This window comes from Leptosomus discolor, chromosome 8, assembly GCF_034619465.1.
Source record: "Leptosomus discolor isolate bLepDis1 chromosome 8, bLepDis1.hap2, whole genome shotgun sequence".
Lineage (NCBI taxonomy): Eukaryota > Metazoa > Chordata > Aves > Leptosomiformes > Leptosomidae > Leptosomus > Leptosomus discolor.
The window spans coordinates 9,643,996-9,907,003 of NC_141398.1; the positions used below are offsets into that span (position 1 = coordinate 9,643,996).

Sequence of the window (263,008 nt, forward strand, 5' to 3'; positions counted from 1 at the left end):
GCTGTGGTTTATTTGGCATGTAAGATTGATTTTAAATTATTTCCTGTATATTCACAAACCCAGCAAGTAGTTTCCCTTTAAAGTGCACCAGCTGTGACACTGGGTAGGTTCTGTAATTTCAAATGAGGCGCTAAGAGACTACTCCTTTCAACAGCTTTTTTTTAATGAGGGTGGGTACCTGTTGCAATGAATCAATTAAAACTCTTCTGACACACAAGATGTGTGTTGCCAGACCCGTTTCACAGGTTTCTCAGGAGGGAGGATAACATGTGACAACACACAGAAGCTGAGAGTACTGGAGAAGATCAGAAGCCTGTATGAGTGAGCTCAGCTTTCCAAAATATTTTCTTAAAGCGCTATTCAAAAGACCACTGACCTCTGCAACAGGCAGCACCATGGTGGAGCAAGAGATGCTGCTGTCGTGTGCTTATCCTCAAGAAAAGTGTAAGTGACCAAATATGATTTTGTATAAGAAATGAAAACAGGACACTGGAGAAAGGAAATGAAAGAAACGATCTAGCTAGTATAATTGAAAAGACAGAGGGAGTAGAGGGGAAATGCTAAAATAAGGAAATAAGGAAGTTATTAACTTTATATTGTAGGCATGCAATTGAAATATGATTAGCGTACTTACAAGCAAAAGAAAGGATGCTTGTGTGAAGAACTCTGATATAAAAACATCTTGAAGAAACTTGCTTTAATCTTTGACTTTCCGCTTGCATTCGCAAAGCGCTGTGGCGTGGGGCTGCTTGTGTGGTGGAGAATGTGAACAATGAGCTTTGATTTAGTAATTTGAGTGGCAGACTGGAGTGCTGTGAAAGCATTTTCTAGAAAGAATGATTAAAAACAATGTCTTTTTTTTTTTTTTTTTTTTTTTTTTTTTTGACAATGCAAAGCCTCTTTTTCCTAAGGCATCAGGAAGTTTTCTAATACTTTATCCAAATGTCAGCTGAGAGTTACGGTGCAGCGCAAATATTCCCAAATCTCTACCCCTCCTTCCCCAAAGGAAGCTGTCACAGAATTTCTTTGCTAACCAAAAATCTCATTTTCATTACTAAAAATGTAACACAAGCAAGAAAGAACTTAAAAAAACCCCAAATCTGTACATGTTGGCTTTTAAAATTATTAAGAAAGTTTTAAAAGACTTCTGAAAAACACCAAATCAGATCTCCAGCGTGCCAAAGACGAGTATGACAGAAAGGCAGAAATGTAGCTGACTACTATGAAGTCAGGTAATGTAACTAAGTCTGGACAGGACTTGTCTCAACAAAATACTAAGCAAGGGTAGAAACGGAACTAGTGTGTCCTGAAGCCACTTCAATACACTGCCTGAACAAAGTTCAGTGAAAAAAAAATTTAAAAATCTCTCTTTGAACTCAAGAAACTTTGCCCTTTGAATGGCCTGGCTTGTTTTGGCAACTTCACAAGGCTGTTATTTAAAACTTACTCCAGATGGAAGGATCATCTTTGTTCTGGGCATAAAAATGTCAGTTTGTACAGGGCTTTATGTCAGTTATCAAGAACAGAATAGGACAGGGATGTCAGCAAAGATGCAGTTTACCTGTGGACAGATGTTTTCCACACCCTGCAAAGTCCCATATGCAAAAGGAGACAGTTAAATTTTCCTTACGTACAGTGTCCTGGCAAGCTGACAGGAGCCAGCCTGCTTATATCCAACTGACTGTAACGGAGTTTAAATGAAACCTGGAGTTATAATATCTGTGCTATAAAAAACCAGTGGTCCTTTTCTTTCTGCTGCCTAGTGTTTTATTAAAGTATTTTAGAAAGCAGATAATAGTAATTTATCTTAGCTTTGCCATAACCTAAGCAAATAAGTGAGCATTTTTCTTTTTCATGGACTGTTGTTTTTTTTTTCTCCTCTGTTGTTCACTTTAATGGTAAAAAGAAAACGAGTCATACTGGGTTAAAATCATCCAATTGCCTTTTATAGAAGACATAAAAGGTAACTGGAGCTCTCAAATTGCTCAGTTTTGTGTATGAAATGTAACTTTATACCACGTGTCATTGGTTTTGCATGTGTGTAAGACAGAAAGGGAGATTTCTCTAATCTTGGTTCGGCCCTCAGTTTTGCAGAAATGTGCCGTGCTGCACTGTGGAGGCTGAAAAATTTGCATGGAAATATCAAATCAAACTCAAAGGAAATAAATCCATAGGAGGAAGGAAGCCATGTAGTACCTCAGGATGGACAGGCTGGGTCCCTAATTACACCTTCTGGTGGCATGAATCAGCAGTGACACCCCCCACACACACCCCCTTCCCCAAGGCCAATGGAGGTACCCCACAAGCTGAAGAAAGGACTGTGTGGAGGACCAGCCTTGTTGCATTTACAGTATGAAGCACTTGCCAGGAACAGGTAGTGCATGCATCTGAGATGTTAAAAAGACAAAGTGAGCCCTGAATAGGCCCATTCTAGCTGTAAAGGGTCAAACTGTGCCTCAGTGGGCGACGCATTTCAGCTCAAATCCAAGTGCTTTCTTGGACTGGTTCGGAGGCTCAACCTGGTGCAGATTTTAGCTTATAAATAAAAAATAAAGTCTTTTAAGAAATCATTTCTGCTAAGCAAAATGGGCATGGTATATCTTTGGGAGTCTGCAGCTACTTGTTGGGAGCCGTCAGCCTTGTATCTGTTGCTATGTGAAGTCAACAAGAAACTCGAAACTCTTTGTACCTGTACCTATAGTCTAGCTGTCCGTGACGGCGCATTTCCATGTGTCTTCTGCTTAATGTCATTTGTCTCCCTAAATGTCTTTCAAGGAAAAACTAAGAGATTTATGGGATTTGTTTGTCCTCCAAGATGCATTAGGATAGTTAAAACATTGAAAAATTAGCCCATAGTTACTCAAGGGACACGTTTTTCACAGGTCCATGAAGGTCCAGTGCTGTAGTAGTAGAGTATTCACTCTGCAGGGGAACACTGCTCTTTCTTATAAATATTAGCTGGGATTTTCTGTGGTCTGTCACTCTCTTTCACCAGGCAGCTGGGGCAAACTACTGGTGTCAGGTATATCTCCAGTAGGCTTGTCTCATGACAGATATGACAAGACCAGGGAGAGAAAATGTCCCAAAACAGCAGCACAGAGGTTAAGATCTCACCATCTCTTGCTACTGTTGTGGGGTTTTTTCCTGTCTCAAAAACTATGAAATGTCAAAGCGATCTTGTGGGAGGTGTACATATCGCATATAGGCACAGCTACCCAGCTAGGCTCAGTACGCCACCCTCCGCACCAACCTCTTCGAAACCATTCAAAAAATCCTCTTGGCAGAGATGGCTTTCAAAGGAAAACATACTAAATTAGCCATTACAATGGATTGTACTCCTCTTAGAAAGCAAGATTTGTGTAATAAATGCAGTTTCCTCTGGAATAGTGGTAAACGGACTTCTCAGCTATGTGACATAGTGCTAGATATTCCTAAACAGCTGCTTGCAAATGTAAATATCAAACCAAAATAGTAGAAGTTATCTTTTTGCACTTCCCCTTCTGTGTTATTGTTTATTTTAATAATGGTTTCATAATTTTTCATGTATTTTTAGTACCTTCTGTTAGTCTGCTCCTTTTGGTAATATCTGTATAATCCCAGAGCCCGGACATATTCTTTTTTTCAATAATTTTAGAAGAGCATATAACAAAAGAACAGTAGTCTAAGCCTCTACAAAAAAATAGAAGGGGAAAGAAAGTAACTTTGGATAGAACAAAATTAGTCCGAGCAACTTTTTTTTTTTTTAATACAAAGCACTTTTGTGCCTGTACTTTAATTATCTGTCACAAAATTTATAACTACTGAAATTATTTCTTTCAATCTTCCCCAAAGCCTAACACCTTTAAATTGAAACCAAGCAAGGAACTTTCAGCCCAAAAGGATTTGTGTTTGGGATGAGGTGTTTTTATTTGTCTGTCCACTTACGTTTTCCCAGCCATGAAATGTCAAACATACACTTTCAGGATGGCTTACTCAGATTTTTATATTTGAAAAAGCATTCTAAAACTAACATATTTCATTCTTGCTGCCTAAGAGCAGCACTGTGGTATCATGTGTGCGCTGACAGGAAAATGTGGGAGGTCTCTGTTCTCTATATGTCTTGAGGAGACAAAAATGTGGTGATTGTCTAGGAGGAGTCTTTAAAAAGTCCTTCTCTGGAACAGTTTTCCCAGGCATTTGCTCATCCTTAGCCTCGTTTCTCTATTTTCAAATCTAAATCTTTTGTTTAATCATATCAGAATGCATTTTTTTAGACTTCGAACATTAAAACGAATGATCACCCTCAAAGCTGGAGTGATTCCCCGCTAATGACCTCACTGACTGTTCTTTGAATCACCTACCAAATTTCCCAGCAAAGACCAGACTTTTTGTTTGTTTGTTTGGATTGTGGATTGACATATTAAATCTCGTCAAAGTAAGAACTGGTCCCAGGTGGACCACAAGAAAAACAGTCCCAGTTATTTCCTCATGAACAGCTACCTTTTAAAGATCTACCAGGGAATCAATTTTTAATCCATCTAATCCTAGAAGTTCCAGTTAACGCATATTTTAAATCAAAATGTCATCTGGTGTCAAATTGGGTGTCTTAGAGAAATCAAAATACACTGTCCCAATACAGTTACTGCTCTTGAACAGAGCTGTCATATTGTCAAAACAAAAGATTTATTTAAGGAAATCTGTTTTCCAGGGAACTGTGCTGCCTGTCAGCTTTTTTGGCTCTGATTTTTTGATAACTTGGCAAATTAACACATCAGTTTATGTCAATCCAATCTATAGCTGTAGTCAGCTAATAGGAAATGAAGTCTATATCACTCCTTACTTTTTAAAGATCAGATATGTCCAAAGGAAGAAAAAATAAACTGAAAACTAGCCAAAAGTAATACACATGCTCTTCATATGCTCCTCATCTCAACGCCACATTGGAAGATATTTCCATGTGAATTCCTCTGTGTTGACTTATCTCTGGAAGAAGGGCTTATGCAATGTAAGGGTGACGCCCAGGTAGAAATATAAGTACAATTGTACCAGTCAAATGTCACTGAGAAGTATATTTGGGTAAACTGTTTAAGTTACGTGCACTTTGAACAGATGGGCCACTAAAATGCTTCTCTGAAAAGCACTTAAAGTGGGTATAACCAGTGCTGGCTACTCATTTTGCACACAGATGATCTTCGTTGTCCAAGAAATGTCCCAGGCTCAGCTGGAAAAGGAGCCACAGCAAACATCCAAGCTCTGTAGGCTCCTCCGAGGGCCTGGCAGCTGCATAAAGGCTGCTCATGAACCCGGAGGATGCAGGGACTTTGCCCACACGGCATCCTTGTGTTTAATGTTTTGCTGTTTCTGCTGCTGTGGTAACGTGGGTGGGAATGCTACCAGCAGCTGGAGGCATTCAGCTCCCTGTGCAGGACGATGGGCTCTGAGGGACAGTGAACAGCTGGCCTAGGCTAGCTTTGCAAAGAAGGGAAATGATGTTGGGGGAGAAAACAGCAGAAAGAAGTTTAAAGTGGACTTGGAATGTGTTTGCTGTACCACTTGGCAAACACTTTGCGTCTCAAAGGCACATACATCTATGGTCCACTGAGCTCCTGGGTCTGGCAAGGTTTCTGACTCTTTGGAGAGTTTTTCTTCATCACATTTGTGAGGTTTCTGCTGCGCTGGATTTCCAAGGGATAGAGGTTCTACGGCGTTGGGCACATGGAGCTGTTGGTAGCAAGGGGTCTGCTTACTTGCATTTATCCTCACCATCCTATAGCATGGCCTTGCCCCTAAAAAAAAAAAAAAAAAAGCCCAAACCCCAAAACAAACCCAATTCTGCCGTCATATTTTTGGCCCAGTTATGCTGTCAATTGCATCACCACCGAGTCAAAGTTGTAATGGGATAACTGAGAGCAAAACTTCACATGGTGTTTCCTTCCAGAGGGATGGTCTAGCCTGGAGCACTGCAGCCTGCAGGGTGCTCTGTCCCTTGCTGCTCATATGAAAAGGAGCTAGGCGTAAAATCCGCACCAGGTTTTCTGATCTGGGACTTGACCCAACCGAGACATTTAAGACTAAAATCCCAACAAAGCTGGTGGTGATTAAGTTCAAGGACTTATTTGTTCTTAAGTTTACCAGGAGCTTAAAGCTGTACTTCTGTGCATGCCCTGAGTTGTCCCAGTCTTGGTGGAGTTGAGAGAGCAATTGAAGGCTTGCTTTGTACATATCCCTAAGCCTGCTGTAGGGACAGTCAGTCCCACAAGAGTCCTCACAGCATGCACAGCTTTCAGGGACCTATTTCTGACCTTATCACGTGCAGTGGCTGTTGTTGTTTGCTGCTGAAATGCAAAAGTACTCTGCCTGAGTACTGCATGGTAGCCTGATTATTTACTTAGGGGACTTGAAAATACTCATTCTCTATTTGAATAGGAAATATTCAAATATATTTGGGTTCAAATCTATTCAGTCTCTTGAGAGAAAGCCAGCAGGAGAGAGGCTACTCTGGCAACAGGCAGCCCTGCTCCAGCCATGTCACCAGCCTGGTGGTGGTTATGGCACTCACTCCAAGCTGAGATGAGTTCTAGTTCCCCTGCTGGGACCTCTTTTTCTTGTAGTTCACGTACAACTGCCACTGGTTAAAACACAGAAAATCAAGCGTAGGCAAGGGCCAGAAACCTGGTTGTCCTCACGCCAGGTGAGTGTCCTGAGCATGAGGAAACATGACTTGGTTGCTTAATATGCTCTTTCTCTTTATGGACTGGTGAATCTTGAACTGCTTTCTGCACAGTTGCAGCTGGAGGATGAGGAGTGTATCCCTCCAGCCCACTCACCCTGACCTACTTAGAGCTGCTAATTGCATAATCTCTGGGGAGTGGGGGGGATGGAAGCCCCCCTCCCACGCACTGTGCAGCCAATGCAGGGAACCAAACTTAGGACGTTTATCCACGTCCCAGGATACAGCTTTAGCAGCAGGGTATTATATGAATGTGTAGCAACCATGGCAAAGGAGGAATGTTACAAAGTGCAAGGCCTGCTCGATTCTCTGAATACAAAAAAAAAAAAAAGGGAAAGGAAAAAAAAAGCGCCCACAAAGCTGTATTTTGGAAAGGATCTGGTCTGTAGATCCCAACTGAATGCCAGTATCTCCTTGCGGGTCTGCCAGGTGGGTTTTAAGGTTCTTCTCCCCACCCAGCCAGCTTTACTGGCTAGGTCTAAGCAGGTGCCTGATAAGCTGCTTGGGGTTGTTATTGCAGGCACCTAACACTCTTTGTGCACTTTATAGTGCTATTGCTCAGGATTCAGACTCTGCTCAAAGGCCTGAGATCTTAAACACGGGGTATTACACCAACTTACGCTGAGTCACCTAAGCCCTGAATCTGGCCCCAGTGCATTTTTCAGGCTTATTTGCAGAGTGGCAGGTATTATTACCAGCAGTAACTGGGTTAATGACAGGGCCTCCAAGAGAGAAAGCAATTTGTAACACCTGTGATGCTTTGACTGAAACATGTTCATTATCCATGTTCCCAGTTATGTAATAAGCAGAACAATAAAGAAAAAAAATGACTTCTCTTTGCAGAAATCTCTGCGGTGCCTGTTGCCTGTATATGGCCACGGTATCCTGTTTGCTCAGGACTTGCACAGTTACAGTTGCCTGGGACGTCCTCAGCAGAATGCCCCTTGAGTTTCAGTAACTAGGCATGGATTAAAAAAATAAATACAGCAAAGGCCAAAAAAAAAAAAAATTAGACATTCATCTTCACTGTGGACAGACAGTTGTTGTTGCACACTTGAAGCCTGACAGATGTGGTTTGCTGGCAAGTGGGTGAGAAAAAAGCAGTATCTTAATTCATGTTGAGGGGAGGGGGGAGGCTTTTCTTCTTCAGTTTGAGAGAAAAAGATCTTAAAGCTTTCAAAGTTGTTCTTAGCAGCTCTATACGCAACATATGGTCCTTCCCGAGCTTTTGACCATTCCCAATGTGGGACTCTGCCAAATGAAAGTTAAACAAAAGTTACCCTTACAAAAATATTTAGGAAGCCCTGTTTTAGAAGTGAGTGCACATGTTGGCTGTGACTCAGAGCACACCCACACACTGGGTAGACAGATTAGCATCTAAACCACTAGGCAAGTTCCAATTCTTGCTCAGAAGGTCAAAAAAGCCTGGGAAATGGCCATTTCTCCCTTTCTCCTCAGCACAATTATTTTTTTCCAGATTACAAAGTCATTTTGGATGGCACAGCAGCAGTGAAGTCAACAGATTTATTGTCATAAACAATTGTGTTCCCAGTTGGGAACCAATTTTGTCATTTCTGGACAAAAGAATAAAGAGGGGAATAAAAAAAAATAAAAACCCAACACACCAAAACCCAATCCTTTTCCTTTGGATTTGTTTGGTGTAACATTTGTTTCTGCTTCACAGAAACCACTGGGATCTCAAAGTGTTTACTAGGGAGGCACATATTACTTGGAAGAGAGATGAAGGCCAAAACCCTCCTTGATGATATGCTTGTTTTGTCCAGAACCAGAGAAGGTCAAATCCCACGTATTTTTTTAATTTGGTGTCATATTATCAAAATACAACAGCTCAAAAGACCAAGACTGCCATATGCATTTCACTTGGCTTCCACATACTGTAGGTGGTCTGTTTCCAAGCCACCTGCGAATGAAGTCCCTGCAGCTCCTTTGGTTTTGCTAGGAAGGCAATGGATGCCATGGATGCCCACCCACACTGAGAAGACGTAGGGATGGAGTTTAGGGTAGAACTAATAGCACTAGGAGCCTTTATTAGGCCAGAAATTAAGTTGTCCTGAAGTCTGAGTTCCTCCTATCTAGGAAAAAGTTATCAACCAAAAATTTCTATAGTGATGCATGTTTTTGGGGTTGCTACTAAAACCAGGTTCATATAGCACTGGAAGTTTGCGGGTTGTCCTGAAACCCTAGGTTTAGTCTTTTCTAGAAGCCTCATATTCATGCAACCTAAAACATGAATAAGCATATTTGTGCAATCAAAACAAAGGAAATAAAGCTCAAAGCATTCAGAGAGAGGCAGAAGTAGGGTCAGAATCAAAAACAATTTTGAAATTTCCAGCCATGTTATCAAATCAAAATCTGATTGCAAAAGGAAGCTGGCTAGTTAGGCAATATGTGGCAGCACGTATTCTAAGTTAGCTCCAGGGTTTTTGTCTGTGCTTCATTCAGTACTTTTACTGCCATGGTCCAGACAATGAGGAGGCAGATAATATATGGTGGGTATGGAGAGCAACAGCAGCATCTGAGTAGAAGAAACGTTCTTTCATTTATCTTTTTAATGATAATGTAGGAAAAAGGTCAGAAAATCACAATGATGTGAATTTCAGTAATATAGAAACAGCCCAGAGCTATATTCACTGCTGCAGACTTGCCATGGAGGAAATACAACAGATATGCAAGATGTGTGGCTATTGTTGATATTGCAGCTGTACAGGCAAAGCAGAGCTTAGTTAAATCTTTATTAATAGTTAGTCACTTGCAAAACCATGGGTGGAAATACTAACTCACCTTGCCGGCTTGCAGTTTAGATTTCTCTTCCCCCAGTGTGTCTTTTCGCTGAGCTGCCCATTGATCTCTGGGCTTCAGAGACAAATGGCCTTACAATCCCCCTAGAGAATCCTCTGCCAATGTTAAAACCAGCAAGAGCAAGAGAGAGAGGGAAAAATAAACAAGGACGAGATGGCTTTTGTACCTTCATTCCTCCCACTGGTGCTGTGTCAGAGGTAGTCCAAGAACTTGGACTGCAGCTCCCACTTCATTCCCGTCTGTAAGACAAACATTTACAGAAGTGTCTAGAACCACTGCTCCGTAAAACCTGCTTTTCTTCTGCATTTGCAGTGCTATTTCAACAAGCTAACTCTTGTTCTCTCTTCCAAAGTAACCATCATATATTCAACTGTGACAGTGCCCTTGCCAAAACATTTTTCTTATCAGGATTATGCTTTTGCAAGATGAAATGTCAAAGAATCTGTATGATTAATCTTTTGAACTTTTCCTCTTAATAAATACAGAATTCTATCTGGCTTCAGAAATGTTTTCCATTAACTCTTTTCCCTTAACATTGAGTGGAAATTTTGAAGTTTGTCAGAATGATTTGGGAGACTATTCGTATTTGGATTTTGCTTTTTTAATTTAAAAATAACCCAACACCTTTCATTAAGAATATTTTTTTTATTTTCATTCAATTTTATTTTATTTATTAGATAAATGAGGGCAGGTTCTTTCCTTCCATCATAGTTCTGCAGGAAGGAGCTACTCAACCTTCTTACAAGCAGTAGTTCATACTCAAAGAAAGCCATACTGGGCATTTTTCACGTGCTTCATTAAAGAGAAATTAGCCAGGGGAAAAAAAAAAAGTGTTTCTGTAGGAGGTGCTGTGCTATCCATGGGGATCACCCTTGGGAGCAGCAAGGGACCATTACTGCTCTGGAGCTGCAGCGTTCCCAGGCGTGCAGGGTGACATCTGTCACGGGTGTGACACAGGACAGGCTGGCAACACCTGTGTTCCTGTTTTGTAACCACCTGAGATGACAGGAAGCTATCAGCCATTAAGTCTGTTTTCATAGCTAGTAGTCACAGCTTCTATGACTGAAAAGCCTATGGAAACTGTGGTTCTGCTCTGCCATTTTGGATTTTGCCTGTGGCATTTGTTTATATGTTGTGGGAGGGCTCAGGCAAGTTGTCTTCCTTCCACACCTCGGTATCATAGTTTATTTGCTGGTTTTTCCTCTGCTGCCTTGTTAGCTCTTTCTTCCTTTGCAATACCAGCTTCCCCTCACTGTCGATCAGAGAGGGCCCAGCTCTTGGCCATGGAAGGAGAAGACCTGGGATGAGGGCTGGTGGCCAGCTGTCTAGACATCTCCCCTTCTGCCAGGGAGGCCAGAAGGATGGGATGATGTATTGGGTTTGTGTGGCAAGGTTTCGGTAGTGGGGGAGCTACAGGGGTGGCTTCTGTGAGAAGGTGCTAGAAGCTTCCCTTGTGTGGAAATATGGTCTTCGATTCCTGTTGAACCAGTTAACACTTTCCATCATTTTGGAGGGAAAAGGGCCAGGCTGGAGTCCTACAGCTTTACTAGGTCTGTCTTGCTGGTGTGATTTGCTCTGACTCTCCATTAGAAACCCTGGTGGTATTTATCAGTCAGCTTTTGATGTCTGTGGTGCTCTGTAGGCAAATATAATGACAAGCCTGTGCTTTTTTTCACTAGACAATAATCTATCAGGTGACTCATTCTATCAGCTTGATTTTATATGCTCAGATAATCTAATATTGAAAACCTGGAAAGATGCACCAGACTAGTTACTGTGATGAGTAAGCAAACAGCATGTACCACATGCCATCAGTGAAAAGGCAGGACTGTATTTTAATCTCAGATACATAATTTGGCATTTTCACACCATGTGTTTTTTTAAAGGCGGCCACATGCATTTTACTAGATTAAATTTTGCTTAACTGAGGGAGGAAAATGGATCTGCAAGGCATTGTTTAATCAAGGACGTCCCTATACCTGTCGAAAACATGTCAGCACCATAAAAAACTCTTGCAAATTCTTCCCATTGCCCCCATAGCCATAGTCCTTTCCTAAACTGGGGTTCAGGTGTTTACAAAACATCAGTGATTATTCCTAACAGAGTGATAAGGAAGAGAAAGAAAGCTGAAAACTGACAGCAGAATGCATCTACTTGGCAAGTTCTGTGAGCTTGAAGGAAAGACAGCTATCAAATTGGACTTGATATATCAGCTTCTTCCCTTCAGAAAGATGCTTGCATCATTTCCCACTGCTATTTCTCCGCACAGAACGTATCTGTTGTGTTTTGTGTCAGATAAAATGAGTTAAACAGAAATCTGATTCATGAAACTGGAATCTTGAGAGGATAAGCTTCCTGGCAAAAGGGATTCCTCTCCTTTCTGGTCTGATTAGCACTGATGATTCTGCTGGGAAGGAATACTTCATAAATAACATACTATGGGCTATAGAGATATATAGGTGTAGTGGATGTTGCCATGGCCCCCCGGGCACAGTGGCAGTGCAGCCTGCATGTGTTAAGTGAAAGAGGGCAGTTCCTAGCCCGGCAGTTCAAGTGACTGGGTGTACACGGAAAATTTGACTTTATAAGGACATGGCAAATTCCTTCCTCGCTTTTTGTGCCACTGGAAGATGTGTCTGCTGTGTCCAAGAGGGGTGTAGTGATTTTCCTGAGTCTGAGCCACAAGACATCTGCTGGAGAACTAGAGGGAGGAGAATTTCTGTGAGTAATTGGTGGTGACGAATGATAACAGCTTCTCCAGGGCTGTGGGCTCTCCGCCGTGGGAGGAGACCAGGCTAGGTGGGCAGCTGGGTCCCAGCCCAGCTCAGCAATGCCACCTCCAAAACAGCCTGTGCTGGCTTCCTTCCTCGTATCTCCAGAGTTTCACCCCCACAGCACTGCAGACCTGCTGCCAGCGGTGTACTCTACCCATCCCAGGGTGGTGGAGCTCACAGCTGGAGACCCCTCATATAGCTCTCCATACACAAGCTGACCAGCTTGCAGCTTGGGCTTCCCTTCTGAGTCTCTGCAAAGACAGGGTCAGGGTGCTGGCTCCGTGCTGGCTTTAGAAAAGCTCTGATAACTTCTACCTCCAGAAACAGTCCCTGTGAATTTCTTTGCCATCTTCAACAAAACACTTGTAAGCCGTGTGTCCTGGGTGGAAATATGACATAATAAGGAATCACAGGTCTTTTGTGTAATCCACTGTCAGCCAGTGAGTGTAAAGTGCGCCAAGTTGCATCGTTTTTTCTGAAACTATAAGCTTAACAATAAAAAGCTCATTTTAAAAACGAATGACAGGGAGCTGGCTGTACAGTGGTTAAAAATTGGAAATGGACTAGCAGCTTTTAAGAGAAAATCCACTGCGTCTGCAAAATATGTGGAAAAAAATATGAAAGAACAGATAAAGCAGACAGGAAGGATGGCTGAAAGATGCTACTTTCATTTTCTGGTATTGTGCCAATTTGCAATTGCTAGATATTAGTAAGGTGAAAGGTGTGAATTACAATGACAAAAGAGTCATTAAGCCAAATTCCAACAAATATCTTCAAAACTTCACCTTGTTTCTGATCTAATATAATCTCATTTCAGATCTATGTTTATGTTTAAAGGAGTGAATTAACCCACTCAGTAATTGCAGACTAGTTTATCCTGCTTTTGCTTACTATGGGGGAATAGTGTCATGGGGCAGTTGCTACAGAGCACTTGGTACACCCTAGTTGTTTATGTTGATTTGCACAGGCACTCACTTGGCTCTTTCCTGCCCCTAAGATGTATCACACTGGCAGCAAACCTGCATAAGAACAACATATCAGTGGAGATTTTTATTTTGAAGATAAAATGGTGGGGTGGGACAAAAAAGACTTGTTTCCTCTATCAATCATTTTAGGAACTGGTGTTTCAATTTTTTTTTTTTCTTCTAAAATGGCTTTTGTCTTAACACCGTGTTTCCCTCAGGCTTGCGGTTCAACCTGTGCTTTTTCTAATCCCTCCTTTCGACCCTTCTCAAATGTATTTTTTTTACTCTTCCTCTGCCTTGGGCCATATGACCACCCAGTGCAACCATTCCTGGTGGGATCCTGGTATTGCCATACCCTTTCTGTCTGGTTCACAGATAAGCCCAGCTGCGTTTGGAGGTTTAAGGCCACTTCTGTGGAAGACAATGTTAGTGATTTACTAATAACCTGTGAACAGTTTCTTCAAAGCATTACTGATTCTTCTACCCACATACACAATATGTTACAGCAAAGGATGAAACAGGTCCATTTCCCTATCTCCAAATATTTCCTTGAAAATACACATATGTTCCTCTTGACCTAGATCTCCATCACTGGCTGGGAGCAACCTGCTGTGTGATGGGGAGGCTTTTTCTTCTCTTCCAGGGCCTGCCTCCCTGTACTTGAAACTTCTTAGTAATACTTACAGATCATTTAATCTCCTCAGATTTCTAGCTCCAAGGTGTAGCAACAGTTTGGGATCATCCTTTTTCTCCTTTCTTCTTTTTTTTTCTTTTTCTGTTGTGGTGAATTGTGGGAAGACAACATCCTTTAACACCATTCCCAGCTGAAGGCAATTTCTCAATATTTTCTATTTGCTGTTTCTTGGTGTTTCTTTAAAACTTTTCTTTAACCCTATGTATTCAGCCAGGAGACCATCAGGCAGACAGCCTGAACTCCTCAACACTGGTAACAAGCCATTCTATAGGTGGTGGGACTGTAGTGAGAAACTCTGGTGCAGATTCTCCCATGTTTAATAAGGTGTATATTTGGGGTTCTACCCTTAATGGTGTATTAATAGTGTTTCTTTTCCAACTCTACTCACCAGCCTGCTTTCCTGAGATTGTAAGAATTGCAGAAGTTTCTGACAGATTTGATAAAAACTAGTTTGAAAACCTTTTGGGGGTGTGGGAAGAGAGGAGGAGGACAGGAAAGCAGAGAAGCACACTGAAAGCATAATGTAATCCTCATTTCCTTAGGACACCAGACCAAAGTGTATCACAGATAACTTTTTCCTCCTCCACAATATTCAAAAATAAAATTTTAGTGAATCTGAATAAAATGTCAAAAATTGAGTTTGTTGAAGGGAAATATTTCAATGAATCCAAAACAGAAGTGACTTGGAGCTGACTTTTGGAGAACTTGAGAACATTGCAGCATTCAGTTCTGAAGTAAAATAAAACTTAAAAAATAACCCTCTCCAAAACCCCAAAGCCCCATGTTGGGGAAAAACCCCCTTACTACTTTTTTCCTTTTTCCTCTTCTAATCTCTACTAAGTAAATAAAGAAATTGGATTCATGCATCTAGTATGTCAGCTCCGAAGATAAGCATTTGCAATTGTTGTAACAAAGCACTAATTGCTCCTACAAGTTCCAAACGTCTGAACAAAGGCAGGTCTAGCAGATGTTTTTTTTCTTTTCACATCATCTCAAACCTCTTGACTAGTTTCTTATCCACTGGCCAAGACTCAAAGAAAGCACTTAGATGAAAAGCAGGGAAATACAAAATATTTAGCTTATATAACTAAAGGGATCAAGGCTTTTTTTTTAAAAAAAAAAAATAAATATAATGACAAAGACCATAGCATAGCTGTTCATCCATGTTTCCAATGCAAAACCATTGTGGGTGTTGCTCTTTCTAACCAACAATGTGCTTTGGCTGTTAGGAATGGAAAGCTCCACAGCTTTCCCAAGTAAGGGATGCTACTGGGGGTTGGGTTTTTTTATTTCTTTCTTTCCACTTTTGGACTTGAGTTGAAGCTGATTAAAATGAGAATTTCCGTGTTTATTAGGAATCCAAAGATTCTGAAAAAGGACAAATATTTCACTCTAGAGGAAAAAACCCAATGTTTCAAAATGTTTCACGGTGGCAGAAAAAAAATGGTTTGGAAACGATCAAAGTGTTTTATTTATGAATGAAATAGAGCTTGAAAGTCCACTTTCCATGGCTTCCATGTGATTTTCAATATCCAATGAGAGGAGGGACCAGTTGTGAGAGAAAAGTCTCTAAACCACTGATTGAGTCAACTGGGATTTGAGGCTTGCAAGCTCCATACTGCAGAGTCTAAAGCTAAGCTTCAGTGAAGCTAAAGCCCTAGGGTTACCTGGTCCTTGTTTCTGTGGCAGGAACCTGAAGGTTTTTTATTCCATGTGGCAAGGCCGTGCAGGAATCTGACTGAAAAACCCACAAGTGTTACAAGCGCTACAAGCTGTGGGAGCACCATAGCCTATCATGTGTCTTCTCAGGATATCTTGTTCTGTTGGCAGTTTTGGATCATTTATTTTTTTAACAGTTACTCTTTGGAGAAACATTTTAGTTCTCAGAAATGGAATTTTCCAGTAAAAACATTTTGTTGGAAAATCCCCAAACACCCTGACTTTTGCTGCCTCTCTTAAAGGAGTTCATTCTTTAAGGTGGGGACTGAGGACTTTTAGGAACAAACAGGGTGTAAATGTGGTGTAAATGTAGAAGCTTTCTTACTTAGACATCTGGAGGTTGCAATATAATGGGTGCTGTCCTACAGGGTGCTATGACTACCTCTTGTGTATTATACAGGTTTAGCCACATTTTTGTGAGCTGTTATTAATGCTGACTTGCAGCATACGCCTTTGGAAGCAGTACAGTCAATGCATACCTGCTTACAGTGGGAAACTTAAAAAGCCTCAAATTTCCTCTTGGCTGGTTCCTTCCTCCTACGCCCAACTCACTCTGTGCCATTCGAAAACAGAAGTTGACATCAAGTCATTTTCTATTGTTGGAAAAACAGTCATAAGAAAACCCACATCCCCTGTTGTAGATGCATTGGAAGGTCGTGGAACAGGTAAATTTGGAGACTGCTTCTTTTGAGATTGTTTGCAAATGTGTCATCTCCATTTTTCGCCCTCATGTAATATTATTTTAGCAGAGGTAGCAGGAATGGACACCTTAGCCACTTTCTAATCAAATTAATCGTGCCTCCTCCCACTCAAGTGGAAGTCTGGTTGAATTTTCCAGCTCGGATTTATACCCTATGGACATGAGTTCAGAGGCACTTTATCCACTCTCATGGCTTTAGTTGCCTTGTTGCTGAAGCAGAACAACTTGGTAGTTATTAGTGTTACTCTTGCACGGCTGCACAAAGATGGATTAGCTACTGTATGAAAAATTGGAGCTATTTAACTCAGCTGAGAAGATCAGACTTGTTATTAAATGCAAAAATCAGACTTAAAATCAGAAGCAGAGAACAGGACAGCGGAGACCGGCAGGTTAACAAGGAAAATGCCTGATGGATTCACGCTGGGCTTCCTTTAGTGTCAGGAGAAGCCATGTGGAGTTTGAAATACCCATAGAACAGGCAGGTACCAAACTGCAGTTCTCTTCTGCACAGAAACCCAGAGGGCTTAGGCACTCTGCTGCGATTTATCAGTACAGCTCCAGATATTGCAGTGGTGCCTTGATACTTCACAATAATTAAGGTATTTTTGTCTAAGATATGCTTCATCTCACAGGCGTAATTTTGCAGATGGGAAAGATTACTTTTAAGGAAGTGCTTATAGCCCAAAGTCTGATTTCTGCTTTACTGGTATAACCAAGCAGAAAAAAAAAATTCATACTTTCTATTTTAGGTGCTTGTGTTCTAACAGCTAGTTTGTATCTATTTTTGTACTAAAGTTATGCTAATTTCCAGCTTCATTAATTAAGTGGTGCCATGAGTGTTGCATCTGTAAAAGATGAATTTTCTAATGATCCCTTTGGAAATGGTTCTTCTTAAATCACCAGGCATTTAAAGCCACCTTCCTGTCTGAGGTGGATTCACTTTGGGAACAATCTCTGCGTAATTAAAAATTATTTTTGGACTTTTTATTTATTCATAATTTTCTAATATGGCCGAAACTCATTAGGATGCAAAACTTCATTTATCAGAATATCCTTGAGCAGGAAAAATAGCAGTAAGTTTCACTTCATTAAAGACAAATGTAATCCTTACGGTAATCGACCTACCGTTCACAGCAAAGAACTTCATTAGCCAATGTTAATTTGAGGCAGAAACCTGCAAAAGCAAAAAACAAAACCACAACCCTCAAAGTGAAGGAGGTTACTAACTTTCTTTTGTCCTTCCTTCCCTAGTGGCTTTGGCATTCTGAGGTTGTCTTTCCACATATCACACAAGATGAAGCCATGTAAATTAGCATGGGCTTCAATAAAGCTTTCATGGACTGTTAGCTGTACACCTAATCCCAGCAGTGGTTTTTTTATCTTTGGGAAGACTGGTGATATTGTGGTCGTCACTGAACCAGTGTTGGATTCATTGTATAAATAAATAGATCTCTCTTTAAAAGAAAAAGTGGCTGTTCTCTTAAGGCTACCCTACTATTTCACATCAGTTCATCCTGAGGATCAAGTGACACAGACAACGTAAAAGGCGAGGTGTGTTCTGCACCTTCCCTTCCCTGCTTTCCTCGAGAAATGCTGGAGGTGTCAGTGCTGTAACTCCCTGGAGTGCACTTCATACATCCCGTCCCACTTGCTGCCTCCAGCACTGGGGCCACACTAGTGCAGGGCAGGAGGAGGAAACGTCTGGTTTCCTTGCTACCAAGTCCTGCAAAGGTTCACACCTTTAGGACTGTCCTTCCATTTCCAGAAGGGTAGGATCTGGTACAGGGCTAAACCCCAGTTTCCTGCTGCTTGTACCATCACTTTGCATTTTCCAGTTGTCTTAGAGATGAAGAAACCACAGGGTTGCGCTATCTCTGTACAGCACCTAAATCATCACTGTCCTCCAAACCCATTCCTCAAATTCACATACTGTTTACTGATTAGCAATGGTCATAAACCTTGAGGAGACGCACCCAAGCCTGAAGAGCTTCCAGTCACCATCAGGAGTTTCCACAAGGCTGTATGTGAAGTAGCAGCCCAGCATTCAGCGATGCTTTACCTTACTGATTGTGAGAGCTTCCAGTGGACAAGCTACAGATTAGACAGATAGCTAAGCATTTCTACAGCAACCACCCTTTCCCAGAATGGTATTTAAGATATTGCCTCCAGAAAGGTGGGTTTGTTTATTTTTCTTAATGTGATGTAGAAATCCAGCTGAGTGACTGCACACTGTGAATATTTGTTTACCAATGCTTTTATACCATTACAAATATCAGCAGATTACTGAGAGTTGTGCGTGGAAAATAAAATTATAAATGAAATCCTGCCCTGATCGATTTTGGAGCTCCAGCTTCCAGAGCAGCAGGTTTGGGTTTCGTTATCACAAGGTGCTGGGCACTCTGTGTTTTGCTGCGATTGAAAGCTGAAGACATTTAGCACCACAGAGAACTAGAAAAGGGTAAAGTCCTGGAAGCAAAGCTGTGCCTTACTCTCATCAGGCCATATATTGTGGTGAGGAGATACCACACCCTGCCTTAGGATCCCCAAAAAGCAGACAGCATTACAGCCTTATGAGTTTGGAGAACCCATGTGCACGATGGTCTTGTGGATCACCCTTTCAGCTGAGCACAAAATCACTGAGGTTCAGGAAAGCTATAAGGAAAAAGAAGAGGTAAAAGACAGCACGTTGTGATGGCATCTTCCTTCAAGCACGCAGTCCCTAAGGAGCAATGACATTTACACCCCTGTTCCTTTCCGAACTTCAACAGCCTGTGCTACCGGAGCTCCCCGTGACTCACACAATTTATTTATCCCAAGAGGCATTATACATTTGATACTTACTTCAGTTCTGTTTTGGATAGTGTTACTATTAGTCTTTCAGTTTTATAAACAGCTGTATGCAGATGATGAGCTCTCCAGGCTTACTGTTGTTCTACATGTGTGTAGGGCAGTTCACCGCCCAGTCTCAAGCCCAGCAGGGAGGCAGGGATCATCATGGAGGTACGGCCATCACAGTGGCACTTAACTTCAGGTTTCAGCATGGCTGTTGTCTATAAGGGTCCCAGTCAGTTACTGGTTGATAGGGATGACTGGGAGCAGAGGAAGGTTTCTCGCTTTCACCTCCAGAGATCATTGCTACTCAGACGCTGGCACCCCATCACAGTATTAAGTTATCTGCAGCACAGCTTTCTAGGTGACGCCATGGATAACAACCTCACAGTGCCACGGCCACAGCTGGCTGTGCCCACGCAGGTCACTTGGAGCTTACCGACAGCAGCAGCTGCCGGAATGACAGTACAGCCAGGCCAACTGGCGCTACACCGGCTCGTCTTCTAGGTCTGCCAGCAGAGTGCGAGCAGGCAGAGCTCAGGTCGCTACTACCACGGGCAGTGCACAGCATGTCCAGGGAAAGCAAGGGTAAACCCAGACCCAGAATTTCTTTCTATGGAAACAACTACGTTTCAAATGTTACCATAAAGCAACACTGGGAATGGCACGAGCTGACCGAAACTGAAGTTGGTTATACTTTGCTTTCCCTCTCCTTCTCCAGTGTCAGAACTGGAATAACACTTTCTGCCCGTGATCATGTTTCCTATGTTATTTTTTCCACATTATAACACACTTTCAGTCATTAATTTTCTTAAAGAATGGAATATTTACTTCCTTCCTGCATTTGGCATTACTTAATGAAGTGCAAGCAAATGTTAACTGAATTCTTAAAGATGTGTATCTGTTCTTTCCTTTTTCTAATTAAGGTTCAACGCAGCCAAATGCATGTGGGGAAAATCTTATTCCTACACTGGAAACAAATGCAAAATTCATCACCAAATAAATGTTAATTTCAAAGCTGTTCATGGCTAAAAATAGGATAAATGACTATTATCTCAGTATCAACAACTGGAAGAGCTTAAAATTGAACTTGGGTTTAGAATCCAGAAATCAGCAGGGTAGCAAACTTCAAACTGCTCATGTCTTGGCAATTAATCTATCTCATCCCATATAAACAGAGTTTGTATGCCTTGATATTTGGGCACGGACGAAAACAAATGCATAGAAGAAGGATTAAGAAGGATTAAGAAGGAAGAGGAGGGAACCTTGAGGCACAGGGGATCTTGAATGACTTCTGTTGAAAGAGAACAGAAGTATCTTTGATAGGGGGCTACGTAAATCACCCATGCCCTGTCCCAGTAGCTCATGTTCCTTTATTTCAATGGTTAAGTAATAATCAAAATTATAGCTTCATTGAAGTCACAGGCAAAATTCAACAGCAATGTTTGAGGCCAACTTTGTGAGATTTACAATTGAAAGATAAATTAATCACAGATCATGGAGATAAATGAATGTTTAAAGCCCATATTAAATTAATGCAATACACCTTGTTTAGAGTAAATAGGAGGTTGAAAATTTGTGCTTGTATTGACCATGTTCCAATTCACTTTAACTATCTTGCAGAAAGGTAAAAATATAACTAGAAAATAACAGTGAGTGTCATAAATACTTGGTCAAGCCTGTTGTTGATACGTTTTGCTGATTCAGCTGTGTTTCCTTAAATGTCACAAAAGAAGATTAACTTTATGTAGCTGTGATGATTTTAATGCTCAATGGTAAAGGACAACTTCTTTATCCAGTGTCGGGGAGGGAAAATGCTGTGAAAGAATATGTGGGGTGTAGTCTCCTTCATTTTGCTTTAGCTAGATTTGTGTAGCCCCTTGGCACTTCTAGCACTGTCAGGAAGAAGCTTTCTGTTGCCTTCAGGGGAGAGATGGATCTAACCCCAAGCCCTTGGTCCAGCAAGCCCTTATGCACATTGACAGCTGTATTACTGATCGAGGAGCCAAATGGTTATCACAGCAGGAAACACCAAGGAGAGGCTCAAGGACTGAGTCAGCAGTTGGGAGAAAGCAGAAATCTAGCTCTCAGCTGGAAGAATCACTGCCATGGACACTGTCCTGGATACAGGCATGTAAGTCAGGTCAAGTCTTTACCAAAAGTAAGGCATAAGCAGTTATAACTTGCAGGTCTTAGAGTTTCTGCTCTCAGACTAACATTTGGGTTTTTTTCTGCAATATACTTCATTTGGAGCTAGGATTTGAATCTCCTCAGAGTTGCAGTGGAGGCAAACCCTTGCTCCTGCCAGCAAGGTAGATGGAGCAATAGCTAGCCTTGCAATGTCACTGCATGTGGCAGCAGCTGAACTGTGTGGCCTTGCCCAAACACAGGTGATACATACGTGACTGATAAGCTGCTCTTCTTGCTTAGATTCTGGGTGTGGATAAACATAGGGAGATAGAGACAGGGCTATCGGGCGTATAACCTCCAATTATGCCTGTATGTGTCCAAATATATTGCTATCACCATTGGATTCCTGAGAGCGGAGAGGGTCATCATCACATGAGATGACCCAGTACTGGTATCTGGGCTTCAGCACTGAATAATTTAGAGCAACTTACCACAGTGGCTTAAAAAGAAAAATTAAGACACTACAGCTTTCTGAAGAATTCCACCAAACTGCACCTGCACAAAGGTATTGTCTGTAACAGAAGCTTAGTAGCATTGCTCATGTCCGAAGGGAGGTGAAATCCTCTTTGTGATAATCTTGTGTGTGCAGTTATGGGTGTATCTGTAATTATAGGCAATGAGAAAAAGTATGGCTTGCTCAATAATATTCCTCCTCCCATCATGCCAGACACAGACAGGAACATGCCACACGATGGAGTGGTCACACTCTTGTTCCTCCTCTTTCTCTCTGTGCTATCAGCTCCCCTCTCTGCTATTAACTCCTCTCCTTTCTTCAGGCTTGGTTTTGAGCTCTGCTTGCTGCTGAGCAGCCGACTACCTCCAGCAGTTCAGTACACAATAAGTATCACACGCCTGTTCTTCTGTTTGCCCTCATCTTAATTTACATTACTTCCTCTCTGCAGGGAAGCTAATTTGATCTACATTGTAAAGTTCAAACACACTTATGAAAGTGCATCATCATAACAAAGATAAGTAGCAAAAGAGATGCAGAGTGTTTGGGAGCATCCTCGGGAAATGGTAAGCTGCTTTCTGTGGTAAAAGGCAAAACTCTTGAAGATAACCTTGAAAGAATTGTGCCAATACACATCAGGAAGGGATTTGGGGAGAGGGGAAAAACAGAGCCATGGGATGAGATCTTTAGATATGGGATTTGTATTTTGTGTTTAACTATTTTGGCTATTACTGCACATGATTTCAGTGTCAACACACCAGAAACCACAGGAGCATAAGCAACAACAAGCTCTCAGCTCAGTTTACCAGGGCTAATTCCTCTGGGAGTTCCACTGTTTTCTTTACAGCTAATGTCACCTAGTTTAAAGCAAAAACAAAAACAAAAACCCACCCAAATCAAACCCTCTTCATTTCCAGAAGTCGTAAATTATTATTACCACGCTGTAACCTAGTGTAAACAGGTTCCCGGCCCATGACTAAGGCCAGTAGGCCGTCCGGCAACGCACACAGTGGCGTGGATGTCTTCCAAAGGCGTTGGACACGGGAAAGGCTCTGCCGGGCTTGGAGTGCCAGGCAGCCAGCTTCCAGCTCCTCCTTTGCTGGAGAGCTTCGAGATTGGGGCATTGCTGCAGGAAATGGGAAGCTGGGAGGCTGCAAATCCGGAGCTTTAGGGAAACTGCTTTGCTCGGAAAAGAGGAAGCTGAAGGACAACCGGGGGCACCGCCGCCGTGGGACGGGCACACCTACAGCAAAGGGAGGAATGCGTCCCTCAGGAGGCACAAGCCTTTGTAAGTACCCCCCCAAGGTGAACCGCCCCGCAGGCGCACGACCCCCGCTTTCTGCAGAAAGAAATGGTCTTTTCCTGCCCCTCTCCATGCCGACCGCCCCCCCCCCCCCTGCCAAACGGCGGAGCGCAGCGGGGGCGCGGCCGGCTGCGGCCGGCAGGGGGCGGCAGAGGAGCGGCCGCGGCCTCCCCTGAGCCGGGGGCGGGAAAGGCCTGGAGAACCCGGGGCTGTGAACCAGGGCCCTGCTCCGCCCCGGCCAGGGTACCGGCGCATTAGCGTTTTGCCGGTTAAAAGCTAATTTTAATCTAATTCATGCTCTCATACCCTTTTTACAGAAAACAAACAGAAACTACGGCGGCCTTTCCATGACTTTATGGGCTCTCAGCAGTGCTAGGGTGCTGACAGTTGTTTTTTTCTCTAGCTCTTTTTGGGAAAGATCATTTTGTTCGTGCTTTTGGTAACTTCGGGCCGTTTTTACAGGTTTGGCTCCGGTGGTCTGACTGATCTCAGCTCTCTGGTTCGTGAAGGTGTGGGGGTTTTTTTGCTGTGGATATTCAGAGTATTCGGTGTCGCAGACATACATACCTTTAAAGGCAGTTTTAATGCCAGGGGTTTATGTAAATCACACTCCTAGCAGGTTTGTCACCAGAGTTGCTCCTGACTCACGCGTGAGTTACCCACCTGCAACGAAGCACTCCTCTCTCACAACCAGTGCACTCACACAGGGTTACTCAGAAATACCTACCTACCATTGTTCACACCCTCTCTTCAGTTCAAGTGTTGACTTTACTCAGCAGATATTTCCTTCTGCGTCCAAAGCGAGATTGTACTGTTCTTTATTTCTGCTAGTGCTAGAAAGTGAGCAGAGCTGAGCAGAAGCTTTATCCTCTTCTTGTTAATCGTCAAGCAGTGTAAATGGCTTGTAAATACAGGGTTACAATCCTCACAATACGGGCAGAAATGAAAGCAATATCTTTTCTGTTTAGAAAGATGCTGTAGACCCTCCAAGCTATGGTATATACTATAGCCATAAGATTCCATGGCCAAGCACAGCATGCTTTGACCTCTGTCAGTTTATCTAATAAAATCTTACTTTCTCTCTACAAATGCTGCCTTTGCACCTACCTTGTACAGTGTATCCATTTGCTCGATGTCACCAGCAAATAATGACTATGAGCTCCTCTGTGCCTCAAGTATCCAGATCATTAGTTTTTAGCATAGACACTTACTATAAGTACTAGTTGTCAATCAAAATAAAAGTCCACCATCACATCATGCAAAAGGTATTTCTGGCCTCCAAGGAAGCAGTATATTGACTCATCAGTAAGGTCTGCTGGCCAAGTATAGCTTTATTTCTTACCCTTTAGTTAAAGTACTGAAAAGGCAAGTAGCCAACAGAAAGAAAGGGAAAATACGGACTGACACAAACCTAGAAAGACAAGGTTGGCAGAAATCCACAGTATTTTTGGCTGTAAATGACTAGTGGCTTTCCTGGCTCAAATTCCTTCAGCAACATTCAGGACACTCTGAGATTTATTTCATTTTAGTTTTTTTCTTAAATCTTCATGTGCTTTTGGTGCCATCGCAGGAAATGCTCTACTACAGTTTCACGCATCCTTCCTAATTATCTTTATTTTTTAAATTGCCACACATTTCCAGTAATTTTCACTCCTCACAGTATTTTCCATCTGTTTTCCAGAGTACTTGCGAATATAGGAGGCAGTTTTCTGAAAGAGAGGATTTTCTGAAGGGTTATCACCTCATCAGATCAATTGCTAGGCTTTTTCTTTAGCCACTTGACTGAGTACAAGTTGAACTAGGAGACCGCACCTAACCTGCTACCAAACAAATTAACGTGACAAGAAAATAAAGTGATGCTTGTAGACTGAGACCCGATACAATTCTGCCATTATGCATAGAAACTGTATCTTGAATTTTAAACATTCCCAGCTCCTATTAAGATTATAGCATTACAATTATATTGGGACTATAAAACAAAATCACAACAGCCTCTCTATGGCAAAGAAGAAGAGCTGATGGGAAGAACGTTTTATGTTTGGGAGCAGGGAACTGGTGTTATAAAGTATCATTCCTTAGATTAGACTTTCAATATGGATCACTTTAGTAGGTGCTAGAAATTAGGACAAATGACTTTCATATAGTTTTACTTCAATTTCTTTGTATTACTGAGAGGTCTTCAAACTGGGGCAGAGTCAGACAAAATATCTCTCTCCTCTGAGATGGCTAATAATAGCAGTTTAAGGGATTTGTTTCTGAACCTCACTCCCAGTCACCAGAATAAGCATTCTTTAAACATAATCTATTTTCTCATTCACAGCTAAATGTATGATCGTATTAAAAGTGTTTTCCCCTCTTCCATACACTCCAAACGAATATGCTGCAGTTTCAGAATGGAAAGGTTTATTTGGTTGCTTATACCATCTTATATTAACTATAAGGTCAACTCCTTTCAGCAAAATCCCCTAGAATTAAGTCTGGAATCCCACTCATCTATGGGCCCAATTCTCTTTTTCCTTTCAAGGTGATTCTTCTCTAATGATGTACTTCAGCAAATGATAAAATAAATAAAAAATACAGTTTGTGGGCAGGTATGGTCTTCTGCCTGCATTTTGAAGTGGGCTATCAAATCACAAAACCTCGGTCTTCTCTGTCCAAGATTTTTGGCATTACCAGGAAACAGCAACACGTGCTGTTGGCTTTTTTAAAGAAGTAGATTGTACCGTTACAAAACAACAAGGCCTAGTTTCCCAGGCAGTCAGCATCATAGAAACTTTTGCTCTGATTCAGCTTGACCAAGTCATTTGAATTCATGCTCAATTTGCTTTGTTGCATTAACCATTTCCAAGTTGTCCTCAGAAGTGACTGACAGCCAGTGCTTTCCAGTGCTCAGAGCCCTGGTGCCACTTTCCAAGCTCATACTCTCACATTGTCCCCTGAAATCCAATCTGGAGGAGTGGCTTTAAGATAGTGAAAGAACATGTCCCACGGTAAACTTCTTCTACAGTTGGGTTGACTGTGACTTTTACCTCCTGCATTTCATTTCTCTTCTTGTAATGTGTAGAGTTACAGCGCAGTTTTGTCTGATGAAAAAGATTTAAGATGACAAATGCTCTTTTCACTGGAAATATAAGCATAAAGGGAAGAAGATGGTGGATCTTTAATGCATTTGTTAAACTAGCCCTTCAGCTTACAAGCGCTTAGGAATATGCTTTAACTTTATGCATATGAACAGTCCTCTTCAGCTTCCATGGGACTCTTTATGGGCACAGAACAAAGCACAGAAGCATGTGCAGTTTAGAGTCCCTAAGTACCTACTCTGCTTTTTTAATAACCATTTCAATACAAAGATATTAGTTTTATCACCAAGGGGCTTCTTATTCCCTCCCTCTATTAGAATAGGAATAAATAACAAGATTTAAAAGAGACTAAAATGGCTATTGATTTCTGTTATATACCAAGGTCTGCCTGGCTGAAAAATTTCATGAGAGCCAATCTTCATGTCATACTACCTTTTACACCCTTGGCAGAATATTATTTTCAGCAGTGAAGTATTGCATTGAAACAAATTTTCCTTGTCACACAAAATAAACAAAAAATTTTTCTAAGCGATCTACATTTATATAAAAAAAATAAGTTTTGCTCCAATGTTAAAGAAATTACTGCTGTCAATTTCTTCAAATAATTCTTTAAAAAACTTTACCAAGCTCTTCATAATAGGCCCATCAAAAAAATACAGTTATAATATTTTACTTAAGACTTTTCTCTTAGGTCTTAACTATAGAAAAACTATTTTTAAAATTTATAAAATTAAATAAAGAGTTCTGAACATTTACATGCTTTCGATGTGCAAGTCTGTGCTACTACCATTAACATTTTGGCACTTGATATTGAGGGTATCAACCAAACTTTTCCATCAAGTTTGATCTTCCAAAGATAATGCAGTAGCATTCTACAGTTAGTATCCCACAAAACAGTTCACACTCTAAATACTCCTGTTCTAGCATGGACTACAAATTTTATTTAATTCTACACTATCTATGAACAGTATGAAAGCAGGTTACTTGAAAACGCGTGGTTTTAAAAATACTAGAGTTTTCATGAATACATGTCTATACGTATAACATATACACCTTCCCTTGTGGCAGTTGCCTCAGTGTGTGGAAGAGACAAGCACTTTAACGGCAAGTGAACCCTGGATAGGCCAATGAAACCCCTAAAAGGCATGCACAGCTTATGAACGAAAGGATGCATCACCCTCTCTGCCACACATGACTCCCAGACACACGGGACTTGCAGGAAATGCCGACTCGTGGTTAGGACTCTTCACGTAAATAAGCTCGGGGGGATCGCAAGCTCTTCATCAGTTGCTTCAGGCCTGCTGAGCAGCACCGCCAGCATTTCACAACAGGTGGGAGAAAAGATTTTTGTGGATGTATGGTCTGTAGCACTAATGCTGCATGTCAGCACTGTTGCCAGGGTTGCATTTGTTGAACATGCTAACTCAAAGAAACTGTGTGTGTAACAGTTGTCTTGATATAGACAGAAGCAAATTAGCCAGACCTGCACACTCTCACGCATAATACTCTTATATTTCTGGACTACTTTTATCTATGAACCTCCTATTTTTACATATATGAGGTTATATACACACCAGATGATCTGAATAGCAACAAAGGACAAGTTAAATTCAGGTAGTTAAAATATTCTCTCTTAATTACTCCTTTGCTGTCATTATAACCAATGTAAATGGTGTATTAACAACCTACTGGAGAGCTTATAAACAGCTGGTGCTAAACTAGGGACTGAATGGCAGCTCAGACTCTGAGCTCTACTGCTTTGACAGGATGAGCTCAGGCAATGGTGCGCAGCAGTCACCCATGCCGAGAGGCAAGCCCTGTGCTCTCATCCCATGCTCGCTTCGAAGAGCAAGCCAATTTAATTGAACTACAGACATGAGAAAGGCTGGCTGGGCCGGGTTCTTAATAGCTTTTAAATATCAAATGCTTTTTGTGGTTTCATATCAGTAAATGATGCCAAATTTTTCCAGGGAAAGAAGCCTGCTGTCCATTTTATTTATTTTGAGAAATAAATCATTGTTTAAGTTTGTCTCTACAAACTCCTGCAGCACAGTGGTAATGAACTTTGTTCCTCTTATCTCTTTAGAAGTATGCATGTGAGGTGCAGGAGTGGGGAAGTGGGAAAAAGAAGAAATAGGTTACCATTTTTTATCATTACTTTGAAGTGTCCTTCCACTTCTTCAAATGTGCAAAGAAAAGCTCTTGAAGAGGTGAGACATACTTTGCTTATAAGCTCTCAGAAGCTCCGTGTAGCAATATACGGTCCCCCAACCCCCCAAACTTTTTAGCAAGCTATCTGAATTACTTCTTCACTTCATGCAAATTGTGGCTGAAATTAGAAATGACCTTCAGAGACAGCGCTGCAAACAACAGTAAGAACGTTTGCAATATAGTCTCTAGGTTTATGTTTCCAAAGGACCCTGTAACATTCTTCACTTCCTTGCCTGTGCTGTTTTGGTGGCCAGCAGAGCAGAGGCCATTTTGTCTGTTTTACCCCTCTCACGACTTCGCTTTGCCAGACACATGTCTGTAAGACACATCACAGTTCTTTAAAAACAAATTGTGTCATGTAGTAAAAGAATTACTTTAAAAGCATTGTGTCAAAGGCTATTTCTGTTCCCAGCTGTTAAAATCGTAGCACGACTTTGCTATTTTCTTTGCCTTTAGAAAGCTGCTGATCTTATATTAGCAAGCGAGCCTAACTTCACATTTAGAACAACTGATGAAATACAGTGAAATCAATAGCAATGACATTAAAATAAATATTGTGCAGAAAAATAAATGTTACTATTTATGAAGCAGGAAAGGTCACAGGCTATAGAAAATAATGAATGCATTTATCTGAACCACTGTATCACAGTCAAACTGAAAGCCCTCTGATCAGTGAGTCATCCCTTTGCAAACGTTTCTCTCTTACATCACTTACAATAGAAACCACTTGTGTAGCCTCTGCCTTTGTTGTCGGTGTACGAATCGCTGAGGCATGGCTGTAGGACCCCATCATATAGCCCTTGCTCTCCTTTAATTCAAGCGGAGCCTTGTTTGATGATAAAACTATTGCAGCAGGAAACTATATTTAAAATTCGGTGACTCATTCATCTTACGGCTTTTTTTTGAGTCATTAGTGGGTCATACAACTATATATATTTCATTCAAGTTCCCATTATATTTCCTACCTATAATCGTAGGTATGTTGCTGCTCCAATTAATTCTCTAAATAGAACAGCAGCCTCTAACCCACTGTAAGCAATTCCCCCCTTTATTTTGTGGTCTGTTCTTTGAGAGGTTTTTGACAGAGTCCAATCTGAAATTTCCAGATAGTAGCACAGTAGGTTACAGCAGTGTTTGGCGTTTGCTACTTGGAGCTATTAACTCACAAAGAAAGGTTTGGAGGAGAAGGATCAGGAATCGCACAGTTCTGTTTTAGCAAAACAACTGAATTTTATTTGCATAAAGGCCAAATAGCCCACTCTTATCAGCTTAATTTGTTTCTTTCTGTACTTAAAAAAGTCTTTCAGCAGTCAGAAGATTTCAAAAATCTTTTTGCTTTGCCATTCCTATCCAGGAAAGAAGTTACTGTCTTTTTTTTTTTCTCTTTTTTTCTTTTCCCTTTTGCATAGATATGAAAACTTAAGATATGTTTCAATAACACCTCGGTTTATACAGAGTCTTATCATGCCAAAACATCTATATGCACAAGCATCAGCAATGAGATCAGCTCTGCTTTCAAAACAGTTTTTGTTAGCTATGAGGCTTTACAGAGACAGTAATGTTACCAGCGGAAGTGTTGGTGATTACGTCATATTTGTAATTCTAGAATTATAAAAGTCTCATATGGAGTGGAAGGCAGGAGAGGCAGAACATGTGATGGCACTATACACTTGTCTATTTATAGAAATGGTAGTTAACCAAAAGTACCCAAACTGTTCGTAATCGGCAAGCTAGCCCCGCACAGAACCCACATGCATCCGAGCACTGAAATCTGCAGTCCCCAGTGAAACTAGATGCCCGGTGACATCCCAAATCATTGTTTCTAATAATCACTTCCTAATAAAAATGGCAAAACATCTCTATGTGATCCTTCCAAAATCAGCATGCCCTCCCCCACCATCCTGAAGATTTCAGAGCCATTAGATGCCACTCTTACCACATGTTCAATCTAGAAATGCTGGCTTTGATCCTTTAGGAAAGTAGGAAATAATGATTTGACTTCTTTTTCTAACTAAAGCCATTCAAAAAGCCTGCTTAGGCACCTGGTCACTCTGGGGAATGCTCTGCTTGGAATAATTAGGAATGCAAGCACTTGACTGCAGTGCCAGGACCTGGGTAATAAATCTTGCTCCTCTTTATTCTGGAAAGGAACGAGTCAATCTAAGGATCTAAAATACGGACCTAAGAGTCCAAAATAGCAGCGAAGTACTTACATCCCTTGGCCCACTCTGTATAGAAAAGCAATAGAAACACTCATAGCAGGCTAAAGACAACCAAGCCTCTATTATGCACGAACAAAAGAAACAGCCAGTGACAAATAACATCGAGAACATCCCCGTTCCAAGCTACTTAATACAAGAAATTTCAAAGGCAGTTATCCCTTCCTCCTTGCCCTCCCACTGCCTCTCATTACCCAGCAGAATTCTGCTATCCACAAGCATTTACTCAGCACAGAGCCAGGGCAGCCTAAGGCCAGGCTGTGACAAAACCATCTTTTCCTTCTCTCTGGACATGTTTTCCTATTGTTGCCTTGCAAGGACACCAGGGTCACCACAAACGCCTTCACAAGCTGATTCAGGGAGAGGAAAACTAATCACCGTTATCTGTCTAGCTTTGTACTCCCCCAAATTCTAACTTTTGAGAAATCATGTTGAAAGCGAGAAATGGTTTTGTAACAAAGAGGAAAAAATCAGGAGGTTATGTTTCTTCTTAAAACTGGCCAATATTTTATAAAGGGTTCAATAACGCCCCAAAAGACAGCTTTTGTGACAAGGAATATGTAACATTCCCATATTAAACAGGACCCTGCAGCTGAGAACTTTGCTAGGAGGGCAGAGTTACAAACCTGTGAATGATTTTAACACTGGTATTTCCTAATTTGGGGGTGCATCACTCTGCATGTTTAATGCTCTCTTTTAATTATTCTCTATGTGTGTAATCCACAGAATGCTGATAGCCCTTTCAGAGCTTCAGACCATTTCTCACGAGACTCAGGATAAGTATGAACAGCACGAAAGGCCAGATACAACATGGGTGTTTATAAAGCCTAGAGTGGGACTTGGACTAAATTTAGAACTCTCACAGTATAACCCTTAGTGTTTACAAGGCAGCAAACCAGAGACTTTAGGGGCACCTGATTTTGATAATGCACAGTCTATGTCCCTTGAGTGGCTCTCCTGCAGATACTCACATCTGCACCAACAGGGCTGTGACACCACAGCTCAGGTAATAGTTGATTATTACTGGTTCTGATACCTGGTTCTGATCAGAATCTAGAAATAAGGGACATAAATCCTACCTATGTTCACGAGCACACTTCCAGGAAATAGACCCCAAGTGAACAGAAGTGCCTCTCTGGAGCACCTGAGGCAGCGCTGTGAGACTTAACAGGTACCTGTGTGGGGAGCACTTCCCACCACTAACACCGGCAGCTGCCTGCTGAAGATGTTGACCAAGCACTCCCGACTCAGCGTGTTGGCAGTTCTCCAACACAACACGAGCTGGAAAACTTTTCCTACATACTCTGTCAAAACAGCCCAAAAGCTGCATGTAGGAGTCCTGATTTTACTCCAGAGCTGGGCATCTGTAAGTTCAGTGCTACAACATCCAGCTTTTAAGTCCTCTGACACATACTGGGTTTTGTGCATGTCACAGCAAATAGAGCCAGACATATATAAGATGTGTTTGGAGGGCTCGTAGGAGGAAAAACTCTCCAGCTGCTTTACATCCTAAATACCTGGAGCACAAGACCTCATAGTTACTGAAAGTTACTGAAAGTTTATAGTTAAATTTAGAACTTCTTCTTCTCCTCCCTCCAAAGCAGGGCCTCATTAGTATTTTCACTGTATAGATTTTTAAAACATTAGCCTGGAAATCAATTAGTCTAGTCAAGATATTGCCTTCCCCAGACTCCAGACCTAATTCTTTATGTCTTCTCCCCTCAGGTACATTATAACCCTGTGTGCTACTGGACTGAATTGTGCTGAATATGAAAATGCTGAGGCATTTGCACAATTCATTAACAACCTCTTAAAAGGAGTATAGTTAAGGTTTTACTTTTTGCATGAATTGTGACCTTCAGAAAGAAGCTGCTCTATTACTAATCTCCTGAAACATACGGTTTCCTTGTCAGGGGGTGGGGAGTGGGTGGGAAGAGGGACCTGATTTTTTTTTTCCATTTTTGAAAGCATTAATGAACACTGCTGTGTGATAACACAGGCAAAAGGGAAGGCTATTTGCTTCCGTCATGTCGGACGCCAAATAACGGAGAAGCGCTAATGTCATTAGTCAGCCTCTACGCCGTCTGTTGGAAAGAGCTTTTGGGTTTCACGACGGTCACAGCAGTGTTACCAGCAATGCCGCAAGAACAGTTACCATTTAACCACTCCGGGCAGAAATGGTTCACAGGAAACTAGTAAATGTGCAGTTGTTTTGCTTCTGTTTTTTTTTTTAAAGAAAGTCTGATGGCAATAGATGTGCGTGTAGCAACAAATTAGGAGACTGATTCAACTGGTCTTAAATAGAACGATTTGATAGGCAGTCAAGCAGCGGCAAGACATGGTGATCCAACGGCAGCCAGGTTAGGTTTGGCATACATTGCAATGTAAATCAGAACAGTAGAATAAGCTTTGGGTTGTTTTTTTTTCCCTTTAGGGGACATATCAAGTCTCATCATTAAGGCTTGTTGGCTGTCTGCTAAATTCAGAGCAGTATTTCTCAAGGAACCAGGAAAGTGACGTGTTAAGTTGAAAGGCTTTCCTTCCAGCTCGTTCATATACATGTGAATCAGAGCACCAAAAAAGAGAAGGCACTTATCCAATCCAGGAGACTAATGATAACGTATTGCAGCATACGATACTCTGGGTTGACTTAAATATCGCACTTTTCAAAAGAGTGTAAACGGTGCTATTTTACTTATTTTGGCCTGTAGCACAGTGTCTGTTCTAAAGCTTCTGTGCTCGCCCCTCGCTTTAAAGCCGAGCTTGTACTTCACTTTAAAGCTGACACAACCAGTACAAAATTAAAACGGACAGCCTGATCAACAACATTCCCCACCCACATCATGCAAATCAATCAACCAGAATGACAAGAAAAGTACCCGACACTCCCTGAAGGCTCAATTCCGTATCTTTCAAGCTTCAATTAAAGCAGCTTTCTTCAATGTTCCATCTCAAATTCAAATGACACAGAACTTAAAATGGGCTCCTGTTATACTTTAGGGAGTGGTAATTTTGAAAGAAACAAAATATGTTTTACAGGGAATTAGCATAGTGCCACACTGTTTCCCTTGTGCGGCTATATTAAATATATATACTGGGTTCATTCAAATAAGATCCATTTAAATGTGCTTTTCATGGTTAATTGCTAAATGTAAAACATTTGCAAATTTTAGACAAAGCAAAAATTATTTGACACTTCTTTCCTATGAATCCTATTTTTTAGATTCAAAAAGATGTATCCTGAAGTAGGGAAATACTGTTACAGGTGAATGCAAGAAAGAATATGTGAGTTATAACAATATAACTCCCTCTCTCATAATTTACAATAATTACATATTGCTAATAAGAGGAAATCATTGAGTGGCCATAAGGAGGAGTAAAGGAAGACCAAGCCAAAGAGATAATTTGAGATGTATGCTTGTCAGTGGCAGAAAGGCCAATGTTAATGTAAATAGATATTCACCATACCACTGATTAGATAATCAAAGTAGAGATACAAATGATTACTTAATTTTTTATACATGTACACACAGAGTAATTTCCCAGCAACATATTTTAATCTACGATGTTTTGCCTAGGTTTAAACAGTTGAGTTGATTGTACTTTCATTGTTCCCCTCAGAAACACATTTTCACAGTCTGGTACATTTTCACTGTTTAGGACTAAGTGCAACATTGTACGTACACCTTCAGTGCCAATTTTTTCATGTACCCTTCCACTCTGCTTAACCAATATTTCACGATGCATATTTCACAAATCAGCACACAACATGACTTACTTCGTACGTGCCTGTAAGCAAATGTCGGCACTTTTGACAATCTCAGCTGAAGTGTGGGCGGAGGAGAACATCCATGAAGACTGTGCAAGCACATAAATTACTCTGGCCAGACAAGTTACTAACTGCTGAGCAACCTTCACTGCCTGTGTGTATACTCCCAGTCTGTATGCACTTAAACCACCGTTTTGTCATAGTGAGAACATACCTTAAGCCGATTAGGGTTTTTTAAAAACTTCACTGTTGTTTTACGTTTTTAAAAGACTGAGACTTCAAAATACCTCATGAACTTGAGATAAGGATGGTTGTTAGAATTGTAGCGTCTCTGGAAGTGGAGTGAAGCTTATTCTGTGCACACAGATGAGGATCTATCTGTAAGGAAGAGTGACCACAATGTCTACAGCTTGGATTGCCAAACATTTTCCTTATAAAGATCTAGTATCAGTTACAGCTGCACCAGAATTTAATCATTTGCGATGAAGTTTCCCATCGCGAGCTTTTGGCTCAAGCTGAACTGAGTTTAAGCATTAATTATCCTTTTCAAGAAGAAGGGTTAAGATAAAGAACAGCTAATTGAGAACAACACACAACCCCCCCTCTTTGTAGCTATCTATTGAGAAGCTTTACCGTGTCCGTGATTCTGACAGAAAGAGTCTTTTGCTGACCTGAAGGAAATCCTCTTAAATTTGACTGATTAACTTCTGAAAATCTGTGTGTGTGCACATACAGATAAACAATATGTATTTACTCAGTAGAGGCTTGCTGGTCCTGACAACACAAGCCTAAAGCATTTTCCCTCCACAGGTCATACAGACCACAGACATACATGGACTGACAGAGGCCTCAGGAAGTCTTTTTCTTTACTCCTCCCTCATAAGGGATCAATCCCTAGATACAGGAGATTTACTTAAGCTGCACTTAAAACACGCAGTGAAAGAGGTTCTGCCATTTGCCGAGGTAGCTTTGTTTATATCTAGAAAGATTTGTTCTAACATGTAATTGTAATCTTTGCTTTGAATGAAGCTGTTTGCACTTCATCCCAGCCACAGGGGACGTTGTACATGACTGAAGACAGTTATCTTGTTGTCTTGTGCCCATCCCTAGCCTATCCAAATCTTTAACTTTTCCCCATTAGACGTCTATGCTAAATCAGTTATTCATACTTCTTTCCTCTAGGTTGTCAAAAACTTTATACTAAGTTTAACAGAATCATTTTATACCTCTCTTAAAATATGCTCTGCGCTTTACCTTCATCTAAGTCACAGCCCAGCAGTGACTGGGACTTTTTCCTGCTAATCTTTCCCTGGCTACTAATGCTGAGGAAAAAAAGCCAGTCTGAGCTGTGAAATCAGACTGTAGTTTCATGAACTCACTCAGGGGGAGCATAAGCCAGCTATGCTGCTGAAATAAGCGACCTTCTCTTCTCCCTCAACTTTCTATGTATATTGAAAGTAACATTATCCACGATTTTTCCCCATACCTAGTATGGAAATCAGTACCTGATGCCTGCCTAGGCAGCTGCACACTGTCAGAGATGGTCACCAGACAGCGCTTCTGGGCGATGCTGAGGCAGTCACTGCAGCAGGACTTCTTCTGTCTGATCAGTAACTGAGTGCTTTCCTTCCCTGACTAAACTGAACAGGGATTCAGGTTGTGATTGCTTTATTTAAAGAAGTGCTCAGAGACGTGAATAAACACACGCAGGAACTGAGAGTTGAAGAACTAAGTCCTAGAGGTCTTCAGCTGGATACTCAACAGGATGAGCGCAGCCATCCAGTTTGTAGGTGTTAACATGTGCAGTGGAGGCAGCTGTTGAGGCACGCAGCGAATGGGAGACAATCCTGCAAAAAACAGTGTGTTTACGTAATTACAGAAAATAATAATGTCTCCACCACAAGAGGTGAAATTAACAGAGACAACCTTTACCCTGGGTTGTTTTTTGGAGGGGAGTGGTGTGTTTCCTTTTTAATTTCAGGCTGTTATTTTCATGGAATTGATATTTTGTCCACATGTTTGATTGTGTGATCGGAAAATGACTTACAGGTAATGAATTCACATTTACTTAATTTAGCACATTTTCAACAAATAGGTGATGTGCAGGAACATTCACACACAGAAGTGTTTTTGAAACAGCTGCTTTGTTGTTAGCCGATATCACATTTGGTGGGAGAGAACACCCATTGGTGTGAGAAATTCACTAGCGCTCCTATGGTATCCTGTGTGGCAGTCACAGCTACTGTTTTCCTTCTTCTCTTCCCTGCTCTTAACCAGAGTAGGATCCTTTGCCTTTCCTACAACCAAGGGATTTGGGAATGTGCTTTCCAAGAACAGAATTTTGGAGCTGTAAGTAAAAGAAAACTGTTGTTTGTTCCCATTAAGTCTGCAACTCCCAGTCAACAGGGCGGGGGATACTCTTCTTTGCTGGTATGACTGATGGAACTTGATACAACAGGGAATAGTTTTAACATATGGGAAGGCTGGGATTGCCTATTTCTTTCAAGGTCCAACAGCAGAGTTTCTGATGTTGTAACGAAAGAGTTGTCTGCTGCACAGCTTTGGTCCTACTGGAAACACAGAAATTGTGCAACTAAAGCAATTTCATCTCTAAAAGTCATCAGGCCCTGACCATGATTAATTGGAATGTGTTGGCTACCCTGTCACTAAATTAATGCTACTGTAGACTTATAGGGGAGTCTGTGGAGGGCAAGATGCGGTAACCTTCAATACGGGGAGTCGCAGCTTGGCCCTTGGCCACGCGTTAGCTTTGTGTAGCTGTTACGTAGCACATTTTACTGCATTCCCTCAAAAGGAAGAGGTGCTGACTATTGCTTACAAAGTACCTTGACTGTTTGGAAAATGCAGATTATCAGTTTAAAGGAAGTTTAACTTCCTTCCATGGCCCACAGAGGGGTCTAATCCTCACTTGTTATGTAGGAGAGGTTCTGGTGGAAACACACTGACCTAACGGGCTGACCCAGGATGGCAATGCCAGTGCTTTTTCACAAACTCTGTCATTCCAGAGTTAAATATTGTCACACTCTGGAGGAACGTGACAGAGTCAACAAAGGAACTTATTCCCACTTTGAGTCTCATAACCAGTTAACTAGAATGAGGCCTGTGGACTTTGAATATTTCATTAGGATTTAAATGTGTGGAAGATTAAGTCTATGCACCTTCTATAAACAAAGAGGGGTTAGATTTCTTAGGTGGCTTCCTTAATCAAGTCTTTTGGATAGATCGCTCTTGGGGGCACGTATTAATGAACATGTTTATGAGTCTAAGACAGAACTGTCCAGGGGAACCTGCAGGCAATCTGAAAAGCCCTGTGAACCGGCCATGCTGAGCAGCAGTGTTGTCCCTGGTGGGTAAACATGAGATACAGCTACGCTCCTCCCTGCCTCAAATTTAGATAGGCGTGCGTAGACATGCACAAACTGGCTCCTGTTCTCCTGCCTTCGCTGCATCTGGAGCTGCCTCCTTCAAGTGACTTCACCCAAACTAGCCAGCAAAGTGGCGTACCGAGGAATGGCTGACCAGGTGAGCAGTACAGAGCCAGCAAACCGCAAGAGCCAAGCTGCGTTTTGGAAAGCCACATCTCCACTGCAGGCGTGTTTATACTACGTAATACAGCACAGAAGTCCATAAACTAAGTTTGGAAAGGGTAATTTTGGAATTTCAAGCATAGCCACGTCAAGGAATAGTCTGATACGCTTTTCTCTGGCATGTCTCTGGTTTTCTCTGGATCTCTGTCTCTTGCACGGAGCTCTGGCACCGCCGCTCTCGTGGCTCCTAACCCTGCATTTGTGTTAACAGAGATGTCTGAGGAGAGGGGCTGAAACAGATGAGGAAAATACCATCCACGTTTCACAGATTTTTGGAAAATTCTTGTGTGTGGTTTAACCTGGACTCGTTTCATTGATCTCATTTACAGTTGCATTAGCACAACTGTGCCACAAGGGCAGGAACGAGCATCTGGAAATTTCTTTAACCAGCTTTGCCACTGGAGAAAACATACCACCGCATTGCTTGGCCATTGAGGTATTCTGCCTCGGTTAATTAGCTCTGCTGAAAGGCTCAGTTAATTAGCATGGGTGTAGAGTTGCTCTGACACAGTTATACCGCTTGCAAGCCCTGAGCTCATCCCTCCGCGCGGTGCCGCAGCCGTGCCCCGCAAGGAGCAGCGCAGCGAGGGCAGCGGGAGGCCGGGCACGCCGCCCCGCGCCTTCGGGGGACCCTCAGCCCCCGGCCTCGCCGGCGGCCAGACCCGTCCGGCTCCTCTCAGGAGAGGCGAGCCGGCGGGGTGTGCTGGAAGCCGCCTTCTTCGGAGATCCTTTGACGATCCCCGCGTTTGCCTCGTCGCTAACCCAGGCGAGAAGACACCAGGTTCCGCGTTTCCTCGCACAGCCCGCCCGCTGGCCCGGGCCTCAAGCGGCGGAGGCAGCCCCCCCCGCCCCCGCCGCGACCTCACGCTACCCTCTGAAGCCGCCCGTGAAAACCCCTACGTGCCCCGCAGCCCGCAGGAGGGCAGCTCCGGGGGCAGGCCCGGCCCGGCCCGGCCCGGCCCTGCCCTGCCCTGTCCTCCCGCTGGGGCAGGGACCCGGCAGCGACCGGGTCCGCTATGAGCGCGCCGGGCAGCCCCGCCGTCCGCGGGCAGGTGCCCCGCGGGGAGCCCCGGCCCAGGCGCATGCGCGCCCGCCATGGGGCACCGAGAGGGGTGACTCCACTCCCATTCCCCCCCGCCCCGCCTCGCCCATTCCCCCTTCCGGAAGCGGCGGAAAGTGCCGAAGGGACCCGAGTGGAGCCGAAGCGGGGAGTTGATGGGTGAGTGGTGGAGGGGGGTGCAGCCGGTCGCTCCGCTAGGGGGCGGGCGCGGGCGGGCGGGCGCGCGGCTCACCGCCCCGCCCCGCCCCGCCTGCCCAGCCCAGCCCAGCCCAGCCCAGGCGCAGGAGCCGGCGGTGGCGGCGGGAGCGGCGGCGGCTCCGTGGTCCCGCGCTCCGCACCTGCTCGCCTCTGTCCGCGCGGTGGCGGCGGCCGCGACGGCCGTGACGGCCTTCTGCGCCCCCTGGGGGAGCGGGGCGGCGGCGGCGGCGGCGCGGGGCGGCGCGGCAGGTACCGGGCGGGGCGGCGGGAGCGGGAGCGGCGCGGAAGCCGGGCTGCGGGGAAAGTTGGCGCCGCCGGGGCGCCTCCGGGAGGCGGAGGTGGTGGTGCCGCCGGGGCCGCCCCCTGCGCCTCCCTTCTTTTCAGCCGGCCGGCGGAGTGCCCGGGCGGGCCGCTGGCCCCCGCGGGAGAGCGGTGGCGGGGGGTGAGGGCTACTCCCGGCGGCTGGCGGGGCTGGAGCGGGGGCGAGGCGGGAAGCGAGCGGGAAGGTGAGCGGCGGTGCCGGGCTGGCTGTCAGCCTCTAGCCCGCCGTGCCGTGCCGGCGGGGAGCGGGCGGCTCGGGGCGCGGCTCCGCGGGGTCCCTCCGTATTCCGTTCCCCGCTGCTGTTCTCAGCGGGGTGCGGGGGTGCGGCGGGCCGGCGGCGGGGCAGGCGGGCACCGGCGGGTCCCCGGGGAGGGGCCGCGGGAAGGTCCCGTCCCGTCCGCGCTTGCCTTCGCCGGCTGTTAACTGTAGGTCTGGTTTGGCTCCTTCCCTCCCCCGAGCCTTTCTGCCCCCAAATCGCTGGCGGAGCACCTCGCCTGAGAGTTTTTTCGAGCCCGTCCGAGCACCGAGCGCCTCGGCGGGTTTGGGAGGGGAGCGCTGCGGGGCGGAGCGGCCCTGCCCGCACGGCCGCGGGGACGGAGGGGCGGCTGCTCGGCACCGGTCGAAACGGAAAGCCCGGAGAGCACCGGGTGTGGTGCTGTACCCGGGGGTACCTCAGCTCACGGGCTGCCGGCTCTCCGCGGTGGTCACCTTCGGCATTTTGGGTGCCGACTTGCGGTGTGGAGGCAGAAGAATCTCCAATACATCGTGTATCCGTGTCTATACCTAACATATATGTAATATATGCACATACATGAAGTGTCAAAACAAGTTACATTGCTGGTGGTGTGAAACAGATGCGACGGCAGTAAAAGATGGTATTTCTTTTAATATGAAATTCCCGTTCGTCTTGCAGCATTTCTCATTTCCTCTCTTTACTGAGATAATCTGAAGTAATTAGTCAGCCTCTCCTTCTGTTGCTCGTTCCTTTCCTCTCGTTCGAGGATGCGGGTTGCTTTTTTGTGTGTGTGTGTTTTCCCTGCTAGGATGGTTCCTTTCCTCGTGGCTGTACAGCTTGTCATACAAATTGCTACTGCTCCAATACCTCTGTAATAAAAATCAGAACAAATTAGTGCTTTGATAGTGTTAAATACTGGTACTGCTACTTTGATCATCCAAAACTGTCTTTGTGGTAGAAGTATGTGTGTTACTAAAGTCCTAATTTTGCACAGTAACGCATAGAAAAATATAAACAGTGAATTTAGATGTGTAGAATACTTCCCTAGCTTTGGAGGAGAGTGGCACTTTCACTATTTTTTTTTTTTTTTTAAATTTATCTGAAACTAGTCTATAGAAGAAACAAATTGTCCCTATGACCTGGGCAGTTTTGATGGTAAAGAAAACCGTTAGCAAACAGGAATGTGGGAAGAAAGGTCTGCTTAATTACCCTATCTGGAAAAAAACTTGCTAATGAAATACAAATGCTAAATTTTTATGATGCTGACATTCTGTGGCAAAAATGTCCTGATGGGTTGGTGACAAATGTCTAAAGTATTAGTTCATAAGAAAAAAGTAACATTTCACATATTTCTAAGTACACTTAACGGACCAGCTCATTTGAAGAGCAAAGTTGTGTTGATAAGATTGATCTCATTTTATCAAATGCTCTAATATTGCTGGCAGTGGATTCATGGAAAAACTCTTAACACTTGTCATCTCTCTCTGTGATTTAATAAGCATTATCCCCTTTTTTGCCCATTCTAAGACTGGAACAGTTAGTTTATGATTTCAGGACAGAAATTTTGAGTAATATCGTGACATGTACTGTTCAGTACTTAACATTTTACCCCTGTGCCTCCAAAATACTTGTAGTACAAACTAAGACTGTAATAAGACTATAGTTAAGTGAACTTTGTAATTTAATAACATATCCATAAAGCTCCATAATTGCTTCTTAATTTATCAATTTGTATTGTTAATGTAATATGCTTAATGTTGAAGATGATAATGAAAAAGCTAGTGTGGTGGTAACATCATCTTCTTGCATATGTCCATGACTTGTCACATGATAAATCTTGTTTTCATGCACTCCGGTGGTGTAAAATAGCAACTAATTTCTAAAGATCTTGGGAGGATTTTTTTAATAGTATTTTAGTAGAGACAGTTGTCCGTACATTTCTAGGCTGTGACCTTCATTTTGTCCTGATGGGTAAATGATAGCTTTGCGCAGACCCTGCAAGAGCAACCTGACATAGGCAGAGCACTGAAAGTGTTGTGGTCAGAAGTCATTAATGTTGAATTCTCCAAGGTGGACTAAATCCAGGTACAGTGAGTGGTTCTTCTATTTTGTCACTGTGTGCGTTCACAAACAGTATTTGCCATGCTGGCATCTATACCTGGGGCTGTTTGTTCATTACAAATTGAGCAGTTAAAAGTAAACTGAAGCTTGATGGTGATGAGGACTGTCGTTACCAACCATATTTTAAATATGCTAAGTGTGCGTTGTGAGTTTTGTAGGAACCTTCTGGCATGCTTTTTTGAGTGAGAAACAATTCCATAAGCTTTATAACCATGACGTTGAGAACTGGTTGCTGTCAGAGGCAGCAGCATGTGATCATCTACTGAAAAATGTGCACTAAAGTGGAAAAGCAAGAGAGCAACACTTTTCAGTTGTTTTCGCAAAACTACAGCTTTGATTATACTAAGCGAAAGTTACTTACTTTAATTCCCCCTCATATTAGTTGATGTTCATCATTTAATATTGGTTTCTCTTATCTTCTGGCTACCTGTGTGTAGCAGTGCAACGTATATTTGGTTCTGTGGTGTTAAGTGCATGAGGCTAGTGAACAAGGGGGATTTGGCACAACGTAGATGAGCACTAGTGCATCCAGCTTGCAGGTGTCTGGCTTGTGGTGAGAATCTGTAGCTCTGATGTTTCAGCACCTGATGGGAGCATCAGATACGTTGAGCTAGATCATGGGACGGCTCTCACTTGAGTAGGAAGCTACCCAAATCAATCAACAGGTGATTCTGAACTGGGGTTGTCCCATAAGACCACGGGAAAGGCAGGGTTTAGGCAACTTACTCCAGGCTATGTGGAAGTGTCAGTGTCAGCCAGAAACACTCTGCCTGCGGTTTTGTTTTGGAGCTGGATGCTTTTCATAAGCTATAGGGTTTTCTTGTTATCAAGGCCTAAAAATCAGAAGGTGTGTATGGTCTTGCCTCATGATAAGTGTGAATTAATGGGAGGTAAGTTATTCTTCTGTCGGCGTGTTTGCTGAGGGGAAAGAGCAGGCGCAGAGGCAGTTGGAGTGGAGTAACAGATGCGCTGCAAGTCCCATCCTGACTTACCTTGAGCTAATTTATTCTAATCTCCCCTTACCCTAAGATACCATTGCCTTCATATCAGCATGTACTGAACCTTATTGAGTTCTTATTTCTATTATTAGTATTGTAATATGAAACTTAGTCACGTGCCCAGTGTAGGACTTTGTATTCCTTTTCTTTCTTTTCATATCCATGCACAGAAAATACTTCGTGAAATGCTAGGACATCAGATAATACAGAAAACATTCTCCAATAGCTTGCTTTGTAAACCTTTTTTCGGTCTTAATTTGCCTCCTGTTGGCAAGCTGCATTCAAAATCTTCAAGGGCCTTCTCCCTAAGGAAAGTACTGATGCTTCCTTACATAGTTCAGTTGCTTGAGCTGTGCTGAAATCACCGTGATGCTGGAAGTCTGTCGTGCCTATCTGCTAGATTTTATATTTTAAATTTCTAAACATTGCACATGAGTAATGGCAACAAAGGGCTTCCATCTGCTGGGCTGGGAAGATTCAGGAGAAACTTCACAACCTCCTAGGTGCTCGGTACGCTGCTGTGCTGTTGCTCATTTGGTGAGTCCCATGTGCTCTTGGCTTGCAAGTTGGAGAAGTCCAAGCAAAATCTGGGCTTTGAGCATACATTTGGAATACGGATTCTCCATCTGTCACTACTCAATAAGATATGAGGTATTTTTAAATCCATTTCCAGAAAAAAAGTTGGAAACGATACAGGCAGAAATGTGTCCACCTTGTCACCGTTCTGAGAGTTCCTCCAGCTCTGGCTGGCACACTTCCACAGTTCGAGGGCCTTCTCTTCTCACGTGGCCTTGCTGTCTCGTCTCAGCATGCACCTTCGTCCAATAACACCACCTCTCCTTTTAATAAATCCAGTTCTTCTGTCCAAGGATCCTCACCGTTGGTTTAACAGGGGAGAGTATCGCTGCGTAAGGGGTGCAGTGGATCTCTGCAGGTGTACCCCTCTTGGTCTGAAGCCAGCACATTATCCTAATTGCCTCTGTTTGAGATGAAGGTCATTAGGATCGGGCTAATCTGGTTGGTATCTGTGACTAGGTTCCCCCTGTTAAACTTCTGCAAATCTCTCTTCAATATGAAGGTTAAAGAACAGTCGACAAGTAATGCCGTTTTACAGGCTAAACGGAAATCACAGAAACAGTGAAGCTTGCACATGGCACAGGCGTATGTTAATCTGCCGTATCGGCTGTAATTTCATCGGTTCCCTCTCTCTTGGCAAGTTTAGGTTTCATACAAGCACTTCCAGCAAGTGCTTGGGGAGAGAGCGTCCCAGGCTTTGAAGTATGACTAAAAGCCCTGCTGTGTTTTTCAGAACTTGGAACTGAGAGGAGTTCTTAAAGCTAAGTGTTCATAATCCCTTTTCTAGCAGAAGGAATCTGGGGCTTTTTGAAAGGTGTTGCTTTGCCAAAAGTGAAACAGATACTTTTCCTTGCACCACGAAGTAGAAATACAGCCAAAGCAGTATGTTGCATGCTTGCTTCTATTGACCAATTCAGTATGTTTCAAGAGGTGATGTAGTAACCCTTGTCACAGCCACCTACTTTCTGTCATCTTTATCAACAACCAGCTTTTATCTTCTTCGTTCAACTTAGTGGACTCTGTGCTCTGAAGTTGGTTAGATAATTATTCTTAATCAATACTGTGCAGTATTAAGGTAGTAACTTACCAGTCATAGGGATCTCTCGTTTTTCTTTTTAGAACTTCCCTGCTAAGATTTAGTGATATTGCTTTTAGAAATTCTTGAAAAATGGGAGCAAAAGCCAGTCCTTGATTCAAACCTGTACTTGTGTGTTACCATAGTGGGTGATAAAGTTGTACAAGGGGTTTGAGAGGATTTTCATCATTCAAGGTGAAAACAAAATCAATATATTTTTAAGTTCTCTGCAAGAAGAGGAAAACTGGATGTACAGAAAGTGATTCTAACTCTACTTTGCTCTTCTATTGGAATGTAGTATGAAACTAATTCCATACTTTTCCTTTAAGTTCATATAACCTTTCAAACAAGCTGAAGGGTTTAATTTCTGAAATGGTAAGGTGGACAATACTAAAGCGTGCTTCACTTTTTTATTTTCTGAGAGAGAAGAAATGCTAAAATTGGTGTGAAATTATAAAAAGCTTCAGCGTTTGTAGTTGGCAAATGCAGTTCCAATGGTTTGGTAGCAGCTTTAGTTTTAGTGATTCTGGCAGATGCCAGTAGTGCTAACCGAGGCTGGATGCCTCAACGGTATGTTTTAAATATCAAATAAAACATGCCATGTGCACAAAGTAAAGCTACCTTTTCATTTTTTATATAGTAAGAAGCAAAAAGCTCCTTTTCATTAAGTCATTTATTATTTATGCTATTAACCAGGCTTTAAAATTTTTTTTTAACCTAAACAAGACTTTAAAAAGTAACTTTGGAAAAAGAGCAGTTGTAAGGAACTGAAAACAGTAAAGTATTTCACTAAGTCAAATGCTGTTTTGTTTGCCCTTTACCAAAGTAGTTACGATTTGAGATCCTGTTCATTGATTTCCCGCTGTCCTCTCCCTCCGCCCCCAGACAGATTTTAATCTGGTGTGTGTAGTGTTATGGAAAGCGAGCGGTTCATAACTCCCAACTGTGATGAGTAACCATGGCTATTTTCCTAGCAAGTTGTGTGATAGAGTTACACTGCGTGGAATGACGCATTTTTATGAATCAAAGCTGGGAGCCTGCGCTGTGACTTGTATACGCGTGGGCTTTTGTGCTGTAGCGTTGTTCTTGTGTTGTTTTGCCTACAGTTGTGTGAATATAGATCCTGTTGTTCAACATGGGGCATCTCCCAGGGATGCTCTTTCACTGACTTTTGCAGGTTTTTTTTTTTTAAAGCTTAATATTTTTATCCCAGGTATTGCATGTATTTGCAGTTGGGTTCTATTGCTACATCTGTATTAGTATAAAATGCTTTTCATAATTTTTTCAATTTTCTTTTTTTTTCGTATTCTTACATAGATGGGAAAGGACTGCACTTGAACTGTAATGGTACAGGTAGAGGCACAGCTTTTGGTTGTAGGCAAACTTGGACATGTACCTGAAGTTAAGCACATGCAAGGATTTTTTGATTGCTGTGGTTGCTTCAATGCTAGTGGTTTGTCTGGAAGAAGGTAACTTCTTGAATGTGGCGCTAATGTTCCAAATAACACACTACAAATCTCTAGTCTGTAGGTAAAGCAGGTTGTACTTCGGCCGAGTTGAAGGTCAGCTAGCACACGCTACAGTACAGCTTGCCTTATCTTCATAGCGTCACTTCAGAATGTGTTAGTCCATGTTTACTGTAGGAAAGAAAGGCGTCTTTGAGCAACCTAGTGAGCACAAGCTGTCCTTGATTGTTTTCACTGGTTGTTACAGGATGGGACAATTCCCAGGTTTTGCACATACTTCTAGCCATACATGTGTCAGTAAAGATTTATTAAAGCACCTTGGAAACTTGTTTAAAAAAATTTCAGCTAACATCCTGGCCTACAGCATGGTTTAGCTCCATAGTTATGGTATAGTTCAAACTTTTACCGTGTCTCTGACTTCTTATTTTTGAGTCCAGTGTGTCAATGGATTCCCTTAATTATCAGAAGGCTTTAAGGAGATAAAATTCTTGAACTCTGATAGTTCGCTCTTTCACATGGCACTCTAGACTACTGTTGTTTGATTAAGATTTCCTCCCTTATATATGCCTGACTCAATTTTAAATCTTGATTCTCTCCATTCATGAATCGATGCAACTTACTAGAACTGTCTGTCTGTTACCTTGAATGATACGGTCAGCCTGGCTGCAATTTGAGTCTTTATTCTGCCCATTGCCACCTTCAACTATGGCTTTCTCAGATGCCTGGTAAAAATTATGTCATAATTTTTGCTTGATGGAAACCCATTGGTGAACTTTAGTTTGGGTAGAGCATAAGCTGCTCTCAAAATTGTCTTAGACATTATTCTGTTCAGGATTAGTTTGAGAAGAGATCATGTCCTTTGGGAATCTTTTTACAGAAAGATCCTATTGTATTAAGGATCATAAACCTTTTTCCCTTCAGAGCATGTTTCTGTAAATATAATTTGTTTTGCCTGACATCTGAAAAAGTTGCGAAGAGCTAAGTCATGTGTGAGTTTGAATACTTAGTTAAAAAATGAATTTGCACGTGTATTTAGTAAAATAATTTTAAAAAACAATAGTAGAACACAACTTAGGCTGTTCGTCAAGGTATGCAGCATTTGATGGCTGTTTGTTAAAATGTTGAAAGCCGGTGATATAACTACAAATGTTTTTTTAAAATTTAAAATTGTGGGGAAATCAATACCTTCCATTTTACTCCAAATGCAATAAGCAATTTGAGGTGTCACAGAAAATTCAGATTTGTAAATATCGGGTAACTCTTCATCTGTGAAAATAGTTGTGATGTGGTACTTCGTGTATATTAAATTAACAATAGCTTTTGATAAGACTGTACACATGGATGGGGGTTTTTTATGTTTGTAGCCATGGTGGAGATTTTTTTTATTAAAAAAACCCACCAAAAACCTTCAGCAACTGATTCTTCTTGCGCTCAGATTTGTTTGACTTTAGCAACACAATTGTTCTTTGAAGTGGTTGCCAGAAAGTTTCATAAGCTGAGGGAAAGTCAGTGGGGCTGCACCAGTCAGGGAGCACTACCAGTTTCATGAGACCAACAGTCCCTGACAGATTTCAGAACTCCCCGGCAATACTCTTGTAGTAAAGCAGCTGTCTTAATTGTAGGTTTCTGTTCATTAAATTCAGTGGATTTTAAGTTTATTCTCCAGCTTTGGTTATGTGTGTTTCCTATTCATATTGAAAACACACACCTGGAGAAAAAGATCTCTATCTGAAGGAAGCTGATGATTTGGCACCTGAGAGCTGATAAGGCTCCATGATTAAGGGGAATGCCATGGTTTTTTGGTAACTAGGAAGTAATTCAGTGTTTAATAATGGGAAAGGTTGTGTTTTCTTTTGTCTTATGCCTTTTCTGAGCAGGTATGACTTTATTATTTTTCAGGTAAATATTTAAACGTTTCATTCATTCTGTCCTGATATGTGGTACCTTTGTGGTACCAAATAACTGATGGAGCACATGACCGTGCTGTTACTATTCAATTAAGAAGGACTTGATTAACTAAATGTATTCTACTCCTAGCCAGTGCACTGTATACTGGGTAGTATCTCCCTGGAATGGATAGGGAGCATCATACTTTTGTTGTAGCTGAACTCATAGGCTTGTCATGGTAACAGACAGCTTTTATTAATAGCATGTGCTTTACTGGTACGTTATTATACAATAATTCACCACCATCCCTGCAACTATTTGCAAATATGCAGTTGCGTTTGGTATAGGACCTTTGACATCTCGTGGCAGTGAAACTATCTATGCGCTTAATGGCAAGGGAGGGCTGTGTGTTGTGATACTCCCTTGTGGCACAAGCTTCACATGTTTGGTAAATGCTTGTAGGAAGAAGTTTGTTGCCTCTTTTCAAGGACTGCTTGTTTGTTATCTAAGTGTGGAGCAAAACCACTGGAAGACCTGCTCCAGGTTTTCATTGTGGTCTGGCTTCTGAAGACATTCCTGCCTCTCTCATTGGGGGAATAGGTTTTTTGGTTTTGCTTTTCTTTTATTAATTGTGAAAATCTTGCATTTTGATGTGATGGAAGTACTACACTTAACTCTGTTCTGTAATGTAGAATTAGCTATTTCTCCATATCAATATGAATAGAAGAACACTACTACAGAGTAGTTTAAAGTCTGTCATAAATTAGTAAACTCTGTTTATTACTTTGTTAATTTATATTGAGCTGAGTATGTTGTCGTCAGATCCCAGGACAGTGGTATGTTTGGTTTTACAGTAAGTGTCACTTATCTAACTACACTTGGTTTCTAAACAGATCTATCTGACTTGTGAGAAATCAAAGGTTTCGTGGTAATCAAAGAGTGTGATTCAGTGGAATATGAAGCTGCGCGTATTCAGAATAGACCTAGTGAAAAGGTAATTCATCACTAGAATAACTTGCTGTTGTTTGTGTTGAATTCTTCATTCTGGAAACATGAAATAAATAATGTTTCTTCAAAAAAAGCTGCCCTGTCCTCTTGGAGCAAAACGATGTAGAGGAGTTGAGATCTTTTTATGTAGGAAACCAGGCTTACTCATAATGCGTTACCCTTTTTCCTTAGTCTGTGAAGGATTCTGACCTTTTATTAAAGGGAGTTTTGATGGATAACATACTTTGCCAGTAGCATCTGCTGAGATTAATTAATGAATTGAACTGTGGTCTTAACAAGTGAGCCTATGGAGTCTGATGTACTGGAGTCTAAAGTTAGCTCTGTCATCGGGTGCTCGCCAAGAGCAAGAGATTTTGTTACTATTATCAGTTACGAACTCTGTTACTTGTTAACTGGTGCGGGCTGTGTTTGAGGGACTCGGAGCATGGCATGTACACTAGGGTCATCTGTGTTTGTTTTTTTCTAATTACCCAGGAAGTAAATCTTTCTTAGTGTAAGAGAACTGGTTTAATTTTTTTCTTTTGTGTGTCAAAGCAAGCACCCAAAGAGAAATACAAGCTGTGTTAAGCTGGTATGAAGAAAATAAATCTGCGTGTTGCTTAGTCTGCTAAGTGCCCAACGCTTGTAGCTTTTTTAATCACCTCATTTACCAAAGGCAAAAATAGCGCACTTTTTGTCCCATTTTTCTCTCTGCCTCCCATCCCCCAAACATCTGTAAACAGAACACATTAACTTAAACACCAAACTTGGTTTCATCCCCTCCACTGCTTGATTAAATAAAATTACTTCTATGCCCAAGATAACATGCTTTTCTTTATAACCCTATGCAAAAGTATATTGTAGGCCAAATGCTACAGAAGCTCTGAAGAAAGTGTTCCCGTAGGTGTCACCTTGGCTGTGTGGATGGTCGCAGCACTGGGTCAGTCTTGTGCGTATCAATGGTCCTCAGCTCCCAGGTGCACATACCCAGAATTGTGTTAATGGCCTTTCTTGGTTAGAGGTGGCTCCTGTCATTCATTGAAGCTCGTTTGCTTTTCCTTCTGGCAGTGAGGAGAAAAACTGGCTTTGCAACCTTTTGCTGTAAGTTGTAAGGCAAAGTTGAACTCTTAAGGTGGGTAATAAAAAAGCCTGTTTTACTGGATTGATTAGATGGCAGCTTCAAGGTGATCGGGTGAATGTGCGTCTTGCCAGGAGATAAGGTCAGAAATCGTGCCAAGCCTGGCTTTGTTAGCGTCTTTCCTTTCCATCCGTTGAGATGGCTTTTGGCAGTTGCCATGTGACAATTAAACAAGGTGAAAGTTTCTGTTTCTTCAGTACTTTTAACTTTGATGTGCTGTCAAGTGACCTAAACCAACATTGGAGCAAATGAATGTTCAACTCTTGAGTCTGTTTTGTGGTCTAAAGGGCATATTGGTTGTCCATCCCTACTCCGGTAATGTCTGCCTCGGTTGGTTTCCCGCACACTTTATTTAAAAAAAAACAAAACAAAACAAACCCCCCAAAAACTTGAGAGGTCTTAAAGACATTCAGCTGTGAACTATATAAAAAGGTCAGTGCCTGCCCTAGGGATAGGGCTTCAGTGCGAGGCTCAGCAGGTGTATATATTATTTGCCCACAGGGTAATGAGCAAGCAGGTGCTTGACTTGGATTCAACCGCTACCTACGTTGCTTCATCCTACATCCTCTAACTAATGGCTGGGCAAGACAAGAGAGGGGACTGGCAGTGTGGAAGCATGTGTGGGATTTGAAGGCTTGGGGTCTGGGAGCAGAAGAGAGGGAGAGCTCAGGCTTGGAGAGGTGGCAGCCTAAGATCCTCCGAGGAGTACCTGATCAGAGGCATCCTGGCATGCTTACGCTACTCAGTAGGACAGTGAACAGTGCCAGAGGCAACCACCAAAAGGGATCACTGATATATTATCAAATTATTGAATAATAAATAAATAGCTTGAGATTTAGAAACTGTAGTTACTTGAAGAAATAATTGAAGTACTTGTATTATAAATTGTAGTTAGTTGAAATGAATATTCTGCGGACATTAACTCCTGCTGCATTGGTGGTGTTAAGACATGACAGTTGTCCAGTGTTGGGTAATTTCTGCAATTCAGAGATTTCAGTCTTCGTTTCGTACTTAGACTATATTATTGGACCGTGTGATACATTAGGTTAGTGTGTTGAAATTTGAGGATGAAACTATTAGTGTACTAAGCTACCTGTTTATTACTTCTTTTATTTGGAGGGGGTTTGTGTTGTTTTGTTTGTTTGTGGTTTCTTTTTTTATTATTTTTTTTATTTTTTTTTTTTATTAGATGCCTGGATACAAGGGAAAAAAAGTCTTTACCTTGAGAACTATTCAACCCTGGAATAGGTTGCCTAGAGAAGCAGTATAGTCTTCCTTGCTGGAAATGTTCAAGGTTTGACCTGATGGGACTGTGGTAAATCTATTTTAAAGCCTTGCTTTCAAGGACAGTTAGACCAGGTGCTCTCCAGAGGTCCCTTCCAACCTAGATTTTTCTATGATTTTATGATCTAGGTAGTATATAGCCCTGTTTTTCTAAAATATTGGTGATAGCTTAACGAAAATAACATTAATCTTGTTAAAATAATGGATTTTTTTTTTCTGCTGAAAGTAAATGTGGGAAATTTGTCCACCAATGCAAAACTCACACACGATGATACCCTTAGTAAGGGAGTTGACACTGTTGTTTATATTAGAGAAATATCTATAGTAGCTGTAATACCGATACTCAGTTATTTTTATATACATGAGAGCAGAGTCTAAAATGAAGAAAGAGCTCTCAGTCAGGTTGCTTCTTATAGAATTTTGCTTGATGCACACCATGATGCTAGAATAGTGTTTAAAAACCTAATTTAAAGTATAATCAGAAAGCATTTGACTGTTACTACCAAATAACTTTTCTTTTTGCTTTGTTATTGGTTATATGTAAATGATGAATACCTGAATGAAGAAGACTTTATGTCTGAATGTGTGTGTGATATATAGAGACATATAATATTCATTCTGATATATTAGTTGCAGAACAAGTTCATCATGTTAAGACAAACTTAAAAATAGTGGAGATATGTATGTTTCAAGACACTTTGAGGTAGACAAATCCTGGGGTTTTTTTGGTGGGTTTTTTGTTTGTTTGTTTGTTTGTTTTTGTTGTTTTTTCCAAAATGGCCAACTATAGCAGTTGGGCTTCCTGCAGCAAGTCTTTTTGGTTTTGTCCCAGCAGTTCATTGTAGAAATCATTCACAAGTTGATGTACTCTTTGACGTTCCATGCAACAGCATGCTAACTAGCTTTTCAAATTTTGCCAAGGAACTTTTGCTGTGTGCTGACTCAGAAAAAATTCTAAGATCTGTGTTAGTATGGTGATGTCTGTGTGTATAATATGTGAAATGTGTACAATGCAGTAGAAGACCCAAAAATTTAGACCTGACTTTCAGAATGGAACTGAAGTATCTTTTACTGGAGGTAACAAAGTCCTGTAATCTACTTCATGGGAAAATATACTTAAATATTCAAAACCTTGTGTGTTAACCTGTGACTGACTTGTATGTAAAATTACGTGTAGGGACTACTTGGCTTAGTTGCTGTTTGGGTTGAGTTTGTTTATCAACTTTTGGATCCTCTTTTGGATGCTTGATTTTGCAATCAAAGCCAAGTACATATATATGTATATACCTTATAAGCCTGTTTTATAATGACTCTTTCTCCCTTACCTCTGAATTTGACTTTTTTTTTTTTTTTTCGTTAAGGGGAAACCACGGCAGATGTCTTAGCTGGTAAAAGCATTTCATTAGGGAAAAAACAATTACAAGATCAGCATTTCTCTTAAGTAAAAGCTTTCTATTTTTTTACCTCCTGTAAATTTTATTGTGAGATATCTTTATTTTTGCTTGCATATAGATCAACCATACCTGTTTTTTTCCCTCAACACCTAACCACATTAGGACCTGTTCTTGAACCAAGGTGTTTCCATTGTGCTTGCCTGCAAGAAGAGATGTTTGATGTAGATGTTTGATCTAGATGTTTCTTCCTCTTGCCTGACTCCTTAACATAATTGCAGCCATCACAGACCGTGTTCGAACAGATAACACCACTTCAGGCACTGGCATGCTGTCACCTTTCTGTATTGATAGCTAGATTTATAATTAACTACTGTTGGCACAATTACGAATATAATAATTTAGGTGACAGCTTCCCTTGGCAGGGCAGGAAAAGAAGTGGGGAGAAGATCCTCAAATGGCCTAACCCTAAAATAAAGAAGTTAGCGGTTTTAAAAGCCCGTTACTGGCAATGAGTCCATTTTCTGCAGTCAGGCAGCCCGCAGGATTTGCCTGGGGTTTGTTCTCAGACCGAAGTCCTGGAAGCTCCTGCATTAGTCCACCTCACAGGTGCTCTGGAAACACGGTCTCTTGGCGTTGTTTGTGCACCTGCTTCGTGTGTCCGGGCGGGGGATTATGGCCGCGTGGTTAATGAGTTGCTTGAACCTCTGCGTTTTGGTTTTAGCAGCAGCAGCGTGGTTTAATGGTGTTGGGCTGCTGCAGCAGGGTGGGCAGGGTTGTGCTGGGGTTTGGGGCCCTGGAGCAACTCATTTCGGGGGCGGTGGGGGCCCAGTGCAGCCAGGGCTTACTTCAAAACTCAGTTTAGTTTTCAAAACATAGTTTGTGGTCCAGTTTTGAAGGTTTGCATGGCTAGAAACCAGAGGAAAGTGGCCATCTGAAACCCACATTTTGAATTATTGAAAAAGGTCTCTTTTACCCAGAAAAAGAGGCAGAGGTTTTGGGGTTTTTTTGTTTGTTTATTTGTTTTTCGCTCTTCAGTAAAGCTTCAAATGAGGCCTTAGTTGGCTGTAATAAACCAAAATTAATTTTTAATCTTTTTTTTTCCTTTATTTTATCTTTCAATATTATTCCAAAAGATACATGACTTCTTCGGTCATAACATTTTTAATCCTTTCTTTACTGTATTTGTAACGAGATTTGTATTTTGATGCTGATTTTCTTAGACTTGGTAATAGTAGAGTTGACAAAGAGGGAACTGAATAAACTTGCTCAATAGTAGCTGGAGTCATAAGTTTAGGAAAAGATGCTACAGCCTCATAAGGAGTTAACTTCAACTCTTTTGATGTCCTGCTCCCTTTGCCTTCCAAATGTTTGATTAATTAATCAAAACAGTTAAAATTGTTTTTCTTATGGAGCAAATTACAATATGATTCCTCTTATTCAACCTGCTCAAGTAAGAATGCACATAGCCCACATGTATCTACACATTTCTTTCTTACAAGCTTAGTACACTACAGTGTACTAGTTTAATTTTGTACATCTTTGACAATATTGCCAGTTTTTTCCCTAATAGTTTGATATTGGTCATTGCACATAAGTTCTTGGAGGTAGGAAGAAGATAATTTGCTAAACTGTTGTGTACTGAAATATGGTTGGAACCTTGGGCTGGAAGAAAGTAATTAGTACGGTCTATGATAAAGGTTGTAATACTGCTGCCAGATAGAGGTGTCATCTTTGTTCTTCTGAGGTTTTCATTTCCTTCTCATTCTGGGGATGGTAATAGGGTGGAGCTGAGGAGTTGGTCTGGAAGCATTAAAAGTGAATGCTGGCAAAATATTTATACTTTAGTAGGTTAAACCTTTATCTGTTAGGAAAACAAGAAGTTAAGATCTGTATTAAAGTGTAGTAGTGCGTGTTTGGCACGGAAGGTAATGTGCATATGTGGTCACTGTTAGTCAGCTGTCTGTACACTGCGTATTTGAGTATTTGAAAGTTCAGCAGTAAGAGAATGCCAAATAGTTGAATGAGATGCATCTGATTCCTTGCCCAACTGTGCAGATAATGTTTTTGAGATCGACTAGGACTAAAAGGCGGTGCTGTCAAGGAAATGTTTCAGGCTCAGTGAGAAATCATACTAATATTTATGAAGGGAAACCCACAAAAGATGCCAAAACTTCAAAGTGCATTTAAAAACCACACAAACCCCAAAGCCTCAACAAAAAACCCATCCCCAAACCCGTATCTTGTATTTCAAAGTAAATGATGGTCTAAACCCTCTTTTTTTTTTTTTTTTTTTTAATGCTGCTAGTAGGAATTTGTACAGTTGAGAACATTGCCTGTCCTAAATCCTTTTTTTTTTTTTTTTTTTTTTTTTTTCCTGGCTCTGATCTAGTTCCTTAGGAGCAAGCTTTTCATTGTTTTAAAAATGCTAGATAACTCCCTTCCACCATCTTATCTAATTTCTTCATCCTCCACTCTCTGCATTGCTGTCATACTCTTGTTACTGTTTGCTTTGTTCCAACCGCTCGCATTATGCATTTATTCATTCACTACTTGTTTTCATGTCTGGCCTTGTGCTTATTCTACTTGAAACCCCCTATACTCTTCAGAGCCTGCTCTAATCATTGATTCAATTAGCCTTATCAGTTCTGATGTATTTTTTCATTTGAACATTACCTGATATAATGCTTTTGAAATTTATGGTAAGGGGAGCACTTTCTTCATGAATGCAAAATGCAATAGGAATCAAACCAGGAGCATTCCCTTTGTGATTTTTCCTCAAGGTTTTGAACCTGCTTCCCAGCCAGAGCTGTGCTGTGAAGTTCTCTTAGACTTTGCTTTCAAGCATGCTGTTATGCTTCTCTTTGGCCGCTTTGCGTTTGCTGGTTCAGAGTAGGCAGCCAGCCTGTCATTGCATTTAGTCCCTAACAAAACTGTTCTACTGCTTATTCTGTCTAGTCTTGCAAATTGCCCTTACTTTGAAAGGATTTCTGTTCTTGTCATGCTGCTTCAAAATGGGGACTGTACGCTACTGCTTGAATTTACCCTGGTTGAAGGTTAGATACCTTGCTTATCAATTTTGGTGCAGTTTTGGCTAGATTTGGTAGTTCCCATTACGTCCTGGAGCTGAATCCCTGCCGTGTTTTTGCATGCGACAAACTTGCTTAGGTGAAATTCTAGGTTTTATGAACAGGAAAGTGTATGTGGCATAGCCCAGAATTTGTACTTTGATTCCAAACATCAAGTGGGAGTTGAGTGCATTCAGCATGTGTAAATATTGCTGTCACATTCAGAACGCTCTTGTGGGCCAGCAGACCACTTACCTGGTCATGACAAGGTACATTTTTCACTAGAAAAGCAATTAAGATTATATAAACTAAGCTGAGTATTTTTATAAGGTGTAATTTAGGGTAGGCAATCTGGAATAGGGGTCATTACCTTTGTTACTGGTCACAACATAAGTTTAACTATTAGAAATCTATATAAAGGTTTAGCTAATAGCTTTCAAAATCAAATTGTTAATCTCCTTTGTTCAGTTAGTGAGGTAAAATAAGCTTGATGACATTGTTTGAAGAATTGATTTCAAATTAATATCTCCCTTAAAGCTCTCATGACAATCAGTTCTTTCCAGGGAAATGGGCTGTTTTGTCATTGATTTGCTGTATCGCTTGTTTTTGGTCAATTGACTAGTCTTAAGTAAAAACTGTTTTCAATAGTCCTTGTTTTGATGCCTATCCTTTAAAATATACTTCTGGTGTATTGCAGGGTTGTGAAAGAAAAGAAAGCATTAGTGGTTGTGGACTTCTGTCCTGTTTCTCAGTCCAGCTGTTCTGTGATCACAGCTCTAACCTGATAAGGTGCTGCAGTCAACTCCCTCTTCGCCTCTCCCAGCCCGTCCACATTATGTTTTGAGGAATTTGCCTTTTGGGAGTCATTACTCATTATCACTGTCATGCAAAAGTGTCTGACTGTGGGGAAACCAGGAGAGAGATACCGGATCTCAGCACTGTAAGCAAAGCTCTCCCTTTTTTTGCTCCTGTTTCAGTATAAACCAGCAACGCTGGCCTAGTGCCTGCATTCCTCTGTAATCGGTTGCCACAGCATGCTAAGATTGCTTTGCGGGAAGTAGATAAATATTCTACCTGCCAGCCAGGAATACAAAAGCTGAAATGGGAAGGATTGGGGAATGTCAGATCTACTTGGCAAAATTTGGTGGGGGAGTGCGTGTGTTTAAAAATGCCTGGCATTGTCTCGTGTATTAAGTGATTTGAAACTTAAAAAGCAAATTAGCCTACAAGTTTAAAACTCTGCAAAACAGCAGCAGTTGATACATGGTAGAAAATGGAGATGCATTCTCAAACGAGGAGGTTGTTTTAATTCTGTAGGTTATGTGAGCCTGGCTGTGCATGGGAGCTTTAACAAGCTTGTAGATATAAGGTTCAAGAGTCTTGCATTACTTCAGATAGCCACAGGAAGCTTTGTTATAAATGCTCGCTTGTTGGACAGCTGTGTTAAAAGTGAACAAAACCCACCAACATCTAAGTGAGCTTGGATTACTTGTGAAGGCACTGTATGTCCGTAGGAGAGTTGAAGAAAAAATAAAAAACCTAAACCGAAACAAAACACCAAACCCAAAGCAGTACTTAGCTCAAGAGCAAGCAACTCTCTCCTAAGTCACCTTTCCAAAATCACACTCTACCCCACTCCATTTTACTCCCCCAAACTCTGGTCTCGGCTTGCATGGCTCCTGCTCGCTGTGAATGCAGGCTGCCTCCCCTTGGCCTCCTGATGGGTATCTCCTTCACTGGCCTCACGTTCCATCTTCCCAGTATGTTTCGCTTGATTTGGGGTTGGACACCAGCTGTCAGAACAGCGCCTGTGCCTGTTCACATCGTTCGTAGCCACTGGCATGGGCAAACGTACCTCTTTGCCAGCACCATGAGTTAAAAGCTCACACAACTGAGAAAAATAAGTGTATCGCTTTGGTAGCTTTGTGGCAGAAGGTTTAGCCTAAAAGTTGGCTCATTGTGCTCACCCATCCTGTGATGGAGGAAGGATGTTCTCCCTGCCACGGCCCGGGGAGGTGTTCTGTGCTGCCAGGGCCCCAGCTGGCCAGCCAGCCAGCAGCCTGTGGCTAAGCTCTTGGCACCGAAGCTGCATTGCATGCTGGCTGAGAAGGTGCTTTTTGACTATTTTGGGGGCTTAAGTGAATTAATTTGTTAAAAGGAAGGAACTGAGCAAAAAAAGAGCCACCACTGTTTGTAGAGGAGGGAAGACACGGAAGCATCTATTTTAGATGAGTGTTTTTTGGGGTGGTTTCCTCAGGATACAGTACGCTGTGGTCGCTGGGTGCGTGTTAATCTTGTAGGGTGATGAAAAAAATTGCCTGACAGGGATGTAAAGATGTAAATGTTTAGATTTTGCTGGTTTAAAGCATACACTGTTTAAATGCTGAAGGAAAAACAGAAAGCACAGATTGTTTGCAAGCTAGGACATGTCCTGTGGTATGTTTAGTCTAATTTTTTTTCTTCTTCACTGTGTGTAGGAATTGCTTTCTTCTTTTAAAATAAGGACACCTAATCATGTGCAGGGATTGGAAAAATGACTAGTCATTTTAGGTGGCAGTGTTGCTCTTTTTTTTGTTTACCTGTTCTTTTTGTGTAGGAGGAGGACAACTTGTGCAAAAGCTATATGCAGTCAGCGCCACTATAGGTCCTGGCAAACAGTTTGACTTATTTCGTAGAAAATAAATCGATATGATCCCAAATGTTTTGAAGTCTCTGCAAGAAACCAAAAGGGGAAGACAGAGGTGTGCTTTGGTAAGCTTTGTCAGCTAGTCATAAATTGGGAGGTGGATGAGATCAAGGAAGAGATGAAAGAATAGCTCTTTCCATGACAGTTGTTTACAAAGTGCAGATGTTCGTGGGCTGACTTTTCACAGTGTCTGTTTGCTTTTTCTTCTTGAAGACTTATAAAGCATATTGTTTGTAGACTTTGTGGAGAAGTTGTTCTCCTCTAGTCCCCTCGCAAGGCAAATGAACACCTTCAGTTTTGCTAATCTGACTATGTTACAGTAATGATCAAAGTATCAGAAGGTGTTTCAATTTCATCACGTTGTTTAGGTTCTGGCTCTGAGTTGCAAGATTTTTGCAACACATTTTCAAGTTCTTTCCTGTAGTTTGAGAGGTAGAACTTTGAATAATTCCTTCAAACCAACTAGTTTTGTGAGACTTTAGGATCTTCTGAACTTGTGTTGTTTTGAACAATCCTGGAGGATAAATTGAATACAACCATGGTGTCTAAAAGAAATTTTTTTTTCTGTCCTTACAGCTTGAAGTTAGGTTGTCAGTTTTAAATTCCCTCTACATAACAACTTTCAATTTTCCGATTGCTATTGTGTCCCTCTTTTTTTTTTTTTTTTTTTTTTTTTTTTTTTTTTTGAGGAAGAATTGCGGTGGTTAGGTTATTCTACCATCTTCTCTTTTTCAGTAGTATTCTGTGGTTAACTGCATGATTTCCAGTGCTTTGTTCCAGATCCCTTTGGGGACTTTTGTGGCCGTAAGCTTTATAGCAGAAGTCCTCTGTCATGCTTGAACATACTTTAAAAGCTAGTGGCAGAACATGGATTATAAAATTGGTGAAGCATGAATGTGTAGAAATCAGTTCCATGAAGTTTGAAGCTTTAAGGTCTGAAAGAAAAGTCTGGGTTCAGAAAGATAATTCATAGTAATTCTAAAGAGTGTTCTTTGTTCTTTAACACAATTTACAAGATAGACTTTCTTCTGAGATCTGGATGTTTCTCCAATAGGAATATTTTCTTGCAAAAAATAAGGACTGGGTTTTTTTGCTGCTAGGGATGAAACTTTTTTTTCCCCAAGTTTGAATGGCAGACAGTCTGATGTGTTGAGAAGCAGATTGAGTAGTGACCATCAACGGGAAACACTGGATAACAGTGCAAAACTTTAATTTGGGTTTGTCTATTATGGGATCAAGAGTTCTGATCAAAATCTAGCATATAATTAAAAATGACTTAATAACCTGTTTGAGACTGTCAGCTCAGTACCATTTGCAGCAGAAAACTTTTGTCATCAGTCTCGGTGGCTGTTGTTTGCCTGCTTCTGACGTTTATGAAAGCAATAAAAAATATTTTAGCTAATGTGTGGGCAATATTAGAAATCTTTAACAGCAATAATGGGCAAATACGCAGTTTTGGTTTTGATATTGGGAGACCTCCTGATGTTGCATGTGTGTAAGCTTGAGAAGACATCACTACTAATGGCTTTATTTTATATCTGAATACTTCAAACAAACCTCAGGGAGCTGGAGATCCCAGCACTTCTGAACTTTTCACAGTTTTATTGATCCAATGCGTAAATGAGGTAGACTTTCATTGAAAAAACCAAAATGATTCTAAGTGGGATCTTCACCAGTGCAGGCTTTGCATACTGCTGTGTGATGTTCCCAATTTGCTCCTCTTGCTCTTTATTTTTTGTTTGCTTTTCATCACATTTTCAAGTGGCAGGTAGACTTCACAGTCTTGATCCGCTGCTCAACTGTGCCCACACAAGAAAGAAACCTCAGTCATCTGTAAATTCAGGCTGTTTCTGAGGATTTGTAACAGTGCATCACTGAAATTCGCATGGAATTTCCATTTTCTTTAAAAGCAGAGTTAGCTTTCTGTGCATTAACTCTCTCACGGCCATGACTAAGGTGTGTGTTTGTCCTTCTCCCTCCATTGCAGGGGATGACAGTCACTGCTGTGGCAGCGTCTAGCTGACATGGCACATTTAACTTCTGTTCAGTTCTTTGTAGAAACTCTTCCCAGTCGTGTTATGGAAGTTGATAGCACTGTAACAATAAGCTCTTCAGTTGTTTATTCACAGTCTAGTTACCTACAATGTGCTGCCTGCTCTGTCAAGCTTTTAAAAAGTATTCTTTGGCAATCAATTTAGAGTCATGATCCGTGTTCACTTTGGAGAGGAGTGACCTGTTCACAAAATGCCCTTGGTGACAACATGAGAAGTAGAATATGGACATTTAGATTCATAGCCTTGGGTTGAATCCACTACCCCACTGTTCTGTCCACATGGTGCTTCTTCCCTGCTCTTTAAAAAACAGCTTGAACTTTTTTTACTCTAAACAGAAGTGATGAAATGTGAGGTACAATAACATCAGACCTGTTGAAAAGAATAAAATGTTTGGTAACTGTAGCTTTGATGTGAAAAATGGAATGTGTTAATCGTTTCGATGTAGATCAGTAGTCTCTTAACTCATAGGTAGTAACTTTGAACTGTTGTCTTCTGTCAGAAAGCAGTATATCTTACATAGGGAACATCACATGGAGACTTGATGGTTTTCTGACATTCTCAGCAAAATTTTGTCACTGTGACTTCTCAAAAGTGAAATTTCTGTTTATTTATTTATTTTACAGTAGAGGAGATAGAGATTAGTGTTGACCTTCCAGCCTAGTGGACAGTGTGACATTTGTGTGGATAATACCTGTTTTACTGTAGTGGTTTTTTCTGTGTTTTTAAAATCAGTAGAAGTAGCACAGGTAGTTTTTAGACTGCTTGATTAGTATCATACTATGGATATAGTAAAAGAGTAGAATTTCCCCTTTAAAAGTATGTTTTGGATATATCTGTTTTAATCCTTAGAGAGAACTTTTGGTTATTTGGTACTCTACAGCTCTTCCTGAATCTAATCCAGCCAATTAAAATTCTGCTTGATTATCAGAACTTTACTGGGCACTAAAATTGACATGATGGTTCTCCTCTGTCATATAATAGTTTAATGAAATACAGTTTATTGCCTGCTAATAGAATATGAGGTCTTTTTGTATTTAAATTTTGTTATGGTAATTAACTTGATACCTGAGGTTTCAGAATATTTTAGTAGCTTGTCTTTGTAAAATTCAGTGGTGAATGCATACTTATTTGGTTTTGAAACTTTGAAAGCACAAATTATTTATTATATATAAACTAATGGCATTATTTGGTTATGCAAATACTGTAGGTGTGGGTGCAGCTTCATATTTGCTTATTTGATTTTACAACATGGGAGTTAGTTTTTAAAAAAACCCGAAGCTTCATATACTTCAGTCTATCCTGAACTGTTTATGGGAAATGTTGGTAGTTGGGCACTGCAATGCTCAGCTTCCACTTTGAAAAGTGGAAGAACATGAAAAGCTGAGTCAGTGCTATTGACAGAAGACACTATCAAGCTCAGGAAGGTGAACTTTGACTTTCAATCTACAGTTTCTAATTTGAGTTCGTGCAACATTGTTTGTAGACCCAAAAAGGCATTATTTAGGAAATAAGTTAGTGATATCTCTTGCATTTTTTGGTAAGCCAGTTTTGTTTTGTGCCATGGTGCTATTTAAAGCTGAAGTAGGCAATAGAGGAAGCCGTAGAGTTCCTGAATTCTGTGGTTGGCACGGTGCAGGAAATGGAGCAATGGGCTCTTAGTGCCCTGAACACACTGACTTAAGGTGTTATTTTATAAATGGGTTTTTAAAAATAACCATCATAAAGGTCTTTTACATGAGCAATAAAAACTACTGAAAATGCATTCCAAGTGTGTCTCGTTCTCATTCGTGTTTTGTATTAAACAGTGTAGGGAGCAGGGCGCTGCTGTTACTTCAGTTGGTTTTTCTTCCCATTTGTTTTTCTTTTCTCACTCGTTCTGCATGCAGTAGATGGTATCTCTGTACTGGTGCTAAACAGTATCTAAGGTCTAACAGTAATGCTTCACGCCATGTAAGATGACACATTGGATCCTGCCATGACTTAGCTGCGTGGTTTAATTCTGTGTATGTAACGTAGCATCAGTGAAGTTGGCATGACCAGATTCACACCCTTGGAGTTTGAAGGGTCGTTCATACAATCTGGTTTGATCTTTTGCAAATGTGACCCAAGTATTTTTCTCAGAAGTTGGGTTACAGGATGTTAAGAACCTGAGTACTGAAATTGATGGTCAGTATTGTTTTTCTACCAGTAAGCTCTTCTAGAATTTAATTACCTTTAGTGATCTGATTTCAAGATAAGTTTTCAGATAACCAGTCCTGCTGTTGAACACGTTGCTGAGAGGCTGGAATAGTTCTTTTTTTCCCCAATACTATGACTATGTAAAGAATATGACTATTTTGTCCAAATAATCTCTATTAACCTATAATAGTAGCCTGTTGTGCTTTATTACTAGCCAGTCTGTGTCCTTTTCAGTTTTAACGGCAAGAACTGTTGGTATGCCTGAGTCTGTGCCGATTTTAAGACTTTGCAGGCAAAAACCTGTAGAATGCAGGTAATGCAAACCTTTTGAAAAAAGGGGAGGGGGAAGAGGAATAGGGATCTCAGAAGAGTTGAAGTAGAGTCTTTGTCTCTAAAACTTGTCTTGGAAAGAGTATAGATTTAACATATATACAGAACAAACATTTCACATAATTATCCTTTAAAAAAAGAATATTCAACTTACCTAGTGTTGTTACTCTATCATTGTAAATGCAGCCCTGCTTTCTGTGACTAGTGACATTAATGTGTACTTAACAGTCTGAAGATAGTAAAGCCTTTTCTGTTACACCTATACAGTATTTTGAGAGCATCAGGTCTGTCATCAAGTCCCTCTTTGCCATCCTTTGAGAGACTGGATGGTCCCCAACTGAAGTGTTGTCCCCAGTCCAGCTGCGTGAGTGTACATATGTACCAGGCAGCAGAACTGAATTAAGTCTGGGTGTCTTACTGTGCTGCCTGGCTTATCTGCACCAGGTATTTGCAGCTTCTCACCGTGCTTGCATTACTTTCAGTATGTTACTGGCTTAGTGGCATCTTAGGGAGAGGTCAGTCAAGATACAGTGTCATGCTAGAACTAAAACCCAGCTTATTTCCTCTCCCACCCATCTCCTCCAGTCTGTCTTTAACATTCATGTGTAGTCTTGGTGAATCCAGAGTTCAAAATAGCTGGATTTCTCTTGAAAACACTTCACAATACATGTTTATCAGAAATATGTTATAATGGAAGGCTAAATGAAGTGCAGGGAAGGCTTGCAAAGCACTTAATAATCTTATGTGCTAATTAAACACCTAACCTCTTGTAGCGGTGTGGGGATTTTTTTAATTTATTCAGTTGTGTATATTAGATTTTCTTCTTAGAGGCAATGACTACTGAGCAGTAGGTAGGTACATGATTTCTAGACATAGGAACAGTCTAGTTTGTCTACTTACTGGCTTTTAAAAGTAAAATAAAATGTTAGGTTCCAATTTTGTGGAGGTTAGCAAAGACAAGAGTACTCAAAATTACTTGATTTGGTTTTTGTTTTTAAATTGAGGCTTTTTTCCTTGTAACTACCTTCATTGAAACTAGAATTCTTTCAAGTTTATTCTAAATAAGCAAATAGAGATATCGTTGAATATATGGTCTACCCTGAAGGCTTATTTGTAGATAAAGAGCTGTCAGAAGAAGAGGAGGTATTATATGTTACTATGGAAAAAATTTTTTTCTTTACTCTGTTCAGTATTAGTTTTAGTAAATATTGGGCTGGCAATATGTCCAAGAATATATGTTAATACAGGTATCTTTCATATCTATTTAAGGTATAACTTCAAAACACCTATGCGTATAATTTTTTAAAATTTTGTTTATCTTTTAATTTTTTTTTTTACTTAATGGACATATTTTCTGTAAAGAATCTCTGCCTGTAAGATCTATTCTTCTGGAAAACTTCAGATAATAACTCGAATGACTGAATTTTTGTGATTAATGCAATTTTTGGTAGCATATTCTCAGAGTGCTTTGCTAGACCTATTCATTGTTTATATGACACGTAAATAATTTTGATGTGCTGGAATATATCACAGCTGTTAGCCACTGGTAGCAAATGTAAGAAAGCTGAATCTTTAAATTTTTTTAATGTTGATACTAATTTTCGGGTAAAGACCTTCTATTATTATGCTACTGCTGTCTGTCTTAAGAGTGGCAATTGGAAAACTTGCAGCTACTGCTTTGGAGATTGTGTGTGTGTCTACACACACAAAAACTTTCAACGTGGATATTAACCTTTATTCTGAATCTGAGTAAGAAGATGCTGCAAGAAGTCTTTTATTTTTCGTATCTCAATTTGGAGATACTTTTACACCATAAGCTGTAGTGCTTAACCATCTAAGACTTTCACGTTTGTTCTATACGTATTGTTTAATTTCAAGTGAGGCAAAGTTTCATCATATTGTGGTACTTCTGGCTTCCAAATTTACTTTCTATATAATGTATGATCAATATGTCAGGAAAAGTTTGTGGGGAAATAGCTATATAAGGAGCAAGTCATCACCAGCACACATTGCTCAAAATGAAGTTTTATCTTTTACTTTGGTTGTTGCTTTAATAATGCTCTGTAATTTGTATGGAAACCTGCAAATAATTGTATTGTGGTTAAATACCTCATGGGATTTTCCTGCAAAATCTTAGAGTTGAATTTTGTATTAATGGGGAGACATCTAGTTTCTCATTGGGAATATAGAAAAGATGAAGCATTTTCTCTGCAGAAGGTGAAAACGGAAGCTGGTTTTCATAGATGTTGAGTTAAACTTCAGTCTTCTATTTGGAAAATCTGACTGGATAATTTAACTCTCATTAAGATGCACTGATGATAGATATGACTGAGGTGTGTAAATAATTTTTAACTACATGGGAAAAATAATCAGAATATACTACAAAAATTTCAAGTTCACTAGGATTGTTTTTTTTCTGGTGATAATTTGGGAGATTATTTTAACCAGCAAATAAGGAAAGCTGATGCATGCTGAAGAGCATTTGTGTTTGTTCTCTTAGGGCTATACAGTGGTACAAAGACACCTTTAATTTGTTATACTTCTTTGTATTCCCATTTGCTTTATTTCTTATCTTTTAAATAAAGCAGTAGGTAACCATAAAATGTAACTGTTATTGAAAGGACATACAAGACCTGACCATGTTTTTAGTACTACAGGTTTTCCCTTCGTTATTGGGGTGGTCACTCAGATGATGAAAGTGGGTTAGAAGCACTATCCTTTCATAAATGACATTCCCAAAGATTCTGCAATAGTTATGATTTTCAAGAGCCCAACATGGAACTATAAATTTTCAGTCGTGACTGTAAAGAAACTGAGAACACTTAGAGTGCAATGGTCCCCTTCTAGATAAAACATGAGTGCACCTACTTGCAGGAGTAGAAATATCACCAATGAAATGGTGATAAGGAATGATTTTTTTAAAAAAAAACTATTCACAGTTACATATGGTGTGATTATGTGTAGAAGGTCCTTGAGTATATACTCAGCAAATCTGCTCTTGATTTAATTCCTTGCTAACAAACATGTTAATGGTAGTTATACTGAGAATTAGGTCATAAGGTTCTTTACCAACAATTCCCAAGTGAGTGGGAAAGAAATTAAATGCTGGTATGGAAAAAACCTTTTTAAAAGTCAGTCTTCAATACAAAAGATGAGGAAAACACATTATTTTTGTTCTGCTTGACTGCATTGTTATTGTAGGAGAAGGCATGCGTAACCAAACTTGTCCAGAAATGTAGTTAATGTACTTGGAAAACATTAACTTCCTTCTGTACGTGTATTTGTTACTTCTGTAAGCCTGGTGCATGGTTTGATTGCGGGATAGAATTCCACATGTTTGTTTTATAACTTAGGGTGAAAGTAACTGTGTTTTGGGGGTGGTTTTGTTTGTTTTTTAAATAAAATAGAACTCTCAACTTTCTGGATTTGAGACGCTTATTTTAGGGAAAGGGAATAATTATTGAACTACTCACTTGTTGATAACATCCAAATTTGTCTTACAGTTTCTTGTTGGTTTGTGAATTAGCCTTCTGCCTGAGGCTACAAAGTAGGAGCTGGTATTTACATGTAATAGCTGGTCCTGGTTGCTCAGGGCTGGAGGCTGATCGCTGGTGTTTAGAGCCAGCATCTGGTCTTGCCCGAGATCCTGGTAACTCTCCACCTATCCCAAAAGCATTTGCCAGTGTTGGTTGCTTCGTGCACTTCCACGTACATCTTTATATTGCACTGGGCAGTGCAGTGATGAGCCATTTCAGTAATCTGGTCCGATTTAAAATACAGCTTTAAACACAGGTCGTATATGGAAGAAAAGTAGTAGAGCAGGTGTTAGTAGCTCCTCTCTTCTGTTCTCCTTCCCTTGCCATTTAGACTAGGGATTCGCAAAGTTGTTTCCTTACAGACTTACTGAGCGTACAGCACGTGAAGCTAGGACGTGCAAAATGACTTAGGCTGGTGCCTGTGGTGTGACACCTGTAAAATAGCTCCTTCAGGAGCTTACGGTCTGCAGAGTAATGGTGAAGGCCACATAGGTGGGAAGTAGAGAGCCTGGCTTTCTCTGCTCTGGACTCCCAGCTGGTAGCCGTTTCCTGGGGCTTGGTTAGGCCACTTGAGTTCTAGTTGACTAATGGCCGTGGTGTCCAAACACTCAGCTGTGTATCCCAGCCTTGGCACAATTTCCATGGTCAGCTGGCTCTGTCAAGGACAGCCTCAGCCGGGGCTCTTTGCACACTGTAAACTCAAACCATGAATGCCGACTGTGTTACTGATTTGATTTTACATAAAATTGTAAAAATCAAGGAATTCCAAGTTCTCATTTGTGAACTCAATGCAAATTGGTCACACTGTTAGGTTTGAATTTCTTGTGATGAATTTCTGAGTTACTGTTTCAGTTGGGGCATCCAGCATATAACCTGAAGATACTAACAGAAATGTAACTAGTATAAAAAAAAAAACCTGTAACTTTAAAACTGAGCACCCCTCTGATTTTATAATGTACAAGCAATATGTAAGTACCTGTTACTGTTAGTTCTTGGATGCCTTCTGTGGATGCTGGGAGACTAACTATTAACAGGTTTATGGTGTAGAGAAGAACAGGTCTGACTTGCTGTAGGAAATGTGAAGTTCAGCAATAACAATGCATATTGTACGATTTCTTTGATAGCACTCACAATTCTCATTATTTTGTGAAAAACTTTTAAATGGAATTTCATCCTTGTCACAGACAGCTTTAGGGTGAAATTCCTGACATCTCCTGTGTCGAGTTGGCACCATTCAGTGGGGACCTGAGCTTGGGTTTAGAGAGTATAATGTGATTCATCGGGGACGATGGTTGAATTTTGTGTAGACATTGATACATAAGAAGAAATGTGAGGGATTTGAGCTATGAAGAACATGGGGGAATATAATCTAAAAATTAAACCGAACCTACCAAATCTGCCTCATGTATGGGCTAGATTATCTAGGTGACATGCTAGGCTTTCTACAGAGAGGGACCTTGGTATGAAATAGACCTGTAATTACTTGCACTGCCATGTTAAATAAAAACAGCCAGTTAAATAAAAATCATCAGTTTGTTTGTTCGTTCACAGTTATAAGAGTTTGGTTTAGGGATGTTTTGTTTGTTTGTTTGTTTTCCCTGGATAACAAGCATACATGTGTAAATGTTATTGATGCTATTTTATCAGCTTCTATATTTGAAGCTTGAACAAGTGAGTAGCGAGGTGTCGCTATATTGCAACACTTGAAAAAATAATGGTCTGCTGGAGAGTGGTGAGGAGTAGACAGCGAAGTTTCCACAGGCTCTCCAAGTGTGGCTTATCCTGCAGCACTCACTGCACTAGGATTGCAGGGGCTGAGTGTGATTTTTCTTGCTTTCTTCAGGCAGATCAGGAGCTCGGCGCTGGCGACTCCTGTGATCATGGCTCTCTGCTGAAGCCTGGCTAAGGTGGAAGAGAAGTAGAACGTACTTAGAAAAAGGGAATGTTGAAGTGTAAGATAGGAAGCATTGGGGACAACAGGTGAGAAGGGTTGGGGAATATGAGCAGAAGGGTCAAATAGCATTTTCCCAAGAGCAGAGAAGTCTGTAAGCTCCAGGACCATTAGGCATTGCAGTACAGACTGAGCCCCGCAGGCCAGGCTGATGAAGCTTTGAACCTGGCTTCTGAAAACCTTCTTTCTCATCTAGTGGCTGGCCCACGTGAAGAAAAACTTTCTCCTTTTATCCATGAGTGAACTAGTGAGTAAAGAGCTATTTCTGCAAGTGAAAGGGGTTTTTTTGACCTCCGAGGGTGGAAAGCGGGGACAGAAAACTGTGCTGTATAATTCATGTAGTCACCTGGCTTTTTGGTAAGAGATGAAGACAGTGCTGAATCAACAGTTTAAAACTGAGCTGCTAGAAATGAGAGAATGTGAGATTGAAGGCTTCTTATACAGTTGTAATCTGTCTTCACCTTTTTGTATGTCCTTGATAATTAGATAACTGCGTGTTTTATTTAGCAGCAACCATTCCTGAATAAGAAAGCCCATTTCTGGATTAAAAAAAAAAAAAAGTAAAATTAGCATACTATGATTAACTGCAGACTGTATATCAAGAACAATTTCAAAGCAATGGGAGTGTATAGTGGTTTATAAGGAAATACTGTTCAGAACTCAGCTAAAGATCACCTCTTCCTTTTTTCCGTCCTTTAAAAATGAAAGAAAACCAAAAATGCCGAAGGAAGTAAACAAACAAAACCCAAAAAACACACCTTAGAGAAAGAATAGAAAAATACTGCTTATCTCCTATGAAAAAAAATGCAGTGTGGTGACTAAATAGCCTTGGCAGTTTACAGATCTGGTTTTAGAAAATACACAATAGCAAACTATCAATTGACCGACAAAAAAAAAAGTATGAGAGGGTACTTGTTGAATGCTTTTGTGTGTCTGACTTCTGAGTTTTCTGTGAGAAGGGAATTGTTTTAGCTGCTTCTAAGTATAGATTACTCATCATTACACGAGGATGGATCACTGCACTGCTTTGTTGCCGTTGGTGCTCTATACAGTTTTGATTCTCATGGCTCATTTCGTATTTGCTTTTTGTAGTGATGTGTGAGTGGATATGATGTTTTGGAATTTTAAGTGATTTTATTCTAACTTGTTCAGTTTCTTTAGCTGCTTAAAAGAAAAGCCAGCCTATGTTTTAACGCAGATACACAAATAAGGGGTGATTGCAAAATAATCCTGATGCCAGTCCTGTCTAGCTTGGCCAGCAGTCTAGGAAACACTCATAATACGTGAGTCTCTTTGTAGCTAGCCTCTAATAAGTGAGGTATGATTTGGTAATTGGTATGGTAATTAACCTGGAAAACTATCCTCTGCTTTGCTTGCCAAATGGCTTTATATGCTGTGATGTTAATTGGTAAACTGATCCAGTGAAGAGAGGCTTGAAATGTTAACAGGCTTGACTGTATTTAATTCATCTCTTATTTCAATGAATGGCTTTTTTCTGTTTGATGGGGGTGTTTTGTTTGTTTGTTTGTTTTTTCATGTTCATGAAGATTTTACTAAAAAGAAAAAAGAAAAACTCCAGCAAAACAACTTTTTTTGTGGGATGTTGTTCTCAAATATAAATTTCTGGCTTCATGAATTTATGTATGCTAGGCTGTAAAATATTGATATGCTTTTAATGTTAATTCTGGTTGCCTTGCATATGGTGCTTGTATATGTGCTCCTGAAAGAAAATGCTGTTTGACAGAACATGGTCTGCATTAACTCAAGACACTTTTGTCAGTTGAGAGTAAACAGAATTGTTTTATTGTAGTGAAACTTGTGTAGTAAATATAGAAATCTCTAGGAAATCTATAAGGGGGTGAGGGATTTACTGGTTACAGATGTCTTGGCATTGCTTTCCAGCTTTATTAGAAGGTGTTTGGTTTGTTTTTTTTTTTACTGATTTAAACTAAAGCAATGGCCCATGCCTAACCTAAGTATGTATGGCAGGAGTTACCTGTGATTCTCTTTAGAATGTTCAGATTTAGAACAGAAGCCCCTCTATATGTGCATTTACATTTTGGTTTACAACATGCTAATTTTAGAACTTATTTTCTGTAAGAAGCATTTGTTACTGTAGGTATTTGGGGTATATTGAAGTCTTCACTCGTGAGTTTCTCTGAAAAAGCATAAATGAAACATAGTGAATTACAAGAACTGTTATTAAACGTAATTTTTGTTTTATAGGTTATTCAACAATAGTTATGAACTCCCGTTTACGAGCCTTAGGCGGGAGGATAAATAACATACGAGCGTCAGAACTACCAAAAGAGAAAACCCGGTCAGAGATAATCTGTAACGTCCACTTTTTGGATGGCTCTGTACAAAGCTTCAAAGTCAACGTAAGTTTGGAAAACTGCTTTTTCTTAAATACATAAAAATTTGTTTGTAAGCTGAAGATCAAATGTGGGACCCTGAGGCATGAGATTTCCAAAAGATGTTGAAGATGCAGCTTTGCCATTGCAAATTGCAGAATTACTGGTTATGAAATGGATTTATAAAGTACTATTTTAATTTTCTTTGAAGTCCAACTGAAATGTCATAAAATCTTGGCATGCAGATTGTATCTGGAAAAAGGTCTTCTGTGTGATACAGGAACCATGAAGAAACAGATCTGGTGATCATTATCAGCTATGAATAAGTAATTCATATTTAAAGGAGACTCACTGATTTGGGTGTGCTCCTCCTCTTCTCCCATCAAAGGACTAGTAGATCTACAAGGAGGAGGCATTGTAAATTCCTGTAGTGATGTCAGTACATATTTTCTGAAATGCAAAGATGATGCAAATAGTGAAGACATCATGGCTTAGTAGGACAGTTTGGTTCAGTCTGTTGTACTTCAATGTAGTCTCTTTATCTGGGAACAGGGAGGGAAAGGGGATTAAGGGAGGTTTGCACTCTATGTTTTTACTATATTTTTTTCCTGTAAATACTTGGTTTAATTCTGTACTATTTAATTTGGTACTGATTAGTATTAGTTCATTTTTAAATGAAAATAAAGGAAATGCCTTCACTCCTCAATCAATTTTCAGCAGAATTATCTGACCATGCAGAAAGGCTGTGGATGAATTTAAGTATAATTGTGTGAATTTAGGTATATGATACTAGTTTTATCCAATTTACCCTGTTTGAAAAGAAGAGTTTTGCTGAGGAAGCTGCGTTGTTGGATATCTTAGATTATGCAGTGCTTTCTTACAAGAGACTTAAAACTTCACCTGAAAACTGTATTTTCGTAAGTGTTAGTACAGTTCTTTTTGCAGACTGATTTTATTTTTGAATGTTGTCTGTTGGATATTTATTGAAGTAGTTAAACAGATGACTTTCATTCTAACATGTACACAATTAGTCTCATATTTTAGTATAGATTTTATGTACTATATATGCATGTATATTTATATATGTATGTGTATATATGTGTGCGTATATATACGTGTGAGGCAGGTAACATTGGGGAGTGGAGCACAAGGAGAGAAGGTATATAAGAGAAAAAGTAACACATTAGTATACAATTTCCATTGCTGGTCTCCAGCATGCCCTATGAGATTGCCTTGTTTGTCAATGAGCTATCATAATTGCCCTGGCCCCCTGCACAAGGATCTTTGAAAAATGAGGGATTTAAAACTTTTTGAAATCCTTTCATATTAGTATATTTTTCCTTGTAAAGAAGTGTTTACATAGCTTTGGGTTTAGCGCTTGGCCTGAAGTCCAGCACTGTACAAGTGAACTTTGCTTCTCATTTCATCCTTTACGCAGTGATAAATGGGAACCATTTTGAAACTCTAGACCCAGCTGACTTCTCTCCCTGCCTTCAGCGTACCCCAGGGTATCCCTGCTGGTTACCTCCTTCATCCGGGAATCGGAAGGGCCTCCTTTACTGCAGCTGTAATGCTGAACTGCTGTAGGGGCAACACAGGGCCCATTGTTGCTCTATTGAGAAGAAGCGTGGAGCGTGGCTACCCCACTGTGTTATGGGCTAACACAAGGAAGAGGTTTACCAGAAGATTTGTGTTCTTTGAGCACGGAGCTTTCATACCGGTACTGCAGGAGCCTGCACTCCTCTTGATTATCTGACCTTGACGACTGCCAGCAGCTCTGGTTGTGTCACAAGGTCCAGCTCTCAAAAGGGTTTGAAGCCAGCTGCAGGAAACTTGTATCCAAGTTCTGCGTACGTTAACAGAAAAATTCAGCTTTGTGAAGTGTGTGCCTGTGCGTGTGTTTTTATTTTAATTATCAACATCATTCAGTTTTATGTCTGTAAGCAAGGAGTAACTCATGTCTGTGGTCAGTCTAGGAATCAGGCATGTGTTGAAGGAAAAGAAGTTTTGCTCTGAATAGATTTTCGCCATTAGTGAAATCTTTCTGTGTTGCTTTCAAGAAATTGCTTCTCGTACCAAGACATCGATTTATAGATGTGATTTTGCTCCATACTTTATTAATTTCTGGATGCTAGGTCAATTGATAATTCTATATTTTAAAGAAATTAAATATGCATATCACATGGCATGATTATCCTTAAGACAAATTAACAGCAATCTATTTAATAATGTAATAAGACATTATTCAAATGAAGGTGCTGTCTGAAATGACTAGACGTCGATACAAGATACAGGGATAAAAAGGCATACTATGTCTGACGAGTTTGTAAATGTATTTTCTAGGTTTTTTACTTTCTCAGTTTTTACTGTTATTGCTGTAGTCTGAATTTTTCTCTCCTGTCTGAGTCTGGAGGATTGGAACTGGACAGGATCACCTCTTAAAGTGTAAGGTGTAGTGTTTTTCTCTTTAAAAGAACTTCAGCTTATCAGTGGAAAATTAAGGTTGGGAATTTTTCAGGGTTATATGTTTGTGGGCTAGTGGTACCTAAAAGCTCTAAGTTTGGGATGGATGTTGTACTTTGAACTAATACTAGGCTAATATCAATGTATACATAAGTATGCTTTATGTTCGTAGACAGGATTATACTTTTCTACAAGAAATAGTGGAAAGTGAGTGAGGAAAAGCAGAATACTGAAAGCTTGGCCTTCGTCCATTTAATAGCATAAATGGAATCAAAGACTCCTCCCCTTCTCATGACAACAGACTGAAAAATACTGAGCATTGCTTTGTTGTGTAGCAGCTATCTGAACACAGAATTCTTACTGCAAGAGGATTTCTTTCTTTCAAAGGCATAGGGGGATTATCTTGAAAAATAACATCAAAGAAGAGAAACATAAAGGGTAAGAAGAAACTTGAGAGAAATGTGCTTTGAGTTTATATTCCTAAGTTGTCATTTCTAAGATCTTCTTGGCACTACACAGATGCTCAAGACTAGTAAATTTGAGGTGGATTTAAACTTAATACAAAGATGATAGATTAAATAGTCTACATTTATAACCTATTGACACAGCGAAAAGAACAACTTATGTGTTTTGGAATTTTGAACTAGTACTAAGTGACATCTTTAAAATGATGGTAGAACATTCATGGTGTTTCCAAATACTGAACCTTTTAGAGAACAGGGAGGAATAGAGATATTACTTTCTTTTTATTCTATAGCAACAGGATCTTTATAGAGCCCACATCAAACTTTGTTAGCAAGCTGCACGGGCTTATGAAACTTCCAGTTATAGCTGTGTCTATCATGCTGGTAGTTGATACTTTCTTTTCCCAGTGGTTGTACCTGTAGCAATGTGAATGAAAACCAAATATCCTAAAACTGGGCAAAGGAAGAAGGAAGGTGGATTTTGCTTATGGAAATAATCTGAGGGACTTTCTATCTATTGAGAAACCTGAAGGTAGCTGCATAATTTGATTCCTGCAAATTTGTTCTTATTAAGTGCTTATCCCAAAGAATACCAGTAGCCTGACCAAGTGTAAATAAGGGCTTAATTTCAAGAGAGCAGTGCCATTTTCTCCTGGATTTTTGGCTTTAGAGTAGTGAAGTGATAGTCTTTTTTGTTCATTGTTTTTATTTAAAGGTGTTTGTACTACAGTTTTGGTGAATCTGAAATTTATGTTAACGGTATCACAAGGAGTTAATCAGTGTAACTTGTGGTATGTGCTGTTCTTAGGTCATCATTATCAAGAAAGTTCATATGGGAGTACAGACAGACACATTCCACTACATTGCTTACAGTCCAAATAGAAATGTGTTAACTCTGCAAGGCTGAAATGGCCTTTCTTGTCTTTGCCCTGTTATGTGTTTCAGTATTTAGATGGAACATGTCCAAAGGCCAGGGAAAGAATAGAAGGTGCACGTAAGCTGAGAGTTGGAAATGTTCTTTCAGAAACACATTTGAGACAAAGACTTGACTGCACTTGGTACTGAGTGTTGCACTTCATTTTAATTATATCCAGGTTTTCTTGAAGCCTTTCAGTAAATTTCAGGCGTTTGAATTTTGTGATAAGGTTAATTCACTTCTGTCTCTGGTGTTACCTCTGTCTTATTCTAAGGCTATAACGCATAAGCTTTCCAGATGAGGAAAATGTTAGTTGTTGTTTTAAAATAAGCAGAATGTGCTCACATACCATGTTTGTGGGTGTTTAGTAGGTGTATATTGAGTATATTGCCAAATAAGGCAAACTTATTTGTAACCTTTGGTATAAACATGCAGGAATTTTCCTTTATTGCTCTACTTTGACTCATTTACCAGGAATGGCCACTTGGGAGGTATACTGCTCAATTTCCAGTAAATTGACTTCTGTGAAGGGATAAAATCTACAGTGTCAGATCACTTCTGTATGGCATTGTCTTTCTGTCTTATGTCTTAGTTCCTGTGATTTTTGCGTTTAGTAATAGGATTTCCTTCTAGAAATAAAATTATTAGGCAGTAATAATGAGAAAAATTGCAGAACTTGAAATTCAAATTGTAAGGAATGTCTTTCCTTCCCTGCCATCTCAGTTAAGCTCCTTCTTCCAGTATTTGAGAAGGAATGTGGTTGTTAGAATTAACACTAACAGTTACTATCGGTATGTTTAAAATAATGAGAGGTATACAAGTCTTTAAGATTCTTTTTGACTGTGGGTGTGAGTTTTATAACTTTAAACCACTCATAGTAAATGATACAGACTTGTTGGATCTTTGTCACTAAGCTTTCCTACTTGATATTGTTTGATAATACAAGATGGTTTAGTGCTAATCTGTGCGCGTGCATGTTGAAAGAACTGCTGTATGAAGTTGCAGGCTGGCAACAAATATCTGTTTTTATATTGGGGCAGATCAGTATACTCTATGACTGGAAAACAGTAAGATAGTATGAAATTTGGTGATGCCTTTGAGGACAGTGAGAAAGTGATCTGACCTACAGCAGGCTTGTTAGTCTTAGCCCTTTGTGGGGCCTGACTTCGTAATAAATGCTGAAGGAAAAAAATTAATGGAGGGGAGATTTTTCCAAAGTTAGAACTGGAATGACTAACCTCATATACATGCTTGTTTTAAATCATTTTTGAGGCAGAGGAAATGCAGTGGGTCAAAACTCTGTGGGCTTGGATAAATATTTTACATGACCTTTATATAGGAAAATACTGCGCTGGAGCGTATGGAATCTAGAAGAGTTACGGGATGGGCAGGCAGTTGGCTCAAGAGATGTAGTAGCTCTTGCTAAAAAGATGTTAAACAGTGCAAGGACATTAACAAAGTTTTTGACTGTCAAATTACATTAATATGTTGCTATTGAATCTTTCTCAGTAAGCAAAAATTGTAAGGTTTGAGGCATTATTGACAATAAAAAAGATACAGGGATATGAGGTAGCAGATAGGTTGTCTTGAACATGTAATTGCAGTGAGGGAAATCAGTAGTGTAAACTAGTAGCTTTCATGAAGTGTGGTAATTATTTATTAAGCTCAATTTTCAGTTGCAGACAATAGAGGAGGAGAACACTGGTAGTTTGCAGGCTGAGCTGCTCATGTGTTACCGTTCTGAAAAAGGTGAGTGCTATTATGCACCAGGCAGGAATCTTCAGCCAATGTCAAGGAAGTATTAACAGTGTTAGTCTTGACATCAAGGCCACCCTCCGGGGAATGTCACGTGTGGATTTTGGCTACTTCCAGACAAAAGAGGGAAGTTCTAGTCAGGCAGGCATAGAAGGTACAGCTAGGATGCTCTGCAAAAGTCTGGACTGAAGAAAAGAAGAGGCTGTTCCGTTTATTCTAGCTAAACAAAATCTTGCATGCTCCAAATAAAAGCATTAGGTGAGTAAACAAATTCCAGGAAAAGGGCAGAATTAGCAGAAGAGCAAATGAGTTAGCTGCGTGTGAAATTAGTGTGGAAATTAAAAGAAAGTGTAGCACTTTGTTCAAGCTTGTAGGTATATTGGGACCAAAGAACACAGGTTGTTTGGTGGTGGATGGCTGTTACAAGCTAAATTAGGAAAGGATGACCTCAAACAGCACATGAGGGGTAATGGGTATTGTGCCTGAAGCAAGACTGAATTTGCAAAAGCTTAGGTGGTGCTTAACACGGAGGTTTTCCTTGCCAGAAAGTGGGGGCAAAGCTCTTGGGACAGGGAGATGAGCTGTATGTTGCACTGTCCTCTTAAAGTGTCGCTTTGTACCACTTACCTTGTAGAAGTTAACGAATTGAAAAGGATTACTTGCGTATTTACCCCTCCTCTCCAAAGAATTAATGGTCTTCACTTATGTTTATGTAGTTCTTAGGACAGTAATTCTTGATCACTTCAACTTCTAGGCAGTACTTGACATTAAAAATAGTGAAGGGGTTCTTCCTCTTCAAAATTGTGTGGCTTACTAGAAATTAAACTTGACTAATCTAAATTCTCTAAATATAGCAGGAAATTTTTGTGGCAAAGGCAGAATGTAATAGGTGTTAGTTATGACTGCTTTTAATATTAATTTTTGGCCTATCCAACCCAAGATGAAATGTGTTTCAAGGCAGATCTAAATGGAGGTGAATGGTATGAGGTGGTTGACACAAAGTTTTAACGGTTCAGAAGAAGGATTGGTAGACATCAGGAAGATGAAATGGAAATTTCGTATCAGCGTAGAAGCAGGCAATCCTCTCGGAAATGTTTGTTTTTAGTAGAAAAAAACCCTTTTAAATTCTTAAGATTATCTTGAGAACTTCTGTCATTGTAACAGAATAGGCTGGTGTGAAAAATGTGTTGGTTTTTTTTTTTCCTCATTGTAGAAAGGCAAGGGCTTTATTAAGAATGTCTTAACTACTTGCTGTAATGGATGACAGGGTTAAGGAGAACTTGGTTCTAATGCCCAATTTAGCTGAGCAGTGTTCAGTTATTTTTCTCTTTTCCTATGGTGGAGGGGAGTGAAAGTAAAATGTGTTGTAAAGCACTTGATGTATTGTAATATTAGAGTACACTGTGGCTATGGACTGTATTGGAATGGATGTCAAAATTCAAAAGCAGTGATGTGACACACTTAGCCTGCCTCAATTTGCATCTAGATCTCAGAACTGTTTATGTGCAAAATAGAGTGAAGACCGTGCAGTGTGAGCTGTGTGATAACTTTATTTTTAGCTGTATAGGCTGAAAATTAATTAAGGTGTTTCTTAAAACAAAGCCAAAGCTAAGCAAATACAGATTTTTCCTGAGGAAAACCAACAAAAGCCTTCAGCTTTGGGATTTTTAACAACTGAAGAAAACTTTGATAATTTAAAATGACATTTTGTACTTGCCTTAGATTTCTGGAGTGGGTGCTTGATCTAGGCACTGTGGAAGAAGCTTTGTGCTTTTAATACCTGAGAGCAAGTACTGGAGCCACAGAAAAGTAGTGTTGGAAGTTGCTTTTGATAGGAAATGTGGAGAGGAGCAAGAAAAGGAAACAGTAGGTGAGTAGGTGGAGGAGACTAGTACTTGCTGAGCGGTTAGGTTTGGGGTTGGGAGACCCATCGAACATTGCAAAGAGAGAACTGTGACTGCTAAGCAAGCATATTGCAGGGAGCTTGCTTGTCTTTACGGGGAAGCAGTGAGAAGGGTTAGCGATTCATGTGTGCTGGGGGAGAGCGGGGGATGCAATTGTGAGAGGGTGGGGAGAGATAAGATGAAGGCATCTCAATTGGGATGAAGGACCAGAAGCATGAAAAATGAGAAGGGAATTAGGAGATAATGCTGTTGCGAAGAAAGGAGGCTGAAAGGAGTCAGAAGTGTTGAAATTCAGAGAGAAAATTAGCAGAAGAATCTGCCCTCTGTGGTCTGCTCCTGCCCCGTTGGTGATGAAACCTGAGATGCCTGAACACTTTCTTTCAATAAAGTGCATGTCTCATCCCCTGTAATTACTGCTTTTAGTCACAGCATAACTTCAGTTGCTCGTTTAGCTCGTGTCAGAAGTATGCACCATAGATGTGCAATTATGCTTCTGAGTTGAGCAGGTGTCATGTGATGTCACTTGAAAGTGTTTTAACATTCTGCTTATAAAAACACAACCCTGGGGAAACAGATATGGTATGTGTAGTAAGGCAGTGCTACAGATGAGCGTGTTCGTGTCGGGAGATGCCCGTTATTTCAGAAGGTTGAAGGTGGCATCTGCTGTTTTCATAGGGCCCTCTTGGGTACATGGGAGGATAACCTGTCTTTGTAGCGGAACCCACCTCACTGACAGTGCTGGATAGATGCATGGCACTAGCTGTGTGTGACGAGGAATGCTTGGCCACGTGGTCCTTACCTGGCGCTGAGATTTCTGTTCTAAGCTGGATCTAGGTCTATGCTATTTCAGGAAAAAAATGAGTTTGATCAGTGCCATGGTTTGAATATCCCAAGGAACAGTAGCCTGTTCAAAAGGAGGGGAGTAGCGATGTGCAGCTGGGACGAAGGAGGGGACAGAGCTGCTGCTTTTGATGGCTGCACAGGCTGAGGCCTGAGTGGACTCGCGTTTATTGCGAGACCTCAACTGTTTGGTGTGGAAGTTAAACAAGATGGGACACTGTGACACTGTCGGAGGGGAAAGGGTAGTCTCGTACGCGAGACAGTCGAATGTTGCCTACATTGTTTTCTCCATGTGTGACTTTGCTCCAGAAAAAAAAAAAGGGGCACAGCTTTTCACAGGAGGCCAGTCGTTGGCTGTTACTTTACCTTGCATCTGGAGCCTGATGTAGAAATACTGAGCAAGAAACAAGGCCTAGACAAAGAGAATTTAGTACTCTATTGTGTTCTTGGCTTAAGTGAGTTCTCTTACGTGCTAAGACTGGGACTGTCCATAAAAATGTCATCACTATCATGCTTATACACTAAGTCCTTTGTTTCAAGAGATTGTTTAAGAAATACATTTAAGAAATCAGAACTTAGTTTTTAAGAAATTTGTTTCAGAGCAAAGTGCTTGTCTTTTGCAGTCTAAATAAATTTCCATGGGTAATTTTTTTTTCTTTTTGCATGTAGGCAGTTAATTTCTTCTTTTAAGAGTGAGATTTGGAAGATCATATGAAAAAGCAGTTTGTTGTAATTTTTTTTGAATAGACAAGATACCAAGCAACCTGGCCTGATTTTTGTTCTGTCCAGCACGTTCGAATATAAACACCTAGACCTTTTCAAGCTATTTATTACATATTAGCGTATTTAGGATTGCAGTCTTGTTGAGGGGGTTTTGTTTGTTTCTTTTCGTGGTTGTTTTTTTTAATAGAATTGGTTCACAGTGTTCTGTGGCAGAAGCTGTTTAATCTGCTCTCCACAATGCGGTGGCATGGAGATACTTGTTTGGTTTGGGGAAGATTATGCCATGCTTACGCTTCTGGATCTCCGCTGCCTGTGTATTTCTCCAGTTACATCAGTTCTTCTGTGATAGCTGTCTTGAGGGACATCTAGGCAGAAAGTGGGGTGGCTGAGGGGCAGGTGGGAGTTCAGGCTGAAGTACAGGATCTTATGGCTGGAGTACAGCATCCTCCTACTTCTTTTTCCCCATGCTAGTGTATACTGACTTCTCCTTTTGACAGCTGATGTGGAGCTGCTCTGGTGGTGACAGCAGGGGCCAGAGCAGCCCCATGTGGCTGTGAGCCATCCTTGCAGGCTACAGTTCCAGAGAACGGAATTGTTCCTAAAGACTGTGGTCAAGGGAGAGGTCGTCTGCTTAAAATTAAATTGCTGGACCGACCTCAAGGGATTGAGTTCATGTCAATTTATATTATGAGATTTCACATGCTTAACGTATTTTGGAAAGAAAGCCTGTTTAAGAAAACAAACAAACAAAAAAATACCCACACAGCCTTTTGTCAGAATAAAGTTCTTATTGCTGACACTTTGAACCAAGGGATTAGCAGCTATTTTTATTCACTAATTACATTTTTAAAAGACAAATTTATTTCAAATAATTGTATCTTAAAATGTGTAAGTGCAGAGTTTCATTTCTGAAGTTTTCTTGTTTTCAGAAACAAGACACTGGACAGATCTTGTTGGATATGACCTATAACCAGTTGGGTGTGACGGAGAAGGAATATTTTGGTTTACAGCAAAATGAAACTTCAGTAGAGTCACCTGTAAGTATAGTAAATAATAAATGTGTGTGCATGTATATGTGTCTATACATATATGTGTATGTATATATGTATACACACATATACATGCACACACTACACATTAAATAGTATTTATTTGTAAATATTTTTAATCCATCTAATAGTTTTTCATTTCACAGCGATGGCTTGAACCAAACAAACCTATTAGGAAACAGTTAAAAGGTAAGACTTATTTTTAATATCTTGATTGTAACTGTGTAGTACTGCTTTTCGGTGTTCTTATGACTAGAATAAATACAGTTCTTGTAAACTAGTGCATCCGGATGGTAGATTTTCTTTAAGAGCAAGTCTTATCTCTGCCAGTCTTTTCAGCAGAGCTTTCTACATCTCTTACTGCTCCCTGAGTGCAAATAAGACCTGGTACGTCACTAACTTTGATGCTGTAATAGCATCTAAACCTGGCTTCTGAACAGTTTTGGGCATCATGGCCATGAAAGCAGTAGTCATATCATGGTGCCAGTAAATTCCTCCTGATAGGGAAGATAAAGGAGAGGGATTTTGATTGAGGGAAGTGGAGCCAGTTTCATATATAGGTTCTGGCAATTTTTTGTCTCATGTAGAATAAGAAAAAAATAATTTTATGCTTGTTTTTATGAAAAACCAACCAAACAAAACAGCAACATCAACAGTTCCTAGTGCATGTGTTGTTTTAGTACATCTTGTTTATAAACAGCTTTGGGTAACACAGAATGCTTACCAAGAAGGACAGGCTGGCCAGCATGACCCTGACAGCAGCTTAGGAGGACTGAGGTCCATTCCAACCCCTACCATTCTGTGATTCTGTGACTGAGTGACACTATCCTAATTTCTGCTGTGAAACTTGAGCTGTTTTTCAGCTCTCTTATTTCTACCATATGCTGTAGATTGTGTATAAATTGAAATAAAAATGCGTTAACATGGTGAATTTCTGTTAATTTCTTGTATTTATATGTAAGACAGAATTTGGCATTGTCCCAATTGAGATGCTTCAAGTATATTTGCTGCGTTTTTCTCTCCTAATACCTGTGAGGCAAAGATAACTAAATAATGCCTTTTATGTAAAGTAGCATATACAAAGTACTTAAAATGAAAGCATCACAATATTTGAGAGTATTTTCTTTTCATAGTTGGTGTTGAGGGATCAGGAAAGACTTCTTGTGGTTTCTTTTACTTTCATGAGAAAAACACATGAGATTTCTATGTGGTTGTTCATGTAATTTTTCTGTAAATAGAGAAATAAAAACCTTGGGCTCTTTCTTTTTTAAACAAAAAAATTGATTTGCTCTTCTGAAATATTGCAGGAGGTTTTCCCTGCACCCTTCATTTTCGTGTAAGGTTTTTTATACCTGACCCTAACACACTTCAGCAAGAACAAACCAGGTAACTTCTGTTTGATGTTTGCTTCCATGAACTAAGAATGTGTAAAGCCCTCCTTTCCCATCTCCACAGCTTGTCAAAGTATCCCTTATTTGGTAGATAACTTTGTATACTCTTCGTATTACATGTGCTTGGAACTGGTAGCTTGATGTGACGCTCGTGATGAATGGTTTCTGCTATACACAGCCTACAACTCCAAAATACAGCTACTACAAAGATGGCAGCTAGTCTTTTTTTTGAACGCTTCGTCGACTTTAAGTACTTGCCTATTACATTTTCTCTCCTTTTCTGATCCCTTAGTTAATCAGTTGTGATGATTAAAAAATAAGGAAGTTCAATGGTTAAGCTGCCTGCATGCCGTGTTCGTTAGAAGTTTTGTATCAACAGTGGGTCAGTTTTGAAGACGTGTAATAGATTTAATGCCGAGGGTGTGGGAGGGTGGGGTTTATTTTGTTTCAGGAAGAACAGATAACAGTTCTTGTTTTCTTCTTTGCACGTTACTTGCAACATGCAAAGATCTATAACGCTTCAGGTTATAGCAGACCTTTAAAATTTTCTTTTTTAACCTACCTCTGAGTTTTGGGGGTGATGAGGTACATGAATTATAAGCAATTTTCAATTAAATTAAATACGCGTTTTTTTCAGTGCACGTGATTTGGAATTTAGAGTTCACAGGCACCCATTAATCTGGCATTTTTGTAATATTTTTGTAACATTTTCATTGTTTTCTAATTTCAGTGTCTTGAGAACATGAGTAGTACAGAATGCTAAATGATATTTCGTGTAGTAAACTTAGCTATTGACCTGTTTTGGTATTTGCTAATCATGCAGTTGTAAGGTGTTCTGCAGTTTTAACCTGAAATTATTCGAAGACCTGTTCTTTATTGTTCTTCACATCCCAGCTCTCCAGTATCACTATAAAGTAACATTGTCAAACAGACTATTAAAAGCAAGAATTAACTGCTCTTGGAGAATTCTTTAAGAGCTTTTTGTCAGCATATGGCACTTGAGAAATGCCTCATTCTACATTGAGTAGTTCCAAGGTAGACTATCACTGTTTGGGGGTGGGGTTTTTTGAGTTTGGGTTTTGTTTTCTTTTTTTTTTTTTTTTAAAAAAAAAAAAAAAAAAAAAGTTACATGCAAGATGAATATTCCCGGGAGAAAGAGAGCCCAGTTCTGTAATGCTTTGGGTTTTGTAGTGTTCATTCTGGCATTAATACTGTGGTCCTGGAGTTGTATACAGACTGCCAAAGATCTTTAAAACTATTGTGAGAGTGAGTGGATGTATGATTTCATATTTGTAAATGCCACTAAGCTTTATTTGTCTGTTTGTATAGTTTGCCAGGGAAACTAAATGAAATTAAACTAATACATGTAAGCATTTAAACCATACCATGTGAAAATAAATGTATGTTTGTTTGTTTTCCGAAAAAAAAATCTTTTCTAGGCACTTATTCTTCCTGCAGTTGAAGACTGATATTGTGGAAGGAAGGTAATAAGAAGAATCTTCAATTTCTCTATAATTCTTTTTTAAATAATTTTTTGGGGAAAAAAATAAAGAGCCTTTTTCTGATGGTATCGTTGCTATAAAAATGTACCTTGTGAAATATTGCTTTAAAAGAAAATCAAATTACTGGGAAACATTACAAATTTTCACATAGCTCGCTTAAGAACAGTTTAGAAGTCTTTTGTGTATGAGTTGTGGGAGATGTGCTGTGTATCTGCAGGTACAACATCAACCTGAGAGATCTTTCTGCAGGACCTGGTGTGCCAGACATGATATTCCAAACATGGGGATCCGCTGTCTAGTTCAGTAATCAGGATGAAGTAGCAAAGGGCAGTTCATGCAATTGTTTCTCATGATTTCAGGGTTATATTCCTTATGTGGTGAGCGTATACCCCATGGTTCCTTTGCCTGTGATTCCCATGTGTTTGTACGTTTTAAAAAAAAGAGGAAAAAGGTGGTCTGAGTATTTGCTGCCAAATGTAAATTGCCTTTAGGTATTGGGATTTTTTTCTTCTGTGGAGTCAGTTCTGGTCGTGAGATCAGAGCTGTCTTTGTGCTTGGCATTTGGCTAATTTTAGTGCTTGAGTCTAGCTTTAAATAAACCAGACTGCACCTATTAAAATAATGTCCAGAGCCCCATAAAAATCCCTTCTCCTTTTTGCTTTCTTGAATAAGCATCCATGAAGAATACAAGCTTGTCCTTTTAGGACTGGTTACTTCCATTCACTTAAGAAGCTGTTACAGAGGAACTAGCTTTTAATGTCCAGTCCTACTGTGCTTTGACAATCAAACTTTGTAAAAAAAAAAAAAAAATCAGATACTCTTTGAAGATAAATGAATCTTCACGTACTGAACTAGTTGCAGAGACATTGTTAATGATACATTTATACAGTCTGTGTCTAAATAAAGATATTTTCTCCTCTCTTCAGGTTGTCGTGCCCCATTAATTCTGCTGTTGTCCTGGCATCATATGCAGTACAATGTAAGTAATAACCAGTTGTTATTTTGTTAATAAATGCATTTGACCAGCTACCTTCTATGCTGTTTGGCACTGAAAAATAAAGAAAGTTTTCTTTCCTTATCAGTTTGTGCAGAATATTCAAAATGCTACAGGTGATGCTTTGTAAAGAAGATGCAGGTTATTAAAGCACTCCAGACAGTCTTAATAGAAAAAACATACTTGTTAAGTCCATCAAAAAAAGAGTTGATACAAGAATAACATTGTGCTTATTTATGTATGCTTGTACTGCTGATAAAAAAGGCAGGTTTTCATTGTCATTGGAAACAAAATCATGAAACTTACTGTGTGTTACAATAGCTACGGGAAAGCATTCCAGGGAAATAAGAGATCATCTGGAGATCAGTTACGGGGAAAGTAAACTTATGATTAAGAAAGTCAAGTGTTCTTATGTAATGTTTTTTCAGGGAATTTGATTTGTTAGATTTGTAAAACTGTCTGGCACTTTGCAATACATTTAAGGTGACTCTCTGTACAAGAACTTATACCCTTCTCATCTGTCTGCAACTGGCAAAAAGAAATTCTAAGAGTGATATTAGAAAAATATTTCCTGTAGAAAAAACCAAAATGGAGCCTGATCCTAGGCCTTACAGGCATCCTAAGCAGCTGGTGAAAAACAGCTGGAGGAACCTTTCTCATTAAACAAAGAAGCAAAAAAACAGGTTGAGTGTTTAGTGGAGTTTGTATATTTGTAAAAATGAAGGTTGGGAAAGCATACTAGAATAGTTGTGTAATAACTTGGCTGGTGTGTATTTATTCCATTTCTTTATGTAAAGGCTAGCAAGGTTTGCAGAAGTGATTGAGGTAATTTTTACTTGAAATAAGCTTAATAATTAAAATACGGGTTTCAAAGGAGAAAGTGGTAAACTGTTGGTACCTATGGAAATCCCAAGTGGCTATAAAACATTCGCTTTTCTGTTTAAGTATATCATACGTTGCGCCCTTTTGTTAAATGGAAACACATTCAAGCTTAATAAGAACTGTTGAGACCAGAACAAGTTTTCCAGAGTAGGTGGGAGTCCCAGTTTTGTTGCCAAAGGAAATGCGTCCCTGCTTCTGTATCACTGGGGCACGTGAAGGCTGAAATGCTCTGAACCTTTAGGATTGTTAAATGCAGTGTTGCTGACCTGATTGCGCTAAAGCACAAAAATCTAAAGGTACACCAAAGAATGCAAATATTTTATCACAAAGTCAGGCTTAACATGATTTTTTAAAATTAATTATGCCACAGGTAGTGTACCCCAAATCCCAAAGCAATTCCTGTTTCCCCTTCAGTTTTGTAACTGTTCCCTTTTTGGTGCTTTGGATCCCTACTAATGCAATTGTTTGTACTAAAAGAGAACAACAGAAGGTCAGTGAAGACTCTGGAAGGGCGCTAGTGTGTTTTAATCTTTCTCTTTCCTGGTGGCTTCTGGAAATTCCCATGCAGCTATTTGTTTTGGTTTTCCTAAATCATGATAGTGCTGCTATTACCATTTTTTTGGTTGTGGGTTTGGTTTTTTTATTTAAAAAAACCCTTCCTTTTTTGCAGCTGGTGGCCTTTCTTTTGCTGTTTTCATTTATTCTCTGCATCGGCAAGGAATTAAATGTTTAATAGAAAGACTTATTCCCTTAGAGGAAAAAAAAAAAAAGGTTTTGTTTTGCTGCCAGGTTGTTGCCATTTACCTAAAGATCAGGATATAGGAAAGACTTTCTGAAATCTTTGTAGATCTCCTTATCTAGTCATGTTTACTAGGATTCTTGTCATCTTAAATTGTTTTAAATAGTTTTCTATTGGTGTTTTAATTTCTAATCATTCTTATTAAAGAGAGTTGAAGTTCTTGGATATGAGGTATCTGCTTATTAAAAAGCCGTTCTCTGAAGTTGCCATGGATCGGTTCTACCTGAGCTGTTTCTGATTACTGCCACTTCTTGGTGGTTTTCACGCTGTTTTCTCCTTCTGTAACTTCCCTTGTATGCAGAAGGGGAAATCATTGTTGTCTGACAACGTTATGGTTATTTATTTAAAAGGTGGAGCAGTTGTTACTGGTGGGAGGGCTGAGGCAGATGTCTTTCATTGTGCATGAGTTCTGCATTGTGCTTGATATTTCTGCTCTTGCTTTTTAACTATAGTTTTCACATGGGGCAGTCTTACGGTTGACCTTCACAGGCTTTGTTTGAGTTTTGAGAAGGGTCAGTTTGGTGGTGTTGTCTGTTGTGCCACTGGAGCGACACTTCTCCATACTGCCCTTTGCACAGGTTTTTGGGTTCAGCACTGTGGTTCTGAAATGAAGCTCTGACACGTTACTTGGCACCGTTGTGGCACACCCTGTGTTGTCTGGTGGTGCTAAGTTACAGGGAAATACAAGTGGGTGTGAATACTGTGTCTAAATAGCATGTGACTAAACTTGAATACAAATACAGTTCAGACACTTGAAGAGTAAGTTGTTGGATTTTTGTCAGTAACTGTGCTTTGTGACAGAAACGATCAGTGAATTTTGAAGTCCTTTTTAAGAAGAACTTATTAAGGTGTATTTCAAATAATTTCAAGATCATTAAGTCTGAAGGATACTCTCATAGTGAAAAAACAGTCTGATGATAAATTGTACGTTTTGGTTTTTACTCGTGTAAAATGGGAATGTTGTACAGTCTATAAAACTTAATAAGGGACCTGGCAGTGTGTGTATTGCTTTTTTAAATAAAATGCCACAAAGCTGATACAGGACCACTAGTTTTCTTACTACTTGTGTAGCAAATTCCCATTTCCAGAACAGTACGTAAATGACTAACTATTGGTATGTAGGCAGTCCCATGGGTTTGGTGGGAACATGCTGTTATATGCGTAAATACTTTGCTGCGTTGGGACTTGAATCTAAAGCACAGCAACAAAGACAACAAAAGATGTTATGAATACTTCTAAGCTTTCTTTTTCCTGAACGTCAGTCGCTTGGTGATTCAGTATGACTGGGGTCTTTCTGTTATCTCCTGTGATACTGTTCCCCTCTCAACTCTGCTTTGACAACCAGGAGATTTCTTTAGCAAGCCGCTGTCTGTCTTTGGGAGTTTGTTCAGGAAGGGATTGACTGCTTGCTTGGGATTCAAATGGGCTTTAAACTCTTCTAAGAAAAGGAAGGCTGGCGAGGGTGAGGATTTGAGGAAAGTTGAGCTTAGAGAGCAAGTCCCTCGGGAACAAGACATAAGAGAATTTGTTAGTCAGAAGACTGGGATCCTAGAGGTGGAGATGGGCTGTAACATTTAGAGAAACACCAGCAGCAACTTCACAGCAAGAGTCACACCCCATAATTCTCCCATCAACTTTCTTCTTGCTTGACTCTTCTAACATGCCTTCATTTTGCTCCTCCCTCTACAAAAATTACATTGAAACCTCAGACTTCCTAATTTATGGAGACCTGCCTCTTTTCATGGCTAGCATTTGGGGATTTTTCTCTGTGTGTGCTCCCCATCTATGCTTTTTCAAAGTGAAATAATGCTCAGAAGGACATCCTGTAAGCCGAGGTCAGTCAGGTTCCTTCTGTTCTCCAGGGCAGCTGTAGCCCTTATGCCTCAGAATCAAAATCAGACTGGATGGATGAAGAGAAATTTGACATGAATTTCCAGTGTTTGAAATTATTGACCAGATGTGTTGAGTAGTCTGAGGATTGTGTGCGTGTCCCATCTCTTCTTCTGAAGTCTGTTCTGAAGTCTTACAGTACCTGTCATCAGCAGTACCAGAGTGTTATCTGTGTGATGGTGATGAAACTCCCAATACAAGAATCTACTTGGAGAGGTTAATTGAAATACACACCTATTTTCTTCCATATGGTTCACTGTGGTCTAGATTGCTGCTTTTGAGCTTGATAGCATCTCTTTGTACAACAGCTCTTCTCAGAGTGTTCTGATAGTTTATATACAGCAGCTCTCCAGCTATTTTGGACTGTTTTCCCTGAATTATGGAGTACAGTTGTGCTAGGCAATACAGAGGCCACTGCAGGAGATTATTACTTCAAGTGTTGTTTGTCTGGTATTCTTCCACTATGCCACAAATAAGTTTTTTGAACCTGTACACTTCAAAACAAAGTAAAATGCTGTAATCTCTGGAGTGGAGAACCCCAGACTGGGATATTTTCTAGTGCTGTAGCTGAAGGAGCTGATTTTCTACAGTGCCTCATAGACTTGTATTTTTGAGATGGATGAACCTATTAAATATTTTTGTGTAACAAGTAAAAAGGGGAAAAGAACAGTTAACCACGGTCAAGGTCCATGTAGTACAGTATTATACTCGTATAAGAACTGGTGAATGCTGAGCGGCAACATACATGACAGAAGATCAGAGGAGTTTTAAGATGCATTAGTTCTACAAAACTAAAAAAATGTTTTGGTGGTACTAATAACTATTCCCCCTTTTATCCCTATACTTTTTCAAAATGAATACTCTTCGTACTTTGGATTATACTTTGCTTTTCTCAATTCTGATTGTGACTGCATGGTTTCTGAAGTACATGTTGTATTTGAGATGGAGACATAGCAACTCAGTAATAGCTTAAATTTTCAAATTTGTTTCTTCCCTTTCCTTATGATTTTATTGTTGTTGTTGAACTGTGGCTGGGTTTTGAGCTGCTGATTTTTAACTCTTTTGATTTTTATTTTTTCAATAAAAGATTTTACAATGACTCATTTTTTCATTCTGGACTGGTAATAGGTAACTTGGAGACCACCATTGTGCATGTATAGTTTGGGGTTTTTTTCTACAAGTGTTCCTTTGTTTTTCTTAATGCCTGATTTCTCATTCTGTCTTAGCACAGAGTGACCAGCTGTCATAAGTGGTCATAAGCAGCTATTTAGAGTCATCTCTAGATTGAACTTTTTTCTAAGGGCTCTTGAGCATGAAGCATTATTTCCTTTCTCAAAACAGGTTAGTTTTATCCACATGATAGCTAGTTCTACTTGTCCAGGAAGGACATCACGCTTACTTACTCGGTGGTTGAGTGGGTTAGAGTTCATGCTCTTGTCCTTACGTGGATACAGGTTCCACTTACTGAAACACCTTTCCTTCTCTCCACATCCACTTATGAGGGTTTTGGTCTTTTTTGGAGGCTCTCTCTGATGATCATTTTCAACATGGTGTCTTTATACATCTACATGGATTTTGCTCATTTCAGTGCACCTTTTTAGTCTCTCTTTTAGTAAGTGTCTACATTTTATGTTGGTTCTTTGAAACTGAATTCTGCTGTAGTGGATTATTTTCTGAAGCATTTTCATACCTGAATACTTCGTAGTTTCTCTTGAGAAATAACTGCTTTAAGTTTATGCTGTGCAGTGCATCACCTTTCTTCTGTTCTCTATTTGTGCCAAGAAGCAGTCACTTAAAATGTCTGTCATCCTTTTGGTTTGCAACTCAAAGAAGAGTCTGTGTCTGTCTTTCTTGCACCTTCTGTTTGGGGTGGTGGAAGACAGAAATGAGGTCAGTGCTGCCTTACCCTGATATATAAGCTGACTGACCAATGATTTTTTGGAAGAAACCACTGAATGAACGAAGCCTCAGTAATTACTGTAAGAGTAATTAGGAGTAACTGTAAGAGTGGCTTTTTTTGCTTCCATGTGTGTCAGATCTTCCCTCTGTAAAGCTGTCTTTTTGGGTTTTGTGTTTTGTTTTTTTCTTTTTTTCTTAACACAGCAATGTATCGGGTACTTGAGCTTCTCTTTCTGGGGAAGATGCATGTGTACCCATAGAATTCGATTGAAATCGGTCAGTGCTACGTAAATAAACTTGTTCCTGGTCTGCCTTTCCTCTATATCTGAATCTTACCCAAAAAAAAATGTACTTTTTTGTTTGTTTGTTTTAATTAGTTCTTTTCTTTGATGCCCTCCTGCACAAAAGCCTTTCTGCTGACAGAAGAGAGACAAAAATGTATATCCACCACATTGTTCTAACTGAACAAATTCTTTTTGCAAAGTCTGAAGAAAAGAGATCTAGTTTAGGCTTTAATAAGGCATAGACAGTTCATATCCTGTGTAAACATATATGATCTGAAGATTATTTGTTTCTCAAGTGTTTATAAATTCTTATTGAGAGCTTGTACAAATGCTGGTTTGGTAAGTCCATAGAAAATAATTCTGAGGCTACTTGGCTGTTGCACTGTTCTTTTACTAAGAGTTATAAAACAAATGTCCTCCTTTTATTGAATATGACCTTCTAAATGAACGGTTCATCATGTTCCTGTGTTTCAAGCCTTTCGTATTAGGTATAGACCTCTAAAATACAAGAATCTGATATTCAAGTAACTTACTTTAACTCCTCCTTGGTGCCGTTTTCTTTCATTTTACTCTATGTTCTTTCCCAGTTATAATGAATTAAAGAGCAACAGTTGGCTAGAATGGAAAAAGGTAAAAATAAGCTTTTTTTTTTTTTAACTGTAAGTTTATCCTCAATGAGGATAGCTCTGAAGGCTATGTCAGGAGAAACTCTGATTAGAAATAGGTCTTTAATTTTTCCTGCCCCTCTGCTCTCTTCTGTGGAAATCCAGTAAAGAGGTAGAAACCTCAAAGGTTTTTTTTCTTACTGAGGTCTTGATATGCCCTGACTTTTTTTTTTTCCTACTTGGATAATTAAATCCTGTGCAAGATCATTAGTCTTCCAAGATGTCTACTAATCAGCATTTATAGTTTCTCTTCAACTGTGACAGTTGGCTGGGGAGTTGGAGAAGCAAATAGTACTCTGAACTGCTCCCCTTGTTGACATGACCTCAGGTAGCTAGCAGGAAGAGGAAAAAAAGACCAGAGCAACCTCCGTATTTGGAAGATGAGCAAGAAGACTCTACCTCATAATGCATGAAGGAACAGCAGTTGCCCTCTTTAGAGAAGGTAAAACTACAGTAAAAAATATTTTTCCTAATGCAAATAAAATTGAAGTGGACAATTACATTGTCTTATTCCTGGCAATCTGGTCTCTTCCCATTGACAAGAATGTAATTCAAGCTATCTGTAACAAACCTGAAAAATCTAGACTGTGTTTCATAGAAAAGATGGGTTGTGTTAATCACTAATAAAGGAAAAAGTCTGCAATCAACCACTGTAATCTGTGAAATTGTGTGCATTCTTTTGACACTGTTATTAACATACCTACTCTGTTCAAAATGTTGTGGGTTTTTTATTGTTATTGCCTTGGTCTTGGCAGAGACTTGGACTTCTGTTAATAGATGGATATTCCTAAAAATTATTTCAGTTTCTTGTTATAGTTCTGGATCTTCTGTCTTGTTTTTTAGGGGGGTTGTTTTCTCCTTCAGTTATGTTTTTGACAGAAGTATTCAAATATGCATTTTGTTTCTCATGGTACATATTTAGTCTTTTGCCAGCCATTTTGCTAAATAATTTAAAATTCAAGCTTCCTTTAAAAAGAAGGGGCTAAGCATTGCAGGAACATCTGCATTCAAAATAAATTCCTTACTGTTTATCATTCCACTTTACTTTTATTTCAGTATTTCCCTTGATACTGACAATTCCCCTTTGTCTGGAAATTGTTTTGTATCACAGTGGTTCTGTTTTCTAGGGTATAGAAATCATGCTTTTTGAATATGTCATGTGAAATATTAGTGATCCCCTGCATTACAGATACTCCATAGTTACTGTAGCTCTAAGTTATTTCTGAAGTCAACAACTTCTTCCCGCTCCGCAACCTGAATAATTTAAATCACTCCTTTATACTTTGCTTGTTCTGGAAAATAATGGTAATGATATTGTTCCTAAAAGTATGCTCTTTAACTTTGATTTAGTTGAGGAGCTTTCTATGCTGAATTGCTTGCAGTCTATACAAGTACTTTCTTTTGTGTTAATTTACAAAAGTCATACAAATAACTTCTGGGAAGCTTTAATGCTTTATAATAACTATTTTATAATCCTTAGGGAAAAAGCAGATCAGTACAGGTTCTAGTGATTTGCTTAACCATACCATCATATTTTGGGTTTAATCTCTTCAACTATTTCATGAAAACACAGATGTCATGAAATACGGGGTTTGAGTTACTTAACTGAAACTAGATAAACTTGTGGCAAATCGGCAAGTACTTTGTTTGAAGCAACCTACCTGGTGCCCCATGCCTTGCATCTTTATAACTGGCCTAGCTTGTAAAGAAAACTCACATGGACTGAAGCTATAAACTTATTTGTATTTTCATTTATTTTCAGATATACCACCCATTGTGGATAAGAATTAGCTTTTATCTAGTAACTATTTTAAAATACCTACTAATTAGTATGTTTGAAAGGACAAAGTTTTAGGGATTTGTAAAAAAAATTTTATTTTATTTTTTTAGTTTATTTAGCTGTAGTATATTTGGTAGCAACTTAGTAATGTTATGTGTAAATCAACAGTTACTTCTCGTGCTTTAAGTAACTCATGTTCAGCTGAGGCAAGATTTAACAATTGAATTGTTAGGACAGAGCCACAGTCGGTAGTTTGAACAATTTTTACCTGACGGTGTGAAGATTAGATGCTGAGTGACAGGTCTTGTTGAAGACTTCTAATCTGTTATAGTCAAGTAAACATATATCAGACTGATTTCATTTGCTGTCTCTTACTGAAGCAATTTGGTTTCCTCTAATGCCGCAGTACTGCATGTCTGTGCCGATGTGGCATGTAACACCTGTCTGGTGGCGTTACAGCTTATGATGCAAAAGTGGGGCTATATAAGTAGCTCAGTAAAGTACCAAGTCATTCGGTGCCTGAGATTGTAGTTATGGTAAGCGTATTTTGAAAAAAATCTTTCTTCACTGGTATCATACAGTTCCCTGTGTTCAACACTGCTTGTCTGTTGGGAAATAATTCGTAATTCCTGCATTTTCCTGTATGTGTACATGTTTTAATGAGGAGAAGGAATTCCTTAAATAATAATAATCCATTAACTATGAAAATTTTCTATATGTTTCTTCTTTCCTAACAGCGCAACTTGGAGACTATAATGCTTCAGTACATCATTCAGGATATCTGTCAAATTACAACTTTATACCAGAGCAGAACAAAGATTTTCTCACCAAAGTAGAATCACTACATGAGCAACACAGGTAACGTTAATTTTTAGTTCTGTCTCACCTCTTGAGTTTTTAAAGAGAAAGAAGATGCCGAAAGGAAGACTCAAGTTCTTAGTAGTTTAAGTACAACAGAAAGTTTTATTTCGTATAGCTTCTATTAAATGAAATATTTGGCTTTATCATGTAGGTGCTAGACTAATCATATGCAGAGTATGATGCCAATGTGTTAAAACATTTAAATAAATTTCTAGCTATAACAACCAGTAGATCAGTTAGAATTGTATATTGTTAATGGCAGCCATCTAGAACACTGCGCCTAGATGTCTGAGGGTTTTTTTGGGTCAAGGACATTTGACCGTTTTTCAAATCCTATAGATTTTTTTGTCTGTCTATGGAAAAAAAACCCAAACAAACCATGAAACACTTAGTAACATTGTGCTTTCTCTCCACTCTCCTGAGTGTAATATAAAGGCTACAACAGTTTATTCCAGTCAGTGCACTGCTAATTGCTCTTGCTGACCCTGCTGATTTGTCTCTTGCAAGACTGAAGCTTTAGAATTAGTAGTGTTGATCAGATACTTGCAAGCTGAATGCAAATATGCCAACCTAAGAAATTATCTGTGAGCATCTGAGCAAATGAAATCCGAATCTCTGTGGGCTTGTTCTCTCTGTATACATCTTTACTTCAGAAGAGCTAGTTCCCCACCTCCTAGATTTTGATTTATACCCTGAAATACCTCCATTTTCATCTCCCCCTGATGCTCCTCAACATTTTTTGTCACCATTCAGTAGTCTCACCTCTTCCTCTTGTTTCTTGACTGCTAGTCAGTGTAGTGAGTAGTTCTGAAATTCATGTGTGCTGCCTACATGCTTTGTCATTTATGGGGCGAAAGAGAACCACTGAACTCAACTGTAGCCGTTCCCTCTGTGTTGGTACTAATCTGGACTGCTTTCCTAGAAGTTCATGTTCAGGAACACAACAGCTGAGTTCTCGACTCCTTCCAGATTAACCCGTGGCTTCCAGTAGGCTCAGAAGTTTTTAGAGGAGCACTTGCAGACAGGCATGAATAAATCTGTTTGTCTTTAGGAAGCAATAGTCTTGGAGACCACTGAGGGGAGATTCTGAAGAGTCTTGAAGTGGTTGGGTTGAACTCATGTATGTGGTGCTATTATAGCCAGAGATACAGAACTGGTTATGTCCTGCAGAGAAAAGACTGGAAGTTACCATTGGTCCAGACAAAGGTGTGGTGGGGTCTGTTGAAAGACCCCTTTCTTTTCTGTTGTTGTTGGTTTTTTTGTTTTTTTTTTTTCAGTGAAACTGATGTTTTCATTTGGTGTGTTTGGTAGAGTGAAGCTTTGATGACTGAGAAGTTTAACTGCTGTATTTGCATTCACATAGGTGGTGGCAATTGAAGTTCTGAGTAAAAATACTTGAGTAGACTGGATTGGGAAAAATGTTTCTTTATTGTTTTAACACTTTTTTTGAAACTCGCTCTTCAGGCCTATTTGTTTCAGAGTACAGGGAGAGGCACACAGATTATTGCATATCCTGGCAGTATTTCTTGTATCGTCCTTTGGCATTCATAGTAAATACTTATATCTGAGACATGGTTTTGACTAGATCAGTGCCAGTAATATACTTGACAAGAACAGTTCTGGTTTTTACCAGGCCTTCTGAGAAGGACAGACAGAAAGGGAGAATTTGTCTTTTTACAGTTTGAAAACAGTGTTGTTTTGGAATGAGATTTCTGCTGATCTGGAGTAAATAATATTTCCTGTAGACCATAAGGGATATCTGTAGATTATTATCCCTTTTAAATTAGCATTCATAGATTACAGGATTGCAAAGTCATCTTCATAAACATCTATCCTTTTTCATTCTTTAGTGTCTATTCTTTGCGAAACTTTCACAAAGGAAAACTAAAAGGCTGGAGTTACTGAAACAATAGACAGACTTAAGAAGTCGTTTTCTGTCTTGTATGTTGTAGCTCAATGCAAGTTTTTTTAGCTAGTTTTTATGTTGTTTTACAAAGTCTGAGAAAGTAGTTTTATGAACGTGTTCATGTGAGAAACTATTCGGTGGACAGTAAGTAGCTGCTGAGAAAGTGGCTATTGTCATATTGAACTGGTATAGCTTCAGAAGTTTTCCTTCTGTGTTCATCCCTAAATCCATAGGGGGATTTTTCTGTATGTAGTTTGTTCTAACAAGGTTTTCTTACCATTTTTTTGCTTTGTACATAAGCAGCCTGAGGTGTCAGGATGTGGATATTATCCAAATTGGTAATGTTTTCATAGTACTTGCTGGATCTAGCCATCAGTTTGAGGAGAAGGATGTGTTTGAAACTTCATAAGGTGCTTATATTCCAGATGATGTTTGTTAGCCCTTGGGTATCAGCAGCTATAGAAATTGGAAAGAGACACCAAGACTGGTGTCCTCTTGCCTGTTTGTCTCATCAAGTAACTACCACCTGCTTAGGGACCTCAAGGTTTCATTTCATCTCTAATTGAATAGGGAGGTGTAACAAGAAAAAAAACTAAGTCTGTGCTGAGATACTTCTAGTTGGCCTTTCAAGACACAAGGCTAGACTGGTCTGGTGTAGAAGGCGTAAGCAAATTGAGAAATAAAATTTGCAAGCATGTTATGTTGGTATGCAACAGACTTTTCCCATCTTTTTGAACAAAGTTCTTGATCAAAATTTAAAAAAAATAAAATAATGTACTCTTGTAAACATATTCAGCATCCTGTTGTATAATAAAATGGTCATTTTGGGGGGTTTTCCTTTACCTTTCTGACACAGTGAAAGACATAAGGTCTACTAATGTTTTTCAAAAACAAGGTGATAGTAGTCCCTGTAGGTGTAGATCTGAGTGAGCAGTTTATCTCAAGATTGTGACAAACAGCTCTTTTTTTGGTTTTTTGGGGTTTTTTGTCTGTGCTCTTTTTTTCCAATATTGTGATGTCCTCAAGCCACACTGCTGTCAATGGCTGTCCAGGTCAGCATAACTTTCAGTTTCATGGAGCATGATGTAAAGTTTCCTAGAGTGGCTGTTTCAGGGCATAGTCTGGAATTTGAGAGAATGGGTATTAGTTGGAAGTAATAGATGTCCATCTTTTGAGGTGAAGCCCCTTTTAAGAATGGGAATTACTGCCTTATGTGGAATGCCTATGTATCTGGAGTTCTTAACATTCTTAACACAATGTTATGTTAGCTTTTTACAGATTGTTTTTAAACTGCATTTTATTAATGTTATTTCGTGTGTGTCATTTTGGAAGCTCACCTAGCAAAGAGTTGGTTTTGGCTGCACTTAGTTGCAGATATGATAGGATGATAGCACATGTCTTTTCTACTTAGATGTGTGTAGATACTACACGCATCCCTCAGCCTCTTCTTACAGTTACTCGAACACGCTATAGTGCTTGAATCGCTCATGTGTTCTGTGAGACCAGGATCGCTGTGGGTGCAGCACAGTGTCAGTAAGTTAAGGCAGATTCCAGGTTACAGCTGCCTCTTGTCTGATTGGTTCTTGTCTGGTCTTGGCCCTGCAATTTATTGGAAGGGGCTACTTTCGTTATCGTGCAAAGGAATCTTGTTTAGGCCACGTTGCATTCCCCTCAGATGAATAATTAGTAGGCTGCATGGGAGAATCAGCTAGGTAGGGATTACTGCTGCGTCCTTTCGTTTTAAAAACTCCTAGTAGATTGCACGTAGCTCTCCATGAAGGTATATAGTTGCTTATGCGAGGTGTGGGGATTTTTGAGGGTTTGTATCTGGAAAATAAAGTCTCAGAATCATAGAAGCTTTCTAGGAGACCAGAAGATAGACTCCTCTTAAGTCTTGCAGCACATTTTACATCTAGCAGCAGGAGAAAAAATATTTTAAGACTTACAGATTGTAAATAAACTCAGATGGCTTTTCCTCAGTGAATTTGATAACTTTAACTTACTTAATCTTTCTCCCCTTTATTTTTTTTTATCACATTCCTGCTTCTAATCTGTCTTCTAAATTACTTCCTTCTGAGAGACTACGCAGTATAGAATATTTACAGATACAGCTTCTTGTTATAAAGGGAGCTTTAATAGGGGAATCACTTCCTCATCACTTTTAAACAAAACAGGTCAAATGATTTTTTTTTCTAAAAAGAGCTGGCCCAGAATGGCTAAGTTAGTAACATTATATATAACTTGATTGATTTTTTGAGAGGAGTTTAGGAGGGCCTTCACAAGTGAAGAACTCATGGCAGTAGTTAATGAGGTTCGGTTTTGGGCTGTGGGGTTCTTCTGGTTTTCTGCATTTGGAGTAAAAATAATACCATGTCTTTTATTTTTGACTGCAGTCCATATTTTTTTTTCTTCCTCCTTTAGTGGCCTCAAGCAATCTGAAGCAGAGTCTTGCTACATAAATATAGCACGAACACTTGAATTCTATGGAGTGGAATTGCACAGTGGTAGAGTATGTTTACATTGTGATTATAAATTCACTTGGAAAAAAAAATTGTATGCCTTTTTTACATAATAGCAGTAAATATCAGTAGCATTTAAGTATTGACTTTATCATGTCTTATGTTTAATTAAAGAGTTGCATAATGTTTCAGTAATTTCTGTGTAGCATAGATGCTGGAATTTCAACCAAATAAGTTAGATCTCCTTGGAAGAGTAACAATATATTGTTAGATAAATTGTTTCGATACTGCAATATATTTTACTTAATAATTTTACTAAAGTTCATGAATGTCTTAGCATGAAAAAAAAAAGGAATTCTCTGTTTAGTGCTATGAAGTAGTTGGCACGTGTTTTAAGAATTTACTTCCTCTGAATTTCTAACACAATGTTAAGAATATAGAGATTGTTGGGGGTTTTTTATTCTTGTATTCTCTGACTCCAGGCTAAATCTAAGCACAGTTTAACAGCGTGGAAGATGACTGCTAAAAATGTATTTGAAATCTTTCAGATACAGGGTGTGCATTGATAAGAAACATATCTTAGTATTTCACTGACTACTCGGATTGAAATGTTTGATTGCACTAGCTGTCTGAGACAGATCCCCAAAATATTTCTTTTTACTGCATCCTAGTGTGCAAGTTACCATTTGTGCTTTTATGTAATAGCAAAATTTTGACATAAAGCTTGTAGTATAAAAACTTAGTGAAGTGTAGTGCAGATGATCGATTTCCTAAATGAAGATGACTACTGTTTTTCTTAACATTTTTCTGAGACTTGTTAATAATCCTGACACTGGGAATGTTAATCATCAATTTCTGTAATGATGGAAGGGATAGAAAAAGTAATTTTCTTCCTTCAGCATGATGTTTTCTTCAGTTTTTTTTTCTTTATGCTGCTACAAATAAGTGTGTTGCATTAGATTTCTAAGAATTCCTAAAATACTCCTGTATAAACTCACTGTAATTATATCCATATAATTACATTCAGTCTGATGTTAACTCATCTTTCACTTTTACTCAGAGAGACGAAGATATGAAATTTGTAGAATCAGTATTATTTCGATATCTACAAAAATCCAGATAGTAATTGTAAATGAAATCAAATGTGAATCAGTATTTAACTAGCTAAATGTCTGGTGTGATTGTTTTTATCTTTAAAAATTTTTTTATTAATAGGTCTATAAAGTAACAGTTAAAAAGAAAAATATATGCATGTTTTTTCTTAGTTGTGCAATTTAACAGCGTAAATGTTTTGGAAGGAAAATAACTGCACACCTACATCATCTTTCTTTTGGGAGACCTTCTTTCTTTATACTAGTCCAAAATCTTGTTTTCAGTTTTCTTAGCTTTAACTTAAGAGAATTCATTACAACAAATAGCATGGGAGCTTAGTGTTTTGGACTGGGACAGACAGTGGTGGGGAATGAACTTTGTTCTGACAAAGCTCCTGGAGAAAATAAGAGTAGTTTAGCCTAATTAATCCATATCAAGTGGTTAGCTAATCCTTTATTTCTGCTAAATCATGTAGATTTTAGTGTTTTCTTCTAAAGCTGTTTTTTCTTGACAGTATTGATTTTTAAAAGCAGGAACCTGGAGTAAGCTCCCACTGCTAATAATACCGGTTTCTGTCCTGCTTTGGGTTGACTGTATCATGGCAGGGGCAGCTAAATTACATGCAGTTCATCTCCTGAAATACCCCAGTTTTCTCCCCAAGTATTGAAATAAAGGGGTGTCAATTCCGGATTCCTGCATTATGCCAGAATAAACTGGCAGTTTGGGAGCTTCTTCCGATGGAGATTCGACCACCTCCTCTAGCAGCAGTTCTTGGCAAAGTGAGGCAGGAGGTTACTGAGGGTTATTAATAATTTCAACTGATTCTGGGCTACCTTGAGTGTATCTGGACTGCTACCTACTTAATGATTTTCTTTTATTATACTCTCAGAGATAGGACTGGTATTCCTCTCATCTTCTCAGCATTCAGTGTTTATGCATGATATCTTAAATAGGTATTGCTCATTGTCTATGAACTGCTGTGCTATTTCACTGGAGATTTATAAATCACATTGCAGATTAAGTTCAGCTTCATTTATTCATATGCCTGTATCACGCTTCTATTCAACTACTTTAAAGGATGTGTTGTAGACTTTCCACAGCATTGTTAGAGCATATGCTACCTGTTCCTATTCTTCTGTACCTTACTAATATAAAGAAATTGGGATTGGACATAGAATAAAACTGTATTATTAACTGAGCACAGAGTACCATCTAGAGGACCAGCTAAGCTACTGAAGGCTTCAAGAGAATCAGTTACCTTTGGCCATCCTTTACAAAATAGTCTGAAACTACTTTTGAGTCAAACCTGATGTTTTAACCAGTGAGTTCTATACTTACACATAGGTTTATGTGTTCAACTCTGTTTAGAAATTTGTGTAACAACATATTGGTACATGTTGATCATAGAGAAATAGGAAGCCAAAATTTGTAACTTTCGTAACATCAGTTTGGGTTTAGACTCAAATTGACCATTCAAGCATCCTGCCCCCTGCCCTTTTGTTTTTTTCTTTTAACTCAAGTGTTTGCTTATATTGGAAGCATATTTCCTCTTGAATATCTCAATACCTATAAAGGATTGTAAATTTGTGGATTCATTTTTCCAGTTGAGAGTGTTAAGCTGATGCACAGGTTTTGGTTTAGTTAAAAAATGAATTTCGTTTAGTGCTTCAAATATTCATGTACACTTATAAATTCCTCTAGCATACTCTTATATGCAGAATTGTGGTCACCTTCTGCCCAGTCTTTGCTGGTAAGACTTTTTTGGAAAAAATAAGGAATCATTTCCTTTGTTTTTAAACAGCTTAAAATCAGGACATTTGTGTTCAGTTTCCAAAATTCTGTGACGTTTACCTGACTGATCTGGGGAAGTGCTTCAGCTTCTTTCCCATGGTTAAATTAATACGTCTGGACTTGAAAAATTAATCTGATACTGACCTAAAGAATATCTAGTGTAGTATGATGAAAATTACAACTTATTTCGATGAGTGAAAACTTACAATACCTAGTGGATAACATCAAAGGAAAGAGATGAATGAAAAAAAATTCAAATATGAAATTGAATTTTTGCCTTGGGAGTAGCAATTTAAGTATAGAAAACCTGAAAATGAATTTATAAGTAGATAAATGGGAATGACACAAACTACATATGTGTTCTTACGGTATTTTTCTTTTGCAGGATCTCCATAATCTAGATCTCATGATTGGGATTGCATCCGGTGGAATCGCTGTATATAGAAAACTGATCTGCACAAGCTTCTATCCCTGGTAAACTCCTTTACTAGTAAAGAAATATGTCTGATCTTTTCAAGCTTATTTCCATTTGCTTTAACGTTTATTCCAAAGAAGACTACAATACATAAATTTGTTCTTTATGGGGTATCCTTTTATTTCCTTGTGTTGAGATAAAAATGAAACCTGTTGCCTAGCCTTTTAATTCTCTAAGACTTTTGAACTTGGACTGTGTGAAGTCTTGATCAAATTAATTCATATACAGGTGTGAGTACATGATTAGGAGGACCCTGTAGTCTTAGAGATTTGCTGCTGTTACACCAAATAATGTGTCTTTTCCTAAGAAAAATCGTTATTACTAGTAAAGATCAACAGCTAATGATCTGATCGTGTCATTCAGCAAGAAGATACTTGCTTCTCAGAAAAGAAATGAGTTATTTGGAGTTTCGGATTTGCTGGAACTAGGATAAAATAATTCAGACAAATTTAAGTGTCATCAGACAAGGCTATATAATGTTAACACATTTTTGAGTCTCCAAGGGAGAGACCTTTGTATTATTCTCTGATACTGAAAACATTAGAGTGCATGATAGTGCTGTAGAAAATAATCACTACAAAGAAACAATGTACTCAAGAAGTCTAACAAGAATGCATTAAAAATTAGTTACACTATAATTATTTGTAGTACTTATGGGCTTTATTAGTTATACCATACTAAAAATGGTAACATAAATTAGAAATTACATGGAGGCTGTGCATTTCCTTAAGGTTTTTGGATTGTATCAGAAATTTTTCCCGTTCTTTTTTAAAATAAGTATGAGTTTGATATGTATACTTGATAAAGTATAGCTTTGTGATGTTATGCGTGTTTTCCTCATATAATTTGTAACAGTTTTTCTGGAGAATGTTTTCAGTAAGGTGGTATAGTCGTCTTAATCATGATAGAAAAGTGCATTCTAATGGGTGGTGCTTGCTTTTTGCCCCTTAATTATGTAAAAAGAGGCCTTCTTAGCAATATTCCTTAAATACTTGAGTCATTCCATCCTTTCATTATGAACCCAACCTAACAAGTATTTCCTATGGGAAAGCAATAAAATCATTTTCAATTTAAATTTTAGTGGAAAATGTTCTGCATAGTCTCTGGGTTTTTGTTTTCTTTTCTTTGCACTGAGTTGGATTTCAACTCACTTGGATGTACTGTAAGCATCCTAAATGTATGTCAATAATCCTCCCACACAACACAGTGACATCTTGTATTTTTTCGTTTCTAAAGCACACTAAAGGATAAAAGACTTTTATCTTTCATCTTTGTGCCTTGAGCTCTGCCCTTTCATATGTCAGTCTCTCAGCTTCTTTAAACAGCTGCAGGGTTTAAAAACTGCCAACTGGAGGCATTTTCTGTCTTCTGTGAGTCTTGTCCTGCCAACTTAGTGACCTAAGGTATGAATGGGTAATAGTTATTACTGAAAAACATAGCGATGACATTTTAAAATCCAGGGCTATATGATTTTCTAGGGAAGGGAGAGAGAGCTTTATAGCACAAAAAAACCTGAGGAATCTGCAACTTCCTGTGCTACTTTTACTCCTGGAGAGCAGAGTGGAGTGAAACACAAAAGCTAAAATATCGTTCACAAAAACCTATTCTCGTTTACAAAAAGAAATTGAGAGGAAAAAAAACCACAGAGGTTTTTCAGTTCAAATAATTTCCACTCTAAAAGATGAGGTTTAGGCAGCAATGTTTTCAGCTGACAGCTAATGCAATTGTTCCAAGATTTCCTACTCTCTCTCTAAAAATATCTTTTCAACTTGAAAGAAGACAAAATTCACTACATAGAGGATAACTTTTTGATAGTTTCTTTCTGGCTTATTGAATGATTTAGTCATAATTCTTCATGCAGGACTGGTGTCCATTCCCTACCAGAGCAGACTAGCTTGTGCTGTATTTGTAGTATATACTTCAAATTTCATTTTAGACCTCAATACAGATGTATTTCTGTAATGCCTGGAGTTTTAATGTATCTTGGTTGGGCTGAAGGTGAGTAGGTAAGGAGATTCCTTACAGAACAGTATATGCCTGAAAATGCAAAAAAAACCCCATTCGGATAGTTGAAATTGTATTTGGGCTTTTTATATAAGACCATTTGCAGTAAGTAGTTTGTCCTATGGGCTGAGCAAGCTTCACCATAAACGTGGTAGAGCTCAAGGTGGCAGCAAACACCATCAAAGCACTCTTTCCAAAACTTGAAGTAAAATACTCTGCAGCATCAGTGGATCACAACAATACAGCTATGCCATATGGTAATAGTCAAAGGGGACCAAAAGTTTTCAGGAACAGAGGCAGTGAGAGAGTGCTGCCTTGGCAAAAGGAGGATTTTCAATCAAAGCAACCTACATTAAGGAGCTGACTGATCAGTCATAGGCAATGCAAGTCAAGACAGGTTTAAAAAATAACTATGGATTTAACACAGTATTTCATGTCTTCTGGAAACTAATTCTTGGGGGTGCTTGACTGTTTTGCCATAACCTCCAAATTTGTTTTGCAAGTAAAATATCTATGACAAAAACTTACAAACACTCTTTACATCAGCAGCCGTTAAGGTTACATATTAAGTGCCATTCAGTGTATGCAGTTTCTTTGCTTTGAAAACTTCAGAGAAACTGCTAGAGGAATATATTTGACTTTGCTAGTTAAAATTTAAAAAACCACTTGGCAGTCTTACATACTAAATTTAACAGAACCTTTCCTGTTGAATCTTCCAATGGCAAAGTATAAGACTTAGAGCTAAAGAAACATTTTTGCTTCAGGTCAAAAATACCGGCTCTTAATACTAAGTGCTAAGACAGAATGGCCAATTTGATTGGGAATGAGTAATTCTGCTCACTTAGTGAGATCTGTTTTGACCATTGTGAATGATGGGAAGACGAAACCCAAAAGATCTATAATTATTAATATGCTTGTTTATAATTATTTATATCATTATTAGTATGCTACATGTATTGAGCATTTTACATGTAAACCATGAAATTTAATGATTTCTGAATGTTGCATAGTCACTGGACAGGTTATTGGTGACTAATAAGGGCAGGTGAGCCACCAGTTAGGACAAAAGTAACTCCATTCTATTCAGATCATGTTTTGGATGTGGCACCTTCAAGCACTTCTTAAATCTAAATCCTTCGATACCTTAATCTCTTGGATATTTTGTGGATTTTTCTTTATCTGAATATTCACTCAACTTGTAGGCGTAACATTGCAAATGATTTTTAGTTAATGTTAAATAAAACTGTCAGATTAGCAAGTGTTCTTTGTCACTGAATTAAATAGGTTTAGTTGTACTTTAAGAAGAATGAATGGAATAGAGAGGGATGCTCTACTTAGAGGAGAGTCAAAATAAAGAGGCTTAAACCCCTGATTTGACTTGAAGTGATTATGTGGTCATGCAGTGAATCACGGGGTGTGGTTTGTTTTTTTTTTTTAAAAAAAAAGGGGCGGGGGAGAGGAGAGCAATTGAGAGTTTTGTTATTTGGGGATGTTGGCCACCTTTTTGTTGTTGGATGGAGGGTTTTTTGCTTAGTCTACAAGGTTAGGTTTCTGTGTCCTGCATTTCTGCTGGCTCTGTGTTAGGGTAAGAACAGACCGAGACAGCAACTGTGTAGGCTGAGAATGACTTCAGAAACTTAGTTGTTGAAGTTTTATCTAAGACAAGAAATGTGGTAAGAAAGAACCAGAAGCACAGAACTTGAGTGTTAGTCCAAGTAGAATAGCTCTAGAATTGATAAAAGATTTATATATAAATCTCAGTAAACACAGCTGAAAGTTTGTGACTTACCGGGAAGTTCAGAATCCAGAACTTTTAGATGGGCAATACAGATCATTACTGTTTGAGGCAGCAAGTCAAACGGCACAAGTGTTTCAAGAGCTGGCCTCACTGGAGAGGTGGCTATGACTTCAGCTTCCCATTGACTTGCACAACAATTTACCTGGTCACCAAAAAAAGTGTTAATGGAATTACTGTTTCTTTGTGGTTCTGTAATTGATAGAGCATTGAAAATTGAAAAAGCATTTTCAGAAATGGGCACAAGTTCAGTTTTCCACCTCTTTTGTTTGGAGGGGGGATTGTTCATTCCCTTACCTTTCTTGTTTGTAACCGGCAAATATACTCCTGTATCAGGGAAGGACGTTGCTCTGTAACTAAAGTGCATCTCTGGGCGATGGGGAATGAATGATATGCCGTTGTCCCGCGTGCTGAGAGTGATGCAAAAATGGTGATAAGAATTGAGACGACCTTCAATATCGTTCATACCTGTTGAGATCTAAGATGCTGTGAAACAGTATCAGTTGACGAGAATATTGTGAGATTTTTAGCAGCAACCTTCCAAAACCCTTTCATGGTGTTTTTGAGGTAGATATGACTTGAGCAGACCTTAAATAGCTTTCCCAAGGCATCTGTGTGATTCCAGCTGATCACGGATCACAGATTTCTTTTCCTAAAATGTGTAGGTTTTCAGTTATTGAAGTATTGCAGAGAAAATTTCAGTATTTAGAGACAAATCTTGTTTTGCTGTAGGAAGGTGCGTGGGTACTTAGAAGCTTGTTTAATTTAGCAAAACTGATAAGCATATAATTAAAATGAAAATTGCTTGAGCACCAATTCCAATTGTAATCCTTACCTTAGAAAAATCTTTATTCATATACATAGAAGAGAGGCATTCAATTCTGTATAGAATTACCACATAAATTATGTAGAAATGTTAATAATTGAAGTGAAAAACATATTAACACTCATTCTTACAGTTTTCATCCTTCTACAATTATGATTTTAACTGCAACTTTTGTTTAATTATTAATACATTATATTTTTTGCATTATGAAGCCAATTCTGTGAAGTCTATGGGAAATTTCAGATGTTGTATGACCAACCTTGTCGTGTCATTCAGGTCTTAAGCTTTGTTCCTTTAGTCACAGTTGTCATATGATTCTTAAGTTATACAAACTTGACACATTTACCATTTGTGCAGCTTAGTAAAGGATGTCATCAAGTTTTTTGCTGTAAGAATAGATTTGGTGGGAGAGAATTGCTATGTGAACTATTTAAAGAGGAAATGAGGAAGAATCTCAATTTTAAAAAGGCCTTCTTAGCTAGAATTTTCCCTTTGAGTTTCTTGATATCTGTTTGGCTTTAAACACAGGAGATGACTGCATGTTATTCATTGAATATTTAACAGCTGTAATCTTTCAGGCTTGCTGCATGCAGTATTATTTTTCATTGTTTTATCCCAGTAAATTGTTTAGTGTTTCATGGTCTGTTTGTTTCTTTTAGGGTGAACATATTAAAAATTTCCTTTAAAAGGAAAAAGTTTTTTATACAACAACGACAAAAACATGTAAGTAGTCATTTAATTTTGTTTTGCTCAAGAGGTCATGTTCAATTTTTCTTTGCCTTAAATGTTAAGGCAACAAAACACTGATCAACTTAATAGTTTTTCAGTATTGCTTAAACTATTCTGCAGTTTAGAATTTCATATAGTCACAGGGCTATTTTGGCCATCGCGGGCTCAAAATCTACTATATGCTGCTTTTTTGTTTTCCTAAATGCACTTTTCCTATTTAAGCTGAAAGTAATTTTGTTGTTGTTTTATGAGTGAGTTTACTGTGTTTAATCTGCTTGTATATACTGAAACATGGCATTTCCTACCATTACAGAATGAATCCAGAGAGCATATTGTTGCCTTCAACATGTTAAATTACAGAGCATGCAAAAATTTATGGAAATCTTGTGTAGAGCATCACACGTTTTTTCAGGCGAAGAAGTCACTACCTCATGAAAAAAAGATACTGTCCCATTATTGGACCCTGGGTTCTAGAAATCCAGCAAAGTGAGTATTGTGTGAAAGCATGTTTTACTTTGTAATGGGAACGGGAGGATCTGAGTCAGTGATAGCTCAAGCTGGAGTGGCAGAGTTCTCTTCTGCCAACAGCTGTGTCCCAGTCTGTATGTGACCCATTTGAATAGGTTTAGAGCTGTGGTTTCAGTTTCTGCAACATGGTATCATTATAATAGAACTTTTCGTACCATTTCCTAAAAAAGTTTTTGAATGTAAGTATGTTTTACTGGTATTGTTTCAACTTGCTGTTTCAGTTTGAGGTATAAGAACACTAGAAAGTAAAAATATCGTGTGGCTAATGATCCAGTGAAAGAATTTGCTGAACAGTTTTGTTTTGAGCTCTTAGTGTCATATACACACTCTGTTTAATACCTTAGGGCAGTTTCTGGAGTGCGTCATGCCAACCACTTATTACTGACATTGAGATGAAAAACTTTGTCCGGTCCAAGTATTCAAGATACTACTTTTGTGACGCTTATTTGCCTCATTGGGTTCTGCTAGTCATGGAGCTGGTAGTTTCACAGGGATATCTAAGTTCTAGTTCCCCAAAACTAATACTTCAGAGCCTGTCATTTTGCTATATAAAGTTGGGATTATTCCTTCCCATATGCACCAACTGGGCCCTAAATTCATTAAACTTCATGTGCCATTTTTTTAGTCGCTTGACATTGTAATGTCTTTCTACATTTCTTCACAATTGACCTTTACTTTTGCTATCCTATGTGATTAATATCTTCAGCAAACTTTGTTCACTCTTTTCTCTAGATCATTAGTGAATATGTTGAACAGAAAAGCCCCCAACAGATATCCCTCTAAGACCTCACTGCTGATCTTTTTTTACTATAAATCTAAAACATTTTTTCCTGTTCTCTCTTTTTATGTCACAAGTGAACAGGTAGTTCCTTGAAGTAAGGACCCTATTCCCCAGCTATTTAGTTTCTTTATGGGTTTAAGAGCCCTTGTCAAATTCTTTTTGAAATCTTGAGTAGATTAAATCACTAGTTTAAAGGGGAACGTTATACTCTCATAGTTCTACTATTTCATCTTAGAGGCTTTTAGATTTTTTTTTTGTAAGCATCAGTCCCAGTGACTTTTTTCGTTGTGTTGATTTGTTCTGTTGTTTCATTTATCAGCAATGCAGCTACAAATGTGTCATGCCATGTGTTGTCATTATCTCTGTGTCCTATCCCCACCCCCCAACCCCTCTCCCTAAAAAGTGTCATGAAAGACATAAAAAATCATTCCCATTAATAGTGAATGAAAAAGAAAGTCCTATGTCGTTATCTTCTCTGAATGTAAGATTTTGGAGGGTTCTTTGGTTCTTTGAGCATCTGTAGTCTATGTAGATTCCATAGAAATCCGCTTGTTCTGATGATTTTTGGAGAAGTATTTTATAGTTTTCTTTTTTTGTGGGTGGTGTTTGTTTGTGGGTTTTTTGCAGTGTGTTCCCTTAACAGTTTAATTTTGCATTTAATTTGTCAGACTGATTCTCTCTTTCCTGTTTGGATAAGCTTTAACTTTTGAATGATGTCATCTTACTTCAAATAGCTTCCTAGACTTTGGTGGCTGGCTGGCTTTTCATACTTGCCATGTCTCTTTAGGTACTTGCCATGTCTCTTTAGATACTGCAGAAATTCATACCAAGTGGACTAGTATTGCTTGTAAATGAAGCAGTTAACCTATGAAGGCTGTCCAACAGTAAGAAGGCTGATAAAATGTGGGGTTTTTTCTGCTGGAGTGGAATTCCGTATTTTCACTTAGTACTAGATCATAGCTGAAGCAAGTGAAAACAAGTAGTTGTACAAAGAGTAATCTAATTTTCCAACCTTTTACAGATCCATATCTTGAGAATTAGCTCCTCTATGGAGTAATGTGAACTTGTTCTTCATAGATTGAAGGTTTTGAGGAGGTGACTTTCTCAAAGCTTGTAGGATTGTCACGTCCTAGCGTCCATTCTTTCTCAAAATTTGCAAACAGATTCAAAATCCTGATGCTTGTGTATACACACACACACAGGCATTGCACAGCCCTTGTAATGTTAAGAAGGAAGACAATATGAGTTACAAAGAGTACTAGCTTAGTATCATTCCAATTTTTACCAAACATTTGATTTTTGGCATATTTACCGATACAATGGCTTAATAACTGGTAGCATGCAGGATAGTTGTCATTGAACTGAGTTACTAAGAAAGAATTCTTTTCAAGTAACATTTTGTTCTCAGGCATTATCGCTGATGAATTGCTTATTTAAGCTCTTAAGGAATCTCTAGGGAAAACTGTTCATTGTGATATCTTCCATCAGCTTAATGATATCCTCTGTATTAATGCGTTCTTTGGCCTTATTTATGTCAGCAATAGGCCTGAAATTTAGGATCTGCTGAGGCAGAAGTGACTTGTCAACCTTTACTATCAGAGACTGCTTAAGTACATAAGAAGCAACAGTAATATTGGAAGACTTTCAGTAGCCCCTATCAACTTGGTCACTGTCACTCAGCAAATTATTTTCTCAAAAGATTTAAGAAAAGGTGTGATCAAGTCACTTCCAAAGTCATCTGTTGTATATTGATAATTTTTACTTTCCTACTTGTTTGTGATTGTAGAACGTTGTAAGAGACAACATGAGCTTCCATGTTCCTTTACAAGGATGGCTCTGAGCTCGTATGGAAGCTACAGGAGGAACATTTTGCATTGAGTAGAACAAAGAAACAAACACACATACCCCTACCAAAAAAAAAAAGTTAAAACCCAAACAAATTAAAAGAAAAAGCACAAAAAAACCCCACCCCAAAACCCCCAGAAAACCAAACCTCCACACAAAACCCCCACCAACCACACCATACGATCCTGGAGGTTTTAAGATTGACTTATCATCAATAATTCTTTTGATCCAACTTCTGTCAGCTTTGAAAGGGGTTACATTCAGGTTTTACCACCTTAAGTATCACAAGTTTTCCACTGGAATTTGTGGCTTTCTTGTACTCTGTTCTTTTATGCTCATGTGAGGCAGATATCCCAGTGTTTATTGCATCAGTTGATATAGTTAAACGCTTGCAGCCCTTTAGTACAATTTCTTATTTGCCCATCTCTATGCCCTTCTAGATTTTCTTAGCTTAAGGTACTAGTGGAATTCCATTTAAATTAGGCTGCTGAGTTGTATAAATCACCTGTGTGCCTTATTCTAAGGGCAAGCTGAATCGTATCTCTGAAATTCTGAGAGGTAAGTTCATTCAACGTTTCTGGACTGAATGCTGAATAAACTCTTCTAGGCGCATTCTCATTCCTGGCTGAAAAGCTAAAAATGTACCTGTTTTTTCACAAAGGGTAGCTTCAGTAATAGATGGGAGGAAGGAACTGTCACCTCAAGATAGTACAGCCCATTCCATAGAGGCGTTGGCAGCCTCTTGAGTGTGTTTTCTGAGAAGTATCCTCATATTTGACATCTGAAGAGCAGCTGCTTGGAGTTCAGGAGATTGTTTCTGTTATGTACCTTAACTGAAGTATCTAGAGAATATTAAAATGATTCTGTGGTCAGGATTAGGGGTTAGGGCTCTGTCTTCCATCACATGAGTTACATTACACCTCAAAAGGCACCTGCATTGGAAAAATGCATGAGCAGGCACTGGTGAAAAAGGAAAGCTGATTAATGCAAAATATGTGGAATTCTTCAAGATCTCAGTTTTGATCTACTTGAAAATTTTTTTTCTGCTGTATAATTCGACTACTAAGATATTTTTACTGCTTCTTTAGCTGAGGCTTTGATTCTGATGCAACCCTTATCTTGTCAGGTTCTTGTCACAAGAAGCAGTTCAGACTTGGAGATCCCTTTTCGTGTCAGAGCTTTCTCTAATGGTTTATTCCTATAAGGAACACATCACTCAAATGTGGCTTCCTTCTGGAAAGAGTGAGTGGTCTGTTGTAGCTCTTTATTTGCTGAGGCAGCAGGTAGATGGTTAAAGTCATCCTGTGCTCAGTGAAGCCATTAGTGAATTGTTACCCCTTTATAGAGTTTTAACAGGTAACGTCTAGAATCTTTTGCCTGTTTATGAGCCATGTTTTGTCAGGCACTCAGTTCAATGCCAATAGGACATACTGAATTTCCTGTTTTCCCCTCCATAATCTTAAACGCAATTGGGTTAAAAATAACTCTCAGAAAAAGTTATTTTTACCCAGGCTTGCGATTAGCATTGTAGCAGGGATTAACAAACAGTTTTATTGCCACAAGTGAAGGACAGCAAATGGTTCTGTGAGAATGCAAATGCATAAGTAAGAAGGGGTAAGCACAGGGGTCTTTTAAAACACATGGATTATAAAATTGACTTTCAGAAGCATATTTTAGTTCATTTAAGTTTTCTGTGGAAAATAATTCACATACAGTTTTGTTTTGTTTTGTTTTCTTTTCAGGTCTGTAAACAGCCAGTACTGCAGAAAAGTTATAGGTGGGATGGTTTGGAACCCATCTATGAGACGATCTTTATCTGTTGAGCATCTAGAGACCAAAAGCCTTCCTTCTCGATCACCTCCTGTTACCCCTAATTGGTAAATCCAGTTTCCTCCTTTCCCATACCTTCCAGCCTCCCACCTTTTCTAATTGAATGTACTCTAACAGAATAATTGTGTAGTGTGTACATATATTTTTAAACATTGTTGTTCTGAGAATATATATGCCGACAGAAGAAGAGTGGGCATCGCCTTGACTTTAGCAAGGCTTTTGATACTGTCTGGCAGAATATTATACCCCAGTTAAGACACCATGTTCTGGAAAGGTGGACAACAAGATGGTTTAAAAAAAAAAAAAAGTTGGATGACTAGACTCAGAGGGGAGTTGTTAGTGGGTCATACTCTACCTGGAGGCCAGTAAGAAGTGGAGTACTGCAAGGGTCTATCTTGGGACCTGCCCTGCTTAATGACTTTATGACCTAGAGGAGGCAATTAAGTGCTTGCTCAAAGTTTGCAGCCACCAGACTGGGAAGATGAGTTAATAAGCTTGGGGGCAGGGCTGCTATCCTAAAGGAACTTGATAGTCTGGAGAAATGGGCCAATAGGAACTGTATGAAATTCAATGAAGGCAAATGCAAAGTCCTGGGAAGGAAGAATGCAGTGCAACAGTATTGTCTGCGATGCAACTCTCTGGAAGAGGACCTGGTAATCTTTGTAGGCAGCAAGCTGTACATGAGCTATCTCGTGTGCCCTGGCAGCGAAGAAGTCCACAGCAACCTGGCAATATTAACAGAAGCATAGGTGGTAGATCAAAGGAAGTGATTATCCCCCTTTTGCTCAGCATCCGTTAGACCTTACTAAAATGCTGCGGCTGCTTTTGTATCCGCTAATACAAGAAAGACACTGACAAACTGGAGCGAGCTGAGCAAAGGTGATGATCCACCAAGGTAGTCAGGAGGCTGGAGCACTTACCCGGTGAGGAGAGGCTGAGAGAACTGCACTCATTCAGCCTGGAGTAGCAAGGGTTTCCTGGATGCCTAATAACAGCCTGAGGAGGAGGAAGAGGCTAGCTAGAGGGTGAGACCAGGTTCTTCAGTGTTGCATAGTGAGAGGATGAGGATATGTTGAAACAAGAGAAACCTCTTTGCCACAACTTCAGCTGAGCAGTGGTTGCGTAGAGAAGCTGTGCCATCTCTGTCCTTCAAGTTTTTTGAGATCTGACTAGATAAAACCTTAAGCAGCCTGCTCTGACCTCAGTTGACCCTGCTTTGGGCAGGAGGTTGGACTGGGTCCCTTCCAACCTGAATTATCCTATGATTAGAACTTTAACAATACAGGTAGCATTTTAGAGGAAGAAAAAACCAAATTGATTCAGTGTACTGAACCTAGGAGTGTGTGATTGCCTAGTACAACATACAAAATGTTTAAAAATTGATTATTTAAAGTGAGACCTATAGGCCTGTCATGAAGATTTTGGGATGTAGATTGCAACGGGATAGAAATTTCACTTTGAAGTTTTATGAATTATTCTGATCTTCCAACTTGTGCTTGTGTTCCTTATTTTTAAGGCGGAGTCCTAGACTACGTCATGAAATTCGTAAACCACGACACTCGTCTGTAGATAACCTTACAAATGAGATTAGTTACATTACTGAAACTGAGGATGTTTTTTATACATATAAGGGCTCTCCAACATCAAAGGACAGTGATTCGGAGTTCTCTCAGAACCGTAGCCCACAGAGGAGGTAAGGACTTCTGCAAACAATTTGTTGCCTCTTGATTTTTTCAAAAAAATACCAAACAAAAAACCAAACAGCTTTAGTATAAACCAGTCATCATTGATTATAATATTAACGTGAGTTCAAACAGTTTTGTGTTTGTATAAACTTTACTTTGACAAATTGCTAAATGTCAAATGCAACGATACAAAATGACAAGTTGAAAACAAACAAACCCTTCATCCCTAAACAATTCTCAGTGGTTGAGTTCTCAGCAAAATTAGAGAAGCTGTTAAGGCATGCCTCTTCATATCTGTAAGATCCTGTTTCCTAGCAGCTTCTGCAGCCCTTTCCTAGCTGTTATAAACTCTTCTTTTTTTTGTGGGGGGAAGACTTATTGAAGTTCATTTACGTTCCACATCATCAGCTCAGCGTCCTCAGTTGAAAGATGTAGTGCATTTGAGTAGACACAACATAATGCTAGGAGTCATCCATCCTTTTCTTCCTCAGAGGAACTGTAGATTGCTAGTCTAAAATCAGTCTCTGGTTTTTGCCTTGAGGCATTTTTATTGTATTCCTTGAGGACCAACTTTGTTCTCCCCTGCAGTGGTCTAACCACTGCTAGGTCTGCTTCCTATCTTTATGCATTGATTATTTGTTCGCTCATACATTACATTTTGTGTCTGGCTTCACTCTTATCTTAGAGGCGTTTCTTAATGAGTAACTTCAGATTAACACAATATTAACATCAGAAATAATGTAGAAAGTCATTGATTGTCCAGTCTCAAAAAGAAAACAGAGCTACTTTAAAACTTTCAGCTGGGGAGAATACTATGTATTAAAATGAAGGTTCCTTTGTAATGTTACAAAAGGAAAATGGTTTCTAGTGATCCCTAGTAACTTTAAGGCAAGATATGTTTTGAGAAGCAATGAATTGATGGAAGCTGGTGGGACTTACCTACCTCTGTGATAGCGTGCAGCTACTAACTGTAGCTTTAAACTCTGGGTTTAAACTGTTCTCTTCAAATTTTAATATGATAATATTGTTACTACATTACGCCAGAGCGGTTTCCATGAAAGAAAGGAAAAATTAACATGATGTATGCATATTTGGAGTTTGTCACTGTGAAGTTATGTATTGTTTTTTTTATTTTTTTCTTACTGGAAGTGAGATGAACTTTAGTGCTAGTAGTGTCAGTAATCACCATGATAAAATTTAAGTGATGCCTCCAGATGCTGTGAATAGTCATAGATAGGAAGCCATGAGCCATGTCTTTCCTGTGTTTTAACATTTACAGATTATACACTTCGAGAAGTATTTTCTGAGTAAAAATCATAAGACACGGCAGACCATAAAAGGAGATGATGAAGGTAGAAGCCATAGACAGAAAACTAAGTTGCCATACTATGTTCTGTGACTGGCAGATTGTGTCCTGCCAGTTAGTACATTGTTGGGGTTTTTTCTTTTCCTTTTTCTTTTCTTCCCTTGTAGTGTTTTTGCTTTCCTTCTTGTTTCATCTATCCTGTGTCGAGTGGGAAAGCCTGCTTTTATGCTGTTTCTCAGACAGTGAAAATAGGGTGTTCTAAATTGAAATAGCATATTCATTTATTTTCTGAGCACTAAATGGCTATGTTGTAGCTGAGTAATATTACTCGCTGTGGAGAAGATTGCCATTATTATTTCATATACACTAAATTTTCTATACTCTTATCCCCAACACATTCATGGTTTCTTGGGTATGTTTATGATATTTGATACTCCGCAGGTAACTGGAAAAAAACACTTGCATAAACCTGATTAATTTAAATTCAAATTGTGTGTTTTGGAAGGAGAATGTAATGCATGGAATGAATGGTCCTTTGTTGTATTGACTGGTAGACTTCCGTGGAGTGAAATGGTTATTAATACCTTCCTTTTTAACAATTGAGGTAAAATACACAGTAACCATACAAATCAAAAAGAAAAAAAGTTTCCTCTCTACATTGAAGTTTTCAACAGTTTATGTTGAAAACATTCCAGTTTTTTCTTATTTTCTATTCTTGTAGTAGTCGGTACTTGCCTCGTTCAATTGTAAAGTAAAATTAAGTATATATGTGTAGTAAAATCGTTCTTTCCCTGAATGCTTTCTTGAGAGAGGGAATCTTACCCTATCAGCTAAATCTGTTTTAAACAAAAAAAGTTTAACTTGGCCTATCGTCAGTATTAAATATCGACACTTGTCCTGGACTTTTGCCACACTTCAGGGATTTAGATATTAACTATAAAATACCTCACAGTGTACTGATAAATACTTTAAAGCCAACTTATGCAATTTTGCCATGCTGGTCTTTAGTAGCTTTGAATTGACATAATTGAAACATGTTATAGAAAAAAAAACAGAATTGCATTTTCAGTATTTCTTTTTCATTAGAGGAAAGCCAAGAGTAGTCCTGCTAATGTACGTTGTCTTTAGAGGAGGCTTTTTTTTTTACTGCCTAGCCTGCTGTCTGAGACTATCAAGAAAAGGTGTTAGTTAATGCTAATAACTAATAAATAGCTTCGGTGTGAAAAAAATCTCTGAAAAATTTTTGAAGAGCTACTAGCAAACAACTGTAAGATGCTGATTTTTAATCACTGAATTGTTATGTCTGGGACCTCAAATCTTAATTGTAATCATGCAGCTGCTTAATTTTTGTAAATGAAATACATTCACATCAGTTTCCTTTACTGTATCTGAAGTTCAAGACTCTGCAAGCTGCAGTTAGCATGGAGAATGCCTCTTCCCTGCTTTTCAGGCTGCCATCAGCATTTTGGAGTGGGTGGAGGGATCCACCTGTTTCACTTCAGCCCCTGGGTAACGTCTTAAGTCCTTTTTGTCAAAACAAGTGATCTAAGATAGACCTACCTTCAAACTGATCTGTTGTGATGTAGTGCTTTTTGAGAAACAAATACAGAGGTGAAACTCATATAATAAGACTTGCTGTGTACCTTGTCCTACCAAGGCACGTTTGGAGCCTTAGTGGGTATCAGAACTGTAGAAGCCACCACTGCTGGCAGAGTACATACACCTGCATTTATTTCCCTGTACACTTTTTTCTCCTCTTGACAATACCAAGTATAATTAATTTCTTAATAATCAGTTTTCTTCCTTGCTGTGTTTACTCAAGGGAATCAATCAAGTTCTATTTTCTTTTTATAAAACAGTACACAATTTAGAAAACAAATTATGTGGAACAGCTTGTAGTTTAGAAAGCATAAAATGTATCAGTTGTTCACATTTCTTCTTCCATTTCTTTAAATATATTGTACTGTATCAACATGTCAACACCTCAAACCCAATGTTTAATGTTAAATGCTTTAAATGAGCATGCTGGAGATGAGGATCAAGAATATTTTGTCATTTATTATATTGTTTTTCTGAAGAACACAGTAATTGTTTTAAAAACGTACTTTGTGTGAAAGTTCTACCTACTAACTGGAATTTATGAGGTGTATCCTATAGGCTGTGACTGGAAAAAAGAAAATTGGAAAATAGAGCAAGCTACATGCATAGGTGAACTACAGAAAGCCAGGGAAAGCTTGTGAGTCTTGTGTTTGGTGTAGCTAGACTGCTTCTGCTACCCAAATTATCTAAGGTACTTTCACAGTCAAGTACAATTTGTGGCTCAGACATAGTGAAAAGAAGCAATTTTTCTCTCTCAGATTAGTGTCTGCAGAAAAGATTGGAGCTGTCTATTATATATGTATTATAGACAAAAAATTGCTCTAATCCCAAATTAACATACATTAAATAGAGCTTTATTCACAGGGCATGAATAGGTTTGCCTATCTAAGCCAACTGTCTCAAATCACAGCTGCATACAAAACCTGTCATCAAAGACAGAGCTGAAGAGGACTTCAAGAGGACTTTTGTTTAGCCCAGGGCTCCCCAGCCTTTGTGAAGAAAGCCTCCCCTGTCAGTTCTTTTTCCTCTTTGTTGCCCTGCTGCTGTGCATCTCATCTGACTGCTACTGCCACTGAAAAATTAACACTAACAGAGACATGGAGCCCACACTGAGCCTTCCGAAGTCTCATAGTTTGCTTTCTGTGTTATACCACACTTTGTTATGGCTGTGCCTCACCAGTTCAGAACAGGTAATCCAGTCTTATCTTCTGACTATATGTTGTACTCACTCTGTCAGTGTATTTATCCAATGCCTACGTGCATATGCACGATACTAATCTTGTTTTGTTTTTAAAATTATTTCAAGATAAATATTGAGATAAAACATACTATTTAGTAAGTGCTCTTTCTTGATAGCTGTTTTTCAGTTAAAATTGGCTTTCCCTAGTCTTGACTTTAGCTTCCCTGAAGATGTTTTTCTTGAGAGATTTTCATTTTCTTCATTAAAGCACGGCTGCTACTCACTTACATTTCTTCTTTTAAGCAAAGTAGAAAACTTCTCTCTGTTCTATGAGGTTACATAGCTTCAGATCTCCTTAAACACTGAGATACGCATTAGGGAAGAGTTACGAACAAAGTCTTAAGGCTTTCCTTTAAGGTAGGAAATAATTTAAGTTATGAGTGTGTCATACCAACAGGCTACCTGGCATAAACCCATCCTACCATCTGCTATCATGACAAGTAGCCTGGTCAGAGTTCCTGGAAGAGGTTGCCTTTAAAAAAAGTTTCACTTTCAGTATAACAGGTTAAAAACCATGGTTGGTTATTTTTAAAGGCAGGCTGATGGACTTGTGCAGGGAATTCTTTTTGATTGCAATTCTTCCTTTTTTTTTTTTTTGGCCTGGTATAGTACCTGAAGATTACCACTGTTGAAATCTGTCTTGCTAAAGGTTTCCAAATTTGGAATAAGGAAAGCCTCACTGGTGTAGAGGAACAAATCATCGTTACTGATTTGTCTTTCCATGACACTAATGCAATCTGCATGCTACTGTGTCATTTAAGGGCAAAAGGCTACAGAGAAAGTGAAGTCTTATTGACGTATGTGACGTTGTTTCGAGACCAGGTTGGGAAATTCCAAAATAGCTTTGGTTTAAGTGGTAACCTTCAAATCTAAGTTCCTTTAACTGGGGCAATAGACTGGTTACATTTTGAAATTGTGTACTCTGACATGCTTGATCTGCGTCAGATGTTAGGTTTTGCCTTGGACAACTGCACTGTCCATCCCCGTGGTGTGAGTTCTAGTTCTCAGTATTGATATCTTTTTTTTTTTTTTAAAAAAAAAAAAAAAAAAAAGGTAACTTAATGCTTATCATGCCCGGTAGTTCATGTGTAGGTTTCTTCACCAATGAGCTATTACAAGAACAGGAAAAAAACTTGAAAGAAACTAGCTTACCCTTTACATTCAAGTAAATAAGTGAAAATTTAAATTACTAAAATGAGTTTGCTTGTTTCATTATGTTCAAGTATTTGTTGCAAATTTAAAATCTGTAGATTTAAATGATTTGATAATATATATTTTAAACACTTGGTGAGCTTAAAATACCGAGGTCTAAGGTTTGCCATGAAAACAGAAAAGCATGTAACAGAGTAGTATTTAAGGACCTTTGAACTTCCAATTTTCTCTGTATGTTCCTTTCCTTTTTCTCAAGCATTTTCTGGTATCTGAGGTGTTCACACTTCACAGTGCAATGAGAAATGAAAGTGAATGAGTGAATGACAAGAAATGAAAATTGTAAACCACTGTGTTTAATGCTCTTAACCCCTGAGGATCCAGCTGTGGGAAGCTGCAGTTTTCTGCTGGTCACTATCAAAAGGGAATAGTATCCTCCCATGGATTTAAGGTTTTAATCCTGCTTTGTGGGAAGACCATGTGTTGTTGCCAACTCCTACACTTCCTCCCTAACTGAGTGTTGACTCAAAGTTTGTTGGCGTTTCTTTCAGACAAGAAGGTGTTAGATGCATAGGGTTACTGAAACAAACAGGTTTGCTTGCGGTTCAGGATAATCTTATTCATGTCATCTGTGCATCACCAGTTTCTCCTTTATATGAGGAGCAAAGCTTATTTTTGACCTTGTAAATTCAAGTGTAATGGCTTTTGATTCTTTAAATGTCTTTTATACTACAGGTGGAATATTTTGGAATGTTCATAGAGCTGTTGCTTGCCCTCTTAATGCCTTCTTTTATATTTTTGAATGCACTTTCCTGAGTGGAAAGGGTACTTGTTAGTAAGAATATATAAATTTAACTATGTATATAAGGTGCTATCTTAAGCGAAAGAATTGCTGGATTATTGCCTTGGAAAAGTAACCAAATAACGCTGTGTGGAGGGTTTTGCTACTGAATCTGTATTCAGTTTCTCTTGTTCACTTTGTAATTAAACAAACCAAAGATGTCTGTCTGGTTTGGAACAGAAAACTGCGTAGTTTTTTAGAGTAGACTCAGTGGCCTAACAGAAAATATTAGCAGTGAAATTTTCTGTTTAACCAGAGAGATTATTGTAAAACACATTTCTAAGTGATAAGGTATAGAAAGTATAAGGTATAAGAAAAACTTACTGATGGATGAGGCATTATATTTCTTATATTTAGAGTCATACATTGATTAGTGAGGTAAATCTGGCTAGTTATTCATAGATGTCAGCGTATGATGTATGAGGAGAATGAGAAGGCTGGGGAGGTTGAGGAGGAGTCAGTCGTGTTGTTGCCTTACTCTGCCAAAAGAGGGTTATCAAGACCATGGAGCCAACTCTTCTTGGAGGTGCACAGCAAAAACATGTGGGGCAATGGACATGAGTTACAGCAAGGGAAATGCTCAAAAGACACTGCGGAAAAAGAAATTACAGTGAGGTTAGTTAAACCCTTGTACATATCAACAGAAAGGTGGAGGTGTTTACATCCTTGGAGAACTTCAGAACGCAACGTGACAAGGACCTGAATACCCTCGTTTGACTTTGATGTTGGCTGTTCTTTGAACAAGAGTTTAGGTGATCTCTCAAGATCCTCTCCAACCTAAATTACTTGGAGTCTACAGTTCTGCTTCTTACAAATGCAACATATTCCTGCATAAGCATTTCTCTTAAAGCTAGATGTGCTTGCAAAGCTATAAACCTCTTTAACTTACAGCCTAAATCTTTTGCTGGTGGTATAGATGGCATAATGTGTACAGTCTCAGAGTTGGAGGGGAAGGAAATCAAATGATGAACTAGTACACAAAAAGGAAATTCACTTGCCCTGTGGTATGAATTTCTGGAAGTGCATATACACTCCTGGTGTAAGTGTGATGCATCATCTGGTGAAGGTATTGCACTGAAAATAGATTTCCTGAACATATGCTGCGTTTGTTCAATTCTTTCAGCTTACCATTTTGATAGACAATAAACTCTAGCTGCGTAGTGAGCTTTGGTGAATGTACTGTGGGAACACATCATTATTTTAGCTAAAATATAATTCCTTTTGTGAACAAAATTTTTAAAGATTTACTGTTGATGAAAGTACCCCTCATGTATCCAGCCAGGTCCAAGTATTTTCTACTGCATTGGTAGAAAATGGCAATTTTTTTTTTTTTTAATTTAAACTAAGTTATTTATCCTTAGTTTTTAATCATATACGGATGTGATCAATTCCTTTTTTTACAAAATCTGCTGCATTTCATGAGACTCCATTGTCATTGTTTGTGTACTTCAGTCTTTCTCAAGTAAGATGTCCTTCTAATGCTAGGCAATGCATCTGAGAACATTTCAATTAGTTTCAAATTGGGGTTTTAAGACTGCCACTAATAGACTGAGTTTTACTGTGCTCTTCACTTGAAAATAGTACACATATATATTTTGCTTACATGTAAGCCTTTTTTAAAATATATATCCTTATGAAAATGTACTGTACTTTCCTTGCCAGTTCAAAAAACAATCATTTTGCATCCAAAAAGAAAGTCTCAAAGTTGAATTGCAAATCTGTCATAAGGCAAATCTTGCAGTAAGCTAAGTGGTTGCAGAGTACCAGAATACTTGAAACTTTCCTGGAAAGTCAGTAAACTGGAATATGGTCACTAGAAGCAATGCAGAGTAACTGAAAATATCCTTTTATGGGTGATGGTAGCAGCTTACAAATGTGACTGTTTGCAACTTATAGAAAAATCATTGAAAAACTTGTGTATAACGTGAAGTCCTCTAGTTTTTCTGTAATGGTTCTTTTAAGTATGCAGCACAAAGAATCTACGTGGCCTTCTTACATAGTCATTCTGTTGATAGAAATGATGAATATTCTTGTAGATAAATGTCTCTAAAAGGCAGCAAAAAGGTGTTGCTGCAAATATCTTCCACTTATTTGGCTTATGAATAATAATCCCAGTTTTAATGGTGAGTTCTCAGAAAAGAGGTGATAATGGAAGTGCTGGCACACTCGGTCTTCCCAGCCCTGCAGGTGTTACAATAAAAGAAGCTTTTAAGAACTTCAAGAACAGCACAAGGGCAAAACCTACAGATGTTTCCTTCAGTTGTTTGTAAAGGGCAAGATTTGCTACAGTGCTATTGTTTCAGTTGTCCCTTTTCTCTCGGGGTTTTACTCTGCTATAGTTTATCATCCTCAGTTCTCAGAATAGCGGAATTCCCTGGTAGGGCACACTGAAATGGGGAGGAGGGGTCTTTCCTGAAGACCTTTCCTTTCTGTACTCCTGACAGAAGAGGAGAGTTAGATTTCTTGGGGCAAATAATTTTATCATAAAGATTTTCACCAACAGAACAATCTATAGTGAATGAAAGATTGGAATGGCATCATTTTAGATATATTGTGGAGTAAGGAAGAGAAATTACCTGCAGTTTTACGGTGTTTGCTAGTTAGCTGCGCCAATGGAAAGCTTAATCTCCTTGCAAGGAAGGGCTCTCTTTCTTGATGAAAAAGTTGAATGGCTGGTCTGGTGAGTGTTGTCTTTTACTGACTTAAGATATGATCCTTTTCATATGTTGTGTGACGAGGAAGATAGCTTAGTAAAATGTGAATACTGTATAGCTGGAAAAGATCATCTAGTTATTCACATTTAAGATACTTTGTCATACTGGTGGGTAATGCTAGAAATACTATTTAACTGAGTTGCAGAGCAAATTCTGTAGCTCTAGCATGCTGAGCTACTAGGACTTTAGGAAGACACAGCTGCATTGTCCCTGATGAATTCTTTTAAGCCTTGAATTTGGTCGCTTTCTAGGTCAACTTTTTTTTACCTTTTCTCCACTTTAAAAGGCTACAGAATGATTCAGTAACTCTTTCAGAGCTGTTATGTTTGAATTAAAGTGCAATAATTCAACAGATAAACCTTTAGCGAATTTTACTAAGAATTTATAGCCCATGTTTTAAGTCTCCAGATGTTACTGAGATGATTAAAAATTTGCTGTATGTTTATACACAGTGTATGAATGGAAGCCCAAGTTGTTGTTTTTCTGTCTCAAATTATCTCAGTCTATTAGGAGAGAAGAGGGGAGAGTAATACATTAAAATAGGGACATTGCATCAATTTGCATCACAATTCTATGTGTGTAAATTTTTGCTGAAGGCTTTTGAAAGGGTTAACTTATGACAACTTGGATTCTGCACACAATTTGGTAATAGAGCTGTAGCTCTACTGCGGCAAAACATAGAAAAGACGTACAGTTTCATTGTTCTTTGCCCACAAGGAAATCAATTAGCTTAAACAAAAATAAATTCAATGTTCCTTTATTTTTAGCATGACTTCCTAAGGAAATAAGGCTTATGTCAGTGCACTGCCCATCTGTCTCCATTCCTACTTGAGAACGCTTGGACAACTGCAGTCAAATCTAATGTAGGAGTTGAGATTTCAAATATGCCAAGTTTTCTACAAGATGAGTGAAAGTCAGTGACTATGAAAAAAAAAAACCCAAACCCAGCCCTTAAACTGACGTTCTCCTGTCGCTGAACAATTGCAGTATGAGTTCGGTGGCTGGCTGTTCCATTTAGATGTGGGCTGGTCAGGCAGCAAGTGAGCGCGCGTTCCCAGAGGATCTGCTGTGCACTGCTGGCACTTAGGGGGTAAAAATACTGTGGGGTTTACAAACAAGGAGAAACGGAGGTGTTTGTGGGAGGGTGGGGGTGGATGTTAGTGGAATCAGAAGGGGGGCATGACTGCAGTAAAAAAGAAAGAAGTTTAGTGCTTTGAAAAAAAAATTAGAAGTACACACAACCCAAACCTCCACAATTTCTTAGGGAATCAAGCTTCACCATCTCTGACTCTCAAGGAAGAATTTATTTATATTTTAGAATACATATAAGGAAACTTAACTGATACTGCTGCTATTTTTACTGTAGTTTTCATGAGACATAGTACATAATTCTCAGTATTGATGTTTTAGAGAACAGTAATTCAAAATTTATCTGTATACTGTGAATTGCCTCCTATAACTTGACAATTCAACAACTCTACATTCAAACCAAACTACTTCATGTTTTTCTTTTTTCCCGCATGGACTTATATCACTCCAGGGTTTTTGGTGACTACTTAATTAAATTCTTAAAGCTATCCTACCGGCCTTAAACTTACTTTGCTTTGCAAGCACCTTTTTAGTAACTTTTGCTTTCAGATTTGTTAGTATCACAGCTGTTGTTTTAATTGATGTAATATAGTTTAGCTCACTGTTTCTGGTGGTTTCTGATGAAGCTAATTGAGTACCTTGGAAGATGCTGTGTACTGCAAATTTTTATTTCTTTTCTGTGCTAGATTGTCCTCGTATGTGTAGCCCCTTCTGCTTTAGTTACGCTTTGTCTTGAAGTTCTCTGTCAACATCTGTTCTGCTCTCACATTATGAGACTAAATGTAAGGAAATTCATGCTTCTGAAGCCACCTATGCTCATTTCTTGTTACCTGTACATAAAGATTTTTGCCATGTTTGACTTTTGACAGACACGGTGGTGTCTGTAGTCATGATCCACATCTAAAACTTTCTTAAATGATGTAGTGTGTCTTGCAAAATATTTGTTTCTGTAGACAACTACATAGTTTAAGTTGCAGTAGCAGATGTGTTTTCTGTAGTGGGGCTCGTGCCAAAAGTGGAAGTGAGTGGTTAGAGCTGCCCTGGGATTTTTGAGTGTTTTATAAATTCCATGATTGTCTGATTCAGACTTCCAGCATAGGCTTAAGTATTTTTTAATTTAGTGTGAGCACACCTTTTGGATCTTATACAGACTTTTTTTTTTTTCAGAGTCTAGTTCTTGTTTTCCTGAAAAATTAACTTACCTTCATTTACTGTTTGTTTGTTTGTTTTTTAACAGGTCATCTGAACAAGAATCACCAAAGTGAGTTTTCTTTAAACTTTCTACTGTAGAATCTCTAGCTTTAAGATATATAATAAAATACATAACTTGAACTGATTTGTCAAAGTAGTGGTCTTGTGTGGCTAAAAGATGCAAATAAATGTATAAACCAATTAAGATTGTGAAGATTGTAGATGTGGAATGTCTTAAGTCCTAATATGCCCCTAATCAATATTAACAAAAAAGTTGGTTAAAAGCTGTTGTAAAAATTTAATGATGCGAGAATCCACTGGTAAATTTATCTGGTAGCTCTTTATATAGTACCAGAAGGCATTAACTGAAATAATTTGTCATATTTTTCTGGTATTATTAAATTTTTTTTTCTACACTGAAAAATCATTGTGATCTGTAATCTCAACTTGTAAGTGAAATGTTTTTGTTTTTGTTTTTTTTTAATTACTATGTTCTGAAAAACTGATTAGGTTGTATTCACATTTCTTGTTGTATTCTCCTTGCTTGACACTGACCACATGGGAATCGTGAAAAGTCCTGGAAGATATCAGCTAAAACCACAATTTTACCAGTATGATTTCTTTAAGCGTCATTATAGTTATCTACTTCAAAGTATTTTGAAATTACTGAGAGCACTACTGAGAGCACCAAGTGAATAATATGTCCCAAGAACTGAAAAAATATTTTCTGTAATACCTGAAAATTCTGCAAATGCTGCACAAAACACTTCACTCTCATTGCCGAGTACACATAGTATAACTGAACATCAGAAATATTATGGCAGGAATACATTTTACTTGATGGCATCTTTCAGAATGTTGCAGTCAGATTTCCACAAGCCGAGAAGTGAGTGTTTGTATTATTAAAGTTTGCTGCAATGCAAGTCCTGTATGTTAAAAGCCTAAGCTACATTCCTCTATAGGGTAGTATTACTTCTTCACTGACAGCTAGCAGTGGCTGCTGGAAATGGTTCAAAAAAGTTCGCATATATAGTTAGACTACGACCAGAGCAGAAAGAAATGGTTGCATTTACAAATTTTAATGCCAGGATTTACTTGCATATACTTCTGCTACTTTGACCCCATGGGAATCTGATGTTGCTTTTAGGGATAAACCATAATAAACAACTAAGAGCACATGAACTTCCAAGGATCAAATTAGCTTCATTGCAGAGCTGGGTTCTCAGTAGCAGTGCAGGGGGTTCTTGCAAAATATGCTGCCACTGAGCATCATGGTCTGTCATGTAAGTGAAAGGTCTGTCTGCAGTGGGGTAATACAAGTAGCTGGGAGCAGTTTTTGCCGTACACAGCTCTGTATGTTAGTGATAGGAAACTGTGTCTGAGCTATACCTGAGCTTTCCGGAGGACGGAGATTTTCACAAAGTATTACGTGGTATTTGTAAAGACAGAGCAGTTTGTATAATATCTGTGAGTTTGGTCCAGTTGAAGGAGAGTTTTAGTTGTATTAGAGGTCTGCATTTCATCCTTTTCATAAGAGGGCATGTAGTTAAATGAATATTTAAAAGATCCTGGAGCACCACCAGGCAACTTGGCCAATTCTAAGATTTGAGGTATTTAATTGATGACATTTGTAATCCTTGAATTTTAAGGTTCTTGAATCATAAGGCCAGGTCTGTACCCCACTTTAGTTCTAGATCCCTCTACATGGTTATAACTACCTGAATGACAAAATATGTTAACTGTAACTAAACCTTTCATTGTCTCTTCATTTCCTGTTTCTCTGACAATTTTCCATGGCTTTTCTGCAAACCACCTCCCAGAGGGATAAGGTTGAAATGGCACTCCTAGGAGGGAGGGAGGAATGAAAAAAGTAGTGCTTTGCAGAGATGAAGAGTGGAATCACAGCAAAAGGTTTTCATGGGTAGGGTTGGCAACTGAAGCGCCTTTCCAGTGGGGTTCAGCTCTCTTCATGTTTAAGTGGTTTCCTCTACCACTGTGACAGTGCCTTTCACTGACAACATCCACATATTTTGCTAAAATTTTTTTTTGCTACTCTAGCTTTGTTTTGTCCATTCTTCTGGATGTCCACTGAGCAAATGATAGCCTTAGATCATACTCCAATCCCATTACTGTGCACCTCGAAGCAGTATTAAATCTAAATATAAAGTTGGCTTGCTCTTTTAACTGGGCAGTACATTTGTATGTTTTACTATATAGTATAAAAAAATCTGGATAACCATACCTTTGTAATATTTATTTATCCTTTTTAAATGAAGGAATGTATTGGGAAACAGTCCAACGCAGAGTTCTCTGACCCGTATCTCGCCTAAAGCCTTGGCTCGGTCTCCCAATGGAGTTGGTAACGTTTCTGTCTCTTACCCATTGGAAGGGGTGGATAAACAGTTCTTAGAAACATATGATACCGTGACAAAAAGCAGCTCAACGGAAGATTCCAGTCAATACTACTGCGATAAGGTATGTTCAATTGCATGTTTTTAAAGTCAGAACTAGTGCTGAATGTAGCTTTGAACTGTAGATTAAGAATGCACAAAAACTGTGGTTATATTTCAGGATGAGCATATTTTATGCAGTAATAAGAGTAAATCTTGTCTGTCTTACTCAAATTTATCCAAGGTTGGGTACACAGTATGTAGGCCTGCCTGACAAGGGCATTGATTTCCATAGTGTCCAGACTTCCAGAAGCATCTACAGGGGAAGTTCCTAGTGGAACTGGAATCCTTACGTGTTTGAATCTTATTTCCTCCAAGGGGGAAAGATCAGATAACTCAAGTTGCTGTATATCTTGATAGCAGGCACAACTCTGCTTTATCCCAGGCATCTCTTCTTCAGGGTGGATAAACATCGTCCTTTGAATTCTGCACTGACTAGAGAGCAGCTACTCCCTGGTAGTGTTATGGTAGAGGATCCTTCCTCCCCTTTTTCCTGTTCTGAGGGGTGCTGAGCAGCTTCCTAACCTGCCTGTCCAGTAGCCACTACCAACTTTTATTCCTTCTGGATTGCAGATCTCTCGCAGAAGATACCAGTGCACCCATTTACAGGAGAAAAATTGGGGAAAATAGTCACTTCATAGTTCTCAGAGTAGAATTGATTCAAATGTGTTGCACCTACCATATTTTCCTTTAAAGTCACCTGTGGTGAAGACAACACATTGAAAATTTTAATAGGAGCTATCAATTGAGAAAGGTAAGATGAGAGTAACAGTGTTAGGATAGAGCAAGCAGGGAATGTATTTGCTGTTATGTATGGTGCTATTTTTTCAATTTAAAAGGTTACAATCCTAAGTATATTCTGTAACCTTAAATTCTTTCTATTTTAAACTTGTATTTATTTAGAGTATTCTTGTTCAGCACACCTCAATTTGGATGCACTATTTTCTAATTTGCTGCTATTGTCTGTCTTTTAAAATTAGAAAAGTTTTGGTTTGTTTTTTCTGTATGTTGCAGAATGACCTAATTGAGGGAGATTTACTTTTGGTGCGTATCATACCAGATGAAGATGGGAAGTTTGGATTTAATCTAAAGGTAAACCATCAATGTTTTAGGTTTTTAAAATGCTTTCTAGAGATACTATGCTTTGACTTTATGATTATTTTTCATTTTTATTGCACTTCTTTGGAGAAAGCAGTGTATTCTACAGGAACTTCTTATGGACCGAGAGTTTTTAGAAGTGGCAGCCTGATCCTTAAATGCTAAAGCAATATTTACAGAAATAAGACTCTACTACTTCTTTGGTTTTAAGTGGCATATACTATGGGCATGGCACGTTTCCAAAGCAGACTGCCTATTTGGCTGCCTAAATATGAACTTGGAAGCATAATTTAAGGCATCAACTTTTGGAAGATTGAACCTCTGTGTTATAAAACACATTAAGTGGTTTGTGCTAGCCAATTGAATATATCCATTAAAAAATCATATTAGAGAGGTGAAAATTAATTTACGAAGAAAATGGAAATTACTATTGATAATTGACTAATGTAAATTTTTTACATTCTCTCACTGAAATTCCATTTAAGCAGTTAGAATATTGTAAAGTAACCATAACATCAGAGTCGGGGCAGCGTCTGATCTTTTCACCTTGGGCATTTATTGGTGGGGCAGTGGCAGTAAAGAGAATAAGGGAGTACAGTTGTTGAGAACTTTGATCCTACCTGATCCCTTGCAGGTTCTTCACAGCATGTAAACACTGTCCGCCTTGCAAGTTCAAGTGTTGAATTAGGCTTTCTTGAAGGGTAGGATTAGAATAAATGCTGCATTTGATCTTTTTATTGCCTGTTAAAATATATGTCCAAGCAAAGACACTAGATGTAGTTTGCTGAAAATTGGTAGATTTAAAGACACTGCACCCTCTGCCTTCATTTACTGGTGAAAATGCAGTCTTACCAACCTTGCCTATAATGGCAGACCATAAAGTTTATATAAGAACAAAAATCAATGTTTAATTGTTTTAAATGCTAATTATGCTTAATGATATATTTATGATTGTTTAATTGACATTCCTCTAGGGTGGTGTAGATCAAAAAATGCCATTAGTGGTATCAAGAATAACTCCAGGATCACCTGTAAGTAAATTCTTAAGACTTATAATCGCTTCCTTTATTACTCCCCCACTACTCAGAGGTCCATACATATTGGAATTTGGACACCCATAACCAATATGAGATAGCAGCTGAGCTGTACTCTTTAGAAATTGGTTTGACCAGTGGTTTCTTAAACCACAGATTAAAAGATCTGAAAGTGTTAGCCAAACAAGATACCAGTAGAAAGCATGTTTGTTTTCCCCTGTCATCTCAAAAAGCGCATCTTGAGCTGGAAAATGTTTGATGAGGGGCAAGAGTGATGACTGAAGATATGGAAGTGTTCATTAAAGAAGTGAGTAGTCTGGGCCCCTGCAGCCTAGAAAAAAAAAGAACTAGTTTAAGGGAGATGTAGTAGGGATCTGTAAGATTAGGAGAACTGTGAACAGGGAATTCCAGCAGAACAACTATGGGCTACCAAATTAAGTTAGTGAAAGTCAAGTTCTTCGTGCTTAATGAAGTAGTTTTTCATGCATAAGATATTAGACCTGTGAAACTTCTTCACAAAGGATGCTGTGGTTAAAATAATTTTGTGAGTGGTCAGGAGAGGACAAATACTTGGGAGAACAACAGGCTGAGGAAATACTTAGGGCTACACATATTTATAGGATGGGAGAGTGCTTGGCAGGAGAGAGGAAGTGCAGAATGTTTGCTCTGTCCTTATTTTGCCATGGATTTTTGCTTATGAAAATATTTATGGATTAGATTGAAGGTTCATCAGAATCAGAACAGCCATTTAATTATTCTGTTGAATGGTAAAATAATAATAGTAACATAACACCTTGGTAACTCTTTTTTCTAAATAATTAGTACGTAAATTTGTGAGGACATATCTTATCTCAAATTTTTTTCACTCACCTTCTTCCAAAGTGTATTTCCCAACTCTCATAAAATAATTTCATTGCAAACTTGATAGGAAATATTGCTGACTTAATCCTAAAAATCTGATGTACTCTGCATCTTTTGAAATTTGATAAGCAGTCACAGGACTGATATCTAAATGTCATGATGTAAATCAAGCTAAAACAGATTGTTTTGAGAAGTTGTTTTTGTCACGTGTATGCTTTGTGGCTTGACTTACACAGTGCATAGCACTCCTTTATGAACTACAATAATTATTTGAATAAAGGAGTAGTAGGAAATTGTCATTATAACTTAAATCCACAAAGTGAAGACAAAACAGTCCTTAAAATATTCCATGGTCAGCGTAGCAAACTTCTTAAGAGAGATTTGGGATACTGAAGCTAACGCAGGGCAAACAGGCTTATTCCACAACTAGAGAATGAAAGATGCTTCTCCAGAGGCAGTGATTTGCTTTGACAGATTCAGATTGCTTCTGGAAAGTATTGATCTATTTTTTTTCTCTTGGATTGGAAAAAGACTGGACTTCTAACTTACACACTTCATTTAAGTGTCTCCAGTTAGTGGCGGAGGCATAGATGCAAGTGACCAGTTAGCTGTCTAGCCTAGTAAGCGAGCAAGTTATCAAGGGCCAGGGAACAAATCTGAAACAGTTACCCAGTATAATACACTCAACAGCAGTGTTAAAGAAGTCGCATCATGTTACAGCAAGAGGAAAATACGTACTTATTTTTAGAGCATAACGGTATTAACAGTGATTCTATTGTTTTCTTGTAGACTAGAAATTGTAAACTAAATTTCACCTGTTCTTGACTGTTTAATGATACGTAGCTGATATGTGAAAGTTCAAATTAAGCAGTCTATGGAATGCGTTTTGACGTTATTTTAGCTCAATGATGCCTTTCCTTCGTTGTATTTGCTACTATTTTAACTTGCTCTAGATTCACTCATTACCCTGTAAATTGTCCTCAGGGATGCTGTTTGGTAATATTATGTGATAATATTATTTCTCAGGTTTGCAGGTCACTTTTCCCCACTTTCCTACAAAAAGATCTGTATTTTTTGTGGAGGAGGGGAAGCAAATCTACTCACCAAAATAAGGCAGTATTTTTCCCTTTCATGTCCTAAAGTTCTTTCAAAAATCACCCTCTAAAACAGCAGCAATCTAATATGCTGGGAAGATTGTAGGACAAAGTAGCCAAAATTGTTGTGGGAACGCATTATATCTAAAGAACCATTTTTATTGCATCTGGGAGTTTTTTGGGATTTGCGGTTTGGTTTTTTAACTAAATTCCTATAATGATTTTTTTTTTTTCATGAACAATATTAATGTCTCAAGGTACTAAAGAAGTCATTATGGTTTTATTTAATAGAGCTTCTCATTGAAAAAATACCATGCATGCTTCTTGGAGCAATAATGAAGTGATTAGCATAAAATGAAACGTTGGGTGTGTCAATAGGACAGGAAGCCTTTGACAGAATTAATTATCTGCAAAATCTCACTATCTGAAAAATCTACAAATTATGCTTACACAGAAGGAATTAATTCTCCTTCAAGATATATTTTATTTAGTCAGATGAATCAAATAAGAGAGCAGAGGCATTAATATGTCATATGATTAACAAAGTTTCTTTGAGCAAAGATACTGATCTCCTTCTGTGATAAGAATAATAGCCAGCAACCAGACAAGAAATCTAAATTATAGACAAATATAGGAGATCAGAAACCATTCCGTCCATGTTCTTGTTGACTTCTTGATACTCCTATGCTGACCTGACATGGTCTTTGTATCACTTAGCTTTTCAAATTATATTTCAGAAAGAGTAATTTTTATCTCAGTAATATTTTGGAGTGATTAAATAATCAGTCATTCACAGCTGCATTCTTCAGTCTTGACTTTGTAAATTGTACAAAATACGGCAAGGGAATGTTTGGGGAGCTGCAAATACCTAGTTAAATCAGTGCTGAAGTACACCCTGGCTGTTCCTAATTCCCATTCTTTTTCTGTTTACGTTTGTCTTTTTTAATAATCATTGTCAATCCTCCCTGTCCTTCATTATTTTCTGTCCTTATTTCGTTGGAAAAAGTTGGGGAAAGCTATTCCTTTTTAAAATTTTTAAGCAGCTTTTCTGTTTGGGAATTTTGCCTCTTGTACAATCTCTCACTTCTTTCTCTTCCCTTTTATCTGTTTTGTGGCACTCATACATGTGTTTTCTTTCCTTTACTTTCTGACATAAGTGTCTCTCATTTTCTTCTTCATATCCCTGCCTCTATTTTTTTCTTTATTCTACATTTTTATTCTTGTTGATTCTTTCATTATTACTTCTCCTTTCCATCTCTTACTATTTTTTTACTTGATAATATAGTAGATCACTGATAAACTTATTTTAGGAGTCATCAGTGCAAGACATAACCAAGACTGGATCTAATTAGAACATCTTGCTCACATTTGAGGGGTTGGTGATGGTTTTTCTGATAGGACTGATAACATTGGATGAATAAAGTTCAAGGAATCTGTGCTGGCATTAAAGAAATACAGGGAACAACTATGAATAGAGAATAAGCAGTAAAGGTCGTTCATATAACAAATGAGAAGTAGTCTATATGTTTATTTATAAATATATCACTCTTGTGTAGCTGGGTACTTCCTAGAGAAAACAAAAATTACGATAGCAATGAAAATGAAATCATTACACTACTTGACACTCAAAGGTTGTAGAATCCTGCACATTTATACTACAGAATCACAGGAGGCTGGCGGGGGGACCTGGAGGTCATCTTGTCCAACCCAGTCTTCTTCAGAGTCACCTAGACCCAGTTGCCCAGGACTGTGTCCAGATGGCTTTTGAATACTCCAAGTTGGGAGAGTCCACAGTGTCTCTGGGCAACCTGCTCCAGTGCTCAGTCAGTAAAAAGTAAAAAAGTGTTTCCTGATGGTCAGATGGAGCTTCCTGTGTTTCAGCTTGTGCCCATTGCCGCTTGTCCTGTCGCTGGGCACCACTGAAGAGAGTCTGGCTTCATCTTCTCTGCACCTTCCCTTCAAGTATTTTTATGCAGCCTTCTTTTCTCTGGGCTAAACACTCCCAGCTCTCTTAGCCTTTCCTCCTATGACGTGCTTTAGTCTCCCTTAATCATCTTTGTAGCATCATCATCATATTCTGGCCATAGCTTCAATTGCTTTGCACTGGACTTAGAGCTAAGCATACTAGGAAGTGTGGCAGAAAAAGAAGCCAAACAAACCCTAGAGTTCAGCAGTTAATCTAAATTTCTGTATCCCAAGACAAGACATAATGTAAGTTTTCATTTGAGATGGGGAAAACCATCTCTTTATTTTAGTTGTCTCTGCAGCAAATGTACCAAAAGAATCTGTCACAAGGTACTTGAGCATCATAGCTTAAGTACTTACCTGCATCTGCTTGTTAAGACTGTCAGTGACTGAAGTGAGGAAGAATGTTCTCTATTTGTAGATATCATTTGATATCCACTAAACAAGAATCTGATAAGTAGCAAAAATATAAAATGCATTTGGATTTCTAGAAATTTTAAAAAGTGCGTGCCTGGGAAATGTCATGTTACTTAAATTATGTTAATCGAAATCATGTTTGGACTCTTCAGTATTCACTGCATAAAAACTGAAGCATATTATCTTACGTGGTCAAAACACATTTTCCAGAAATTAATTTGCAAATGGCTATAACTGGTGGTTGTTGAGGCTTGGAGTCTGAAATTGAGATCTTTGAGCAATGTGATGATGGGTGTTTGATAAATATGAATTCTTTTTATAGCTATCAATATGCTGTTTAAACTGTTTCTCATCTTCATTGAGAGGCTTTGAAGCAAGACAGGCAGCTTTAGATCTGAATCTAAATCTGAAGCTTTGATAGAACTTCTGATACAGAAAATGAAACCTTGTCAGGAGAGCTCTGAAGACTTAGCTTGCATGATGAACTTAATATCCTGATGTGTTCCTGCTAACATGACTGGGTGCAATGACATTAATGTGTTTCTTTGGTCTTGAAACAGGCTGATAAATGCAATCCAAAACTGAATGAAGGTGATCAGATAGTATTAATTAATGGCCGAGATATCTCAGAGCACACGCATGACCAGGTGGTCATGTTCATAAAAGCCAGCAGAGAATCTCACACGAGAGAGCTTGCACTTTTGGTCAGGCGGAAAGGTAACTGGGCTAATTTTATTTTCTTTTAATGTTTTTGAGACTGTTTCTCTTATGCTTGGTGATATACCCTCTTCCGTTCACATAACTGTGTTCTCAGTGCACTGGGAATAGATCTGTGCTAAAAAGTGTATCTCCCTGCATCTGTATTATTACTACAAATGGTTTTAACTATATGAGTTCTTACCACTGCAACAAAGAATCTTATCAAGTCTTTATCTTTTTTAAGTCTAAAAGTCTATGAGAACAAATAGACCCTTGCAAAATTTTGTATTTGTTTGAGGGGGTGGGGGGGAGGGGCGCTTTGGTAGATATAGCATAATTGCACGAATCCCAGTTGCGGGTTTGCAAATATCCGTGGACTGTTCACTAGCCCAATTATACAATGAAGTCAAATAAGCTTTCTTTTTTTTTCTTTTCTTTCTTTCCATTCTTACAATAGACATTTTATGACAATACTGAACTTGACCTGGGCTGGTTTGCCAGGAAACAGGAGGCAATCTCTGAAATATGCAGGGTCTTAAACCTGTATATTTAAGATATGGGGAACCCATCCAGCTTGGTTTTGCTTGCTCCATATTTAAACAAGTGCAGTTCCCAAGAGCTTTCAGATAATGTGGAAGTTCTAGTTTATTATTTACTTTTCTTAAGAGCTATGGTAATACCACAATTATGGAAGGGATTTGCACAGAGTTTTGTTTACATTAGGACTCAAAAATCTGAAGGGATTATGCATCACTGGAAAACAGGAGGGAATAAAACTGCCTAAATGATATGTACTTCTGTAGCATTTACTTTTATTTAAAATTTCTCGTGTTTCTAGGAGGACAGTAGGCTCTTGGTCTTGTTTTCCCTGAACAGTCCTGCTCCTATTAGTGTAGGCCTTTCCCCTGGCTCTCTGCAGGATTTAGTTTTCCCTTAACTTCTCTAGTCCCCTTCCTACTTGCAGATAAGCGAAGTCTGCTCTTAGCTAAAGGCCACTGGCATGTGGCCCCTTGCCAGTCATTTGTATAGGTATGAGTATGAACAGCTCCCCGTTTTCTGAAGTCTGGCAGGTATGAGCCCTCCTGGTCACTTCCAAGAGTAACCACAGGTGGACACATTTGGTGACACAATAGCTTTGATAGAGACAGAACTGCTGTGCATATTAATTCATTAATGCCTGTTGTGTTCTTCAAAATGTTAGCAAGGATTGTCATAATAACCGACTAAGAAGTTTTTCTGTAGTTTATTAAATTAGTTCCTTCAGTGTTAGCATAAGAAATTGCAAAAGATAATTCAGTTGTTTCTCTAATGGCAAGGGAGTACAATGGAAGTATGTGGAAGTTTGTTTTTGTTTTGCTGTTGGGGGTCCAAACTTACATGAACTTCTTACAGAGATATGCCATTAATCATGCTCTAAACTTTCTTAGGCAAAACTAATTTGTTTTTACCATGGTGGATGTTGTGGTTCATTAGCCTATTCAGCAGTTCATTCTGTAAGACCAGTTTGCAGCAAAAAAACTCTTCGTGCTTGGAAGTCAAGTTCTTTTGCCTTCATATATAGGCACCTTGAGGGGTTTCATTTTCTGAAAGGTCATAAGGACATTTTACTTTTAGTAGTTTCTACAGTAATATGGTACATAAAGAAATGCAGTTAAATGCGGTTTGGTTTTGCTTTCTTGAGGCCTTGTCTTTGCAAACTCTGTTGTTCTTGCAAGCTGGTAAATCGTATGTTGCAAACACGTTAATGCTGTATGTAACAGATTTTAAATTTCAATACATCTTTCAGTAGTTAAACAGTTTGTGGACCCTAAATCAGAAGACGAAGCTGATTCCCACAATCTTCCAGAATCTCTTCTTCCCATCTGTTCTGAATATGGTGGTGATACACTGGAGGAGTCTATGGAGCAGCTAAGGAGAGGGCTGGAAAGTGGGACTGTCCTTATTCAGTTTGAGGTAGGTAATACTTAGCTCTCAGATGCCATTAATATAGACCAATAGCTGTGACCAGCAAGTAATGTCAGGGCTTAATTAATTGGAAATGTCATTGCTCCCATTCAGTCTTATCTCAGGAGAGCAAGAATGTGACTTGCCCGTCAGTTTCACCCTTCACTGCTTAGGACAGGGAACAGTGAGTTACCAGTCTTGCATAAAAAATAATCTGCTGAGAAAAATGTGGATTAGTTAATGCGTTAGCTCAAGTACCCAAACATCGCTAAATTAATTTTTTTTTTTCTTAATTATTTCATTGAGTAGAATATTGCAGTTTTGACATAGGTCAGTCTTGTATTTGTTTCTTTTTTCCATGCCACTCAGTGACTTTTCTAAAACAGCTTTATACCATGAGTTAGGGTTTCTGGTTCTCATGTGATGCCTTCTTTCATGGAACAACAGGAGAAACCTGACCATTCCTCATCGCCATCTTTTAGAGGTTGATACGAAGTGTTGGAATGTTAATTTCCATTTGCAGGACATTTGTAACGTCCAGTTCTGTAGTGTTTCCCCTTGGCAATCTAAAACACTGATGTTTACTTCTTGGGCAGAGTATTTCATAGATGAGATTCCACTGTATATAGGATGAGACTTTGAAGAACTGCTGTATAGATTAATGAATTGTTTGTCATGTTCTTCAACGTGTTAGCAAGGAATGTCATAGAAAACTGACTGATAAAAAGGTTTTATGGTTTATTAAACTAGTTCCTTCAGGGTTAGCGTAAGAAATTCCAAAAGATAATTTAGCTGCTCCTCTAATGGTAAGAGAGTGCAGTGTATGTATGATTGGCCTTGTTTTGCTCTTGTGGATGCAAACTTTATAGTAATCTGGTTGTTATGATTTATAAATTCCACATTGTTGAGTTCTGGAGTAACCATTTCTGATGCTGAGAACTTGTAGAACTGCAATACAATTTTTCCCAATTTTGGTATTTTTCCTTCACTGTTTTTTCAAATGCTGTAAGATGTAATGGTGGTGGCTGAAGAGTTGTGGTATTCCTTATTGCATAACCCCTCTTTTAATGAGGTTTATTTTGTTTCCAAGATTTCTGAGAGTTAAGATTGCCCCCTGCCCCCACCCCCCCCTTTTTTTTAAGGAGTTGTAGACTATGGTTCACAGCTGCTTTCTAAACCCACAGCACTAGTTGCAATGCAGCAATAGCAATGAGTCTGTCTATTGAAACAGTAACTCAAAAGATAGGAACTAGCCTCTCAATGCTTTCCTAATTGTCAAAGTTGTTGACTAAATTTCTGCACAAAGTTCCTGTAATAGTATTCATAGGATTTTTGATCTTTTATGATGTTTTTTTGTGACAGTGTTTATAAAAGGATATTACTGATGCTACAAAAAAAGCACAAAACCTTTCTGAAATCTAATAAACTAGGGGACGGCTTAGTGCCCTTCTTTCTTTGAGTTCATTGTTTAGTGATCTTCAGAAGCAGACACAATTGCAGCATCACCTCGTCACTTTTGGTGACTCTCAAATTCTCCATTCATATTAGCAAAATAGTAAATAATTAGCCAGTAAACTATGAATAATTAAGTTCTTCCAGAATATCTTCCTCCGCTTAAGCAGAATTTAAGTAGTCTGTCAATGGCAAATGACTTTTTGCCAAGCAACAATAATGAAACTCCAGATTTGTTACTTAACGTTATTCTTCCCAATAAAAGTCTCCTAAAAAAAGCTGAAATTGCAACTTGGCTGTGGTAAAATGGAATTTGAGTTATAACTGATAGAAGCTGTTTAGTTACATATATTATCAAGTTCTCTTCTCACATGGCTTGTTTATGCTATTCAAGTTGAAAAACGTGATGAGCTGTGATACAAAGTGTTGGGATTCAGTAAATCTCACATTAGAATAAACTTTTTGTGTGTTGTTCCTTTTCTCTCAACTGAAGTAGGAGATTTTAGTCTCCTACTTGTTTCATTCCATTTTATGTATGGAACCATATTCTGAATCTTCATTAAACATGTAAGATATAATGAGCTCTTTGCTAAGTGTTCAGTGAAGTATATAAAACTCTGGCACAGCCAGGATAACTCAGTTGTGAGCTGCTGTTATATATATTTAATACAGAAAAACTGTAGTTGTATAATTACGTTTCTTGATTGTTGTTGTTAGGCTTTTTCCCTCCTCTGCACTTTTGTCTTGTACAATGCACTTAATGCATTTTGGCCTTAAAGTTTTGGTTCAACACTTGTATGCCTACATTTACTCCAGATAAAGTTTGCCCAAAAGAAAGGGAATCACATGTTAAGACATTGTGATGCATTGAAGTTTTGGTTTTTTCACGTACTTGCAGAGTTGAGTGTGGTGGTTTTAGTCCAGAGGATGAAAGTTTGTCTGATTTTTTTTTTTTGTTGTTGTTGTTGTATTACACTTGATCCAGAAAATACCAGTCTCTACCTATTTTTTTTTTCTTCTGATGTCTTTTATTGCTCACTTCTTCCACACTTAAGGCAACCTTGCAGGCAAATGGTTTATATCAATGACTTTCACACTTCCTTTCTCAACACACCCCCCCCCCCCCCCCCCGCTAGAAATTCTTCTAGAGATGATGGTGGGCTAGCAATAAAAAAAATTCTTGTCATATTAAATACCAAAATCTCTTGGGTGAATTTTGCAGATGACTGGGAAAAAGATTAAAGAAAATAACTTATGGTTTTTTTTTCAGTCTGTGTATTTTCAGGTGAATATATTTGGTGTGTGTCACATCCCTCAAAATCCTACCATTTTTCATTCTGTTTTTCAGCAACTTTATAGAAAGAAACCAGGCCTGGCTGTTACATGTGCAAAGGTACCTCAGAATATGGACAAGAATAGATACAAAGATGTTCTACCTTGTGAGTATTAAGTACAGTTTCTGCCTATTTTGCTTTATCCTCTAAATGATAGCTTATAAAACTTGTATTGAACTTCTTGATTAAAGGTTTCATTATATAATCGGAGTTGTATAATTGTTCATTTTATTTTCTAAAAGGTAATCTGTTCTGGTTTGTATTCTGCTGTTCATGCGTCTGTTGTTCCTCAGGTGCTTTTTGACTTAATAGAAGGGAAACATGCCCCTTAATTGCTCATTTTATTCCCTTTTTGTGTGTGTGTGCGCAGATGATGCCACAAGGATAATATTGCAAGGAGATGAAGATTACATTAATGCGAATTACGTGAATGTAAGTCATAGAGACCTGCATTTGCTTATTTTCTATATTACAAGAGTAGACTAAATTTAGCCTTTTTAAGGAATAAGGGGTTTTCATTTTATATTTTGAGGGTTGTAAATGTTAAAGATGTTAAAGATTCATAATGTAAAAGTTGAAGTGTCTCCTGTGAAACAAATGGGCATCCCAATACACAGCAGGTGCAAGCATTGTGATATGTGCAGAGTCTTTAACCAGTAAAAATTATGTTACCTTTCCCTATACCGCAGGTGCTGAGGTTGTCTCCTATAGCTTAAAACTAAGCCTTTTTCCCACTAGAACCACTTATGGCTTACCAACAATGCTATAAATGGTCCAGAAGATAAACCAGAGCCCTAATTGCCCTAATCATGTGTGCAGGCTGGGAGGCAGGAAGAAGAGGGGGAAAATATGTGTATATTTGCGTCAGATACTGAAGTTAAACACCTAAATGACAGAATCAACTATTAACTTACTGTGTCTACTATCAGGCAATAAACAGCTTTTGCTAGTGTACCTTTGGTATGCCTTGCCATTACTGAAGAAAATTTGGAAAGCAATGCAGGTTCAAGTTTTCAAATACACTTTCACCTTTAATCATCTCTTCCTAGGTCAGCATGAGGGCTACAGAATCTATAGTATACGTCTTCTTTAAATTAGCTATTTAAAGATCTTTCACATAACAAGTTGCGATCTTGATTGTCTTACTGCTCAGCTTGCTGTCTTAACCTTTCCTCAAAACTTCCTGTTTGAATGAAATGCTGAATTAAAATAGTACTTGAGTAGTGCCAGCAAACTTTACATAGGATATTTTCTTTCTCTTTATAGATGGAAATTCCTTCTGTGGGCATTGTGAACAGGTACATTGCTACTCAGGGGCCTCTTCCACACACATGTGCACACTTCTGGCAAGTAGTCTGGGATCACAAATTGTCACTGATCATCATGTTAACAACTCTCACTGAACGAGGACGGGTAAGCGTTCAGGTTCTTTGTATGCTGAAGAAATGCACTGTACCTTTAAACTTTTTTCCCATTGTTATGATTAAATAACCCTAAAATGGGCCAGCTTGTTCTGTTGAATCATTTCTCTGAAGGCCAGGCTTTCTGAATTACTTGCAGATATTCTGCAACTTTCTTTTTGTTTTGCTTTGAAAACAAACCAGCTGTCTGACAGACAGAAATCACTGCGTTGACTCCATTTTGCCGATCAGCCAGGTACGATGTGCTGTCATTTTTGCCCCCTGAGAACTTGGCTCTATGTGGCAATTGCTTTCTTAATGTCTGGAAGTATTGAGCAGGTTGAGCAAAACTTGCAGTCTGGCTTCAAACAAGAGTCTACCATTACTGTACTCACTAGTTTTAGCATGGTGGTGGTCAGAATTTAACCTGATTACTTTTAATTATGTTGCAGGTTCTTTCCTAGAATTGGTCTGATAATTCTTTTAATTCTGTTTAAATAAATTCTAGCACTCCATTAATTTCAGAATAATACAGTAAAAATTGAAGCAATATCTGGTGTATTCTGGGGTACTTTGATTTAATATATCATTTGTAGTTTTAAACATGAAGTTTTTACGTTATTAATGTACATAAAGGGATTGGTTTTGAAGTTTTATAAGCTGAAAACTGAACAGTTCTTTTTTTAAGAGGTGGAGAAGTTGATGACTCTTGCAAGCCTTCACTGTAGCCTTTATCTTTTTCCTATGTGATCTATCCTACACTATCACATTTGTCTGGTATTCCAGTCAAAAAACAATGTTTCTGGAAAGTGACAGAGTGAGTATTCGAGGTCCTAAACAGCATAATGAGACGTAAGTAAGGACAGTTAAGCAATGATGTAATTCCTCATTGAAATGTATGGAAGGAGAGTGAAAGCTGAAAAGCAACAGATTTTAACCATGGTCAGGTTACGTAGCTGTTCATGGAGACAGCCATTATTGAACATCATCTGGCAGAAAAATGCTAGCTTCATCTTTCAAGCGTATTGCATTTAAAATAGCTTCCTGCTTGCTTTTTCTGGTAGTGAGGAGAAACACAGGTTAGTACTAGTCTGTGCTTTGCCCAGTGAATTGGAACCTTCAAAACAATTTGTTGCTGACTTCTAACCATCCTGCTGGTACCTTTATACACCAGGCACTTTTTCTGAGTTCTGTTTACTTTCAGAGATGATTTACATCTGCCCAGTTTGTGGGTAAATTTTCAGGGTTTGAAAAAGATGTATGTTCTTGCCAGAGTATCCCCATTGCCAAATGCCAGACTTTTTCCCAAACCCTGGAGGTTTTACATTCTAGAATATCTCTTTTCAATGATGTTAGGATTTGTATTATAAGATTAAAAAAAAACTTTTTTTTTTTTTCCCCCCGGTAACGTTTATTTTTTAGAAATGGATGTATTATTTTTGCTTAAATTTAGAGGGGAAAGTATCTCAGATAAACTAATACAGTAGAAGTTTCAGGCATAAAGGTTAAAATTTGGATTTCAAGCCATTGAAAAGTCAGCCTTGAGAAAGGTAGAATTAAGAAATTTTAATATTTCAAAATTTCCAGCTCTTGCCACTCTGTATTAGTTCAAAAAGACGTTATAGACAAAAAAAATGTAGATGGCACAGGCAATGTTGATAAGTTGATAAGAGAATCCAAATTAACTAAAGCTGAAATGTAAACCAGTTGGGAATATAAATTTATTAGGTTTCTTTTGGAGCTAGTAACAGTTATTATTAAAATGTATAGGCAGCGAAGAGGACAATTATAGCTCAGCTGGTTTGGTCACACACAATTAAATAAAGTTTTCAGTACAGTGTCTGGAGTGTTGTGTCAAGATAGTTTTTTAATGAATCCCTTGGATTTTTTTTCATAGCTCAGCTGGTCTTTTTCTCTAGTATACCTTTCTCATAAGTCCAGTGGATTCATACTTGGAAACTACTTGGTTTGTATTTGTTACATGATGGCAATTATTTGCAAGACTAGAGTTGCAGAAGTGGAAGATGAGAATACTTAATTACTGGGATGAAATATTGAAACTTTTATGTTGATGGGTAAACTTGAGCTGTCTTCAGTGGACAAAGATTTCACTGAACTAGTATCTCACTGGAATACTTTTTTCAAGTTCAGACTATTTGGCATTTCAGACTTTGACTAGATGGGACATGAGGTGGCAAACTTTCTGTCATCAGCGCTGCTCTAAGCTTATCATTTAAAATGAGGAATAGATATTGGCATTAGGATTGTTTCTATGAAAGTTAAATGTACACTGAGTAAATGTGCCTGTCTTACCTGCCTTTAGAAGGTGAACCAGAAAAAGGAAGACTTTATAATATCAGCAGGAGAGTGGTAGGATCTGAGGATCAGCCTCTTACTATCAGCAGCAGAAGACAGGAGAGAAAATGGTTCCTTATGGTTGTACGTGGAATTGATCAATCTGTTTTCTTTTAGAAAAGATACGGTATTTCAGGGGTGTAATTCTAATACTGAGTTCCACTTCAGCTCTCACTTGTGTATGCAGTATGAGGTACACCAAAATACAGTACATCAGGTGCATCACGTGCACACATGACTTTGCTTGTCACACATTGACAGGCTTGAAGGCTAAGCCATTATGGTCTTGCATGTTTCCTGTCTGAGGCAAATGGCAAGTTACGCTTTCTTGTATCGATAGGTATGTTTCTGGGCTTTTGTTTATAACTTTAGCATTTAGATACAATTACTCATTTAACAGAAGATCTCTGTCTTCAGTCTTGCATCTGACACAGAAAAGAAATACACATCTCTGATAAATGACACACGCATGAACTAAAGTTGTTCATCAGTTAGTTATTCCAGCTTCAGAGCTCAATTTTCCCTAGAAAGTGTGAAGGGCAACTTTCAGTATATGACCAAGTTATAGAATTATTATGCCTGCAATAATTTTCTATATAGTATTCTTGCTGCTAAAGTTCATAAGCATTATACTGTGTTTTAAAAATAAGTTTCCTTAAAACACAAGATACAATTGAATGGGAAAATGAAGACTTTTTTCCTATTCAGTGAATTCCTGTCAAAAACTGAAGTAACACATAGCTGTTAGTGACCTGGAAACTAACACCCAAGTTAGGGAAGTGATCTTTAGAAGATTGCTAGGGTGAATTTATTACCTTCACCACTTGCTTTCAGGGAGAGGAGAAGGGAAACCATTCTTTTGGAAGCAGCCAGACAAGTACCAGGCATATTGAACTTCTGGAGGGTGCACATTAAGGAGTGACTGTGCTGCTGGATATTCCTTTTCCTGCTCCCCTTCTCTGTGCAGAATGTGTTATCTCTCAGAGCCTCCAGAAATGGAGCCTGCTTTGCTCTTTCCCTCAGCCACGAGACTGCAGTGTCGGAACAGGGGGGCACGGACTGGATCACACTACCTTTTGCATACCAGCATGATCTGGCATCACAGTCTAAGAATAATTCAGGGTTGAAGGGACCTGTGGAAATATCTGGTCCACTCGTCTGTGCTCAAAGCAGGAGCACCTTTGAACTTCATGCAAGTTGCACAGTGTCATGTCTCTTAAGTTTTGATGATTTCTGTGGATGGAGATTCCACAGACTCATAGGGCATCTTGTTTCTGTGCTTGACCATCCTCACGGAAATTTTTTGCCAACATGTAATCAGAATTTCCCTTTTTGCATCTTTTTTTTTTTTTCAGTCATCTCTTATCCTTTCATTGTTCACTTTCAAGAGATGTGTGGCTCTGTCTTTACTATAGCATGCTATTGGGTGGCTGAAGATAGCTATAAATTTGCCCCCTACACATTTCTTCTTAAGATGGAATAAATCCATCTGTTTCTCCTACTACATTATGCCTTCAGAAGTCATTTTAGCAATTGCAGATAAGTACCAGACAGAAAGCATCTTGCATCCAATTTACCTGAATTTTCATTATAAATTACTAAAACAGAAGTTTATACAGAATTTAGCCTGTTTTGTCACATTATATTCCAATTTGGATCTAAGCACCTCACTGACAAACCAGAATAGGTTTTGTACTGCTCCTTAAGTTCCCTGAACCGTAGCATAGGAGGGGAGGCTGGAAATGGAAGTGCTTGTATACAGTCTTGATGTGTGCTTAATTTTCTTTACAGACCAAATGTCATCAGTATTGGCCTGATCCACCAGATGTAATGGAATATGGCAGCTTTCGTGTCAGGTGCCACTCTGAAGATTGTACGATTGCTTATGTTGTTAGAGAAATGGTGATTACACATGTTGAGGTAAATGCCCGTTATCTTTAATTGCCCCCAAGCAAGCTGAATGAATACATGTATAAGTAGGTACAGACTCTGTGTCTGAGCATGTACATCTCTGTGTGTGCATATACACGTGTGTGTATGTGTATACATAGACACATTATGAAAAGATTATGTATTTATTACATGAATCAACATAGTATGATTATTTCTTTAGAGCTTCTTCAAAAACATACTTTTTGAAGTTCTCCAATACATTAATACATTATGCTGTACAGGTACTGAAATAAGCTTTATAAGTTTAGTGCTTTTCTGTAAACAGTTTCATGGTCACTGACTCTTCACAAGTATTTCGGTTTTTCAATGAGTTTTTTTCTAAACTGTGCTCCTTCAAGGATGAGATATAGGTCACCTGGTTAATGGCACATGCAGCTAGAATAGCTAACAAAGAAGTGAAGCATAATGATGTTGATTTGAGAGAAAATGCAGTGCCTCACCATTTCTTTTTCATTGTCTTCAGTCAGACTTGAAAAAAGAAAAGAAATCCTTGTGTATCTGAATTGAAATGTGCTCAATTTATATTAGGTACTTATATTTTCTAGCTGTTAATACCTTATACTAATGGAAGGGTTATAAAGCAAAGAGAAAGTTAAATACATGGAATACTTCTTGCATATCAGCTTGTGTTGTAAAATTATGTTCAGATCGCATCTAGACTTCCCATAACCTGAATATAGGGGATGAAGTTTGGCTTTGGTTTCTAAGCTGTCCTACATTTCTTACACATTTCCCTTGTCTTCTCTTTTTCCAAAATTCTGTTGTCACAAGTGTCTCCTAAAAAGATGAAGGGATTGTGTTATCGTAAGATACGTGTGTAAGAAATCACTGTATAATGCCCGAATGCTAATTTACAGTTCCAATACTAGTCAATCTTTTAAACTTCCATATAACTAAGTAGGTTTTACTGTTACTAGAATTGCTAGTAGTAAGAAAAAGGAAATAACTGGTTTAAAATGTAACGTTTAATTGATGTTCTTACAGCAAGATGACCGATCCTTTAGTCTCAATAATTTGTAACTGAGTATATCACTTGACAGGGCATCCAAATTTGTTTTAACATGATTAAGATTTCCTTTGTAGTCATAAATATGTGAGATGCAGTACTTAAAGGTCTTTCAGTTAAGTTCAGTTTCTAGCTATGAGAAACCGTCCAATTAGGGAGCAGCATGATTTTTGGTTCTGTTTTCAGCCGGTTAATCTGTAAGTGATAAACTTGGATGTCAGCGCAGAAGAAATTCATCTCGTTAAAGCAGCATCGCAGAGCATATGTAGACAAACTTTTAGTCCCTGTCACTCAAATTAGTTGATTGCCATTTAACTTTGGTTCGCTAATGCTTCATGTAAATAGTTTACTCTTTTCAAATACTTGTTCTTTTTCTTGGTTGTCAAACTGGTATGTAATTTTGAGTAAACTCCCTAGTGACTCTATTCAGGATGTGTTTGCACTTCAGGTGTCTATTTGCTAGCGTGTGATAAGTCAAAATCCTCATGAGAATGGGGCAGCCAATTTTTATTTTTTAATACAAGTTAATTCTTTTTGAGATAAAGGTTGTGTGAGAATATAGTGTGCCTTTGTAGATGTGTTAACAGATGTGAAAGTTACAGGGATCTTCAGCTGTGTAAATTGTCTCATGGTGGCTCTCAGCTGAGAACATGGTTTCTAACGCAAAGGTGTGCGTATGCTTGTAACAGAGATTTCATCTCGGTTAGACAGCAGCATGCTAAAGCTAGTCCTAGGTGGATGTGTGTGTGTTGTGGTAAGGGAACTGCAATTGGAGGGAGTCTTACTTTGTTTGTATTTCGTGGTGGTGGAGTGTTTTTTTTCGCTAAAGTAGCTACACTCAAAGAATACTCAACATTGAGCTGTCCATACGGTAAAAACATGACCTTAATGATTGATAGCTCTATAGGCATTTGATGTTGCAGATGGAAATAAAAACCTTTGTAGCTTGTTAAAACGTAGTGAAAGAACTCTGTGAAAGACTAAAGTATCTCCTAGTTTTACACGTCATTTGAGCCACTTTCTTAAAGCTGACCAAATGTATTCTTCTGGAGGCATCTTGTGTTTCAGTAGACTTTGCAAAGCTTTACATGTACTACCTCTCACAGATATTGTTGTTGTATTCTTTGAAGAAAACGTAAGTCATCTGAATTCAAACCACGGTTATTTTGTTCCCTGAACTAACGTGAGCACCATTGGACTGGTCTTTTTGAAGACAAGCAGCTTTTAATAGTAAGATGGATAAAGCTTCCGAACTCTCAAGAGACCTGATTTCTGTTGGAAAGGCGTATTTGTGAAAGTTTCCTGTGAATTAAGTTGCACAGATTTTAAATCTGCCTTTAGGGGAAAATAGCTCAAAAGAGAAGTTTATAAAATGATACCCTTGGCCTTTTGTTCATATATGTTCAGAAGACTTGAGGAACAAGAAACTTTTTAGGATTTTTCTGATGCAGTTTAACTGAGCGCTTCTTACCTGTAACTGAAGATCAGCAAATGTCTGCAAATGTGTGAAACATTTGTAACGATTCTAAGCCTCATGAAATGAAATAAGGATTAATTTCCTGCCTTTTCTTTTCAAAAAGAGGTATTTCTTTTCTTTCCTTTAAGATAATTGCCTTGCAACATATCATTGCTCGTTAAATCTCACCAATTTCATCCCATTATGTTTTGAAAAAAATTTTTTGCTGCTTTCACTTGTTTAAACAATCGTTTTTCTTGAGTTCAGTTAAGTGTGACTAGAACCCAGCCACAGAGTTTAGCAAGACTGTGGAGATTATGCTTGCTGAAGCATATTACTTATATAACTTTGAAGAACTGCAATTTTGCAAGTTTTCTTTTTATTCTGTTACATCTTATGTTAGTAATTGCCACACCTTGTTAGTTGTTTTCAAAGTACCCCTATCTGATTATTTCATTAACTAAACGAAATCATTCAAACAAAAATCAAGGTGTTTAAAAACTGATTGAATTTCATCCTTTAAAGACAAGTTATACCATTGTTATCAGGAATGAGGAGTGAGTACCACGAGAGCACTTACACCTTATAAACAAACCAGTTCAAGGTAATTAAGACAATACCTTTTGTCATCATGTGGACTGTTAATTGTGCAGACACAATGACAATGCAAATAGAGGAATTTGGGGAGATAAACTCCTTTTGAGTTTAAAAGCTGTCACTTTCCATGGACCTCACAATGATGGAGGGGATGGTTTGAACAAAAAGAAAAATGGATGCAGCAATTTTAACAAGTTGAAGATTAAGCATAAATTCATTTTGCTGAGGAAGTTTGAAGGGAGGAGGTAAAATTGCAAGAGGAAGAATGACTAGTATCTTTCTGGTTATGAGTGACCAACATGTAGGCCTTCTAGTGACTGTGTTAAACTGATATTAGATGAAACAAAGGCAGCAATGTAAATGAGTATATTGCCAGCACTTTCTGCTATAAACAGCTGAAAATAAAATCTCTGCAATTTTTACACATCTGAACTGTTTGGCCTGAGGCTTTCCATGCCATTTGTCTTTCATGTCAGATGTATGTCATACAACAGTTTGTGGGGGGAAATGTTGAGTTTGCTCATGTTAAAGATTCTTAGATTGATTCACTGAAACTTTTGCCTCTGCACATTAAACAAGACAGTGTATTTTCTCTTTCCAAAGAAACCTATATAAATTTGACCATGTCTTGGACAGGACAAACCTGTCGCACTGCAGAGGTATTTTAAGGCTTCTCTGGAAAGTGTCTGCACTGAACATGTTCTGTCAAATACTTATGGTAGAAGAAAATGAGTTGATTTTGAATAGTAAAGAGCTGAAGAAGAAAAGTAGTTTAAAAGTGTTATGGCAAGGGTGTACAGAAGAGTAATGTGATGGGAAGTGTGGTCCAAAGAAATGCCAAATGTCACTGCGAAAGTATCTACTCTTCAGAAACTAGGCTTTAACTCTGATCACTGAGTCTCTGCTTTGAAGGTGCTTTGTGAAGCTCACTAGCAAAAAGCATACCTTTTCCTGCTTAGAACAATTTCAAGGTTAATGAAGTTCTACATGGTGAAATTTCTTTTCATTTTCTTGTTGAAGATTATATTATAACCTAGACAAAAAAAGGACATTAAATGAAAAGGTGAAAAGCAAAATCAATTGCTTGGATTTTAAGGAAAGTCAAAATTCAGGTTGACCTTTCAAGCCCAAATTTTCTTCTTCCTGTAAGTATTAGCATTCTAAGCTCTGTGTGTTGTTTTTCTGAAGAACACCCAATTCTTTTATATTCTCCGCTATTTTAGGAGAATGAAATGAGGAAGCCTGCCTTTTCATGCAATTATAATAAGGAAGATTGCAAACTGCAGAAAGATGAAGAGTGGATATTTTTCGCAGCCGAAGGTCTTGACAATGAGATTGTTTTGCAAGCGTTACGGCAGCACCCGTTTGAAGCATTACTTCTGACAGCCCTATGCTTTGTCAGGAGTTGCAGTCCCAGTGGCAGATTCATGAGAAAAGATCACGTGTCTTTACACTGTGTTTTTGAGCAAAACCTAGGATGTTAGCTTAACCACAGTGAAGTTGGTTTTGCAATAAGATGTCTTGAATTTTTACAGGAGGGGTAGGTACAAATGCATCTTTTTTTTGGCTGACACCTTTGCTGCAGCAACAATAACCATTATCAGAAGGACAGTAGCAACTACCTTGGGACAGATATGATGTCTTAGACCTCTGTAACTGCTTGCCAAGTAAATGTGGGTCAACAATGTGAAGCAGCTAAATGGTGGCCAAATGTCTGATGATAAACTGCATAAATTACTTAATCCGGAAGTGTCACTGGAGCCTGTAAGTTTTTTTGGACTAATTTTTCGAATCCATCATTTTCAAACTGATTTGTGGAAATACCAAGTACATAAATTCAGTTGAAATCATTCCACGAGTGCCAAAAACATTCAATATTTTTGGAACAGCAAAGTTTATAATGTCAAGTTAGTCCACTTAAGAGAATGGGGAAAAAAACCTCTTGAAGTCACTAGCATCATGAAAACATTCTTGTGTGAACCTCTAGGGAGAAGCCAGCTTTTATAGACTAATACAGTGATAAAGGAGAGTTTTATTTCAGTAGGTTGTCAAATGTTAAGTCCAGTAGTGGACATTGATAAAATGCAACTAACAGTTTAACTGTTGCTAAATGGGTGGAAGAAGTAAAGGAACGTGAAGACTTGTCTCAGTTTGTAGAGGGTGAGATCCTCATTGCATGATGCAGCGAAGCTTTGGAGTGTCTTCAGTTTTTTCCTTCCCACCCTAATCACTGGTTACGTCTGTAACATAGCAGCTGAGCCCAATCTGGATACAAAGATGATTGAGTGATTTCATAATCAAAGTTAACAAAAAGCTAAACTGAAAGAACTTCTGTAAAACTGCTGGGGTTTTAGATATAATTGAATGAAAAAAAAAGAGCTTTTCATACAACAGAATCTCTTAACTAATTATATTGCTTCTACATAGAAAAGTATCCTTCTGTGGGTCATACAGGAGTCATTCATATATGTACAATGAACATGTATGTATGAACAATATATATATTGTTTTCTAATGGAAACCAGATTTAGCAAATGGCAGGGAACTTTATATTATAACTGAATCTGTAAGCACACACAGACATACATATTTAGAATGTGTAGCCCCAAGACAGTGTTGCTTTGTTTTACGGTTCTCACTAGTTCTTCTGCTGTTTTCAGCTGTTTCTTCCAACCTATTCTGAACTGTTATACAGTAGTATTAAGCATAAGTCTTCTAGCATTTTACCTGAGGTGGGTCATTGATGTCAAGGTATAATAGGTCAACAGTCAATAAATTAAAAAAAAATTAAATCTATTTAGGTCACAGAAGTTGAAATTGATGCCTCATTTATTCGGAAAATGTTATGCCTTTTGAATGCTTTCTAAGAATTATGTGTTCATACTTTACTTTGAATTTTAAAATGACAAACATTTTCTACATCATACGCATCTTATAACGTCTGCAGAATATGGTTACTGTGAAAAGCGTGACTTGTACCTAAACGTCGATACAGGAGTTATAACACGGAACGCTTTTTTGAAAACCTTCCTGTGTTTTAGACAGAACAACAACACACCATCACCCATCTCCAGTACGTTGCTTGGCCTGATCATGGTGTTCCTGATGATTCCATGGACTTTTTGGAGTTTGTGACCTGTATGAGGCCAAAGAGAGTAGAGAACGAGCCGGTCCTTGTTCACTGCAGGTACTTGTGTTTTAAAATTCCTATTATAGATTCACTTCAGCCTTACAATAAGCATTTGTTTTGAAAAGTTGGGTCTGCAAGACAGGAGATTCCTTGAATTAGATGAAAATGTTCAACTGTGCAATGCCAGTGTTCACTGTTGAAGACAGAAGCACTGGTGTTTTACGTAAAGGACAAGTTTCTTTTCTCTCCCTTTCTCCTGCAACCTTTTGGTGAAATGGCGTAGTTGTGTAATTATCAGAGCTGATAATCTGCAGTGTAAGTTTTTCTCCATTTTTATCCTCTACCACTGTTGTAACCTTATTTTGAATGGTGTTGCAAAGGGTTTTTTCCTGCTGTTCAAGTGCCTCTCAAAAAGCAGTGAGGTAACTCTTATCTTTTTTTAGTCCAAATACCAAACCAGTACATTTAGATTTGTAAGCAGTTATAGTTGTTAAAAATACATTTACTTTAAGTGAGGTTTTAGTTTTATTTATATAAAAATTCTTTTCTTTTTAATAATTGGCAGGAAATATTACTGAAGTTGCTTTAAAGATGAGTTTCACACTCTGTTCTAATTTTATTACCATCTTCCCGTAATTTCTAAGGCTATTTAGCATCCTGGCATTAAGGCTGTGATATGAATCTGGTGCATTGCAAAAACCTAATTTTATAAACTATTTTTCTGTCACATTTCACAGCGCTGGAATCGGTCGCACTGGTGTATTGGTCACTATGGAAACAGCTATGTGCTTAATTGAAAGAAACCAACCTGTTTATCCGCTGGATATTGTACGAAAAATGCGAGACCAGCGAGCTATGATGGTGCAAACATCAGTAAGTGATGGAGAGGAAGCCTCATTTTCTGTATTTATACTGCACTTGTTCAGTTTTAAAACAGATCCAAATTTTTTTTTAAATGATCTAGCTGTAAGAATCTTCAGTTGCCCTTATATTTCATGCTTCCTGCGTTTAGCATAACACAGCGTGATGGCAAAGGCTGCATTGCTTGTGAGGTGTGAGTTTAACTTTTTTGTAAATATATCTTACCTTGCCATTAAAAGATAAGGGCTTTCTATACATTGCAAGTAGTTAGAATGCACAAAGTCAGACTTGCACAAACCATCTGGTCATGGTCCATTGTCTAAATTCTCTGCCAGAAGCTAAAATAATTTTTTGCTTTTCATTCTAGTATAGAGCCTTATAGGAAGCTATTAAATTCAAGGTAAATTTGAAGGTTTTGTAGTATGATTTGAAGAGAGAAAATGGCTTTTCAAGAGGCCGCTTTAGGACTAGAAATTTGATAGGAACAATATATGTATTTTTTTAAATTTGCCACTACTTCAGTTGGGAAAAACAAAGGGCACAAATGAAATTTAGGAAAAGTTGGGTAGTATCAGTAACTGAAATAGGAAAGTAGAGCATGATTTTAAGATGGAAGTGGTTCAAAGACAATTTGAGTTCATGAGGATGCTTTTGTGTCAGCTTTAGAAATGAACATGTTGATGTTAGACACCAAGGATGAAGGATGGGAGGCTGTACTTTCTTGAGTAGAGGTTGGATGACAGAATATTAAGTGTGGGTTATGTCAGAAAACTAAATGGCCTATGACAAGTGGAAGTAAAGGGGTTTAGACCAACAAAGTCAACAGTTAAATTGGCCATTTCTGTCTCTTTCAAAGAAAATGCCTTGTTTTCCATTTGGTCAAGGGAAGGAAGAAGGTAACTTGAGAAGACAAATTCTGTTCATTAAGAGGATAATGACTGCAGGAGCTGGCATCCTGATTGACTAGACGGGGGAAAAGTCTTCTGTTGTCAAAGGGTGTGAAAGTGTCAGGAGCTGTGATTGCTTGTGTAACATTAGAGTGCTCTGTGAGCAGAGATTGTTCATGCATGCTGCTGGGACTCTTGTTCATTGCAATGTGAGTGCACTCTCTGGAAGTATATCGGGACTGTATGGTTGAGGAGGGAGTTGTCTGAATAGTCCCCTGCCAGAAATGGAAGCTGAGCTTATGACAGAGGATATCATGAGATGAGAAACACTAGCCTCAAGGAGGCTGAATGTTGGTTTCTGGAGTTGTACCTGTCTACGCCCCTATGCCCTCAGGTCTAAAATTAACTGAGTGAGTTCAGGCTTAAACTTGCCAGAGGTGGTCTAGAATCAGACATGAGAACCTGAAATAATACTTCAGCTTGCCAGAAGGCTGAGTCTCTCCTGTTACAACAGAAATCAGCGAGAATTGTCCTTGCACTCTACAGTTTGATGTAACTGAAGAATATGGGGAATAGTGATAAATACGCTGACAATCAGACCCCGCGTGTGGAAGACTGAGTATCTAAAATGGCATTCTTTACCTTGCTTGCTGTGTTCCACAGTTCACTATCAGCACAATCAGGAGAGGAGTGATCTGTAGCAGCAATACTGTGAAGCTAAATTCACTTGTGACGTACGCAGATTCTGTTGGGAAAAGCCAATGAACGGAATGGGCACGCTGTGCTGTAAATGAGACACAAAAGCAAGCACTCAGCTGTGAGAAAACAGAATACCAGAGCGCTGCATGTTAACGTTTTGATCTGTCCTGGGTGCGCTATTGCATTCCTGTGCCTGCACTCCAGCAAGCCCCACTGCTGATATCTGATATTCGGCTCAGGGCTTCTGGGAGAAGCCATTAGGGATTGTTCAGTTTTAACAGAGGGATTGTTCAGTTGTAATAGCCTTGCCTGAAGCGTGTTCAGCTGCCTGGTGGGGATTGTGTGTGTGCTGCAGTTCTGAGATGTTACACATAGCCAGATGCATGTTGTGAGTTAGTATCGGACAGGGCATACTCCATAAGGAAGGATCGACTCATCAGAGCTATTAACTGGGCAGTTTAGTGTCTGCTGTTAATCATGTGAAACTTGCCGTTTCTCAAAGACCTGTAATTTGGTCATCAGGAACAGGAAAAAAAGCTTCAATCAAAATAATAATGCTACAACAAAATTTGTGTAACTCTGTGGCCTTTCGTTTGAAAAAAAAAAAAGCCAACACAACAACAACAAAAAAACCACACTAACCATTATGTTCCATTAAAGAGAAATTACAGATACTAAACAATACAGAAAGCAGTGCTTTAGGACATACATAATAGAACTAGTTATCAGCTGAGTGAGCAGTAAGAATACATGCAACAGATAAGAGCAAAGAAAACAAGTAGAGGCTGAGTCAGAGGGAGCAATGCTGAAGTGCTCATTCTTATTTGTTCAGTAACTTTGTCGCACAAGTTAACAGAAGTATTGAACAGAAAGCTAAATATCACTCTTGGGTTGTTCAAGCAGTAGAAATATGCAAATGACAGTAACAATGAAGAGAAAAGTCAAGGTAATTAAGAAATAAAGACAAAAGAACAGAGTGATACTGAATGTGGGAGTAATTGACTGAAGGGTTGAAAGAAAAGGCAGGGAAATAGGGATGCAGAAAATTAATTTCCATCCTCCAGTTTTCTTTCAGTCTTTCTGTACTTAAGAGAAAATGTATTGCAGGTTATGAACAAGAATAACGTTCCTAACTACTGGTATTTAAACCCAACTGAAGGTCCTCCACTGTCCAAGTGTTATCTTTTAGCCCTGTCCTTTGGGAGAAATTGGGGGAGTGTTTCTAGATGCTCCAGGAGAATTGATGAGAGCTGGCATACAAGGGCAGCTGGGAGAACATTTCAAAGATGTAAAAAGGGATTTAGAAGATGTGAAGCTGTGCTTCTCTGAATATATGTTATGGAACTTTGAAGAAATGTGTTCATTTTGAGGTTTTGACAATAGTGAAAATTACTTTCAGAGAAGAGGAGAGGTATACTTTGATCTTTAAGTTCTTTTAAATTCCCTTCATCTTGTGTTCTCAGGATTGTGTTAGTCTTAAAAATTTATTCAGGCTACTTGGATTCTTAGTTCTGCACTGGTCCCATTGCTATGTCTCCTTGTATCACTTTTCAGAAGGAGGCTCACAGTCTAATTACTTTTAAGAAATAGGTGCATCACAAGATCATGGAAGAAATAATCTTTGTAATAGTATAATTCAGAAAAGCAGCACTAATCTGATTTGTGAAGACTTTATAAGAACTAAATGAGCTCACTATGTTGGGTGACAGAATAATTAATGTGGCTGCTACTCTTCAAAAATGTTCATTCCAAAGGTTTTGAGCCCATTCTGTTACAAAAACAGATGTGTGGTCTGATCACAAATTGAAAATAAAGCAATTCTGTCTTCTGCAGTAGTATAGGTGGTTTAAAAAAAAAAGTAAAGTTTTTAGCAAGGCAGTTGGACCTATATATCCTATATAGTAATTTTAAATGCTGTTTTGGTCATGTAACTTAAATGTGCCCAGTAATATGTAACTGCAGGATTGGCAAGGTTAGAATACTTCTAAACTACCAAAAAAACTCAGATGAGATGTATAAAGAACATAAATAACTAGTTAAATTCAGTCAGAAGAAAAATGTAAATTTGCATAGCTTTTACAAATAAATCTTATTCCCTGAAATTTAAGCATGTGTTCTTTTAAATTTGGGACGTGTTTCCTTGGTGTGAAGTTTTTTTAATGCTTGTCATTCAAAGAAGAGTAAATGTTACCTTTGTTTACTGTGAACACAGCCAGGAGAGTTGGATTTTCTGCTTCCATCTTTGTATCTCCTTTCCTGTCCTTGTCCAGGAGAAAAGGAAGCAGTGGGGACTGTTAGTCCTATTCAATACTACTGTATTATCGGGAGTTTAACTAATCATCCATAAATGGTTTTGGTTTTTCTGTCTTACACAGAGTCAATACAAATTCGTCTGTGAAGCTATTCTTCGTGTTTACAAAGAAGGATTGGTTCGACCACTGGATTCCAGTTAGCACAACAGTGAAGGATGAATTATTTTCTTCCCTAAAAAGACTGCTCTTTAAGTAAAGCAAGGGCTTGTTTCTGAAAGCAACTAAAATGGACTAGAAGCCCGTGAAGAGACACATGAGCACATTTGAACTGTGGCACTTTAAATTTCTCAAGGAGATTGCTAAATCATGTACAGTATAACAAAGTCATGTAGATAAATATACAAGAGCAATTTTGTGTGTAATATGCTTTATTCACATAGACAACCATAAACAATCATGGAAACTTTAATACGTATCTTTTACTGCCTTAAAACACCCTTCACTTTGGAAGTTACAAAGGTACACGTGTTTCCTTTGAACTAGAAAAAAAGAAATCTTGTAGTATTGAAATGATTCAGCTTAGGAAGTTGTTTAATATCTTTGGATTGTATGAAAGTTCATTGAAGGTGAATGTTTGTAACTTATTTGGGCACTAAATGTTCATGGAAATGTAACCTTGACTTCTAAAAGGCTGATGAAGAGCTTTAAAGGCTAATGCATAACTACTGTACGTTGAGAGCTGGAGAAATTAAGTATTCAGTTACCATAAATCTATTAGTAAGTATGCCAGCTGTTATGATATGCTTCTTAGAAATCACATCTATTGTATGTGATGTGCAAAATAATGCTGCATTTAAGCGTTTTGCAGATGGTACAGTCTAATTTCTGTTGATCAATTTTAATTGCAACTTGCCTTTTCAACAGTGACCTACTTCTTACAGTTTTAGTTACTGTACTCCTTTTCTTCTGTTTCTACTGTCCATCTTCTTTATACTTGTTTTTCACTGATGTTTCTGTATGTAGACAGAAAACATTTGAACTTAAAAGGTTTAATTCTATGTCACCTTTGTTTCCATGTGTATTTATGAGTTCTCAGATTTAAATGTGGATTAATGTTGCACACGAGTACTAGACTTTTGACTTACTGTATATGCAAAGTAGTCTAATCCAATACTGGAAGAAAAATTACTACTGAACCCATCAAATATGTTGCTGCTAATTCAAGGTGTGAAGCTTACAAGGGCACAGGTGTTGCTAGTGTGTTCAGGTGGTGGTAAAATGTTGACTTGCTGCCCTTCAGCAAAAACTGTTCTTATCCAGTGAAACACAGCTCCCTTTTGCAAGAGTTCTGCGGATTTACTGTGTTTCTTGCTTTATGGAAATGCAGCTAAATTCACATGAAGACTTACATGGAAAAAGAGAATGAATTTGTACATTGATGAATAATTCACCCTAAGGTACACTGGTCTCCGTTTCATTTCAAATGGGAGAATTGGACTTTCTGAACAATATAACCACATTGGTATGATGTTAATTTATTTTGTGTGTGCTTTTTTGATTACCCTGAGATAGTTCTTCATTTTTGAATAGTGTTAAAAAAAAAAAAAATGCTTTAAGGAACTGTTTAAAACTCTTATTTAAGTCCTAAATAAGGAAAAATTTTTATAGGGCATATTAGCCAGATGTTTATATGTGTATAAAAGAGAAAATTAGATAATTTTCTTTTTAGAAATATATATACACACACATGTATTGAGATATATTTTAGACTTATGGTTTGTATTATGGGTATTATCATTTATATCTGGAGTTTCATTATAGAAACTCCCACAGCTGTACAATATGCATCGCTCATGTTATCAGAAGGTTATGGGTTTTTTTTCCCCAGGAGATAGCAGAAAAGTGAATGTAGGATGTGCTAAATTACTGACTCTTGTTTTCTGTAGGCTTCGTCCTTTCTTCAAGATTACATTAGTTATAGGTAAAGAAGATACCTGGTTAATATTTATTGATCAAAAGAGTTTTAATGGGGACATGCAGGGTAATTGGCAACATTGGCTTTTGCTAGGTTGAAGGGTGAATAGGTTTGTGCACATTATTACATACTACATTCCAGGTTTCACTGAAGTTTTTGTGATATTTTGGATCATTATCCTCTTGCTTGATTGGGCACAAATTAGAAGGCAAGAGACCGTAACTCTGGTTCACTCCTAACTTGCTAAACTGCATCAGGCCGCTCAGTCTGTCTGTGACTCCAGGTGTCAAATGATACTGGACGTGCACGTGTTGCTCAGGAAGCTTTTGTGAAAAATGCATGTGGAAAAGTGTTGTACAAGTGCAGGCTGCCTGCTGCTGTTAGGATATTGAGCAGTCAGAAAGTCAGAAAACCCAGCGGCTCCTTCCCACCTGAGGTGTAGTGGGCACTAAAGAGTCAGTGCCTGCTGGCTGGTTTACAAAAGCCTCCCTTTCCCTTTTGTTATGTGTGTATGCCTGTATGCCTTTCTGTTAAAACATCTCTTCTTTTTTTTTTTTTTTTTTTTTGAGTTTTGTTGTGCCCAGGTCTCAAAGTTATGCCTTGTGGTTGCCATGACTTGCAATTAATAGTTTATCAAGAAGTTAAAAAAGCAAGGAGGAAAAAAGCAAGAAAATAAATAGTAAGAAAATTTTTAGAGCATCTTTTTGTGACATCTATTTCTTTCATGGAAGTACTTGATTAAACTTATGGTTTATTTGTGTTCAAGGTTATTGCTATATTCCTATTGCTATTTATGTTTCTTCATGTTGAATATGTATTTACCAAAACAATGTAAATTTATTCCTTATATAACTCTGGTCTCAAGATACATGGTATAGGCTTGACTTAAGTATGTGTGTGTTTAAATGATGATGGTCATATTGTGACAAATGCTGCTCTTGTTCTGGTAAACTTAGATGGTTTCGGTAATACCATTTGTGAACTCCTACTTGGATTTTAATAACTTGTTTGAAATTGCTGGCCACTGAGACACTACTCAAAGCTATAAAACCAGTAATCTTTGTAATATTTGATTTTTATTTTTTTTTTGTAAAACCGTAGAGCAAATATTAACTATGCAAGTACCTTGTACATTGTGTCCATCTTTATTTCAGTCTTGCTGGGTTTTGCACATGTACCTGTAGGGTCCATAGGGGAGAATGAAGGGGTTTTTGACTTCTCTTTATAGGGTGGGATTGACTTTGCACTGAATGATGTATGCCTTAGATCTTATCTTGCAATGAAAGCATAATTACAAAACCATCTTCTTAATGCTGGCTTTTGTTTCTAAAAGAATTAGGAAATTAAAAAGACAGAGTTGATTATTATTTTTGGTAGGAGTTAAAACTCTTAACACAAAAACAATTGACAAATGGCAGAAAATGCAATGAAGTCAAGATTCTGTATAACTTTCATGAACAGTTTAACCTCGATTTTTGCCTGTGCTTGTATGATCACAAATTCAAAATTTCTAGAATGATGGTGGACGAAGATGGAATTTTTTTGAGGTTTTTATCACTGTGAAATACACTAACATTCTTCAGAATTAAACAAATTTTAACTAAGTGGCTTCATATTTGATATGGAAGTAACTAAAATGCCTATTCAGAGTGTCTTCAGAAATACCGCAGGGGAACACTTCCGAGGCAGAGGTGGGAGGGACAGATCTTACCACGTACTGAAAATAAGAAAAATGGTGCCGTAAACCGTGAATGCCTTTTGTGTAACAGGATGTATGAAATATGAATCATTAAAATACAACCAAACCTTGAATAGTGGTGGTATTTTGGAGGAAAAAAAAAAAAAGACAAAACAAAACAAACAAAAATTTAAGGGTTTTGCTTTCAGTAATCCTGTCTTTTAGGTGTTGGTACGAAATTATATGCAATCAAAATGTACCTAAGAATTCAGCAATAGCTCTTCATATACACTCATGGTTTTAACAGTTTGTTCTGTTTATTTTTTCCCCTTTTTTTCTACTATGCAATACTTGGTTAAATATATATATATTTCAAAAGAGCTGTAGTTCCGAAATACCTAATGAACTATGCATTTGCTTTATTATGAGCATAATATGGTACTATTTTACAACAAAAGTTCTTCCCTGTGGGTAGTGCTCTTATGTGTCAGACTAAATGCATAAATTGTCCACTGACTGAAAATGTTGAAAACAGACACGCATGGTTCATATTCAGTCAATTAAAATATAAACATAGTTATTTCACTAATAATGGCTTCATTGTTATATCCTGAAATATAGCGTTTAAGTACGAGTGTTACTCATTCACATGAAGCCTTTCCAGAAAGAATGCGCGCTGGGAAATGTTTGTATTCCAATTGGTAACCTGCAATTCATCTACTTGGTTAAAAGCATTTATTAATTGAAACTATACAGAAGGTAAAGTTGTGTCATGAAATACTTTGTTCAAAGGCAGTTGAAAGCCAAGTGAATGATTAATTCATTATATAAAACATAATGTTTTGATTAAATGGATTCTCTTGCATTTAAGTTCTGACACTGATAGTGTTAAGCCATCTCAGATGACTGTCTGTTTTAACAATAGTATTATATTAACAGTTTAAATATAGCAATCTAATGCAATATGATTTAGTTCTAGTGTACTTTAACATAATGTTCCAGTTGTTCAGTAGCTGTACGAGCTTCAAACAATAATATCCATAATCACTGAAATCTGTTGTGTTTAAAAACCAACAAAAAAGTAAGTTTCTCCAAATGGCAAGGAAGGAGCAGCACATGCTATTGACGGATTTAACCATTTCTCAGCTCAGACTAACCCTGTGACAGTAGTGGTCTGATTTGACCACTGATGTAAAGAGCAGTTGTTGAGGACCAAGAATATCATGGAAAAAGCAAATTGTGTGGGCTGTTGGCACAGTTTGTTTAATTTTGGCTGTAGTTAAGAGACTGGTAACTATTGTCTTTTTTTTTAAAAAAAAAAAAAAAAAAGACAAATTCATCTCAAGAGGTGGCTTTGGGAATGGGGAGTAGAACGTGCCTTTATTGACTCTCCTAATTTTGTTGTGAACTACTTGGATAAGAAACTTTGATTATGTGTTATTTTGAGCTTAGGTGCAGGTTTTGAATCTTTAATGAAATTCTTATTTAAAATATTAAAGCTAGTGGAAGGTGTCCCTTGGCAGGTGGGCTGGAGCTAGATGATGTTTAAGGTCCCTTCCAACCCAAACCATTCTATGATTAGTTCGAACAGACATTAATGAAACACTTCAGTTTACTGTTAGTTGCTCAACTTCTGTTTTCTTGCCTTTCATGATGTCTTTTCTTGTGTTGTCATTGGTTTACGTTATAAAAACACTTTGAGGTTTCCCAGAACTGTAAAACTGGCTTTGTTGGATACAGGCTTAGTGCTGGTGCTATTGCTTAAGATACGGTGTTGCTTCACCTGCTGAAGGTGCGATGCCGTGTTCCAGCCAGCCTGACCTGAGCTCCTCTCTGGGGCATTTAAACAGTGCTGCTAACAGTGATAAAAATCATAAAGATATTTTGAAAAAGCCTTTAGGAACTGTTTTGTTCAGGGCAGGTAAGACCTGGTTTTCATTAAAACAAATGAAAAATTGTGAGAATGAAAATGTTTTTAACAGAGAAGGCAGGGATAAGAAATGCAATTTTTTTTTTTTTTCCCTTTGCAGCACACATTTTTGTGTTTTAAATGCATCGCTTCTCTTGGAGCAATTTCTTTACTAAAGAGCCTTACCCTTTATGGGATTTAATTTTTATCAAACTGACCTAGAAAATAATTTTAAGTTGAATGGTTTCGTTATTTACTGCTGTGTGCTTTTAAGTAACATTAAACAAAACTGAAGTATTTTTCCTTCTAACAATTATTTTGGCTGTATTCATTTGGTGTCTTTTTCTGAGACATAAGTGGAACCCGAGTGTGGCTGGATAACTAGTGAGGTTGCCACGAATGCTGAGAAGAAACAGGTGCTTTGCTCGATCTATTAAATCCATTACCTGACATCAGTTACCAACTGAAGCCAGTCTAGCAGCATATTTCTGTCAGCCTTCTGCAGAATAACCATTTTGTAAACAGGAACTCTTTGGAGCCTGCTCTCCCCAGCGTTGGGAAGCTGCCTTGTGCGAGGCTGGAATTGATGCTAGAAAAAATGTAAAAGTTAAAATCAAATAGGAAAGGCCTATTTACCAAAATCTATACAAAGCATACTTAGACCTTTTACAAGGGAAAAATACTTTCTCTGTAAAAAAAAAAAAAGTAGGCTGCTAGAAGTGAGTAGCTTCTTTGCTGTAGCTGCGTCTTGTGCAGTCATAAACCAAACTGGTTCTCAACTAGTGAGCAGTATGGCTGCTACAGCACAGAAAAGGCGACGTTGACCGAACTGCCTGATTGAGTTCTCAACTTTCTGGCGAAGGATTGGTTGCAGTACTTGTTCAGAAGTCCTTGCTGCAGAACGGAAGGAGAAAAAGGTCTTCGTTTCTTAGGGAAGAAACCAGAAGCCTGCTCAGTAAATCCACAGTCTGCGTTGACCTTAGTAGGGTTGCACTTGTATTATCTAACCTGAGCGGTCTAAAGTACGAGCAAGCATAGCTGCACGTTCATCCCAGGAAGAAAAAGCTTAGAGCAGCAGTATTAATTTTCATGGGCTTCATTTGCTTCAATTAAGCAGCAGATTAACGTGGCAGCAGTTGAGTTAGTCTTGATCAGTGCCCTTCTAGTTCAGAGCTTCACGTACGTGAGTGAGAATCTGGTATAACTGTTGCTTTTCTATTTTGTTAATAGAAATTAAATTACCGTCTGTAGAAATTAGGCAGGGAATTAGTATGTGTGCTCAAATGTAAATATATTTCCAATCCAGATTTTGCGAAATAAATTACAAGTATCGATGCGTATATTCCAGTGACCTGTGCGGTGAGTACTAAACATAATTTATTTAGGTTTTCACACTTCATTATGTAACCTTAATAGAGAAATACAGGATAAGTAATGGGGACAGTCCTATCGAGGCTTTGAAAATCTGCCAGGCATTCATAATAACAAATGATGATCGGTTAAAACTGACCTTCATTGCAACTGAGACAGAAATGTGCTTAATAGTGCTGAAATAAATTACATAACAGTTGGGAAAGCCAAAGGGGGGGCCGGGGGCGTGTTGCAAGTTTTGCAAAAGATTCCACTATTCTAGTCACTAAGTTTTGTATTTTGATGTATGTTCAGTTAGCATTGTTGTCAGACATGTAGGTAAGGCTTGGAAGACAATATCCATTCAGTGATTCTGGCTATTTTTTTATTTTTTTTTAAATGGTTGTTTCTGTAGCACTCTATAGTTTCTACTTCTGAGATCTTAGGTGCCAGTGCATTAAAGGAATAAAAGAATGTATTTGATATATTTCGAAGGTAAGGAAAGAGTTTATTTTGTATCCTAAGCTGTACTTTTCTTTTAAATCATTTGAAATGTAAATTGGTGTTGATATTACAAAGCTTAATTTATTGTTTAAAAATGTAGACACTTCTTGAAATGAATGTATCGTTTTTCTTTTTTATTTTTATAGGAATAAAGTATTGGTTAATGTTTTGAGTATAGTTTTATTGGGGTTTGGAACTGTTTTGAACAAAAATATTACAGCCACCATTTTATGCTTATTGATTATATGGCTAATGGTGAAATAAAGCATTTTTGGCTATGTGGTTTTATTGTGGCTTTATTCAAGAAGAAAATTAGAGTTGCATAATAAAGTTACTCACCTTTTTAATCCTTTTAAAGAAAAATCACACGTGGCTGAAGCTTGAATTTTATCTAAGCGAGCAAGTGTATGGAAAGTGTCTGCTCTGTATAGGTACAGTGTGTAACTGTCGTAAATAGCTTGCTGGAAAAGTTAAGCAACAAAGTCAGTCACAAATTCTTAGGAATATTTCACTTGCAACAGTATTTATGAAAGAGGATTGTCTTGATTAATTAAAACGATAAACCTCTGCACTTGTGAGACTCAAGGCCACGTAAACAACTCTTTGAGCATAGACTTTCTTTTTGGGTACTACGTATAAAATGTGTAGACCACTCTTCCTTTCGGGATTTCCCATATCCTCGCTGTACTCCCCAGAGGTGTCTGAGTAGTCATATCTTCTACACCCTCTGTTGCTCCAGGGTGGTTGTCATGTTTTCACAACAAACCAGAGCCCAGTGATGCTGTTCTAGAATTATTTCTGTTTACATGCGTATGTAAAATGCAAGTTTCAAAACAGAAAACGAACTGAAGATTGAATCCAACACTACCAGATGGATAGAGCATTGACCTTAAAAATATGTTTGGGATTCAGTTAAGAACTGGGATAGTTGTTAGTAAGCACTTTTTGTTGTTTACAAGACATGGCTCTGCCTACTGATTAGTCTTTCTAAGCTTGAGGCCAATAATCCATCATGATGAAGCTATGAATTCAATGAAATCTCAGTGAAAGCACAAGAATGACAACAACCATTTGGGCAACTTGGACATGGGATACGCATGCAGGTTGGAATCTCTTGGGTGCATAGAAAACTGCCACGATGAAGGTGGAGATAAGTCAGAAGCAGACTCCAAGCCCGTGGTTGTATTGTCAAGGCTTGTGCAGCTGATTGCTAGTGGGGAGAAGGGGGGCCTTAACGTGCCTAGTGTTAAGGGTGATTTCAGACAATGCAAAGCACCAAGGTATTCCATTCCTATGCACAAGGCAATCCTTTCAAATCCTTACAGTACCCGCAGCCGCACGGAGGAATGGGGGGCTCTGCCAGGAAGCCAGAGTATGGAAGAGGTGTCTCCTGTCAGGCGAAGACAATGGGGGATACATGTGTCAAACTGGCATTTCCCAATACAGGTATTATTTCTGTGTATAGATTTTGGTGCCATGTCTCAGTGATACAAAAATTTTCAAGCAGTGACTCAATTTCGCTTATGTTCCTTACAGTACTCAAGGTAAAATATTTTAACAAATATCACAAAAACTACAAAATATCCAATTTTTGATTAAATTCTTTTTTTTTTTTTTTGGTCAGTCCTAGTACAATGTAACTAAATTGATTTCCATGTACTAAAAAAAATAAATATGCTTTGGTAGCACGTGCAAAAGCTAATCTAAGAAAGCTTGTCTTTTCGTTTGACTGACAAAATTCAAAGTTTACCATTTGTTAAAAAGGACCATGTGAGATTAACTGGAAGGTGTTTGGGGAGACTGAGATCACCGCTGCTGATCTCTGGGTTCAGAGCCAGTTCAGTTTCCAGGTCCATCTCTAGGGGTGAATCGTAGAATACCAGGTTGGAAGGGACCTCAAGGATCATCTGGTCCAAGCTTTCTCAGCAAAAGCACGATCTAGACAAGATGGCCCAGCACCCTGTCCAGCTGAATCTTAAGAGCGTCCAGTGTTGGGGAATCCACCACTTCCCTGGGGAGATTATGCCAGTGGCTGATTGTTCTCGTTGTGAAAAATTTCCCTCTTTGTCCAATTCAAATATCCCCAGGAGTAACTTGTACCTGCTACCTCTCGTCTTTTCCATGTGACCCCTGTAATAAGGGAGTCTCCACCTTTGTAGCCACCCTTTAAACATGCTGGAACTTGTTGATGACATCTCCCTGAAGCCTTCTTTTCTCAAAGCTGAGGAGGGTAGTCTTGATCCCATTATCCAGATCACTTGTGAAAATATTAAACAGTGTTGGGCCCAATGTCAATCCCTGAGGGCCCCTACCTCTGACAGGTTGCCAGTTCGAAAAAGAATGGTTTACCACCCCCCTCCAGGTGCGGCCTGCCAGCCCGTTCCCCACCCATGGCACAGACCACTTGACTAGACCGTAAGGCACGATGGGGGCTGTCAGTATTTCCCTGGAGCATGCTAAAAGCCCAGAGTTAATGTGACTCGCATGCAGTCTCATGTGTTAGTCTGACACTGCTATTGGGGAGCTCAGACACCTGCAACGCCCTGTATTTTGATGTATTCTGATTTATTTTTCCTCTTTCATTCAGTTTAGCATCCACCCACAGAAGATGCAACCTTGTCCATATCGGGAGCCTTTAGTTCTTCTATGCATCAATTAAAATTTAAAAAATAAATTATTTGGCACTGATAGAAAAAGCTTCCTGAGCACTTGCTCTTGTCTCAAGCCCAGGGGGTAGTCGTACCAGGGGCAGTCGTGTTGCACCGGCACATGTGATGGCATGGGCTAAGGTGTCAGTAATGCTGAGGGTGATACTGAGACGGTGGGGTGCGTGAAAAACAGCACTGTGTACGTTGATGTACCCCGCAGAATACCACAGGAGTACTGATGGCTAATGGGTTTGGTCCTGCTTAAGTGTAACTTTGGCCTTCAGAGCTTTCTGTATCAGTACAAATGCCCTGAGCTTTTACACTTGATAAATTCTCATTTAAAATTAAATACTGAGTTACTCCTTGCAAACTAAAAAATGATTTGTTGGCCTTTTTGAGTATGTGCATCCTTAGCTCTAGTTGGGATGGCTCTGCTCATGCGTGTTCAGAAGAATGAATACAAATATAATGTAAGTGTAGTGTAGCTCTTGAGCTTGGCATTCATTTATACAGATTCCAAGTTAGTATAAGCTTGCTTGTTTCAAAAGGGGCCTACTTGCTTATGTATAATAAGCCTAAAAGGATGTAGTGACTCCAGCCTTCTGGTTACACGCCAAAAACTGAAGTGCCTTTTGCCTTTGAAGATACTTGCTGCTGTATCCAGGCCAGACTCTTTTGTTCAGAAGAGTCACGACTATTACTTTCACCTCTGCTGCTGGGCTTTTTTTAGTTTAAGAAATGCTGTTACAAGAAAACCTACTCCCTTTGTTTAAGCGTTCCTCAGAAATCATATTGCTGAGGACACTTGCGTTTTGAATAGAGAATGTCGGTTTTGTCCTCTGTGAGAATTGCTCACAGTAAACTTACTGCGATACTGCACCTCTGCTGCTTCTGTAGCTCTGCCTGCTGCATCAAGGGAGATGCCAGAGCGAGGGCAAGAGTCTTGAGCTGTCTTAGGCAGGCAGTTGGGAATATACCACCTCTCTGTAGGAGCTCTTCCTTACACAGTGAGTAATGCACCTGCTTTTGAAGAGTAAAGCAGGAACTAAGGAGAAGCCGAACTCCCAGCTTAAGTGAAATTAGGACTGAACAGAGCCTCGATGCTACAGAGAAGGCCTAGAGGGCCAAAGTGTGGTTAGACCTTCTGCAGAAGCAGGAGGATGACAATTTGAAAGGAGCTTCTTCCTCCTCTTCCTTCTCCCCATTCCCCTTAGATTTTTACTAAGGAAAACAGGCAGTTCCCCATGGCAGAGGGGTTCTGCAGCCAGCCTGAGCCCCCTGTGGAGTGGGAAAGTTTCTTCCCTTCTGTAAGGCAATCTCTTGTTCCGTGGCCTGATGCAGGTCATGTTGTTGTTTTCCTGTTTGTCCTCTGTCACTCAACTTGACAAATACAGCAGTGAGTACTCAGAACTGGCCTGGTTAAAAAAATGGGTAATAATTCAAAGCTCCTGAGCTGTGTAACTAAGAAACCCCATCTTAGAAACTGCTATTACAAGAGGAATCTTAAAGATTTGCTTAAATGGCATTACTTTCAAATACTGTCTCTCTGTCAAGTGGACAGGAAGGAGGTGTATATAGAGAGAGATATATATGTGTATGTGTGCATATATATACATATGTAATTGAACGTATAAGTGAATAACAAATGTGGCTCCAAAAAGGGAAGAGAATGCATAAATTCAGTTTGACATCTCAACCATAAACAGAATTCAAAAGGGGTGAGTCTAAAAATGAAGATGGCAATGCAGATAATACAAATAAAGTATAAATAAGGAGTGCTTTTTTCTACTGTGCCACAGTAATCTTTGTATTAAAGTAAAAACTTGGTTCATATTATTGAAAAAACTGTATATAACCTGGTTTTATCGTTTATATGCATAGTGTTTGCTTTTGCGGGTTCTTGTAATACATGCATAGGTTTACTTGTTCAATTAACACTGAATGTTACTTGCTTTGTTGCCATCTGTGTAAACTGTTTGGGTTTTTGTCATTTCAGGGTTTTTAGATTGAGGACATTTTAAGGCTAATGACTTAGAAAAGTGACTTCCTGGTATTTGAGAGAGTTTAGATGGCAGAGAACAGGAAAAATAAAATACTTCATGTAGCCATGATTGCATTCAGCATATACTTAAACAGATTGACTTATATATCTTGTCTTGTTTCCTTAATCAAACCAATTCTTATTCAAGTTTATCATCTGATACAATTAGGGCACTTGGTGCTGTGCAAATAACTATTAAATGCAATCCCATTTCCAAAGGCCTTTCAAGCTAGTTCAGAGGAGAGACAAAACAGTTTATACGTGCACAATCAACCAGGCGATGGTACATAAGGAAGCGGGTGAATGACATCCTCCTTCTAGTCAGGCTAAATACGGAAACAAGTAAATGTACTCTGCTTTAATAACTGTTCAATAATAAAAATGATGCTACAATTAGTTTCAGCAGACATTTTAGGAGCAGAAGTTGAGCTATGTGAACTGAGAGAGTTTCTGAAGCACCCAAGTGCAAAGGGAACGGTATTGCACGGAGCCTGGATTGTCCAAGTATAGCAAGCAAGCAAGAAGAAAGTCATAGGAACTGGAAGTACAGCATTGGCAATGTGCCTTGAGAGGAAGCCCACATAGTGCAGAGCCCTTTCTGGAAAGAGAATTGAAAGCCTGGGCAAAAAACTTGTTCTTGCTGTGATCCTATTGCTTCATGGAAACAGGATCTTGAGGGAACTGCTCTAATGGTTTAAAAAGTTCATACCAAAAAAATACCAACTTTTCTAGCACAAGGATCTTGCTAGCTTTCTTGTATTCCCTATTTATGAGGGGGAAAAGGTAGCAATAGCTGAAATTTTGCAAAAGAGAATACACTTTTTGTATAGCCCTCAATGGACAAGGTATTGTGAACATCTTGTGTCTTGTTGCCACGCAAAGTTTGGTTTGCAATGGTGTGAGATGCAGTTATTTATATCTGTCCTCCAAACGGGGGTAAGGTTAAGTGCAGAGACTGCGTGGTGCTCACAGCCACAGAGCAAAACTATGAGATCAGGCAGCTGAACTTACAGGCTAAGTTGTGGTCCTCTGCCCATGCTAGGGCTGATGCCAGCTCCCAGAATGACTTACTCATGTTCCATGGGATGCTGTATTTGTGGAAAAATATTCTGTGGACTTCTGCACTGGAGAGGTTTCACACTAAAACCAATCGTATTACTGGCTGTAGCTGGTGGTAGCAATAGGGTTGGGTGGCTGCGTCAGGACTAAGCAGTTTACAAGATGGTGAAACGTTTGGTTGTCCCAGGACCAATTTTTTCCCCCCTTCTTGAGTGTAGTGAACTCGGCATCCTCCCAAGGAGAAGGGTTCATCTCAGCTGCACCCTGCTCCCCCTCTAGCAGTGATTGTCCCTTCATTATCCTAGTTTGCTCTCCTCCATTGCTCACAACACATGTGCCTCCCCTGCACACACAGCATGCAATGTTAATTCTGGTCATGCCGAGTGGGTAGAAGTGGGTGAGTTGCTGTTGTGCTGGAACAGATGGCGTCTGCAATGCAGCCACCAGTTATGTGCATGCGTTGTAGGTGGTTGCTAAAGGAAAAGGGGATAATTTAGAGTTTTCGTTGAAAAGGTTTGTTAGTTTTTTTCTTATTTATTGGTGTTGGAACAATTAGAAAGCTAAGGTCAGTTTGTTTTTTTTCAGTGGCCGGTGGTTGTCAGTTGTTTGGTTTATTTAGATGAGGGGAACTTGGTGCTGTGGGCCAAGGTGACATGGTGGGGATGGTTAAGAAGAGAGGAATCTAACTGATTATTTTCTGTCTCTTGATAACTTGCAAATAGTCAGATTTCTGGATCACAGTCCACAACATCCAGGTGTTCCTATCTTCCCCTGGTATGACCCATCACTTACTGCAACCAAGTTTCCCACTCACGTCGCCTGTCACTCGCGCCTTGCCTGCCCAGCCTGGTACCGCAGCCTGCAAGCTGGCCTCTTTCCCTCGCAGTGAAAAGCCTGCAGCCACCTACCAGGTTTCTCCTCCCGTGGATCCCTTGGTCTCCTGCCTCTCTCCTGAACTTCCCCAGGCCCCTGTGTCCCTTCTCAGGCACCTGCATCGCTCAGAGCCTGTTCACCAGCCCCTGGCACAGCGACCGCCTGGTCCCTGCCCCAGGCGCTGGCATGCTGTGCCTCCATCCTTAGAGATCCCCCTCTCCATGAGGGGACAGTTTAAAGATGGTGTAAAGGAGCCATTGAGGGCAACGGCTGGCAAATCACCCCAGCGGTGTCAGTGGCCTGTAATGGGCCACTCCTGCCCCCTGGGTTTGTGGCCCTGTGTCGGGTTTTGGGGAATTTTGGATGTGTCCCATGAGATCCCAAACAACTTATCTGTGCTAATCGTTTTCCTTTAGGAAGGGCGTGAAAGGTTGGGTGGATGAGTGTAGGTTTTTTAAGAAGTCTTTTCTGTAGTCATAATGAATATCTTGATAAAAGTACTTTTTGTTGCAGTGTTTCATTTGTGGTGGATATGTTTTTTTAGCTAAAGAGATTTTAATCTACATGAGGGAAGATCTGGCAGAACTTGGAGGAGGAGGTATTCATATCCAACAGCTCACGAACAATTTTTTTTTTTTGTACAAAACAAATTGCAGATGTCCCTTGAAGACCTGTGGTACCAACAGTAGGCACCGAATTCCCTTCTTCGGTTGTGCAGCAAAGAGTCTGTCTTCTTGGGAGTTGCAGCCCAAGCTTTACTGCCTTCTCAGTAACATTGTACTGTGAGCTCCTGTCTAATAAAATTAGAAGTTGATTCACATATGTTGTATAGTTCACAGCTTAATTTTCCATGCAGAGTGGTGCAAGTTATTTATCAGCTGGTTTAACAGATTAGATCTCTGCCTGCACCTCCCCATACTCTGCTGTGTGTGGATGGAGGCTGACAACTCTGCCTTTATGAAAGCGTTCATTGCTCAACCCCATGACTAATGCAGATAATTATTTTTAAAACAGCTCTGGATGCCACTGCAATGCGCTTTCATGTGCACGTAGAAATGTGTATTTACATTCATCTGTCGTTTGTGAACCCCAGGGTGCGTGTAAATTTTACTCTTACCGGGCTAGTGTCACAGTGGGGAGCCAGCTCATGTGGTCTGGATATCCAAAGATACAAAACAGCAACTGTAAAACGAATAAATAAAGATAAACATTAAAGAGATCTCATTTCATGGCACATTATTAAACTCCTGTATTCCTGAAGACCCTCGAGGTTGGTCCGTTTCACACAGCGACTGATTATTTCTCCTTTCCAAACCTAGATGAATGTGGAACAGAAAAGCCCACTTCAAAACCGGAACAACAGGGGAAAAGAAAATAATCACAAAAAAAAATCAAACCCAAAACCCAAGCCTCTCTTAGATTTTACATCCTAGTACAGCAATGGGTTAAAAACCAGATTGATTTGACATCTTTTTTAATGAGTTGGTGATGGTGGTTTCTTGTATCTTGGTTGCTTACTGCACGGTCACATATAATTAGATAATTTGTTTCAGTGCTTTCCTAGGAACAGAAATTGAAGCTATTTGCTCTATTATCCTTGGACATTCTAGTAACTTTTTTTAAGATGAACATTTTGCTTGTCTCTTTCCCATTATCCAGTGCCATTCTTTCCCCCTCAACAAAAACTTCTGGCAGTTCTGATGTGCTCCTCCACAGCCTGAGGAGCACCCTGGGTGCATTTCCTCAGGACTAGCTGGTTAAAGAAGCTTAGATGTTTTCTACTGATCTTTGGCTTGCTCCTTCTCTGGTATCACCTTAGCTCTTCCAACCTTTCCCTGGGCATTATTCTTCTGCCCATCCGCGTCCTAGCTAGATCCTTTTCAGTGAACACTAAAGCAAAGCAGCATTAATTGCTCTGATCCTCAATGCCAGCTGCTACCTTCCCACGGAAAAGTGATCATTATTGTCTTGCTAATACATTAATTTACATACTTTCCCGTTAATGTTGCTGTTCTCTGGGTCTGTTCTGTGTCTTTGGCCTTTGATTTTCCTCTTATAAATTCATGCTCTTCTTTCGTGCTTCTCCTGGATAACTTACCCTATTTCCTATTTTTCTTATTCTCAAGTTTCAGGCTGTTGCATAGCTCCTGGCAGAGCCAAGTTGCTCTCCTGCTATGCTTCCTCCGCACTGGCATGGCATGTGTGTGTTTTTATTACTGTTTCTTTAGAGAGCTACCCATCCTCCGAAACTCCCCCTTCTCTTTAACTTTCCAGAAAAATCATTGTCATCATATCCCAAGCAGCTCTTGAGCCTTTTGGCTGTTTGGTAGCTTTCTGTTGGGAAAGTAAGAGGCTACCAATGTCTCCAACAAATGGCTTAAAAAACATTAAAAAAGCCAAAGAAAATAAATTGAAACTGTCTGCCCGGTGTTCCTTGTTAGATAACCTGTAGCAGACCTCTCGTGTGTGCCGTGCTGCTGCTTTCATTTTCTTTACAAAGTAGAGACTTCTACTCCTTGTGTCCTGTCAGAATAAATACAGAATGTAAAAATAGTCAAAATAATTTATTAATGCACCAAACTGATTTTTTTTTTCTTGTTGGCCCTTTCTAAACAGCTATAAACTTATTTCATAGTAGTCCAGTCACATGCTTCACCTAACAAGCTTTTTGGTATTCTAATTGCTTTCTAAACAAAGACTTCAATTCCTTTCCAACCACTCTATTTGGTTTTTAAAGGAACATTTTCCATAGGGTGTTTTTATTTTAAAAATAAATTAATAAATATAGAGTTTTGATAAAAGCCTTCTAATGTCATGGAGATTCATATTTATGGCCAAATTTATGCTGAGAATGTTATTCACTTTCTTTCCACTCTCAGTGCACACATGATCTGGAGCACAGAAGGAGTCTGATAGGGTTGGGAGAAGCATCTGTGTGTGCCAGTCAGGCAGGGAAAGCACGTTTGTGCCAGTGGTAAGCAGTTTTGGGAAAAAGGAGGGACAGGACATCCTCCCTGAATACCCCCAAGCTCTGCCCATGTTTAACAACAAAACGAAGGAAGAGCTTGGACTCGGCTCATTCATCCAGCCCTTTGAAGAAACACGCAGTAGCTGGCTTGGCACGTGCTCCCCACCACCTGAGACTTCAAGCCGTCCTGAGTCCTAACGCCGCTACAGCGTTAGCTCGGCGGGTGACTCCCAAGGAGACCCTCGTGCTGCTTGGAGCACGTCTGCCGCTGCTGGCCCAGGACAAAGGAAAAAGCCCAACAGCTGCCTGATGTGAGCACTAGCAATGCAGCTGGCGGAGGAGAAGCACAAGGGAGCTGCTGTGTCTGGTCTGGATCAGAACAGAGCATTTAGCTCGTAGCTGTGCCTGTTCCGAAGGCTGTCCAGCAGAGATGAGAAGCGAAGCAAGCAGTTCTCCTGTGTTTTCATTATTTAACCTCTTCTGGTTTACAGCAGCTAAGCCTAAAAACCCAAAAGGTTCCTGAAGAAGGTTATTGTGAGTTCATGAGGCTATTTTCTTTTGCTTTGCAGCCCACAGCATTGATTAGCTAAAGTAAAATATGTCATCGTGAGATTTTTATCCCCTTCCTTGAAAATGGATCAATGTAATTAGCAGGCTGGAGAAGCTGGTTACCTCAGCTGCATGCTGCCTTGCCAGGAGCTCCTGTAAGATGTCTTGGCACTTTGAGCCTGCTTGGATTTTATATGTGATTCTTTTTAGCACATCAGTTAGCTGCTCATAATGAATCCAAGAACAATAAAGATGGATTTCTGCAGTCACCATCCCTCTCTTTCAAGGAAGGAGTGCGGTAGTGCATGCAGTGACTTTTTAACATGCTGATACATCTTTTCCCTCTTCTGGTGATGAAGCAATGAGCAGAGCAGCAGATCTGTGCACTAAAAAATGACTTGCTGTCCAACCCTGACATCCACCTGCCCTGTCTGCCATCAGCTCCTTCTGGATAAAACAGGAAGATTACTGAGCTTGCTGTTTTCGAATTACAAGGTGGTGTTACGAAAGCTGACCTAAATGATTTCCACTGACATTTCTGTTGGACAAATCAGGCTTTCACAGTTCTCATGGAAAGCGCCTGCTATCCACAGTGGTAAAGAACTTCTCATTATGAAAAAGAATACATCTAATAAAACCAAAGATTTTTAGACATTCCAGCTGTTGTAATGCTTCCTGAATTATATTTTAGGTTTTACCAGACAGCTTCCCTGTCCCAGATGTCCCCTGACATCACCCACGGGGAGCAGCAGTCTTCCTCCTCCCTGTACCCAGCGAGTCATGTGCTGTGTGAGCCTGACTGGGAGCCTCAGCATGCAGAAGAGGCTGGGCTCAAAAATGACAAACTACAGCTCTTACCAGGTCCTCAGTGGCACTTAGAGCTAAAACCACTCCAGTATTATTTTTTTCATACCCATGCTCTTCTCATTTTCCATGAAAACTATTAACAATGTGACTTTTTTCATCAAAAGTTTTCCCTTGGGCTAGAAATTCATTTTCTGCCCTCTTGAAATTCTTATTTGTTAGACCCCAGGGGAGGAATGCAATAGCTGAGCCCGGGATACTGAAGTAGCAAATGTACAATATTCTGACAAGCAATAGGAAAGCAAATCTATTGTATTTGCATCTTGCGGCAGCTGATGCTAATGTGCAAAGCCAAAATAAATCCAAGCGATATCATAGATTTATGATCAATGCTTAAGCAAGTTGTTTACTTAGTAATCAGAAAGGCTAATGATGATTAGCTCTGTCTGGAAATCCGCTGGCCTGCAACAAGTATAATTTTTATTTCCTTGCACAAATGATTTAGGTTTGAAAGCACTGAAGGGCTTAAAAACTAAACAAAATCTTTCCTTCAAGCTGTATATATGCTTCTGGATGCCTTAGAGGCAGTCTGTTGTTTTTTTAAACAGTAATAAGTGCATTGGAAGCAAAGCCTGTTGGAACACTTCTGCAAACAGCAATTTGAAAGAGAAAGGCAATGAATAGAGCCGATCCGGAGCAGCAGTTTCAGCCTGGCACAGTCATTATCTGAATTAACTGCCAAACAGTGCACGGGCAGGGGTCCATGTTCCTGGGTTTGTACAAGCGCTGAGAGGTTCCCTGGAGCCTGCATGAGGGGAAGGAAGGCCTCTGTGTTCCCTTGCCTTCCCCCTTTGCTTTCCCCTCCTGGTCGGCCCCCCCAGTGATTTCTGTAGACTGACTTCTAGATGTTCACAGTCTCTAGAGACAACAGGGGTGCGTGTGTATCCTGAGGCAGCAAATGGGGGGATTCACAAAATCCCTTAGGGGTCCCTGTTTTTCATCCTCTGTGCGGTTTGTGCCTGAAACTAGAACAACGCTAAAGGAAACATCTGTAACCTGTAGGAGCAGGGAGACGAGCGGCTCCCACAGCAGCGTGGCACCCATACAAACGGGTGCTCAAACTGCCCAGGTTACAACATGTGCTTAGGCGAGCGTCTTCCCATCTGGTGGAGTGGGATGCCCATTTCCCAACTACAGATGGTGCCCAGGCTGATTCAGTGGCTCTTACGAAGGGGCTTGCTGGGGTTTAGTCCAGCCAACCCTCTGGCTAAAGAAAAACAAAGAGAGGAGAGACCCACCCAGTCCTCTGGGGTGCAGCAAACAGAGCCGAGCCCTGCAGCAAGGCCAGGGACATCACCTCGATGAACGGCAGAAGAGGTTACTGAGAGGGTTCCTAAGAAATGCTGCCAGCAGGTAGAGCCGCCCAAGCTTTGAGGGCGGCGTGTTGCAGCGTTACCCTCCTGGGAAGGTAATCAGCAGCAATCAGGGCTGGCAACAGGCAGGGGAAGGCAAGGGGGATGCTCTGGGCCAGTTGCACCTGGTAAATGTCAGAAACCAGTCTGCAGTGAAGTGGTCAGAGATTAAAGGGGCTGTAAGTGTGAAGCACATGGGGACTGCTGCTCAAGAGGTTTGTTTCCTAGAGTGGAGGCTGCTTGAAAGGAGGGAAGAGCTGGCACTCCAGGCAATACTGGGGATGTTGCTATGGCCACTGGGAAGCTCAGGGTGACGGGGAGAATATGAGAGTGCAGAATGGAGCGTGACAAGGCAACTGCAAGGTGACCCTCTATTAATCATTTTGGGAGTAGCTCCTGCCAATCAGGAGCACAGAACAGCCTAACCTCCAGCTGAGGCTGCCCTGAAACCTCTGGAGAAGTTCATTTGCCTGTTGTTTCGCTGCATGGCACCTATGCTGGTCTGAGCAGAAGCATAAAGGATTTTTGTGTGCATGTGTATCCTGTGTCTGTGCCCGCTGTTGAATTGGTGAAGGGGATTTTTAGTAATAACAGAAGCGATGCAAATATTTTGCCTCCTCCTCTGTAAGGCGTTGCCAGCTAGGCTGGTACAGTCCTCTGCTCCAGTGCACTGGGCTTGGATGTAGCTGGGTAAAAGTTTTCCATGCCCATGTATTATTCACTGTAAGATTTGAATATTTTATCTAAGGCAGGTTCTTGACATTCTCTTACATTCACTTTCTCTTCCTTCCCCTTTCCTCCCCCACAGCCCAGGGAACAACTAAGGTGAAAACACAAAGCCAGTAGCCAAATTGTCTCCTGCAAGCAACAAGGGTGAGAGATGCTGATGGAAGCTGGCTGTAATTGGAAACAACTGTTGTACGGAGAAGGCAGAGCTGGGACAGAGGTAAAAAGCCCTTGTGTTGGCTTCAGTGCTTAGAAATATGTGGATAATTTATTCCTGGGATGAGAGGTGCCACTGCTAGAGAAAGGGGTGCAGGCAGAGAAAACATCTTCTCTGGGAGGTTTTCTTGCACTAAGTATTCTTTAATCTGTATTTCTACTGTGTGTGTTATTTTGGTACTTAACAGGGGATACATGCTCAGCATTAAGAAGAGTGCCTGAAAGGTGACACGTTTCCCTACAGCTCAGCTTACAGCCAGTCATACCTGCTGAATTTAGTGACTGCTGTTGCTCCTGTAGTGCTTGGGAGGGAACTCTGTCACCAGGGTAGGAGCTGGACGTGCTGCTTGATCCCCTGTAATCATGAGAATTGCTAAGTGGTAAATCCCTCTTGTTGTGCCAAATTGCCTTGTCACTTATAATTGCAGGACCTTCTTTGGAGCGATGGGTAAGCAAAGGGGATTCTTAGACAGCGGGTTTTACAGCTCTGCTGCAGTCTGACACTTAAAGTGATGGCTTAACTTACTCAAGTGGAAGGTTAGAACAAGAAAATTACCCCTGGAAAGTCCTGTAAATGGGCATCTCTAATCAGAAAGGTGGTCATGGACTCATCTCACATCTCTGCTTGGCTGGAATCTGTGTCCTCAGGAAAGGAACAGAGACTGTCTAATCTAACATGTGGGATCTCACATGCTTGTTTGTAGCCCTTGCTTGTTTTTGGATCCAAGTCTGCTCTCCAGAGTCTCCTGTATTTGTCAGCTTGAAAGTACCATCCCGCCTGAGCCTTCAGAACAGCCTCCCAGCAAGTGCCCATGAAATCCCAGCACTGTGGAAGCCAAATGGCTTGAAAAAAGCGGAGTTTTTTGTTGTGGGTCTTGGGCAGCCCATTTATGGTTTTGTTAGTCAAGATACTCAGAACTGAAATGATGTGCTTGGAGAAGCTGGGCTTCTTTTTCTTACTGGGGCTGATGCTATTACACTATCCAAAGAGCAACCATCAGCATTTCTGCAGTATCCAGGGCAGATTCCCCTCCGTTAACATTAGCAGATGTCACCAGTGGGTTTGCTGTCTCAGACGCACATGGAGGAAACCCCTCGCTGTTTGAGGCTTGTCTTCCTTTCAGAGACAGTCAGCATTTCAAGCTGCATAATTTTTCCAGCTGTATTGTGCCAGCTGGACAAATACACTCTCTGTTCCGTCCCCTCTCTTTTGGCACATTGCTGGGAACCAAGATTTGCTCTGTTTACGATTTCTGTGGATAAGGTGGAGAGGTGTGAGCTTTGCTCGTTTGCTTTTCTCATCCTCTTGACTCACGCTAGGGCAGCTTCCGGAGCATGCACAATCTTCAATTACAGCAGTTATCAAGTGTTCAGACCGTGAGAAGGTCAGCTCACTGCTGAAGAACCTAATCGGTCTTTGGGTTTTCTTTAACTGATGCAGCACCCACCACTCTTTGGCAGCAGAGGTGGTCACCTGCAGGAAATAACTCGTCGGTAACTTTTGAGTGCTTGCCCCACCCTCTTCCACTCAGCATCTCATCTGGCCCCACTATTTCTCCCAGGCCCTGCTGACTTTTTTTTTTCTGATTTTTTAGGTCTTCCTTCTCCCAGCAGACCCAAAAGCAGTTCAGCACAACGTGCTGCTGCTCTGTGTTTGCCTGTAAATTCCCAGCACTGAACAGTCAAGCAGCTGCAAGCAGAAACACAGAACCTCGGTCCAGATCCTCAGTGCTGAGGGGTGTGATTGTGTGGGTTTTTCTAGTTACAAACTCTTTTACTCCCAAGCTGCCTTCATGCTGCAGCTGTACAAGTGACTACAAGCTTCACTATATAAACACTCTTGATTTTTTGAATTAGAAAGGGTTGCAATGAAAAGCTGAATGTTGCAATGGCCTTTCTTCCACAGAAGCACAAATAACCTCTTGGAGGAAGAGGAGAGGTAACACGTGACAGAACTGCAAAGGTGGTATGTTGTCCTTCTGCAGGCCCAGGTAAAGTAGGGGGTCCCTGTAAATATTCCAGTCTTTCCACTTGAAAAAATCTTTCTCCTTTTCCTCCTGGCACTAGACCAAATCGTAGCAAACTTCTGGATCAGCATTCTACCAAAGCAAGCTGGAGTATCAGCTGCTTAAAGCCCGTCATCCTTTATTTATATGCATTTGCTAGCTTTAGAGCAAATGTCATCTTGAGCAGCATAGAAAGAGACCTCTTCTCAAAGACAGTTAATTCTTATGAGCCCAGAGTTGTGGTTTTGCAACTTTTCTCTCTAAATACAGGGAATAAACCTCAGAACAAGCTCACAGCTTAATGCCACAATTTCTTTCAAAATAAGACTCCTTTATTTAAAAAGAAAAAAAAAAAAAGGGGGAGGTGGGGGGGAGATGGGGGAAGAAAAAAAAAAAAAAAAAAAAAGAGAGAGAGAAAAAAGCCCCAATCCCTAACAGTACAATATTTTCTTGAAGATTAAAAACTTGCTCAGAAGAAATAGACAATGTAACAGGGCCACCTAGTGATACCGCCAGTGACAAGGTACAGCAAGGGCTACGGCAGATCCCAGCCTCATCTCCAGTCTGCTCCATGAGCAGAAGAGGAATGGAGGAAGAAAGACATGCTGGCGCCTATGTTCCCAGGTGCTCTGGAGTCTCCATCCGCAACTGGGCTCGTGGGTCTTTTTACAGCACCTAGCACAACTGGGGCACCTGATCTGGATGGATTAATGCTGTTTCTAGAGAGAACAAACCCATCATGGGTGTTGCGAAAAGCCTGCACCAGATTTCATCTCTCCCGAAGCCCAAGATAATACCTTCTCTGCAAGACAGAGTTACCACGTTGTTCCAAGGCAAAATTATGACTAAACCCAGTTGCTTTTAAGCTCTTTTTTGCTTCTTTTTAAGGCTATCTGGCAGGCCATATAACCTCTTTATTGCTTTTTGCTGCCTGAATTCTACATGCCTTTAAGGGCTGTGTAGTTAGCATACTGCAGGCTGCACCTTTGCATGAAAAGCCTGGCATTTAACTAAGCTTGATAGAGAGCCCTTTATCTCTCCTATCAATTTCCCTACAACCTCATCTCCTGACTCATAAAACCCTAAGCGCAGCAGCGCTCATGCCCGAGGAAGCAAGCAAAAGCCTCGAGACAACAGAGTTAAAATATTGAGCAGATATTCACTGGTTTCTTGCAGAACCAGCCCACAGGCTGTTTAGCCAGACGCTGTGGTCACCTTTTACAGAAATACCTACGGGTAAAATCATCTTGCCTGCTCACCCTACAAGCATTCGTGGGGCTGCAGTTACAGGCCCATGCAATGCGTTAGATGGGGATAGGCCGTGAGGTTTCAATCCTTGCAGAAGTTGGCAAATTGGCCTAACAGACCTTTAATATATATTTTCTGCTAGGAAAGGGCTGGGTCAGGTCAGCTGAGGCAATCTGTTTTGGCAGCCCACTGTTTCCAAGGAGCAAAGCTGGTTTCAGCGATCATCTGATGAAGCACACACCTCACGTGCAAGCTGCCTTCATCTAGCATGAGCAAGGGCCTCGCAGCTTTTACACTGAGACACGGTGGGGCTGTGCCAGAGGCCCCTGCCTCTCTGAAGGGTCTTGGGGGCTTTCTCAGGCACTCTAAAGGTTGTCTTTTTGCTGCTGACAGTATATCATCACATCGTTAATACAGGAAAGGCTCAACTCTCCTTCTGCCAGCTATTCCATTCACTTTTTCTATGACTTAGCTCAGACAATAGCATAAGCCTGTATGCTTCATGTTTGCATATAACTTGTATAGATTTGCAGATGGAAAGGTACATGTGTCCTGGGCTTTATTTGGACACGCTTTTAATTACAGGGAAATTGAGATTAAACAGTCTTCAGCATCTCTTGCTCCACAAGAAGGCAGAATCTCAAAAAATCACCAGTTTTGTTCTGCGCTCTGACTTTGTCTGGTTATGCTAATATTTGTGGAGGAATATTACATTTGATCAGTCATTTGTTGTGGCTTAGAACAAAATTTCCATTTGTAAGTCTTTAAAAAAATTGATTATTATTTCTTTTTAAATCTGAGTTTTGGTCCTAGAAAGACCTAGTAACATCCCTTCAGTTTCAGAATGCTGTGGGACGTGCTAGGTCACTATCCGTTTTGTAGGAATGAAATGGCAGCGATGGATGCTGATTGATTTGCCCCAGACTGGTCCAATGTCAGTGTCAGGCAAATGACCCAGACCCTGACTCTGTGGCCTGCTCTAGAAGCTCGAGCAAGACTCTGGATCATGAACAGTATGCACAAGTCTTGTCAAGTCCTACCGAAGAATAACCTTTTCTTACGCTCTCCTGGAAAATTATGAGTCTGGCCAGCTGTTGTCTGGCATGTGCTGTACTAAACATGATATACTCTTTTGTTTTCTGTCCCTTGTTTGTGTGAATTGCTGCATCTGGGCGCTGGGATCTCAGATTCACCCGAACATGTCCAAGGTGCGGTGCGGAGGGACCTCCTGACCGCGGCTGCTGCACAGCTAAAAACCAGCACCATATTCAAGGTCAGGCTTGATGGGGCTCTGAGCAACCTGACCTAGTTAGAGATGTCCCTGCTTATTGTAGGGGGGTTGGACTAGACGACCTTTAGAGGTCCCTTCCAACGCAATACATCCTATGGTTCTACGATTCTCCCATTAAGGGTTTTTACTGGGGCACCCAACATACAGTATTCCCAATATTCTAAATGACAGTATGATAATCCAGATGTGTGATCCCAGATCAACTTCAGATGTTTTGTATCAGAACAGCTTAAGTTTATTAGTTTTTCCTCAATTCATTCAGCTCTATTTGTCCTAATTAAGCATACATGCAAGCACTGAATTATATATTTTGTTTACTAAGTTCCATGTAGCCTGATGGGCAGTAATGCGAATGTGGTGCATGGATTGTAAGCATCCCTGATGAAGGAAGGATGGGAATGCAGCATGCTACAGCTATGAGAGGTAGGGAATCATCACATTTCGGGGGTACTGTCCGTCTCCCAGGACCATACAGAGTTCAAACTGTCCGTAAGAGCTATTACTTACAAAGCAGAGAAAGCCTTTGACTGTGTTACAAATTAACCGTGAAATACATCTCTTTCAGGGGTTGCATTCACAAACATCAGTGCTGCTTTTTCAGTGGCAGGAGATACCGCTCCTGGGCTGCTGCTGTTTATGTAGCGAGACAAAGCCAAGCTGTTTGCGCCTGGGGATGCGCCGCAACGATGCAGCTCCTGCGGTTGGGGTCTGGCTGCACCAGGAGCGCAGGGACTGCACTGCATCGTGGACTGCGGGCAGAAGAAAGTGGAGCACGAATCCCTGTGAGACACCTTGGCATTGTACCATAAACGAGCTACTGGACTTGGGCTTGAACATTTTGGTTTAAATTTATTCACTCAAACAGAAAAAGTTCCTTTCCCTTCCAGGAGGCAGCTGCTCCGTTTCTCCCGCACCAATGAATGCGGGAGATGAATGCAACCTTGCAATAAGACGCCGCGCTGTGAGCATCAGTGGATGGGGTGAGGGACACAGCCTGCTCTGCTGCAGGTGTGCTGGCCAGCCCCCTGGTAAAGGAGGCAGCGACGCCTGAAGCCTGCACAGGCAGCCTCATGGGTGGGCGCCTGGCTAGGTGCCGGGGTGGGCAGGCGGGCAGGGATCCCCCAGCAGCGGAGGGTGCAGAGCTGTGACTCTCGTTGGCTCAGGTGGTGTTTCCCCAGAGTGTCTGTCCATCCATTCACCTCATGTCCGTTCTCTCACCAGCAATGAGAAGGCCAAGCCTTGGCTATAGGTGCACACAAAGGCTTTCCTGCCGTTACTCCTATTGCCGGAGGAAAGGTTGGGGCTTTTGTCTGCTGCAGTCTGAGACTATTAGAGAGACACAAATTATGTCAGAGGTCTCTTTGCTAATGGAGGGTGGTTTGTGCTTTTCTGTTGGCTTCTGAGAGAAGCTTGAAGGTATTTGACACCCAAAGAGCTACAGGAGTGCCACGGTGATGTGTCTTTCTGTTCCTTGGAGATGTGATACCTTAGAAATAGACTAACGAAATCACATAAATTCTGCTTCTTATATTCAACTCGGCAGCCTTTCTCGCAAAGCTGTACATGCCATTTAATAAAAGTCTGAATTACTTTCATTAGGCCAAGATGTTTTTCTGCAGCAATGATGCTAGGGGAATTGCAGGCTCTTCTTCACATTTATAACACAGCAGGGTTGTGATGTAGGAAAGGATGTGCTATAGGCCACCCAGCATGCCGCATGGCCCTGGGCTTGCAGGCAGGCTACACCACAGTGCAGCAAAACCAATATAATTTTCTTCACAACCCATCTGACCCACTGCCCTGGGTATCATGTCAGCTGGCTTTGTCACCCAGCTAATTGCAGGGTTGCATCTTCTCCTCTTGCATTTCCTATTACGGACAGGAGATGTGTTACAGAGAGGGCACTAGGGGAGCAGCCCAGAGATGAGGAACAGGGGAGAAGCAGGAGGTCAGCAGCACACATACAGCTACGAGGAGTTTCTGGCTCAGTCCTAGCAGGGCTGTGTGATTTATCTGCCCTGTGTAAACTGGGGGGTGACTTGTCACAGGGCAGTGCTAACCCAGAATGCATGGCTGCATTTGTAAGCAGACAGATTTAAAGGAAATAAAAGTTTTGAAGCAATTTGTCCAACCCATTCTGACTTTGTGTGTGTGTAGGTTGCTGGTTTCCCCTAGAAAGCCTTTTCTCTGCAGACTGATGTATCTAAGAAAGGAAAAAACCTCCAACCCTAAAGTTAGCTTTAATACTCAGGAGCTAAACATCTGCCCCCAGTCTAACCTGTGAGACATTTTCAGCTTACTGAGGCCTGCCTGGTACAGTGTAAAATGTGGGGCCAGTGAGTGCACAGCGTAGATCCATGTTCCTGATACTTCTCCCTGCTCTCTGCAGGTGACCCCGTCGCCCCACCTCGTCCCTGTGCCTGTGCAGACATGCCTGGCAGCTGCTAGTCGAAGCTGGGACTGCCTGAGAGCAGAGAGGCTGAGTGGAGGCTAGGGGTAGGCGTCCAGTTAAATAGCTGTGAGGGCGAGACCTGCAGGCAGTGTTTGAGTGGGCGGTCAGGTCTCTCAGGTCTCAAGTGCTCAACACACAGTTTGCCCTTTGGTTTCCATCTCTTGGTCTCCTGGTGTGGTGCTCAAACCCTGTGAATTCTGCTGCACCTCGTTCGCATTAGGAGACAACATGCCACCCTCATGCGTGCCGGCGGGACAGCCCGGTGCCGCCAACCCTCTCCCACGCCTCTCCCCTGGCCCTGGGCAGGGAGGCTCAGTCTGTCCAGCAGCACAGCACGGCACATCATGGCAGGCACCTCTGTGCTGTGACTGAGCGTGGCCCTGCTGCGGGTGTCCTGGGTGCTGGCCCAAGAGTTGAGGAAGGATTTTTCAAACAGTATGTGAAACAGGGCAGAGTCATCTTTCCAAAGGAAGGAGACCATGGAAAGCAAGAAATATTTCAGTGGTTCGGCCCTGCAGTGACTGTGAGCACCTCTGACTCCCGGTGCTCAGCAGTGAAAGATGAAACACTTTTCTGTCACAGATCACAGGTTAATTGCAAAGGAAAGAGCTTTCCTGCTGGCCTCAAGCAGGTAAGAAGGTGTTCATGCCTTGGCTGTCATTCCCCTGCTACCACATCCAGCCAGGCAGCCCCATCTGGAAACAAGTCAGAGGGAAAGGACTTGAAAGCTCTGGGTGTGTTTGGCAAAGAGAGCAGCTCCCGGACTGTTGCTGCAAGTGCAGTTCATGTGGAGTAATCATACCCTTTCTCTTCCTCCTCTCGCCACAAGGTCATCTCCAGGACAAGTCTCAGACCAAAGTTTTGTTTTCTCAGGTACAAATTAATGGTTTTCAATATGCTTATTTGTACTTTTCTATTTGATTTTTACCTGAGATTCTTTCACATGTCATATGGTCAACAGTTAAAGCCACATGTAATAGCTACTGGGGTGGACCTTTTAAAAATCATCACAAAATCTTGTGGGACTCGGTTCTCCTGTGATACCTTCAAATTCTGCCTCAGCTATATTTCTCACAAGAAAGTAAATGTAATTTGTCCGATGAGCTAGATATCAGTAGAACACTTTTCTATCTTATTTTGTAAGTTTTAATTTCCTTTTAGATTTTTTGTTTGGTTTTGTCTACTGACAGATTGTCCAGAGATTGTCACTAAATTGTCTATTAAAATGCACTGGTGTCTCTTCTGACTTGATGTACTCAATTCAGTACCTAGCAGCATTTGGAAACAGTTCAAATTGCATATATTTAATCTGACAACATGTTGTCCAGTTTTCCACCTTTCTTCAGTTCTTCAGTTCCCTCTGGAGTACACCCAGAATAGCTCAGTGCCATCAGTAAATCTTGGAAATGAAACTTGATTCCAGATGATGGAGAACTGTTTATGGACCTTGGTGTATTCCAGCCTTCTTTTTTTTTTTTTTTTTTTTTTAAACATTCATGTAACAGTTAATCGAGAACAATACAGCTTCAGTTTTAAGCCAGTGTTGAGGAGCTAACAACAATCTAGGGAGGCATGCCCCACACAGCTCTGTTATCCTCTGTACCCATGAACCCTGGTCCCACCCAAAAGACTTGAATGTTTCTTGAGTGGAGGCCATCTCCTGTGCTGATGGACAGGCTGCTGGCACTCCCTTGTTCCTGGGGACTGGTCTTTCTGTTGCACAAAACGCTTAAAGATTTCAAAATCAGCTTAAGAAATATTCTTGTTGTTTTTCTAACCCTTTAGCCAATGGCCTAGAACTTTGCCTAGACTGCAAATATCGGAAAGCTGATTAACAAGCTATGGACTCTCCTGACCCCATAAGGAACATTTTGTAATACCTTTACTATGCAGGTATTAGTTTCTCTTGAGCTATGATGATTTATGGATACAAGAGGTAGTGTTTTCTTTGTGGACCAAAAGCCGTATATTTTTTTGCAGGAGTTCCTTTGGGCCTTATCATACGCATTAGGGCTGGGCTTTTTCACTGTCAGCTTTACATGGCGGTAGTTGTCACTGGCTGCAATGGATCTCACTGCTGTGCACACATCTAGTGCCTTGCTGTGATTGCATGGTTCATGGACACTTCTTGAGAAGGATGGATTTCCTAAATGCATTGTTCTGGTTTGGTTGGGATAGAATCATAGCCCAGCCATGCTAGGCAGGCTCAAGTCAGCCAAGGCAGCTGACCTGAATGAGCTACAGGTGTAGCCCATCCCATAATATCGTGGTCATGATAAAGGGGAAGGTTTGCTGAGGAAGAAGACCTCCTGTAGGATTCCTTCTGGTCTTCCTCTTGGTCTTCCTCCTGAGGACTGCTCTCCGGTTGATTGTGATGACTGGGTATTCATTTGGCTGAGTATAACTCTGTGTATCTCTGTTGGGATTGGTGGTGTTTTCATGAAATCTGTTTCCCTTTTACCCACGGGTCTGCTCTCCTTTATCCTGATTCCCCTTCCTGGCTGGTGAGGAGTCGTTGGGTGATAGAGCAACTGCTGTTGTTTAGCCCCAGGTACAGGCTAAACGTAGACAATGCATACGCACAAGGTGTGGGTGGTGCATCCAGCTAAGCTAGTGTTTATGCCCAGGTAAGTCCCTGTTTGCTCCTGGCCAGGAACAAGGCTATATGAAAAACTGCAACAGTGGCAGCCTCCTTTCATGCATAGTTTTCAGAAATAGGCTGAAGCACAGCTGCTTTTGCTGCTTGTCCCCAAGCAGGTCTCTGCCTTGGTGGGGAAAGAGCAGTGGTGTCCTCAGAAGAGATAATGGCCATGAATGGCCCCACTGTGCCATAGCCCCACAGCCCCCTTCTGTGGACACCACGTGTTGCATGCACATCCCTGTCCTAAAGAAGAAATATGCTCCTACCAGCACATTTGGTGACTGGCAAAAAAAAAAGCAGCCCAGAGCTGTGTGAAAATGCCAAGTAAATGAAGACCTCTTGACTCAGGGAATTGAATTTAATTTAATTCGTGGCCAATTAACATAATCTTTTAATAACTGATTTGGCTATTGAGCCAAAGAACAAGAGGAAAAATAAGATGCCAAGAGATAAAACAAACACTGAGGGAAATGCATTTCTTTCCCCTTCCCCAGGCTCAGCCTCAGTCCAACACTTCCTCTTCCCTAATCCCTACTTATTTTCACTGTGGGTTGTACTCAGTCCCTCCCCGATCCTTGGGTAAGGTCACAGGTGACACAGGATGTTGGGGTCAGTGCACACCAGTTTTTCTCCACTGATCCGTGCCACCCACTGCTCCTCTGCCTGCTGTGGGTCCCTCGTGGACTGTGGTCCTTCTAGGGTCCTCCTCAGCACAGAGCCATCTCCCAGGCGTGTACCTCCAGTCCTGTCCCTTGCCAAGTGCCTCCCCTATGTAATTTCTCCAAATTTTGGAAGTCACAGCCATAAAGCATTGTTGTCCCTGTTATTAGCCAAATTCATTCTTTTCCTGACATATCAAACCTTTTCTTCAAACAAGGTTATGTCTCTTTCCCTTGAGCTACTGCAGGGTGTCCATACCAGCTTGTTTGGTTTTTTTTTTTTTCATGTTGCTGGTGGTCTTCAAATTTCTTTTAGTGTTTCTTTTTCCAGGTGGAAGTGCAAAATTAGTAAGACCTAGGTTATGGCTTTGATGCCAACTGTTCCTGGCTGAACAGTTTATGTTTTTACACACACAGAATGTTCTCTTTTTCAAGTATTCGAGGCCACGTATTTTAGGTGTGTGACTCTCAGATATCCTCTGAAGCCTACAGTGAAAACTTGCAGAGTGTGTGCTTAACAGAAAGAGGACTTTTCTGGGGTCTACTGTTGAAAGGAAAAGCTGTGAATGCTCTCTAGTAAACAGAGACTGCTCAGCACGTAGAGCGATACACCTGAGCCACTGCGATGCAAAAATAGCTTCTACTTCCTTTCTTTTCTTCCTCTTAAAGGGACTCAAGACACGGCAATTCGTGTACATTGATTAATTAGTAACTCTGCAACTTACTACAGCTCTCAAACTGAGAACTAACTATGAATGCCCAAGCAAACATGAAAAGGGTTGTAGCAGAGGCATGTGCAACATAGTCGTGTGGTAACCTATCCTGTTTGAAACAAGAAATAAATTTTTGGTAACAAGTTCACTGACAACCTCGTTTCCTATCTACATGTAGAAATGGGTATGGAGCGGTTTTCTTGGTGGTTTAATAATGATAGGAAAATATTGGCAACATGTCTGTCCATTCAGGTCAGAATTCCTCAACTCTGTTGTCTGTGTTTGGATACATGTGAAAAAATGCTCCTCTTCGGGCAGAGAAGTCTTTGCAGATGAAAAACACTCCAGTCTAAGACCTCCACTCCAGTGATCCAGAAATTTACTTTTGTTAATTCTTCAGAGATCGTGTCTTTGAGAAAGAGCTTTGTCTCTATCTGCATGTCCCCAGGCCACTTTTGCTGCAGATAGGTTGGTCCTGAACAAATTATTGTTACAAAGTGGTTTGATATAAAGTAAATATCCTTACTTGACTGAAGCAAAATGTACGTGCATGCTCAACACGTGCACATGTTGTCCTGAAATAATTGCCATCCTTACGGTGGTTCTGCTGTGACATGGAGGAGTGAGGAGGTTGACATAGGCTGCTGCTTTTACAGATGGGCCCTTCAGAGATAGCTCCCACATGTTGGACAGCACAGCAGACAAGGTCATCTCCACTTCACTGTGTATCTGAAAACCCTTTCCAAATACACATCATTACTCAGTTGGCCTGGTGGAAAAGATTTGTGTCCCCTTCTGATGCAGTTAGCTGTCCTCCCAAGGGAAAAAAAAAAGGACAAAACCAGTGGACAGTCTGCCCTTCCTGTGCCTTGAATATGAAGTCCTGAGCACAAGGCACTTGCACTGCAGATGCCCTGCAAAACCCCCAACAACCGCATTCTGGGTGCTGCACTGACCCTGGTGTTCAGGGGCTGCCTGCTGGAGGGTGGCAGGAGGCAGACCTTGATCATCCCTCTGCACCACCGTTATTCCACCTGAAAAAGATCCTGCTTCCTTGGGCTGTTCAACAGGAGCCACCCACAGGCAGCTAATCTGGCCAGTGCGGGCCATCTCCTGTGCTGGTCTCGATGTCGAGTGCATGCAGCAGTGCTGTGGTTTCAGCAAGTGCTCAACCCCCGAGCCTCTGAGTTTTTCACCTTCAGCTGTCGAGAGCTGGGTGTTCGCTTATCTAATCTCAAGCTTGTTTTCTGAGACTTACCTCTATTGAAACACGACTTTTACGTTAGGCTCTTGTTTGAACTATTTTGTACCGCTTTGGGAAAGGCTGGGTCACTACTGTGTTGCTCTGCGCTACTTTAGTGCAGTGCTGGTTGCCGGACCTACTTTTTCTGGATGAGTCAGGAAAACGTGGTGGAAGGTCTTACAAAATCTAGATCTTGCTTCTTCTTTGTCTTCCCCTCCTGAGGACTGAATCAGAGGGAAATCCTAAAATATTTGCAGTAGAAGCGCAGCCTTTGCCATGTGTCTGTAGAGGCACACTCCTGAACCCTTTTTCAGCTGAAAAACGTATATAAAATAAGAAAAATGAGAGGGGAAAAAAAAAAAAAAAAAAAAAAAAAAAAAGAAGAAGAATATACACCCACAGATTTTCTTAGCTATATATTAACCTCTAAGTTGTTTACTTACGTGTGTAATAGCTTGGGACCTGACTGTGCTGCAGTCATTGAACTTCATCTTAGGGATGAAATGAAAGCTGTTTTCATGAAAAATTTCTTTGACCCATCTACAGGCAGAGTCACTGCTGGCCTTTTTATCTTGTCTTCACATCCTGCTGAGACAGCAGTGCTGAAGCCAGGAGTTGTTGAAACGAAAGGATTTGCTGTCTGTTTTGTCACCATAAATGGGTTGTGGAAAGGAAAATTTTGAGGATGGTGACTCCAAAAAGTCATCCCAGCATTAGTTTCTGATGCTGGAGTGCCAGACGTCTCTTAAAATCCATTCTCATAGCTCTTGGAGATGACATTTATGTCAGAGAGAGCAAACTCCAACTTCCACATGCTTTGCTAACAATGTTAACTTATCTTCTGTAAACTTTTGTCTACCTTTTTGGAATAAATTTGCAGGGAACAAATAACTAACAAACTTTTCATATTGTACAAGTTGAGCTGGATGTAGCTATTTACTGCTGATTCTGCTCTTCCAGCTGCACAAGCCATGAGAATAAATAAACCTGTTTTGAAGAGGAACACACTTCCAGCCCTTAGATGTATAGAAGAACCTTTTAAATACAAAGTATACCTTGAGAATTACCTCAAAGCACGAGCAGGAATAAGTAGCACAGACCAGTGTAAAAACATCCCATTCCTTATACCTAGGGAATGCAAGTGAAGCAATGTTATTTAGCGTTAGATTTAACTAATGCTGACAGCTGAAGCTAAAACAAAATTATCACCTACCGCTGGAATATCTGAGATCTTAAAACATGATGTGTGTTGGCTTCTTGGGAGTCATCTCTGTTGAGCATTTTGAAGACCGGAGCTCCTTCACAGAGAAGGGGCACATATTTTGTTCCTCCCCAGCAGCTGCTATGTGTCATCAGTTACACGTTGAAGGCCAGTTCTGCAACTAGTGCAAACTAACGTTAACTCCCTTACTATGGTGAAAATAAGATCGTTGTGATTTATGCCAGCAGGCTGTCATTTTGCCCATTTCCACCAGATGACCTCGTTCATAGATGTGTGCAGGGACCTTAACTTTTAAGGGTTTGCATGGCACAAGCCACACAGGCAACTCAGTTAGTGCTGCCAGAGGGGTAGCTTAGCCTGGGCAGCAAGCTGTACTCTTACAATAACCCTGCTGCTGTACCTCAGCCGCTGCCACACAAGCTGCATGGTGCCGCGAATATACTCGCAGCAGCAGAAATAGCGTGTCTTTGCTCAGGCACCAGAGATTTACCAAGTTACAAATACAAACCTGCCATGATCCCATGCTAATGACAGCAGCCAGCTGGATTACTCTCAGCTGCACGAGGAAAGCCAAGCCAGCTGCGTAGGTAAGGATGCAAAACTAGGAGGAAATTAGTCCTGGTCAAACTCCCCCCAAAATCTGGCTCCATTGATGATGTGAAAGATGGATTTCCTAAAATATGAAAGGAATCACTCATTCTACCATCATTAGTGGCTGAAGGCAAATATTGAATTAACAAAACTACTACCTTTATAATGCTACAGTTGAAAGCTCTCCAGGGAAGGCACTGACTCATAAGACTACGGTTGCTCATCGTTCTCAGCCCGAGCAGGAGAACGACGTGCGCAGAGGTGTGACACATGCTGCGCTTGAACCGCGAGCAAGTGGGGGAGGTACCATTGTTTCAGATACTAACTCAGTGTCAGGAACAAATTGATATGCTGATCAATTCCAGGATTTTGAATGTGAATGTTTGCATTAGTCAAATACACAGCCTTAGGTGGCATGAATATGTAAATTCTCATCTTCTTTCCCCCTTTTTTTTTAAAAACGAAAGGTCATAAGTGGAGCTGAGCAAGAAGCTTGGCAGAGGGGGGTAGGTGTGGAATTGATAGCTGAACTAACAAAATTGGAGGAGAAAATAATTCTCTTGCAGTTTCTTTTTGTTTTGGGTTTGGTTTTTTTACTTTAAAATGAAGGGATAAAAACCCCATCAGTTTGAGTCTGAAGAAGGCCTTTTGTATGAAACCTGTCCTGTGAAGTTCTGGGGTTATTGCACTATTCTGTGGTCCATTTTCACAATTTATGTTAAAAAATACTATGCACAGGTGAAAATATGAAAGAACTAAACAAAATGTTTTATTGAGAAAGCCAAGACAAACTGGTTTAACTCTTTCAAACCCTTCCCCAAACCCCCTTGGTTTGGGCAAAAGGTGTTCATTTGATTGGATTTCTGGGTTGTTTTAGTAGAGATTTGTGTTTCCAGTTGATATTGTTATATGCCCACATCAATGCAGCCAGTGTCTAGTAACAAAGAAGAGAAAAATAAGGATCTATTTTCATAACTCTCAGCAGACTTTTCTAGAAAGTTTTGCTTCTGCTTTTTAGTTAATTGAAATTTCCTTCCCTTGACTCACTATTTTCAAGGGCAAAACCGAAGGGCATCTTCTGGGCTCAGTTCCCACGCAGGAATGTGAATAGTAGTATCTGCCTGGGAGTGTATTTCCTAATGATCTCTCCTGGCTTTTTTCAAATATTGTGGTGATTTTTTTTGTTTAATCAACTGTTTTCTCATTGCTTTCATTTATGAAATTTAAACATACACAGAAATGTCGGTATGTAAACTATAACCATGAAATTATCATATAGTCAAATCTCCCTTAATACCAAAGCACATCCTTTCTGCCTCCCCTAAAGACAAAAAAAAAGGCCAACTGAACTCCAAAGCAAAACAATACAAACAAACAAAAAACCAGCCCAAAACCTTCTAACAAAACCTACAAAGACTCATCAGCCTTTAGGAAAATGAAAGTATGTCTAATGATGCACATTTGAAAATTGAAGTTCCTCCTATTCTTTTCCAGTTGAGGCACCGTAACTTGTCCTTTCCATGGTGGATCTTACAGAAAGAAAGGTAACTCCTCAGGCAACCAGGTCAGATAGAGGACTTTGGTTAAAACCTACTTATCGTTATTGCTTGGAAATGTGCTGAAATTGCAGTAACACATCGTGTGATAAATTTTCAAGCAGTTGTGCCATTGCTTTTCACTGTGTATCTGCACAGACTCTTGACATGTGCAAAAATAGATAAATCATGTGTAAAGAAACTGAAGGTTTTGCTGTCTGGTAATACAGGGCTTAGAAATAGATGAGGCATGCAATAGTGTCTGTGCACGTGGGAAATACTTATCTGCAGTTATATTTTAATTACTGACACACATGGATTTGTTAGAAGGGCTTTTTGCCTCAGGGCATATGCAGAAGGTCCGAATTCAGAGGTACCTGCATATATTCCCAACTGATCTTCCACTAGATGGAATAAGGATTGTGTCTGTTGGCCTTAGACAAAACCTAGGAATACATGCTCTGGACATTTATCATAGAAATGTGAAGGATCATAGGGGCGAGTGAAAGATCAGAACAGGACAATACAGCTTAGGGTACGTTTCACAACGCCGTACCATAGTACTAATGCCTACAAGATACAGCCCCTTATTCACTGCGTTACACCTGCTTTGAAACAAGGGTCTCAGTCCAGGACTATGTTGCACCATGCCCTGCTTAGGTATTTGCTGGCACTTGGCTAATGGAAACTAAATGCATATTTTGTTATATTTTTATACATCTGTATTCTCTGAACTGAAATGTATTACTTTGAAAATACCACTCTTAGATTTTTATCTCTCTTTCGCGCTTGATTCTGGAAAACATTCCCTAGTTCATTCAAGTCTACTATAAATCAGATGTCGTCTTTGACAGAAAATATTTTTATTCAGAGGGAAAGATTTAGGTGGAAATACAATGGATGTCACATCGCCCCCTAGTCCCCTCACATTTTCAGTTGATGCCTCCCAATGATGAGAAATGCACTATTATGTACATTGCTTGCTGGGATTCTCAGTTTCTGGGTGTCATTTTTGGGTTAAGTTCTCCTTTGGTAATTCATGTTTAACTGTATTTTTATCATGAACCCAATATCAAGTGAATGCTTGTGCCCAGTTGATGAAAACCTCCTGCTTTAATCTCTGCTTGCCACAGAAACTGAAAGCAGCATAATACAAATGATGCACTTTCTTTTCTGTTTAACATAGAAACTGTGTCATAATCCACAAGGTTTTTCTTTGAACCTTGTACTAAAACTAAAAATAGTTTTGTAGTTCAGAGCAGATGTCACAATTTTTACTCCTGCGTACACCTCTCCATAGCATAATGGGATGCTGCCTACTTACACATGAAAACCCAGGTCATCATTTGGTCCAGGTGCTCGTACTTCGTTGACTTAGGCCAATACAAACGTGAAACCTCGTAATGAAAATACACACATTGCTTGTACTGCTGCAACAACATCCCCGCAGAGAACCGAAAGGGAACAGTAAAACGGAGCTAATCTAACACGCTGTGCTTAATAAGGGGCTCTGCTGCTTGGGAGCAATGACATCTGTGTACTGCAGGGTCAATTTTATTCCCAGCCAGACCTTTAATAGCCAGAAAAAACACGTGCCTGCGTGGCATTGCAGTCAGCCTAGGAAACACTTCTGGATCTGACCAGGTTCTGCGTCACGCCCTGCTAGACACCCAGAGACACATTCCCAATTTGCTTTGCCCCCTTTTGGTCAGTACAGCTTAGGAGACACCACATCGTGCTAGGGGGACCCAATCCCACCCCAGGCTGCTGGGTGGCGAGCCCAGAGCTATGTAAAGCCCCTGGGTGAACATTGTCCTCTCACCTGTGTCTCAGCATTGCCAAAGCTGGAGGCTCCACAGCCCCCTTGCTCCAAGGACCTTATGCATCTGCACCTCTTAGTGCTGGGGGTTTGCTTTGAGCTCTTTGCCCCAAACATCTGCTTGCACTTTTAGTGGTGTTTTTTTTAAAACAATAGTAGGAACCCCCCCCCAGGAAATATGTTCTGAGTGTTTTACTTTTTATGATATTTACAACATATTCTATTGCAAATTTTTGTTGAGAAGGTTCTGGAAATGAATATTGCCATAATGTGAACTCCTAACTTTTTCCCTGGGGGAAAATAATGTTTTTCAAGATATTTGGTAGTCCATTTCTTAATATTTTTCTCTAATGAAGTCCAATATAACCAGTCTTCATTTTCTGGATTGCCACTTCTCCTTTGCTACTGTCCTCTTTGGAGAGGAAAAATGGGAAACAGACTGAAAAAGGATGAGGAGAAATAAAAAAGAAAATTCTCTCTCAGGGATAAGTTGCACACTTTAAATTTGGTACATCTGGGAACCTCAAAAAGAAAATGTTAAAGTATGTGATTTCCCACATCCCTTCTTCTGACAGTCTCTAATGATGTGTTTTCAATAGAATTTTAAATTCAACCTATAGTGTATCAGAAAAAGATAATTATCATTCTGAGGTTTTAAATTGCTTCCCAGAAACATCCAGGGGGGAATTCCAGGCAGATTGTACTTGTCTTTTTAGGGGTGAGTGGAGGACGGCAACTCAATTTTGCAGCAGCTCTTGCCATTTTCAGCTGGTTTTGTGTGAGGATGTTCTAAAAACCTGAACCGTGGCAGGGGTGGTGGGAAGGGGTTCCTCTTCAGAGTGCTCTGGATCAAACACTGATTTTGACCCTGGTTCACTGCTATTTAGGAAGTTTAGGGACTGGAACTCAGGTACCTCCTTTTGGCTTTCCTTTAAGAATTTGATATCGTGAAGGCAAACTGAATGTCAGCCGTTTTGGCCAGTGCCTTGTACAATGGGCCTGAGTTTTAAAGATTTTCTAGCTCCTATTGTATTTATTTAAGTGCATGTATTAAATAGCTGCAGCAGGATTGTGTTCACAAAGGTCTTATGCGGACATAGAGAAGGCAAGAGGAGTAACGTTCGTTTCTGTATTATATTTTTGTGTGTGTAAAACAAGGGTAGGAATACAGGCAATTCTCTGCATTCACTCATAGATGGCACTAGAAATTCTTGGAATTCCGTTCTTTAGAAAGTAAGTAAAATCATTTTTACTTTTCTACCAATAGGTGGAACTAGCAAAGTCTTCTCTACTTACGGCCTGACAAATGGAGCACTGCTTTCCTCTGCCTAGCTCCATTAAATTAAAAATCAAAATACAAAAAAAATAATCCCATGCATCTCAATTTTCCCACCAACACCTCTCAGAGAGCAACCCTCTCCCCTAAAATAATAAATAGTATTGAGTTTATTTCAATATTACAGCCAGAGCAGGCGAGCAGAGGCAGAAGAAAGAATCAATGTGATTTAGAAGGGAGGATGCTGGCATTCTCCCTTTCCCACCTGAAAAAGCTGGAGAGACAGATATCTTACCCTTATCTCTCATTTTTATAAGTCTAGCTTTCCATTTGAAAGCAAACTTTGTATGTGGCACAGCACAGTGACCATGTTGCCTGCCAGCTGCTCTCAGGTGTTTGCTCCATCCTTACCAGTATTCTTTAGACAATGTTAAATGCATGAAAATTAGGGCAAGCAGTCTAATTTCATCACACTTAAATTAGGTTATGTTCACCTCTCATAGCTAAACTTAGGTATTGGCCTCCTTAGACTTCCAGCATTTTTACTTTCTATACAATGCAGATGTTACTGTTTTAATTGGAAATGATCAAGTATGCAGGGCTGATGGCCTCCTAGATTGATATTGCTGGAATGATGCACTTCAGGAGCAGGTGAATGAGGCACTGTCCAAAATGAAAGGATGTACTGAGAGCCCCTGAAAGGGTGAATACATCTCTTATTAATGTACAGCAAGGACGCCAGGATGAATGGGGCTATGTGTGTATCCCCTCGCCTTTTGATGGGCTTAATGAATTAAGCAGGCTCAAAGGTTTATCAGTTCCCTTTCTTGGCTGAGTGAGTTTTTCTTTTGACAGAATAAGGGAAGAGATCCAAAAGTCATCAGCTGTATTTTTCTCACCTCAGGTTCCTTGGTCGCCTTTCAATGATGATATGTACATCTGTGTGTCCATGAGGAACAAAAAAAGACCCTGAAAACTGAACAAGTGGGGAAATAATTCCTATTTGTAAGAACTAGCAGAGCAACTCAGCAAGCCAGCACACTCTGATACTCTGCAGCACTGAAAACAAACTCCTGCCCAGCTATGTTCCCACCATATAGCTTACTGGTGCTTAAACACAGGGGCTTTATACAAAGGACAATTTATAGATTGCCCACTGCTCCCCGCTACATACCCTTTTCTGTCTCCCTGGGGTCACGAACAGTACCAACAACAAGGCTTCTTTGCATCTGTCTGCCTCGCTGCGCAGGCAGGACACGCAGGGATTTCCCCAGTTACTCTCGGGTTAGGAAAGCATTGCAAACCCTGAAACTGCTCGCTTGCATCCGCCTCTGCAAGCTCTCCTGTAGGGCCATACCTGGGGGAAATACCTTCCAGCAGTGGGAACAGTTCAATTTATGCCAAAACAATCCAGATGAGTCTTCTCTTGGTTCATTTTTGGTTGGGCCCCCAACATATGTATCTGGGGGAGAAGAAAGTAGCAAAAAAAGCTGTTTTCAATATAACTTTGGCATAGAGAAATATTTCAGTTTTATTTTTAAATACTCATCCTGCCTTTCCTAAGAATGATTTCTCTTGACAGCTTTTTTAAAAACTTCTTTCTCTGTATTAGCCTGACTTTTAGCACTCTCTCTGTACCTGACGCCTGTAATACTCATTTGCCCCTTTTCATTGCCTACAGCAAAAAGAAGAAAAGGAAATGAAGAGTAAAAGAACAACATTGAGAAATAACTAGGAGTTTGTTTGTTTCCAAGGACAGTAAAGCTGGTAGGTCAACACATGTCAACATACCAAACGAAAGGGCGAGCTCTGAGGGCTACAGTTTGTCAACTTTATGGAACTCAATAACCTAACATTAGTTTGTTTGACTGGGTTTTTTTTGTTTGTTTGCTTTGTTTTTCTCCAGTCTGGATTTCTCTGCAGAGCTGCTCCAGAAATTTGCCTTTTTGGTTGCTGGAAACCTTTCATTTCCAACATGCTCATTCATGGCCACTGTATTCTTACTACTGGCTCTCTCCTCTTGGAGTCTGTTTACTTTTCAGTGTGGACCATTGTGTTGCTGATGTCCATTCGCACTCTGAAGATGTGTATGATTATAAAGCAGGGTCTACCATATTACCTTAAAAAAAGCGCTATTGTTTTCACAGAGAGAGATGAAACAGCTACATGGTGAGAAGCACATCCTCAGGCAGCACATCGGTGCATCTCAGCACGAGTCTGTCCAGTCTACTGGACACCCTAATGCTTATGCTGCTCGGAGGACCAGCGCTCCTACGGTGGTATACCACTCCTGTGCTATCTTCATCACAGTCGTATTAGCAATGCAGTATGTTTTCTCGCAGAGATCGTCTGAGAAGCAGTTTTCTGCTGTAGAGATGGGATAGACAAAGGCTGCCTCATCCCAAGAAAAAAAGATATATGCATTTCAATATATTTCCTGATCTACCTGTCTAGATTCCTGCAAATATAGCTCAAAGAAGTGAGAATATTTCTTAACCCAGCACAGCCAACTACATTGTGGCTAGCAAACTCATTTAAAGGGGAAATATCCAGCTTCAACTCTCTACTCCGCCCCGTTACAGTGTCAGACTTAAACCCAAGTCACTCATTTGTTGTCATTCAGTGAATGGCAATTTAGTAGTTCAAGTAGCATCCATCAGTCGCACTGGTGGTGCTCAGAACTCTCACCCTGAGCTTGAATAACTTTGTTGTAAAACGTTTTCATTTGGAGGAATCATCATGAATAATGATGTTGTCAAAACAACCTCTGCTGCCTGACGAGCGACCAAGGGGCTCTTACACAAATGCATGCAACAAGTGCATGCAGGAGTGCGCACGAGGTAGGGACATTAAGTGTCAGATGTTGATAAACATTTTCTCTTGTAAGTCATGAGGCAATCTGATTAAATGCCTGTGCATGGCGTGCCTTCAGCTTCCTCTGAAGTCAAGGATAAATGAGACCCGCCTCCTGCTTCCCCTCGGGGGGGACACCAGCCTGTGACCACTTATTGGTGCTTTTTGTCAATGCAAGAAAAGCTGCAGGACAGCAGCTGCAGGAAAGCCACCTGGAGGCCAAGGAGTGCTTGTGGCCACACAGCTCTTTGGCCATATCCACCTTGACTCATGAGCCACAACTCCACCTGAAACCAGTAAGAGCCCTTCCTGAGCAACACTCAAGAAAAAGATTGTGTCCCAGCTACTCAATACTATTGTCTTCACACTGAGAATTATTTTTTTCCCATTGAAATGCCACAGTAAATAGTAATGCCAAGGAAAAAACACTTCTGAATGAGGCAAGAGCAGAATGACTGGATTTTCTAGTTTTATTTTTTGTTTATTGAGCTTGAATTCAAAAGCTAAATGATTCTGGGGCAGAGAGTGTTTGCATGGTTAGCTGTTGTGTGAGGTGTGTTTTGACATCGATTCATTAGTATAAGTTTCTGCATGCAATGTTTTAGAGACACATCATAAAATCACAGGTCTACTAGGCTTTTGTTTTTAGATACAATTATTACTGCAAATGACATTTACCTGAAAGGCATTAAAGAGAAAAAAGCAGTTTTTCAGATTAAGTAGTTCATTATATTTTGTACAAAATTTCTGATTTACATCTTCCTGCAGTAGAGGAGAAAAATGTATTTTCAAGAAAGGCAAAGCCCAGCTGGCACCATGACGGACAAAGTGAAGAGAGAGATGCTTCCCGAACTTGTTCCTCAGATTTTAATTTTAAGTTCACTGTACCCTTAAGAGAAACAACAGTTCATTTGTTCCTGTACTAATGTTGCTCAAGAGCTATAATGCAGCTAGAACAAATATGTGACCTGACCTGCTATATCTCATACGCATGAAAGAAACCCCGAAGTTATATAGTCCAAAGTCAAGCCGAGACATTGTCCTGAGTGTGGATATTACTGCCCTGGTAAACAGAAACTGAGACTTTTGATAACCAGGAATATTGCTAAAGTAATAAAAGTTCATGCAAGCTGCAACCAGAGAGACTTTAGATACAGAATAATTAACCATGAAATTATGAATGCAGCCAAGAAAGAAGTGCCAAGATTCATTCGACTAATTTCAGAGGCTTTTTTCATGGTCATTAAAAAGACAGATAGGAGAAAAACGATCTTATCTTTCTTTTCTCCTCCCACTGTGCAAGAGTGATTGCCGTTACTTTCTGAGCCGATTTGTCTGTAATTACATTCATTGGTAAAAAGATAAGCCAGTTTAGGGTATAAAAACGAAATAACAAGCCCGATCTGTTGGTGTCAGCTGTTCACAGCAATATCAGAGGGAATCTGTGTACAAAGATCAAAGACTGGAAAGCCCCGGCAGCTGATGCCAGGGAGGTAGGTACAACATCATGTCCCTGTGAGAGTACTCATCTGGTGGTCAAACCTGACTCAGCTTCTGAAGAACAACCTGGAAATTTTCAGGACTTTGAATTTACTGTCATTTTTAATTTCTCTTTATTTTTTTTCCGTCTAAGTTGATCTGAAAATCACTCTGTGAAAAGGACTCTGTGATTAGACCTGTGGAAGTTGAACGTGTGTGTGGGTGCTCCAAACTATTCACAGTGGCCGTGGGCTGGAATACAAGAGTGGGTGAAGTTTTTGCCGCAGAGGAAAAAGCATTTTAAAAATGGCAAATAACTTAAATAGAGACCATACCATCTCTGAACATTTTTTTTGTTTCCTGAGAAATGCACTTCAGCTTTTTATTTTGTGAAATGCCTGTCTTATAGACTATGCTGTAAAATACTTTTCCATGGCTGAATCATATAAAGTTAAAATTAAATATGGTAAAACAGAAATTAAAAAGGTGAGCCAGATGGGAGAGCTGAGGAGGCACAAAAACACTGTGCAGTTAACGAGAGTTAACGAATAAAAACCCTCTTGACCCAGAATCGATGTGTCTAAGTGCAGGAACAGAGGCAAGGCCTGGCCCCAAGGGAAAAAAAAAAAAAAAAAAAAAAAGGTAAAGTCTGGGCCTGATCACTGATCATGAAGAGGCTGTGGGCAGTTTGGAGCTGAATCCTAAAATAAAGGTAGAAGTATTTAAGACTGAGAGCAATGTGAAGGGGCTTGTTATTGAGGGCATAAGATACAAGAATGGATAGACTTTAAATTTTTGCTGGAACATGCTGATTTAGAACATGTTTCTTCTTATAAGTTCATGTCAAATCATGCTTAATAAATAGTCTCATTCACAGTTAAATTCTGCTTCAATTTGAAAGAAAAGGCAGCGACTTTCCAGCTGTTAGTGACTTTCTAAACCAGAAGAGGGAAGAGAACAGCTTGCAGCTTCCAAGCACTATGTGTGTTTGTGAAACTCAGAGGCATTTCTATTTCAATAAGTCACAATGGAACATGAATAACAAAATGCCTGCAAAGCATGGCTTTACTGTGATCAGAGAGTTTTCCAACTGTTTCTATAGTTTAGGGAAGAAAGCGTGGTTCCCAGGCCGAGCTCCCCTGAATACAGGAGTCCCCCAGACTCATTTTGTCAGGCATTAGGGTGAAAGGGGATGGTCCCAAAGCCTGTAAGATCCCTTGTGGGCTGGGGACTGTGTGTTCCCAGGGCAGGGAGCCCACCACCGACTGTACCCCCTGGGCAAGACGAGGTTGGGAGGAACATGCACGTGTCCTGCCACGGAGTTACAGAGTGGATGTGGGGCCCTTCCCACAACGCGTGCGGCAGGCAGGAGCTCTGCCTTCACGTGGCACGGTGCTCCTGCAGCCTGGATGGGACGGTGCCTGCAGGAGACTGCTGTTGCATGTGACGCCCAAGTGCAGCTCCCTCCAGAAAGGAAAGGCCATGGCGAACAAAAGGGAATAAAATATTAATTTAAATTGTATTTGAAAATGTTTTAATACGGCCAGACCAATGAATTGAAGGACAAAGCTACTTTCATTAGAAAATGGAATTACAATATTTTGTGAAATGAAACCGAAGCTGGGATTTTGAAGGATATGGTTCTGTGCTCTACTCCAGCGGTAATACTCTGAGTCACTCCTTTCAGCGAATAATAGCCCTGTGTTCCACTCCTTGGTGCTTTCATATAATTTACATTAATTTGTGAACGCAGCGCTCTTGTACTGGATAAGCTGCTTATCAAGGTGACATACAGCCATTGTAGCTTTGCACAGAATCTGTGACAATTAGAAGATTTTCTACTTTACCTATTTTCATTCTGGGAACGCTAAATATGGCAAATCAAGATAAAATATTGACCCGTCTGTGAAAATAAATGTGATTCACTTTGAAGAACAGAGCATTCTTCACACATGACAAACGTGACATTCTTTTTTTTAACCAGTGTTTTGCAGGCCTGAGGTTAGTGTGCAGTCTGAAGTTGCTCCTGCTGGCAAGGGGCTTATCAGTGTAAATACTTTTTCCTTCAGAGCCAGGAGCAAACCCTGTCTTTTCCTTCAAACTGTGAGGTATGCACTGAAATAAATAAGTGGTCTCACCTCTCCCACACTGTTTCAGGAAGAGAGAAAACAGTAAGTTGGAAGTTGCAATGAAAGTTGTTTATTTTCTACTTGGTTAGCTAGAACCATGCAAGATGGACAAAGAGATTAAATCAGAATGTAGCATTTGTTTTACATCCCAGCTGCAAGAGAGAGATCTTATTTATTCCAGTCTTGCAGGTAACACTGTTTAAAACATCTCTGCTAAAAAAAAAAAAAAAAAAAAGAACAAAAAGAGCACCCTGAAGATTTTGTTTGGCTTACATAGCTATATTCCAAAACCAGGCAAAATGTTTTGACTATGCAGCCCTTACAGAAACCAAGGCACATACGCTGACTTTGATAACGAGAGGAAAGCCACTTAGATCACAGTCTGAATTTTCCAACGTACAATGGTGTTTGTAAAAAGCCCCAAAAGGTAGTGTTTGGCCTTTCCTGCTGTTAACAAAACCAGTAGGAACCTCATCCTCTAAATACGCCTCAGTTTTCTTAAAATCTACAGAGAACAAATGGGGCATCCTGAAATCAACTCATCTGGGAGCTGCACGGTAGTGATGAAGGGACGTGGGTGCCAGCCTCCACAAGTAACTCAGAGCAACAGTTCATGAAGTTTCCACAAACCTGTGGCTGTCAGGCATCATCGTTCACTCTTTGTCTTATTCTGCACCTATGAACTTCCTACTTTATTTCATCTTTTAATTTGAACAAGAAATAATCACATGTAGAGTTATTTATGCACAAGTCTGGTGACTTAGAGTCTGCCAAGAAAGTTGCTGCTGAAGTATTCCCTGCGAACGGCAGGTCCCTGGGAGCTGCCATCTCCATCATCCTGTCCTCCCCTCCCTACCCCCTAAGGCAGCTGTGCCCTCAGCCAGCAGCTGCTGCTGAGGTTGGGGAGGCGAATGGAAAAGCTGGGCCACAGGCTGGGAGTGTGTTTTTTACAGCTTTAAAATCTCGTATTATCTTTTAACGTCAGGTGGGGTGAAGAGAGGGGCATTCAAGACTAGCACCCAAACACGCTCAAGCTTGTCCGTGGCTTGTTATTTATGTTTTATGCTTTCTCAAGCTGCTATTCCATCATGTTTCCCTTTCTCTAGCATGTTTTAATGGGCTTCACTCAGGATCTTGGGCTGGCTGCCTTATTGACTCATTTGTCATGAAGCTGTTGGCTGCTGTGACTCCACCAAGCCACCGCAGTTCTGAGCAGCACTAGCTGTGGCACTCGGCATTCAAGACAAACGTGGTTTTTCTAAAGGTAATATTTTGTTCTACAGTTTTTCTGGCTAAAGAGTGTACTTGGTAGTTAAAATGCACAGCACATCCAAGAGGCATGGATATCTTTGAAAATGGAAAAAACCACCCAGTTTTCTTCTTAGACTACTGATTTATTATGCTTGTAATTGGGACTTCGGCTCTGAAGCGTTGCTAGCATTGAATTGGTTCTCCCACCTTTTAACTTCCTTTTCCTATTGCTTTAAAGCTCTGCTGCAACCAGCAGCAGGGTCAGACCTAAACTATGAAGCAGCTGCTGAGTATGTTTACAGACCCTCAGGGCTATCATCTGCCAAAACCCTTGGGGTATCCATACCAAACCGAGCACCCAGTCACTCCCAGCAGGAGTGGAAAGTCTTGTGGAGCCACCCTGGTGGACCTCAGGAAATGGTTCCTTATGCATCTCTGGTGGCATTGTCCCTGCTCCTTTCCCCCATCCCTGCCTCCGAGGCAGGGCTTAAGAGCTGCCTGAGGACAAGACTTGACTCAGTACTCTGAGGTGGTATCTGTGTTAACCGAAGGACCATCTAACCTCTGTCTCTCAGGGGGACTCCCTGCCACCAGTGAGTCTGTAAGCACATGCAATGCCCTGTGCCTGTGTGGGTAGGGGTACCTGACACCAGGGCACCCAAAAAAGATTGTGTTTCGACACAGCTGCCCATGCAGTTGGCTACCAGGCTACAAAGGATCTCCACTTAAATTTTTCAGACAAGAATGAGCAGATTTTCCCTGTTTATCCCCACCTTGATTTCTTTTCATATTCAGGCAGTCAGTGTGGGTTTTAGCTTTTATATCCCAGCTGGCAGGGTTTTTGTTTGATGTTGCTATTAATTCTACTGGATTGGAAAGCGCTTCTGTGAAGGACGCTGTCTGAATGAGCAGTGTTGTTATTTATTAGCGCACACACATTTGCACACTGATCATGAAGGGCAAGATTATTTCTGTCGAAGTTGGGAAAAGATAGCATGAGCATCATTTGTTCAGGCAGACAGTAACCTTGAAAGCACCAAGAGAGAATGAAGTTGCTTCGCTGGGTGGGGGATGGTAGGGAAATTTGCTGTATTGAGCAAGAGTGAGCAGTATTTAGTGACTACTAATGGAGAGGAGGATAAATCTCTATTTTAAGGCCATACTCTTGTTGTGTAGTACCTCTGTTTTCAAGGCATCATCCTCTGTTACAAATAGTTAACATATATACATACTCCTTTTATGTAAACACATTCAGTATGACTAATGTAAGAGTTTTGTATCTAGGCATATATTTGTATGGCTGTTATAAAAATGCACGTTCGATATTTATTGTATTCTATATGTGTGTATACATATTATTGTATCTATGGGTACATTACATCATTACTAGTTTGCAATTTGTATTATAAACCAGTAATGTTTTGCATCCCTTTGTAGTTTGTCAAAACTTTTCTGAAGGCACTTTTTTTTTTTTTTTTCTCGAAAGGTGCTGATTCAGCTAAGCTGAAAACTCTTGGTTGAATTGAAACAATTTGTTTTCATGCAGTTGAAGGAAGTTTTTTTTCACCTGGTGAAAATGTAGAGGGTTTGATGAAATTGAAATGGATTGTATATCAGCTTTACATTTCCCATAGAATGACAGAATTTTGTAATTTTGGTGTTCCATCCTATTCACTTCATCAGATTGATGTGTAGTTTTTATTTGGTCCCACAGGGAATACCAGCATGTCTATGCTTCTGTCCTGGTTCTAACCAAGCAAAGAGAACCTGGAGAAATCAGAATTTCCTAATGGTCTAAGTGAGTTTCACTGACTCTAATTCTCGTATATTGAGGTTGGATTTGACGAAAACCCAATTAATGTTTCTCTTCATTTCTCTGAGGTTTACATCCAGTGTAGCGAGTGCTGCACCCCTATCAACGTCCTTTGACACAAAATCAGTGCAGAATGAGACTGACTCAGAAGGGCAGTAGATGGATGTGAGCAACTCTTCATGGTAGAAGAGAAGCATGCCTGAAGAGATACGTACAGAATCACAAATGAATTGTCTGTACTGGATCAAAATACCAGAATTCAGGAGTTCCTGCTCCTTCCTCTCAGGCTGCAAGGCTGAGAGAGGTGTTTTGGCAGCCATCCATACAGGTAGATGAAAAAGAAGCAATTGCTGACAGCTGGTTGCAGAGGGTCACTTGTAAGACAGAAATATAGAAGAGGTTGCCTGGATTTTTTTTTTTTTTCCCCACTCCTAATTAGGTGATTTGTGACTATATTCTTATCAGTGACCTTGTTAATGCATTTGTAAGCATTCTCATTAGCTTCTGAGTTATCCTTGTGATTTTTCTAATGAGAATATGCACTATCAGGACATCAGATGCATTGCACACTAGCCCTCACTGGCAATATGTTGTCCAGAGAGAACATAGTCTATACGGGACTGGCTGGGAGAGGAGAAACGGGCTACATGAAATAGATGCTTTTGTTGATCCCCATAACATATTTTCCAATGCTCTAATTCATCAATAAACCTGAATAGCAACAAGGCGGAGTGTTTCAGTGCCTTCCATGCTGAGAAGAAGAAGGTCCTGGCACTGGTCAGGGTAACCATGGAGGCAAGCAGGAGGGATGGGCTACAGCTGAGAGGTGTTTGCTGCACACTGCAAATGCTATTATGGCAGTAATTATTTTAAGACTTATGTTTTGGTCTATCCAATATTTAGAAGCGTCAGCTTCCAACAATTAGCAAAAAAAAAAAAGTACCATAAGCCATGAAGTATTTATTTTGATTCCTTAAAGTGGAACAGAAATTAGAATTCTAAAGGCTATTTGATGAGAACAAGAAAGACCTGAGGGAAATTGAATCACACATGAGAGAGAAAGTGATTCTTCTTTGACTTGGTCTCTGTTGTGGTCCTTAGTACTCGTGTGAATGATGGGTAAAATGCTGCCAGATCAGAAAAGGTCCAGTTTATACAAGTGCAAAAGATGCCGCAAGGTATAGACTTGCAGAGAATCTCTCTGCATTATCCACGTACAGAAATTTCTGTGCTTGCAGCCCAAGCTGGGATTGAAATTTGCAATGAACTGATCTAGCGTAGGGCTAAATAGTATCTTGTAGGGGTAAGGCACTCCTACAACATACAAAGGCTTTTAGCCTGGGTTTGGTGACACTTTGATTTGGCAGCACTGCGTTGAGGTGAACTCTTGCTGATGTGCTTATGGAGTACCACAGCAAGATACCCTCAGCTATGCAATGTGTTGTGCTTGGCTGTCAGGTTCATCTTGGATGTGTCTCACCAGCAGTGTATTACCCTCATCCTTGACCATCTTCTCCAAGCCTTTCTTGTGGATTCGCCTTGGGAAAGTGGGGAGCAGCGATGCCAGCTCCATGGCGGGAAGCCCACAGGCAGTGACAAGGTGGATGCCAGCCACATTGTCTTCTCCTGGGCACCATTCTTGAAATGCTGAACTATTTGACTTGTCACATCACTCACTAAGCAGAGAGTGCGATGACCTTTCCATTAGTGACAGCTTTTGCCGTTTGCTTAAAAGTTGATAAAACTGCTGTTCTCCATGAGCCCTATATTGGTTAATACACCTAAGCCATTTTCACTCCATTGTGTTTACTGAACACAGATGCTAATTGTATGGCATCCTCCCCAGTGCCAAACAGCAGGTCTTCATGCCACTGGGGTACCTGGGGAGGGGAGAGCTCTTCTATGTCAGGGGACAAGGTTAGAAGTGACGGCAAGGCAGCTCAGCCCCGAATTAATGAAAGTGTGCTAGATTGCTTGATCTGCTGCCAAGTTACTCCCAGCCTGGAGCAAAAGCAAGGCCTGGAATGGGCACACATCGCTGAAAGAAGCTCATTTGCAAGCTGAGGACTGTGGAGGGTAAAGTAAAAAAAAAAAAAATTCTCCCTCTATGTGTGTCTCATTTCCCCCCTCTTTCTGTCTTTCCTTCCAGGAGGAATCTGAAACTGGCAACCAATAGTGGAAACAGCACACCATACTTCACCCAGAGCCCAGAAAGTGGATGAAACACCACTGTATGCTTAGGTCTTCCCGTTCTTACTATGCAAATTGGCTTCTTTCTTTTGCTTTGGGTAGCTTCATGTTCAGTTTGTCCCAGGAGAGAGAGTTAAGGCTTGTATTATGAATACATTAGCTGTATCCTTTTCCCTCTTTGTGTCAGTTTTGTCTCTTCGTCACCAGATTCCCCCACCCTTTCCAGAACTGAACTCTAAATATATTCTCATTTAGTAGTCAAAAAAAATTCATTCTGCAAATGCTGAGGCTATTCTCCCTCTGTCTGTATGTAGTTCCTGAAGAGACGTGCTCCAACGGTTGGACTACTTTTCAAGAGATACATCCCAATTCCGGGACTGAGGGTTGCGGGAAGAAGCACTCTTACCGTGTCTTGAGGAAATGGCTTGACTTTAAATCTTGCATTCAGATCTTGAAGAGCAAGAAAGCACAGTCTGCTAGCTGTTTTTCCCCCAAGCTGGACATGAGGAGCAGGCAGAAAAACAAATTACATCAGGTATGAACAAACAAGGAGCAGGACCACTCCATGCATCCCAGAGGTACAGTTGGTTCCTTACATACAGTCTGCTTGCTCAGGGGTTATGGCCAAACCAGGGTGCAGCCAGTAAATTCGGTGTCGGCAATCTTGTATGGGACCTCCAGCGGGAAATCTCGGGGACTAAACATACTGTCAGGCTATACCAAATGCTAGTTATTAGTGTGTCACCGTGTGACCACAATTCATTCAGCTTCTCTGTTGTCTTGAGTGGGCAGTTTACAAGCTAAGCTCTTCCTAACGTTGTTGGGAATTGGTTGAGACTCAGTTGAGACTTCATATGCAGAGAAGAAAGCAGGTTCCAAAGTGCTCCAGGATCCATATCCTGTGTCATGCTTAAATTGGATTTTGGCTGCTCTGTGTCTTTTACAACCTGGATTAGAGGCATTTACAGTTGTACGTCTCCTCTGCTAGAGTCTCTGTGTTTCTGTCTTCTGTGTGCTGTAGAGAGAGGAGGAGGAGCAGCAGCAGCAAAACCGCAGCAGCACTAAGGAGCACAGCAATGTCAGTGCCAGCAGGCAGAGAGGGGCAGACATGCAGAGAGAGCAATTTAGCCGTGCTGAGCCAAGGACTCACTTGAGCTGAACAGAGCCAGATATAAACTTTGCTTCCCAGTAAGTGCCTGTTGTGCTTTCATAGCAGCTAAATAAGGGTACTATGGCAGAACAATTAAAGTTAGGGATGTTTATGACTTTCAGCAGGATCACACACAGCTTTGACTGAAAATGTCCTTTGGCTATGATCTTAAAACCAGCTGACTACATGAGAAGAGATGTATTACTTTTTCTTTTCTTTTCTTTTTTTTTTTTTAAATGTATTGTGGAATTGATAAACAGAGGCACTCAGCCAGCTTTGGGGCTAAATTCCATCATAAGATGTGAAACGTGGTACTCGGATAAATGTCTTAAACAAAGAACTGCAGTTATCTTGCCCGTAAGGTGTTAATAAGTATTCTCTACATCGTTTCAAACTGTAAGGCTTATGTAGGAACGGTATAACTCTATGGTGTCAGTGTGATACTGAGTGCAGCCAAAAGAAGACACGAAAATGAACATTGATTTAAAGTGATCAAGTACTGTAGTAGACACGCTTTTTAAAATAAGACTGCATTTGCTTTAGCAGGTGCAGCAGTAATGAAGCTGGGAGGGTTCTGCTTGCTTGATTTGTTCTACACAGTTTATCTGCTGGGAAGGAGCTTATAAGGGATTTGGGACCTACAATACTGTTGTGGTGATTTTAAAAAATTACTGTTATTTGACAGATTTGCTCAGACAAAATTCCGCTCACTCAGTACTCCTTTGTTCTTCAGGTAGAGCTGTGTATGTCAACCTACTGAAATTTTATGGGAGCTATGTGTACATGTCTGTTTTTTCCATTGCTCTCATCAAACCAGCTGTGTTAGACCAATGGAAACAATATTCCGCACAGTACAGCAAAGCAAAGCTATACCCCAAAGCAATACGCTTGTGATATTAAACCTGGGGATCTTTCCACTAAATATGCAACATTAGCGTGAATTTGCAAAGATTATTGCATCTTTACCAAAAATACAGAATTCTCAAACCATACTTTCAAGTCCTATTAGGAATTATAAGAGCAGAACACGCATGTGGGACTTTTTTCTAGCAATTGTTGCAATTTTATTTCTAAGAAAAAGGATTTCTGCTTTTGTTGCATTATTTTTCTTATCTAAGGGATGAAAGACGTATTAGCGATATTTCATTTCTTTACTTGCCTATCTTCCAAAAAAAATCATTAATACTTATCTCTCAGCATTTCCTCTAAAACAACTGGGTTATGGAGTGTTTAATAGCTTTATCTTCTTTAGTTAATTCCCCATGATTTAGATAATTCCCAGTCTGACAGTGCCTTGGACTTTTTACAGCACTCCTCATCAGAGAATCCCAGAGCTTTTTACCAGCAAGTCTAAATCCAACTTCACATTACCTTGAGTAAAGACAGGGAAAGTAGGAAAAATTGGGATGCAGGAGAAACAGTGACAAAGGCTGAGGTACTTAATGCCTTCTTTGTCTCTATCTTTGATAGTAAGACCAGTTGTTCTCTGGGTACCCAGCCCCCTGAGAGGGAAGACAAGGATGGGGAGCAGAATGAAGTCCCCATAATCCAAGGGTAAATGGTTAATGACCTGCTACATCACTTAGACACACACAAGTCTATGGGGCTGGATGGGATCCACCCCAGGGTACTGAAGGAGCTGTCGGAAGTGCTCACAAGCCACTTTCAGTCATTTATCAGCAGTCCTGGGTAACCAGGAAGGCCCCAGTTGACTGCAGGTTAGCAAATGTGACACCCATCTACAAGGAAGGCTGGAAGGAGGATCCAGGAAACTACAGGCCTGTCAGCCTGACCTTAGTTCCAGAAAAGGTATGGAGCAGATCATATTGGGTGCCATCATGTGGCACGTACAGGACAACCAGGTGATCAGGCCCAGTCAGCATGGGTTTATGAAAGGCAGGTCCTGCTTGACGACTTTTCTATAACAAGGTGACCTAGTTAGTGGAAGAGGGAAAGGCTATGGATGTTGTCTACCTGGACTTTAGTAAAGCCTTTGACACAAAGCATTCTCCTGGAGAAATTGGTTGCTCATGGCTTGGGCCAGTGTACTCTTTGCTGGGTAAAAAACTGGTTGGATGGCCAGGCCCAAAGAGTGGTGAATGGAGTTCAATCCAGTTGGCGGCCAGTCACAAGTGCTGTTCCCCAGGGCTCGGTACCGGGGCCAGTTCTGTTTAATATCATTATCAATGATCTGGATGAGGGGATTAAGTGCACCCTCAATAAGTTTGCAGACAACATCGAGTTGGGTCGGGGTGTTGATCTGCTCGAGAGTAGGAAGGCTCTGCAGAGGGACCTGGACAGACTGGATCGATGGGCTTGAGGCCAATGCTCTGAGGTTCAACAAGGCCAAGTGCCGGGTCCTGCACTTGGGTCACAACAACCCCATGCAACCCTACAGGCTTGGGGAAGAGCGGCTGGAAAGCTGCCTGGCGGAAAAGGACCTGAGGGTGTTGGTTGACAGCTGGTCGAACATGAGCCGGCAATGTGCCCAGGTGGCCAAGAAGGCCAACAGCATCCTGGCCTGTATCAGAAATGGTGTGGCCAGCAGGAGTAGGGAGGCGATCGTGGCCCTGTACTCAGCACTGGTGAGGCCGCACCTCAAATACTGTGGGCAGTTTTGGGCCCCTCACTACAAGAAAGACATTGAGGTGCTGGAGTGTGTCCAGAGAAGGGCCACAAAGCTGGTGAAGGGTCTAGAGCACAAGATCTATGAGGAGCGGCTGAGGGAACTGGGGTTGTTTAGTCTGGAGAAGAGGAGGCTGAGGGGAGACCTTATTGCTCTCTACAACTACCTGAAAGGAGGTTGTAGCAGGGCGGGTGTTGGTCTCTTTTCCCAAGTAACAAGTGATAGGACAAGAGGAAACGGCCTCAAGTTGTGCCAGGGGAGGTTTAGATTGGATATCAGGAAAAAATTCGTCACCAAAAGAGTTGTTAAGCATTGGAACAGGCTGCCCAGGGAAGTGGTGGAGTCACCTTCCCTGGAGGTATGTGTAGATGTGGCACTTAAGGACATGGTTTATTGGTGGACATGGCAGTGCTAGGTTAATAGTTGGACTTGATGATCTTAAAAGTATTTTCCAACCTAAATGATTCTATGATTTTATGAAAAAAATGTATCCGGACAAGATCAGGAAGCAAAAGGGACCATCCAGTTCTGTTCTGCAGTCTTCAGCCACTCTAGTCCACATACTCAATGACATTCTCTTCTCATGAGTACTTTCTCTTCTTTCATTGCTCCCTTTAATAGTATTTGTCTATCTAATCAGTCCATCCTTTGCACTTTGAGCCAAAGCGTGTTCTGGAGAGCTTGTAACATACACCTGCCACTGCAGTCTGATTAATCAGGCTTTGGGATTTTGAGTGAGAAGTTATGCAGTCCAAGCTGCTGCTACATGGAGCTGCTAATTGGACTTCCCATCTTCTGCAGTATGTGTTACAGAAAGGAGCCACATCAGTTTGGGGCTTTTCTTCATAAAGTTTACTAGTTTGGTAAATTATCTGGATATGTAGAGAGGTAAACCAGCAAATCTTAGGGAGATGCATTCACCCTAATCTGCCATAATAATTAGCCAAATGAGGGAATCAGATCAGAAGCAGGTGTGGATTCTCTGCACTTATTAGTTATAAATGCAAGAATCGAGTCCCTGGACACCGTACTATATGTGCACCTTGAACCCGAGTCTCAGACCTGAGCTTGGGCCTCCCTTCTGGTGTGATATTAGCCTTCTGACTAGCACAGATCTGGAAGAATCCCTTAGGGACATGGAAGTTACAGGCTGGTGAAATTTCCCTCTTCTGAATCATGAAGTCCTGTAGGCCACCAGCAGTTCTGCCTGGTCCCACCATACACTGAGGCACATCCTCAACAGGAAAGTAAAAGGGAGGTTTGGCAATGCCAGCTCACTGCAGCCTGGTTGTGGCGATAATGGTTCATTGATAAAGCATTTGTAAATGAAATTGGAGTTTTAAGCACTAAACCACTCTAAAACTGAAACTGGCTTTTGAGTTGGAGACCAGTGCACTGGGATGCAACACGACACAGAAGCCAAATCCAAGATCAGCCTTGTTTGCGATTGTTGATGGCCTAATCCAGGGCCTGAACAAGATAACCAGAAGGCTTTCGCTGCCCCCTCAATTCCAGATCAAATCATTAATGGAAAGAGTGAAATTAGAGTATACAGTGATATCCAGGAATCCATATTTGTCAGGGCAAACCAGAAATAACCCGAGGATGCCAAGCTATTTGTGGCAAGCCACTATGTGTTGGTGAGTCAAGGCAGGTTTTCCTTTCATCTCAGTATCAAAAAAGTAATGAAAGCTGATTTATTTGTCAGGTAGCAGAAAACTCTGTTGGATATGGGACTCTAGTCTCTACCTAGTTTCATAGTCCTGCCCTCTTTAATTAATAATATGTGGTGAATTAACATTTTAGGAATTCACAGGGGAATAATTAATATGCTAATGTTGTTGGTAATAATCCACATAAAAGCTTTATAACAAGTTTGGTGGTTTAGCCTGGCCAGAACAATTAAAAAGCCTCAAATAAGCAGTTCCTTCTCTTCAGGAAATGATCACTCTAATATCAATGCCACAACAAATGGCTCATTATTAGCACCAGCAATAAAACAGGGAAGGACATTAAATTAGTAAAATTTCAGTAGAAGGGCAGCTGTGTTTTGTTTTATAGCCATCTTCATTGGAGATCACGTGCAAGAAGAGGAGGGGTAACACAGCACATATGATAGTGTACAAATCCTGCAGGCAGGAGATAGCCTTCTCCTCCTTCTGCAGGGCCCGCTGCCTGAAGGCCAGAGGGTGAGTATCTGCAGTCAGGTCTGGAGGTGATGCTTCCTCTGCATCACCTACAGAGGATGGATTTAGCCTGAATCAGGAGAAGTTGTCTCTGGAAGTGAGGTCCTCTTTCCCATAGTGCACCATTCGATTGCAACTCAAAGCCATAGCAACCTGTACTAAACATTTAGAGCCTCTTTTTCTTTAAACAGGTGTTGGATTTCATGTTTCAGTGGGGATGAAGACTTTCCTTCTAAAATACTTTTGCTGTTATTGGAAGCCCAGATAAGGGTAGATACAACCTACCCCTGGTCAAAGGATGGAGTTTGCGAGTAGCCAGAGGAACCAGAAAACACAGCTATTCCAGAAGGACAAAGGAAACTCAAAGGACATAGAGTTTGACTTCAAAAGTCTACATGCAAGGAGGAAAATAGGTGGATTCCAGTATGAGCTGGAGAGAAAAAAAAATCCAACAACGTATTTCACTAGCATTAAGTAATGTTGTCCCAAGAGCTCACCCAGGAGTAGAGAGGAAGGAACAAAATTTATTTCCCTACTATAAGCACTCATCTTGCAACATCCAATGTAATGTATTTACCCCCTACGCAGAAAGGGGAATGTTAAAAGCAGTGACAAGCTGCTGTTGAACAGTTGCTGTTTACTCCTCCAGAGGCAGATGAATATTTCCAACCTAGTTTTGTAAATCAAAATCATTCAGGCATAGTCCTGACTACATTTGCCCCTGTGTCTCAATGCTAATTCAGCCAAGCCTCCAACCTCCTTCGGGGGAGGGGAAGTCCCTAGGGATGAGCTGTAGGGACTGGAAATGCTTGAAATCCTTAGAGGGAAAGCTTTGTGTCCATTCAAACCCATTTATAATGATAGGTGTTGTTTTCCTACCTGATGCAGGTTTATGTTAAAAATTTACATAGCCAGATGCTGTAAATACAAATCAGCACATGAGTGCTCATTTAAGAAAAAAGAAACCATTGCAGATACTCCACTGGGAAAGCCAGAGTGTATTTTTCAAGATCCCTAAAGCCCAGAAATTCTCCTCTGCTTCATTTAAGAGGTAATAGATATTTGTTTTTGCTCTAGGAGGCGGAGGCACTAAATCCAAAGGGAGTTAGTAGGACTCCATCTTGCAGGACTCAAGGGGATTCTGCATATGTTGCACATAACGAACTCAAATTCAGCACTTTTTAGTGTTGTTTTCTGATGTTTTCTGGATGTACCCTGCCTTGATTGAGACATAGCTACCTTTGCAAATGGCACTTTGGGTTCTGTGCCAGGGAACAGTAATGGTAATGACAGGTCTTATTGCAAAGACACAGTAAGGTTAATCAAAAAGCAGATGACGAGATCCTAAACGCTTTTTAAGCTGAGTTGTGTAAATAGGGTATGAGGCTGCTGAGCTGCTGTTTTGCATTATGGCTATTAATGACAATGAAGGTCAGCAAGGAAGAACAGGCTGATGTTCTCCATACAGTGTGTCCTAGTGATTGCTGCTGTGTTAGAGCAACGAAACACAACGTCCTACCTCTTTCCACTTACCACTTTGTTAAACTGATGTTCAGCTGCTGAACGCACCAAGTAAAACCAACCGCAGTGTGTGTTGGGTGTAGGTGGCAAGGTGCTGCCAGGGGTGAGGGTGTGGCTATTATCTGATTAAAGTCTTCTTAAGAACCCTTCTTAAGAAGAGGCCAGTGGTTGCCCTGCACTGGACATGGCCAGCTCTGTCCAGGTCTGCAATGGACCCACCACAGGACGCAGCTAGGCCCACCAGCCAGCCGTGGGCACACCGGGGACAGCGCGACTCCTTTCACTGCTTGGAGTGCGACAGAGGAGTTGGGCATGAAGGAGTGAAGTTGAACTTGGGAAAAAAGCGGGGATGGGGTAGGGAGAAACAGCTGTTTTCTTTTTTTTCTTTGTTTCTCACTACCCAAATCTATTTTGATTGGCAATAAATTAAGTTAATTATCCCCAAGTCAGGTCTGCTTTGCCCATAATGGTAGCTGGTAAGCGATCTCATTGTCTTTATCTCAACCCACTAGTTTTTTCAACCTATTTTCTCCCCCAGGCCCTGTTGAGGAGGGGGAGTGACAGAGTGGCTGGGTGGGTGTCTGGCTGCTGGCCAAGTTTAACGCAAGTGAATATCTAAGAAGTTAATCTACCAAGTCCTTTCTCATTCCAGTCCTGTATCTGACACCGATTGCCTCCCTACACTACAATTCATGCTTTACTCTTGTCTCACTGCCAATTTTTCAGCACCGCTGACTCTGAGCTAGGAGGATTTGGATTTCTCACAACTGTATGGGGAGGAAGAATAATCTGGTCTGCCTGAGACAAGGATGGGATTTAGGAAGGACCTGCCAAAAGCTGACATGTGGAACATAATGGGGCGGAGAGGGAGCTATACGGTACATGTAACAGCTAGGGAAGAGGTTTCTGTGTGGCTGGCACAAAAGCAAGTGCCTGCTATCAGGTGGCTTCAGGTCCATGTTCCTGTTTGCTGGTAGTGGATGTACAGTCAAGCCTTATTGACACAACGCCATGTTTTGTGTCTAAATACTTATTATAGTAGAGGATCCCATATGTGTTTTAAAAAAATGTATGGGAAGGAGGATAATTTTGATTCAGCTGCTTATCTGCTTGGTATTACTATCAAAAATAATTGGTATCACCAAAAATTATTTTTACAATTCAACACATTATTTTCACACAGACCTACCCAGTTTTTATGTATGGAGCTCCTGGGTTCATTTGTTCCACATGAAAACAGGTTTGCACATGTTATAGCTGTTCTTTTCTTTTTTTTTTTCCTGAAATGTTTTCATTATTAGTAAAACTTCCTGTAAGGTGTCGTGTTTCTGTGTGCTAGTTTTTCAAGTGCACTTGCCAGTACAGCATTTATCAATATAGCAAATCAAGACACACTCTGAGATAATTATATTAAGTAAATGACAGACACATTTTCCTGAAAGGACCATTTTTGGAGAGAGTTTATTGCTGGAAATTTGGAAATAGGTTTCCATGTATAAACTGTTAGCTGCTTTGCAACTCCTCCCATTTATTTGCTTTGACAAACATTGCAGACTTCCTGCTGCAGAGAAAACTGGGAACTGGTTTCTATGGTCAGTGCATTTATTGTGAAAGTTTGTAGTTGAGCAGAAAGTTGCTTTTTTATTGGAAATTGCTTGCCAGAATCAGCGACTCACTATCAGCATTTATTTTTATGGTGTATTTTTAAGAAGGCTTTCATCAGAAACAAATGACTATGTCAGGCAAATTTTTGACATGTTGAGGGCAATGTTAGGATCTGGTCATCCAGGAAGCAAAGAGGGAGTAGGACAAAGCTTGGCTTAATATTTACCTCAAGGGACAATTAATTTTATTATTAGACAGAAAGGGGAGTTTATATATTGAGTTTATATCTACTAAATCCAGAAAGGGGTGAGGCATGTCTGCCAGTGTGTGAGAACAAAGGTGATTTCCTCTATTCCTTCTCTTTTTCTTAGCATGAACATTTTGTGATTAAAAAGTTCATGACAAATAAATTAAAAAGCTGACCAGATGGTTAGGCCAGGCAGGTAACTAAGTGGACTGAGCCATGTTCAATGTTGTATTCTACAAAATTCACTTGGCAGTTACTATAAAAACACCCTCTCTTACAAATAATCTGGCACTGTGATGTGCTTCCACCTCTGACTGAGTTGTAAGTGTTTTCTTCTCTAGCTATGTCTGTGGAGCTACTGAACCTTCGCTGAAGTGGTTGGTGTCTCACTCAGCGCATTCAGCACAGTTCAGATGGCACCTGTGTGTCAGCCAAGCCACCGTGCCCAGCTGGACATGCCTCCCTGGTCTGCAACCAACAGCAGCAAAACTTATTAAATCATCACAGTTTAAGTGTGAATCTGAGCCCTGTCTCTCTTTTCAGAATAGCCCATGGATTCCTATGCTGTTCAGGAGCTTCTGACAATTTCACTCTCTGTACTGGTAAACAAAGAAAAACATGGAAGCTTAAAAGCTGCCCAACCCTCCATGTATCTTATGTCAACTTCTAATAGTCTGGAAAACCTGAAAATCACGAGCAGCATGCCAGAATGTCCACTTTAAGTAAACAGCCATAAATGTTGTTCGCTAAAAGTAATTTGCACCTCAAGAGATAGAAAGTAGGTGTTCACTTCATAGATGAGTTCTTTAAATTAAGCTTTTCATATCATTCCAGGAATCTAAAACCCAATTTTCTCTTCCTCATTCAAGGTCTAATCAACACCTGCAGGGACAGCATTGTGTTATTTGTGTTTGTAGAGATGTGAATGCACCTCCCTTAACTAATGGGCTGGAAAATTTTATACTGATTTATCTAAATTCACTATTAGTGGTTATAATGAAGTTAGCAAGGCAATGGTTTAAAGAACTGCGGACTTTCCCGAAGTGTAAGTGAAGGGCTCACATTGCCTTTGAAATGTGAGACTTCTGTTGCAACTTGTAGAAACGCTAGGACTCAATATGAAAGTGGAGCACCGAAAGTTTTATTTGTAATATTTACCTTACTCAAAGTGGGGGATACATCTGATTTCATTTTCAACTGCTTGAAGTGAGGGTCTAGTCTAAGCAAATTCCCTGGGTTTCTCTGGCAGTTAGTGAAGAATGACAGGTAGTTTCAGATAACAATTCTTCCTTCAAATCTTAAGCAGTTGAGAGTGCCTGTCTTTCTTTGTGAAGCATAGATAGGCTATACAGACTATAGGGACCAGGACAAGTAACTTAGAGCTAGGTGCTTATTTTTCAGACATCTGTTAAGTCACTGTGGGATTAATCCTAGTACAAAATGAAGGGCTTCTGAAACAAAATTACTGAAGACAACACACTTCAGGGTAACACATAAAGCATCACCTGCTGCAGTTGGAAATGAATTCTAGAAAAAAAGAAAAAAAATTCAAAGAAGCTATGTATAGGGCAGACTACAAAGGCTCGGCCCCCTTCTCCACACACAGACATCCTGCATCTTTTCAGGTACCACAAACCACCTGGCCCTCAGCCATTCTCCCAGAAGTGCGGGGGTCCCCTGTGAATTTTGAGTCATGTCCCAGTACTCTTGTCCCTGCTAGATGGATAGTCCAGTCCATATCCAAGATGCTCTACACCTCAAAAGGCAACGCCCATGTTTAAATAATTGAATCCTCTCCACAGTATGGTCTATCAGCAAACTACCCCTTCTTTAATAGCCTCAGCTCTGGGAGTCTTTACAGGCACAGAACAGGAGGAGATATGCCAACAGTGTTCAAAACACAAACCCAGGCGAGGCTTCTAAATGACAGAGAATGTTGTATTTTGAAAGCTTATATTATTCTGGCTCTTCAAGTAAGCTGCAAACCTTTCTTTCTAGACACAGAGACTTTCTTTTTAGTTTTTGTGTCAATAGGAGATTTCTCCACAATAGTATTTGAAATCCCAGATACAGCTGCAGTTTATATTCATGTTTAGGAAAGGATTTAGGCTGAAAAGTGGAACTGTGCGTAAGAGTGCCTCTCATCATCTGTCAGAAAAAGCCTCATTGCAGCAGGATGCTGAAAATTTTATATAGTGAACGAAAGGATGTGGGAAACCAAAATACCTCCACCATCTTCCTTAACACCCTGTCCTTCTCCTTGATTAGTGATAGTCAATCCTCAGACATTTTCAAGACCTGCAAAAGCATAAAAGAAGCAACAAGTGGTATCTTCCTTTGAAGAAGGTGAAAATTGGCCCTATTTTCCTCTCTCACACGTAAGAAAAAAAAAGTGGTGTTTTCTTTCTTCAGGTTATGCCTTTTGTAGCTTGTATTTTCCCAGACCTAACTAGCTTAGATTTTGTCAAAGTTCACATTAAGCCACTAGGGGAACTGAGAGAAGGATAAAAAGAAAACAAAAACAATTAGAGAACTAAAAAGTGGAGGAAGAAGCAGCTTTGGAAGTTCATCCTGTGCTTGAAGGCACTTTGGTTGTATTAGTATGCAGACACGGACACACACACATGTTCCTGATCTACTGAGATGAGATGTCAGCAGCAGAAGCAAACAAGAAACTCCAGAGACGTTTGCTATCAAAACAACCAGCATTGGAAAAAAATCACTAGGACACTCATGAAAAAAAAATCAAAACAAAACCAGACCCACTGTTTAAAATATTTATCAGAAAGAACAGGGCCAGGCAGGCTTGTCTGATAAAGATTGCCCCAAAATTAGAAAAGCTTTTGAAATGTGGATCATATACCAGGTGTCATCTACCGGTCCATCATCTGTGCCATTAAGAGCTACGTGGCTTTTCCTCATCCATAGGCGTTGCAAAGTCTGCTTCTCCAGAGTCTCTACATGCCTTCACCCTGTGTGTCTTGCACAGCCACCACTGAAGGAGATACACAGATGTCACTGCAAGGGCATGTGTGGCCTCCCGATCATTCGCAGTAACTAATGCCAGTAAGACCAGCGAACGCCACAGTTGCCTGTGAGGGACAAACTGCAACTCTCCTTCCCTGCAACTGAGATCTTCTTCAGGGATAAGCAGCAAACTGTTGCAGTTCGTGGTCCCCGTCACTTGGGAGCATAAACACACGTATACATAAAGATGTGCTAAATCATTTGAGTTTCAGGTGATTCCGGTGTCTGTTAGCTGGGTACCTCCAGCACAGGAAGGAAGCTGATTTTTGCATTCCTGCAAGGAGCAAACCAAACCGCAGATCTACTCATCCCAGAGCTATGGAGGATCTGGGAGCTAGATGCAGATTGGTGCTCAACAGCTTGCCAGTTTCTAACCACTTGCCACTATCTTCTCACCATTTCTTTTCCTTTTGTTTTCATTTAGCCATGTGTTAAATCACTAAAGCAGCTTGTTGCTCTTCTATGATTGCCAGCTGCTCGAGTATATATGGCACAAAAGCAGTTTTGGTGCTTGGATAGGAAAACATTGTTGGCGGTATTGGGTACTGGCAGATGGCAGTTTCCCTTTCTGTCATCACATAACACATTTTCAACGAGGTGTTTTAGCCAAAAAATTAAAACAGACCATGTGCTTTAAGTAACCTGAGTTTGTTTTGACCGAACTTGACTCGATTTCCCTGTTCTCTTTATCCATTGTCACATCATTTCAGTTCCCCAGGAACTGGACATGGCTTCAGCCCCCAGCAAGTACATGTTATCCACGGACAGTATCGACAGCCGCCTGGCAAGGCTGTTGTCACATGGAGGTACAGCATGAATTTGCACCATTTCTCTGTGCTCGTTTCTGTTTCATTTTCATTTTGGTGAAAAGTGTCTTCTTGCAATATTTATTCCTTCAATGAGCCTCGTTCTTTGCATGTCCTGTGCCGAGTCAGAAAATGGCAATACATAAGGCAATTGTATGTAGCAGGCAGCGCTAAAGGGCCATGATATTCACAAAGCAAAGAACTGCAGTCGTGGAAAGTCAGGAGTTGTCATCCCCCCTGTGCAGACGACAAAAACATTTGTTGTGTGACCACACAGCTTTATTCTCAGAGAGCTCTGGCTAGCGCACAAACTGGACGGTACCCAGGTTACGAGAGAACACTCAACTTTTGTTTTTCTTTCCTTATTTAATGGGCTGTTTACCAAATGCTGTACAAGCTCCGTTCTGAAAAATTAATTATTCTTTGTTCTGTAGGCCTTTATGTGGCAGCTATGACTACAATTCTCAGACTTGGCAAACACCATTTTTTGCCATGCTCCTTCAGGTCAGAAGTGGACCATCCTCATTCCTATTAAGAGACGCATGGCAGAGAGAGATGGAAGCTGAGCCCTGCATGAATACTGGTGTCCCTCTGACTGGAGGCCCTGGTGCAGCAGGAGCAAGGCTTCCTTCCAGCCTCCTCTCCCATGCTTGCACAAGCCAGAGACTGAGGCTCTGGCTTAGCACCTTGGCAGTAGTTACTCCACAGTCCATGACCATTGCAGAAGAGCTTGTCTTGCCACAGTTTTCAGCAGAGGCAGGGAGAGGAACTGGCCTTTGAGGACTTCATTCAGCAGCCTTGGCCATAAGGTGGATCAGCACAGAGGGGACCACTCTCCCCCTGCATGGCTTGCTTTGCTGGTTTCCCACAAACTGTTTTTTATCAGAGATTAAAAGCTGTATTTTAAAAGCAGCAGCTCCACAGACCGGTCCATCTTGAGTGGTGAATAAGAGTTCTTTGAAAAACACAGGAGATGTGATAGAAATAACCAGCAAGCTAGTTCATTGCCACGAGGTAAGGAAGTAGAATAATTTTAAGTTTCTTTGGTGATTTTGATGTTGGCATGGCTAAGGTTTGGCATTTCACTTTGAAAGCTTATTTTTTTAACGTACAAGATGATTTTAGTTTAGAATACAGATTGGTTCTACCCTTTTATTTATCACCTAATTCTAGGCGATATATCATATCTTAGGTTTTTAAAATACGAATGTGAAAATGCAAGACCCTTTCTCTTCCCCTTCACCACTGCTCAGGGATAAAAAAAGGTCCTACTCACATACCCGACACATTCAAATCCATGTGCTATAGCGCTGGGCCTTAAACACAATGTCTTTGCTTTAATTCTGTACCTGAAGTCAAGGAAATGCCTTTCTAGGAAGGTGTAGGGTCATTATAGCTTTTCATGTGAGTCATCTCACACGAGGTCAGCAATAGGGTAGGACGCCCAGCTGTCCTACCTGTGAAACTTGCTGCACAGGACCTGCCCATGCTGGTCACAGAGTAAAATCCCTACAGACTAGGAGCTATGAGATCTGAAGAGTGGCCCAGCTGACACAGAAATGTCATTATCTGTGGTTTTTTCCCCTTTTCCTTCATTCAAGCCATTTCTTTTTCTCCCTCATTTAAAGCTGACTGGAATAAAGAAAACCTGCTGTAGGTGAACTTGCTTTAGCAGGGAGGTTGGACTAGATGATCTCCAGAGGTCCCTTCCAACCCCCACCGTTCTGTGATTCTGTGATTTTGCAAAGATTTTGTCATGTCAGACTTCAGTTTTGCCCTAAGTATTGTATTCTTCATGGCCAGATAAAATCAAACACTTCATTGTATTTCAAGAAGTTCTAGTAATTTTTGGCATGATTGGTATGACTGAAAAACAATATTTTGTTTCTGTAAAATTGGTATTTTTTTCCATGAAAAAAGTTTTATCATTTTTTTTCTGTTTTACTCACCCTATGTGCAGTTCTTTTCCAGTCACCCTGACAACGGCAAGGCTAAATGCTGAGCATCAAAAGGCTGCATCTTTCATACGGCACTGTGGAAAGTCCCCTCAGCTAGCTGGAGTGATTACTGTCAGGCTGATCTGTGCCTGATGGCCACATTGTTCTGCATCTAGAAAGAGGGAACGAGTATTCTTCTATGGGCATTCCCCTTAATGAGTCTACTCAGGACACGGTTGTCATTGATGATGTTGTGTTAGCATTGAAGGGATCTGACTTGTCAAGTTTTCTACTTTGAAATATTTGGATTTTTCTGCGGTTTTAGCTTGATTAACATTTTTTCACTTTCCAGTGTGCACTAACTATCCCTTTAAGTTTCCCTTATTCCATATGCTGTGGATACATATGCCAATTTAAGGCAATAAAACTTTTGCTGACAATCCGTGCTGTATTTCCTATATGTAATAAAAGTTTGTCCAGACATAGAAGAACTGGACCCGGCTGCTTGAGGTACAGTCAGGTCAGGTTTTTTTAATCTGTGCCAGAGCATCCACTCAATTATGAGTAAAATAGAAATTAAGCAGTTGGACTTTGTAAATTAAACCAGCTACAGAAATGGTAAATATTCATTATCACTATATTGCTATTTTATGTCTGTATATGCTTAAAATAACAAAGCACTAAACAAGGCTCTCAAAATTGTAGTAACACGGCACCAGAAACATATACAGGACTTTTAAAAGCCTTCTTGCTGCATGTGACAAGTAAAAGAAGGAAAAGTGAGCTGTAGAGAAATAATTTCCAATTTAATTTTATTTCTTTAACCCAGCTGTTTATTGTAGCAAACAGTAGATGCTATCAATGTATAGGAATGCAGCCAAACATGCATTTAATTGCCGAAGAAGAAAAGCTTGCCTGTTTCTGACTAGTGAACATTATATATGTTTATATGAGATCAAATCATGGGGTTTGAGCATCTGTTTTACACTATTAATATGCATGCAAACATACACCTTGCTCTATGGCATTTCGCAGTCTTTCTAAGAGGAACCTGTATTATTGGCCAGAATAATATGGGTATTCCTAGGGAAATGCCATTGCTGTAGAAAGGTAAGGCCAATCGGATTTCCAGAGACTTGGAGTTCACGTCCCTGGTCTGGTCTCTGAAGCATCATCCTGTATCTTCTTTGTACCAAGGATGCCAGGCTGTGAGTCGTTAGGGTGGTGGGCACGGATGCCCTGCCCTGCCGGGATGGAGGAGTGTCCTGGCACGCCAGCCAGCGCAACATAAAGCCATGGAGCTCCTGGGACTTCGGGCCCTTCCTGGACACAGGATGCCACTTTCAGGTTGCATCTCAAATGGCTGGTGGGGGGCACCCTGTGAGGCAGGCAGGGAGAGATGGCAGGAGGGTAGCAATTAGGAACAAGCAGGCTACGTGAAGCTGTGGGCCATCATCTAAGTCACCCAGGGCTCCTAGAGCCTCCCGAGGGCCTGGCCACACTTCCACCACAGCACCACTCTGTACTCAGGGCCACAGCCTATTTGATGATAGCATTTGGGGAGGGACAGCCTTCTCCCTTTGTCTCTCTCTGGCTAACCCCAGGCAGCTGATTTAGTTTTGGCAATCGAGGAGCGGCAGCCAACTCCCTGTGACGCCGGCAACATCGGGGGAAACATGTCAGGGACACCTCAGGATGATGGATTTTGGTCCCAGCAGCTTCTCCTTGTACCTCCAGCTGCAATTGTCAGCAGCACATCCTGGCCAGCCGATACTTTTATTTTTAGAGTTTGATCTATGATGAAGCACCAAGTCCTAACCCCCACAACCAAAGCATGATTAATGTCCCAAGCAGGGCAGACTGCTATGAAATTACAGATTGCATTTTCAGTTTGAAGATCCTCATTTAGTGAGTGAAGTACCTGCCACTGATATCCCTGGTATTCCCATCTGGACTGAGGCAGGGTAAGGAGCAGAGAGCAATAAACTCCTGAGAGAGAAAATAAAAGATGAGGGACTTTGAGAAGAATTAACTGACTAAACAGAAAAAGAGAAAGAAAGGAGGTTTTTATGGCATAAGACTCTTGCACATTGACATTTTCCACTGCTGTCTTAAGGATCCCAACGGAGCTGCTGTCACAGCTACGCACAAAATTAAGCAAGACCAATTTTTCATACATATACTAGAACAGATATCTGATCAAGCATTAGTTTTCTTTTCTGTTTCAAACACAAACCATTTCTTTAGCCCTTTCCTCAGTATTTCATTCTCTTGAACAAAACAATTCGCTGATGCATTATTTATAAAACCCAAGCAGTTTCCTCTGTTTCTCTCTCACTTTGGTAGGAGCGTACGTGTTACAGCACAACCTTGGTACGGGCCTCTCCTGCTGTGTTGGAGAATGGGGTTAGGTACGTTTCCCTGGGGCTCTGGAATGCAAATGTCTCATAGGGGACCAGTTCAGATTATTTGCTAAAGATTTTTACAGCTGAGTGAAAGAACAACAAGTGTGGCTTCTCACAGATCTAGAACTCCTCATGTTCCCCTAAAAAAACCAAACCTCACTGGGGAAAATGAGAGTGAAGGTGAGCTGTGTAACGTGACTTTCTGACTCCACAAAGAAAATGCTACATGTATTATGCATTCCCCAAGCAGCAAAATGTGAGGGTTTGACAGCTTTCTGTTGTGATTTCAGTTTAGTTCTTCTGCTTTGCCTCATAATGGTAAGGGTATCTTAATTTGTTTATTTAAATACCCACTGAAACATGTACCAGGCAAACAAAGAAGTATATTTACATTCATGTTCTGTTGTATCGATTCCCTTTTTTTTCTGTGAAAACTGTAAACAAAAGCTGACACAGCATTAATAAGCTACTGTCAATGTAATTAATATGACAGAGAGACACGTTTCCCAAAGGAACACCTAATCCTTTTAATTTCTGTTTATCACAGGAGGTTACTTGTAAACAAATCTGTGTTTATTTTACTCTATGTAACCTGTGTACTGTTATTTCCAAAACAGGGCTCTCGCAAAGGCTTGCTACCATAGCTACCAGGCTACCTATACTTACAGCAAGAACTGTGTTCTCACTTGCTTCTGTAGGGGGAAGATAATTGGTGTGAGCATAAAGGAGCAAAGCCTCAATACCTTACATGACTGAAAGAATAAACACTGCTTTAATGTGGCAGATCACTTTAAGAAACAGCATAAAGGAGCAAAGCCTCAATACCTTACATGACTGAAAGAATAAACACTGCTTTAATGTGGCAGATCACTTTAAGAAACGAGAATAAGATCAGGACACTTTAAGGTATTGTTAGAGACGGCATATAGGCTTGATACACAGGAAGGCCTAACCTCAGTATTCAGTATGATTATACCTGCATCTTGCTGTCCTGGTGCAGACTATTGCTTTTTGTACAGTTAAATAACTGCTGTGTGACTCGAAAGTATTTTTTACAACCTTCTGGGGACTTTCTCGCTGTTGCAAGAATTCTGGAGTCGGTAATACATGTCAGTCAAACCCAGCTTTTGCCTCAGTGGAGATAAGCAAGCTTAAGCAGCAAGACTGGGAGGAGTCCCTCAGGCACCCTGTGGGCGCAAGGGTGGGTAATCAGTGCTCATACAACTTGGTCCTCTGCTGCAGCCTCTACTAGCAACCTCTGAAGCAGCTGTGCCTGCCATCTCCCTTGGTTCAAGGGGTTAAGGATGAGAAAATTTAATGGAAAATGGATGGTGCTTATCTGGACATGGAATAATGGTGTTACATATAAACACTGAAGCAGACAGAGAAAGTTTAACAGCAATATATTAAAGGAAAATTTAAATGCAGACTGTTTAGACAGTTTTTTTAATATCAAAAAGTCACTTTTATCAAAAAAATGGATCTGTCTGCCAGTCACTCGAGGTATTCAAAATGCAATTGTAAATATATTACATTGAGATAGTGTCTGTTATTTCCAAAAAGCAATACAGGGCACAGAGCCAGTGAGTTACAGGGTTTCTGTGAGGATGCAGTGCCTGTAACTAATGGATGCTGATGATCAAAGCTTTTGAAGTGCAGTTCTACTCAGAAGAGAATCACTCTTGGCTTGACTGGGGACGTAACTCTTTCACCCCGAGTAATCTCATACCATAAAATCATCACAGTGATCTGCTCGAACAGGTGATGGTCTTCATTCAGGTCTATCATTAAGGCTCTGCTATGTTGACATAATTGATATTATCCATTAATTAGTAATACTACGCTATGTCCCTTTCCAAAAGCCTGAAAGTGAGAGTGATTTGATGGTTACTCACAGACTTGATTCTGTATCTGCTAAAACCATCAGGAATCAGTAAGTTACTGCCCTGGCAGTGCTGGTACTGTACGAAGAAAACCAGTGCCTGTGGCATCATGAGCAAGCACTGCGTATCTTGCTGCACACTGCAAGCTCAGCTTACTTCATGGCTGTTGACATACCAGGAAAACAGGCAAAAGCTGAAATACTACAAAACAGCTTGTGTCAGAGGACTAAAATCTTACCAGCCTGTCACACACTGTCCAGGTACATTTCTAATATTTATTCCATCCACTGTTCCGAACGTGATTCACTAAGGTTAACGATTCTTCTGTCTGCATGCATCAGTCATTCTAAGCTGCATGAGTTCAACTCCAGTGTATTTAAGGACTTATCATTAATTAAATACAGCTCGTACTGAGATTTGTAAATGTAAAGTGCTATCTAAAGACTAACTATTAATAATTGTCAGATCCTTGTGAAAATTACAGAAGTACATCCATATTTCCCCCCCACCTGCCATCCTTGGGGGCAATACAATTTCTCCATCAAATTGTATCTGGAGAGAGATGAATGTGAGTCCTCCAGAGCAATTTGTTTCAGACAGCTGCATTCAGAGCAGGCTGTGTGTTGCACCACATAATCCCCTTCTCTGTCTGATGACCCATTTCTGTGGGCATGCTCAGCAGCAAGCAGCATGCATGATCTTGGGAGCTGGGGTTTTCTCCTCAACTTCCTGGAAAGATCAAGTACTTTTCATCACAGGCTTGGCGTTTTCTGTGCTGTAATTGTGGCTTCAGATATGATTTTGCCACATCCTGTGCATGAAGGGGCAGTGTGGGACAATTCTCCTGCTTCTCCTGCAGTCCATCTGCAAATAGCTGGTCGGTTCAAATATCGCATCTCACTTGCACTGGATGTTACATACACTTGCCTGCTAGAGAAACAAAACCAAAGGTAATTGTGAGACAGAGAACTTCTTCCTCAGGGAAGAAGCAGTGACAGAGAGGAGATCAAACCAAGAGCTTACTGTTAGACCATTTCCACACTTCAGACTCAAATGTAGTTGTCGAGGGTTTGCTGAGATGAGATGCACACACCGTTGGCTTTAACAATATTTGTGGCGGAGCTTAGCACTGTGTTCCAAAGCCATTATGATTTCTGGAGATCTCCTTTCAGGGGATATTACTGCAAGGTCGAATGAGTCCGTGTTTGGCGAGTCAGAGCTGCAGAACTCCACAAATTACTTTGACAGAAGGTAAGTAGATCTCATATCTTCCTTTCAACCAATGCAACACGGAAGAATATTAAGAAAAATACTTCACCTAGGGAACCCTTAGTCTTGCTGTGGGCTGACAGGAGAGGCCCCATTTCCCCTCCTTTTCCTGGCCATATTGTCCACTAGAATATGGAACACTTCTAGCAGATTTATTCCAGCGAAGACGCTTTCACATAGAAGACCTTGATGGGAAATAAGTTTGCAAAGGAACAACCAGCACCAAAAACTGGGGAAAAAAGGTGTTCTCATGCTTGTTTTTTTCTCTTCCTTTCCCTCATATCCCATCACATGTAGATGATTTGTTCTGACAGCTGATAAGGGGATGAGAGTGTCAAAGTTTTCTCTCCATTTGAGAAGAGTTTGGTGGAGCTTTGCTTCTGTTTTCAGTAACAAAATCTCTCCTGTACCACAGTGCTGATCTCTATCTGCCGTCAATGGTTTACCCAAAAGAATATACACAGTAGACCGGTAGACACCATCATCCATTAGTATTTAAAAAACGAAACAGAATGGTAGATAAAAAAGTAATGAATGATTAAAGTAATGCCATTTACAGGACATATAAAAACATTTTGATCATAGGATCATTAAATATTAAACTGTGGCATTTGCCACTATTGCACAAATTAGGTAGGTGTGTATGTTCCAACCAGGAACTAGCAGCTTCTCTTTTTAAGTAAGGAAAATTTTGCCTCCCTTTGCTGTGTATGCCATAAAGTGTAAAATTTCTTTTCTTACATTTCCTGCACTACTAGAACTTGAACAAGAAGTTTTGATTTATAGTTCAACTCAAGAATCAGTGTCTTGTTTGTTTATGGAAAAATTACTCTTTAGTTGATTCAATAAAAGCCATGGACTTGAAAATCTAAGCATCCTCATACTATTAAAAAGAAGGCAAATATTTATTTTCAGTAGCCCGTTACAAATCCATTCTTAATGAGCAAGCTATTGTTAGTGGACTTTTTACTGATTTCTGTGCGTGTGAATTTTATCCTCACACTGTTGAAACAATGCATCTATTCAGTAGAATAAATAAATCTTTAATGAAATTTTGAAGTTCCATAGATCTTGTGAAAAAATCTTCAAGTACATTTGCCTTTATATTGTCACAGGTAAAGCCTATACCTGAACAGGAGCAGATGATGAGACAACAGAGAAATACAATTTCTGCCACTGAGAAAGTGTTTAAGCTACAAAGACTGTGGATGAAATAGATTTGATGGAAAGGAAAAATGAAACGTAGATCTAGCATCAGGAAAGAAGAAATATACAGTAAACAACTTCCTGAGAGTACTAAAATGTAATAAGCAAGTTTTTATATGGTCTATTTGTATATTTTTCATCTTTTTTATTACAATTTTGGTTGTGATTTAGCTTCCAGGCTGTTCTCCTCCAAAATCCAGACAAACTGCTTCATAGGGTATTTTATAATAAATATGACTGGGAAAAGCCTTCAGTGAACAAGTTTAAAAATATTCTTCAGCGGATGGTATTTGTTTTGGTGGTTGTTACTCACTGCTTCTCAAAGCCCTGAGGAATTCATTAACACTTTTTCAGCTAGTGCTTTTTATCTTTCAGCAGTTCATTTCTTTGTGCTGTAGGTACGTGTGTTTGTGGGAGTGTGCAGAGAATAAATACTATGCACCAAAATACTTTAAAAAGAGAAAAAAGAAGTTAATTAATCCAAGTACTCAATAGAAATGGCAAATTAATCCCACCCTTTCTAAATATGTGCCAGTGAAACCTAAACAAATTTGCACTTAGGGATATCATTTCTCTCTTTTTTACATCCTCCCCACCACCACCTTATAACATATCTTCTTCTTGTGGGGCCTATCTACAGAAATCTTTTCAAGTCTTGTCATTTTCCTTTGATCCACGCATTTGCTTGGTGAACCCTATCCAATCTTCATGCTCTGCCCTGCCCTTGCCTTGACTCAGGGCCATCTGTTCTCATCTCCTCCTGATGTTCCTGTCCAGCAGCAATGTTTCTTTCACCTCTGTCATTGTTTCTGTCCTGGGCTTTCATCCCTCCACATCACTTCTCCCTGCATCCCTCTTTCTTGTCAAGATCTTTCCTGTAGCCTGTTCTCAGTGGCTCCTGATATTCCTGCCCCACCAGTTGCAGCTTCTCCTCCCACCCTTGTGGCCAGGCACCCCCACAGTCGCTGTGTCTTGCTTGACTTCTGCAAGTCTAGCCCTTGTCCCACCTTCACTTAAATCAGAAACCTCTTTGGCCAAGGGTGCCTAGGATGCATGGGGAGCTTGGAGCTTGCCTGGAGCAGACACATGGGAAATAATGGAAAGTAAGGTTTTACAATGGGACCTGTGGAATAGCCTTTCTAACAGGAAATGGACCAGCATTTGTAAGTTTATAAAATAATTTCTATAAATATTTTACCATGATTTTTGGATTACCTGCATTTTTTTGCTGCTTGGAATAACATCACAATACTGTATGTTTACCCACCGGTTCAAACAGAAGGGGATGGTTTTGAAGGGATTTAAGATGCAGGTTGAGCATGTATGTACGTACACACAAATATGTGCATGTGCTTAGGTTAATCCTGATTCATTATTTTAAAGAAGAATTCTGTGGTTTAGATGTAAGTTTTTATGATTCTTTCACTGACTCTTTTACTTATTCCTGTAGTTTCACTCTGCACCCTTAAGCTATCATAGATACTTTACATGGTGGTACTTAATTATGTTCATCCACCAGAAATGCTGGTTGAAAATTAAAATGTTCCTGTTCATTTCTTTCTGGAAATACGCACACTGAAGATTAATAGGTACCTTTTTATTATGTACATGAAAAAACCAGAACTTGGTAGCATGACAAAATGCTTAAATCAATATATATATTATAGCACATATATATTCTCTCTCTCTATTTTTATATCTATATATTTATATATATAGATATAAAGTTCTATAACTAGAATTCCTACTTGAAGTGGTTAGTTCAGGTTTTAATGGGTATTCCACTTTAGCCACGATCAGCTCACTATCAGACCTAGTACTTGAGCTTTATCTTCATTATTGGTTTAACGAACTGAAGAAAAAAAGATGAAGTCAAATGCATGTAAACCTTCCGTGAAGATGTGCTGAAACTCATTAAAGGTAAGGTAAATCCATTAAGCAAGGGGCAAACTGCCTTACACGGCCCTCATGTTAGTGAAGCCCTTTCCTGCGTTTTCCTGGGAAAGGAAGAGTGGAGGCGGAATGAGGGATCCCACAACACACCGCATTAGAAGAGTAGATGAAGGATGTTTTCATTTTAACACATCCCACTGCAATATGTTGGTGCCCGTTGAGTGAGCTGAACAGATGGCAAGGCTGGTTAGTCTGTCCTCGGTCCTCCCTTTCCTGTCCTCAAGGCTGGCCTCAAGGAGTGGTAGGAGCTGTCTCTTACTGTCTCTTCCCTCTTCTCCCTCTCTGAAGGAGTGACATTTGCACTCCCTTGCCTTAGACCAAGGGGTTTGAGGGGCAGAGTGCCGAAGCCTCTCGAGAAGAAAAGACCCCACAAGGTGGGAGCACCCTACAGTTGCCCTGGGCTACCTGACAGCAAGTATTTCCCTGCTGGCTGTCATCTTCCCTGATGTAAAGAAGGGAAGAGAAAAACGAGGCTGAGCCCGAGGTTCACAGACCTCCCTGCTCTTTCGTGGCTAAGGGAAGTGCCGCATCCCAATTTCTGTCTCAAAGGGTAGGATTTGTTCATTATTCTTTCTCTGCTGAGGCTCAAGGGGAGAAGCTGTGATTGGGAGGGAGTACTAAGGAGGCACTGCATATAAAGCAAGTATATCAGAGACATACGACCTAAATTCACAACCTACTGAAAACCTGGGGCTCTCCTGAGCACCTAGATGTGTCATTGCCACTTTGGGCTTTAACCCACCCTGCTCTCCATAGTCTTACCAAGTTAGGTTGGGGGAAAGAAAAGGAATATTGGGTACAGCTACACATTTAACCCCAGGGACAGCATGCCTTTGGTCTTGAAAGACAACAACTTTCGAACTAGGCCTTTCCTAGTTGGGAACTGAATGTTGGATGACTTCAGCTGCCAGTGAATTCATTTATGCCTGAATTAAAATGAAAAGCAGTTAACATGGCAGGTTCTCCCAGGCAGATGTCAGTCCAAAGGCTGGGTTCAGCATGTTGGGTCTGCAACAATTGACTGTGAAATCCTTGCCCTGAGAAAAAATTTGGTCCCAGACATTGTGCATTTCCAAGTATTTCAGTGTTTGAATACCTCACATCCTGTATCACAGTCATGTACTGTCTTCTTGTGCCAAGTCAGGAATATTGGTGGACAAATGTAAAGGATACAGTTGTTTTTTGGATTTCTCTAACCCAGTTGCATAAGATTAGTCATTACAGTTTTATACTAACAGAGTTTTTACCAGAAATATAATTCTTACACTTGAAATTAGGTTAACATGTGTGACAAGTCTTCTTTCGTTGCAATAGGTTTGCCTGCTAGCCACAGGCAAAGAAAATAAGGAAGAGGAAATCCCCTTCTGAGTCCCAGAATTAAAATAGAGAACAATGGGGAAAACTGAATATCTTTCCAGATTTTAATGGTTTGTCCTCAGCTCTAGCATTAGGACTAGTAGTCATGCACCATATAGAAGCAAAGGCAGGTAAAATATCCTGAGTACAAGATAGAAGTGGTTTTGGTAGCTTCATTTGGAATTACACCAAACTACACAGAGGGAGCATGATACATATTTGCAAATGTTAAATATTTTAGAATTCAGTGCCTCTCTCTCCTCTATATGCACATGCATCGCAGCTGTGAAAAAGTGATGTTAGTCATAAGTTCAAGCCACATGCCCAACATTCCCCAACTGGCAAGTTTTTAATTACATTAACATTCACAATTGCTTGCTTCCATGTTCCTAAAATGAAGATTAATTCTCATCATGCTGAAGTTCTGAATGTCACAGGATTTCTGTAGTCATCATTCACAATACTTGCCAGAGAGTAGTAGTGAAAGAAATTCCAGCTGTTGGTGTGAAAGTCTGGAAGCTGATGAGGAATAATTGCACGATATTTTGAGATTAAATACGTAGTACCACTGTCTTGATATGTATAACTTTGTAACCCTTTGCTTAAATTTTGAAGTAGCAATGTGATTTCCAAAAACCATAATGTTTTGTTCCTAATTATTGTCTTCAGTCAGTAGAATAGCTGAGGATATACTAGTAGGCAGAGAAGGTAAACTATATAAAGTGCTATAAACTTGAAAAAAAATTAATCAAAAGTTCTGAGTTATGAGTAAGAATTGTGTTCTGGGTTATAATTTGGGTGGAGTGGGATTCATGATTTACACTAACAATAAAGAAAAGAACTTAAAATACTGTAGCTGCTTTATTATTGTAGTTATTAATTTATTTTTATTATTCATATAAAGAAAGATGGATTATCTCATAAACATCCTTTCCTAAAGACTGTAGTAACTGAATGATGAACGAGGCAGTGGTTGCAGCAGCAGGTGGGAATAGGAAAACTGTTGTTGTGCAGAACAAGATAATGAACACTTTGGACTGAGAAATGACATCAGAGACCCTGCATTGCTGGTGTGGCTTTCAACCTTTCTATGCAACTGCAGCTGTTTTCCTGATTCTCCTTGTTTCTTGTTGAAGATGTATTACAGGCAAACTCAGTGAGCTCTTGAAGTCCAAGTGACAGCAAACAGGCCAGGTAACAGAACACGTAACAACTGCTACAACAGCTCCATGAGCTGATGTTCAAGAAGCATCTGAGCTGCTGTTTCAGCCCCGGTGAAGCCTTTCTGAACACGGATATTTGCAGTCAATTTTTTTTTGTCAAGGAGAAAGTCTAAAAGCCGGTGGTGGTGTCTTAAACTTCCAATCTTTTCATGAGGAGAGGGCTAAAGAGGCCGTGTTCTGCTGAGGCTTGGGTGTGCTACCAGTGAAAAGTTCAAGCTTAGTGCCGATGGCACTGAGGTCTTTAAGCTGTTGCTATGGGACTTACTTATTCCAAAGCCAGTCTTATGCAGATGCAGGCTGTTCCTGCGGTTGTATGAAACCCCACGTAGCCCAGGTAGCCTTCACCCCACTGAAGGTTTCATCATCCCATGAAACTGCCCGGCACCGGCATTTGTTCTGAGCTGACTGAAAGGTAATTCAGCTCCTAAATTACCTTGCCCAGATATGTTCCAGGTGAAGTGAAAGGTGCTGCAGGCAGTTCTCACGGGGCCACCTGCACGTGTTAACTCGGTCCCTTGTGAGGCAGTAGCTCATGGTTCCCATGCTCGCTCTTGAATGACCCTTTGCCAGGACTAAACTCCCACAAGTTCTTCACCCTGGGGGTGTGGGTGCTAGGCAGAGACCCAACACAAGGAATTCAGAAAGCAGAGCACCAAGGAAGAGCAAAGACATGGCTCTGGCCTGAAGTTGTGAAGCAGAAAGCGGGCAGGAATTGGACATGTTCCTGGATCAGCACTTGGGAAGGAGACAGCTTCATTTCCTTTGTATAGCATCACACTTCCTAGGTGTACCTTGGACTTTACCTGCTGTTCTTCCCTGTGGTGGAACTTCCAAAAGAAAAACCACAAGGTGATTGATTTGCAGACATCAAGCTTAACCAGCTCTCATTTATTGACAGGAGCCAAGTTCAGTGCCTACATGCTGCTGCTGCATCTCTGCTGCTTTGCCAAGACAACTGCCTACCCAGCATCCTCTAAACAATGCAGGAGTGCTCACTGCTCAAAGAAGATTTGTGCTGCTCCTGCAGTTCATCCTATTATGCTATTACCAGTTTGACAGCTTTCAGTAAGGTTCTTCTCTGTGTACTTGATCTTCTTTGGCATGCAGACAGCAGCAGAGGACTTCTTCTGCTGTCCTTCCAGGCTGCTCCTCAGCTATTCCTCTGCACCAAGCAATGCCCTGTCAGAAGGGGTCCCCTTGCTTGTGTTTTCCTGCCCTTTGACTTGCAATGCAGGCACAAGGACTTGCAACCACAAGTGGGAAGAGAGAATAGGACATAATTTTCATCAGCAATACAGTCTTAGCTCAGTGTAAGCTGACATAGAAATGATGGCCTCCATATCAATACAAGGTTATTCCTAGATACGTAGCAGAACTGGACCATTTGGGCTATGACCTTGTTTGCAGCAGAGATCCCATGCTAACAACATGAAGTTCAGGTTTTGGTCTGTCCATTACTGATAACATGCTGGTTTATGACTATTTCACTGATTTCTTCCATCGAATATGTTCTGTTCATGCCTAACCGAAATACCAAGGTTTCATTGCCACCACAGCACTGCAGTCCCAGTTACTGTCAGGGGCTGGTGAGCTTGTTGACACTAATGGAGTTCATTACAGCCCCTTCGGAAGTTCAGAAGTTCCCATCAGATCAGAGGGATTGCTAGGACTGCCTGGATCAGAGCTGACTATCAAAGCCCACTGCTAGATGAAGATTACTCTATGCTGGAAGCAATCTCAGCTGCTGGCTGAAGATCATTTTGTGCTGCTTGTAAGGAGGAGAGGGATTTATAGAGAAGCTGTATATTTTGAGTATTTGGGCAGAGCAGAGAGGGACACTGTAAAAGAGACATCATAAAATCCTATCTTTATTAGGCAATTTAGGAGTAATTAATTACTTACAAGAAGAGCAATGAAACCATTTTAGGAGCCTCTGGTTTCAATTCGCTTGTATCTGGCAACCAAAAGGTATAATAAATCTGCGTGGGGGCATGATTGACAGACTGACTTGCATCACAACTTGCTGGAATAGCATAAATGTTTGATCTAGGCCTAGTCTATTTATGTTAAAAACTGTAAAATATATGCTGAATTTGTGGAATCAGCGGCAAGCACTGCATACTGGTTGGACACAAACTTGCTGTATCTCAGGAGATGCCCTGAGCCAGAAACTGGTACCATTTGCCCTTGTGAAATGGCAACCAACATGGTCTGTTTGAGATAGATCTGCCCAGGATCTCTTACAGTTTCTCAGATATACACTTATCACCCCTCAAGCCTGTTTTGGGGAAATAAACTTACTTAAAATGTGTGCTAAGGTTTTCCACAATGAAGGTAAATTGTAATGCACCCAGTGTCACAAACTGGGAAAGGTGGATGCAGTGTATTTTCCAAGATATCTGGGATTCCAATACATAGTCGTTCAGGTCTGCAGAGGTATCACAGTGAGCTAAAACCCACAGAAACAGATTACAAGCTATTTAGCTACTTCAGAAAACTCTCCTAGATGCATCATCAGTTTCTTTAGGAGCCCAGTGATTCCAGAAATCTTGCCCACTTCTCATATCTATGAACATCTATACAATGCAGGAAACAGCTCCAAGGCAAAGGAAGGGAATTTTCTGTAAACCAATTCCTTCTCATAAGCGATTTGGATGAGCAGAGTGAGTTTTAGTATCTGAGCCACTACTGGTAAATAGTTGAGGTCCAGCCTTCAAGACAGTGAAATGTGTTTGAAATCTTTCAGCCCATTCCTGTTTACAAGAACATTAACTCTTTTTGTTGTTTTATGTTCTTCTTTTTAAAAAGTACAGTTTTTCCTTTGCAAACATGACAAACAAAATATTACAAACAAAAATTGTATAAATGAGACCTTGATGGTGAATGCAAATACAAACCACTTAAAGTGATTTTTGTTCCACTTGATTGTATTGGTTTGTTAGATTTATTAATGGTTTACAACACTTTGGCTTCATTTCTCTCTCTTCAGTTACTGTGGCATCAAAAGTTCCCTTCCCCTACCATTACATCATTAGCATCCTCCAAAAAACTCTAATGTACACGCTTTGCCCCCAAATTAATGTCTAGTGACAGATAATACCAATGAGTAGTTAGTTAGAAATCCTTATAATTGTATATAAACTGACTGCTGAGCTAAGCCACATGGCCTGAAGCTATAGAAAGCTACAGAGATACAGATTTCTCTGCCTCCAACAGCTGATGAGCACTGAGCAACGCAACTACAGAAATGATCTTTTTTTCAAAAGCTTTCTCGCTTGGTATGTTGGGAGGGTATCAGAAAGACCTGCAAAATCAGGATGGGTTTAGTAGCTTAACTGATTGTAATAGTAAATAAAATCCTGGATTCCTGCTGATTTTAGCCTTTAGTGATGATCTGTGATCCTGGATGATTCTGAGGTAGAAGGTGTCAGATCTAGCAGGATCCTGCCTGGTGCCACAGAGAGTAGCAGAAGTGATGAGTTAATTCGGTGAGGCTCTTTCTGCTCAGCCACCAGCCAAAGACAAAAATCATTAACGGAAATGAACAGCAGGGCCAGATGGTATTGCCTGAGTTATAGGGGCAGCTTTGGCCAGTGTATCTCTAACACGGGGACTACACTGCTCCCAATCCAAATCACAAGTTGGCCTAACAGAAGAAACTGAGAAAAAATGAGGTACAAGACATTTCTATGTTGAATGTTCACCCTAGTTGCAGGGGAGACAAGTTAATAGGCCATTCTTGATTGATTGACTTTTTATGTAGCACTTGTCATCGAAGGTACATCCTACTGGTGAGGCCCCCACTAGTGTTGATAAAAATATTATTTTAGCCTTGTCTGACAGCAAATATCGGGATAAGATTTTTCCATGCTGCAAGGGTGCCTCAGACTAACTTGTTTATATTTACTTGTTTGGAGAAAGGCAGGACACAGTTGTAGCTGACACAGCTTATCCATTTCCAAAAGTGAGACAAAAATTCTGGAAACCTTCCTCCAAAAAGCTCCATCATGTTAGTGCTTGTGGACCAGCTTAGTTCTGTTCATTGTCTGCAAAAGTTTTTTTAATGCCTAACCTGCATGGGACTTGAGCAAAAACACCTCTGATGATAGGATGGTGAGGTGTAGTACCACCCCACCTGGATGGGACATACTAGCACCAGCGTCATGTAAGGCTTTCGTTTAGAAGGTGACCTTGTGCTATTCAGCATGACTTCACTTCTTGGCTAACTCTCCAGCTTAACTTCACTCTTAGAATAATGCTAAGCTGTAATGACTCGTGTCTGGCTTTTTCCTTTCATAGTATCGCTCTGGCTGACTAAACGTCCAGAAGACAAGTTTCCTTCCTACCTCACCTAACTGTGCTGCACTTAGCAAGGTTATTTTTTAAAGCCTGGTGTCAGCTCAACACCTTTTCTAGAAACCACAGGAGAGCCACTCAAGAGGGAATTGGTGGAAAAAGGTCTACCAATGCCCCATGCAAGAGTGTTGTAGACAGAGCATCTCACACTGAGATGCCTTTGTAGTCTTTGTGCAATGAGGGATAAAACATTACTCCTTTGTCTCCCTAGGTAATAGCAGCATCTAAGTAATACAGCAATCTTGGGAGGGCAGAGGCTTGTTTCTCTTATTTTAGTACGAATTTCCAAGCTAAGCATGCTTTGTTTGGTGTAAAGTTTTACGTTTTTTTTTAAAAGGAGCTTGACACATCTTCACACCATCAAGTTCATATCTGAATTTTGTGGTGCTGAGACTTTGTGTCACTGAAGCATATTATCTGATTGTTGAAGATTGCAACCTGCTTAAAAAGGCAGCCTGTAGTGTAGGAAGGACAAGGAAATGGAAAGGAGGATTTGGTAAGTTACACAGCAGAGGAGTTTAATTCCAAAATCTTGGTTACCTCAGAGAGTGATAACTTACAGCACCACTTAAAAACAAAATCTACACAGAACAGAGGAGACAGTTTGGTGCAAAATCCATAGTCAGTAAAGAGTTACCCTTTAAACTGTATTTTTGCCTTGATTTCTGAGATAATTGCAAAACTAAGAATGTCTATTCTTAATATACTTCCTCCCACCAAAGAAATCCCTCAAGAATGGGAAGTGCCTGCTTATAGGTGAAATTAGTGCTGATTGCAGTAATGCTACATGCCAAACTTCTACATAAAGCTTGCTCAAGTCTCACAAATTGATAGTTATTTGTAACTCAGTGGTCTCTGAAGGTCTCCAAAGTGACATGCAGCATTATAGTAGGATTACCAAAGTATCCTCAAATTTCTCGGTACAAGAGAGAGAAAAAGAAGCAAATTATTCTCCACTATCTATGACATAACATATCAGACAACAGTACCTGATTTTTATTATGAAGAGTTGGTTGTGGGCCAATCAAGCTCTATTGTGCTGTACTGGACACCAGCGTGTACAAGAAACTGTGGAAAAGATTCTGGATACAGGAACATAAATGGACATGAAAAAGCAAACCAGGAAGAACAGCAGGGCACATAGAAACAAGATGAAACAGAGACAGCGGTAATTTATAGGAATCTGCTGGTCTTCCAGAGTTCAGAAAAGAGAATCTGTGTGGCCTGAGCCAGTGCATGTTTGTGGGCCACACTGAAAGCTTGAAGTCAAAAATCAGGCACTGGATGCTTCTGGTCTTTTGTATTGCACGTGTTATTTTGTCAATTTTTAACAAAACAACTTCCAAGATTTTGTTGTGCGTCTGCTGCTATCATGGGGCTAGGATTCATGCTGGAGGGGAGCTTAAGGTGGTACGACGCACAGCCATCTGCCAAGAGTTACTGAATGCCAGCTAAAGCAGCAGAACAGGCAGCACCCTTGCTCCTGACTCACTGCAGTTCCTTGTTCAAAACCTGTGAGCAAGCTGAAACCAGCAGTGGTTTATGTCAGTTTGGCGTTTTGAACTGCTGGGGCTCTGGGAAAGATGCACTGCCTTTGCCACTGGGACAGTAATGTCTGGTAGAGGCACCAGCATCGGTGCAAATCAACTTCTAAGTCACAGCCCCCTGTGACTGCAAGGCAGAGCCCTAACTTTCATGTGTTATACAACACAGGCACTGGCCTGAGACCCACAGAGATCACTAGGAGTGACTGCTGCACCAAGATGGGTGACAAGGTATGAGAAGAACACCCTGAGGTATCATAACTAGGTTGGAAAACAAAAGCTCCAGGGCAGGGACACACAGATGCTCACACACGTTCTCCTTGCAGGCTGAGTGGATGTGCTGGTGTTGCCAGTGAACTCTGGACAGCAAACCCATGCCCAAGGAAAGCAAGCAGAAATGGCACAGGTCGTCTGGCCAAGCAACAAGTGTTGTGCTGCTCCAAGAAAGATACTGCAGTCCTCCAGCAACATACGTTCATCATCAGTTTATTATACTCATTTATTTTGTGTTATGCTATAAGAGTAGTGCTGCTATCCATAACTAGCCGTTACGGATACAAACCGGGAAGAATGAGAGGGCACATAGAAACAAGATGAAACACATACAGCAGTAATTTGTAGGAAACTGCTGGTCTTCCAGAGTTCAGAAAAGAGAATCTGTGTGGCCTGAGCCAGTGCATGTTTGTGGGTCACACTGAAAGCTTGAGGTCAAAAATCAGGCTGAGGCTGGCATAGCAACAGAGCAGGAGGCAGGGTACTGCTACAGCTGCCAATGAGTAGGGAGGCAGAAGAGAGGGGACTGTGCTGAACTCTGGTTTCTTCACCAGTAGGTGCTCTAAGCAGTCAGAACCCTCCCAGCAAATCTGGTTTACCCTATATTTCTCCACATCCACAAGCTGATTTTAAAGGCAGCATTTGGGAAACAGCTTGCGGTCATGTGTGATTAAAAGTAACAGCGGGTAACCAGTGGCAGAGGAAGGGGTGCATGTATGCTCTGAACCAAATGTTTCCTTTTCTTACATGGTCACAGTAATGTGCATGAATAATTCCCTACTTGGGAAAATAGTGAAAGGAGCAAGCTCTCCAGACTGCAAAGTGTGACAGTTCTGTAAGGAAACTGTCTGCGTAGATGGTCCTTGAACAGTATCTGGAGACATGTGCCTGACAGAAGGAGTTCTTGCAGCATCCGAGGACAGGACGGGAAATCTCACAAAACATGCACTGTGTCCCCTTGATCTCAGGACATCACATTTCTCCAAAGCCAGGTTGTAGCATGGCATTTGGATGTCTAGGTCACCCCGCTTGCACCCTTGCTGATGCGCAAGGTCTCCGTGGGATTTCAGGCCAGTCTGCCTTACACCAGCGGGGTGTCTAAATATGTTCTTAGCGTGAGTCTTCTTGTCTGTGAGCTGTTCTTTCTGTCTCCTAGTCATCAGCACTGAAATGCAGCTTCTGCATAGAGGCTTCAAAGCGAGATTGGCAATCTGAGATGTATCGTAGTGAGCTGCTTTAGCAGAAACTCCTGTTTTCTGTCTTCTAAAGAGGAGAGACGATTGGAGTTAGCTTATGGCATGTTTTTCTGGACCAAGGACTACCTTCAGCACTGTCACTTTGACATTGTGTTCTTCTCTTGTGTAAGACATTTCCATCACCAAACAGCCTAGTGATCCCTCTGCACAAAGCAGGTAGGACCCTGTTCCTTCCAGCTACAAGCCCAAACGATGCTGATTTAATGATTTAGGATAGATCCTAAAACATGAAGAATTTTAGAGGTAAAAATGAGCATGCAGTTGCTGTTATGGAGACAGGTCAATCTGTAGCTGAATATTTTCTCCTCCACAGAACATCTCAGTTTCTTTCAGCACAATACCTCCGACATGTGGACTGAGGGCAGCTCAGATTAACTGGGCTATCTTTGCCCTGGAAGAAACTGAATGGTAGTGGTTCATCTCCAGCTGCTGTGGTGGAAACAGAATTCTTTCATTACCTGCAGAGCTTTTGCATACATGTCTTCATGTGCCTGGCTCTCATTTAGAGTCAGGTTTCTTTCTCTTGCTGCAACTACTTACAGAGAATTTAAATTTCACTTGCAACCACCTTTAAGGCAGTTTTGGGCTGCCAGAGAGGCCACACAGGCTAGTTGCAACAGGACAAAAGCTAAATGTGGCCTTTGCAGCACCTAATTTACAAGAACCTCTGTGCCTTGGAGGAGAGACTTGTGGGCCTATCCTTCCTATACTGTTAACAGCATGTATTCCAGCCTGTCCAGGCAGCAGCAAGTCACCTACAATCTGCCAATTTTGCATCCTGCTGCACCAATCGAGTCAGACAATGCCTTGGGCACTTATCAAGGGCTACAGGGCAGAAGCTCCATCTGCCGTCTAGAACATTATCACAGGGAAGGCATCTTATATCCATGCCGTATGAAAGAAAAACCTAGAGCAGTGCAGGAGTTGCTTACTGGTAGGGTTTTGTTTCGTTTTGTATGTTTGTTTTTGCAGTTACTGCATAAAATACAGTTACTGTATAAAATACAGTAGCAGTCCTGAGAGGTTTCATGAATCAAAGGCACCTTCTCAGCTGAATGCCCCATTGACACTATAGATATTTGCATCCTCCCCGTTTCGGTTAATCTTAAACTCTTTTCCAGCAAGGTGGCACAGCTTCCATGGGGAGATGCAGCCTGCAGATTAAGATAGTCTTGTTGGAAACTGAATCCCCAAGAGCAATTGTCCCTCTCCTAAGCAAACATGGTGACCCCTATATCTTGCAAAGGTCTAGGGGCATGGAAAGGGACACTGCAACATCTGCCACCACTTCTCTCAATGTCACCTGCTGGTTTTTGTGCTGTGCTCTGTCCCATTAGCCCAACAGGCACAGACAACATTCCCTTCCCATGGGCAGAAGGACCCTCAGCTCCTGAATTTCACGAGAAATTTCAGCAGAAACGAAGTGCGCAATCACTTAGCCCAGCCAAGAGATGAGCACCTTGTGGCAGGGGGCAAGGCCCAGTGAATGAATAGTTTTTCATGTCGGTCGGGGTAGACCCAGGCACCTTCAAGGCAGCTACAGCCAGGGTGTCAGAGGTGTCGTTTTGGCTGTAGCTGAAATTGAATTGCCGAAACCAATGTTTGTTTTCATTTGTTGGATAAAATGCAAACCCATTCACTGTTCCCTTTTGGCATCAGAGCGCTATCTTGCAAGTAGTTGGACTTTTGTGTGAAAATTCTCCACAAAATATGAGTCAGTGGTGAACTGTGTGCCTAGGAACTACAATGGTGAAAGTGCCCTACAGACATAGCTTAAAATGAGCTCCCTTCCCCCTGTACTTGCTGTATGCACATAATCAGGTATTCTTCATTTTCTGCTACAAGATTTGCCTGGTTTAATTTTCTCTTTGTTGTTGAAACCTATTAAAAGAAAATGATGAAGCAAGCAACTAGAACTTATAGGTGTAATGTTCAGCTGTTTCCATAATCACAAGAAAATAAAGTCCGATGGCTTATATAATAGAAAAATGAATAAAATCCGAGCACTGTCTCAAGCAGTATTTGCTTAATGAGTATAAGAAAGCATTGATGACAATATTTCTTGTTGCTGGTAGTTTATAATGTAATGGAAACTGCATTATGCACAATATAATTCTGGTGTGTGTTTTTAACACACTTTTAATGAAGAAATGTTGATCTCATGGCTTCAAATGAGTAAACTTTTCATTTGTGGATAGAAAGAAGAGGGAGGAAATGGTTTTGGGGGGGAAAAAAACAAAAGGAGCATCTTCTATCAGAAAGGGAGGAGAATAAAGGGACCTTTTATGGAATGGGACATTTGGGGCTTTCATGCCCTTTCCACCAGCCGCACAGATCTCCATGCGTAACCAACACAGTTTCAAAAACCTTCTAGTTCTGAAGTCTACTTTCAAATACTTATTAGTAAGAACATATTCAGCAGCTGTTGCTTTTTGAAAGGTGCTCTTACAGGTCTTTTCACAACTGTATTGTCCATTGGTTGTCTTCCTGCAGACCTCGGGCTCTCAGGTGAATGCATGTACCCATGGACATTTACATCCATGAGGTAGTTGTTTCTAATTTATTCCTTTGGGCTGGTGTAAGTGGGAAACTGAAGCAAAAATGCTTTCTGGAATTTCTTAATAAGGTTCAAAGGGATTTTATTTATAAATGATATTTTGAATATAAAAAAAAATCTAGACCAAAAGCTGTTCTTTTTTAGTAGCTTCTTTGTCATTGCTACGAATTTTACCACAGGGGGTATATACACAGAAGTGGAAAATTCATAGTACATTGCCCTCTCTGTTGGAACTGTTGTCTTTCATTATATAAATAACTGAAATGAACTGTTGAAAGATTGGGTGGGTAGAGAAGGCCATCTTTTTCTTTTAGTGTAATCCTTTTTTTCCTTTAGTTCCTGTTGCACATGAAACCTATGTAGGTTAAAATCCTTTATGAATCTTTTCCCAGAAATATCAGTGAGAAGCTGCTTTTTTGTGTCTTGGTCACCCCAGCTGTGGAATAAAGCAGAATTGTGCTTCAATTCGTATTCTGTAACATCTTAAACTAATTAATCTCAACCGCAAACAAAGCTAAGTAGAGAGAGAGAAGCAATGAGTTAAAATAATAAAACTAATACTTATGCAAATAGGCAAGAACATTCCCCAGTGGTTGGCCGGGTTAGCGTACAGCTCATTTTTTCTCCTCTGTATGTCTCCTTTTGCTTCACTGTTTTATTCGCCTTCTCATTTCTTCCAGAAATCCTGGACTGAGGAGCAAAGCACAAATACAACTGTTCAAGCACATTGACTGCGTGCATGAGGTAAACCTCACACTTATATGGGGATGCTTCACTGTGCCATGGTACATGATGATACGTGCCTATCTCAGTCAGGAAACTCCTAGCCCGAAGGGTGTTTTGGTACAAACAAATGGGTGTTACGATCAGCCCAAATCATACCTGTGAGTCTTCCCTAGGAAGTAAAAATGAAATGTCTGTATTTACTGGTTTTTTCTCTTTTTATAGACCAAGTGGCTCTGCAGGTGAAATCACAATGGGCCGCATTTGAGTGGACAGCACAAGCCTAGGAGGCCAAGCTGGTGTTCCCAGACCTCAGAGAGACTCCTCAACACCCTGTCTTCAGGGTAATCCCATTCTGATCTCCTCCTTCCTTCCTCCACCCTTTATGCAGGGATTTAAGGGTGTTTTGGCAGCTAATGAACACTCAGGCAACAAAATACAGCTAAAAAAGCTTTCTACACCGAGTTTGTTATGGGTTTGGCCATCATTCTGTTTCTTTTTGCAAACTTGTCCAAGGTACTGCATTTGCAACCTCGTCTAATATATCTTGCCTGGACAAAACAATTGGCGACACCTTGTGTGGATGAAGAGACATCTAATTTAAAGACGGCAGAAACCTAGATACCAGAGTTTTAAATAAATTTAAATTCATAGCAGAAGTGCCTTATGATTTGAATTGTGATTACTTCCATTCAAATCAGACAATACAAGAAAGAAAATTTAGTAAATCTTTCTTCACACTGTACAGCCAGGATACACCCCAACAAAAAAGTCCCTGCCCCAAAGAACTGATGCAGAAAGAGCGTCTTTGGCACGTGCGCGTGTGGTGCATGGTGCACGGGGTCCCAATCACAGCTGCTGACACTGCAGTATAGCACTTAAAAATAATTGGAGCATGTCTCTCTTGCATAGCTCTACTCAGTCCTGATGTGCGACAACCACTATAGCCAGTGGAAGTGCAAACTAACAGTGAATTGAAGAAGCATGTGGACAGAAAAGATCTTTGCCTTGCAATTTTTGGGAACGCAGCATACCCTGCTTCTGCTGTCTTGTAAATGACAGACAAGATGTTTCCAAATATAATGGACTTAAAATGTCAGGTGTAATCAAGGGTGAGACCATGAATGCAAATGAACTGTTTTGATCAGTGCAATCTGAATACCAAAGCCAAATTACATCTTCCCTGCGACTGCAGTTCTGCCATGTGAGGCAAAAGCAGCATAAAATCCTGGGAGGTGAGCAGAGGACGTGCATCTTCTTACTGCAGTTGGAGCACAGGCATACCTTGAAACATGGGAGGGCAAAGGGGTGCCATTAGGTATGGTTATCCTAGAAATGAGGGAAAGCTGTGATAAAAGTGCAGGGCAGTTGAACTGAAGAGGAAAAAACCCAAACAAATCCTCACATTTTCTTTAATTGCTTGTTCCATCTTCTCAAAATATTGTGTAGCATGCCTTCACTAGATAAAAGACACCTTCCATCTGAACAACAAATAGGTTGTCCCAGATCCTGCGAGAGAAGGCCTGCAACAGAAGCAGGCTGTCCAGTCCTTCTGCATGACATGTCCCAGCTATTCCCCAGAACCTGCCTGTTTCTCTTTGGCATCACTGAATTACTCAAGTTGTGCTCTGGAGCCCACCTTCTGCCCTACCATAACTTTGAAATTACTAATACTTTAGTTTGCTTTAGAAAGACAGTCTTTCACAAAAGTAGAGATGGAGACTTTTAAATTATTCAACCACTCTATGCAAATGGTAACTAATTTTTGCAATGCCTTGGTAAGGTAGGTAATTATATGTTATCCTTTCTGACAGGCAGAGACATTAAGTTTGAATCACTGGCTCCAGACCAGAGGAGAACTTTGAACTAAATTTTCCTGGGCTCAGGTGAAATTTCGAATAAAGCTCTAGTTTGATCAGAACGCGGTTTTTCATCTTCCATTTTTATCTCATCAAGAAACCAGGCTTGGAAGAATATCCCTTGGCTGAGCTGCCAGAATATGTGCATAAATGATTCACTTGAGCCTTTCACAGTCAAAAATGACACTGAGAGTACCATGGAAATAAATTTCTGAGGGTAGATGAGTCACCTGGGTTTCATTGCAAGTAATGACAAAAGCCGATTCTGTTATTCACCCAAATTTTATCCTTGCTGCCTAAGATGCTATTGCTACATCCTCTATGAGTAATCTGGCTGGTTTGGTCCAGCTGTCTTTCTGATTTAGGGTCTTGTAGACAAGGCAGCATGGTTTTGGTGTGTTAGAACTCTGTAAACCTGGAGCGATCAGCACCCATGTTAGGTGCAAGCCCTCATAAATCCAAAATTGGCTTGTGGTCTGAAACAGGTTTTGTATCTCTTCCAAAATCTGCCACCTACAACAGCTCAATTATCTTGTGAATGACTCACTTAGTTCTTGTGGCAGTGAGTTCCCTTCCTAATTAAGGGAACAACAACCTGAACTCTCTCCTTTCATAGCTTTCCTGTCCCCTTTCCACCTTCTCTCTGCCATTCCTTACCTTACTTCCCTTTGAGCCATCCCTGTTTGTGCCCATGCTAACCTTCCCCACTCATCACATTCGCATGCTCACCATCACTCTGAACTCTTTCTGCATGATTCAAGCTGACCTGAAGGGTGCACAGTGCCCTGGGGGCAGCAACAGTGGTTACACAGCCGCACCATGAAAAAAGCATCGTTTCTTCTCCATCATGACATCTTGCTAAGCTGCTCTCACTGGAGATGTCAAATTGTTCTTGCTGAGGCAGACCATCAGCCATGCTACTTGATCTCTGAGTACCCTGGGATAGCCACCTTCTTCCCTGAGCACATCCTGCAATGACACTCAATTACGACTACAGTCATTATCTTTAGCTTCAAAACAAAGCAAGAATCATAGTCATGAAGAAATAAGGGAACTTCTGTAACTTGACCTGTATTGCACAACTTAGGTGCCGAAGAGTGCTCACAGCCCCATCTTCACGAGAACGCCAGCACTGTAAAAATCTTGAATATTTCTGAAACAACTATTTATGTTTCTTGACAGGAACTTACAGTTTTACATGCTTTGAATGCTCATTTTTTAAAAACCAGTATTTCCTAATGAAGATGAACAGGCTGACAGCAAACCTTTGCCTCAAACGTCCTATGAAAGATCTCTTTATCCTGATTTTTTAGAGATCTAGAATATGAGGCACAGGAAGATGAAGCAATTTGACGAAAGTCACTCAAACTCTACTATGACAAATGAGAATTGAACTGAGAACTGTGATATCCTTCTGCTTTTCTGATATGCTGTTCACTAACTTACAGTAGCTATGTTATAGTTCTGCTTGCTTATATTAAATACAGTGTTTAGAAAGCAGAAATCAATTCTAGTGATGCATGCATGCGTGTACAAGCAGGTATGACATGTATCCCCTTAGACTTTACTTCCATGTTAATACACCTAGAAAACTGCCATCTGCTAACTGTTTGGGTAAGGAAAACTGATTTTTGCTATGATGGGGGGATAGGGTTTATGTTCATAGCCAGTGACAGTGAGAGATGGTCTTGCTTTAGCATCCTTCATCCTAGATCTCTAAAATGGAGGATGGAGACTTCCACTCCGGTATGGCAAGGCTTTTTCCCCTGATCTAAAAATGCAAACACAAGTACCATTTAAGATGACAGTCTTATCAAACAGATCTAAGCCATCTTTTTTTGTTTTCAGTTCCCATTGTCAAAATGGTATCAAGGATCTGCCTCTGACATAACTACCAACAAGTCAATACAGTTAAATATTAATTTTTAAATTCAAGAGATCATGTGGGTCTTTATAATAATTCAGGGCTTTAGGAGCACATCAAAAAGGGGACCTCAAGAGAGGTCCCACAGAGGACAACTGAACTAATTTACCTGGTTTTGCTGGAACCACCTCAACACATTTGCTGATTTACTAAATGCTCTTGGCTCCTGCTGGCTGGATTCAGTGTTCACCACAGGTGCTATTTAGCTCTGAAATGCATGATGACTACCAACCAGACTCAGGGAGAGGCACATTTTTCGATAATAGATCAATGTCTGAATGTGTCAGCAACCCATTTTACCTCATTCCATACTTAAGTCTTACTTAAAGTAATGCTAACACTGAAAACAAAGGTTCAGTTAACAGATTTAGAGGACTTAGCTAAGACAAGTAAGAGCATATTAACCAAATGCATCGTTGCCACTCCAGCCAAGGACTCAATAGCTCTTGGAAGGTATTTGTCCCCAATATTGCAGGTTTTTTCCAGTAATGGGTTTACCCAGCTTGTTTTCAAATGCATTCTCTCACATGTGCTGCCAATATCTGGGCATGCCTGTCAGTGTGTGCTTGCTGTCTCTCTCTGGACTTATGTCCCATAGCCACATGTGCTAGTGGGAGCATCAGCTGTGAGAAAGGATCACAGAGTCCTCATTCTCGTTTTCATCCTGGCCAGAGGATAAATGGGAAGTTGTACATAAAATTGCTGTGAGTAATGAGGACCAGCAAAAAGTAAAATATCTTAAGTATTACGAAAAAAGATAGAAATCCCATTTCAAGCACATTTGTAGAAAAGATAATTACACTATTCAGGTTTGACAGGTCCAGCCTTGTGCAGGGGAGTACAGCAGAATGCAGTATTCTTGTGGCTCTAGCCATTTACAGAGATCTAACTTGGCTTAGGCCAGAAAATTGGGGAGTTTTGCTTTGTTTAAAAAATTTGGAGTTTGAAACTTTCTATTCTGAATGGAGTGGAAAGAAAACTGTCTTATTTAGGAAAGAGGACATAGATAAGAGAGTACCAGCATCTCCACCTGAGTACAAACTATAAGCCGAAAATTACTCTCTGGACAGAAATCAGCTGAATGTGATGGTAACACAGTAAGTCTGCCTGAGCTTACTATGACTCAAGCAGCTTCTTGGACAAACAGATTTATGAAGAAACATCTTTCTCTCCATAAACAACTATCCTATTTTATTTAGCCAAATATTTACCAGTCTAAAAAGAGAGGTAAGATTTTCAGTTTGGGCCTTACACATCTCAGGAGAACGCTTTAATCATTGAGTACTGGCTGGTAAGAATCTCAGTCTTTTTCACCTCCTGGAATCAATTTTGGGCTTGCTAAGCCTTCTGGATCAACATACTGAGTTAACTGAACCTTTCCATGGAAAATTTCGGTTTCACTTAGCTGATGGTTTTTCTTCAGAAAGACTTACAAAATGACTCCATACTAGTATTACTCCATATATGCTGCATGAGAATGCCATCTCTTTTGGAGACCTGTTTTAGTAGATGTATTTGGGTAGGCCACAGTATTTTTTCCTATTGCTTTTTCTGATTCTGTTTAGATGCTATACACAAGGGGAGGCTGAGAAATTCCTTTTGCAACATTTCCCCTCTGGAGAGATTTGGTTTTTTCCAACTCTGAGCTGCTGCTGAAAGGACATGAGCATCAAAGCCTAGAAAATACTGAAATTGTGTCCCTAAAAAAGAAAAATCTTCTACTAAAATAAACCAGCTCTAAATGTCAGAAAATCTCTCTCAAAAAAAAAAAAAAAAAATAGTGTACTGATGAGTTCACTTGACTTAGCATGGAATTGGAAAAGAATGACCAGAAACAGAGAGTCCCATCACTCTGTCATGAGTGGCCCTACTGTATTGTGCGTTCTGATTTAGAGTGGTTTTGTAGCATCTTGCAAACACTGCACAGGATGCTTTCTAACATGGACACAAAAGTGAAACCTACATAAACGCGATGGTGATCTTGAGGTGGCATTCATCAAAAAGATGTCGGATTCACAAAACAGATGGCTTCCAGGTATTGTCACAAATACATATTTTTTCCTCCTATTTATGTTCCTAATTGTTGTGCCCAAAAGAAGGCTCCAAGATCAGGCAGAAGATGTTAATGTGGATAATAGCTGGCAGGTACAGATTATAAGACATGGGAGAAAGAAGAGAGGAAAATAACTGAAAAATAGTAGAATTGTTTAAGAAATCAAAGTGCGAGTACGAAGAATAGTAAAAGGAATCAAGGACTGCAGAAATACAGAGGTGTAGGCTTTGGAGTAAGCTCTAAAATCCTCTTTGTCTATAGCAGATAAAGGGCTTGAAGAGGGAATTTCACGATATCTCTGCAAGTTCTTGGTCTCAAATTTCAGGAGGAGAAGAAAGGCACCTTATTCACACCCAAAATGGATGTAGCTGAAGTGAATGAAGTGAACAAGGAACAGCCACTTGGCCATGTAAATGAAAATAGATGGCTCACCACCCATGCAAGAACAGAAGGTAGGATTGCTTCCCCTATGAAGCCAAGGTTCAGATGTTACAACTCTGCAGCTGTTGCAAATGATGCAGAATTAGAATGTGCTTGTAGTAAAACTACTAACAATTACCACCTGTTTCAAAGCCTTCTCTCTCCCCTTCTCTTTCATGAACGTTTCTTAATTAGACTACTTTTCAAATGTGGTTACTAGTTAATGAGAACCTTCAAAACAAAACAGGGCTAAATTGATATAGATTGTAAAAAAAAAAGCCTAATTTATTTTTTTTGTTTTTAATCCTTTGTGCCAAATAAACTGATGTTTTCCCAACTTTCATAACTTATTTTAGAAAAGTTAGCTGTCTCAGAATGAGTATCTGCAGACAAAAAAGAAGACAGAGTTTGGTATAAATGTACCCACGCCCAGTCAAGGTTTCATCCTCGGCCACTCAGCATGGGTATGTTAGTGCAGGAAAATACGCCAATCCTACTGTAGCCAGAGTTCATTACAGAGCTATGTTTACCACTCGTCCCTTTAAGCACACTTTCCCAATAATGTAAATGCAGAGGTACCTACCGACCTCATATTCTCTGGTGCACACTTTTATGAAAAAAATATGTTTACAGTGTTCTTTCTGCCCATATATGAATTACTTAAGCTTCTTTAAGCAGGTGTGGATTGGAGCTTTACTGACTAAAGCACACGGAGTAGTGAAGAGAAGCTTTTTCCCCTGGAGACATTTTGATCAAAGGAAGCCCATTAGGTATAATGCTGAAGGGCACAGAAGAGGCACAGCATCATCTGTCGTGGGAATACATCCTAAAGCAAGTGGATTTACAAGAACTGGAGGGGGGAGGAGAGAGGAAAAAATGGTAAGGTACATGGCAGGAGTTAATTTCCAGGGAGGGCGCTGCCAATGTAAGGAGCAGCAGGGAAGAGCAGGGCATCAGTGAGAGGTTAGAAAAGCCTGGAACAAGCATGGTGAGCTGGCAAGGTAGAGGAGAAGATAAGGACAGAAACGTAATTGAATGCTTTGAAGTTACATTGAATGTCAGATAGAAAAGCGAAACTAGTTTGTGGGCTTAAAATGACCTACAGAGTGTAATGACAAATTTAGTGATGGAAAAGGAAAGAAATCCTTGGTGAAACTCAAAATGTCTGAGGGAGAAAGAAGGGAAGCCAGGAGAAAGGAACTGCAGGTTACCAAAAGATAGGTTCGCCCTTGTTTCTCAGGGTACATCCTTTTCTTTCTTCTTCCTAAAAATGTAGATGCGGAGGGTTGTTAGAGCTTGAGGGTTCAACATCTCTGGACTCCGCTTGGCTTGGCCAGAAGCACCAGGAACCCCGAGGTTCCTCACCCTGCAGAGAACCCAGGTTGGTGGCACCACATGGGAAGATGATGCTGGCCCTCCCACTACGAAAACCTTGCCACATAAACCCAACGGTGGCTTGCATGGCTACTGTGCACCCTACGTGATAGATGTGACGCTTCCAGAAGACCACGGCTGGAGGCAGCATGCCAGAATGCAGCAGCTCCACAGCCCATGTGCTGTATTAGACAGGTCCTAAGAGTAATGAAGGTGGGAACTGGAAGTGCTTTGAGCACAAGTTAAGCAGAAGAAAAGGAGGAGGCAGGTACTACCTCATTCGTATTGTAGGACTCTGACATTACTGCCATTATAATAATCGGGATAAAACCCGAAAAGCGTCACAGAGTGCAAGTGTCTCACTGTCTGCTCTGAGTGGCAGGTCATAATGACTGGGGTTTTTTGGGCAAGTCCAGATTTTGGCTTGTTAGCTTGCTTTGCATGGGTAGCCCCTTTAGGATAAGAGAAATTATGATAGCAAAAGACAGGAAGGGAAAAAGATACAGCGTGTCACTTTTCAAGGGGATTGTTAGCCACAAGGCAAGACAAATACCATCTGTCAACTTGACGTTTTTCCATGCTTTCTTACATATATATATGTATACATAGATATATAGGTAATCTTTCAAATCCTTAGTTATAATTCAACAATTTATTGGAAAGTTTCTTCACTGATACTTCACATGTTTTATTCCCAAGACAAGAGAAAAGAGGTGGAAACAAAACTGTTCTCAATACAAATCAGATCAGCCCCTTCAGTTTCTTTGTTATGGTAATTGGTAATTACAGGAAAAAAAAAAATCTTAATTTAAGATGAAGATTGTTTCAAGTACCTTCCCTACACATGATCTGTCAGCAGCCCACCTATGAATGACACCTCTACTGGAGGTTAGAACAGGTCATGCGAACTCTCTGAGCAGCTATCAGCCACGGGTCTCTGCTCCCCCTTTCCCCAGCACCTGAGGGACAACCACAGCAGCTCTGAGACCTGGATAGTTGAAATGGGATCCAACGGGAAGCAGCTCTGACATACTATGTTTTTCCCCTTGTTTAGCCCAGTGGACTGAAAATTATGTGGTGCCAGTGAAGCCATTGGGAAAGCTTTGGGCCAAAATCAGAAGCTTAAAGAGCACTAACACCTCTCAGGGAAGAGTTGCTGCCTGGTCCTTCTCTGATGGAGGCAGACAGATCCTTGCCCTTGTGAGGATGGCTGCGGCTACAGGCAGCTGGTGTAGGGTCACTGCACACCTGCCCCCATGAATAGGACCTTCAGAGCAAAAACCTAACCAGCTTCATGCCCACCCGCTGCACTTCAGCAGGATGCTCCCTGAGTGATAACAGGTGATCCCTAGCCTCCAAAGTCAGCTTCTGTACATGCCCCTAAAAGGCACTTAATTTCCAGCTGGAGACCTGGCACATTTCTGGCCAGCGTTAGATTGTGGCACTTGAACTAACTACCAAAGTCAGATTTGGATTTTGTACCCAGTTTCTGTTTTCATCCCCGCTTGAACCCTTGATTGGAATTAGAAGGTTCGCTGAGGGCTTCTCATCATGGGTCTTGACACTCCCACAGCCCGCAGGCGAGTTTTCCTGGTAGTCTGTGGTAAGGTCTGCTCCTAGCAATGTAGGGGAACTGCTCTGACCAGTACCAGTACCCGGGGGCTTTGGTGGCGGTGGGGAGGGTGAGGGGAAATGACTAACATCTGACAGAGAGCTGTTAGTCCTATTTCCCCAGCTGCTGAAATATCTGGTTGCCTTCCTGGCCATGTCCCCTTGTGTACACACACACACATTTGCGCAGAGCAGACCTTCTCAAGTTCAGGTTAGAGAGCTGCTATTCAAAACTTGGATCTTTTATATTTTTTTCCTGAACCAAACAGATGACATCCATGGTGGAGAGATTAGATTTGGATAAACTAGATAGGAGCTTAATATCAGGCATTTTTCAGAGCAGAACCAAACATTTTTTAAATGGTCTGGCCATTTTAAAAACGGTCCAAAAAAAGTTACTGGACGCTTGGGAGAAATATAGGAATTTTGTCAGGGTATGCAGGAACGCAATGAGAAAGACTAAGGCACAGTTGTAATTAAATCTGGCACGGAATGTCAAGGACAACAAGAAAGGCTTATTCAGGTGTATCAGTAGCAAAAGGAAGAATAGGGAAAATGTGGTAGGTACCCTGGCGGCGGAGGATACAGAGAAGGCAGAGTTGCTGAATGCTTTCTTTGTTTCAGTGTTTACTGCTAAGGCTGGTCCTCAGGAATCAGAGACCCTGGAGGTAGGGGAAGAAGTCTGGAGAAAAGAAGACTTTCCCTTGGTCAAGGAGAATTGTGTAAGAGATCATTTAGGTGAACTGGACACCCACAAATCCATGGACCTCAATGAGATGCACCCATGAGTGCTGAGGGAGCTGGCAGATGTTATTGCTAAGCCACTCTCCGTCATCTTTGAAAGGACATGGTGAACAGAAGAGGTGCCTGGGGACTGGAGGATATTCAATGTCATTCTAGTCTTTAAAAACGGGAAGAAGGAGAATCTGGGTAACTACAGGCCAGTCAGCCTCACCTCCATCCCTGGAAAGGTGATGGAACAGCTCATTCTGGCTGTTATCTCTAAGCAGGTGGAGGAAAATAAGATTATCAGGAGTAGTCAGCATGGATTCACTAAGGGGAAATCATGCTTGACCAATCTGGTAGCCTTCTGTGATGGCATGAGTGGCTGGGTGGATGAAGAGAGAGCAGTGGATGTTGTCTACCTGACTTCAGCAAGGCCTTTGACACTGTCTCCCATCACATCCTCATAGGGAAGCTTAGGAAATGTGGGATAGACGAGTGGGCAGTGAGGTGGATTGAGAACTGGCTGAAGGACAGAGCTCAGAGGGTTGTGATCAGTGATGCTGAGTCTAGTTGGAGGTCTGTGGCTAGCGGTGTTCCCCAGGGGTCAGTACTGGGTCCAGTCTTATTCAACGATCTGGATGAAGGGACAGAGTGCACCCTCAGCAAGTTTGCTGATGATACTAGACTGGGAGGAGTGGCTGACACGCCAGAAGGCTGTGCTGCCATTCAGCGAGACCTGGACAGGCTGGAGAGCTGGGTGGAGAGGAACCTAATGAGGTTCAATAAGGACAAGTGTAGGGTCCTGCACCTGGGGAGGAATAATCTCATGTACCAATACAGGTTGGGGGTCGACCTGCTGGAGAGCAGCTCTGCAGAGACGGACCTGGGAGTTGTGGTAGACAACAAGTGAACCATGAGCCAGCCATGTGCCCTTGTGGCCAAGAAGGCCAATGGTGTCCTGGGGTGCATCAAGAAGAGTGTGGCCAGCAGGTCGAGGGAGGTTCTCCTCCCCCTCTGCTCTGCCCTGGTGAGGCCACATCTGGACTGCTGTGTCCCCCCAGTTCTGGGCCCCCCAGTTCAAGAGGGACAGGGAACTACTGGAGATAATCCAGTGGAGGGCTATGAAGATGGTGAGGGGACAGGAGCATCTCTCCTGTGAGGAAAGGCTGAGGGACCTGGGGGTCTTTGGTCTGGAGAAGAGAAGGCTGAGGGAACCTCATCAACCCTCATAAAGAACTAAAGGGCGTGTGTCAAGAGGATGGGGCCAGGCTCCTTCCAGTGGTGCCCAGCAACAGGACAAGGGGCAACAGGCACAAACTGGAACACGGGAAGTTCCACCTGAACATGAGGGAAAAACTCCTTTACTCTGAGGGTGACAGAGCCCTGGAGCAGGCTGCCCAGGGAGGTTGTGGAGTCTCCTTCTCTATCTCTCTTGAGATACTCAGAACCTGCCTGGACGCGATCCTGTGTGACCTGCTGTAGGTGAACCTGCTTTAGCGGGGAGAGTTGGACTAAATGATCTCCAGAGGTCCCTTCCAGCCCCTACCATTCTGTGGTTCTGTGATTCTGTGTGATTCTGTGGTCCTGGAAAAGGGGAAAATATTCATATTTAGGAAAGGTATTTGCTAACACTGTTGAAAGGAGTCATAATTTGTTTCAAGGATGGCTTTGTCTCTTTGTTTCTTCTGAATACTTTCGGGAGCTTGCTTTCTAATCTTCACAAGATACATGTGTTTATGTACGCCCATTTTATACTGTTGTGCTCTTGGGTTTTTTTCTAAACTATTATTTAAAAAGGAAACAAAGAAAAACCCACTGATGCAAAAGAAATTCCAGCTGAATTTGAGTGCTTGACACTGTTTATAGGTGTGCTAAAATAAAAATGCAGCCTCTCAGAAAATGTAAAACAGGCATTCATGCACACTGTGTGATACAGCACAAACAAATCAGCCAACAGGTAAATGAATAATGCCGGTGACTATTGAACCTTGAACAAATATATTTCACTGTTAACCAGGGGATGTGTGAACTCAAATGCAGTCACAGATTCTACAGTACCATTTTATAAGATATTGTATTTGTTCATAAAACCTTTAAATGTAAAGGTAGAAGGAACTGACAGTGTATATTCAGTGAAAAATGCCTGGCAATCATGCTACACCAACGGGAGATATTGTCTGGAACGGAGCAAACTCGAGGTCAAACCTTACTTCCATTAAGAGGCTGAGCAGTATTGTATATAGATAACGTGAGAAAAGCTAACAAAATCTGACATTATCTGGACTTTCTGATGTGCAGCAAAGACTTCTTTGTCATTTACTGATGATTTCTCAGTTCCAATGGAGTTAAACTGGAATTGCATTGGTATTATCACTAACACTTTTCAATCTGGGTTTGCTTTATGAGATTTTTAAAGAGTTGTTTTGGTGTTCCTATCAATTCTTTCCTTGATCATAAAACCAGTTACAGAATTGCTCTCACTACAGATTTTATATGTTCTGTGTTTGTATAATATGTTGGGTCAGAACTAAGTAACTATTTGTGGTAAGTGAACTCATATGGGAACATCTCAGAGTTGCCCACAAAAAAACAGCCATTACATTAAAAATAATGTTTACCCCACAGAACCACAGCGGTTTTAAACTCTGAGTCACATGTCCTCTATTTTTCCACATTTTGGCCATTTGATCCCCAGTTGAGAGCAGCCACCACCAGCATCCTGTATCCCCAAGAGCTGACTCCCTTGGCACCGAACTGCAAAGGCTTTCACCGGAGCCAAGGCAGCCATTGTGGATGGGAAGCTCCCGACAACGATGTCGGTATTTTCCACAGAAACAAACTTCAGGTCTTTCAGCTGAAGTTAGGCATGAGATTTCACATGTTATAACTTAACTTTTCATTTTGTTTTCAGCTCTACAGTGTTACCACTTACCTGAACTTTCCCACATGTGTCCAGTCACAAACACTGAGCAGCATTTGGAGAATCTGGACACATTGTCCAGCGATCAGAGAAGCAGCAGCTGCTGTGACCTGCCTGCAGAGGTCCAGAAACACTGGGCAGGCATGCTCTGCCCGCACTGATCAGCTTACAGGGGTGCTCACAGCAGATCTGATGCTGGCAGGCAGATCAGATGTACAGCGTGTGCCCTGCACTGCCTGCATTTACAGTTGAGCTACTGCACTTGAAACGCAGTCAAGCTACAGCTCATGTGGCGCATCACACGTGTCCTAGTGCTTCTCCCTTCCTGGCTGGTCTTATGGCAACCCCATTTCTGCACCCTTGCTTATTGCAATACGCTGGCCTTGGTCCTTGTGGGCTTCAGCCCTGCTATCTGTGGAAAAGGTTTATGGTATTTTTCAGGTATAAACAAATGCCGTGTGTTAGGTCACTACTTTTGTAGACTCAAGCATTTGGTGCAAAATCACATTCACACTTCATTTACCAGATCCCATAGCTCCAGAGAAATCAGGACCATTTGCTCCTAACCACGCAAATATAACCGAGCACAGCGATGGAGGGCAGCTGGGAGGGGTTATCTAGGTGTATTTTAAAGCCAGTTTACAGGTCAATAAATACAAGTATATTCGTTATAGGTGTATCCGGAGGCTGCACAGAGAGAGATCAGTGTAAGTTTGCAGACCGTAAAGCTTTCTAATGGTACTCAAGAAGGATAATACTGAAATTGCTTCCTCTGCCCTTCATGAAGATGTGGTGTAATAAATGACAGAGAAAAGGCACTGCCTCTGCTCAGAGACAACTTACATTTCCTACGTGGTTCCTGAACAGCTGAAGTCAACTAACTCATACCAATGAGAGCACAGTCAATAAAGAGAATTGTATTTGTTTAGCTCAGACGACTGGAAGCACCGGTGAACAATGCAACAGCAGAGCTTGCCAGGAACATGAACGTTGTTTCCAAGGACAGTTCTGACATTTTTGGCAGGGGAAAAATCCTTCTGAATTGGAACCAGGAAACAAAAACTTCAAACTTTACTCTACCTACAATTTCTGGGAAATGTTGACTCGGTACTTAATAATTTTCTCACATGAAATTTTCTCTCATGTTTGAGCATTTCATTTTCAACAAGATAAAAGACTTTTGGTTTTCTTTACCTTTGTGGTTATCTTCATTTACAGATATGTCATATGAAATGTAGTGTAAATTCCCATAAAAGAGTCACTGGGAATCTCTTCTGCCTAAACTTTTTTACCTGTTGCAAACAGTATCTACCTAAGAAATCATCACATTCCTGAGGGCTGATGTCTTCTGTGTATATAACAGTTACACTTAAGGCTTTCAGTGTAATTTATAGTCAGATATCTATATCTATATCTATATCTAGTCCTGCACTTGTTAGATTGCAGTTTGGAGGTTCGGTTTATTCCTCTGTTGGAGCACATCCTGGGAGAAATAGGAAAGACTTATTGGAATACTGTCTGTCCTCTTAAGTTTTCATCAGTATTAAGTTGCAGCTTCCCCAGTCCCTCTAGCTTCCATTTTTTCTCTTTAATGAGCACTGGGAGAACTGGTCTGTTACGAAATACCAGCAAGAGACAGACGGGTGATATCAACTGAAAGCATAGCAATATGAATAGGTTTTAGCAACACAAGAAAAGCTCAAGTTCTACTCCCACTCTTCCCGTACCTCAAAACCTCAAGAACTTGACAGCACTGTCATTGGGACTAAAAAGTAACTTTGTTCCTGTGAGATGAATGAGGCCAGGCTGTGCATGGAGCTGTCATAACATAATACGTTAAAAATGGCCAAAAAGACCAACAAAAGCATTCCTGTCACGCAGCTTGCCAAATCTGGGTGTCCCCTCGAAGGTCAGCACTGGTTAGGTGCATCAGAAAACATCTCAGCAAAGGTGTTTGGTATGCAGAATTTGCTGTGTTTCACATTTAATTGATTTAAAGTGTGATTTCTCCCAACGTGTAATAATACACTAGTTTATAAAAATACATTTTATGTTTTAATTGTATTTTTAATAGAAATATATACATATATATTTGTATGTGTGTGTATACACAAACTAAATTTAAAGCAGTGTTGAAAATAATTTGTTGAATTTTACCTTTCATTCTTTTAATTCTAGATTTGTGCATTTGTTGGGCTTTCTTTGAGTTTACCTGGAGTTGGTTGCCTAACATGGGGATGTGATGCCTTTTAAGATGTTCTCTACTCCCTTACCTGGCCTCCAGCAGCTGCTCCAGGGAAGAAGATCTCTCAGGGTCCTGACAGTGCTATGCAGACCTCTCTGCAACCTGAGGGTGCCCGAAATGGCATTAGACACCTAAACAGCTGAATCCAAATTTGCAACCCCTTCACTGAGAGAAATAATGGAGGGAGAGAAGCATGAGACGCTAACATGGAAATTCAGGTTTCCAGCTGCTGCTGCTGCTGCCCACATTACTGCTTTTGCAGCCTGGCAGTTCCTTCCTAAGTGCTGCTGCAGGATGGCTTTGCTTTTTTGCTCTGATTGCACTGCCGTTAGAGCTGCCTGTCAGGAGCTGCAGCCCTTCTGTTGCCTGACTGAGCGTGCTTGTGTGGGGTTGTATCTAGTGAGGCTCCCCATGGGAATGGCTTCTAGGTGTGCTTGGTTCCTGTCCCAGGCTGGTTTCTCTCCGTGCTGCAGACACTGAGATCCAGGTGCTGGCGGTGGGATTATGTGCAGAGCATCCCTGCAGTCCATGCAGAGCAGGGTTTAGGATGCTTAACAGAAGCAAAGAGCCTCATCTCTCCAGCCCACTGGCTGCAGTGTGTTGCCTGGGCTGGAAATGATGCACTGGTTGCCCAGGGCCCACCTCTCAGGATGACTCCTGAACCCCAACCCCTCTACTGCACCTTGCTTTTTTACTTCTCTCTCTCTCTCTCCCAGTTGCTACTCAGGATGAAGTTGTATTTTTTTCATTTAATTTGAGAAAGCCTAATGCGTTGAAAATACCTGTGCGCCACAACGCATGCCCATTTCTGTTTACTTACAGGAGGTAGTTAACGCTGGCTCACGCAGAAAGGACCTCCCAAATATTATGGGAACAGAGGTGTATGAATCACAAGACTTGTCAGGTTGGTTTTAACCAATGCTCCCTCTTGTCCCATCTCCTGTGTCCAGTGATGAAGCATCCCAGTAATGCTGGTACTCCTTTCTGAACAGGAAAATGCATCTAAGCCTTCTCAGATGGGGATAGTTCTGTGCCACGAAACATGAAACCTTAAATTCCTCCTACAACCACATTTCACTTCTGTGAACAGTTGAGCCCTCTTCCACATTTTCTGAACCAGGAAAAAAAGGAGAATTATTAGAAGTAAGGTATGTTATTAAATGGGAGCTGGCATGTGTCAGGCTTATTGATGGGAACTTACATAAAATGTGATATTACTTCATTCCTACCTTAATTGAAGATATTTTCAGCCTAAGTGATGTGTAACTGCTCAGTGATCTAGCTTTCTTTTATGAATAATTATATTACATGTATTCTCTCTAGATATTTCCATTGATACATAGGATAAGTGTGTCTCAGAATAGCCTGTAAAGGGGTCAGGCAGATCTCGCTTTATTGAATCCCTTTGAAAACAGCATATTTTACCTTCTTAAAGTCAATGGTAAAATTAATAAACACAATGAGAAACCTTTCGAATGAGAGGTACATTCCCTCCGCTTATGATCTAATTCCCCGGACACCCACTTACTAAAGATTTGACAGGAGTAACATGAAGCTACAGCATTCACTATGTGGTTCATTTTTTATCAAACAAGACAGAAAGAATGAAGCCTTGTCTGTGTTTGAAAGCTGTATCGTGTTTCTGCCATTTCTTTAGGCATTCTTACAGAAACCTTTTAGTTCTCCTTTTCTCACCTTCTGCAGGCGAACGTATTAGCAATAACTTTTCAGTGATTAACAAAATGATGGTGAATTTTGCATGAAGCATAGGAAGAGCCTCATTCTTACCTGTGTACTCATGAAATAACCAATTTTAAAGTGTGATGAAAACAGAAATAATTATAAACACTTCAGCAAATACAGAAATCTTCAAGAGCTATATTTAATATTAAACATCACCCAGAAAATTTCCCAGGCAACAGACCAAGCTGAGATTAACTGGATCTTTTTTAAGAGGCATTTGTAATGTAAATTTAAAACCAAACAGCAGAAAACACTTCGACAAACCTTTACATTATTGCCACAATCTACACCTAGACCCAATAAAATAATAGACAGGAAGGCTGCCAGCATCCAAGCCAGGGGTATGCAAATGCCCTATTCTGCAGCTTGCTGATAGCAGCTGGGGAGCTGAATTGAAAAGCACCACTTCAAAGCTTTTCTAGGAAATAACTGAACACTTAATGATTTTAAACTTCCATGATAGCTCTAATGCCAAACTGTTGTTTAAATTAATTTATTTAACTAATGAGCAACACATGTGTCTGAAAGATGCTTCTCTGTGCGTGTGTTTGTGGCTCTGCCACAGTAATGACTAAAACAAGAAATGCAGTGGGACACAGGGCTTGTCCCAGGGCACCAGGCAGTTGGCTCTGGATGAGATGAAAAGTCCCCCTTTTCAGAGCACAGATTTACTTTGATATCGTTTATTTGCTGCCAACTGAGTCTGCTTCCAGAGCAAACCAGGAGGGCATCTTTCTTCAACACGCGACAAAGGACTCAGACTTGCCTACAGCAAAGAAGAAATAGCTTTTTCTTAAGGCATTGCTGGCTGATTTTGCTGTTTTGGTGACAGCTAAGTTGGCACTCGCCAGTTTGGGGGGAGAGATGACAGGGAGGTCAAACAGCAATGCCAGGATGGAGCAAGTACAGGAACTCCCATCTCTGTGCCTGAGGTGTGGGGCAGAAGGAGCTCCCTGCAGAGCAGGTACTGGTGGGCGGGGGTCTCCAGGGGGGAGGCACTGCATCAGGAAACCCTGCTTTGGGTAAGGGGTATGAGGGTGTGCATAGGGAGGGCTATCCAACAGATAAAGATCCACGGTAACTTCCACAGCGAGCTCTAGCAAATTGCCTCTCACACAGTTCTGAGGTCGTCCCCCCTCCCCCAGGTGGTTATACTGTTGCTTCCCTTTTCCCATCCTCTGTCTCTGGTTATTTAGATGGAAAGGTCTGTAGCACGCGGGCTGTGCCTCTGTAGGTGAACCCAATGGGCTTAACACAGCTTTGCTCTGAAGTCAGCCAGCTCCTGTTTGAAGTGAGAAATAGTAATTTGAGGAAGGAGATAAGCCGGGTAAGAGAAAGCAATCAAACCCAAACTCTAGTCCCACAGTGCAGAAAGCCCCCCACTAAAACTGCAGTTGTGTTTTCTCAGTGTACTGATGCCATCAGTGAGGACATACAAAATTTATGAGGATTCTTGACAGAGAAGTGAGGGAAATGTGACAGAAGCCTCCACACTCAGAAAAGGTGGGAGAAAGATGCATAGGAAATGCTAATTCACAATTTCTCACAGAATGCTAAGGGGCAACCATCAAAATGATGAGGCAGCCCATTTAAAACAAAAAGCAATGCTGTTCCACACCACCTGTAATTGAAACGTGGCCTTCATCGCCATGGTATGTGTACATCCACTACAGGAGGTGAAGGTCATCATGTGCTCCCCTGGTTTCTGCTCACTTCCCATGTCCTAAGAGAACGTCATTTGCACCACTTCTAGGTATCAGCACTACATCTGGCCTGACTTGCTACCTTTGCTCACCGTCTGTTCTGGTCCCAGGGTTCTGTGTGACTTGACCTGATTTTCTATGGGTCAGTCTTGAAGTATGCTGAAGGGTTACTGCAAAGATGTTCACAGTGCCAAGAGCAAATTATTACTTGCCTTGTGGATAAATAGGAATTTTCAGACACTGGGTCTCTGAATTAAAACACGTGGCCTCAAAAGGCTGTAAGTCATGTTGGTGAAAAAATTCTCCACAAAAGCACTGTGTGGAAAAAAAGTTTGAGAGCCTTGCAGAATGAAAAGGGGAAAGAGAAATTCCAACCAGCCTG

At 40.3% G+C, this 263,008-nt stretch overlaps 1 protein-coding gene across 4 annotated transcripts; it reads left to right on the forward strand.

Annotated features, from left to right (window-relative positions):
* The first annotated feature begins 317 nt into the window (after positions 1 to 317).
* PTPN3 (protein tyrosine phosphatase non-receptor type 3) lies at positions 318 to 156,017 on the forward strand. 4 transcript variants are annotated; one of them, XM_086468937.1, is made up of 27 exons: positions 318 to 444; positions 70,809 to 70,963; positions 80,931 to 81,038; positions 81,182 to 81,239; positions 82,358 to 82,436; positions 83,881 to 83,925; positions 84,870 to 84,922; positions 93,874 to 93,994; positions 98,325 to 98,412; positions 101,631 to 101,719; positions 107,005 to 107,068; positions 107,388 to 107,560; positions 111,971 to 112,105; positions 113,575 to 113,751; positions 124,919 to 124,942; positions 127,149 to 127,347; positions 128,337 to 128,414; positions 129,395 to 129,451; positions 134,352 to 134,508; positions 136,277 to 136,443; positions 139,235 to 139,325; positions 139,591 to 139,652; positions 140,487 to 140,633; positions 144,767 to 144,895; positions 151,029 to 151,174; positions 151,855 to 151,990; positions 155,940 to 156,017. In XM_086468937.1, the coding sequence occupies exons 1-27, from the start codon at positions 318 to 320 to the stop codon at positions 156,015 to 156,017; spliced, it is 2,943 nt and encodes a 980-aa protein (XP_086325063.1). The 4 variants fall into 4 exon arrangements, with proteins under 4 accessions (XP_086325063.1, XP_086325064.1, XP_009955902.2 ...); XM_086468938.1 differs by lacking the exon at positions 318 to 444 and having other exon boundaries at positions 70,826 to 70,963; positions 82,361 to 82,436; positions 136,280 to 136,443; XM_009957600.2 differs by lacking the exons at positions 318 to 444; positions 124,919 to 124,942 and having other exon boundaries at positions 70,826 to 70,963; positions 81,197 to 81,239.
* The last annotated feature ends 106,991 nt before the right edge of the window (positions 156,018 to 263,008 follow it).

Bases quoted from the DNA above. Each gene is read 5' to 3' on its own strand.
- PTPN3 (XM_086468937.1), top strand. From the start codon at position 318: ATGAGTGAGCTCAGCTTTCCAAAATATTTTCTTAAAGCGCTATTCAAA. The intron at 83,926-84,869 runs GTAATAAGAAGA...TCCTCTCTTCAG, and splicing joins ACTGATATTGTGGAAGGAAG to GTTGTCGTGCCCCATTAATT. The intron at 107,069-107,387 runs GTAAGTAGTCAT...CTACCATTACAG, and splicing joins TACAACAACGACAAAAACAT to AATGAATCCAGAGAGCATAT.